The sequence below is a fragment of the Erpetoichthys calabaricus genome, chromosome 7 (assembly GCF_900747795.2).
Source record: "Erpetoichthys calabaricus chromosome 7, fErpCal1.3, whole genome shotgun sequence".
NCBI lineage: Eukaryota > Metazoa > Chordata > Cladistia > Polypteriformes > Polypteridae > Erpetoichthys > Erpetoichthys calabaricus.
The window spans coordinates 171,150,875-171,400,201 of NC_041400.2; the positions used below are offsets into that span (position 1 = coordinate 171,150,875).

Genomic DNA, 249,327 nt, shown 5'->3' on the forward strand with positions numbered 1-249,327 from the left:
CATCATGAAAAATCCCCTCCACCCCCTCCAGGGGGCGCTCTCTTGGTGCACTTTTAGCCACAGGCACAGTCCACTATGGTGTTCTAAGAAGCCTCACTGGGGGTCTTTACTGTCCACTGTTGTTAGGAAATTCAATGCTTCCACCCGGTGTACTCATTAAGTTTATTTTTATTAATTTATTTACTTTTCGATTGATTGGCTGTGAGTCTGTATCGTTGTTTTTTTATGTTTCTGCTGCCATCTGCATCTTAATCTCCCCTGGGGATTAATAAAGTTTATCTAATCTAATAAATACGCCCCTGCAGCGCTAATCGCTTAACTCTGCCAATTCTCCATTAGGTTCAGGCACCTGACGCTGCGCTCTCACTCACGGTTCTCTGAGCCCTCGTTTCTCCTCGATTTCACTGTGCAGGCCCCTCTTTTATGCACCAATCTGAGGTGTGAATGAAGCACTTGACCAATCTTGAAGGAGTGATCAGCCAAGCACACCAATCAACCTCAGAGCACCGTGTGCACTTTCCCACATGCACCTGCACCCACCTGGAACCTGCACACTCCGGGTCTGCCAGTTTATTGATTTAAAACACAGAGCGCCACAAACCTCTCATCACACCAATGAAAACACAAAAAAAGCAGGTGGCATTTCACCCATTCTAATGGTGGCATCAAAAACATCCATGAGAACTCTAAAGCACCTCGGGGCAAACACGTTCTTTTCAAAGCTGACCATTCTGCAATGAAAGTCTTCATCGGAATGGCTCACTTCTGAAGACGTGCAATTTGAGTGGCTGCCTCATGCTTTTAGACTTTGATTAACCATTTATGCACATTTTCATTTATAGTTCATTCATCGGCCCGTTTCCGGACTTCTCTCTAATTTGTGGGTTTTTCTAAACCACCCTAGACAGGTGGCAGCCAGTCACAGCTTTAGCTCATCAGAGTCGAGACGTCAAAGAAGACCCTGAAGAAGGTGCAAACGCCTCTGAGAGCCCCCCCATGTAACTGTTCTGTAGTTCAAAAATCTATAACTATTTGAAAAGGAACTAAGCGGCAACAGGTTAAGAAATGAATGCTTAATAAAATACCAGTCGTCCATTTATTTTATATAGCTTAATGATTTTAATCATAATTAGGTTAATGCCCATGTTTGTAATGATCAGAATTACTGGTCCCAAAGGTGACAAGTGTGACGTATATGCTGTGAAATTTTCTATCAGCCCTTAGATTGTCGCTTAATGTCTTTTATTTTTAATTATTTTGTTCCTTTAGCTCTTTGCACTCTTTGCTGCCTGACAGATTTGCCCCCTGAGAAAGTGCTTCAGAAAATTATGGCTCGATAATCCTTATAGCGAAGATCAAGAAGCAAATACATTTGATTTGCTCCTTCCCTGATTTGAATCTTGAAGAAGGTGCTTCCTCATTTTTTTTTGTGTCTTTTTTACTCCCATGGACCCCATGCTCCAGTAGCCTGGGGGTCACAGCGAGGGTCTTCATCAGGATAAACAATTGGCACTGAACTCTTCTGGTAATTCTGAAGTCTCATGAGCAGCTGGGCCACGACATGTGGATGTTTCCTTGAAAGGTCATGTCGTTCTTCGGGATCGGAGGTTATGTTAAACAGCCACACCTGCTTGTCTGGAGGGTCCGGTGACACCATCTGAGAGGCGTTGAAGAGGGCAGGGGGAGGAAACCAGTAGCTACAGCCTGAAAGAAACAAATGACCCCAAAACAGTTAACAGAAATGATTGTATTTACAACATCTCAAGAATTCAGTTTCCAAACTGTCTTAATACATTACGTAATCACAGGGATGTGGGGCCTGTCCTAGAAGCAGATCTGTAGAGTAGGAAGTAACACCAGCTGGTGATGCCAGTTCACTAAATGGCACATCCATAGTGGGAAAACAGAATCACCAATTATAAGATGTGTTGAAATCTAAGTAATCAACGCAGAGCTCATTATTAATGTTGGCAGTGCACCACCGATTAGAATACACAGTATTTGGCAATGCATGCAGTAATATAATGCACTTCATTTGTCATTCCAACAGATAGCACATCACAAACATTTGTAGTAAAAAAATGCAATAATAAAAATCTTTGTGATGCATCATCTGTTGGAAAGACCAATACAATGCATACTGTATGTGTCTGTTATATGACATTGGATACAGGATTTATAAAAATAGTGTTAATACTTGTAATGTGCCATCTGTTGGAATGACAAATGCAATGCAATTACTAAAAATGTTTGCGATGCACCATCTTTTGAAATGACAGACATAACAAGTGACACACACACAGATACTCAGATATACAAACACATCACTTTATTAGAGTAGGTAATGATTAATTAATATAATAAAAGCCCAGCGCGGCGTCCGTGTCCGGGTTCCTTTTGGCTGTATAGCCGTCCCCGTAGAAAAGCCCCAGTCCTTCCCCTCTCACAATTCCTGCTTACCCCCCTCCGTTCTTTCCCCTTTGTGCACGTGAGTATTTCGAGCCCCGCGTCTGAGTCAGATGGTTCCCCTGGTCACCAATTCGTGTGTTTCAAGCCGCGATTTTCTATTTTCTCCCTTCCGGCCCACTATGCCTTTCCGTCTTCAGATACCCATGTGCACTTGTACGGAGGAGACCTTACGGAACAATGCCGAAACGAAAGGCAACTGAACCTGCTGCTGCGAGAGAGGACACATTACAGCGTGATCACGAAGCAAAGAGGCAAAGGCGTGCCAGTCGCTCGCAAGAAACGGACACTCAGCATTCACACAGATTAGCTCAACTACAAGTCTCTGCCGCACAACGAAAGGCAACTGAAACCCCTACAGAGAGAGAAGACAGATTACGCCGTGATCACGAAAAAAAGAGGCAAAAGCGTGCCAATGAGACACCCGACGACAGCTTACGATTTCAAAACAACCATAATAGACAAACACAGTGCTGCATGTCACTGACGAAGTTAATGAAGACCACTCAAATGACTTACATCGCTTTGCTCTTCAAAATGAAGTACCACTACATGCCCCCACGACAAGCACAGGACGTCCTCAACGGTATGATCCTCCTCTTCCTTACAACCATTTACACAACGTATACGATTCTGATTAATCTGCGTCCCACACTTCGTGAATCATGGGTTTTGTTTTGAAATTTTGTTTCCCATGCAAAAATCAAATGCGGTGCGATGAAGGACCCAGTTCACGTTTAAACAGGGAGTCCTTCAACTGTGGTCATCCAACGCGCAGCGTAGCGCGCAGCAGGTCGCTAGTTAATAATATTTATATTGTGCTTTTCAAGCTACTCAAAACACTTTACAGAGACAGCAGGGTGCCACTTCAACCATCGCCAATGTGTAGCATCCATCTGGATGATGAGAGAGAAGCCATTCTTGCGTCAGTACTCACCACGTATTAACTATTAGTTGGTGAAGGGGTGACACAATTAGAAAATTACAGACTAGGGGATGATTAGTGGGCCAGAATGGACAAGGCCATGGGGGGCAATTAAGCTAGGATGTTTGGAGTTGTAAAGGATGTTCAGGAGAAGAAGTCAAATGTAGCAGAGATGAGAATGTTGAGATGGAAGTGTGGTGTTACAAAAAAAGACAGAATAAGAAATGAAACAATCAGAGGTACAGCAAAAGAGGGGGAGATATCTAAAAAAGTACAGGAAAGTAGGCTGAAGTGGTATGGACAAGTGATGAGGAGAGACAATGAATATGTGGGCAAAAGAGTGATGGGAATGGAAGTACAGGGGAAGAGAAAGCAAGGGAGGAAGGCCAAAGCAGAGGTTGATAGACTGAAATGAGACCAAGCAAGTCAAAGTTGTGAGTACATCAAGAAGTGCAAAACAAGCAAATGCTCGTTCTTGCCTAGTCACACCACCATTCATTTGCAGAAAGCAACAAAAAGCTTTTATTTCTATGACTGCTGTGAAATGCTCACACAGAGGTCCCAGTGGAGAATAAAAACATGAAGCATTTGAGAAACTGTACTATGAAAGGGATAGATAGATACTGGAAAATACTGGAATGGATGGAACGGCTACTAGTGGCGGGATCCTGCCTGGCATCCAGTGCTGTTAAAGAGTCCTTTCTGAGCCAAAAATGAACTGAGCAAATCAGAAAATGGATGGGCCAGTTATCAGTAATGGTGGGGCAGTGGGCACCTAGATAGATAGATAGATAGATAGATAGATAGATAGATAGATAGATAGATAGATAGATAGATAGATAGATAGATAGATAGATAGATAGATAGATAGATAGATAGATAGATAGATTGCATCCAGAAAGTATTCCCAGCGCATCACTTTTTCCACATTTTGTTATGTTACAGCCTTATTCCCAAATGGATTAAATTCATTTTTTTTCCACAGAATTCTGCACACAACACCCCATAATGACAACGTGAAAAAAGTTTACTTGAGGTTTTTGCAAATTTATTAAAAATAAAAAAAAACTGAGAAATCACATGTACAGAAGTATTCACAGCCTTTGCTCAATACTTTGTCGATGCACCTTTGGCAGCAATTACAGCCTCAAGTCTTTTTGAATATGATGCCACAAGCTTGGCACACCTATCCTTGGCCAGTTTCGCCCATTCCTCTTTGCCGCACCTCTCAAGCTCCATCAGGTTGGATGTGAAGTGTCGGTGCACAGCCATTTTAAGATCTCTCCAGAGATGTTCAATCGGATTCAAGTCTGGGCTCTGGCTGGGCCACTCAAGGACATTCACAGAGTTGTCCTGAAGCCACTCCTTTGATATCTTGGCTGTGTGCTTAGGGTCGTTGTCCTGCTGAAAGATGAACCGTCGCCCCAGTCTGAGGTCAAGAGCGCTCTGGAGCAGGTTTTCATCCAGGATGTCTCTGTACATTGCTGCAGTCATCTTTCCCTTTATCCTGACTAGTCTCCCAGTTCCTGCCGCTGAAAAACATCCCCACAGCATGATGCTGCCACCACCATGCTTCACTGTAGGGATGGTGCCAGGTTTCCCCCAAATGTGACGCCTGGCATTTACACCAAAGAGTTCAATCTTTGTCTCACCAGACCAGAGAATTTTCTTTCTCATGGTCTGAGAGTCCTTCAGGTGCCTTTTGGCAAACTCCAGGCGGGCTGCCATGTACCTTTTGCTAAGGAGTGGCTTCCGTCTGGCCACTCTACCATACAGGCCTGATTGGTGGATTGCTGCAGAGATGGTTGTCCTTCTGGAAGGTTCTCCTCTCTCCACAGAGGACCTCTGGAGCTCTGACAGAGTGACCATCGGGTTCTTGGTCACCTCCCTGACTAAGGCCCTTCTCCCCTGATCGCTCAGTTTAGATGGCCGGCCAGCTCTAGGAAGAGTCCTGGTGGTTTTGAACTTCTTCCACTTATGGATGATGGAGGCCACCTTCCCCAGATTTGTGCCTCAAGACAATCCTGTCTCGGAGGTCTACAGACAATTCCTTTGACTTCATGCTTGGTTTGTGCTCTGACATGAACTGTCAACTGTGGGACCTTATATAGACAGGTGTGTACCTTTCCAAATCATGTCCAATCAACTGAATTTACCACAGGTGGACTCCAATGAAGCTGCAGAAACATCTCAACGATGATCAGGGGAAACAGGTGTTATAAAAAAAGACAGCTCAATGTTGAGCTTCATGGCAAAGGCTGTGAATACTTATGTACATGTGCTTTCTCAGTTTTTTTATTTTTAATAAATTTACAAAAACCTCAAGTAAACTTTTTTCACATTGTCATTATGGGGTGTTGTGTGTAGAATTCTGAGGAAAAAAATGAATTTAATCCATTTTGGAATAAGGCTGTAACATAACAAAATGTGGAAAAAGTGATGCGCTGTAAATACTTTCCGGATGCACTGTAGATAGATAGATAGATAGATAGATAGATAGATAGATAGATAGATAGATAGATAGATAGATAGATAGATAGATAGATAGATAGATAGAACTTTATTTGTCTGTAGGGGGAAATTTTTACAGAAGCTCTATAAATAAATCAATAATTCTATGCATACACACTATGGTCTGAACATACTCCTGAATGACTAAAAAACAAGAAAATTAAAAAGAAAGAAAACTTTAGAATCAGCAGTTGTTGGTATACTCTTGGTATAAAGGAGTCCCCGTAGCGTTTGCTGACATGATTAATGTGAATGAGATGGTAAATATTAAAAACAGAACATTATATTTTACTGATTGATATTTTCACAATGACCCTTCCAAATGTGAAATATTCAGTGCATTTCTTTCAGTATTTCTGCTCCAGTATCCCTGCCAGATTAAGTGACTCACAAGACAAAGATAAACAGCTCACTGGACAAGACCTTCTTTTAAAGGTTTTGCTTTCTGAAAAATGTTTGCTGATTATGACAGACAACTTCAAGCTAAACACAAATATAATTTTAGATTGAATGTATCATATGGCAATTTGGAGAAACTTTTATTGAATTTTGTATGTTTAATTGCTTAATGATGCTGACACATCACATTAGTTCAACTGACGCTGCTCATTTTTCATTTGTACTCAGCATCTCATGCTTCTCATTTCAGTGTCACAATAGCTGGCCAGCATTCTTTAGAACATTAAAACAATCTTGACGAGAACAGGGCATTCAGCCTAACAAAGCTAACCAGTCCTATCCACTTACTGCTTCTAAAATAACATCAAGTCGAGTTTTTGAAGTCCCTAAAGTCCTACTGTCTACTGCACTGCTTGTAGCTTATTCCATGTGAATGTGGTTCTCTGTGCAAAGAAAAAATTTCCTAAAGTTTGTATGAAACGTACCTGTTTCCGGCTGTGTTCTTGATGAACTCATTTTAAAGTAACAGTCTCCACCCACTGGACTAATATCCTTCATAATTTTAAACACTTTAATCATGTCTCTTCTTAATATTCTTTTGCTTAAACTGAAAAGGCTGAGCTCATTCAATGTTTCCTCACAATTCATCCCCTGTAGCGATAGAATCAGTCTCGTTGCTCTTCTCTGGACTTTTTCTAGCACTGCTATGTCCTTTTTGTACCCTGGAGACCAAAACTTCACCCAGTACTCCAGATGAGGTCTCACCAGTTTGTTCTAAAGCCTCAGCATAACCTCCTTGGACTTGTACTGCACACATCAGGGCGCTATATAACCTGACACTCTGTTAGCCTTCATAATGGCTCCTGAACACTGTCTGGCAGTTGATAATGTTGAGTTCATTACGACTCCTAAATCCTTCTCATAAAGTATACTTTTTATTTTCATACCTCCCATTATGTATTCAAATCTAACATTTTTACCACCTACATGTAATACTTTACATTTACTGACATTAAATTTCATCTGCCAAAGGTCTGCCCAAGCCTGTATGCTGTCCAAGTCCTTCTGTAATGATATAATGGATTCCAAATTATCTGCCAATCCACCTATCTTGGTATCATCTGCAAACTTGACCAGCTTGTTACTTATATTCTTACCCAAATCATGAGAACCGCCACAAAGAAGACGTTATTTTCGAAAGTTCGTTATGGAGCATGGCACGAAATGAAACATACTTAACATTTGTAAGTACAGTGTAAAGGATGAGCATGGGAAATTTGAGCTTCCTACGTATATTGGAAGTTGCAGAAATAGTAAGGAGGGGTTTCCCCTATCTATATATACAGTTTAGGGGGTACACCCATTTCCCGCCCTTGGGTGTTGCAATAGGACATGAAACATACCTAACTTTTGTAAGTACACTGCAAGGAATGAGCACGCAAAATTTCAGCTTCCCATCTATATGGAAAGTGGGAGAATTAGTGATGAGTCAGTGAGGCCTTTGCCTTTTATATATATAGATGAGCTAGCAGAAGCCGGAGGTCGGGAGAAGTCCCATTCCCCATATGACAGGTGGCAGAGGTCCTCCTGTGGCAACCCAGTTTGGACCCCCGCAGGGATACATGGGAATTGAAAATTGCAAATGCAGCCCTGTCTGGATCCCTAGGTGCCATTAGAGGGCCCCGTCAGGGGGAGATCTCCATGGTGTCCATATGACCCAGAAATGCTTCCAAGAGGATACACTGTGATACCAGATGCATTCCCGGCTTAAAAGGAGCCTGCCACATCACATCGGGGAGTCTGAGTAGGGAGCCAACAGGCCTTGGGTGGTTAGAATTGGAGATCGTACATCAGCCACACTGGTTCTGAACACAGGCATGCCACAGGGTTGTGTGCTCAGCCCAGCACTCTTCACGTTATTTATACACGATTGCTCTGCCATCCATGCCACAAATATGGTTGTGAAGTTTGCGGATGATACGACCGTGGTGGATCTCATATCAGACAATGATAAGACTCACTACAGAGAGGAGATACAACACCTAGCACTATGGTGCTCAGCCAGCAACCTCATCTTGAACACCAGCAAGACCAAAGAGGTAAGTGTGGACTATAGGAGGTCCAGAAGAACAGAACATGCTCCTATATTCATACATGAGGAGGCTGTAATGTGTGTGGACAATATCAAGTTCTTGGGTATCCACATTACATCGGATCTGACCTGGTCTTTGAACACATCTCACCTGGTAAAGAAGGCCCAACAAAGACTCTTCTTCCTCAGGAAGATGAGACGTGCTGGATTCTCCTCTCGGCTGCTCACAAACTTCTACAGATCCGCTATAGAAAGCATTCTCTGTCACTGTATGACAGTGTGGTACGGCAGCTGCACAGCACAGGACAGGAGGGACTTGGCACGGGTGGTGAGAACAGTACAGGGGATCGTAGGAAGTCCTCTCCCAGACCTGGACTCTGTATATGCTAGAAGGGTGTAGAAGAGGGCCAAATGTATAGCTGCGGATCTCACCCATCCAGGAAATGAACTGTTTGTACCATTGCCTTCGTGAAAGCGGTACAGAAACATAAAAACACTTACCAGCAGACTGAAAGACAGCTTTTTCCCCAGAGCTGTGAGGTCCATCTGCCCCTGCTGATACACACACATACATCTACATCTACCCCTAACCTGCCCCCCTGTAGACATGCACACGCACTTTTCCTTGTAATCCTCCCCTGCAGACCCACACACACAGATCACTGGTCTCTGCAGGCGTACTACCTCAGGAAAAGTCTGGACTTGATGTTTTATTGCTGCTGTCCTTTATACTTATTATGTTTATTTTATTATTTATAGTGTATTGTGTATTTTAAGTATTCTGCCTTGAAGCCGAGTTCTACCAACAAAAAATTTCGTTATGTGTATGCATAATGCAAATAAAGAATTCTACATCTACAGTGGGCGACACTCAACTGAAGGTGGAAGGAGAAAGAAAATCTGCTTATTTGGAGTGTTTATCTTTAAAAAGTGTATACCTGAACCAGGAGCTGTGTTGGGTAACTTTGTGTCTGAGGTTTGGGGCTCAGTGGAGCCCCCTTGTGGTCACAACATACAACAAGAGAGGAAATCACAAAAACAGGTGACTGCAATAATAAAGTACCTGATAGGAACATTTATGACAGCAGACCAAAATCCATAAAATACACCTGGAATTATTTGGGAAGCAAAATGTATGATATTCAGTGCAGTCAAAAAGAAGAGTATAAGTGTGTCCAACAATGGCCTGCCCTCTTGTCCAGGGCACAGACAAGCACTAATTTCATATAGCGACTTTCTATAGCCACCAACATCCTAAGGCACAGACCCTCAATACAATTGTTTACCGACGTTTGTTCACAAGCAGGTTAAGTGATTTGATTGGTAGGGCGGAGGCAGAAATTGGGGCGGCCTTTTGCTTTAGAGTCCCGGCTCCTTAACCATTCTGCATAGTCAAACTAAGGGAAGTCGTAGCGCTGCACTGACTTAAGCTGTGATAAGCTGCCGTTGTGTGACCCCTACCAGGATACAATGGCAGCAGAGAGCAATCAGACCTTGGATTTCTTTAAACATTTTATTGTTTTACTACCGGGGACCTAAATGCATTTAATAGGGTTTTATTTGCCTTTGTTGTCTAAATCTGGTTAATCCGTGACCCTATAACGCTATAGTTTTAAAGCACAAAGAGTAGATAGTCCTTGGAAAGTGAGAATCCCTGGGAGTCACTTATAAATAAATAGTTGTGAATTTCCCATTGGAATTAATAAAGTATCTATCTATCTATCTATCTATCTATCTATCTATCTATCTATCTATCTATCTATCTATCTATCTATCTATCTATCTATCTATCTATCTATCTAAAATCAATACACAGGTTTAAAGAAAAAATAAATCCTAATGAAAACACAACATAGAGCAGAGCTGCTGTGGCCCATCACACTCAACACCTAAGTGCTGTGCACTTGTCACAAAAAGTGGATGCTGTGCTTGATGGGCACAAATTGAGGTGGCGTGGCTTTTGTTAGCAGAGTGTGTATTCATGTTTGATGTGATTTGTCTCCTTAAGATATCCTAAGCAACAGCATTTTCCATAGCAGCATGGGGGATATGCATAGTCTATGGTAACATCTGTTTTTTTTCCCGAAGTAACATCTTGAGATTATCATTCACAAATCAAAAACACGCCTTGAGAGTCCACATGTTCACTGCCTCAGGTAGCCTAGTAGGACAGACTGCTCCGTGTGAGACTGAGAGTGCAAGCAGTGCGCTAGTATAGGCTGTCACACATGTGGAGGACCTCCTCGTAGGCTCAGTCAAGGTATGTAATGACCTGCCGAGACAAGAGGGGGCGCTGCTACTAACACTGACATCTCCCAATTGACAGCAACTGACCTTGCCCCTTCCAGTCTAGCCGCCATAAAAACTCGGGCACCCCCAGAAGGAGGAGTCATTTACAGACTCGCATGACCCACCAGACGGAGCTTCACTATCAAGACACGACTTGGCTATCCAGCCCACCCCTTTAGCAATTGACTGCTTTTCCCCACATAACATGACATACACCAAAGAGTGTTTTCTTTCGATTTTGTTTTACTTTGTCTCCAGACAATAAACAGGACAACTCAGTTGGCACCCTAAAATATCTCGGGAGTATTTAAGCGGTCATTCCTGCACCTGGTCACAGCTCCACAAGTTAAGCCAATTCGAAACAAGTGAAGAGTCAGCGCCAGGAGACAGAAAACAGACACCAGCAGCCTCGCACTCTATGGCGTTAAGATTTGATTGCTAGACGAGGGTCCTCCTCACTTGTATGGAGGTGGTTTGACTTTGAAAAGACGTTTAAAGATTGCCATCTATTGAGCAACATCCTACGTCAGAAATCAGCTGCTGCTAAAGACAGCTCGACTCCTAACATGTTTCACCATCTGCAAACTAACAACCCTGCAGACTATGAAGAATATGAAAAGCTTTGGGAGTCAGCTGTCCACGACAGGCCTAAAAGAGCCAAAGTACCAGCACAAAAAACACAAGTCAGCAAATCTGAGCGGAATCATCCTGCGAAAAAGTGCCTTACGACAAGAAAAGCAACAGACGGCGAGACATAACAACAAACGCTGTCACCAATTACAACACAGATGACACGGCTTACAAATGACAGATTTTTTTTCCTGCCGTTTCTAGAGTACAATAATTGACACAATCTGAAGAGCAAATTCTAGAACCGTTTTATTTGTTATTCCTTGCTATCTTTGTGCAATATTGGACAGAACTTGAAGTTAGTTATTTATTTAAAAACTAGCCATGTGCGCCCAACTACGTTGCGCGTGTTAAAGTTGTCTGTGAAGGGCTCCCTGTTTAAACGCGGCTGCCAGTCGTGAACTGGGCCCTTCGTCGCACAGCATTATGATTTTTCATAAGGGAAACAAAATTACAAAACAAAACCCTTGGACATTGATTCAATAGGAACGGCCCACTCGGAATCACTGTCCGAATAGTATTATGTGGTAGTGGAGGAGCATTTCTGCTTCTCTCCGTTCACAGTCCGTCTCGTTTTCATGATGCTGTCGTTTCCTCTCACGATCTTTTCTCAACCTTTCTCCAATCTCGCAGGTTGCTTTGTGGCAATCCAAAGAGTAAGGAAGAACCAATGCTTGTTTCTTGAACTCCAAACGCAGACTGATGGAAAATCACAGAAGTGTGTCCGACTTATATACTCTGACTGCTGACTCCAAGAAGTGGGTGAACATTCGATTTGGACGAAGTGCTGCCAACGACGGTCGATAGAAACACAAAAAACCACAGTCTCGACAACGAAGCAGGTGTCGACGCCAGGTCTAAACACAAAGAGTGGTATCGACAGTGTTTGTAAACAAAAGTAACAACCAAGGCAGTGTCAGGGTAACATGAATTCGCGGACAAACAAAGATCAAGATCCAAATGAAGATTATATATGAAGATACTATAGGCTAGTTTTTCTTTGTTTCTTTTTGCAGTATTTCAAAACTTGCTTTGATTGGTTTTTTTTCTTGTGTAGTATTTAACAGAACTTGAAGTTTGGATTGGGTGACTTCAATTCAATTTCCAGTTTGTTCACAATTGCGTGTCAAGCTGCAGACTTTCAAGTGACTGAAACATCTCTCTATTATAAAAAAAATCTTGAGACGAGACAAGAATTTTTTTCCTGCGATGAGACGTGATCTTTTGAAGAGAGACACTTTCACGTCCTGCGAGACGGACAAGTCACATCATACCTACAACCTTTGGAAGCAAGTCCTGCGAGACGGTGACTTTTGCCATTAGATTCTTTCAAGTCACGCCCTACTTACAACCATTTCAAACAAGACCACCATCATCTAACCTCTCAGTTGTTGGAATGCTTTTGGCAGACACACTTCCTGTGCTCTCAGCTCTTAAAAATTTTATACGTTCTAGATGACATGTCAACGACTAAGTGAAGAAGAAAGAGCAGCACGTCGAAAAGCGAGAGAAAAGAATGCAAAAAAGAAAGCAAAAAAGAACAAAAAATTCTATGTGCAAATTCTGAAAATAAGGAAAGTAATAATCAGCCTGTCCCTCAAGACTAGACTTTGTGCCAAGAGATTTAACTACACCTGGAGCCGAAAAAAGACAGTAGAACGTCGTAAAGAATTCAAATATATTGGTGCGATACACATGCAGAGCAGGTTAGAAATAATGGAAGTAGTAAAAATTTGAAAGTCTCAAAAAATGATAGTAAAGATCGCATTAGCGCAAACAAACGGAAAATATTACTCGGTGAAATAACAGAACAGCGAAAAGACATCGTAGTGTTTGAGGATGTCTGGGGGAGAAGAGAGACAAAGCAGTGAGACAAAAGGACAGCTGCTGTACAGGCTTTAAAACGTTCAAAGCGCCGCACAAGATGCAGATCACGCAGCACGGCAGCAGCAAGCCAGTAGCTGATTGAGCAAAGAGGAGGTAAAAAAATGTATATGTTTCCCACTGTATCACCGTTTAAGAGGGGGTTTCGGAAGAGTGACCGCATCTCCTTTGGGTGCGTTCAGCCTCCCTCTTCACAGCTGTGTGTAGTGCTTGCGGGTTGGGGTTTGTGAAGCCCCCTAGTATCAATAAAGATCTCGTGAGCGTGTTATGGACAGACAGAGACTTTTTTTTTTCCTGGGAAAAAATATCATGGACAGTTGAGAACAGTTTTGTTTGCACATTACAGCTTGGCAGCTTGAACCTGGGACCATCAATAATGCAACCAAGGATAAGCCGGGCAAATGAGGACAAACACACACACACACGGAGTGGTGGCTCTGAGGCTAGGGGTCTGCACTGGCAATCGGAAGGTTGACGGTTCGAATCCCGTAAATGCCAATAGGGACTCTGCTCTGTTGGGCCCTTGAGCAAGGCCCTTAACCTGCAATTGCTGAGCGCTTTGAGTAGTGAGAAAAGCGCTATATAAATGCAAAGAATTATTAAAATAAATCTATTAAATAAATTGTTAATAAATAAGCCATAAGAAATAGGTGCACTTCCGTGAAAGTTAAAAGTCACAATAAAATCCCATAACAACTGTGCAGAAATCGGACTTCTTTTCCTAGTCCTTCCTGAGCCCAGTGCATCTCCCACTATCCATTTCCCCAGCTCCCCCTGCCTCAGGTCTCACAGCCAATGGAAACACCAGCAGTTATGGTCACCTTCTCTGGCTCCCACCACGACTGCCTCCAGTGGCATCTGCCATGACACTCTGAGACAGACCCTCCATCCGCCTAACGCCCTTCTGGCACCTACTGAATCCCTAACAGGGCTCCTCTGTCGTCTGCCGCTCCTTCCAGTGCTCAGCAGAGAACAATCTGCCCCTGCAGCGTCGAGCACTCGCTCCTCTATGAGGCCACCGACCACCTCCTTCCCATCACTGCGCTGGCTCCAAGTCTCCGATTCGGCCTCCTTCCTTATCCTTTCACATTTTTTTTTCTTCTTACTTTTTGATCTCCCAATCCTGCTCATCTACTCAATTACAACCCATGGAAAGTAAATGAGGCAACTGGAACCAATCAGACACTCACATGCTAGATAGATAGATAGATAGATAGATAGATAGATAGATAGATAGATAGATAGATAGATAGATAGATAGATAGATAGATAGATAGATAGATAGATAGATAGATAGATAGATAAGGTGTTATATGATAGACAGTGCACTATGAGAAAGATAGAGATAGATAGATAGATAGATAGATAGATAGATAGATAGATAGATAGATAGATAGATAGATAGATAGATAGATAGATAGATAGATAGATAGATATCGCCATCAGCCCCAATCACCCCATTAAATATGGCGGGGGCCACCTGAGTGCGCATACCCACGCTGCCTGAGCTGCACCGTTTATTTATTTATTTATTCATCTAAAAATGCATATTGCCCCTCTCATCACACTCGTATGCTGCCCAATTCACCTTAAAGCAGAGCCTCTAAATGTTTATCCACGCCCTGCAGTTCAATTATTATTAACATTTCATTTCCCGTCGATTCATGTCTTGCTTACTTTAATGGGGGTGTCTGCTGCTCTCATTATACTAGTTTTTGTTGCACTTTGTACAAAATTTTACAAAATTAATCCTGTGGGCCACTTTGAAATGGTGTCACACTTGCACTGTTTGATCTCAATAATACCTGCACTGCTGATTTGATGTCCTTGTATTATTTTTACTTAATTACTTCAGTTTTAAGTAAATAAGTAAGACATGATGTTATCTATCTATCTATCTATCTATCTATCTATCTATCTATCTATCTATCTATCTATCTATCTATCTATCTATCTATCTATCTATTTCATTAGTAAGTAACAACTAATATCCTATTAATAAGAGCAAGCCAGATCTCTTAGACTCCTACATGCACATTTTTGAAGGATCATCTACTTATGGTTTTCGATAAAATCCTAGAAAACGTTGAGATACAGCATAATCTTTTGTTGTTATCGCACACCCCTACTCCACAGCTGTTTTATTTGTATATTCCAAACTAGTACCAGAGTAAGGTTTCAGTGGTCAGCCAACAAGGAGCAGTAATGAGACCCCCGATTACCATGGGGCATTTCACACACTGCTTGAAATCCCATTATTTTAGGTATAATAAAGCCATTTACCGGCTACAGATTGCATTACTGGTGTGACTGACTGTACCTCCCCACTGGGTTAGACATTACGGCACACCAGTGTGGATTATTAAACTAACTTTACAAGATGTGTGTAAGCTGGACATGCGTAGATGCATTAAGGGTGGCCATGCTTACAGACCACAGCAGCACACTGACCGCCTGTTATTTGTCACCTCTGGCTAAAGTGCAGAAGTGGGACTGCTAGATTTTCCCTTGAGAGTTGTTGTGGTGTTCAGAAGCTGTGTGTGGTGTTTGGACTGTTGTGTTGTATTTCTGAGGTGGCCATGATGGACTGGCCATCGAGCTCTGTCAAGAGGATTACTTGTCTTCTGTTTTGTGTGTTGTATTTACTCCATTTTTTGACACCCATTGCACATCCCATGTACCTGGAAGGGGGTCTCTCTTTGAACTCTTCTTAAGATTTTTTCCACTTTTTTTCCCTACAAGGTGTTTTTGGGAGTTTTTCTTGTCTTATTAGAGTGTCAAAGCTGGGGGACTGTCATAAAAACAAGGCTATTAAAGCCCATTAAGGCAATCCTTGTGTGATTTTGGGCTAAGCAAGAAATAAATTGTTGTTGTAGATGAAGTATGTAATACTTAACAGGAACCATTTTACTAAACTTGAAACTGTGCATCATAATTATCTCTATATATAAAATACTAAGGTCTGTCTGCCTGTCTGTCACAAACGAATGGGGCTAGAACCTCAATCTTGGGCTTCATCAAAAGCTTATGACTGGTGTGAGATATGGCCGGCCATTCATCCCGGCCAATACCCCCAGGCCGCCAGATGGAGCCTTCCTTGCAGCATGGAGGTGCCCCGAATGCCAGCAGGGAATCATGGACAATGGAGTTTTAATGCACAGCACTGCTGGATACCATGGGGGCCACCAGGAGTCGCTGCAGGGAGGCCCAGGGACTGTTATTTGCCCTATAACCCGGAAGTACATCTTAGTCACAGCGACAGAGGAAATGATGTACTTCTGGGTTAAAGAAGAAGAGTTTTCATCTGACCCAGAAGTGCTGGATAATCACATGAACTAGAGGATCAGAAGCACTTCCGGGTCATGGACTATAAAAGACTCTGAGTCAGGAGGAAGGGTGGCAACGCGTCTGGGAGTGGAGGATTGTTTATTGATTATTGTGATTATTTATGAGTATTGTGGAGTGGAGGGTGCTTTGTGCACTGTATTGTCCGAATAAATATTATTATTGGACTTTTATCTGGTGTCTGGCGTCGGATCAGAGGGTTCAAGGGAGCGATAGCGCCCCCTATCTGTCACACTGGATACATTCTGGAAAATTCATAAAATGTCAGGTAGTGACGACCTCGGCAAAGTGACCTGTAGTCGTGGGTTTAATACGGCAACGTTATCGTAAACCCAAGTGACTTGGCGGAAAGATAAAGAAGAGCACCGCCATCTGCTGCGAGTCAAGCAAATCGCAGAGGCCAATTATGTGAAGAAGAACACCATAATACAAAGAAGCAGACAAAGAGCAGTGACATCTGCTGAGAGTCAAGTACAGGAAACAGAATGTAAGAACGAGAAAGACTGAGAAATGCAGGCAGTCAATCGAGAAGATCGCCAAACACACGTTCAGAAATCATAATCAAGTGTGACTTCTTACAGTTTACTGTTTTTCATTTGTAGCCTTTTGTTGTGTCACACAACGCTGCCATAACTCGAAAGGCGCCTCACTTTACCTTCTAAAAACAACATCCATTTTTGAATTTATTGTATTTATTGATCATCGGACATAACACTTTATTAAATGTACATAAAGCGTGGTGAAGTTACCTGTGCCTGTTTGTCTTTGACAAAGTGAGGGGAAAACAAAGTGTTAACCACCATAATGGCTGGAAGAAGAAGAAGAAGAGCAACAACATCTGCTGAGTATCAAGTAGGGTAAAAAGAATGATAAAGACTGAGAAACGCAGACCAACAATCGAGAAGAACGTCAAATATGTGTTTAGAAATCATAATCAAGTGTGACTTCTTACATCTGTTAACAACTGTTGGAGAGTTTACTGTTCTTCATATGTAGTCTTTTGTTGTGTCACACAACCCTGCCATAAATCAAAAGGCTCCTTACTTTACCTTCTAAAAACAACATGCTTATAAAAACAATTGTTGAATTTAATGATCACTGAACATCAGACTTTATTAAACAAGCATACAGGATGGAGAAAGTGACCCCACAAAGTGAAGGCAAAACAGAATGCTAAACACTATACTGGTAAGAAGAAGAAGAGAAGCAGCAACATCTGCTGAGTATCAAGCACATCACAGTAGGGGCTTAAGTGATGAAGAATGAGAAACAATAAGAAGACAAGCCACTGAAGCACGTACACAAACAAGAAGTAATCCTGAATGTGGAGCAACTGAGCAGCAGATAAACATGATGTCTCACAGACATGTAAGTCAAAGTCCAGGACACAAGAGAGGAATGCATGGCGACAAATGAGAGGATCGTCAAATACTTGAAACTTCAGAACATACACACACGTCGCATATTCATCTTTAGATCAAAGTTTGTTTGAAGAGCACTACTTAGGAAGGTCAATTGCCAACGTGATCCCCCATCAAGTAGCATTTTTTGATGGTGAAAACAAGACAATAGATTTCCATCCATCCATTTTCCAACCCGCTGAATCCGAACACAAGGTCACGGGGGTCTGCTGGAGCCAATCCCAGCCAACACAGGGCACAAGGCAGGAACCAATCCCGGGCAGGGTGCCAACCCACCGCAGGACACACACAAACAAACACACCCACACACCAAGCACACACTAGGGCCAATTTAGAATCGCCAATCCACCTAACCTGCATGTCTTTGGACTGTGGGAGGAAACTGGAGTGCCCGGAGGAAACCCACGCAGACACGGGGAGAACATGCAAACTCCACGCAGGGAGGACCCGGGAAGCGAACCCAGGTTCCCAGGTCTCCCAACTGCGAGGCAGCAACGCTACCCACTGCGCCACCGTGCCGCCCAGACAATAGATTTCCAAAATGAAAATATATGCTTGATATGCACCTCCCCAAGTAATAAAATAAACTGTAACTTCTAGAGGAACTGAAAGAAGCAACAACTTAGAAAGCATAAGAAATATCAACAGCTCCTTATCTTTTTTATTCGCATTTTATTTTATGATCATTATTAGTGCGTGTGTTTCACTAGCATGTTACAAAAAGTTTTTATCGCTATCAAATGCATCATTTCCTTGTAAAAGCCACGACAAGAAGACACTTTCTTTGTTTTTGATGGGTTGGGACATCAGTAATAAAAGGGCATCCTTTTCTATCTATTAGCACAGAGGAGTACAAAATGGGGATAAAGTGTAAAAGATTGTTCCAAATGGAGAAGGTGAAATGGAATATGAAAGGTTGAAAATATCTAAGCTTATGGTTCACGTATGTTGTGATCACACGTGCTTGGGGCAGAACTGCACAAATGCTACTTCTACTATTATTTGTGTCATTCCGGAATATTTTACTGAAAGCGCAACATCTACGCAAATTCAAGACAGCTGACTCTTTAGGCAAGCATAAATCAGCCCCTTAAAATGCCAGCCTATATACTGACATATATGTATATTTTAAAAAATGAAAAACCTCTCCAGAGTTCTGCACTACGTAGCTGTTTCTAATTTCATTTAACTTATACTTCATTAACATTTCTAGACAACCAGGCCCATATAAAAGAGGGCAGCGAAAACCTCTCACCCCACTGAGCCTCCAACACACAAGAGTCGTTACCAAATCGTAATGCAAAACACATGGGGCCGCAAACTGAAGAAAACGTCGATGGGATCGCCTCCAGTCCACGCTGCTCCGTGTGCTGATCTCTTAAGATGATTTTTATTGTGTTCTTCAGTAAAGGTCAAGCAGATACAACTGCATTCAGCAAAATCTCCTGCAGTTATTATTGCATGTTATTGAAGAAAATAATGATTTTCCAATTGTATACACATCAAGACTGAGAGCTTTAAAACTTCATGCCAAGTTAAATGAAAAACAGAATGGAAAACAGGAAATTTATGACACCGGGCTAAATCAGTTGCAATACTACCAACCCTGTAACTCATACAGATATTTCTTTCACAGATTTCATTAGGGCAATAAATGAATATCTTAAAAACAGAAGCAAATGGCTGGAATTCAAGTCATTACATTTGGTCGGCTGATCAGGTACCACACATAATGAAGATCTGTGCAGAACAAACAATATCTACAATACCGGTCAAAAGTTTTACAACACTTCAGTTTTTTCAGTGTTTCTTCAAATTCAATATGCTGAAATTCAATGAATGACCTAAAATGGTGAAAAGGTAAGCAGTAAACTACCAGAGGTTTAAATTTAAAGTTTAGGTTAGCAAAAACTGAAAAGAAAAAAGAAATTTCAGAATACAGTAATCCCTCCTCCATCGCGGGGGTTGCGTTCCTGAGCCACCCGCGAAATAAGAAAATCCGCGAAGTAGAAACCATATGTTTATATGGTTATTTTTATATTGTCATGCTTGGGTCACAGATTTGTGCAGAAACACAGGAGGTTGTAGAGAGACAGGAACGTTATTCAAACACTGCAAACAAACATTTGTCTCTTTTTCAAAAGTTTAAACTGTGCTCCATAACAAGACAGAGATGACAGTTCAGTCTCACAATTAAAAGAATGCAAACATATCTTCCTCTTCAAAGGAGTGCGCGTCAGGAGCAGATGTCAGAGAGATAGAGAAAGCAAACAAATCAATAGGGCTGTTTGCTTTTAAGTATGCGAAGCACCGCGGCACAAAGCTGTTGAAGGCGGCAGCTCACACCCCCTCCGTCAGGAGCAGAGAGAGAGAGAGACAGAGAAAAACAAACATGCAAAAATCAATACGTGCCCTTCGAGCTTTTTAAGTATGCGAAGCACCGTGCAGCATGTCGCTTCACTAAGCAGCTGCACAGAAGGTAGCACGTGAAGATAATCTTTCAGCATTTTTAGACGAGCGTCCGTATCGTCTAGGTGTGCGAACAGCCCCCCTGCTCAATCCCCATACGTCAGGATCAGAGAAAGCGCAAGAGAGAGAAAGAGAAAAGTAAGTTGGGTAGCTTCTCAGCCATCTGCCAATAGCGTCCCTTGTATGAAATCAACTGGGCAAACCAACTGAGGAAGCATGTACCAGAAATTAAAAGACCCATTGTCCGCAGAAATCCGCGAACCAGCAAAAAATCCGCGATATATATTTAAATATGCTTACATATAAAATCCGCGATGGAGTGAAGCCGCGAAAGGCGAAGCGCGATATAGCGAGGGATCACTGTATTACAAATGGGCCTCCTTCAGGGAACAACTTATAGGTTACAATGTACTGATGTTCTGCAGCAATTAATGCAAATGAAGCCTTGCAAGTTAAGCAAATAATTTGCACAAGTGTCGCAGCTTCTGTTGATTACATAAAGAGCCTCTGAGTGTCTTAAAGCAGAGTTGGAACAGACTGTGTTACTACACCCTCTGAAATACAACTTGGACCATATTCCAGTGATAATGGCAGGAAATCAGCAATTAACAAATGGAATGAGACAGAGCATTATTAGTCTTAGAAGTGTAGTCCCTTCATTTAGAGAAATTGCAAAAAAAAAATATCAAAGTGCCGGTGAGTCCAGTGGTGTCCTACACAATCCAAAGGCAACTGGAAACTGGAAGAAACTCTGATAGGAAGAGATCTGGCAGACCCAAAGTCACACCCCAATCAGAAGACAAGTTTCTGAGAGTCACCAGCTTGTGTGATTGGCACCTCACAGCACAACAACTTCAAGCACAGCTTAACGGTATTAGACTACTGAACACTGGACCAATGAATCACAATTTGAAATCTTCGGTTCATCACGCAGGGTGATTGCTTACCTTAGAGTTGGTGAAAGGATGTGTGACACTGACTGTCAACATGGAGGAGGAAGTGTGATGGTCTGGGGGTCTATTGCTGGAGGCAGAGTTTGTGACTTGCACAGAGTGACTGGCATTCTGAATCAAAAGGGCAACCACAGTTTGGCTGTTATATCAGCAAAAGGATACTTTGATTACTCAAAAATATGAATACAATTTTCTACACTTAATGGTTCCTTGACTTATTTTTTTACTTGCCATTGTTTATTTGTTCTATGCCTCGATTTCATGAAACGTTAAGATGTTAAACTGTGTACATTTCAATAAAAACTGAGGTGCTCTAAAACCTTTGACCAGTAAGGTATATATGCACCTGTATACATACATACATACATATACAGGTGCTGGTCATAAAATTAGAATATCATGACAAAGTTGATTTATTTCAGTAATTCCATTCAAAAAGTGAAACTTGTATATTAGATTCATTCATTACACACAGACTGATGTATTTCAGATGTTTATTTCTTTTAATGTTGATGATTATAACTGACAACTAATGAAAGTCCCAAATTCAGTATCTCAGAAAATTAGAATATCAATTAAGACCAATGCAAAAAAAGGATTTTTAGAAATGTTGGCCAACTGAAAGGTATGAACATGAAAAGTATGAGCGTGTACAGCACTCAATATTTAGTTGGGGCTCCTTTGGCCTGGATTACTGCAGCAATGCAGCGTGGCATGGAGTCGATCAGTCTGTGGCACTGTTCAGGTGTTATGAGAGCCCATGTTGCACTGATAGTGGCCTTCAGCTCTTCTGAATTGTTGGGTCTGGCGTATTGCATCTTCCTCTTCACAATACCCCATAGATTTTCTATGGGGTTAAGGTCAGGCGAGTTTGCTGGCCAATCAAGAACAGGGATACCATGGTCCTTAAACCAGGTACTGGTAGCTTTGGCACTGTGTACAGGTACCAGGTCTTGTTAGAAAATGAAATCTGCATCTCCATAAAGTTCGTCAGCAGCAAGAAGCATGAAGTGCTCCAAAACTTCCTGGTAGACGGCTGCGTTGACCTTGGACCTCAGAAAACACAATGGACCAACACCAGCAGATGACATGGCACCCCAAACCATCACTGACTGTGGAAACTTTACACTGGACCTCACGCAACGTGGATTCTGTGCCTCTCCTCTCTTTCTCCAGACTCTGGGACCTTGATTTCCAAAGGAAATGCAAAATTTACTTTCATCAGAGAACATAACTTTGGACCACTCAGCAGCAGTCCAAAGGCGAGACGCTTCTGACGCTGTCTCTTGTTCAAGAGTGGCTTGACACAAGGAATGCAACAGCTGAAACCCATGTCTTGCATACGTCTGTGTGTGGTGGTTCTTGAAGCACTGACTCCAGCTGCAGTCCACTCTTTGTGAATCTCCCCCACATTTTTGAATGGGTTTTGTTTCACAATCCTCTCCAGGGTGCGGTTATCCCTGTTGCTTGTACACTTTTTTCTACCCCATCTTGTCCTTCCCTTCGCCTCTCTATTAATGTGCTTGGACACAGAGCTCTGTGAACAGCCAGCCTCTTTAGCAATGACCTTTTGTGTCTTGCCCTCCTTGTGCAAGGTGTCAATGGTCGTCTTTTGGACAACTGTCAAGTCAGCAGTCTTCCCCATGATTGTGTAGCCTACAGAACTAGACTGAGAGACCATTTAAAGGCTTTTGCAGGTGTTTTGAGTTAATTAGCTGATTAGAGTGTGGCACCAGGTGCCTTCAATATTGAACCTTTTCACAATATTCTAATTTTCCGAGATACTGAATTTGGGACTTTCATTAGTTGTCAGTTATAATCATCAACATTAAAAGAAATAAACATTTGAAATACATCAGTCTGTGTGTAATGAATGAATCTAATATACAAGTTTCACTTTTTGAATGGAATTACTGAAATAAATCAACATTGTCATGATATTCTAATTTTATGACCAGCACCTGTATGTGCATTAGATCTCAGTGACGGTGTAGTTATAGCAGGCCTCCTAAAACTATGAGAAATCGTCACTCAGTTAAAGAAAATGTTTATGACCAGACCTACAGTATGTTGTTTTATAATTTTTCATGCTTTTCAAAAGACCTTGTGATGCTGCTTGTTGTGACGTATGAAAAAAAATGTTATTGTGTGCTGTAATTAAATGTATGCATTGACAGCAAGGTTTTAAAAAATCCACAGGATGCTGCAAATTCATATGTTTTCAGATGCATAAAGTACACTCTTAAAAATAAAAGAGCCAGAGTGGTTTTTCAGAGCGATGCCATAGACCAGTGTTTCCCAACCTCGGTCCTGGGGGCCCCCTGTTGCTGCAGTCAGCTTCTGTTTTTAATTGGACTCTTGTGCTAATTAAGTGATGTGTTATTTTCCAAGTTCTGTGTTTTGGGAACAATATAGAAATTAGAAAATTAAGTTTGGTTAAAAAGAAAAATATATATATATATATTTTAAAATGTACCAAGAAGTTATATGGGAATAATGTATTTTTTTCTTTTTAACAATATTTTCATCTTGATTTTATTCTACTTTTCTAGGTGTTCTAATTGTTTAATTAATACATTATTTACTAATTAGTGGGTCTGATGCTAAAGTACTTGCAGCCTTTTATGCCAGCGTGTCTGCTCTGCTCATTTTTAATTGTCATTAATAAGATACAACAAAGGGGGAAAACTGCACAGAGAAAGGGCAAAATATAATGAAATCAACAAAAGACAGTTAAGCATTTAAATCTATAGCAAAAGTAGAAATATTTCTAAATGTCTTATAAACGTAAAAATTATGCTGCTGTGCTTTTCTGAATGTAGAATAAAAGAAAAATAATCCCAGCTAATTAAATGAGATCAGTATTATCAGGTGTTGTCACTGATTAGGAATCTGTTCGGAACAAAAACCTGCAGTCACATTGTGCCCCCAGGACTGAGGTTGGGAAACACTGCCATAGACGAAACCTTCTTTGGTTCACAAAAGACCCCTCCACGTGAAGGTTCCAGAAAGAACCTTTAGTTATTTAGATCTGTAACAGGCTCCACACAGTGAATAACCACAAATAGATGCTAACAGATTACATACCAGTGGCTCATGAGTTTAAAACGACTCTTGCTGCATACAATAACACAGGCCAACTCCAGATTTCCTTACTCTATATGAAGCCCACCATACCTTATGATAGAGGACAACATCAAGAGGTCTGGAGGTGCATGAGAGAGAAAGCAGGACCAGGGAATTATGTGAGGATTGTCCAGGATCTGTATAAAGGAGTTAGGACTCGGGGTGGGGGAAGCAGTGTTTGGGTAACAGACAAGACCCCAGTTAGAGGAGGTCTGCACCTGGGATATTCTTTAAGTCCTTACCTCTTTGATCTGCTAATGGAAGGGTTTACTGATGGGATACATGTCCAGTTCCCCTGGTGCAGGCTTTTTGCAGATGACTTTGTGTTGTGTAGCACGAGAAAAGTGGAAGTGAAGAGGAATTGGAAGAATGGAGAAGGGCTTTGGAAGATGGAGGATAGAAGATAAATGGGATGAGGTTAAATGATGATCAGGGTTCAGATGTTAGCCTGCTGTTAGAGCTACTGAAAAGAGTGGTGTCACACATGTGCGAAGAGGAGGAAGCTGAGTGGACCGAAAGAAGGTAATTCCACACCAAGCCAAGGGGGTGGCGGGGGAGCTAAACCTTCCTCTGTTTTCTCTGTAGACCAAATACGGGAAAACCTGCCTGATTTCTCTTCAAAGACATCACTTTCAGTCCCGGTGCCATCTTGAAACATCACTTCCAGGACCTGGTCTATAAAGACACCATTTTGTCTCAAGAAATCAGTTCATACTGAGAACTCGAACTGTTCACATCAGTGCGACTACTAAAAAACCTTTTGCAGCCAGGAATAATATATGGGTGGCTGCCCCAAACCTTTCTGTGTGTCTGAGGCTGATTTATTTGACAGTGGATACATTTAAATATCTAGCATCAGAGGTAGCCTGAGATGGAAAACGAGATGCAGAGATAACCCATAGAGTAAGTGTGGATGAAACAATTGAAGGGAGGTACCCCCATGTGAAAAATGGCTATAATTTCTGTTAGCTTAATACAGTATCTTTGTTAAACCCCTTAAATTGAAGTTGAAAGTCTACACTTCTGTCACATGTTGATTGCTTAATTTCAAATCCATTGCCGTTGAATACGAGAGAAAATCACAAAAACTGCCTCAATGTACTTGTGGACCTAACTGCAGATATAAAGTTGGGCACTGGAATGACCCAATAGGAAGCTGTTTACACTGCCACGTGAATAATGAAATCGGGTGCAACTTGTGGGGGCCGAGACCCCAGCAACCCCCGAGCGTCACGTAGTAACAAAGCCACAAAATGGAGATGGCGGTGTCCACACAAAAGCAAAATGGCATTCTGGCAAAAATAATGACACTAACAATATTACCTTTAGACACAAGTTTCAACTGGAGACTATGAGCGTGAGCACAGATTCCTGGGGCTAAAAATAGTACAGTCTGATAGATAGATAGATAGATAGATAGATAGATAGATAGATAGATAGATAGATAGATAGATAGATAGATAGATAGATAGATAGATAGATAGATAGATAGATAGATAGATAGATAGATAGATAGATAGATACTTTATTAATCCCAATGGGAAATTCACATTCTTCAGCAGCAGCATACTGATACAATAAATAATATTAAATTAAAGAATGATAATAATGCAGGTTGAAAAACAGACAATTACTTTGTATAATGTTAAATGTTAACGTTTACCCCCCCGGGTGGAATTAAAGAGTCGCATAGTTTGGGAGAGGAACGATCTCCTCAATCTGTCAGTGGAGCAGGACAGTGACAGCAGTCTGTCGCTGAAGCTGCTCTTCTGTCTGGAGATGATACTATTAAGTGGATGCAGTGGATTCTCCATAATTGATAGGAGCCTGCTGAGCGCCCTTCGCTCTGCCACAGATGTTAAAAACTGTCCAGCTCCATGCCAACAATAGAGCTTGCCTTCCTCACCAGTTTGTCCAGACGTGAGGCATCTTTCTTCTTAATGCTGCCTCCCCAGCACACCACTGCGTAGAAGAGGGCGCTCGTCACAACTGTCTGATAGAACATCTGCAGCATCTTATTGCAGATGTTGAAGGACGCCAGCCTTCTAAGGAAGTATAACCGGCTTTGTCCTTTCTTGCACAGAGCATCAGTATTGGCAGTCCAGTCTAATTTATCATCCAGCTGCACTCCCAGATATTTATAGGTCTGCACCATCTGCACACAGTCACCTTTGATGATCACTGGGTCTATGAGGGGTCTGGGCCTCCTAAAATCCACCACCAGCTCCTTGGTTTTGCTGGTGTTCAGGTGTAGGTGGTTTGAGTCGCACCATTTAACAAAGTCATTGATTAGGTCCCTATACTCCTCCTCCAGCCCATTCCTGATGCAGCCCACGATAGCAGTGTCATCAGCAAACTTTTGCACATGGCAGGACTCCGAGTTGTATTGGAAGTCCGATGTATATAGGCTGAACAGGACCGGAGAAAGTACAGTCCCCTGCGGCGCTCCTGTGTTGCTGACCACAATGTCAGACGTGCAGTTCCCAAGAAGCACATACTGAGGTCTGTCTTTAAGATAGTCCACGATCCATGCCACTAGGTATGAATCTAATCCCATCTCTGTCAGCTTGTCCCTAAGGAGCAGAGGTTGGATTGTGTTGAAGGCGCTAGAGAAGTCTAGAAACATAATTCTTACAGCACCACTGCCTCTGTCCAAGTGGGAGAGGGATCGATGTAGCACATAGATGATGGCATCTTCCGCTCCCACCTTCTCCTGGTATGCGAACTGCAGAGGGTCGAGGGCGTGTTGGACCTGTGGCCTAAGGTGGTGAAGCAGCAGCCTCTCCATGGTCTTCATCACATGTGATGTCAGAGCAACAGGCCGAAAGTCATTCAGCTCACTAGGACGTAATACCTTTGGGACTAATACCTTTATTTATGACTAGAAAGACTTTATTCATTTGAGAAACAAAATTAAATTAAAATAAATTCGTAACATGTCATAACGGTAACGCAATGACTGTTGGATGGTCACAGGTGGTCTGCCGTATCTTTAATCTTTAAGAATTCCTGTTTTAAAGTGTTAAACTCAGCGCCTTTAAACAATTCTTTTTTCTTTTCGCACGTATCATTTGAACTAAAACTTTAATGAAGTAAACTGCAACACCATTCGATGTAATAAAGATGGATTAACTGTAAATCTGCTGAACCCTGACCAGAAAAAGAAGAATCAGAGCCTCAGCGCACTGCCAGAGGAGCACCGCTGGCCTATCCTAATACTCCACTGTACTGCTATTCTGAGGCGGCACGGTGGTGGAGAGACTAGCACGGCTGCCACATGGCCAATCTCAGCTTCTGGCCTCATCACTGTCTGTGGCAGAGTTCTTCACGTCATTAATGGTCTCTTCTGGCAAGCAAGGATAACGTTGTAGACATTACAGTATTTTATGTTCTGCTGTGAAGATCACACTACTGAAGTAGCCGAGCGTTGTGGATATTGAGACTATCACTGACAACAGGGTGACCTCGGAGCGGAGTGGAGTGAAGGCCAAATCAGCCAGTAAGGAACAGAAATCGCTATGCTTGCTAAAGGATCTCCTTTTATATAATATACAACTATGATGCCATAGTTATGCAAGTCCTTTATTGAATCCATATTGACATTTGTTTTCTATATATTTGTTTGGGAGTGCACTGTAAGTATTAAGAATAAAAACTGTCTCAGCAACATTGTTACAATTAGACGTAAAAGTTATTAGTCTGCAGTGGTCTTCTCTTACCACAAGCAGACTGGAAAGAGGGCCAACTCTGTTTTGTGAGACAGCAGCCATCCTCTGCTCTTCAAGTTTCAAATACTGCCATCTGGCTAAATCAGGATTTAGATTACAACCCCTAAGAGTTAGGACCTCCTTCAGCAGTATTTGGAGCTCTAAATCACCAAGAGGGTGCAGGGTGGGCCGAGTCCTGCTGTACTCTAATGACGGCAATGAAGTATTCAAGATTGTTATTTAAAATCAATGGGGATCACTGATGTGTATTCTGACCTTATACATGCACATCGTTTCTTGTTTCTTTACCGTCGCCTATAAAAAGTAGCCACCCTCTTGGAAGTTTTCACATTTCATTTGACACTAACCAACAGAAAAAGACTCTTTAATGTCAAAGTGAAAACAGATCTCTGCAAAATGATGTAAATGAATTACAAATATAAAACACAAAATAATCTTCTCGTAAGTTTTCACATCCTTCAAGTCAGGATTCAGTAGATGCGCCTTTGGCAGCCATGACAGCCTCGAGTCCGTGTGCTCAGGTCTCTGTCAGCTCTGTACATCGGCACTCTGACATTTTCCCCCATTTTTGGTTGTAAACTGCGCAGACTCCGTCAGGCTGCATGGAGATCTTGAGTGAGCTGCCGTTTTTCAAGTCTAGCCATGAATTCTCAGTTCTCTCACACATTCACTTTGCTATTTTGAAGCCATTCCTGAGTAGCTTTGGCTTTATGCTTGGGCTCATTATAGTGCTGGGAAACAAAGCACTGGGCACTGCCCACCTGCCAAGTCATCTCTGAATGAAGGATCGCAGGAATCATCGGGTAGAGGGGTCCTTCCATACTATTGGCCCAGTGCTGACTCAGCTGTGGAATGGCCAATAGGGGGAGGCAGCTTGATGACTGCGGTCTCCAGGACTCTGAGCAAATTCAAATTGTATTATGTGATATCATCTCCTGTTAAATTCTGCTCTGGACTTGTAATATTTCTATTGTACTATTAAACTGTATTGAGGATTACTTGTGTTCTGTTCTGTGTATTGCATTGTATTTACACCCCTTTTTTGACACCCACCCTAACTGGAAAGGGGTCTCTCTTTGAACTTCCTTTCCCAAGGTCTCTTCCATTTTTTTTCCCCACAAAGGTTTTTTTGGGAGTTTTTCCTTGTCTTCTTAGAGAGTCAAAGCTGGGGGGCTGTCAAAAAGCAGGGCCTGTTAAAGCCCCTTGCAGCACTTTTGGGCTATCTATATATATAAAATCCCTGTGTGCGTCCAGGTGTCCGTGTGTGTGTGTCTTCTGGTGAAGTGCGCATGCGTGGGGCACGGTGCGATGCGCGATATTACTGTCAGAGAAAGTTAGAGGCGTTTTACGGAAATACAAACCAGTATTACTGCGTGAGGAAATTAAAGGTACACAATACAGTGACGCATATTACAGCCACATACAAGCCAGTATTACTGTCAGAGGAGATTAAAGGCATATTACCGACGCGCACGCCTGTATTACCGCTAGAGAAAATTAAAGGTATATTACGGACATACAAGCCAGAGGACGTACAAGACGGTATCCTTCAATAAGGGCGCACACAGGCATCCTTCAATAAGGGCGCGCACAAAAAGGCGAGCCTCAAAAGGGTGAACTCAATTGGGCGCAGCGAATAAAGGCGCACGTAAATAAAGATCTGCACCTTTGTTGCTCTTCACATATTTCAGAGCCATTTGAACTAAATTATCTACGAACGCCTTTATTCGCCGTGCTCAATTGAGGTTGCCCTTTTGGAGCTCGCCTTTTTGTGCGCTCCCTTATTGAATAGAGCCGTATAAGACAGTATTACTGTCACAGAAAATTAAAGACACACAATACACGGCGGCAGCCCACGAAGAACGGTCAGCTCAGCAAGTAAACATCAACAAAAGAAAGGCTGAAAGAAAGAAAAATACGACCAACAAAAAGAATGAGGTCAAAGTCCCTTGCCATTTAATATAGACTGTTCCTACTAATGTTTATGCACTACTGTTCTAGCGCCCGTTATTGTAACGGGCTAAATGGCTAGTACGAAAATAAATTGCATTGCATTGTATTGTATTGAATTGTTTCTTGCAGGTTTTCCCCCAGGATTTCCACATATTTTGCTTCCTTCATTTTCCCCTCACAAGCTTTCCAGGGCCCTGCTGGCAGAGAAGCATCCCAACAGCATGATGCTGCCACCACCATGGTTCACGAAAGAAATGGTGCGTTTTTGATAAGGTGCTGTGTTTGGCTTATATCAAAATATGCTGTTTACTCTGATGGCCAAAAATGTCTGTTTGGTCTCATTAGGCCATAGACCCTTTGGAGTCCCCCCATGCGCTTTCTGGTAAACCCTATCTGAGATGTCAAGTGTGTTTTTTTTTTTTTCCACAGTGGCTTTCTTTTCATCACTCTGCCATAAAGCTGTGAGTGGTGAAGCACCCAGGCAGCGGTTGTTGTCTGCACAGTCTTTCCAGTCTCAACTACTGTAGCTTGTCACTCCTTCAGAGCTCTCAGAGGTCTCTTGCTGGCCTTCTTCAGTTGTCTTCTTCTTGCACAATCACTCAGTTTTTTGTGGACGGCCTGCTCTAATAGATTTACAGCTCTGCCATACTCTTTCCATTTCGTAATGACTGATTTCATTGCACTCCAAGGGAAATTTAGTGACTTCGAAATTTTCTTACCTCCATCTCCTAAATTGTGCTTTTCAGTCACCTTTTCACTGAGTTACTTGGAACATCCTTTTGTCTTCATTGTGTAGGTTAGGCCACCATACTGACTCACAAGTTGGACCTTCCAGAAAAGGTACATTTATACTACGATCAACTGAAACCCCAGACAGGTGACCTCCATGGAACTAATTAGGTGACCTGACTGAACCACAGATGCTTTAGGGGTGTCATATTAAAGGAGGTGAATACTTATGGGATCAATTATTATGTGTTTTATATTTGTTTTTAGTTCACTTTGCAGGGATCTGCTTCCACTTTTACATTAAAGAGTATTTTTATGTTGATCAGCATCAAAGTCAAATTAAATCAACTGTGATGTAATGCTGTATAACAAAAAAACTGTGAAGACTTCAAAGGCGTTAAATAGATTTTATGCAGGCATTGTATCTGTGGAGGTGTATCTGTCACAGAAAAGGGTGAATGGACATGAAGATCATTCTTCACGGCAGGTTACATAAGCAGTCAGTATAAAGAAGCACAGGTTTATATGACAAGCAGGGCTGTGTGTCTGCTCACTTTCCATGCCAGACTGTCAAGGGATGCCCAGCTGACAAAGGCAACACCAAGATGGCCACAGATAGGAGAGGGGGCAGGTGCTCTATGTCCAGTATGGAGAGAGAAGAGCAGATAAGACATATTTTAACATTGTTAAAACAGCTGAATCTCTAATAACTACCGTATATACTGGCGGATAAATTCTCCCGCGGATAAGTCGGGACTTGATTTTACCGTATAATTTCTGGTATTTTATAATGTCGGTCATATAAGTCGAATGAGGAAAACTCACGCTATTGGTCCAAGAGGTTACGATATGCTAACGTCCACCAGACAGAGTAACCACAGAGCACACTGCCATTTCTTTTCTATGTGGGTGCAGCAATGCGCTGTATCAGCGTGTGGTCCTAACCTCTCTCTCTGTCTCTCTGTTGTGCCTACGTGACCACACGGTGATACCCGAACTATTCTGAAGTGACGTTTGCACTGATTTGTGTTTTTTGTATCTCACGCCCTCATACACCTTTACCGTAAGAGCATCCCTTATCTACAATGGAGCGTTTGATCAGAAGAAAATATGAAGCTGGTTTCAAATTAAGTGTCATTGAAGTAACGAAAAAAATTGGTAACTGCACTGCTGCAATAAAATTCGATGCATCTGAGAAACTGATGCGACATTGGAGGAAGCAAGTAGACGTAAAAAAAAACAAAAATTAAGTGTCGCACTTTTGAACGGGCATACAAGTCGGGGTCTGATTTTATGATCGATTTTTCGGGTTTCAAGACCAACTTATGCGTGAGTATTTACGGTAGTAACAAAAATGGATTCAGTGTTATACAACATAAGTACACAGAAAGAAAGAACAAAATGACACAAAATAAGACAAATAGAACAAACAGGTGCCAATCAAAACTGCCGTCGGTGCACAGGGACATTTAAAGAGCGGTGAGGACATCGTAGAAAGCTACGAGTTATACAAACAGCTCACTGAGGCATGCAGACTGATGAAGTGAGCTTTGCCATCACTTAATCTTTGAATCTCCAGATTCTCTAAATGGAACACGAGGGTCACTGGGTGCTGCAGGGCTCCACGTAGGAAGCAGCACTGGACAGGACAGCTGCTTATCGCTCGGTGTCCCCCCTGTACTGGATAATTCAGAAACATCAAACAACCTGCACGGCAAGTCTTTGGGACGGAGTAAGAAACCCCGAGTGCCTTCTACCTGAGTACAGGAGGAGTGTGCAAATGGACTGACATTCAAACCCGGCACTTGAAACAAGCAGGCAGCAGCACTAACCACTACGCCGCCTAACTGCCTTTCTGTTACTTTGATAATAAAGTCATTCCCCACAAATCTGCTCAAGTCTGTATGCTCTTCAGATTGCAGAGGGAGAAGGAGAGCACTCAGGCTTGAGCAGATAAGATTTAATATCAGTAAAAGTAAAGTATTGCACACTGGAAGAAAAAATGTTAGGTTTGAATACACAATGGGAGGTCTGAAAATTGAAAGCACGTTTATGAGAAAGATTTAGGAGTCATAGTGGACTCTACGCTATCAACTGCCAGACAATGTTCAGAAGAAAATAAGAAAGCTAACAGAATGTCAGTTATATAGCGCATTGATGTGTGGAGTACAAGTCCAAGGAGGATACGCTCAACCATTATAACACACTGGTGAGGCCTCATCTGGAGTACTGGGAGCAGTTTTGGTCTTTATGTTAGTAAACCTTTTATTTAAACCAGGACTTGTGTTGGTGTGTCTGGGGTTTGGGGTGTTGCAATGCCCCCCTAGTGGTTACACAAGGTATTATGGCAAAGTTTAGGACTTTAGAGACTGTCAAATCTTGACTTGTTGTTATTATGGAAAATCTAGTTGAAGAAGATTGGCAAGCCGGACAGGCTGAACGTTCTCGTTACAATTGTAAGTCCTCATGATTTAAAGGAAAAGCTTTAGTACCTGGGTATCCAGTCAGCAGTTTCCATTCCCCATAGCGGATAGCAGCGTGAATTGAAATATTGAAAGCAGAATTACTCCAGTAGAGTTGGTCAAAAGTCATTTGGGAACTTGAACCAGGACCTGCAGAGAAAAAGAGAAAGAATTCAGCACTGACCTGAGTGAACAGCGTCACTGTTCTCAATATAGTCAGAATGTACAGGCCACGAAGGGCACAGATAGCCACGCAGTAGTGACTTTAGGGAATTCATGGATAATGAAGGAAACTTAACCTGGAAATGAGCAGAACATCACAGGAGATCACAACAAACTCAGGTAGGTGAAGCCATTTTAACCCTTCAGCTCATTTCATTTCAAAACACTAAAGCTGTAAAAATGAGGTTAATACAGGGTGGGCCATAAAGATACTGTGTGGGCAGTTGTGGAGGTAGAGAGGTGGAGTAGATCTCATTCGGCAGGTTAGACTCTACCGCTTTCAGTACCCATCATGAGTTGGACCGGTGAACATTGGGGCTTTGCTGTTCAAGTGTATTATGAGAACAACCATTCTGTGCTAGAGACGCAGAGAGCATTCTGTACACGCTTCACACTCGGTCGAAATGCATCTATCAGATTGCTACGGATTTCTAACATTCGGTCAACTGGGTCCACATTGAACAGAAAATTACCTGGCAGACCTAGGACAGAACATGTGTGGTTTCAACAGGATGGGGCCACAGCTCACACAGCACGACGTTCGTCGGAGTGTTGAGGGAAATGTTCCCTGGGCATTTGATCTCTTTAAGGGGGGATGTCACCAGATTTAAGCCCATGTGACATTTTTCTTTGGGGATACCTAAAAGAAAAGGTTTTCAAACATCGTCCTCGATCTCTTGAGGATTTGTAGGAAAGGATCAGACAGAATATCAATGCCATTCTGCCTGAGGACTTCCGGGAACGTCTTCAACCAACGACGACCACCATCTGTCTGATATGATTTTTAAAACCCATTAAAACAAAACTTTTTTCAAGTACTTTTCAGAAATATATACAACTTTTTTACTACATAGCTCTGTTCATTTTTATACCCCTTCAAAATGTGGGAGATCTTTATGCCCCACCCTGTAGAAGAGACGAATCTAAATCAATGGTGTGAATAAAAAGCTCAGTCATCAAGACTGCAATGGGCCACAATTCTGTTGACTTTAATGTTTGATTCTTTCTGTTTTTTTGGGTTTCTGACTCAAGCCTTTGCATTGACCATAAATTCATGCTGCTTCCACTTTAGCTGCACCCAGCGGTGTAGATCTTGACCACCCAGTCCCATCCTTCATGACTACACAGAGCTGAATTAGCCATTAAGACCAATAAGCACATGCTTAGGGCATCATGGGAAGGGACATGACAGAAATTTTCAATTGCCATATTCGCCATGGACCATATGGTGTAAAACTGCAAATAGTGCAGCTGAACCAGGTTCCACAAAAATTTGCTAATGAAAAAATTACAAACAAAAATATACAATAATAAAAATAGTAATTAAACAGTAATACCGGTAATAGAAGTTAATAATATATATTAAGATTGGGAATACAAGAAAAGTAGAAACTGGTAACTGCCACACAGCCCACCAAGGCTTGCATGATTGTTCTTGTCTTGGTCATGTCGGTGGTCCCGTTCAATCGTCCACCAAGAGTGAGTGCAGCTCACTAAAAATCTTTTTAGTGCTTAAAGTCTCTAAAGGGAGTTTTATGTGAGTGGACGTAGCAGTCTATGTGGCGACGCTAGCTAGTTTTATGTGGGGAGTTACTACAGCGTTCTCCAAGGAGTTTACGTATTGTATGTGAGCTCCACACGCTGCAGAAAAACCACAACATACTAAATGGAGTTTATGTAACGGGATAGTCCGTCTGCAAGTGCCTAAGATGACTAACAAACAGTTTATTACATGTGATGCTCCAGTCTCACTCTCAGACCTTCTGTGTCCAAGCACAGAATATCCTGGTGAATCCCACTGCATTGAATCAATTTAAAGTGCCAATGTGCACCTCTTGGCTGTTGTGGTTCAGCCAGGGACGCTGCCCTCCCTTAAGTTTATTTTTTGTTTATTTGATACTAGCTGTGCTACCCATCTCAGATGGGATGAAATCTAATCTAATCTAAGATGATTTCTGTCCGCCTGGAAGTTAGTCTCTGCTGGATTTATTTAGCATTAACGTTTGCAGTGCACCATCTATCAGAGTGTATTGTGTACACATTTAGTAATAAAATGCATTGCATTTTTCATTCCAACGGATGGTGTATCACAAACATTGGCACTGCTTTTAGAAATCCCATACCGAATGGTATATAACAGAGACATAGCAACCGGATGGACACCTAGATACACACACACTCACACATACACTTGTCCTTTTTATTAAGGTGGATTTGTCTTGTCTGTTTGAATTATTAGTTGTTTCTGAATTATTATTTGTCATATATTTATCATTTTTGAGTAATTTCTGTTATTTTTACATTATTTAAATATTGCTTAATTACGTAGTGTGTACTTCACTTTACTTGTGTCTATGCTCCTTGTATTTTGTGGGTGGGACCCCAAGGACATTACTTCTGAGGGGCCACCCTCAGCCTTTATGTTGTGGTGCAGGAGACAGATTCTTTCATGTACAATTTAAAGTAATTGTTATTTTCATGGGAACTGTTACATATTCATAGCAGAACTAACTATTTTACATTACAGCGAGTAATTAACCATAGTAAAAAATAGTAAAACATAATTAATTGAAAGAAAATGTTGTTTCATGTTGCGTTAGAGGTATTCGTTGAGTAATACGTTTTCATTCTGTTTGGCTTTGAAATTAACACGCAAATACTTTTTAAACTTACGCTTTTACTGTAAAACTTCATTAAAAACATACGCCAAACAACAAATCTTTTAATTTTCACAGATACACCTCTTCATTGAGAAGAAACAAAAACCTGAAGCCACAGTGGGCCCCCGTGCTTGAGAGCCCCTGATCTAGATGACTGGGATGGATGAGCTCACTGGGCTTCTTGTCACAACTTTCCCAATGTCCTGATGTTGTGGTGGGCAAGAGGACCAGCTACCTGACCTGTTAGACAGCGGGAGTGATGGCACCATCAGGCAGCAGGATTTAAGCTTGCTTTGGTTATTTTTTTGCACTTTTGATTCTTCTTGAGCTGATCCCTCTCAAGTGTGTTTTCACTTCTAATTTCTTTTTATTATTTTTTTGACCTCTTTGGCACATTCTGGGTTTGAGGACAGCTCAAGAATGTGTACTGTCTTTCTCAGTCTCCGTATTTATTTCTCAGATTTCTTTATACTGTATGCAGTGTCACTACTTCCACATACTGTGAGGCAGTGGGGTTTGCTTTCACGGGAAGCCTCTGCTAGCAGAAAACACACTTTCTCATCAACTTAAATCAAAGTAATGCTGGATCAGCTGCAGCAACATCCAAGTCTCACGGCTCACATTCATAGAAGTCTTTATGAGTGCCTGCTTCTGTAATCCAAGAAGTCTTTTCCCAGCTGGGGTTCTCCCGTCTTTCAGACCCTCGCACAGGGTAGAGTGCCCACCCCGCAGCAGGAGAGAACTTCTGACGAAGATGCCTTTGAATTTTACTGATTCTGACAAAACAAAAACAAAGCCAACTTGACCCAGAAGACTTACCAAGCTCTCTTTTATGCTTTTAATTTGTTATGAAAAACTCTTCAATGTGTCTCACGAGCCTGGAATGACGAGTGGTTTGGAAAGAAACTGAAATTATTTGTGCAACGCAGAGCCCAAAATGTACCAGTATATTTTACAGTTGAGCACAGTTGAGATAAGTGACTGGCTCAGTGTCAAGCTGTCACTCAGAAGTGAGGACTGAACCAGCAGCCTTTTGGGTTTAAAGTTCAATGCCTTAGCCGCTATACCGCACTGCCTGCCTGTGAACATCCAACCCAGGGGTCCAGTAGCAGCAAAATCGGGAGGCTTGTCGTAACAGCATTTATCAAGTATCACGCAAAGTGAGGTAAAAGAACAAGTGAAACTCTGCTGATGGTAAAACTGAACAGATTTAGTAATGCTTCACATTCAGGAGGATTGGCAATGGCAGACTGTGCTGCTCTGTTAGCATACACTGCTAATGCCTTTTATACTCTCCTGCCTTGTGCTGCCAGTGTCTTTCAAATGTCAGGTTACGTCTCCAATGAGACTGCACTTATCAATATTCAGATCTCCATATTTAATTTTGTACTAATTTATTTTCATCTGGCCTTCTGGTTTTCATCGTCTTTAACAATTTCAACAGTTTCAGCCAGATTAGCACGTGCCTACCTGAGTCTGATTAACTAGAAGGTTCCTTGAGGTCCTTCTATCCATCCATTTTGTGAAGCAGAGCCTAACCAAGCATCACTTAACACAAGGAAATAAACAGCCCTGGAAGGAGTGCCAGATGGCTTTTGCTATGTGTCCAGCACAACACAGGCTTTTACTTTGCTGTGGGAAATGCTTCCCAGGTTTCCCACACAGTAAGCGCAGTACAACACAAACAGCACACAGTAATGCCCTTTTCTTCTTCCTTCTTTGTCTTTGTCTCTCTCTCCACCTCCACTCCTCCTCCAGCAAGCGTCATCCTCTCCCTCCCGACTGTGGCTCATGGCTCAGTGACAGCGGGCTTCTATTATCCTGCACCCAGGAGTACTTCCGGTGGCCGTTTAGCGTGGTCCGGGAGCACTTCTGGGTGAGGTAGAAACCCGATAAAGTAGCACTATAGGTAAAATACACTATATGATAAATAGATAGAAAAGGCACTATATGATAGATAGATAGATAGATAGATAGATAGATAGATAGATAGATAGATAGATAGATAGATAGATAGATAGATAGATAGATAGATAGATAGATAGATAGATAGATAGATAGATAGATAGATAGATAGGCCATTGGTGTATTTTGTTTGTGGTTATTGTTCTGCCCGTGTCTTTTGCTGTTTGGCACAGAAGTTAGCGCTGCTCTCTCACAGCTCAGGTCACATTTCTGGCCACAATAATCAGTCCACATTAGATGGCAGACACTTCAGTAGCCCCCAGGGACACTTACAAGTCCACTGCACCATTATAAGCCACTCAAAACTAGTTCTGCTTATCCTTCCCCACTGACTTCAATGTATTTCACCGATCTTAGTGAAGTTCCTGAACATTTCTACAATTTCGCTGAACTCATGGTGAGATGAACTCTACTCAGGCCTAATCACTACAAACCAAATTGGACAACTAACACATAATAATTTTAATAACTGAGAAAAGTGCTATATAAATGTAATGAATTATTATTATTATTAATAATATAATTTTTTCGGTGTAGTATATTTTTAACTTGCTCATCTTTGGGATGTGGTAAAACAACTAAAGCACCTGGAAAAAATTCACATTGGCACAAGGAGTACATGCAAATCCACACAGACTGTGACTGGGCCTGGACTGAAATCCAGCAGCAGCACGAAATGCTATGCCATTATGCAGAGTCTTCATTTAACGCTGTTTATTACTGTGAGAAGGAGAAGAACCGTATGGTTCAGTGAAGAAAAGATTAAAGAGTGATATATAATTTACTATGATATTCCTTTGTACTCTCTGTGTAAATTGGAAAAGACAAAGCTACAGTATATCTGGATAGTGTCTGGTCTTAAAGCAAACTATTTGAGAGGACTGCGCCAATGAAAACACGCTGCTCAAACACTAGTCATCGTCTACACGATATATAAATAAAAAGTAGAAACGAGCTTTGTAAGGATTTCAAAGGCTAATATTACACTTAAAAGTGAGCAATCTGTATTGCAGGTAATGTCTCTGGAATTTTGTTTCTTCCAGGACTTTATCTCTAAAAGTCAGTGTAATCCCTATAAGCCCCAAGAGCTGCTTAAGCGCATATAACCATCCGGAACAAAAGTTATTTGTCAGCTTTCAAGTCGCAAAAAGCAGTCAAGGCCCGAGATAAAAGAAAAAAGCACCCGAAGTGCACTTCTCACAAGGCCTTAAATCTCAACTACCACATTCTGAACAAAGGAAGCAGGAACAGCATAAGTGGTCCAACTGGATACCTGAAGGGTTAGCAAAGCTGAGACTTTTTTGACGATTATCACTTCTACTCGTCTTCTCTTATAGAAAATATTTAAGGACAAAAGAAATTTGTCTTCAAAAGTTGACTAAACCAATTGAAAGCAACTTGGCATCATTTGTATTTTTAAGACAACAAGCACAATCTAATAACTTTATTATACTAGCTGAGCAGGTAGCACATACTGTACTAAGTAATTCACACAACACCGATTTGTGTTGGGATCAGTGTACGTCATATCATGCACTGGCAATAAGAACACTCAGATTTTCAGATGTACTTTTCATTTACATAATCTTATCGAAATAGCTGTCAGCACACCTGTAACACGTAATATGACATTCTCAACAGCTTACTCCAACTAGTCCACAGCTCGCCTTAATAAACTCAAAGAGGTTTGAACTTTGTCTTCAGTCATAGGAGCGCTCGCAGCACACCTGACAATTGACAACCAATGAATGCTCATCCGTGGTTCTCCTGTGGAGTTTCAGGAGCACAGCACTTCCAATCTACTGCATGTGACAAACCGTCAATATCGGCTTGTGCTGCTCCATACTCACAGTTAAACTATGCACATCGGTGACCCACGCCAGACCCACAGATGACCTGTACACTTTAAGTTGGTGCATGACTGTATTTGAAGTAATTTTGAACTTTTATAGCCATCTTTCCATTTATGGGTGTTCTAGGCCAGAGGCCTGCTGGTAGTAGTTGGAGCTGTCTGCCTAGGGTAAAGTCTTATCTGGGCAGGTCAGTGAAGGTCCTAGCCTGCCTTGTGGGACTTTTTGTAGATCTCACATTTCTTAGTTGCCATGTTTGTATCTTCTGTTTATAACAGAAGGCTTAAAGGGACAGGTGTGAATGGAATCAGGGCAGCAATAGGCAAAATCTACCCATTGATTTTTAAGACTCATTCATTCCACTACAAGGTTATGGGGGAAGGAGAATTGTAGTGGCCTACTAGTTCAATTCTTTCTTCTGATTAACTGTTTGACCCTGTTTTCCTCTAGGGGGTGCTAGCTCCCTGGTTGGAATAAGTTCTCTTGTAATTGTGGTGTCTTAAGTAAGCTGGACCTAAATAGATATATTACAAAGAGGCGATATCCCTCCCTTAGTCATATGGCATTAAGAAATCACATAAGAGAAAATAACTTAGCTTTCTTTAATGACGATTTATGCGGCATAACAGATGGGAAGCCATGACAAGGCCTTTGTGTAGTATCTGCCATTTGCATCGCTGCGCTGGAAGGATTTTCAGGATCAGATGACGTTACCTCCCATCCGTCTGTCGGCTTCAAAGGTGTGCCGGGCAATGTTCCAAGGCTTTATACTCTTTCTCCATGTGCAGGCCCTTACTTAGGTAAATCGCGTCATTCCAAACAAGGAAAAGAAGATCCAATTCCAATTCTTCAATTCCACCCGGGGGGGTAAACGTTAACATTATTCAAAGTTATTGTCTGTTTTTACCTACGTTTTTATTACTCTTTAATATTGTTTTTTTGTATCAGTATGCTGCTGCTGGAGTATGTGAATTTCCCCTTGGGATTAATAAAGTATCTATCTATCTATCTATCTATCTATCTATCTATCTATCTATCTATCTATCTATCTATCTATCTATCTATCTATCTATCTATCTATCTATCTATCTATCTATCTATCTATCTATCTATCTATCTATCTATCTATGTCATGCTGACTCTGTCACACAGAAATAGTACAATGCCCATTTCATAGTTGTCCCTTTCTTGTCTTCTAATGCTTGCCTAGCAGTTCTAAATGATGAACCCCAGTGTGCTACGTAAATCTGGCCTTGTGTTAGCTGTACATGTGAGAAGAAGCAGATTTATAAAATATTTGTTGTACAGAGCACGGTGACAGACCCCAAGGTTGACACTTCACCTGCCCAGTCTTTGACTCCAACTGCAAAAATACGCTAGAACACCTGCAAAATTTAGGTGTACAATTAAACAATTTTGAGATGGTGTTTGCTATAGAATGGTGCTATGCAACATAAAGGCTGTTTGTTCACTCAAAGAAGAACAATCTGAAATGGCTAATCGAGTCAACCATGGAAATTCATGGTCTTATTGAGAATTTGGAAACTGGCAAGAATTCTAACTTATCTATGAAGCAGCATTTCTAATCACCATTCCACAGGCAAGACACAAAAAATAAAAATGAGAAAGGTCCAATATAAATGAAATGCATTTTTAATACTATCATTATTAAAGTAACAGGACACCATATGCAAAAACAAGACTTTGCCTAAAAATCTGAGGACATGAAAAATTCAATGACAGAACACTATGCAAGTTACCAGCAGTTAAGGTAAAAAGGCCTTGTGTGCCTGCCAAGCAGACAGAAACAACACATGGAAGGTGTCACCAAAGGAGTGGGCACGTCCAAGGTAAGGAATACAACAAGGCAAACAACAAAGGAAGAAAACAAGGCTCCTCCACAGACATACTAATATGTGCGAGTTTACTAGAAAACCCACAGAGTAAAAGGCAGGATGCACCCTCAGTAGGAGGAAAATGAGGATCAAAGAAGTGTGTAGGAGGGAAAAAAAGTGAAACGGTTATACCATGGGTAACGATGGGGGAGATAAACCGGCTGATTCAAAAGACAGAGGAAATAAATCAGGAGATACCAGGCAGCATTGGCTAAGCTCCTGTGAATCTGGACCATGTGTGACACATTTGAAGAAAAGGGACGAAGAAATCTGGACCACTTTAATGGAACTCTCATCTAATTCCACACCGTATATCAAAAGATTTGTCAAAGGTATTTGCAATTTAAACAGTTGGAAGGTTTTTTTTATTGTCGGAGAATAAAGTGCTTAAGGGGATTTATCTTGCAAGGGGGCATCAGTCACAGCAAATCAAGACTGAATAAAGCTTTGATCTGTCTGAAACAAAGAGTATGGCAGTGTTCAAGTGAGGTGGAATTCATTTAAGATGGTAGTCTCTTACTTTACCATGCAGGGTTAGGATTTACATGCAGCAAGAAACTATTACTATCATATATACAGTACGCTAGGGATCTAGAAAATGGAGCTGATGAGGAAACTGGCACAAATCCATAACGGTAGATGAAATCAAAAGTACCTCTACTGGTGGTACATCTGGTGAGCTCACATTACAAAACAGACATGGATTATGGATATGAATAGAGATTATTCTGATGTACTAACACATGAAAACTATTAGATGGCATTGCAAAGAGTCTACCAAATTGTGTTCCAGCATGATCTGCACCCAGGAGTACTTCTGGTGGCCGGTTAGCACTTCTGGGTGAGGCACACACCCGACAAAATAGCACCCCGTGGCGGCACCCATAGCACCCAACAAGGCTGATACCCAGGATGACTTGTGGAAAACAATGGTACCACTGCAACCTAGATAGATAGATAGATAGATAGATAGATAGATAGATAGATAGATAGATAGATAGATAGATAGATAGATAGATAGATAGATAGATAGATAGGAACGGTACTAGGGATAAAGGAAAGAAGAATACAATGTAAGAATACGACAAGAGATGTTCCCAAGGGTTCAGCAGTCTTTAAAAGGCCTGGTCTCTTGATGACCTGAAAACGGCAAAATGGTGTCACTGTGTACTGCCATCTAATGGTGCTGGAGGCTTATGACTGAATAGAATCTGGCTGCAGACCCAGGAACCAGACACTGAGACATCATCTAGAGCAGTGTTTCTCAACCTCGGATCTGGGGACCCCCTGTGGCTGCAGGTTTTTGTTCCAACCAGCTTCTGTTTTTAATTGGACTCCCGAGCTAATTAAGTGAACTGTTATTTCCCAAGTTCTGTGTTTTGGGAACAATATAGAAATTAGAAAACTAAGTTTGGTTAAAAAGAAAAAAATATATATATATATTAAAATGTACCAAGAAGTTATATGGGAATAATGTATTTTTTTCTTTTTAACAATATTTTCATCTTGATTTTCATTCTACTTTTCTAGGTGTTCTAATTGTTTAATTAATCCATTATTTACTAATTAGTGGATCTGATGCTAAAGTAGTTGCAGCCTTTGCTTATTCAGTGTTGTTTGCCTGCGTGTCTGCTCTGCTCATTTTTAATTCTCATGAATAAGATACAACAAAGGGGAAAAACTGCACAGAGAAAGGGCAAAATATGATGAAATCAACAAAAGAGAATTAAGCATTTAAATCTATAGCAAAAGCAGAAATATTTCTAAATGTCTTATAAATGTAAAAATCATGCTGCTGTGCTTTTCTGGAATGTAGGATAAAAGAAAAATAATACCAGCTAATTAAATGAGATCAGTGTTGTCAGGTGTTGTCACTGATTAGGAATCTGGTTGGAAGAAAAACCTGCAGCCACAGGGGGTCCCCAGGACCGAGTTTGAGAAACACTGATTTAAAGGTATGAATTGGGGTTCTTGATACAAGGTGATGTCTGCATTGTAACAAAGGCGCTATATGGGCACTTGAACCGACACAGACTCACACCAGAGGCATGTTAAGAAAAATAAACTTTTATTTTTCTTCACCTAAACTTTTATTTTTCTTCACCTGTGAGGCACATCTTCCCTGTGATCCCCACAGACACAACACAGTCCCAAGCACACCAATAAACACACAAGCACACCCTTGTTTGGCTCCACCACTCCTCCTCTAAGCTTCACCTTCCTCATCCCGACTCTGGCCATTGAGTGGTGGTTGCTGGGCCCTTTTATAGTCCACCCGGAAGTGCTCCAGGTAGTTGATTGCCGAGTTCCGGCTGCACTTCCGGGTGTGGCGAATACGCTGCCCATACGGGCTCAGCCGTCCCAGCTGCAACACCCCCTGGCGGCGCCAGTGGGACCCAACAGGGTTGCACCCCACTCCAAGGCACCGCTCCAACCCAGGGGGGAGGCCATCTAGCGTCCAGGGGGAGGTATTGCACAGTCCAGGGCTGCTCCCCCTGAATATACAGTGAAGGAGCATCCCGGCTGGGCATGGACCCTGGCTGTCCATCACAGCATGCAATGGAAGATATGGATGCTGAGCATCAATAAATAAATAGATGAATAAATAAATGTGTCCTTATTTCAATAAAAAAATATGTGCTATTTCATAGTTGCTTATGTACGTTTCAATAAACAAAGTAGTCAATAAAAAGCAATAATTGTATTTTTATATGCCCAAAGCTGTCTCCCTTCAAATAAATCATAAGCTACCATGTAATTGTCTCTCTTTCATTAGTAAAATATGTGATTTTAACACGCATATGCCAAGGCGAGCAGGATGTCACAGCTGAGTAAATCTGCTTTGCTCAAAATCCCACCTACATCGAGCCGCATACAGTGAAAGACTCATTACCATTGGACAGCTGAGGTTCTGAGCATTCCACTGATGTATAGACGTCTATGATTACATGTCACAGTTGTGAGTAAAAGGCAAGAAATAAATTGGGTGTCTGATAACTCATCTTGACGCGTCTGTGAGAGTGCATGGGGATTGACATGCAACAAGACAAAGTTTGTTCTAGGAAAATGTGTTCTTTTTTTTCTTCTTCAAAAAAGGGAACATATGATTGGAAGTCCTAGAAAGAAAGAAAGAAAGAAAGAAAGAAAGAAAGAAAGAAAGAAAGAAAGAAAGAAAGAAAGAAAGAAAGAAAGAAAGAAAGAAAGAAAGAAAGAAAGACAGGAACATGGAGCAACGTGTTGGTTGAGCGGACGGTGCTTACGGGGCAGGGCCTCTCCTACTGAGCTCCCAGGGTGCAGAGATTACCATGGACACCAAGGGATAGCAGCAGAACAAGGGAGCAGCAATTGCTGGGTTCCACAATGAAAGCCAACGGATGATGTTGGGAACTCGGACCAGTTTTAAGGAATGGCTGCACTTGCCGGAGAACATTTGTCTCTCGCTGAGGTGACCATACAAGTAGAGGAGACGTCAATTTGGAAGGAGACATGGAGGCTCATAAGTGGTTTTAAAGAACAGATCCTGACACTGTTTTAAACTTTGATTTTAAACTACTTATTGGATTATTAATTTGCATTTTAACCTCCACCAGAACACTTATTTTACCTTGGATTATTATATTTTTACATTTATATATTTATTGATATAATTTGCACTGCACTTGGGACTCTTTATTGCTCAGAAAATAAAAAGCACTAAGCACTTTGCACCAATCCTTGCTGTGTGTGTGTGTGTGTGTGTGATTTCCTAGGCCGTCTCGGTTTAGGACTATCAACATTTTGGGTTTAAGTGAGGGGTAACACGTGCATCACACAGAGAATTTACTTACAAACAGCAACGTTAATGTCCTGGAGTGGCCGAGTCAGAGTCCAGATCTCAATCCAATTGAGAATTTGTGACAAGACTTAAAAAGGCAGCTCATTTGTCAAAAAAGCCAAATTAAACCCTCTGTGCTTCAATGTTGAATAACAATAAAACGTGAAAACTTCCTAGGGATAAATACTTTTTACAGGCACTGTATATACTGTACATCTACATACTACTTTTTAAGTTGTCCCTAAGACAGACCCCATAATGCACATTTATGTACACATTTGCTTTTCATTAATACATGAATGTGCTTGCAATAATCTTTATAGTGCTTTTAACACTCCTATGTTACAAAGAGGAATGATTCTAATATACAGTAGTTGGGCAAAAGCATCACATCTTGAGTCTCCTTGGTAAATATACTTTATATTCTGAGCCACTCAGGCAATAAACATTAGTGTTTAAATTACAGTTTTAGTGCATTTCAACCAAAGTAATGAAGTAAAGTCTCCCAAGAAATGCAATATGTCTGTAAACAGCAGGAGCACAGTTATTTTAATATAGCAAGCTAATGGTCCCATAAATAACGATCAGATGTTGCCTTTCACTGAAGGGTGAAGAAGGGTAAAAAAAACATTTTGTCTCAATGTATATTTTGTAGCTACAGATGAATGATGGGTATTAGTTCCAGTTAGTTTATTAATCACATGCCTGAATTTAAAACCTATAAAACTTTTTTTTCCAACGCACTGGCACCGCTGGATTTTTCTTCTGTCACCATAAGCTCAGCCACCCTAATTTTAAATACTGAAGCTCCTCAAAAGAACCCTAAATACATGCAACTGAAGAGCCCAGTCAAACCTACAAGAAAACAAGAACAAAGAAGAGCAATGGTGGCTTCAAGAGACAAAGGAAAGTAGATGATAATCCGAACTGTGCAATCAGAAGAGAGGCTCGTGGAACTTTGGAGGTCTTCACAGATGTCTATTTAATGTCTTGTCTTTGTCATACCACGACAGAATGGAAAAACAAAAAAGATGCTCCATGTTAGAGTTCCAAAGCACATAGTCCCAAACACTTCAAATAAAACCCACTAGAGGGGGATATCACCACCAAACCCTGGCTAGTAATATGGACAAGCATCAAATCTTTATTAAATAAAAAGATTTAGTTCACATAAGGGCTCTGTAAATACATGAAGATCCGTAGAGCACCATAGGAAAAAAAGGAGATGACAGAAAAGGCAATCCTAGCTATATTGAGTCCTAATATGAAATTCCAAAAATAATGGAAAAACAAAATAAGCAAAATAAGGAAAAATCCAATGAATCCCAAAAAAGCACAGAAATAAACTAGAAAACACTCACCAGACTCCCAAGCAAATTCGAAATCAACAGCCAGGAACTGTGGGAGACCCTTCAGATTTATAGTGCAGACAGCAAATCCTGCTGGTAACTGTTTTGTGGCCCTGCCACTTGGGAGGACCACCCACAAAACACATGGAATATAACATAGGCAGCTTACACACATAAACAAAATCAAAAGTAAGAAAATACATAAAACATGAATTTGAATTCTAGCCAGGAGCTCTGGCAGAGACCCCAGCAGCAGCCCATCATCAGTACCATCCAGAAAGTGGATCGGGCACACCATACGTAGTAAGCAGATAAACGTTCCACGCCAGGCCTTGCAATGGAATCCCAAGGGAAAAAGGAAAAGAGGAAGACTGGTCCTGACATTAGAAGAACCCTACAGTCACAACTGAAGACAGTCGCTCTGTCCTGAGGAGAAGTGAAGTGGACAGTCCAAGGTAAAGAGAGATGGAATCTTACAGTGAAGGCGGTATGCTCCAACCGGAGCAAAGAGGAATAACTAACTAAACTAACTACAGGTTAAATCCCATTATAGAGCATAATGAAGTAATGCATTTTTCAGAATAACTAATACTTTTTGTTTTCCTGGACAAACATTCATATAATATGATGTTTAATGGATTTTGTTTTAACAAAATGTAAATTTCAGTATAACAAATGTTTATTCGACCAAAAATGGCCACTGAAGATAATACTGTGATGCAAAAAATACTTCATGCTGTGCCTATACAATACATTCCTGGAGTCTCGGGAACCCTGCAACAGCCCGTCTCTTTCTTCTTAGACCAAAAGAAAGTTACAGTCTGTTGTGAAATTTCTGGTCTTGGGAAGTCTCGGCGAGTGTAGGTGCAACAACAAACAGGTATATCTGAATTCTGAGTCAGTGCTCCACCGAGCATCCACGTGGGTAGCTGTGTTGTGTGAGGATACTGTACTGCTCCGAGTTTCATAGCGGTTCTCAAAATTTTCTTTACAATGAACAAAAAAAGTGAGAAACGGCCTCAGTTTATGCTAAAAGAAAACATCTCATTTTCAAATAAAATATTTTTTGCAGTTTAAGAAGCGTTTCTTTTTTTTTGTTGTTACAGGTATTGTCAAGCTTGGATCACACAGTTGCACAAGAGACAGTAAGGTGAGTCCAGGTTTCCAAGGAAAATACAGGTACTTTATTACTGTATGGAGAAGGTAGGAACAGTCTCAAGACTTCATTCTAATTAAGAACTGTTAGGAGCCGCAGCACGGAGGCAATCATCCTGCTTTTAGCTCCCATCTTCAGATTAGAAAAACACCAGAGGCTCAGAACCACCGTTGAGGCTAACCAGGAGAATGCGAGGAAGAGCAGGTCAAAGCGTGATGTTAAATGGTGTGTTATGCAGTAAGCCTAATCCTGCAGAGGACAACAAATTGCTATGCCTTTGGTTTACCGTTCACCAGACGCAGCAGAGCAGCTACAGAGCTGTTTTTGTGACACTTTCGTTGGAGACGGGGAATTGCCGGCGACCTCGGTCACAATAGTATACGTATTTTCCCCATATTCATTATAATGAACTTTCCATTATAAAGAAGTATTTTTGTGCTCCCATGAATTTTGTTACAATGGGATTCCATCTGTGTAAACTACATGAGGTAAGTAATATATTACAAAATGTCAGTTTTTTGTGGAGTGTTCCTTTAAGCATATCTGATTGTTCACAGTGTTCATAATTTATCATTTTCTAATGTTTGCTCTTTGTAGATAAGAAGTAGCCGTTTCATAGAACGGGAGAAATATCTGCACAGTATAGAAGACCTGCAGCTGTACATTTCATTTCATCTCTTGTATGGATAACTGGATTGCCAAGGCCTGACAGCATCCAGATGGTTGTGGCTGAAGTTCAGAAAAGTTAGAGGTGCCAGTAGAAAAGCCGACGCATTGCCAGCCGTGCAGCTCAGAGTTAACAGACAGCGAGCTGGAAGAGAATAAATCGCAAGCATTGAACCTGACGGGTGCACAAGCTTTTTTGAAAATACCAGACATGTTCTGTGAAAAATAATGTGTCAAGCCTTTTATGCTTTCTTGCTCAGTGCAATTTACCAATGTAAGTCCTTTCACTTGAGAAGCCCGGCCTTTCAACTTGAACTTCAGTAAAAATGAGATTAAAACTGAAGCCTTGAAGTTGTTTAGCAGACAATAGGCAGTGAAGTGTACTCGATTCTGGCATTTGGATGGTCTGGCAGGAAACCTCAGTGAAAAAGTGGGAAAGTACTGTCCGTCAGTGTTTGCTCACTTCAAGGCTGGAATTTTAACCTACAAATCCCAGGCTCACTGGGGCCCAGGTTACCTGAAAGGCCTTGTATGCTGTGCTACTGGCTGCAGCCAGTGAGAGATAAAAAGTTTCAAATTACAAACATCTGGAGTCTATGTTTTAGTCTTTATAGTTCCATTCCAGGCAGCTCTACTAGAATATGTCTGCTTTGAGACTATGGAGAGCAATAAAGTGTAGTCTCCGCCAGGCCAGAGGAAAGAGACATACTGTATGACTGTTTAAACCATTACATAATCCTCCCACTGGTGTTCCATAGGTGACTCGGCCATTGTGACGTCCCTAACACCCTGGAGTATCATAAGCACTGGAGCTAAATTAAATTGTGAAATATTGCTGTTTTTTCTATTCTAAATCAATGATGTAACGAATATCTCACAGCGTATTTTTAGTGCAGCTAAGGGTAATGTCTAATAGATTTTACAAGGGACAATAATTACTGGAATATTTCTTACCTCTCACTAAACACGTTTATTCAGCACAGCGGTTAACACTGCTCCTTCACAGCTCCAGACCACTGGGTTCAAATGCCACATCCTGTTACTGCACGTGGGTCCGCATATTCTTCCTGTAACTACTTGTGGTTTTTCTCTCACAACCCAAAAAACATGCAAGTCGGACCAACGGACTGTAAACGGGGCCCTCGTTAGTGTTACGAATCTTTATTTTTAAACCCTCAGATTTCATTCTGTTATCATCCATATAAGAGCCAATCTTAGAATGTTTAATGTTAATGTTAGAATGGCTTAATTTCAATAAAAGAATATCAGTTTCTTAGTTATTTAGAATATGCTATGGTCTTTATCCCCTGTAAGTTATCATGAAACAGAACTTTCTTTGCTTTATCTGTAAAACTGAGAGTTTGTTAAGCCAATTAGGAAATAGTCTCATTGCTAGCATGGACTGTTAAAAAAGTTGGCAAATGGGAGACTGGCATACAATTTTCTGGCCGTTTTTAATTTGAACGTTTTACACATACAGTAATATGACTGTATGACCAAAGTTAGAGAGAAACAAAACAAGAACCTTAAACAGAACTTTTTTTAAGCAAGAACTTTTCCTTTCTTTAGTATCAATTTTTTCTCTATTTAAGTGTGAATTGTTTTGCTTTGAATTTACTAAAACTTTTAAAATGAAGGTATTTGGTCTGTGGAATCATTTGAGAACTCGTCATACTATTTCCAGAAGTGTCCTATGAAGCAAACTAAAAGCTGCAGACCTTTGGTAATTTTGAATAAACGCAGCTACACATCCATTGCTGTGGACTCACACCATGAAGCAAGTCACTTTCTAGATTTGTGCTGTGGTCAATGTTGGTGGTCAGCTACCAAGCAGCACTGTCACTAGGAAGCACTCCGCTCGCAGTGTTCAGAAGTGGCCTCTGTGTGGCTGAGACTCGGAGTTCTTCTTTTGGCTCATGCTGCAAGGAGACTGTTCCTGAGCGAGACACTGCTGGTTCACGGCTGGCCGCTGGCAGTTACTGCAATGCAAATATGCAAATTGCTTTGTGGTGCGAGTTCACAGTAATATACTTGGTGACAATTGTGAGATTAGCACTGTGGAAGGGTGGAGTGTAGCAGTGGTGCTGATCAGAAAAAGGTGGAACATGAGCGAGTGAGACAGCCCAGCTGATGTCATCAGGGATGCTCCACTCATAGTCTCTAGAAGTGGTTTCTGCCCCACTGAGATATGGAGCTCTCCTATAATCACACACTGTAGGGAGACTACTTCTGATACAGACATCACAGGTTTGCTACTGACCACTGACAGTTACCACAGCGTAAATCAGGGAACTGAGATGGTTCCTCAACATTACACTAGGCGACAAAGGTGGGATTTGCACTGAGGACAACCAGAGTGTAGTGGTGGTGTTGCACAGACAAAGGGTGTGAACGTCGAGAGAAGAGAGCTCAGCTGACATCAACAGGAAGGGCTTCACTCACAGTCTTCAGCAGTGGTATCTGCACCACCAATACAAGGAGTCCTTCTGTTAGCTCACACTGTAAAGAGACTACATCAGAACCAGACGTCACGGGTTTGCGACTAGACACTAACAGTTACCATAATGCAAGCTGTGATGCTTCGTAGTGTGACTTCACAGCAACACATGTTAATTTGCACATTTATTATTACTTCTGTGACACCGTACCACCATTATTATTATTTTTATTGATTTCGGCTGCATCTTGAGCTTTCCGGTATTGGCACAGGTATTTTGTTGTTGACAATGATGCCCCATTAGCGCCATGTATGATTTCATACCCATACATTTATTTATGGTGTCACTGTATTGTCTTTGTTTAAGTATATGAATATTATTCAAACACTTCAGGACTGGTCATTCATGCAAAGGATAAAAATCTCTTGTGCTTTAAAGTTTGTGCTATTTGACTTCCTGGTTCTGACCATGAGCCTCTTGTCGCTATTCTTATTGATGATTCCTGTTTTTTCCCTTTTGGTTATTTTTTATTTTCCTAAGTTTTTTTTTTTTTTTTTTGGGAAATGGCTCCCTGTCATTTTTGTTTACTTCCGGTTGGTCTGTGCAGGTGGTGTTCAGCTTCACTAAGGCTGTCCACAGTATGTCGCCCTGTGAAGCGTGTCTTGGTGCAATGCTTGATGGCTGGAAGTCGAACCAGCACTCATCATTTTCACTTCTGGTTTTTACTTCCTGACAACCGTCAGTTCACTTAGCCAGCACTCCTCTCATAGACTACAGGCTTGTTTCTTTGTTCATCCATTTGCTGTAACACCCTGAAGGAATTTCTAATGCTGAAAACATTACATTTCTCATCATGACTGAAGCAATGAGCTCTTGATGATAGGGCGATTCAGTTCACTTTAGTAGTGGCTAAGGTACTGGACTTTAAACCACATTTCAATTTTAATCCAGGCCACCTTGGAGCAAAATATCAGTTAAATATGCAATGACAAAACTAGAGAGTTCAAACTACTGTACTGGGTCTCAAAGTCACTGTTTGTGTCACGTTACACGGCTTTCACAGTCATTTTCAGTCACAGACTCCATTTACACAATCTTATCAGCTGCAAATTGGTCACAATACCTTCCATCGTGTAGTCTGACCAGTCTATGACTCGCCAGGACAAAATCACAAAGGTTTAATTTTGTCTTCAGCCGAAGAGGTGCACTTGTGTCCATATGTGAGATGACAACCAATGGGCACCCAGCCGGAAGTACAATACATAAAATGCAACGATAAGGAATAAGAAACGTAAGAGAGGCTCATCTGTCTGATGTCTTGCGTTTAACATAACATAACAGAATGAAAAAAAGGACCGAGATTGCAGCTGAACTTGCCACACCTGTAAACCCTTCATACAGCTACTGCTCCATTAGGTAGCACATTACTGGCTGTGAGAAAAAGGGCCAAGCATGCAATAATTTTGAAAATGTAGAACAGTGCTGGAAACTCATTACAGAGCCGGCTAATTTGACATACAGTACACTGCATTAGTCGAGTTTGACATCCCCTCCGACTAGAAGCTTTGTAATGTGACAGTGGCCTAATCAAACTGAGGATTGCTGGGAGTCGCAGCCTATCCCACTAGCAATGGGCACAAGGCAGGAGCCAACCTTGGACAGGACATCAGTCTGTTGTGGGTCCTGTTAAGATTCGCCAGTTAAATTAATAAACACATCTTTGGGAGGAACCCTGAAATACCTACACAGAAATGGGGAAATTGTGCACATTTAACAGGCAATGATGACATCTTATAAAAATCCAGCAGGATCAAACAAATAAAAAAATAAAGCAACCATTAAAAGAATGAGAGGTATTCCTAACATTAAAATGAATTATATCCCATAAACAGTGTGCCTCAAACAGCCATTAATTCTCTTTATTAGGCCACTGTCAAGATCAAAGACCTCTGACAAGGCAGACAAATGTACAACAAAGCATTAGCTTACAAAATGAGTTATAATGGGCCCAAAATGTATCTAATAAATTTGCAGCTGGTTTAAGGAGTTAAACATATTTTAAACCGTTAAGAAGAAATAAGCCTGTGGGTGTAAAATTGGATCTGATTAATAACACTACAAAAGGAGTACATGTGATAGGCAACCTTCCAATAACATAAAGAAAAGATATTTAAAACGTCTCAGGCAAATGAACTGTTCACCACCATTTATCATGGAAGACAGATAGCAAAAGACTTTTTTTTTCTGTCTTAACATAGTTTAGCATCTAAGAAGAAGCCTCGATACCAAGACATGGTGATGTCTTCTGGATACAAAGTAAAGGACAGGAAGCCGTGGATTTACGGTTTGTGTTATGGTGTAAACCACAAGGAAAAAAAAGGCAGTGAGTTGGTATATGATAAAAAGGACAGGGAGATTGAGAAAAGCAATATAGGCTCAAGACAGACCCACATTTAGTACCAAGAACAAAGAGCCAATGTGGGATTTCATGCACGAATCTCATGATCTAACTAAGCTGTTACCGAGGGGTGGCTTAGGGCTTAATCAAATGTAAAGCATATATTATAAAATTAATTCCTAAACTATTAACAAAATAAATTTGACAAACAAGAAGAGACCATTCAGTCCATCATGCCCATTTGTTTAGCTACCATATATACTGGCGTATAACTCGGGTCTTGAAACCCGAAAAATTAATCATATAATCAGACCCTGACTTATACGCCCGTTAAAAAATGCGACACTTCTTGCCTCCTCCAATCTCGCATCAGATTCTCAGACACATCGAATTTTGTTGCAGCAGCACAGTTTCCAATTTCTTCTTCTGATATTTTCAATATTTTCTTCTGATAGAACGCTCCATCGTAGTTAAGGGATGCTCTTATGATAAAGGTGTTATGAGGGTGTGAGATACAAAAAACACAAATAAGTGCAAATGTAGCTTCAGAATAGTTCAGGTATTACCGTGTGGTCAAGTAGGCACAATACATACAAAAAAAACGGCAGTGTGCTCTGTGGTTACTCTCTCAGGTGGGTGGTCCAAGGTGAGTTTTCTGCATACCAGAAATTATACGGTAAAATCAAGCCCCGACTTATCTGCAGGAGAACTTAAATGAGAGTATATATTGTAATAGCTAAGCTGTCCTGATATCTCATTCAGATTCTTCTTAACACTAGAATCCCTGAAACCCACGAAAAAACTCGTAATCCTGGGCCACTTTAAATTCCTTCGCACCTCTCCATCAGCGTCTTTTGTTTTGTAAATGTGTCAGTCGGCACAAGCAGCTAGCTTGTGTCAAAAGGTTGTCAAGGTTTCTACTTCAACTGCATATCTTGGTAGTTTGTTCCAGAGTCCCACAACTCTTTGTGTAAAGACGTGTTTACTGGCTTCAGTTTTAAATGCACTTCCCTTTAATTTCCACTGATGTCCTTGAGTAACATGTCAGAGCCAAGATTAAGTCATCACCAGGGTGCGATAGCTTGTTAGACGGTGGTGAAGGGTTTTGATATATTATTTAGAGAGCCCCTGTGTGACCACAGTGAAGAAATGTAATTTGGGAATTTCCTGCTCCTTTAAACGTTAGTTTAAGCTCACAAGTGTGGGGGCAGCCATGGCTCAAGGGCTTCTACGCAGCCCGTACTGAACGGATCCCACTGGGGATTCACCAGGTTATCTGGCGACATTCTCTAGCTGGGGCTACAAAAGTCACTGGTTTTTTACCATTCTGAAGACTCTGGCAGCTAGGAATAGAGATTGTGGCAAGCGGCCGGGACGTCCCTGCACACTATATTCAGGCCCTGGACAGTGCAATACCTCCCCCTGGACGTTAGATGGCTGCCCCCCTGGGTTGGAGCGGTTCCTCGGTTTCCCGCAGGGCTCCATGGGAATTGGAGTTGGGTGCAGCTCTGTTGGGTCCTGCAGGCACCGCCAGGGGGTGCTGTACCTGGGATTCCTGAGCCCGCATGGGCAGCATATTTGTCACACCTGGAAGTGCAGCTGGAACTCGGCGATCAAACACCTGGAGCACTTCTGGGTGGACTATAAAAGGAGTCAGCGACCACCACTCAGTGGCCAGAGTCGGGAGGAAGAGGATGAGGTTGCCAGGGAGGAGTGGTGGAGGAAGAGAAAGTGTTTTGGATTGCTTAGTGTACAGTGCTTAGGACTGTGTTGTGGCTGGGGAGATTACGGGGAAGATGTGCACTCCACCAGAAGAAAAATAAAAGTTTCTTTATTTTTATGTGTGCCTCCGTGTCCAGTCTGTGTCGGGTCGGGTCGGGTGCAATATAGCGCCTTTCTTACAAGATAAAGACAAAGACTTACAGGTGGGAGAAACTGACACCAATGGGCAATAAATGGCACAGGAGGTGAGCTAAAACAGCACATTTGTTGGTACATTTAGGTTCCGTGAACTTGTTTTAAATGTTGTCTCACTGCCTTGTCTCGCAGGACGTCAAATTATCTTCTGAGAAGATCACATCTCGTCTCCCTCCCAAGATTTTTTTTATAATAGAGAGATTAATGGCATTTACATGGCACTTTTCTTGCTAATCAAAGCGCTTTACATAGACAGAGGCCACTTCAACCACCACCAATGTGTAGCACCCACCTGGATAATGCGACTGCAGCCATTACTGTGCCACTATGCTCACCACACATTAGCTGCTAGGTGGTGAAGGGGTCAGAGAGAGGCAGCCAATTAGAGACAGGGGATGATTAGGGGGCCAGAATGGATGGAGCCTTGATGGACAATTTATGCAGGACATCAAGATACACCCCACTCTTTTTCAAAGGTACCCAGGGATCTTTAATGATGACTGAGAGCCAGGACTTCAGTTTAACATGTCACCCAAAGGTAGGACAGTAGACTGGTAGACAAGGGTCCAATACCTGCTCAGGGAGGCAATCGGTGTTTGTATTTCTAGTATATTCTGAATCATTGCTGGGGTTACCCTTTTCTTGTGTGTTTTATTTCTACAATAAACTTTTTGTACTAACCAGGTTGCTCTGGGACAGCTTGCGTGTGTGCCCCATATAGCTCAACCAAATGACAACACAAAAGTCACAGCCCTAAATCCCTCATGATTTAAATGATGACGCTTTTATTTGAATCTTTGACTTCTTTTGCTTCAGAACGAGCACAGCCTTTCTTTTATGTAACAGCAAAAGCCACATGGGGTGTTTTGCTTAAGAGATTACTACAACCAAAAAAGACAATTCTTTGAATATGTTGCTTACTCCATGTAATTTGCAGTAATGACTGAAACAAAAATTTTAAACTCTTATTTTCATGTAGAACGGAGATAACAGAGTTTCTGATATAATGGACAGGAATGGTGACCAATGCAGGACAACAACAAGAAAAAATCTTATATCACTTGTGTTACATAATCTGCATGTCAAGTCATCTAGCTGTATGTTCACAGTGCCCCAAACACATCAATTTATACTAAAATATTGTGAAATAAACCACCTCCAGTCAACATACTTATGGACTAAAATGAGCATGAACAAGAATCTGAATTGAACTGTTGATGCTTCTACTAAAACTGACTTGAAGGGGGTGAATAATTATGTGATCAGTTATTTTTGGTTGGTAATTCATTTAGACTGCTTTCCATAGATCTGTTTTCACTTTAAAATGAAAGAGTCTTCCTTTTATCAGGGTCAAAAATGCCAAATTAAACCCACTGTGATTTAATGTTGCATAACAATAAAGTGAGGTGAATACTTGTTTGAGTCACTGTATGCTGGGCGACACAGAGACAAGATGGCACTTTCAACAGCTAATAACAGTGGACTGATGAGGGACAAATTTAGCTAATAACGAATAAATCCAGAATAGCCCACTATACAATCTGTATTAGAAAACCAACGCTTATGAAAGGCTTTAAAAGCAGGGTTGTCCATCGCTAATCCCGGAGCGCTTCCGCGGCTGCAGGTTTTCCTTCCTGCCATGTTCTTCATCAGGGATCAATTTCTGCTGTTAATTGACTTCCATTCCCTTCATTTTGATTGCTGTGTTTTTAAAGACTCCAATCTTCTGAACAGTTTTTAGTTTTTCTTAAATGGCAGCCAAATAAAAAAGAGATGTGAAGTGAGCCAACAGAAGACCCGCTAACTCCAACTTATTTTTCTCCAATCAGTTTCTTAATTAGAAGACGATTGTTGTTGTTCATTAAACCCGTTATTTACCTCCATGGCTTGTGGGTGCTCTCATTCTGCCACTGCAGACATTTCCAAAACAGTTAATTTTCCTTTTTCTAAGAGAACCATCACAATGTTTTATGGACCTTAGCAAATCAACACTACTGAGACCTTCACCATTCTTTATTTTCAGATATTGTATGATGGCCACAGGTAAGATGGTCAGGTGTTTGCACACATTGTGTCTCATTGCTGATTGAATGCTAATTAAAAAAAAAGAAGCATTTAAGGGGTCTGCATCGACTGTGAAAAAACCTCACCCTGTTCCAGTGTGGTGCTGAGGTGTCACCCGCTTCACTCGGGTCCCAATCCAGGTGGTTCATTGTGTGGTAGGTGCAGCAACGCGCTATCAGCAAATGCTCCCAACCTCCTCCTCCTCCATCTTAAATAGCAATTCAATTACAAATAAGGCAAAAGAAGTTCATTAGCAGCAGAAACTGGCCACCAATTAAGAAAATGCTCAGAATGAAAGCCTGCGGCTACTGCGGCCCACCAGGATCGGAGCAGGACCCCCTTGCTTTAAACAATGTACTGGCAATGCCTTCAGAAAATATTCAGACTCCTTCACTTTTTGCACATTTCATTATGAAGAATCCTTAAGCTAAAATCTTTCAAATTCACTTTTGCCTTCATCATGCATCACTCAACACCTCAGAACAACAAAGCATGAACAGAATTTTGGGATCTTTGCAAATTTATATAAAAAAAATTAAATATCATATTTGGAACAGGTGTTCAGACCCTTTGCTATGACAATTGAAATTTGGCTCTGGTGCATCTTACTCTATTGATCATCATTGAGATGTTTCTGTACCTTTTTTTGGGGTCCACCGGTTATCAATTCACTTGATGGCATTATTAATAATAATAATAATATTACATGATTAGAAAAGGAACACACCGGTCTAAAAAAGGTCCCACAGCTGAAAATGTGTATCAGACCAAAAACCAAGTCATAAAGTCAAAGGAACTGCCCTACAGAGCTTAAGAGACAGAAATGTGTGAAGGCGCAGATCTGCAGAAGGTGACAGCAGCACTGAAGGTTTCCAAAAGTACAGTTGTCTTCACAATTGTTAAATTAAAGAAGTTTGGAACAACCATAACTCTTCCTAGTGCAGACTGCTGGGCCAAACTCTGCAATTGGGGGAGAATGGCCTTGGTAAGAGAAGTGACCAACAACCTAATGGTCACTTTGGCTGTGCTCCACAGAACCTGTATGCAGATGGGAGGACAAGAACCACTAGTTTATGTTTTATGGCAGAGTTGCAAAGTGACACATGAAAGCCCACTTGCAATTTGCACAAAGGCACCCAAAGGACTCTCAGATTATGAGAAAACAAGATTCTCTTGTCTGATGAAACCAAGACTGAACTGTTGGACTCAATTCTAAGCACCATGTCTGGAGGAAAGCAGGCGTCGCTCATCATCTGCACAATACCATTCCAACAGTGAAACATTGTGGTGGCAGCAGGGTCTGCAAGACTAGTTGAAGTAGAAGTAAAGCTTAACAGAGATACCCTTAATGGAAATCTACCCTAGAGTGCTTTGGACATCAGACTGGGCTGATGGTTTCCCTTCAAACAGCACAATGACTCTTAAGCAGAAAGCAAAAACAACACAAGAGTGGCTAAGGGACAACTCTGGGATTGTCCTTGAGTGGTCCAGGCTGAGCGTAAACTTGAACCCAACCGACCATCTCTGCAGAGACCTGAAAATAACTGTCCACTGAGAGTCTCCATCCAACCTGACAGAACTGGACGGGATCTGCAGAGAAGAAGAGCAGAACATCCCCAAATCCAGGGATGAGAAGTTTGTCACGTCCACCCCAATAAGGCTGCAATCACTGCCAAAGCTGCTTCAGCTAAACACTGAGTAAAGGATCGGAATACCTGCGTCAATGTGAGATTTCACGTTGTTATATTGATTCATTTGAAAAACTCTCTAAAATCTTGCTTCTGCTTTCTGGGGTGTTCAGTGTTGTTTGATGACCGAAAAAATGAATTTAAACGATTTTAGCAAAAGGTTGCAACAAAATAAAATGTGTAAAAAGTGAAGAGGGTCTGAATTCTTTCTGAATCCACTGTTTATATAACAAAAGTCATGTTTTTAATTTTTGCCTGTGGTAAAGAAAAACAGTGGAAAAGAGGTGAAGCATTTTGCCAAAATTTATTAAAGTGGGTATGAAAGTTCAGAAAAAATGCAGAGACACTTTGAAGTTCGCTGCCCTGGGTTATAAGGCTGTGACAAAGCATTGCTACATAAAATGTTTACTAAATACAACGTCAACCAGGGGTGCGGGAGCCATACGTTTTAAAGAGACATAGACTTATTGAACTCTTTGTGTTTTATTCATTGTGACTGCATCGCTAGAGGAGCCTTAAAAACTGACGCCATGTGTGGTCCAGTATGCTACAATGGAGAAGCGCACATGAACGGACAATATGACTAGTTTAGTTTCCAGAATCTGATAGTCAGAAATGTTTGCAGAGTTTATCTGCTGGGCTGCTGCTCAGGTTTTGACACCTTTAGGTTTCTGTCAGCCAATAATCTCCAGACTTTGCAATGGTGTTATGGGAAGTTGTTTTTAGATGTTAATTTTCACCGGAACACCTCATTGCACACATTACTGATAAGCACACCAATCTAGGGGTCTCCAGTCAATTGTATAATAGGGCAGTGATAAGCTCTCCTGACGGGAGTATTTCAACTTTCTCTGATTTATTAAAACTTCCAAGTCTTCTTATCCTCCTCCTCCAGTTTCCTGCAGCAGGTTCCTCAAACAACGCAAAACACACTTCAATAAAATTACATTATTTTTTGCTCTCATTCCTCACTACATAACTTTATCCAGTGATTTTCAGTCATTTACATGTACAGAACTTTATTAAAATGACAGCGAGTCAATGGGCAGACATTACAGCAGTTGTGTGGTGTGACACCTCAAGTGACTCTGTCATGGCACTCTTAACAGCTCATTAAACTCTCTGTGACCGATTTGACTTTGCTGTAGTGAGCTGCAAGTCACAAGGGTGGGTTAATATGTCTACGAGAGATAACAGCCAATGAGCGCCACATTCAATGCAGTCTGACAGCCTAGCAGCTCGTGGGTCTTCATGGTGACCTCCAGACTCATCACAAGGTCCAAGGTCCAAGTTTCATGGTGTATCCTCTTGTCTTTGTTCTCGTTGCTAAGGAGAGCTCAAGCTAAAGTGACTACTGGCTTGTTCTCCAGATTTTTTGTTCACTTCCATGCAGTGCTCTTCTCCTTATTCCGGTTTTTCATACATTGATTGGTTGATAGTGTAATGGAAGTTTCACGTAAGGATCGACTGGGATTAAAAATTGTCTCAGGACTTGCAGCCCACCACAACTAGCCAGACAGCAACCGTTCTTGTGCCCACCCTTCAGTACATGTACACTCAAAGCTCTCGACTGAATTCTAAGTTAGGCAGTACAGGTGAGATTTACAATGCAAAATGCTCACAGAAATTTCCATGAGTTCAGTTAACAAGCCCCATGCAGTGCCAGTTCAAACAGTGATGTGCCAATGACATTATATGACAAGCCTTCTGGTTGTCATGTCTCCCTCTCCTTGGCTGGGGTTCAAATTCATGTTTGAAGTCTCTTTTGTTCATTTTTGTTTTTTGTCTATGTTGTGACCAGCAGACACATCTCGACCACAGAAGTTCCAGATTCAGTAATAAACAGTGGTTTATTAACAAGAGCGCCTTTTCAAGCTTTAATCTAGAAAACATTGATCAAATAACACACCAAATCTTCCATCTCTGTCCGGTCTTCTTCTTGAGCATCTCCTTACTCCCTCTCAATGATGCAGTGAGATGGCTCCCTTTTTATCTTCAACCAGGGAGTGCCTCTGTTGAAATGCGGAAGCATTTCCGGGTGACACAGAAGCCACAAACTCCTTTTCCATAGTGATCTACAGGGTCGTCCCTTCAGACTCCAACATCCAGGCAACCCTGTATGTGTCCAATTTGGAAGCCAGTCACAGGAATACTGCCCCCTCTCGTGCTAGGGGATGAATTGTACATCAAAAGCCACATACCTTGGGGTCCTTCCATTTACTCGTCCCTGGTACCAATTGGGGCTTCGCTCAGATGGGCTGCGTCACCACTCCAGTTGTGCTTCCATTACATGGATCCAGCCATGGTAAGGAATCTTCAGATTACAATGTAGATAAAGCTGCCTTTGTTATGTTCCTCCCAAGAGGAGGGGCCACCTGCCAATCACCACCAGGAACTTCCCTCTGCCTTTTAAAAACTTGTAGAGTTCCTGGCAGTTCATTGTGAATGTGCTCTGGAGTTGGTGAGTTCATTGTGTTTTTGATGTTCTTGTGCCTGGATATATTTTTAGAATTTTGACCATCGTACTCGGTGTTTGACTACATTTGTGAATTTCTGTATTAGGGTGTGTCACACGAAGGCTTGGGGCAGCCACCTGTATATTGTTCCAAGGCTGCAAAACTGGGTTAAATTGAACAGAGATGTTCACAGATCCGAGTCCAAAACAGAACTGAAAGCATGGTTATTTGGAATGGATTTCCTTAGTGTTTTTGGGAAATTCCTTTGCTTGTTGTGCTCCACAATGCTTCATTGTTATTGAAGAGAATTATTGTGAGAACTAACTTTTCTCACTTGTAATGTGAGTTGTGAGTTGTAATACTGGTAATTGTGAGAACTAACTTTTTATATTATAAACATTCAGTGCTTGCCCTTATTATTAGCCAGGGTTTGACAGTGAGATCCCCCTCTAGTGGATATTTTTTTTGGAAGTTAGTGGAACAATCTGCATTGGGACTACAAGTTCACAGCACAGGGGTGTTTGTTTATAGCAAAGAAAACCAATGTCTTTAGATGGTGCAAAGGATGGCTGGGAACCTAATCTGGCTGGGACACCCTCAGAGTGGAAGGACTGGATTTGAGTTTTGGGAGTTCATGAAATGCTATGGAAAAAAAAAATTCAGACTTTAGAGTGGGCAGTGGATTTATTTGTTTGGAAAGACAGAGCTGTCCACCTTATGATCTAACATCCCATCATCTCTGTTTCACAGTTACACACGCCTATAATGAGTCTGTGAAATGACAGAATATTTTTTCTTTTTTCCTTCATGCCCAAAGTAAAATCTAACATGCCACATCCACATAATGAAACATCTGAAAGCCTTTTTGTGGTTCTGGGAATTACAACATAGAAGCAAAGAAGAAAAAAAAAAGCATATAACAGCAAATGATACAAGAGAAACACATGATGTACTCGAAGATTTGGTTTCCCTCCAGATTCATTTGATACACATGTGTTTAACAGCATTGTACAACAAATTACATGTCTCTTTTAAAGAGATATATGCTCGAAAAAAGAGAATGTAATCTTAATATACAATGGAGTATTACTGTGTACTTTAGATACACTGGAAAAATAATTAGTGCTGTGATCCACTCACCAAAAATAGCCAAAGTGGTGTGAGGCCTTCACAAATAGCTAGGCAAGCAGACCTGAATACCATGAGCTCAGAGGAGGTGCACCGAAAGGCAGGCTAACTACCCCTTGAGTGGGTGACTAACATGGGCTTAATTCTTACAGTACAACAATATACTTTGAAAAGTCCCAAAATACATTTAAAATAAGCCACTAGGAAGGGGTTCACCATCAACCTCTGACAAGTACTGCTATGAACTTGGAATTTCTAAGCACAAAATGTTTCTAAAAATACTACTAGAGGGGGAAACCATCAAACCCCAGCTACTAACAAAAGGGCAAACAATGGATCTTGATAAATAAAAGATTTATTTCACAAAAAAATCTCTTCTTAAATGAAAACATAGCAGGAGGTGCCAAAATCCAAAAGCAAACCAGTCCCAATAAACAAATCCAGAGAATGATTAAAACACAGAGTACAGAGGTCAAAATACTTCAAGATCAATAATCAAAAAGGAGCAATAAATCAGAGAACTCACCAATGCCAGGCGCAGTCAATGAACCGCAAAGGACTATATGTTTTCTCAGCCTTTATATGGTATGGGGGCAGACCCTTTATGGTGATAGGCAGGTGGCCCCACCTGTTGGCGAACCACCAACAAGACACATGGAACATAGTAGAAAATACATAGAACTAAATGAACACACACATTAACACAAACAAAAGAATCAAAAATTAACAAAACAGACTTAGAAGAGGAATTTCAACCACAGCCATGAAAGGACCCTGGCTGAAACATACCAAGTACAAAGCAAGGCAACAACAAATCTTTGCAAAAGGAGAATTTACTAACCAAATAGCAAAAATAATAAAATGCTCAAAAAAATATTAAAAAGAAAGCAAAAGGGTTTGCCTAAAAGGTAATCCACAGCAAACAAGTCCAATCCACAATCCTTAACTCATAATCAAGAACCAAGAGCAAAATTAAATCATAAACCAGAGACTCGTTATATTTCAGCGAGGGTTTCTCCCCTGGCTGGGGTTCAAATATTTGTTTTCTGTCTTTGTTCAGTTTTCATTCTTCTGTTTTTGATTAATTTTATTTATGTTTATTTGCATTTGGCTTTGTATTTGATGTTGTCTTTGTGTCAATGCCCTTGTTATGTGTGTTGTGTTTCATTGGTGGTCCCCCTAATGTTCTGCCAAAGGAGAATGACTTTGTATTTTTGAGTCGGAAGATGAAACGAGAATCAAAATGGAGTACATGCACTAGGTCAAAACCAAAGAGACAAATCAATCTTTTATCAAGCCAGAAACAAGGGACAAGAATTAGAATCATAAGCCAAAAAGTAAGTTAGAAAACTGAGAATGAAAATACCGAGAAGTGCACTTAAGTCTTCTAGAATTATCCAAACATGGATACCAAAGCAACAACCCAATCATAATAATGGCATGTCAATATTCAAAATGGTGCCTCGATAAGACGTTAAAATATTTCAGCTTTGTCAGGAATTAAGATATAATGAAATAAATATTTATATTAAATTCCACAAATTCAGAAACCCCAGAACAACCATCAAGAGGTCCCAGGAACTCCTTAAGGAAAGAGAATAAAAATTAATAAAGATCACCAATCATAATACCCAAGGGGTGGAACCACCTGCTCATCACTGCCAGAGACTGCCCTCAGCACTATAAAGGCAAGGTTCCCACATTTCCCAGTGGATCATCTCGAATGTGCCTGGGAGTGGTGAGCTCTTGTAGTTTTATTGTGATTTCCTGAATTTTTGGACCGGTTCCCTTTGATTTGGATTTGTTCACCTTGGATTGCCTTGTCTGTTCAGGCAATTCATTTTCGCCATTTGTGCTTCACAGAGGTTTTGTGTTATGGAGCAATTTTTATAAAGTTTCTGTGTTTAATCTATTACTAGCCAGAAATATCCTCCTACAGAGGGCAATTTTGGAACTGTTTAGTAATTACATGATTCTAACTCCTAGTTCACAACAAGAACCAGACAAAGAAATAGCAATTCAAACTCACCCACACTCCAAAACACATTCAATGTACTGCGAAGGACTACAACTCCCATCAGCCTTTATAAGGCTGAAAGCAGTCCCTCAATGGGAATTGACAGGTGGCTGGAGATAATCAGATCTCTGGTGGAAAGTAAAAATCGACTGCCTTCAATCCACATCTGTACTTGTATTACTTGTATTAAGTGAGCATTTGATTTAGTTATAAATCTGGACTGTAAAACAATAAATATTCTATTAATTAGAGTAATATGAGTGTGACAAAATATGTGTGACTTTATATTTTGAATAACATCTTTGTTGAGGGTTTGACTCCTAGTTATTTTCAGGTTTTTCTTGACAACCTTTAAGAAGAATCTGGATGAGATATCGGGACAGCTTAGCTATTAGCTAAACAAACAAGCCTGGTGGACTGAATTATCTCCTCTCATTTGTCGGATTTCGTATGTTCTCTTTTAACAATTCCTGTAATGTGATGGCTTAATAATATCCATGAAAAATGTGTTTGAACAAGTGGGAAAAATCCTCTGTATCTCCAGAATCTATCAAGACTGTTTTGTAACTGTATAGTAAACCAAATTATACAAGGCCAAGGTCTCACTTTGCCTGAATTGCACTGTCTCTCCAAAGCGGGATGAGATGCTGCATCTCCCCTGTGTCTCACAGTACTCTGAATCTGCTATTACCAAATTGACAACACTCTGACTTGGGCTGCGTACTAAAGAATTATTAAAAATATCAGCTTCAACAAATTGGGAATGTAGCTGAATTAATAATTGATCTGTAAGTGATGTTCTCTGTTTACAACTGTTTAAATGAATATTACCTTAGGGATAGGAAAAAAAATGTTATTAAATCTTATGAAAACTCCAGTCCAGAAAAAGCTTTATTTTGCAAAATGTCTTACAAGTAAAAGGACATAATGGTCCTTGTCCAAAGCAAGATTCTTCGTCTCTCACGCAGAACTGAGCCTTCTTTAGACAAGCGACTGTTCACAGGGGTTAGCAGTACATCGATACGTTCTGCTATAGATGGTAGTTGGCAGGACAAAAGGCAAGGGAAAAAGATCAGAAGATGAAGAGAAATCAGAACACCAGCAGAGGTAAAAAAACAGAAAGACAAAGAGAAACGTGTGTCTAAACTCAATAGAAAAAACACAAATATAAGTTGAAGAAGTAAAGTGCAAGTCTGTATCCTGAAACACTAGGAATTTGCATGTAAAAGTTTGTTTTTCTTTACCTTGAAGGATTATCTGTATATTTGGACATTGTTCTCCAAACAGTGCCGACTTACAAAGCAAATGACGATGAGGGCCAGGCCTGGAGCAACAGCTTGTGAAACCAGTGGCAGTCAAAGTCCATTTAGAGCCCTAGGTGGGGTTGATGGACTTCACACCTCGTTGTCCACAGCTGGTAGTCGGTATTCTTAGACTTTGATGACCTGAGTGTGTGGAGCGTGTGCCCCTTCAGTTGCATATGTTGCAAAGTTATATTTTACAAATGCGAATCTCGACCGGGTCACCGACTTACTCCAACTGAAGACTCTCTCCGTCGACTTATTCAGACTGAAAGGGACAAACCCTTCAATCGCATTATTAATATTTTATTATTCTCTCAATCTCAAGATGAAGCGAACAAAAGAGGGATTTCCCAAAAGAAGGAAAAAAAAAATGAAGGAGCATTACTGAAATACCTCTGTCGTAATCAATACTTAAAAATGTAGTGACAATTTTCATCATTTTCAGTTTTTGTATGATATGTATTATGTATTATTTTGTAAGTGAGGGAGTGGGGGAGGAAACTCAAAGACCACCTCGTGGCAACAATTAACTTTAGCTATGGCACTGCCCCTTTGTGCATATATCAAAGACTTTAAGGAGCGCTCTCCCCTTGGTGTACATTACTTTCGTAAAACAGAACCCACTTAGTATCATCAGACTTTGACTACCGGTAGGTTGGGGCCTTCAGGAACACAAATGGTGTCCATTTCACATACACACCATGGACATTATTATCATACTTCTATAATCCGTGGGGGGAGCATGCATCTCTTGACTTTCATAAATGGCGCCCCTCAGGTGACAGATAACAGCGCATCTGGCGGCCGCCTAAAAGACTGACCAGCTCTGGGTGCAATGTAGCAGCAAACTTGACAAAATGGTAGCATTTACAGGGAAAGAAAGATGGTGTCACAGCAAACAAAAAATATAACAATGAATAATTGTAACTTTTTCCCTAAAAAAAAAACAAAAAAAACCCCAACATATTCTTGGACGCAAAAAAACAGCAGAAAGCCAAACAATACTGCCAGAAAAAATTTACTTAATACACACTAAAATAATAAAGATTAAAATAATAATCCTGTCACTATAATCCACCTAAATAAAAGGAAAAGTGTCTGTGTGTCTGTCTGGTTAGTATGTCTCTGTCATTCCAAAAGATTGCGCATCACAAATATATTTCAGTAATAAAAATGCATCGCATTTGTCATTCCAACAGATGGTGCATCACAAGCATATTTAGTTATAAAAATGCCCTGCCAACAGACATCTCATCACAAACATTAGCACTGCTTTTATGAGTCGCATACGAAATGGCATATAAAAGAGACAAGTGGTGTACTGAAAACATTAATGCTGAGGTCTTCGTTGATTATTTAGATTTCAACCCATCTTAGACGAGTAGCACAGCTAGTAGTACGTTAAAGCACAGTGCAACTGCTTGTTCTTACATGGTGATTTGTTGCCACTTTTGCAATTTGTATTTAGTGAAACGATTCATGTCAGGTGTGTTATAAAATATTCACCCTGGTGTCTTTATCGCTTCATCCTTGTATAAGATGCATTACAACCCATGCCCCTTGTCAGTAGGCTTTTATCAGAAATACAAACAGCTAATACAGCTGTGCATAAAACATGTAGGTAATAATGCTCTGTCTCATTTCATTTGTTAATAGCATTGTCTTGCTCTTATCACTGGAATTTACAACTTTGTACAGTGTAACATTGTCCAAGTTGGACTTCAGAGGGTGTAGTAACACAGTCTGTTCCAGCACTGCTTTAAGGCAGGCAGAGGGGTTTTAAGTAATCAATAAAAGTGGAACACCCATGCAAATTGTTTGCTTCAACTTGCAAGGCTTAGTTTACTTTAATTGTGGCAGAACATCTGTACATTGTAACCTATTAGTTGTTCCCTGAAGAAGGCCTATTTGGAATATCCTGATATTTCTTTTTTTAGTTTTTGCTAACCTAAACTGCTTACCCTTCACCAATTAAGGTCATTCACTGCATTTCACTGATTAAATTTGAAGAAAACTGGAAAAATTGAGGTGTTATTAAACATTTGACCAGTAGGGTATAGATAAAATGCCAAGATTTTTATTTATTTCCCACATAGAAGGTCCAAATAGAAGTCAGGTGTTCTCATCAGACATAATGACAGCCATTAAAATAATCAGACTTTGTTAACTTTTTACACTCACTTGGCTCATATGGAAAAGTGTTTGCATAAAACTACAGCTTACAGCCATACATATGGTCACCATATTTTTGATATACGCTGTATGATAAGATTATGTGCCGGATTGTGTTTTGGAACTTGCTGGAGCTGTTAATAAACATGTAGTCTCATTTCTGTATGCTTCATATGAACAGAAAATAACACAAACGACATCTGGAACCAACTTTGCGAGCCCTGCATTTGCCAGCCGCATGACTGAGTCAAAACTTTTGGCATCGTGTAAATCTGTTTAACGTATCGTTCATTTTTAAAATTTCCATAAGACAAGTCACAAATGAAAAAACAGTTTTAGAATTTCTTTTTATGCAAGAGCCATTTGTAATCCATAAACGTAATAGAAATGTAGCCTGGTATCTCATATTTCCAAAATAAAATTCTGGGAGCAATTATTAATGTCAGATGACAGACACACATGTCATGTTTTTGCAGATATCAAATGGTTTACGCACCATATGTTTAAAATCTCACATGCACGGATATCCTGATAAAGTAAATATTGATAAATGCAACAAGAATTGTCCACTTTTAATATGACATTTCAAAGTGATCGCAGGTGTATCCGGTTTTATTGTGAGGAACTCTCGGACCCTCTGACATGGGCCAGTGTCAAGCACACATAACCACAGAAACTGCCCGTGAGCAAGTCACCTTCACCAACCACAACGGGAAACTTGGACAGAGAGATACTAATTCACCATCATGAAGGAACTACAGGGTTTAGTGGCTGTCATTTCAGGAGAGGAACTAAGTGCGAGAACCTCTGCAGCAAATCATGGATCCAATCTCTGGCTCTTACCTTGGGGACTGCTGCTGCGAGGAAGCAGGGATGGCTGCACTGAAACACATTTGTAGGTAAAACGTATGATCGGGTGATATAAAGCTGCCAGCACTGTATAAATCCAAAATGTGGTTTATCCAGTGCAGACGAATTGATGATTTTCAAGAATGATGTGAAAACAACAGCAGCTGAAAGGCTGTAACCCAGATAATGTGTGTGTGAGTATAAATATAAAGTATTTAAATACTTGGTGGTCCAGAATCAATTGTGCACTGCTGGTCTAGGTCCAGAAGGATCCTCTAATTGAAATCAGTGCTGTGCACAACGTCTCCAATGACACTTGTGACACACTCATTCATGAACGTCACGGACATCATGCCCAACACATCCATTTCAAGGTATTGATCCAAGAGCCCCTCTGTGGTAAAGTGAGGTCTGTGGCGGATTGGCATCTTATAAATAAACTAGTCATTTAGCCCGTTACAATAACGGGCGCTAGAACAGTAGTGCATGAACATTAGTAGGAACAGTCTATATTAAATGGCAAGGGACTTTGACCTCATTCTTTTTGTTGGTCGTATTTTTCTTTCTTTCAGCCTTTCTTTTGTTGATGTTTACTTGCTGAGCTGACCGTTCTTCGTGGGCTGCCGCCGTGTATTGTGTGTCTTTAATTTTCTGTGACAGTAATACTGTCTTGTACGGCTCTATTCAATAAGGGCACGCACAAAAAGGCGAGCTTCAAAAGGGCGACCTCAATTGAGCGCAGTGAATAAAGGCGTTCGTAGATAATTTAGTTCAAATGGCTCTGGAATATGTGAAGAGCATCAAAGATGCAGATCTTTATTTACGCGCGCCTTTATTCGCTGCGCCCAATTGAGGTCGCCCTTTTGAGGCTCGCCTTTTTGTGCGCGCCCTTATTGAAGGATACCGTCTTGTACATCTGCTGGCTTGTACGTCCGTAATATACCTTTAATTTTCTCTGGCGGTAATACAGGCGTGCGCGTCGGTAATATGCCTTTAATCTCCTCTGACAGTAATACTGACTTGTATGTGGCTGTAATATGCGTCACAGTATTGTGTACCTTTAATTTCCTCTCGCAGTAATACTGGTTTGTATTTCCGTAAAACGCCTCTAACTTTCTCTGACAGTAATATCGCGCATCGCACCATGCCCCGCGCATGCGCACTTCACCAGAAGACACCCACACACGGACACCTGGACGCACATAGGGATTTTATATATATAGATAATTGGCACACTCGCATCTTTTTTTGGGGGGTTGTGGTAGCGTGGCGAGAGCGGACCGCCCTACACTTAGTGCACAGGTGCAGAATCACCCGTGACCCAAATTGACGCAATGCAGCTTCTGATTGTCACAGCTGTGCTGCGTCCCAATTTTAAGAAGGGAAGCACATGTGCGAGAGGGGGAAAAAAGAAAAAATAAAGGAGTAAAAGGAGAAGAGAGGTTAAAGAAGTGTGAGAGAGTGAGCAGGTGTAGTGAGAGGAAGCAGGCTGACGGGTGTGGAGCCCCAGGAAGGAGCGTGTGGCCGGCGATCAGGAGCCGTTCTTGTTAAACGGCTAAGTAGCAGGAGCGACCACTAAGCTGAGGAGTGTGCTCTCGCCGCGAGGAGCCAACGGATTGTTGGTGGTGAGAGGACAGAGCGCGCTTTCTCTGGGTGGAGCCTGAAAAGGCAGCAGTAGGCGCAGAGCAGGGCTCAGTGGCTCCATGCAGACGCCATAGGATTGGCAACAGGGAGACTGTCCAGGAGAAGAATGTTGTCTGTGCCTGCTGGGGATCTTCTCCTCGGGCTGCAAGGTCTGGAGAGGGCAAGCCGAAGAGAAGTCAGATTTTTAAAGAGGCTCACTGGATAGAAAGACAGTTTTAACCTCATTTTAATGGATTTATTTATTTGCATTTTAACCCCCACTTACACTTTGTTTTTATGGATCATTTATTTATGATAAAAAGGAACACTTCACTTTTCGAATACTGTTTTGATTTATTTTAATAAAAGCACTGAGAACTTTTCACCATCCCCTTGCTTGGTGTGTTTGTCCTCATCTGCTCAGCTCATCCCGGTCATGACTATGGATGGTGTCGGGTTCAAGAGACTCCCAAAATGGAAGAGGGAGCATGGAGTCAACCCGCACTGTTCACAGTCCCATTGCAGCCACCAAGAGATGGCACACTATACCTTAATACAGTGGTTCTCAAATTTGGTCCTGGAGACCTCCTGTGGCTGCAGGTTTTTCTTCCAAACAACTTCTGTTTTTAATTGGTCTCCTGAGCTAAACAACTGTTGGAGAATTCCCAGATTCTGTGTTTTGGGAACAATATTTGGTAAAAATATGTTTTATTAAAATGTACTAAGCAGTTATATGGGAATAATGTATTTTTTTCTTTTTAACAATATTTTCATATTGATATTCATTCTCCTTTTCCAGGTGTTTAATTAATTCATTATTTACTAATTAGTGAGTCTGTAGCTGAAGTAGTTGAAGCCTTTCATGATTCAGTGTTGTTTGCCAGCGTGTCTGCTCTGCTCGTTTTTAATTGTCATTATGAAGAGTGAACTGTACAGAGAAAGGGCAAAATATTCTGAAATCAATAAAAGAGACTTGAGCATTTAAATCTGTAGCAAAAATAGAAATATTTCTAAATGCGTAATAAATGTAAGAATCATGCTGCTATGCTGTGCTGAATGCAGAATAAGAGAAGAGAAAAAAACTGCCAGCTGATTAAATGAGCTCAGTGTTATCAGTTGTGGTCACTGATTAGGAATCTGGTTGGAACAAAATACTGAAGCCACAGTGGGCCCCCCAGGACCGAGTCTGAGAACCACTGCCTTAATAAATTACACATTAAAAAGAAAAACTTGAAAGCAAATAAAAATGTCTGATAGAGCCTGCTGACTCACTTGCCTGTCCTAGGAGGCCACCATGCCCTCTTTGTAGTTGTTCATAGAATTTGTTATTTATTTACAGTTTAGTTACACAGTTTATTCCTGCTCATCCAGATTGACTGGATATTTCATATACTCATGGAGATTAGTACTCCCTTTATCATTTGTTTTTATTACATTAGATTTTTCTATATAAATTTCCTTTATTTAGTTTACAGTGTTAACTTGTCTCTTGCCCCATTTACACCGCATGTCTTCATAGGATTCTTAATAGCAATGCAAATGTTTGTGATGTACCATCATTTGGAATGAAAAATGTAATCTCCTCTATCACTACAGGCGTTGCAAGATATTTTTCAGTAGACGGTGAATCACAAACGTTGTCCCTAAACCACTTCTGTGTTGCTTAGGCTCATCGTCCATTGTCCTGTCTTTGGCCTAGTCTGAGGTGCACAGCATTCTGGGGGTAGCTTTTCATTAGGATGTCTCTACACTTTGCTCTGTTCAGCTTTCCCTCAATCCCATTTGGCCCCCTCTCCCTTGCTCTTTTAGGCAAATCCTTTTGTCTCTTGTTGCTTCCTAGAGCCCTTCCCTGTATGTTTCTACTTTTGATAAACAATTTTCAACTTATAAAGTTTGCATACTCCTTCTAATACAAGCTGAGGGTTTATAATCATTTTTAAGTGCGTTTGCATGTAATGCGAGAAGCACCTACTGTAATAGTTATGTCTGTTAGTCTACATGAAATAACGTGGCCCCTGTTATAGTAGGTTTTGTTATTTTTAATGTCACTGTTCTCTGTGCCCACTGTTATGGACTCATTCATACAGGCAGACCAAGTATGGTACACAGGGGCACCACATCTTCATTTAGAATTGCCGAGCCAGGTACAGGACTAGAGAGCCAAAAGACAACTGGAGAATTGAATAGTCAGCCTAAAGACAGACTAGTATATTTCTGTCCTCTGTCAGCACACTATCCTTGTTGGGAGAATGAGAACTGTATGTAGGCATTGTGCTATTCCTGTATTTTTGAAGGTGGGGTTTGAGTCCTTTCCTGTCCTTGTTTGGATCCAAGAGAAGGAACCTGCAAAAGGAGCAACCAGAATATAAGGATGGACCTATGGCCAACACTTTGAAGCTGCTGGGCGGAAGATTATGTCTACCGTCCGGTAAAAATGCTATTCAGCGTGACAAACGAAAGATGGCAGACTGAGTAGGTCAAGATACCCACATGCTTGATATGTCTGTCATAAGCTTCCCATTTGTAATACTGCATGAACCCGTCAATAAAGAGCTAAATTATCCTTTTTACTTCTCGTGTATTCTTGTAACCGTCTTATTGCATGCTGGAGGGGGATAATACCTTTTTATTTATAATTATTTAAATTCAAGTTAATTAAAACGCCGCAATTGAAAAGAACACATTTCCAGAGAGCTAATGCCTCTTAAGGAAACAGCCCCCGTGGACCGATTTTTGAAATTTGGCACACTTATTCTTCAAAGAAATCTGACGAAACAGATCAATTTTGTTGAGCTCTCTCAAATAGATCAATCACACTGTACAATAATTTGAAATATCAAAATCTCCCATTAAAACCTTTGGCGAATCTGCAAACAATAAGAGCAGCTCACTACTGAATTACTCTTGATTACAAGTCAGCAAATCTTACCGCTACGCCACGGAAGCTGTTGTATCGTCCTTGAACCTTTTGTGAAAGTGTTTATTTGATCTTTGGACTTCAGGCTTCACACATTCTATAGTTTATGCCAACATTTTGTAACATTTATTACTAAAATATGAAAAAGTTTCTGTTTTAACAGTGTGTTTACACAGATTACTGTAGAAACGGAACACACATGAAATGCATGTGTTCCAAATAACGATCTATTATTTCCACTCTAAAACTCCAGCACTTCACTCCCACATAATCAATCAAGGCATGAGCTGGGAGAACTTTGTGCACGTTCTGCAACAGTGGGGGGATGGAATAGCAGGCTGCTTGCTGCTTGTCCTAATCGACACATTTACAGGACAAAAGACGCTGAGGGAGAGGTGAGATGGGATTTAAGGTGGGAGGGATTTACGAGTTTTCTCGTAGGCTCTGGTAATTCTAGTGTTAATTGGTTGGATTGCATTTAATTTTAGCATGAATAATTTTCCATAATTAATCCCAATACTTGAATCAGGATAAGCTAATATTGTGATTTTTCATATATTATAAAATATTAATTATTGCAAGTAAATCAGGGGTGTCGAACTCCAGGCCTGGAGGGCTGCAGTGGCTGCAAGTTTTCATTCTAACCCTTTTCCTAAACATTGACCAGCTTTCACTGCTAATTAATTCATTTTCCCTTCATTTTAATAGCCCTGTTTTTAAGGATTCAGTCCTCTGAATTTATTCCTTTATTCATTAAATGAGAGCCAAACAGAAATGAGATGTGAAACAAGCTGACAGATGACCAGCTAAATTCGGATTTCAAACTACAACCAATTTCCCTCCAACCAGTCTCTTAATGAAAAGCGGATTCTTGCTGTTAATTAAACTCATTATTTAATTCCACAGCTTGTTGCTGCTCTCATTCTGCCACGGCAGACATTTCTAAAACTGTTGATTTTCTGTTTTTTCTAAGAACACTATCAAAATGTTTTGGTGACCTGAACGATCATCCTTACTGAGACCTTCACCTTTCGTTATTTTCAGATATTATGTGCTGGGCACAGGTGAGCTGGTCATGTGGCAGCTTGTTTTGTGTCTCATTATTGTTTGGCTGCTAATTAAGGAAAAAGAGACAACTAAGGGGTCTGAGTCAAGTTAATTAAAAGTAAGGCAAAAGAAGTTAATTAGCAGCAAAAACATGTCACAAATGAAGAAGTAAGGATAGAATGAAAACCTGCAGCCACTGCGGCCCTCCAGGACCGGAGTTCGACACCTGTGAAGTAAATTCAACAATATATTGCAATCTACTGTTCCTTTTTATCTGACTGAAGTTAAAGTTGAAATCATATCCATATGGGTGAAATTGCTTCAATCTCTTACACTTCATAACAAAACCCACCAACTCTGTTCATCCCACTTTTATCAATTGAGGAAATTGACTTCAACTGGGAATACTCAGTTATGGTATCTAACACACTGTTTCTATCAAACCCACCCAATTATCTAACAAAAACCAATAATCCAACATTTTGTTGCATCTGGCAACTTTATTTTGGCTATGAATGATCTGACCAATTCCCAGCAGTACGCACATTACTGGGATAAAAAAAACAGAAAGCCCACTGCTGGTATGCAGAGAGAAGTTGATCATCACCCTCAGATTTCCTCCCCTCTTATGTCTCACTTCCCCAATCGCTCCCAGGAGTCCAAGAGTGGAGAGTGACCCCTAGAGGTGCCTAACGTCTGTGGGTGTGGGATGGCCGCAAACCTTTTTACAAATTGCAAACTGTCTTTATTTCTCATCTAGCAGTCAAGTCGGCAAAGTCAGAGCTCTTTCATTTCCCTGCTCTGTTTATTGAGCTTGACAAGCAAAAGCAATAACAGATTTGGTAAAAAGAAAAAGAAACGCTCAGTGACTCATCTCAAAAAAGGAAGATTTGAGCAGAAAGAGCAAGCGAATAAAAAACAGACGCTTCACATACTGTAAGCTCTCATAACCAATATTCTGCACTTCCCTGCATTCCAGGCGAGTTCTGTCCTGTGCTGAACGCTATTTCTCTGCTCAATAAATCATAACACAAGTAAGCCTCCCTCTCAGCTTGTTCGATGGCTAAGTATGGCTCAGAACGTTGAAATCTCATTCCTTCCAAGAACCTGGATCATGAGAAGCAAAGCCAATGAAGTGCTTCATCCAACAGATCACTCTATAATATGGAAGTCAAAATCAGATCCTGGAGGCCCCCAGGTTTCCATTTCAGCCATCTTCTTAATTAGTTGGCTAATAAGTCTTACTGACTTTGCTTTAATTTAAATCTTCTGGAGATTCAGAACCTTTAACTGTTTCTTTTCTCCTTAAGCATCTACTAAACAATACTGAGATGTAAAGTGAGCCAAAAGATGACCAGCTAACTCAGGGGTCTCAAGCTCCATTCCTGGAGGGTCACCATTTTCATCTCGACCAATTTGCTAATTAGAGTCAATTCTTGTTCATAAAATGAATACATAAGATAGACAAACTGATCACATTATCTTGTCATCTCATTATCATTTTAGTGCTAGTTAAGCAAAAAAAAAAAAAAAAGAACAATTAAGGAGTGTTAAATCTTAAAAAGTAACTATTAAAATGAAAGGTCATGTGACCTCTCATGCGACTTCTCCACCGATCTCCAATTATAGCCTTTATGGATATAATCTTAGCGAGTCGGAGGCAGTTGACAGCATGCTTCTGTGACAATTGGTCGTGTAGTCTGACATTCCCAACATCTCACTTCAACAATGTCTGTGACTCGCTCTGTTAAAATCAAACGGCTTTGATTTTTTGTTTAGTCGTAGGGGTGGGCTTTGTGTGCATGAGAACCAACAATCAACCAATGCTCATTCAGAAACACAATGCATAGAATGCAGCAACGAGGAATAAAGAACACTGGTGCTTAGGACCTCACAAACAGAAGAGAATTTTATCTGCTTCTTGTTTTAAATAACATGACAGAATAGGAAAAGTATAAAAAAGAAGGGCAAACATGTAGCTGAACTCGCTATACCTGTGTACCCTTTGTACAGCACCGGCTCTGTCAGGCAGCACGCTATTAGCTGTCACAAAAGAGGGCAAGCAGGACTGTTGCTAAATGTGACATGCTGGTGATTTTCAGATGTGTAAACTGACATGTTCAGGAGATTACATCAGCAAATGCAGTCGGCAAGTCTGACATACCAAATGACTAAAGGTTAGGGTCATTGTCCTGTTGGAAGATAAACCTTTGGCCAAGTCTAAGGTACAGAGCGCTGTGAGCAGGTTTTCATTAAGGATACTGTTATAGTTTGCTCTGTTCATCTTGGTTTTAACTGTGTCTAGTCTCCAAGTCCCCAACTCCACAACTTGATGCCAATACCACCACACTGCACCTCTGGAATGGCACTGCATTGTCAGATAAGCAGTGCCTGGTTTCATCCAGACCATGATGCTAATCTTGGTTTCATCAGACCAGTGAATATTGTTTTTCATAATCTCAGAGTCTTTTGGGTGTATTTTTACAATCTCCAAGTGGGCTTCCAAGTGTCTGTTACTGAGTTGGGGCTTTTGTGTGACCAATTTGTCATAAAGCCCGGTTCGGTGAAATGTTACAGTGGTGGTTGTTTTTCTGGAAGTTTCTCCCATCTCCACACAGGCTCTCTGGATCTCAGCCAGAGTAAAGGAGTCACCTCTCTTTTCAAGCCCCACAATTGCTCAGTTTGGCCAGATCTAGGCAGAGTCGTGGTCGTTCCAAAGTTCTTCCATTTAAGAATTATGGAGGCCATTGTGTTCTTGGGAATATTCAATGCTGTGGGAATTTTCTTGTAGCCTTCCCCAGATCTGTGTCGCGAAACAATCCTGTCTCCAAGCTCTGCAGGCAATTCTTTCAACCTCATGGATTGGTTTTTGTTCTGATACACACTGTTAACTGTGGGACCTTCTATAGACAGGCGTGTGCCTTTCTTAATCAAGTCCAATTAGTTAAACTGACAACAGATGGACTCCAAACAAGGTGCAGGAACACCTCAAAGACGATTAATAGAAGATGTATCTGACCAAAATTTAAAGTGTCATAGCAAAACATCTGAAAACTTATGTCAATGTGAGATTTCAGATTTTTTATTTTTTATACATTTCCAAAAATTCTTAAAATCCTGTTTTGGCTTTGTCATTCTGGGTTACTGGGTGTTGCTTAATGTGAGGAAAAATGAAATGAAATGATTTTAGCAACATAACAAAATGTGAAAGAAGTGAGGAGGTCTGAATACTTTCTGAATGCATTGTATGCCCACATGTCATTGTGCTTTTATTTGTTTATTGTCACAATACTTTTATTTTTTTGCACAGCACCTAATTTAATTTTGTCCAAAGTACTCCTCCATAGAGTGACTTTGCTTACAGCCACAGGGACTGTCGCTGATACGGAGTCAACTCGCGGCCTTGTGGTTTTGAGATCTGCACCTCACCCTCTAGGCCACAAATGAACGTGTAATGACTAGCCTCACCAGGCGATCTGTTTAAATAAGGCTTTTGTACTTGTAACACTACATTTTGTATAAAATGCTACCAGTGATTAAACCACAAGGGTAGTGTTTTACTACGTCGACCTTCTTGCTATCCAAAGTCCAGCTGTGAAACTCTTAGTTATTCACAATTGCGGCCTGTGGCCTACAAAAATATTATGAATTTCAGTAGTTCGTAAAGTTCAGACTGCTTCTTCGTCAATGTTAGATTTGCATTCTGGGCATTTTTTTTTTCTGAAAAATGGTGCGTGTTCTGGTTTGTCTATCTAAAATAGTAATTCTCTCTTAAAAATACATGAAAATGAATATTGTGCAAAATTCAATTTCTTTAAGCTTGGACACACTGAACAGGAATGAAAGCTGGACTATTTAGGGCCAGGGGTGCCTCTGTATTACAGCACAATAAAGAATATAATATGCCTCAAGGGGAGGATAAAACAAAGAAATTAAAGAACAGCAAAGAAACAGGGCGATTTCTGAGAGCTAAATCTACAAATCGTCATCATGCATGGCCTCAAAATATTATGTGATTCATCAGTTTAGCAAAGTTACAAACCTGGCTTTCATTAGGCCAGTATTATTAAATAAAATGCAGAAATCTGTGCTACAAAAGATTTTGCGTTTACAAGCCAGAATACTCTCGCACACTCATCAATGTCCTGAAATCGTTCACCAAGCTTTCAAATGTGACACCCCAACTCTCTCAAAGAATCACAGTGGGAGTGTTAGGTGTGTCTGTAATGAAATGAAGATAGGGATTCTTTTTTTTTTTTTACACTCTTGTCTGGGAGGAAGATGACAGTGCAAGATTTCCACCGGTCCTCAAAGTCCAAGTGCATGGTACACAGAAGCTTTGGTCCTTGGATGAAACTGCAGCCTGGCACATCGTAGAACCTGAAGACAGCAGCTAAGTTTATTTTATATGTTTGTAGACACAATGTCAGGCACTGCATGGGTCCCTCTGTTGTGTGCTCTATCAGGCTGCTGTATAAAGATACACTAAATGGCCAAATGTAAGTGGACACCCCACCGAATAACAGGCACATAAAATAGCCATCTCCATTGAGTGTACTGAAGAGCTCAGTGACTTGAAACGTGGCGCTGTCACAGGGTGTCACATTTGACACAAGTCAGCACATAAAATTTCTGCTCATTATTGTGAAATGGAAGTGCTGAGGAGTAAGGGCAGCTCAGCCATGAAGAGGTAGACCTTGCAAACTCACAGAGAGGGGCCGTCAAGACTGTTCAACCAACCTTCTGTTACGTCACTCACAATAGAGGTCCAAACTGCCTCTGGGAGCAATGTCAGCACATGAATTGTGTGTCAGGAGGCTGCATGAAATGGTTTTCCATGGCTAAGCAGCTACACACAAACCTAAGATCACTATGTGCAACGCCAAGTGTTGGCTACAGGGGTGTAAAGCATGTCGCCATTGGACTACGGAGCAGTGGAAACGTGTTATCTGGACTGATGTGTCACGGTTCACTATCGAGCAGTGGGATGGATGAATCTGGCCTGGAGAACTCTACCTTCCAGACTGCTTTGTGCCTATTGTAAAGTTTGGTGGAGGAGGGATAACAGTCTGGAGCTGCTTTTCCGAGTTTAGGTTTAGGCCCCTTGGTTCAAGTGAATTGTACTGTTAATGCTACAGCATGAAGAGAAATTTTCTTGTGCCATTCCAACTTTGTGGGAACAGTGTGGGGAAGGCCCATTTCTGTTCTAGCTTGACTATACCCCCCATGCACACGGCCAAATCCATAAAGACATGTAGGAACTCAAGTGGCTTACAAAGAGCCCTGACACCTTTGGGATGCACTGGAACGCCAGTTGTGAGCCAAGTCTTCCCATCCAACCAATATATCTGACCTCACAAAGGCTCTTTTGGCTAAATGGGTGTAAATCCTCACACACATACTGCAAAATCTTGTGGAAAGCCTGCCCAAAAAAGTGGAGGCTATTATAGTCGCAAAACAGCGGTCAAGTGCATACTTATTGTTTTAGAATGGGATGTCCAACAAGCTGTCACACATGTGTGATTAGGAGGAAGCTGAGTGGACCAAGTGGAGGTAATTATCCACCAGGCCAGGGGGTGGCGGGGTGCGCTAAACCTTCTTCTGTTGTCTCAGCAGGTCTGTCTATAGAAGGTCCCACAGTTGACAATGTGTACGGGAAAACCTAATTGATTTAACAACAACAAAGTCACTTCCAGTTCCAGCGCCCAGAAAGACGTCACTTCTGGTCTCCGGCCTCAAATGACATCACATCCAGTTTCACCCTTTAAATCCTCCATCTTTTCCACCATTAAGACAGTTCAGTCTGGAACTCAACAAGGACAGTTTGTGTCAATTTTTATACCCTTTTGCAGCCAGGGACATTCTACAGGTGGCCGTCCCAAACCCTACCAGTGTGTTGAGGCTAATTCTTTTACAAAGCTTATACAAGTGTGATGGTCAAGTGTCCACAAACTTTTGGCCATATAGTTTATTTGTGTGCTGGTGAGCTTAAATGTTTTTATTTGATTCTTTCCCTGTGTAAATTTTTTCATGGAGATTAATCACATTCTGCATTGTTGTCTGGTTTGGTTCAGCAACGTCTCACTCCAAATCTAAATTACAGCGTGTTGTGATGTCTGCTGAGAAAATAATTGGCTGTGCTCTTCCATCTGTGGCAGACCTGTACACATCTACTGTGAATAACCATGTCACAAAGATCACCACGGACTCATCTCACCCAGCTCATCATTTATTCCAAAAACTCCCCTCTGGTAAACGCTTCAGTAGTTCCTTTCTCAGAGCCAAAGCTCTCCCAAACCAGAAATTTAGCCCAACCTATTTGTCTATTCATGTGTTTTGTCATATACTGTATGAAGGTGTGTGTATTTACAGTGTATGTACATGTATGTGTGTGTACGTGCATACACACTACACACTCATTTGCACATCTCCTTTATAATTGTACTATTCTGCAACTTTGTTTGAAGTTTTTCTTTTTAACTTATATGTTAATTTTATGTGATGAGCGGCACTGTGGCGCAGTGGTACTGCTGCTGCCTCACAGTAAGGAGACCTGGGGACCTGGGTTCGCTCCCCGGGTCCTCCCTGCGTGGAGTTTGCATGTTCTCCCTGTGTCTGTGTGAGTTTCCTCCCACAGTCCAAAGACATGCAGGTTAGGTGGATTGGCGATTCTAAATTGTCCCTAGTGTGTGCTTGTTTTGTGCGTGTCCTGCAGTGGGTTGGCACCCTGCCCAGGATTGGTTCCTGCCTTGTGCCCTGTGTTGGCTGGGATTGGCTCCAGCAGACCCCTGTGACCCTGTGTTCGGATTCAGCGGGTTGGAAAATGGATGGATGGATGTATGTATGTGATGATGTGTTATATTATAAGCAGCTCCAAATCTACCAAGTCAAATTCCTGTAAATTAAGTACTGGCAAATAAAAATTATTCTGATACTGAGAAGAGAGACCACAAAATTCCTGATATAATGAGCTTCAATGGAGACTCAGCTTGAACTGAAGTATATACAGTAGTAACAAAAAGTCCATGAAATACATTTTAAATTAGTAAAGCAAACTACAGTATAGTTGGGCAAAAATATCACATTTTGCATCTTCTGGGTAAATAAACTTTATATTTTGAGACACCCAGGTAATAAACATTAGTGGCTTAATTACAATTTTAGTGTATTTCAGCAAAGTAATGAAGTCTCCCAAGAAATGCAATATGTCTGTAAACAGCAGGAGCAAAGGTCTTTTAATATAGTAACCTAATGGTCCCACAAATAATGATCAAATGTTGCCTTTTAGTGGGAGATGAATGATGGGTTTTTATTCCAGTAGGTTTATTAATCAGATGGCTGAAATTAAAACCTATTGCGACTTTTTTCCAACACAGTTAAACACTGGCATTAATTTATTTCTACCTCCCTAATTTTAAATACTGAAGCTCCTCAAAAGTCTTCTGTTCACCCTTTTTACCAAGGTCTGGGTATAGGCATAACGTAACAATCAGAACAAAACATCACAGTCACTTGATTGAAAAGCAATGACGAGATAAGAAATGGTTTGCCAATTTGACAAGGTGGAGCTGAAACAAAAAACATTTAGAAATGGATGGTAGAACCAATAAAGTGGTTGTGCAACAACAAGGCTACAAACAGGAATGTGGTAGCAAATACAAGAAAAAATGGATGATGTGGATGTATATAAGAATTAGGTGACAGATATAACAATGAGGTTGTGTTTCATTTCATTGTGCCTACACTGTCACATGCATGGGAAACAGCTTAAGGGCTTGAGTGATTGTAATTCTCTGCCAAGACATTAAGTGGCACTGCAAAATAACGACTTCTCTTCTCCTTCCTCTGCAGAAAGGAAGATTGACACCATCCCATCTTTTACGTCCCTTCTAGGGACCGTCTACCAGGGCCCACCTCTTCCTCCCAAAAAGCCTCATAAATCGAGGAGCTGCCATCTTATTCAGTCTGCCTGAGATGAATGTCAGAATGACTCAATGTTGCATTGTTAACACACATTTTTTTTCAATTCATTCTTTATAATTATACAGGGGTACCCCAAAACACTTTCTTTGTCTTATTCTCTTTTTACAACTGTTTTTTTTAAAACTGCTGAATAACTACCATTAACGCATGTAATAAAACACGTTAAAAATTTCTGCAATTTATTTTTTTAATGCAACCCCTAAATGCGTTAATTTAATTTGGTCTATTTAACCGTGCTTCACACTTGATGAAATACCACTGAATGAATCCAAGCCTATTAATATCGCTTGATTATTTCTGTGTTGTTTGTTTTCATCCACACACACCAGTAGAATCGCCACTCATCCCTTTTAATGTGAAATCATCCTGCACTGGAACATAAATTTAAATCTATCGTATCGAATCAATAAGGGACACAATTTGTCCTGTATTTTTGTACACACCATTTCATAGATTCACTAGCAAAGAACTGCAAAGAATAACACGAGAACAATTTAGTTCAAACCAGTACACACGGAGTGAATGAGTTTCATTTTCGTATCGTGCGAATGTTTTTTAAATGGTCAAGCACTGTGTGCCGAGAGAGATTGCAAGTCAGCCATTTATTTCAGTTCATTTACATATTGATGTTGCTAAAAAAAAAATCGAATGTGAGTGTCATTAAACTTTACCTGAACTATTCTATGATATTTCAGTAATTATTTACCAATCTGATGCTGATCTTTCTGATCATAAAATAAGTCATCACAATAGCAATTGATGAGAAAAATGTATAATTAATTGCAGAAGTACGATATTTGAGAGTTCCTCTACAGTGCCTCTTTCTCTTGTACAATGTGGCTCAAAAACTAATCTGCACATCGTCATCTCATGACAGGCCTAAGTTTCAAGTTTGGAATTTTTCAGTCCAACCATTTTAGCTCTAGACCATCCTCAAGAAACTGTGACACACACACAAACACACACACGCACACACACATCATTGAGATATCGGTGTTCGGTATCAGGGAACCCCAAAACATCAAGATCCATCGAAAACCGGAGATTGAAATTTTTGACAAATGAAAAGCTTTCGCTCCACCGCATATATGATAGGTTATGGTGGGGAAGAGTTCAAAGCAAAAAAACAAAAAAGTCACATCGAGCAGTATGGAGGAAGGTCCAGAAGAAGACGCTATGTGTAGTGATGTCTGCTGAAGCAAGTTCGCCCCTGAAACATAAGAGGCTGTCAAGTCGTGAGGCAGCTGTTTGCTGTAGAGCTTTTTCAGATGCCCATGGAGGGATATCTGACCTGAAATAGCACGGTGCAGGTGCTACCTGATATATGTCTGAGCAGCTAAAGAGCAGGTCATGCAGAGTGAAATCGCTCTCTCAATTCCTTGTACCTCACTCACACTTAAACTACAACATTCTATGTCTGCTTTGGTTGAACTAATTGCATCTTACCCACTGTAGCCTACATTATAGCCTGCATTAGCCTATATTATACTTGAACCAATAAAACCAGGCAGTACTCAGTGTAAAACTGTGTAATTTCAATGTATCATGCTAATATGTCATTTTATTTGGGCGGTAGGTTACAATAGTTAGACTTTGTGAAAGATGACCCGGACACAGACAGGTGGACACATTCAAGTCACCCAACACATGTTTATTTTCCATATTTACAAGTGCACCACAGCCCCAAAGTCCCCAAAAGTCCAGGCCCGCAAACAATGCCTCTTCTTCCTTCAGGCCGCCTCCCTGCCTCCTCCAAGACCTTGTCCTTCCTTCTGTCCCGACTCCAGCCCCCGAATGGAGGGAGGCGGCCCCTTTTATAATCACCCGGATGTGCTCCAGGTGCCTCCCGACAATCTTCTGCCGGCACTCCCCAGTGTGGCAGAAGTGCCGGCTGCGCACCCGGAAACACTCCGGATGTCCCCGATCCTCTTCCCCCCTAGCACTTCCGGGTGTGGCGGAAGTGCTGAGGTCCAGGGCTCCCAAGGCATTGGGGCACCCCCTGGCGGTGACCACGGGCCCCTACAGGGTTGAGCTTCAAAGCTCTGTACCCGTGGTCCCCATAGCCACCAGGGTGGTTGCCCCCACGTGGTCTGGGGGAGGTCCTCCGGGGCGTCCCGGCCGGGTCGCCTCCCCCAGCCACCTGTGACAACTTATTTTACAATTCATAAATGATCCATTGTATGACAAGGTGCAATTTGAAACATCTAAATAAATTACCCTATCAGATACATATCTAGAAGTTTTATTCAATCTATGGCTCATCATGTGGTGGGTGTGGTAACGTGCTGTGTCAGTGTCTGCTCCCAACCTATCCTTTGCTATTTAAAGGTCTAATCTATACACATTTTCAATCTAATTAATCTCCAGGTAATGGCTGTGGAGTTGAATCGTGTGTCTCACACAATTAAGCAAACTTGAGTTCTAACATTGCTGATTGTGCACAAAAACCGAACCACGCTTTCATGTTTGTTTTTTATTATGTAGTTGTTTTTGTAAATGTTAGTGCTTTTGGTATGTTGTCTTGCAACGTAACAGTCCAAACCATATGTATTGGTTTTCTCAAATATTATAGCAACCCCCGGGAGGGAGCGCTTGGTGGTTATTATAAGCTTAGTGCATCCATTGAGGGGTCATGCCCACTCAGCCCCCATGAAACTCCATCTATCCTTTATGGTGTAGTTCAGCATGTATCAGTCAACTTCTAGAGCTAGAACTGCTTGATCAAACCACTTCTTATACAAAGAACCTTAGTAATGTTAATTTAGTTATAGAGCAGAAACTTCTACTGCTGCTTTCCGAAATGAAATCAACAGCCAGCCTCAGAGACAAAATGTCACCTAGAGAGATGAACTGTTCTTGCAGAGTCCTGGTTATTATTGTTAACTAGAAATGCACGTCTGTGGATCACCCTCCAGGCTCATCTGATGCACTGTAGGGTACTACCACCCCCGGGTTGAGTGGGGGCGCTTACTCTTATCTTCTCCTCTCAGAGAAGACGCCCAGTGAAGACAACTGACTCCGCCCCTTCCGGTCCCCCAACTATAAAGCCTGCAGGTGCCAGAAGGAGGCGCTTAGTTTGGATCAAACCACACAGCAAGATGGAGATCCTTCCACCCTGAACAGAACCCAATGTTGCTTAGCCTCATGGCTTTCTTGTTGTGTTCATTTTGAATAACGCACATTGCAGCCCTTTTTTTTTTTCAGAATGAAACAGGGACGACCAGGTTGGCGCACCAACATTTATGCATGGAGCCTGCAGTGCTTTCTTCGACCACAGTAGTCATTTTGGCACATTAGAAAGGAAATCAAAAGCTAAAAAAGTACAAAACAACTGCAAATGAGCATTTTCTTTCTCTTTAAAAAAACAGTAACTCAGCACCATGTTTGAAACATTTCATTGTGATTTTCACCTTGGATGGAACACAGGAGCAGCCTTAACTTGCATTGTTAATGATATTCTAACAATATATGATTAAGGAAATTTTAATACAATTTTTATGCTATTAGACTTGAGTGCCTATTTAAACAATCGACCACAACACTCAATTACGCACATTTAGGCATTAAGTTGGACTGTCAAGCTTCTTATTATGTATTTTACTTCGTACTTATGAAATCATTTTCAGTGTGTACAAAAGTCTGATGGCACAACTGCAGCCTTCTTACCTATATGGTGTCCTCAAGTGTGCAAAGCTGGTTGTCAAAAGTCCCTTTTCTTCATATGTTGAAACACAAGATATAATTCAGAAGTTTAATGTCCATTTCCACTTGTAATCATTAATAAAATGTACCAGCAGCTTTCCCTGGGAGAACAGGCATCCTGGCTCGGAAGAATATGTTTGCTTACCGGGATAAGAGGCCAGGACAGAAGGACACATGCGTTGGCCAGCTGGACAAAGAAACAACTTTGTGTCTGGCCAAAATAAAATAATTCTTGGACCAGCGGAAGCTGGAAGTGGGGGGGGTGGGGGGTTTCTGCCATGGTCCTCTTGTGGCAGCCCAGCTGGGACAACCGCAGGAGTGCTGGAGTGTGGAAATGCAACTGTGTCAGGGTCCCTGAGTGCAGATAGAGGGTGTTGTCAGAGAAGAACTTCCCTACTTTCTATATGACTTCAAAGTGCTTCCAGGAGAACATGGCTTGGCACCAGAAGCATTCCCGGGTCCAGCTTGAAAAGGAGCCTCTGAAACTCAGAGGGCAACGCTCAATTGGAGGAAGAAATTGACTGATTTACTGGTAGTGTGATTGATCTTTGGAAGGGTCATTACTTGTGAAGGTGCTGTGATTTAATAAATATCTTTCATTTAAACCTAAAAGCATGTCGGGCATTACTGTGTCAGAGGTTTGGGGCCCAATGGCACCACCTGGTGGTTAAACAGTGAATAACTGAGAACAAATTGCTCTTACACTTGACATTAAAAAGTCAATTAACATGTGGACAAGACACAAGCAGCAACACAATGCTGTCAACTGAAAAACTAGGAAGGGCTTCGATTTCAGTTTTGCTGAATTAGCTCCAAATTTTGGCAGCATTTTTGATACCGGGCCATTCTTTAATACATTCATCATTGTAACTTAGAAATACAGGCAGGTGGTTTCTAGCGTTGCTTGATTTATTTCTGGGAGAAATGCAGCTCTTCTTTACTCACATACTGTTTAAATTATTCTATTTCCATGCAGTTACTTCAAAATGTTGGATGTATGAATTATCACCATTTTATTCCAAAGTTTAAGTCATGACACTGATTTTAACCTAAGTTCAGATCCATCCATTAATCCATCCACAGACACCCTCAGTTTATTCTTGTATAGAATTATTCACTGACGATGGTTCAAAATGAGTTCCAACTAATACATAACGACACAATATTACTGGATCTTGAAAGCATTTCCATACATGAACAAAGAACAAATAAGGTAAAAGATATTAAACAGAAACGAAACACAGTTATTTCTGTATGTTTTAAGAACTGAAATATGGTCAGTAGACAACTAGATAAGAATTAAACCTCCAGGTCAAAGCATTGCTGGAGAAAAAAAATGGGGGCATCCACAATCCTTTACAACTACCCCAGTCTAACAGGCCACATTTCCCTCCCAGACATTCTGCTCTATCACATTGTAAAGTCACTTGTAGCGTTACAGGGAGTGAAGCCTACAGGAGGCTGCCGACAGGATGTCATTGTAGGGCACATTCACACGCGCAGACTTACATGTCCAATCCTTATCAGTAATCACCAATTATTCAAATATAGGTTTAGGAGAACCCTGAGAAAAACAAGCAAACACAAGAAAAACTGGCAGATAAACGTCTGAGCAAAAACTGGGAGATGCACACAAAAAACAAAACAGACCAAAAAAAGATATAACCTAAAACGACAGCAAAGCCCAATCCGAGAGGCAATAATCGTGGTCGAGAGAAAAAGAGGGTCAAAACCGAAAGTATACACGTAAAAAGAGCACAATGATAAACTTTGAATACTTCAGAGTTAGGGCATCCGCAGATCAGAAAAGGATTTGCACTCATAGCCATCCTTTCAGCCTATCAAGTCGATTACGCATGGGTCCTGACCTCAGAAGCCATGCCCCTAGCTACGCCAGTAAAGGAACCCCATGATGCATAAACACTGGTGGCCTTTGAGGACCCAAAATCTTACCAAACCATGAAACACAGCCAATTAGGGACACTCCGATCAGGTGCTTTTCGGGATGATACTGATCACCAATGTCATGTTTCTGGGTTGGTCAATTCCGACACTCATTCCAATTTGTTTTCCCTCTATCTTTTTAAAAAAAACTTTTACACTAAGTTCCTAAATAACCAGACATGAAGAAACCTTATGTTCTATATTGTGGCAAGTACGGGGTGCCACTGAGGTCCAAACTCCAGACATAACTACACAAGGACAGTGCTGGGTTCAACCAAAGGTTATTTCTATGTTCAAACAGTACCTCTGACAGTCTTCTGTTCCTCAGTAGTACGCAATCCAATCCAATCCTTTTCTTTCCTTTTCTCCTCCACACTTTCCGAATCAAGTGTTGTCAAGCTCCTCTCCCAACCCCGACTTCCTGGACCAAGTGGAGGGCTTTCTTTTAACACCCAACATGGGTCGTACTTCCAGTGCTCAAACAATCATTTCTGGGAAGCACTTCCAGGCCAAGGAGAATCATACGGGTCCTTGTTCAGTCAATATGCGATGGCTTCCCCAAGGTGGCCCAACAGAACCCAACAGGGCAGCCCCATGAGACCACAACTCCCATGCTGCTCTGTGGGCTTGCCAGACAGGATGCTGCCGCTCAGTGTACTGGGGGATGACTCTGCTCATAGCTGCAGGGAGCCACTGTATTGTCCTTCCAATCTTTTAGGCCCAACCAGGGTGTCCCTGCAGGGTGTAACTGATGCTACAGCTTTCTTCTGGTTTATGTGTCTATGTCCTGGCATGGAAGGACAATATCATAGCTCCCGTGCTGACCTTAGATTATAATGATCTCCCGGCCAGACAAGGGAGCAGGGGCCATCTGGATTGGGACACTAGTATATCCCTCACAATTTTAAAGTGATAATTTTGGTATAATTATAATTTAACTATAGAACACAAGTGTTAACTGTTCATTTTTTCTTATTAAAAGTAGGGGGCTTTGCCCCCTGCTCACTTCGCTCTCCAACCCCCATGCCTGCAATATGCACCAGCGTCTTTGCAGTTCTGCCGCTCTCGTATGGGAATGCAGATGTACAATTTACTAACTATTTTACATTACAGTGAGTAATTAACAATGTTTAAAAATAGTACAACGTAATAATTTGAAAGTAAATTATGTTTCATGTTGCGTTAGAGTTATTCGTTGCGTAATACGATTTTGTTCTGTTTGGATTTGAAATTAACATGCAAAAACTTTTTAAACTTACACTTTTACTGTAAAACTTCAGTAAAAACAATTTTTTGAAGTATATTTTCATCAATATCACATTGAATTTTGATTCTGTGTTTGAACTGTCATCATGACAACGCAACGTATAACTGCCCGTGATTGAATTTCATTTCTCTCTCTATTAAATAAAATGACTTTTTTCGAATGTTAGGCTCTGAGATTTGTAAATTGTCTTTGCAAAAGCTATTCTAACAGGAAACTGTTAATGTTTAAATACGAATGGCATATCAAGATCTCCTTTGCTGTCTAATGTTATCCACGTAAGTTGTACTACATTACCTTTCTTGGATATATCCTTCTTTCTACAGTAATTCGTGCGGTGGTAGACCGGACGGTGTTAAGGGTTGTAGATATTCTTCGGGATATTGTAAGCTGATTTTTTCATCTTCCGCACGATCACCACCAACTGTTTCAGCATAGTCTATAGATACACATTTAACCAATTTGCCAAGTAAGCTATTGACATTTTTGCCGTTAATTCATTTGTTTTCATCGTTTCTCAGTGCTAGGATTGTCCATGTACTCATTTTTACTGTTGATAACACTTCATGATGAAATTCTTCAATAGGATTTGGACATAATACGTCTTCTTTACTTGGGAACTTCAAGAAAGGAAAACATTAAAATTTATAAGAGCTGAGAGAGCAAAACTCTATCTGTCAAAAGCATTCACACGAATGAGAGGTAAGAGGACCGTGTGCGTGGTTGAATATGGTTGAGAGGAAGGCGTGACTTGAAAAATTCTCATGGCCAAAGTCTCGATTCGCAGGACTTGAAAAAATCTACCAAAAAGTCTCGTCTCGTTACAAGATGTTTTTATATAATACAGAAAAATTAAATTCTGTAGGCTTTTTGTTCAGTGACCATTAAAATCCTAAAATAAATACAATTCCCTTAAAATACATAATTTAACCAACAAAATGTAGAGAAAATATCTATAATATATAAAACATTAAAGAAAAGAAAATTCTTTTCATAATTACAAGTTATAATGTTGTTTAATTTCTTCTGTAATGTGCTTACAAGAAATAAAGCTTAATTTAAAAAAGTAGTTTTCACTATTTGTCCAATAAAAAAATCTATATATTATCATACATTAATCCAATTCATTGGTATTGGCAGTTAAACACTACATATACATCCACTTATAGGTTTTAATGATTTTTTAATCGTTAATTGCAGTACAGCTTTTTTGCCATTACAATATACATTTACTATTTTTATAGAGGGGTATTTTTGCTGTTAAGCTAACAGGCCTATTGTTTACCAAGCAGCAATTACAAATTCTTTTCATTTTCTAATAGAAAATGTGAGCTGCTGTTCTTAGCACACACTCATTTTCTGTCAAAACTCAAACGGTGTCCATTTTAATTTAAAGAACAAAATAAAAAAAGTCTGAATTCACTGAAGTAGATTTTCTTGCAATTTGTCTAACTGCACAGGACGACTCCTCAGATTCCTTTTCCTCAGTTTATTACTCCACTATCTTTAATGTAAAGGCTAATATTCAGATCTTCTCTGTCTCTGGTAAAGGCTGCCTTACTGCTCCCTGTTCACAGGAAGTTCACAGCAAAAAGATGTGTCTACCGTAAGTGGGATTTAAAAACTTTGCTGAGGTAGCAATAACACTGGGGTCACAATGCCTTTCTTACATTTAGGTTGATCTTTGTTATTCTAACATATAAGATCATGAATTTCTTTACCTTAAAAACTTACTTAAGCTCATACTTTATAGCATACTTTTCAAAACTCAAGATGTAGTCAATCCATTTCATTCAAACTCGATATCATGGAATCAAAGCAAGACAGTTACAAAAAATGTACACTTAAATATAGGCAAGCTAGACCTGTTTAGTAACATAAATAATTATGAAGTAATTTTGGCTAAAATAAAGCAATTAATATTCACTTATTTCACTGGAAAAACATAAAAAGCTATATATTGCTCTGTCTTCTTCCACAATACTTTCATACCAGACAATAGGCTACATGCACATTCTCTTCCGGATTCCACGTCAGCCAGCTACTGCACTTCTGGTGCGGATATCAAAACAGACTAGCTATGGCGTTTTTCTCCCAATCGCTTCAAGACTTCCAGTAAACAACACAAGTCGCATTATTCAAACATTAAGCCAAACATCAGGAACTAAAAAGGAGAAGGGCTTCAAACGATATGTTTCAAGCTACATCCATTTTTTTTGGATGTTAAAAATTTACGAAGGTGAGATCTGGACATATTAAAAACTTGTGTCTCCTATGAACTTACAAGGGACAAATATTTGATTACATTAGGCTTCTTTAAAAAAAGAGAAATTCGTTAAATAGCTGTTAAACTTTATTCAGGGGCAGATGAATATGTATGTAAGCTTAATAAACAACAACATGAGTCTGCTGGATATCTTGACCTGTAAAAAATTTGTTTCCTCAGCTAGACAATCTCCTCTCTCAGAGAAATGTTTTCATCAAGTGCTAGTTCAACAAGTGCTGGATTCAGAGTCGAAATGTACAGTAGTTGTGGTCCACAAGGATTTTATCATCCTCCTTCTCGCCCTGTGTCATTCTCCGTCAGTCGCTTTATCCTCTCCCAAACACCTGGACTTGAAAGTGGACCGGAGAAATTGTTCCACACAACGCGGGAACCGCTCCCTTCTTCAAAAGTCGCCGCCCTGTCACAGACCCTGGCTTGCGAAAATCCTCTTTTCTAAAAAGCCAGCTACAAACTCGGGTATCTCAGGTGTCTCTCTGCATAGCAACGATCCATTTAGATTGGGTTTCCATATCAGAGGGAAATGTATTTAAACTAAGTACTTTGTACTTATTGGAAGCTCGGCATAAAGGTAGACAACAATGTTCAGTTGTAGAGCTATCTGTACGTTGAAACTTAAACTTGTTTTTCTCTGACATTCTTGTCACAACAAAAATCACAACTGCAGATTTCACAGGAAATACGTCAGCATTACCGTGTGTATGTAGCCTATTTACATTTCAATGCCAATAATACTCCTAGCTACTCTGAGTAATGTCTAGCGTGGCAGTTGTACCATGCATTACAAAAATAGATGATTACTATTTGAATAAACCAATGATATTGCATATACAGTTCATCTTCCCCCACTCTGCCGTCATACCTGATACTCAAATGTGATTGGCTAGAAATGAAAAATAAGTGAGAAATGAAAAGTGAAAAGTGATGCATGATGATCAACAAAAGTGAGTTACGCTTCACAATGAGTGAAAATGATGAGAGGCAAGTGAGTAGTGATATGTGACGAGTGTGAAGTGGTAAGTGACCAGTAATAAATGATACCAGACATGGAGTAACACTGATGATGAGCAAACAGAAAACTGATGATGCCCCAAACTGGACAGAGCACCATCACATAGAAAATGTTTGGCACAGTTCACTCATATTTTTTACTAACACATTACCTTTCTTTTCCTTCACAGTATCCTTACCTGCTGAGATTACTACCTTCACTGACTTAGTTGCTGTTGTGATGTGAGATTTTGCATATAACTTGATAAATATTTTGTATGTCTTTATTTGTAATTTAGGCAAAGCAATGTAATTTAGTGTTACTTTGGTGAGAGGCATTCATGTTTGCCCCCCTTTACGACTGAGTTTCTTTGAATTTTATGACAGAGTTGGGGGGGTGTGCTTTAAACCAGTTTGGCGAGTGTTTCTCTGCTAAAGTCTTTCAACCCCCCGCAAGGAAGCCAGGTTACTTTAACATATGGTCTTGGGGGTGGCAGGTTTTAAGATGTTGTATTCCCCCATTGGTCTGAAGTATGGCTGTTTGGAATTGGCTTGGATCAGAAGCTTTTAAGTACCATGATGTCCTATTGGCTCTAGGGGTTGGACAGAGACTCTATAAATCTACTTGTTCAACCACATTCTCTCTCTTACTAACATCTGAAAGAAAGATATCTTACTAACTTCTGATGACGAAGACAACACATTGGAGACCACAGCTTAGCAGCCATATTGGAACAGGCATACGGACTGTTCTGAAGAAAGCTGAGCACCAATAACGCCTTAACTAGAGACATTTTAAATAACTAACAAATCTGTGTGCCGCCTGAAACTACACATCACCATTTATCAGGTTGTGTGGTTGCCAATATTCAAATGTACTTTGCATATTGTTATTATTTATGAATATTATCAATAATACATTATTTCATGTGTAACTTAACTCCTGCTTGTCTTTTTACTACACCTAATTGCCTGAGGTTATAGATATAAAAGGGAAGGTGGGGATAAGTAATATAATACAATACCTTATAAACAGTGGTAAGTCTGTGAGATTAGGCATTTTGACAAAGGCTACATATTAATAATACAATAGGGGAAAGTAGAGCAACATATTACTCTACCAAGACAAAACAGTTGCTCATTCTGGTTTTGAACTGGGATGTCACAGTAGGTGGGCAGCTATTGCATTAATGTTAGCAGACCCTGCAAAACATCTTCCCATAAGGCCTACACCACACTACATTGCAGAATGCCCAAGGATGTCTGGGACTCCAGCCCTCCTTGCCCACATACCTTAATATTTTTACAGACAAATGGGTTGTCTTATTCTCCTCCATGGGCACCGGACCTTACCGTATCTTTCTCTACTCTACTTTACTTACAGTGTAAGGACCTTTAGGGTGACATTAAAGGAATACTCCATCCAGGCATGATTTTTTAATATGTTACTAACTTCATGTACTTTGTAGTGGTGGCTGAGAAAATCATCTTTTCATGCAAAATGGTGACAAAAAAAGCTTATGATATAATAGAAGACCTGTCTCTTTCTTTCTCTCTCTCTCTCCCTCTTTCATTCACCAAGAATCCTGTCTAAAGCCGTTCCCATGCAGCTTCAGGTTTCCTCTTTATAATGTGCGCTTTTTCTGAAAGCATCGATTTAACAATATTTTGACCAAAACAGTATGGCTATGGTGTTTTTTTCAGTTCCCTTCAAGACGTGCCCAGAGTTTCATCATGGGTTGATTTGAATTTAGTTTTGTTAAGTTTGATCAAAAAAATATATATTTTCACAAAAATGCAGGCTTTGTTTGCTTTGAACATATGACTGAATATTGGACATGAGGACTATGTGACAAAAGTAACATGTGTGACATGTGAGTTTTTTCTTTTTCCATGGACGGAGTGGTGGCTCTGAGGTAGGGATCTGTACTGGTAATCAGAAGGTTGGGGTATGACATTAATCTGCATCCAGCTGTGCATGTAGGCCTTCCAACCTACAGAGAAAACTTGGGGGTTGGCGGTGGGATTGGCACTCCGGCCACCATAAAAAATCTCCCACTGTTCCATTCCATCTGAACTAGTGTGGTGCTGAGGTGTCACCCATTGCATGGCTGCACTCGGGTCCTAATCTGGAATCCTGAGTTGATTCGCCATGTGTTGGGTGCGGCAATGTGCTGTATCAGCGTGTGCTCCTAACCTTCTCTTTCCATGGACGTTTTTCACATTGTTTGACGTTGTGTATCACCGGTAGACATTGGGGTCTGTTATATCATAAATGTTTTTCTCCATTCTGTATGAAAAGATGACATTGAAACTTTTTCTCAGCTATTACTACAAACTTTATGGGGTAATTAACATACAAAAAATGTAATTTTTGTGTGGCGTGTTCCGTCAAGCTTTATGTGTAGATAAATGGATGTATATTGTACATGTTTAAGCTGCATTACTGTTTTGGATTTTTCTTTGACAATCATTTATTTGTAAATATGTGCATCTGCTTTTGGTCTGCTGTTAAAGAATGAACTGAGCTGAAAAAAGTTTCCTTTCTCCCACCACCCTCCCTTTTATGTGACCAGAGGGTATAATAAGAACCTAATTATATTTGTTGATTGGAAATTTTTCACATGGAACAAACTATACTTACCTCCAGGGCAAAGTTTAATTTTAAACATTCTTCTGCACAGGCTGGCTCTAATAAAGGAGATGTGTACAGTGGAAAGACGGCACACATGAGCATTAAAGACAACGCCTTCCACTTACATTCCTATCATCATCCTCAAATTGAAAATGGAGGTGCAGACTGGTAAACAACTACATTTTCTACCATGGAGAAAATGTCCTTTCTACATGGCGTGACTGAAATGTACGTAAAGCCCCTTAAATGAAAGTCTGCAGTGTGCACTTTAATCACATCTGAACTGTCTGATTTGTAATTTTAAACTGTGGAGCAGAGGGAGAAATTAAGGAAAAAATGTGTCTTTGTCCCAAACATTATGGAGGGCACTGTAGACTGACTCCTCGGTGTCCTGTAACTCATTGGCACCCTGCCTAGGGTTAGCTCCTGCCTTGTACTAAAAGGATCCAGAACAGGAACTGGCTCCTCAGGACCCTGATCTGAACAAGCACGTTAGAGGAAGGCTGAGTGCATATGGACTCCTTGGCTTTATTCCAGGAGCACATCCTGCTTGCCATAGCACACATCTGCTTGATTTGTTTTGTATTGTATGACATGTTAGTGGGTAGCCATCTCATAATTATTATTTGACTCATTCCCGGAACTCCTTTAAACTTTGATTTGTTTGTTTTTTTTTCTTTCTTTACAAACTGCTTACTTGTTGTTATTTGCAGAAGTATCAGACTTGCTTTTGCTATTGCTTAAACATTTATTGTGTTTCTAATACTGACAATATAATCGTGCACTGTTTCGTAAAGTGCTGAATTTGGATTTCATCCTTTTTTCCATTGTGGATGTCCGAGATGGAGAACAGGCATCTCGACTGGTATGGAGGACAGTTTCTTATTCAGATGGGAGACCGGAGCAGAAGTACACACGGTTTGGACAGCTGGATGAAGAACCAATTTTGTGTCCGCCAAGAATAATATGATGATGCTTGGACTAGTGGAGGCAGAAGTTGGGAGCAGTACAGAGGGTGGTAGTGGTACTCTTGTGGTGGCCCAGGTGGGACACCTGTAAGGGTGTTTGGGAGTTGGAGTCCAGAAATGCAACCCTGTCAGTTTCCTGGGGTGCTGTTGGGAGGAGATCTCTCTACTTTCTTTATAACCCAGAACTGCTCCCAAGTTGGACATACTGTGACACCAGAAGCATTCCTGGGTCCGGTTTGAAAAGGAGCGAGCCGCCTCACAACGGAGAGTCAGAGTTGGGAGGCGGCTGGCAACACTCAAAAGAGGAGCGGAAGGAGAGGAAAGAGGGACACTTGCTTTGATTATATTTGTGTTTGGTCTTTACTGTACATTCTAATAAAATACTTTATTTAAACCTGGGGCTATTGTGTCTGAGGTTTGGGGGCTCAGTGGTGCCCACTTGTGGTCACACCATCTAAACCTGATGATTAAAAATGTTCCAACAGCATCTGACATACATTGCAATGACAGTTTATAGCAACCCGTAAACTAGCAGAAGACACTTTAGTGTCATGAATTAATGACAAAATTGATCATTTACAGCAACAACAGTGAAGAAAAGGGTTATCGATCTCGAAATGAAAGTCCAAAAAAGCTTTACAAAAGAAATTAATTCATGTAAGGACTTTAAACGTGTTAACCTTACTGTTCAGATCCAAACAGATGGATCGGGAAGCTTGACACCAGCTGGCCTGTGTGCTTTGTGCATTTCTACATAACAGACAGGGTTTTGTGGCCCGGGAGCACTTTAGTTTCTTTTCCATCCATCCATCCATTTTCCAACCCGCTGAATCCAAACACAGGGTCACGGGGGTGTGCTGGAGCCAATCCCAGCCAACACAGGGCACAAGGCAGGAACCAATCCCGGGCAGGGTGCCAACCCACCGCAGGACACACACAAACACACCCACACACCAAGCACACACTAGGGCCAATTTAGAATCACCAATCCACCTAACCAGCATGTCTTTGGACTGTGGGAGGAAACCGGAGCGCCCAGAGGAAACCCACGCAGACACGGGGAAGTTTCTTTTCCATCCATCCATTTATTTTTGAACCTACTTTATAAGTTTGAGTGTAGGTAAGATTTAGTGCAGGACATGTCAAAAATTCAAACCCAGTCTCCTGGCGCCAAGGGGCTGCAGCGTTAACTGCTGTGTCACTATTCCACCCTATTTGTTCTCCTTTAACCACATAGCATATTCTGTCTGTACTTCATCTTCTCTCTGTTTAATATTTGTGGAAAGAAAACCATCATATTTTCCTGTAGTCTTTTTATAGAGAGCCTGCAATGCATGTCACCCTGCAGATATGGGTGTGGGGAGGTGGAAGGGTTTGGTAGATGTGGAGACCCCAAGGCCAATATCCAATTTAAATGGATTCTTCTTTATCCAACTGCACACCATGTGTAGCCATTAAGTGTCTACAGAGTTCCAGCAATACTTTAGGCCTTCAGTGCTTCCCAGTATTGTGGTCTGCTGCCTAAGGACGTCCAGCAAATACTTAGGTTGTGAGAGCAAACTTGGAAAAGGATGAAATAAATGTAGCTTAATGTACAAATAGAGCCTAAACCCACAAGCTAACCAAAATGAGTTGTAGCCAAATGAAGCTTTAAAATCATCATTCTGAGCAGCTGCTTCATAAGTAACTGAAGTAAACAGATATATATCTTGACACACAACAGCAAAAAATACACATAAGCAATAGCCAATGTTAAAAGAAAATAAGATTTAAAAATGCACAGGTCAAGAGGCAGAATGTGCTTACGAATATACAGTATCAGAACAGAAAAATCTCATTAATGCTTCTCAGTTCCAGAGCATATCTAACTTAGTCCAGTTGGCTAAGTGTATACATGGACACAGTGTCCACTAGGATTTGAGAAGGGAGCAGGACAATGTGAGGTTGGGTTGTCAGACCAAATATGGCTATCTGAATATAATTTGAATTTATTTAAAATGGTTCTTGTTCAAAGGCTGACATTCGTTTGTCAAAGAATGGTTGTTTGCTTTACCCGCACTAATTTATCATCATGTTACTCCAGTCGTGCTATGCAGAGCTGCAATAATTTGCTGATCTGTTCTTGCACTTCACTTATTGTCTTGATGAGTAAAAACTAAAACTGGACCCTCTCACCACATAGTATGTAGTACTAGTATAACATACTCAGTTTTTCTAAATGCTTTGCTTGTGCCCTAAAAGTTTCATTTTGCACCTGATTCTGTCCAATTCACTCTTAAATCTGAAATCTCTGACAACTGTTTAATGCCAGGGCCTTCTCATTAAAGCAAATAGGAAATAACTGTCATAATTCTGACTTTCCTTTTATTACAGTATAATTAGAGGACTGCTTAAGGGCTCTGGTGATGGTAATTATCTGCCCCTCCACGGGATGACCCTGTGTATTAACGTCTTTTCTTTCCTGCAAACCGGAAGATTGACAGCTTTAACACCAATGACGTTATTTCCGGTGTTCATCCCCCTGGACCCTCCTCTTCCTGCCGACTACGCCACTGTGAGAAGGAAGGCAGAAACAACATAAAGCCTTGGGGCACCCAAAGACAAACCCCATATATCTGAATGAAAATGAAACGCATTGTTCAAATAGTATTAGAAAAAAAAAGTCTTTCCATACATGACTATGTACAATATAAATGTTGATTGCACAAGATGGCTTCCAGCTTTAGAAAGAGGCAGGTGCAGGTTGACAGACACCGGAAGTGATGTCATCTAGAACGACAAGACCCATGCAACAGTGTCTTAACCAGTTTATGTTCTGCAGATGCACAATTAAAAAAAAAAAGAGCGGTAGACTCAAAAATGACCATGGTGCAGATGCTTGAAATTTTGATGACTTTTATATTTAAATAACAGTTGCCCAACTACTGTTAGAATTGTTCTTTTTTTTTTGAGCGTTTGTTCTTCCTATAGCTGCCAGTGCGGCCGTTAACATACTAATAAAGTATAAAGCCCCACGTACAAATGTACACATAACATCTAGAATTGTTAAGTTTGAATATACAGTAATCGCAAATTTTCTTATTTATAATTTGAACATTAAAAGCTTATTTTTTTCACAGCCCTACGTAAGATGACGTATTTTTTTCCTGATCTCATGATACAAGAGCCCATCCAGGCAGTGTAACCAGTGGTAATGTGCTGGGCCACAAATCGAAAGGCTACATACAGTTCAGTCCTGGCTGATGACTCAGTAAATCATGGGGTCGGAACCTAACCCAGAAGTAAGCACTAAATAGCTATAGGCCAGCTAGCTTAACGTGCATCACAGGAAAATTAATGGAAACAAATATTAAGGAAAAGATCCAGCAGCACACTTCTAATAGTGGAGTTTTAGCAAATACTCAACATTAGTTCAGATGAGGAAGGTCATGTTTCACTAAAAGCATAAGAGAGGTACAATTATATTAAGTATCATGATTTTCAGAAGGCTTTTGAAAAATGACCACATCAAATTCAAAGAAGTGGGAATTTAGGACATGGTGTGTAGGTGTGGACGAAACTGGCTTAAACACGGGGCGGGACAAACCAAAGAGTGAATTAAGATGTCAAGATGCTGACCTACTAAAGATGATAAGGATTATTAAAATAACAGTGGGAGGCTGAGCTTTTGGTTTGGTTTGGTTTTTGGCAAACTCTTGGAAAATGCAGTTCAATTTACAAAAGTACAAAGTGCTATACGTGGGCAAAAGAAACATCAATTGCAAACACAAGCTGGGAAACACTGTCATACAGGAAGCAAACTCTGAAAAGGATTTAGGGGTTTATGTTGATGCAACAGTTTAATTGATTAAGCAATGTACAGAGGAAATTAACAAGGCAAATAAAAGGTTAGGTTATATCACAAAAACTGTTGAATTTAAGTCCTGGGACATTATGATCAAACAGTATAATGTACTCATAAGACCACATCTGGAGTCTGGTGTGCAGTTCTGGTCACCATGGTACAAGAAAGACATAGCAGCACTTGCAAGAAGCTGTGCAGAGGAGAGCAACCAAGTGCATCCCAGGACTTAAGGACATGTCCTCCTATGACAGACTTAGAGACTTAAACCTGTTTAGTCTTGAGCAGAGGAGACTGCGTGGGGGGCTAATTCAAGTATTTAAAATCCTCAAAGGCATCGATAAAGTAGATTCAGCAACATTCTTTCAGCTTAAGGGTGAATCATGTACTCAAGGACACTGGTGGAAATTAAGGGGAAGTGTATTAAAAACTGAGGCCAGAAAGCACTTCTTTACTCAAAGAGTTGTTGGACTACGGAAAAAAACTACCGAGACATGGAGTCGAAGCAGAAACCTTGACAACCTTTAGGAAGAATCTGGATGAGATATCGAGGTAGCTTAGCTATTAGCTAACAAATTGGTTTGATTGACCTAATGGTCTCCTCTTGTTTGTCAAATTTCTTATGTTTCTTAGAGGGCCCCAAAGCTGTGGAATGATCTGCCTGCTAATGTAAGAGATGTCCCCCTCAGTCTCGGCTTTAAAATCCAGGCTGAAGACTCACTACTTTAGTCTAGCATACCCTGACTAGAGCTGCTGATTAGCTGTGAATACTGTATCTCTGCTTGATAGTTCTTTGTACAAAAATATACTTAATAAAATAATTCTAAAACGTTAAATAAAATAATTCTAAACCATTACTAATCCTCCTTTTCAAGTCATTTGATATACTGAGGGCATTGGAATAACAAATGGAAAGATTCTGTCATGAATCATCAGATAAGGCGACTCTGCACAGACTCTACAGCAGAATGTTGGGGAGTTTTGGCTTACAGTTGCGTGGGGTCTCCAGAACTCTGACTGTGTCTGACTTTGTCTGCTATAAGTGACTGTGGACTCCCAGAGGTTTATTTTCTCCAGGATTGCTGCTGACTGGTGGTTTTCTTTTTCCCTCCTCCACTGTCAACTGTCCATAGATCATCAATGAATTCATAAAGAGATATAATTCAGGGCTCCATTTCTGTAAATCGGTTTCAAACTACTTCATTTTCCCGTCTGCTTAAACAAATCTGTGTCTTTATGTGTACTCATTATGTGGTTAACAGATTGTAAAGTTTGCATTTGTATCTACCGATGAACTTTCCACAGCACTCTGAGTGCTACACAAAAATAAAATTGAATTGAACTGAAATCCCCAAAGAACACCAAATATGATAAATGTGTAATACAAAAAAAAAAACATCTGGAATAAGACAACACAAATGTGGTAACCTGGAATGTATTTCAGCTATAAAGCATCTCCTTTTGTTTCCTGAACTATCAGATTCAAACCCAAACACAGCAGAATGTAATCCTTTCAACGTAAAAAGCGTATCTGAGGAGGATAAGGTCTGGCAGGAATACGGAGACAACTCCTTCCCAGCAAGCCAAACTAACTTTGAAAGATCTACTCCACCATATGCTGGAAAACTTGATGTTCTGTGTAATTGTCATTATCAGTCAGGAGTTACTCAGTTGAAGTGGCTGTTGTTTATTAACCTCAGATTTTATTCTTATTTTATAGAACTTTTCACATTACAAATCAAACAGCAATAAATGCCACATAACCTTAAAATACAACCCTACAGCCAGGCAGCTTAAAGAGATTTACGGCCTTTTAAAGCATATGTGCCCCAAGGAACAGGAGTGTAAGGTACAAAACAAGCCTGCAGGTTCTAAAGGTTATCGTTTCTCACTTCTCAACTAGGAGAACATTAAATGTTCAAAGGGCTTTTAAGTGCCAACACCAATAAAATATTAAAATGACTGATTTGTTGGACTTGGATTTTTAATCCAATCAGGTTTCGCCATTCTGGATTCTTAGAATATAGGCTAAAAAAAAAGAAAGAGGCACTGCATATTAAAAAGGAACTCAAAATTTTTCATACAAATATTTCTCTCATTTCTTCTCTTCAAATAGTTTTTTTAGGTGAGGGTCGTGATGGCAGCTGGACAAGCAAGTCAGTCCAGACTTCCCCATCTTGAGCTAAAGATTCCAGCTCTTCCCAAGGAATTCCTAGGCATTCTCAAGCCAGCCAAGGGATATAATCCCACGAGCATGTCCTGGGTCTGCTGCGGGGACTGCTGAAAGCAGCTCTGGGGGATGTCAGGGTGGCTTGTGGATTAGCACTACTGCTTCATGGATCCAACATCCTTGGTTTGAATACAAATCCAGTTTGGTACCTCTGTGGAGTTACTGTGTTCTCCTAATGTCTATGTATTGTTTTCCTAGGGGTACTTCTGACCACATGTTCAAAGATATGCATAAAATAAATTGTTCAACAAGAACATGGAGATGCAAGTGGAAACTTGTTACGTGCATATTTTGCACAACTATGAGAAATTTCTTCTTCACACAAAGAACTAGGAATTAATTACCAAGTAGTGTTTTGGAGAGTGTAGGTACTGTGATCTGTAAAGGTTATTCACACCCATAAATTAATTTACAATGAGAATCTAAATGACATGGTGAATATGGCAGGGAGACAAGATGAGTAAAGTGTAACATAACACTGAAGTGCCATGTTTGGTTGCGATATTATGGCCAGGGTTGTCAGAGTTGACAGCTATTTTAAGGTTTCCCAAGTAAGCACTCTGCAGTAATCTTGCTTGTCAGTAAACCAATTGTATCCATGTTTGGAGGTTACATGTTCAAAGAGAAGGTATAAAAATCAAACAGCTGCATGAAACTCCAGAGCTTACCTTATGGACGGATGGAAGACATCTCTTCTGCCTGTGCCTGGGACAATGCTTTCCCACACTGTGTCAAAGACTGGACAAGTGGTGATCGCCCAACTGCATCATGCTTTGGTCAAGTATAGCTCTCATTTAACTATTACATCATTGTGAGTGTTAAAGCAATATTAAACAGAACCAAGTATAATCTTATATCGATCACTGCCATACCTCGAGATACAGTGCATCCAGAAAGTATTCACAGCGCATCACTTTTTCCACCTTTTGTTATGTTACAGCCTTATTCCAAAATGGATTAAATTAATTTCTTTCCTCAGAATTCTGCACACAACACCCCATAATGACAACATGAAAAAAGTTTACTTGAGGTTTTTGCAAATTTATTAAAAATAAAAAAACTGAGAAATCCCATGTACATAAGCATTCACAGCCTTTGCTCAATACTTTGTTGATGCACCTTTGGCAGCAATTACAGCCTCAAGTCTTTTTGAATATGATGCCACAAGCTTGGCACACCTATCCTTGGCCAGTTTCGCCCATTCCTCTTTGCAGCACCTCTCAAGCTCCATCAGGTTGGATGGGAAGCGTTGGTGCACAGCCATTTTAAGATCTCTCCAGAGATGTTCAATCGGATTCAAGTCTGGGCTCTGGCTGGGCCACTCAAGGACATTCACAGAGTTGTCCTGAAGCCACTCCTTTGATATCTTGGCTGTGTGCTTAGGGTCGTTGTCCTGCTGAAAGATGAACCGTCGCCCCAGTCTGAGGTCAAGAGTGCTCTGGAGCAGGTTTTCATCCAGGATGTCTCTGTACATTGCTGCAGTCATCTTTCCCTTTATCCTGACTAGTCTCCCAGTTCCTGGCGCTGAAAAATATCCCCACAGCATGATGCTGCCACCACTATGCTTCATTGTAGGGATGGTGCCTGGATTCCTCCAAATGTGACGCCTGGCATTCACACCAAAGAGTTCAATCTTTGTCTCATCAGACCAGAGAATTTTCTTTCTCATGGTCTGAGAGTCCTTCAGGTGCCTTTTGGCAAACTCCAGGCGGGCTGCCATGTGCCTTTTGCTAAGGAGTGGCTTCCGTCTCGCCACTCTACCATACAGGCCTGATTGGTGGATTGCTGCAGAGATGGTTGTCCTTCTGAAAGGTTCTCCTCTCTCCACAGAGGACCTCTGGAGCTCTGTCTGAGTGACCATCGGGTTCTTGGTCACCTCCCTGACTAAGGACCTTCTCCGTCGATTGCTCATTTTAGATGGCCGGCCAGCTCTAGGAAGAGTCCTGGTGGTTTCGAACTTCTTCCAATTACGGATGATGGAGGCCACTGTGCTCATTGGGACCTTCAAAGCAGCAGAAATATTTCTGTAACCTTCCCCAGATATGTGCCTCGAGACAATCCTGTCTCCGAGGTCTACAGACAATTCCTTTGACTTCATGCTTGGTTTGTGCTCTGACATGAACTGTCAACTGTGAGACCTTATATAGACAGGTGTGTGCCTTTCCAAATCATGTCCAGTCAACTGAATTTACCACAGGTGGACTCCAATTAGGCTGCAGAAACATCTCAAGGATAATCAGGGGAAACAGGATGCACCTGAGCTCAATTTTGAGCTTCATGGCAAAGGCTGTGAATACTTATGTACATGTGCTTTCTCAATTTTTTTATTTTTAATAAATTTGCAAAAATCTCAAGTAAACTTTTTTCACGTTGTCATTATGGGGTGTTGTGTGTAGAATTCTGTTGAAAAAAATTTATTTAATCCATTTTGGAATAAGGCTGTAACATAATAAAATATGGAAAAAGTGATGCGCTGTGAATACTTTCCAGATGCACTGTATATATACTGTGTATATATCTATATATATATATATATATCTATATATATATATATATATATATATATATTACATTCACGGCATTCATAGTCTGTGTCACAATCTGATTGTATGGGTGGTTACCTACCAGGTAACGCTTGTGGTTGGCCAGCAATCTGCTAACATCCGCCACGGTGCCCTCAGTTTGTGAGGAGCAGATCATAGAATGGTTGAAATAGTTTACTTTCAAATAAATGCAAAGAGTACGCGACACGTGTTTCGCCCTCATTCTGGGCTCATCAGGCGTACACACTCCACTGCACTCCCTCTCGGGAATCGAACCTCGGACGTCAGCGCCAGAGGCGATGCCCCTAATGTTGCGCCACGCCGTGTGGTTCGTTTATTTGACAGCATGTAGATAGGGGTAATTACATTCACGGCATTCATAGTCTGTGTCACAATCTGATTGTATGGGTGGTTACCTACCAGGTAACGCTTGTGGTTGGCCAGCAATCTGCTAACATCCGCCATGGTGCCCTCAGTTTGTGAGGAGCAGATCATAGAATGGTTGAAATAGTTTACTGTCAAATAAATGCAAAGAGTACGCGACACGTGTTTCGCCCTACCCCGATCTACATGCTGTCAAATAAACGAACCACACGCCATGGCGCAACGTTAGGGGCATCGCCTCTGGCGCTGACGTCCGAGGTTCGATTCCCGAGAGGGAGTGCAGTGGAGTGTGTACGCCTGATGAGCCCAGAATGAGGGCGAAACACGTGTCGCGTACTCTTTGCATATATTTGACAGTAAACTTTTTCAACCATATATATATATATATATATATATATATATATATATATATATATATATATATATATATATATATATGAAGTCGCGGATCAGAGTTCGCGGCCTCAGTCATTCGCGGATTTTTCCTTAGAACCTATCTAATAATTATTAGCGGAAACCACAAATATCCTCCGCAATTTTTATCACTTTTTTCATGGCAATACTGTACTGTAGAGAGAACAGTAAGCAACTGTAGAGGAAATGCAGCTTGGGATGGTGAAAGTAGCCAATAGAATTTGAAACTGCAACTCCCAGCAGTCCCTACAGTGGCTCTGATTGGTCGTCTGCTGAGGGTGCTGGGGCTATTGGGGTCAAAGCATGTCAGCGTGGGTTTTACAAAGGGGGCTGGTGACCAAATGCAAAAAAAAAAAGTTTTTGCAATTTGTGTTTCAAGTTCCTGTCACTCTGCCTTCTGTTGGGTTACCTGTACTTATTGGTTTTGTCCTGGATCGTTTCGTGTTTGGCATCTGAACTGTCTGCCATCTGCCTGTGTACATGAGGACTGTAAGTGGATTCATGGCCATCCTGCAAAGAAAATAGCGCTCCTGAACCCGTCTTCACCATTTCAGGAACTAGCGGTACGACTACTGCATCTTTACATTCCCATTTAACGTGCGGATCTCTGGACTATCTATTTTCATCATTACATTTCATCCGTTGCCGTTTTTCATGATTTAGTGTGTGTGTTTTGTTGGTGCTTTGTTGTATATAATGTGTAATCGCTGTAAGGTAACGGGTGGTATCCTTGGTTTTTTCCTTTATTTCATTTGTTTTCATTACGTTCTTTTTTTGCTGTTTGATTACCGGATTGCTTTGTTTTTGTCTCTGTTTGTGAGCACGTGTGGGTTGGGTCAAGGCTGGGTCTGTCCCTGGAATCTCCACCATAAAAATAAATAAATTGCCGTCTTCTCGGGCTTACTTGTGGCTGCTCTGTCGCGTGATATGCTTCTCGCGTGACGCTACGCTTACTTAAAACCCTGAACAGCACCTGTCCTTTTTGGCTGATTGCTTTGTTTCTTTCTCCTTCCCCAGACATCCTCTGCTCCTGTTCGGGGTTGTGCTCCCCTATGATATTTGTCTATTCTTTAATCGATAACTAAGTGCATACTGAGCTCATTTTACTTCTGAAAGAGATATGTTTGTTTGTTTGAAGTGTTTGAATAAAGTTCCTGTCTCTACAATCTCCTGTGTTTCTGTGCAACTCTGTGACCCAAGCGTGACACCCTACAGCCTCACTGTCTCTGGGATTGAGACAGTGTCAGCGTTTACCTGTGTGTTTGCATGCTGCCAGTTCAAGTGCAGTTGGCTCGGTGATTTCATCCATGGCGTCAGTTGCATTTTGTACATATTGTTTCAGTAGTTTTTTAAATAGTTTTTACAGTTCATTAGCAGTGTGTAAAATGATCAGTGTTGCAGTGATTGTGATGCTCTTTGCATGGAAAAAAAATGAGTTCTGTTAAAATTTCACTTTTTCTTTGTGAATTGTGACGTTTACTTAAACTGCAGCAAAAAAGTATTTGGCGTCCAGGGATGCATTAACTCCCAAGTATGTGGCAGTTTAAGGGTTAAAGCCCCAAGATGCCGCCGAAACGCCCTGCACCTTCTAAGGTTTCTGGCAATGAAAACGCACTTGCATGAATTACAGTACATATAGCGGTAACATCTGTATTTTACATTCTAGCACTGTGGGAGACATAGCAGTAAAGTATACAGGTTTACCTTTACATTCTTTTTTTAGATAATGTATTAAGCTGAGTTTGAAATTAAAGTGTTTTGGGGGCATATTTAGGGTTTAAACTATAAAAATAGGCATGTTAACCACATCCAAAATTTTCAGTTTTTCACAATTCGCGGGTGCTCTAGGAACGTAACCCCGGCTAATTTTGGGGGTGTACTGTATATATATATATATATATATATATATATATATATATATATATATACTGTATATATACACATATACCTTCGCCTCTGCTTACTTTGCTTGCCAAACCCTGGCCTGCACTACGTGCCAGCCACTTTGCGTCTCTGCCACTTGCGTATGTGGATTTCACTTTCACCAAACAACAAATCTCTGAAAAAGTCACGTCTTATTATCACATTAACTAATTAACGGCAACAATTATTTTATCACGCGTTAATGCAGTTTTTGCTATTATTATTATTATTATTTTGAAAGCCTCAGTCTTGCTAGCGATCAATAGAAATCAGTGATTTTCTTATTACAGTGCTTTTCGATATGCTTTTGCTAGAAGGAAAGTTAGCTTTGTTGATTTGACTTTGATTCCCCGCACATGCATGAGCAGCAAAGAGCAAACAGCTTCTAAAATGGCTTGTGGAGAGATACCAAAGTGAATGCTCAAAGCAAAATAATCCACGGATGACTTTTTCGTATTATCGCTGAACTAGACTCTGATTTGTCGGACTCCAATTTTGATGCAAGTGATCTGGAGATATAGATCGAAAACAAAAGTTCGTTCGTGTAGCTGATGCACCTATGGCAACTCTTTACAGAAAACTGAGTTTTTTGGAAAAAATATTAGCCTTCAAAGAGTTGCTACTGAACATAGACTGTTTATGCTGCTCCCTGATAAATGAATATGTTTCTGCTGGTATCTGTTCAGATAGAAAGGAAAACAGATTTAGAAATGTTAACTTGCTGTTGCCTGATATAATGTTGTGATCGTGGCTCTGGACTTGTTTTTCTATAACAAACTTGATAAAACGTTAATGGCCTGGCAGTGGCAAATAGCTTTGGTTTTATATTTGATTCGATTACATTAATGTTTAAGTTGAGATTTACAAGAAATACTTTAACTGCTACTATGTAATGGGAATACTGCTGTTAAAAAGCACTTTGTTTAAAGTGTTTGCAAACCAAATACACTCAGTACACTACTTTTGAGTTCATTATTGAATTTTGTGCATAACAATGTGACAATCATGCGATTAATCATGATTAAAAATTTAAAAAATTTAAAAATTATATATATATAGATAGATAGATATGTATTTCTATTTTAATTGTGCCGAATTGCCCGTTATTGTCAAAATTTTTCTAATGTTCTAATATATGGCTAACTGGCAAGTCCAGATGGGCCCTGTGTGAGGGTGGGCATGTTCATTGATGATCTGACACCCTGTCTTGTGCCTGATGCTGCTCAGTATAAGCTCCACACACCTCCATGAACTTATACTGGATTAAGAGGTTTGAGAAGAGTATAGGACACTGGATTAAAATAAGATGATTCTGAAACTGAAGGATAAATCAATATTCTTTAAAATGTTTAGCATATTTCTAAGAAATGGTGAAATATAAGTCTGAGTAATTCTGTTTTTACAAATTGGTTGCATTATGAAAACTTTACGTTGGTGATAATCAGAGAAATTCAGCAAAGTGCTTTTCACAGCAATCATGCTGTGTTCATCGGTGACCTTGTTCGACGAATAATTTCCTAGAAATTCATCGTGTGCCTGGCTTAGACAAATATTTTTTTCCCAGTGCCCCATGATGCTTTGTGAGGCCAGCATGACATCTAAGAGGCATAGCAACCATGCACGGAACTTTTAAGCATGTGTACTGTAAGCGTACTCCACCTCACATTTTAAGATATTGCCCAAACTGCTTCAAGCATGCGTGCATCACTACTTGATCTATTTTCCTGTCCAATTTAGACCCTGCATGTACATAAAACAAAAAAATCAAAAAACTTGCATTATTCTCATTTGAGGGGTACATCACCTGACTGTGATGACAATATTATGAGTACTCCCTCTGAATATGTAAGACTGACACCCGGGCCTTTAACTCCCAGGCCCCAGATGTGCTTAGGTGTTCCTCAGCTCTGAAATGGAATGAGCCAGTTTCAGAATAGACGGCTGGATGGATAGATAAATGGATAAATTACACTAAGAACTTGTTTGACAGATTATATATTTAGTGTGGAAAAAGACATTCTGCAGTTAGGTCTACTAATAAAAAAATTAGCTAAGGTTAGGCATGACGGTTTAGTTAAAATCAGCTATATTTAAAACAATTTAAAACAGATGAAAAGAAAGCCAGCATTCATATTTAAATTTAAGGCTTTCCTTGGTCGAACAAGACATTCATAAATCTGCCAGGTGATCCAAGTTAAACTATATTACACAAACCAGCAGGCCAAAAAGAGAAATTTCATCTGGAATTGATACAAAGCTGACAAGCAGACAAAACAGTTTCATCAAGTACGCTTTTAAACATAAACTTTTGGCTGTTACAGCAGCTCATTGAAACATGCGAGTTTTGTGTTCATCTGATGAACCTCTAAGAGACACTGGATGTGTTGGCTTACGTGGTGTCACTTTAAGAACATAGTAATAAGGTCAGCACTTTCAAGAATAATGCCACTGGAGTCCTAAAATCTAAAAATGGTGTGATTATTCATCAAATCTTACATAAACCAAGGATAACCAATGTGAGAACAGAAAATAAATAGAACATAAACCAAAATGTCTGCCACTCCATTTCAGCCTTCACAGGCTGCTACTTTGACTATCCTGTAGTGTGATGTCCTCACTTTTCCACCCATGGAATCCACAAAAAAGAGAACTATCTCACCTTTCATCAATCATTCTCTTTCTAAACCTTTGGCCTCTCTACTTAGGCATTTCCCCCAATTATCACTCCAGTAGGTCTACGGATGATGCCATCACCGTGGTCTTACATACAGTTCTCTCCCTCCTGGACAACAGAAGAGGGAATTACTGAATGTGTGCATGTTATTTATAGACTACAGTTCAGCATTTACCACAATAACCTCCTTTAAGCTCAGGGACCTGTGTTTGAACACTTCACTCTGCAGCTGGATTTTTCATTCCTTGACTTTTGGTGCTTTGAGTTGGTGGTCATACTTTATCATTACTCACTCTCAACATAGGAGCTCCACACGGCTGTGTTCTGAATCTTCTTCTATACTTCCTATACACATGTAACTGCATGGCTGCACATGACTCTAACATTTTTTTCAGTTTGCTGATGACACAACTGTTGTGAGCCTGATCTCTAACAACAATGAACTCACCTGAATGAAGTGGACAGAGCCTTTCATGCTGGTGTCAGGACAACGGTCTTCTACTGAATGTGACCAAGACAAAGGAACGGACTGTGGACTTTAAGAGAAAACAGCAGAAGCACGACCACCCCCTCAGTATTGACAGTACTCAGGTGGAGAGGGTGGATAGTTTCAGATACATTGGTATCAACATCACAGGACTTGACATAGTCCAAGCACATTGACATTTTAGGGAAGAAGGCATGACCATGTCTCTGGGATTTTAGGCTACCCTCCCAGATACTAAAGAATTTCTACATATACGCCATCAAAAGTATCCTGACAGGAAGTATTACTGTCTGGTTTGGGAACTGTTCACAGTAGGACCACAAGGTTCTATATAAAGTGGTGCAGTAAGCACATCACTGGGTTTGCACCTTCTAACGTCCAGGACATCTACATCAGGCGATGTTGGACCAGGGCAAAGGAAATTATCAATGATACCAGCCATCCCAACAACTGCTTCTCCTCTGTGCTGCATTCAGGGAAACAATAGTGCTGCCTGTAGAAAAGTTCAGCGAGACCAAGAAGGAGCTTCTGTCCACAGTTCATTTGCATGATGCCCTATTGTTAATTCTTATATGTCATGTGTTTGTTTGCTTTAATTAATTATTTATTACATATTTTTATGATATTAATATAATGCACACTACACCTGCCATTGTACATATTGGTATTTATTGAGTCATGTATTTATTGTTTATTGTCTTCTCATATTCTTCGTCTCACAGTCTTGGAGTTCAGCAACTAAGCATTTCACTACATATTATACTGTGAGTATAGTTCTACGTGATAAATAAAATTTGATTTCATCTGATTGGATGCCACCTCCTGTCTGATGACTTGATGGCACCCTACAAAGTGTGGAAGGAGGCTGGGGGCCAGACCCAGCCGGGACGCCTGGAAGGACCGGGAGGCAGTCTATACGTCCCCCAAGCCACGAGGGGGCAACCGCCCTGGATAGTGAGGGGACTACGTGGACGGAGCTAGGAGGCTCAAATCCAATGGGCCTGTGGCCACCGCCAGGGGGTGCCCCAAGCATCATGGAGCCCGGGAGATCTGCACTTTCGCCACACCTGGGAAGGTGGAGGAAGGACTTTCCAGGGACGTCCGGAGTGCTTCCGGGTGCTCATGCGGCACTTCCGCCACACCAGGAAGTGCCGCCGAAAGGACATCAACGAGCACCTGGAGCACATCCTGGTGACAATAAAAGGGGCTGCCTTCCTAAAGTCAGGGGGCCGGAGTCAGGAGAAAGAGGATAAAGCTCGGAGGAGAGTGGAGGTGGTGAAGGAAGGACGGACTAGTAGAAGGCCCGGACTTGGGGGTGTGTAATGAAGGGACACTGGGTTGTGTGCAGGACTGAGAACTTGTATATATTGTAAATAAATGTGTGCGTGTTTGGAACATTGGTGTCTGCCTGTCTGTATCCAGGCTGGTCTTCCAGAAAAGGTATGTCCTTTAAACCCCATCCTGGAACAACTTCCAGGCCAATCCTCATTGATCACTACTAGCATCTCAAATCTCAAAGCCACAGAGAATGGTGTTCTACTCTACCTCAGAATGTCTACGTATGCAAGGTAGGTCCTCTTAAATGGTGAGTGTGGTCTTAGCTATGCCACTCAGGGATGACAAGTAGCTTTCTACTAGACCTTTGCAAGCCCCCTGCCAGTCCTACAGCATTTATCATTCCTACTCTATTAACCAGTATAGCTTCCTCTCTCCCTAAATGGGCCTTGGTAAACTGTTGAAAGCTTGGGTGATTAACTGTCTTCGCTGTGCAACATAACTATGTCCATGTGAGTGTTGCGAGTAACACCACATAACATGAAAAAATCCCACAATGGTTTCATCATTTGTTCTAAAGCACTGATTTAAGATGACGCTATTTTTGTAAATTTGTGAAATTTGCAGATGATACTAAAGCTGGAGGAATGGCAGATACTGAGAGGCAGCAAAAATAATTTAAGACTTGGACAAGCTTCAGAAGTGAACAAACACTTGGAAAACACATTTTAATGTAGAAAAGTGCAAAGTGATATATTTGGGCGAAAGGAATATCAGCTATAAAAACAAGATGGAAGATGCTGTCCTAAAGGAAGCAACCTCTGAAGGAGGTTTAGGGATTTATATTGACACAACATTTTTATTGTCTACACAATGTACAGAAGTGGTTATTTCATAACAACTCATTCATTTTCCAAAGCTTATCCTGGACCAGGTTGCAGGGGCAACAATCCTAGCCCTGAGGACCACAGTGCCACACTTGCTAGCTCATACTGTGGGATCCCATGGTGTTCCCAGGCCGTCAGGGAGTAATAATCCTCCCAGCCAAGCCATGGAGTCTTTCCGGGGGTCTCCTCCCTGCTGGTAGTGCTCATAAAACCTCCAAATGGAGGCATCAGGGAATTATCTGCATCAGAAGCTCAAACCACCTCAATTGACTCCTTTCGACGTGTAGGGTCAGCAGCTCTACTCCGAGCCTCTCCCGGATGTCTCGTTTCTCACCCTTATCTCTAAAGGAGAGCCCAGCCACCCTGCTGAGAAATCTAATTTCTCAGTCATTACCTAAAACCCATGACCATAGGTGAGGATAGGGATGTAGATCATATGGCAAATAGAGAGCTTCCCCTTCTGGCTCAGCTCCTTCTTCACCACAACAGAGCACTATCTGAACACCTAGTGTCCCCCCACTCTATCATTCCATTTTATATTGTACCCAGACCAGCTATTTCCAAGAAAACTTTCATTATTTATAATCCTAGGCACACAACATGCTATAATCGCTCTTGCAATCATGACTAACTTTACAATTCAATTACATTTTTAATCAATGGTTTTATCAGTAAATTTTTATATATTTTCACATCGCCTCTCATCATCTTTTTTGCTGAATTTTTCCCCTGTAAAAGTAGTGTGGTGTTCCTTGGCTAATTCAACAATAAAAGGTAAAAAAGAAGAGATAAAAATGAAGAAAACATGATTTGTATTTCATCATTCAAACTAATACAAGTGTCACTAGTGTTTCTCAAACTAGGGTATTATGAACATCACACTTAATACAGTTACATTAGATAATCTTTAGTGCTGCATTTACATTCTTGGACTCTCCACTCATTCTTGGCAGCCTTCCTCCCTGAATCTGTCAGGACTCATCCTAATTATCCGAGTTGCTGCTTTTGTTAAACAGGGTTGTCACATCTCCTGCTGTGTCCAAATCAGTTTATTTTTACGCTTTACTTTATATGAGAGGGCTGCTCCAGTTTGCTGCTCGTAGGGATTTCTTAGTATTTTTGCCTTCTCATGATTTATAAGTTCTTTGGATAAATATTTTTGATTAACAAATACAGTAAGTAAATATAATATAAATGTAACTCAGAGGATTAATGCAAGACTGTGTTCAACTTGCTTGCAGAGAAAGAAAACAGCTTAACACATTTTATAAAATTGCAACCATCACTTTCATGGCCTGCCCTGCTACAGGGTAGATTCCATTCCAGGTTTGGCTCTTTCCATGTAGCTGAGGTTTTTAGGGCGGGGCCGGTATGTTAAATAAATAATGTTGGTTGAACCAAGGCACACTCACCCCCCACCCAACCAATATACCTACTAGCTGTGAGACCACATACTTAATCCACATACAATGTATTCTGCAATATAGTTTTATATGTGAACGTTTACGCATGGAAGTGTGTGAGTCTGTCTGACCGGCCCGGAAGTGAGAGGTGGAGTCGGGGTAAGGGTCCACCTCCGAGGAAACAAACTAGCTTAGCCGCTAATACAGAAGTGAGGCGAGCACGTTGGCAAAACGGTATCCCTTTAACTTTTCTTCCCGCCGCTAATGCACAAGCGAGGTGAGCAAGTCAGCAAAACAAATCCTCGTAGGAGAGAGATGCCCAGAGTAGTTCCTTTCAATTACCTGACATCTCTATGTTTCAATAATTTTTCTAACAATTTCAATAGTTTCTAGGACCCCGTGCTTTTTACAGCATGGGCATACACAGCTAGTATATTAAAATAATCAACACTGTACTGCTGCTAAATAGTGTATCCTCAGAACAGCAGACAAAAAAAAAAATACAGAAGATTCAGAAGGTCTTCAGACCACTTCAATTTCTGCAAAGTACATTACAGATTTCATTTTAAATTAGATATTTTTGCCCATCAACCTATATTTTGTAACCCACAATGACAAGGTTTGCCAATTTCTTAAAAACTTAAAAATGAAATCTTTCACTCATACAAGTATACAGACCCTTAATTCTGTACTTTGTAGAAGCACCTTTGGCAGCAATTACAGCTTCAAGTCTTCTTGGGTACGTCTTTACAAGCTGTGCATGCCCTCATTTGGGCAGTTTGTTCCATTCTTCCTGTCAGATCCTCTAAAGCTTGATTAGAGTGGATGGGAAGCGTCTGTGAACTGCCATCTTCAGGTCTCTCCACAGATGCACCCTTCAGTTTAAGGTTGGCCACTCGAGAACAGGTAGAGACTTTTCCTGAAGCCTCTCCAGAGTTGTCTTACCTGTATGCTTCAGGTCATTGTTGTGCTGAAATGTGAACCATTGCTCCATTTTGAGGTTGCATGCACTGCTCAAGGACATTTCTATCCGTATCTCTTTTCTGATCAGGCTCCCTGACACTAACAAGCACCTCATAACACGATGTTGCCATTACCATGCTTTGCCATAGGCATGGTATTAGGCAGGTGATGAGTAGTTCCATGGTCTACACCAGACAGAGAGCTTGGAGTTTTGCCCAAACAGCTTATTATTTTTCTCTAATTATACTCATTGAATGCCATTTGGGGAACTCCACGTAGGCTGTCATATACCTTTTACTCAAGAGTGGCTTCTGCCTAGCCATTCTACAATAAACATCTTACTTAGATTCTACTGAGGTAGACGCACTTCTAGTAAGTTCTCCCATTTCAGCAAAGGATATCTGAAATTATCTTAGAGTGACCACTGGGTTCTTGATCACCTCCCTCACCAAGGCCCTATTCCATGGTTACTCAGTTTGGCCAGATGGCTAACTCTAGGTGGTTTTGGAGATTCCAATCTTCTTCTGCTTCACAATTATTCACATCACTGTTCCTCCATACACTCAAAGCTTTAGAAATGGTTTTATCTCCTTATCCTGATGTTTGCCTCAATGTGGAGTCACATGTGGACTCCAATAAAGTTCTACAAACATCTCAAGGACACTAAAGGCAAACAGGTTGCACCTGACCACAATTTGGAGTGCCACAACAAAGGGTCTAATTACTTCTATAAATGAGAGATTTCAGATTTTGATTTTTAATAAATTTGGAAACCTGTGAAAACATGTCATAGCACTTTGTCATTATGAGTTAGTGACCAACGTAAGGAATAGCACGCATGGGCTGGCATCCCGGCCAGGATTGGCCCCATTCCCTTAACCAGCCAGGAGGTCAATGTAACAGAGAGTTTGGGGGAGGCTCATTTTCAAAGCTGTATGCTCTCTCAGTCCACTAGATGGCAGCATCTCAGTACCCATTCAGATACCCGCATTGAATGCTGGTAATGGTTGTCTAGTGGGGAAGCCCTGCTGGGGTTCATGGGTGGTGCAAAGAGTTACACTCCCTACTTTATGGGACTCGATCGACTGAGAAGTTCTTCCATCAGGCTATGCCCTAGCACAGAAAGTACTGCCGGATCCAACATGAAACAAGCCGCTTGACCCCATCCAGGAAGTCGGAGTCACAAGGCATAGGACAACATTTGTTTGGAGGAAGAGGAATAGGACAGAGAAAAAAGAAATCTTTATTGTGTAGTGTGCTGCGATATACAGAGGATTATGGAAGAAGGGGTCTGAGTAGTTTCTGGACCCACTGTATATCGTGCCCTAGGAAGTCAATGCGGAAAGGGAGTTTAATTTATTAAATTACCATACCTACAGCATGTGTTTCATCAGAAAAGGAACATACGAGGGGGGACCCAAAAATAACCAGAATTTTGTTGTTGTTAGTTGGTACTTGTAGTACGTGGTTGGGCCGCTAGGGCGATCTAGTTACACTCCTCACAAGTCAGTCTGCCAAGTGCCATCAGTCTGGAAGGTTGTGCTTGTGTTCAGTGAATTTTTTTGTAAAAGTAGGTTGCGCAACAGTGTGAGAAGGAAACGCCCTGATTTGTGGGAGTCGGGCGATTGGTTCTTTCATCATGACAACGCTCCATTCACACTGCTCTCAGCATTTGCCAATTTTTGGCAAGAAACGGTATGACAACCCTGAACCACCCACCCTACTCATCGGATTTAGCTCCGTGTGATTTCTTTTTGTTCCCTCGGATGAAAAAAGACTTGAAAGGAAGGCGTTTTGCTGACGTCGAAGAGGTAAAACAAGAAACGACCAGAGCATTAATGGGCATTACTTCAGACGAATTTAAAAAAATGTTTCAAACAATGGAACAAACGGTTAGATAAGTGTAGTTCCGCCAATGGAGAGTACTTTGAAGGAGACTAATTGTAGTTTGTACAGAAAATTAAATTAAACACATTTTAAAAATATTTCCGGTTATTTTTGGGTCCCCCCTCGTATGTTAGTTATTAGTGCAACTTTTAGACACATACTGTATGGCTGTGTGAATTAATGTCTAGTCGAGTGTGTGGAGTAAGACACTTCTCATGTCTTCATTAGTATTCTGAGTGTATTTTGTGATTCTTCTTAGTCTAAAGTCATCCATTCACCTGAGATGTCCATCTCTAGCATGTTTGGCTGAAACTGAATTACCCACATTGACACAAAAAGAGCATTCTGACTCTATCTGAAGTTTGTTACTGCTACTGATCGTGGCCTTCTTCAGTTTGCATATTGATGAAGCCATCAACATGGGCCTTCACTTTGTGCTGGAGCATATGAACTGTAAAGGAACGTATCCCAGAATACTGTTTGTTGACTTCAGTTCAGCTTTTAACACCATTGTCCCTGAACTGTTGTTAACTAAACTTCTACAGACTGAACTGAATGCTTTCATCTCATAAACCGGAAATAGTACGTTTATGTGGGCTCCCACCTTTCAGACTGTCTCCATATCAGCACAGGTGCCCCTCAAGGCTATGTACTTTTCCTCCTACTCTATTCCTTGTACACCAATGACTGCAGGTCCACTGATGACACCACTATTATTGGACTAATTTCCAATGGCAATGAAACAACTTACAGAAAGGAGTCATCTCGTCTTACGTCATGGTGTGTTTCCAACAACCTAGCACTCAATACCACCAAGACAGTGGAAATGGTCATTGACTTTCGCAAACAGCAGTTACAACCTCTCCCACTAGAAATTAATGATTTTGCAGTCAATATGGTGGAATCCTTGAAATGTTTGGGCACAGCTATCACAAACACTGTCAGCTGGGACATTAAAATCACTACCATCACTAAAAAGGCAAAACAGTGATTGTACTTCTTACGCCAACTAAAGAAATGAATTATTTCCCAGCCAATCCTAGTCCAGTTTTACAAAGTCATAATTGAAAGTGTAATCACATTCTTCATTGTTGTCTGGTTTGGTCCAGCAACGGCACACTCCAAATCTAAATTACAGCATGTTGTGAGGTCTACTGAGAAAATAATTGTCTGTGCTCTTCCATCTGTGGCAGACCTGTACACATCTCGTGTCACTAACCATGTCATCAAGATCACCATGGACTCATCTCACCCAGCTCATCACTTATTCCAAAAACTTCCCTCTGGTAAATGCTTCAGGTCAATTAAAACTAAAACTAACTGGCACCTCAAAAGTTTCTTTCCCACAGCCATAGCCCACTCAAACCAGTAACTCAGCCTGACTTCTTTGTATATTCATGCGTTCTGTCATATACTGTATGAAGGTGTGTGTGTGTGCAGTATATGTACATGTATGTGTGTGTACGTGCATACACACTTTCATTTGCACATCTCCTCTATAACTGTACTATTCTGCAACTCTGTATTTCTTTTTAACTTACGCTACTTAGGTTATTTGCATGTGATGTTGTGTTATATTATAAGCAGCTCCAAATCTACCATGTCAAATTCTTGTACATGAAGTACTGGTAAATAAAAGTGATTCTTATTCTGATTAGGCACTGTATCATTGTCCTGCCATGCTCAGATAGTGGGCATTTATAGCAGTGGTAAGTAAATGAAGTAGTCTCAAGTCTGTTCTCTTCAGTGCTCCTTAATGTTATTTCACCAAATATCACAGACAGCTATTATTCAGCATTACTATGTGGTGCAAAATAAACTGAACAAAGTAGGGAGGCTTCTAATTAGAGGACTCTTTCAGCCAAAATGGGGTTAGACCACATTCTCATTCATTATCGATTATAAACGCCCAGTCTTCTTAACAGCTCACCCAAAACGACGCTGTGCGGTAAGGTCAACAGAAGGGTGGGCCCACAGTCTTCAAATCAAGCTGTCTGGAAGATAGCACCAGTGACTGTGTTAAATAAAAAGCACGGAGAGGAATCTTGGCAAATGTTCTTGAGGCCTTCAAAGCAGCATCGGTAGATAGTGGTTAAACATAACTTTTAAACTGACTCCAAACTCTGGTTAGCTATTAACCACATTTTGTTGTAGCAGTTTACTTCTGCCCCACCCGTTCCCCCAAACATTTCCCTCTGTTACTCTGCATTATAATAAGTTAGTTCAGAAAATGAATGATGCAGAGAGTACTGCTGCCACCCAGCATCCTGGTTTCAGATCTCACAGTCTGCACATTCTCCCCATTTTTACTTGGGCGTGTAAGGTAGCTTATGAGGCCTGAGTATGAATCTGGGTGTGTGTTTGTGTGTAGGCCCCGGAATGGACTGCCACTCCTGTATTGTGCCCAGTTGCTCCTTTGATACTGAAGTGACTTGATATGGTTTACTTCTATGTATGTTTATGTTATTTTCTCATTAGGCCAGCTTTATAATTAGTGAACAGCCTTGAACCTTAGTAACAATAACCTGAACTGACTTAAACTGATTTAAGCACTACTGGTTAAAGTGAAAAGAAACAATTACACATTCTTATATATAAAAGCAAGTCAATTAAAAATGATGTCAAAAACATACTGACTGCGCATGCCATGGGTTTGGAATTCTATGCAATTACGGTGAAACCCGAGTCAACCTTGTAAAGATATATAATCATACACTTTACTACGGTATTACGTCTGAATAACTCTTGGGACAGTGTTTGGCAGTGGATGGAATAACATCATACTACAAAAAAAAAAAAGAATAGTTCTATGCTTTCTTCCACTTTATCCATCAATATTAATGAGGGGGTGGAGCCTCCAAAAATAAACACAATGGCAAATGAAATACCGTAAAAGCAGTTTTAGCATGAACTAAAACTGAACCACGGCTCGAATCGAGTGATAGTGATGACAATGTGAATTGGTCATCAGGCGTTGATGGGAAAAATGAAACTGATGCGTGGTGTGAGAAGCACTAAGCACCGAACCACAGTGATATTTGGTCATGTGAAGCTTCACCGTAGTGCGACAGTAGCTATGTGACAAAAAGGCAAAATAACTGCAATCAAGTGCAAGGACAAGACAGACATTATCTCCCTAAGCGACAACTGTGAATGTTCGTGTTGGTGGAAATATGGAAGTTACCAAACATTGTTCTGTGGTAGCCTGGAATAACACAAGGGGCATGTCGATTGTGCAGTTCAGGTACTGACATTCTACCATGTTGTGTACCCCGATTTCAATTCTTGTGTTTTGCTTTGGCTAATTTATGAATTGTCTTCCTGGCTCTCATCACTCTCACTATACCATTTTCGACTCTGTTGACATTTAGGGCTCTGTTTAAATAGTAGTTTTCTTACTGGCATCAGCCTTTGCTAGTTTTTCTTACTTTCTATCTCCTGAACCTTTCTTTCTGTGCAATCATTACACTAACAAAAGCACATGCTAAGCTCCTTCCTTCTTTAATTTATTTCTACATTCATAACACTGAGGTAAAGCCACAAACATCCCGGTCACTAGCAATGCCTACATATCACCTCCTCGCTTTATAATTGCCTATAATTGCTTTAATATTACCTCCTTACCTGATTATTCTCTGCAATTAAAAGCCTCATGATAGGCAGTCTTTTGCGGCCATCGGCTAGAAAGGTCCTAGCTCTCTACCAATGCTTGTTTGCTTTGTTCCTCATTTTGACTTTTCCATCCCCTCCCCAACGATCACAACTATGGCTTGAGTGTCAAGCCTAACATACCCACCTACATTTATATTTTTTTGCTTAGCAGACCTTTAATCCAAAGCGACTTAGGAAAGATGTCAACATAATTGAGTAAACATCAGTCTGGGGACTGTTTGGGAACAAGTGCTACAGGACAAGTTGATAAAATTGATCATCATAACTGAAGAGCTCAGAACAAAATACAGTAGAACCTCTGGTCACGAACGTTTCCAAACAAGTACAAATCGGGTTACGATCAAAAAGTTGGCCAAACGTTTACATCTGTTCACGACCACACGCTCTGGTGGTGTACGAAAACACTGGCAGCCAGTTTCCTTTCTGGTTCATACACACTGATTGCCGGACATGTTCAGTCTCTCCCTGTACATCGTTCTCAGTCAGACGTGCGTGCATTCGCTGTGATCTCTTTGTGCTCTATTTCATGTGCTTTTGCATTAATTTTGCAATTAACCATGGCCTCTAAGCAAGTGAAGAGTGGTAGTGTGGGTGAGACGAAAGGTTCAAAGAAAATTGAAATCCAATTAAAGAAAGAAATCATTGAAAAGTATGAGCATGGCATACATGCTACCGATCTTGCCGCCGAGTACAAGAAGTCGAAATCTACTAGAAATCTATCGATTTCTAAATCGAAATCTTCCCTCGCGTAGCCAGACTCTCCCTCAAAAGTGTAACCTCCTCTCCACCCAGATTCCTCCTCACTTCCTTCATGCCAGAACTCGACTCATGCAAGGTTAGTTTTCTTGGTTGTTTATGGCTAGTTTTTGTATAAATATTGGATTTTTCAAACTTTAATTTTTTTCCCTGTGCTTAAAACTCATAAAAAAAGTGTTTACAGCGAGCAGTCTGTAAGGGTGTAGCACAAACTCTTACGATGTTAGTTTTCTCTTTTCAAGGTTTTCTCAGTGTTATTTAATGTTTTAACATTTAGTTTACTATTACACTGTGCATTCTATGGTATAATTAACTACTTTTATGCTTAAAAATCTTAAAAAAAAATATTTACATACAGTTCGTATTAGCTGAAACAGATTAATTGTATTTACATACAATCTTATGAGGAAATTACATTCGGGTCGCACCCAGAGTTTTGGAACGAATTACGGTCGTGACCAGAGGTACCACTGTAAAAGCAAGTTACAATTTCTAGGTTACGAAAACCTAACTGCTTAGTTAGACAGAAATTCACAAAACAAGAGATTCTTTAAACACTTTATAAACACATTGAGGGGGTCAGAAGTTCAAATGTAAGTGGACGCCTTGTTCCACCAGCCAGGAGCTGCAAATGAAAAAGTTTGGACCGAGGTTTGAGGTTTGATGCCACGTAGAAGTGGCATCACTAGATGCCATTCATCAGTAGACCAGGATGGATAAGAAGGAGCACAGGAACTTACAAGTATCTCCATACATATAGGTTCAGACCTATTGCCTACTCTGTAGATAAGCATCAAAGATGGTACTGGCATGATCAAATCAGGACTTTTCATCATACACTGCGTCACACTCGTACACATGAGAAGCAGTTTACGGGCTTAAATATATAAGTATTTCTCAGCCAAGTCAGGGGTTGGCGCTGTCCTCTGATGCTTTCTCCTTTTTTCCCCCTCTGCAGACATCCAGAGGAACCCACCTCCTAATGACATCACTTCCACCTCCTAAGACTTCCCAGCCCGTTTCCTGCACTATAAATCCGCCACCTTAGCCATTGTGTTCTGTTCTATCTTGAACTGAAGTCTGTAAAGACTTTTATTATTTTGCCTCAATTTTACATGGAGAAAAAATTCTCCAAACCTTTATGCTCGTTTCTGAATCTTATTACAACAGATATTACAGAATTACTTAACTACATTTAAGTTCTGTACAGTAGAATGCCTAGGTGGAGCCTGGCACTCTTTTGGTCCTGGACCTCCCCAAGAGGTTTGGTTTTTGCACTGGAGCTTTTATTTGCTCTATCTATGGTCACCTGACCATAGCATAAGATTATCCAGTCGGACATTTTAATCATTAGAGACTCACCAATAAGGAACTTGTCTGGTTTACCACCTTAACAACTTTAATGTTTATTGTACTACTCATAAAGCACTTTGAGCTAAACTTAAGTATGATAATGTACTAAATAAATAAATACTCTTCTATAAAGCACTTTGAGCTAAACTTAAGTATGATAATGTGCTAAATAAATAAATACTCTTCTATTTATTAAATTTCTACGAGTAAGTAAATACATGTAGGATGAGGTGTAGATATAACCTCAAAAAGACTGAGATTACAGACTTACATCTTCTGTTACTTAAAGTTTGAAAAAAGTGGATTATTTGTATGAAACTTTCAGTTTGACATTTCAATTTTATATGGCTATGCTAAAATAAACTTGCATAATAAATTAAAAATGCTGTAATACAAGACAGATTGAGGATGGTTTCTGCCCCAAAGTAGATCACATGAAGTTAGGTAGATTTTATAATCCTAGAGGGCCAAAAACATCCTTGTATACCTTACTGCTATTTTCCTAAATCTTTGAAGTTCAGGATTCTTTACTCCTCACAAATAGTCTTAGAAACAGACCCAATTATGCACTACAAAACTGCCTAATTACACGGCGCTGATGTATAATTACACAGGACCCGTCTCTTCAATGGACACCAGCGGAAGAGCAGACGTCAGACACATTTTGAACAGGGTACACTCCTTTTCTTTTGTTGTCCATTTAAATTATGGTTTCTGTATTCCAGCCTTAGTGTGCTCATGTTTTTAAATATATTTGGATTAAAATAAATAACAGTTTTTAGCTAATTACACTTCAGGGCTTTTGGTGTTTATAAAGCTAATGTACAGAAAAAAAAATGAACAACAAAAATAATATTCACCAAGAAAAAGGTCAACAATACACCCATACAAGCATCCATTTTCAAATTCTGGGAGCTGGTTGTGGCAGGCATTAGGCACAAAAATAAGAAATCTGACAAACGAGAGGAGACCATTAAACTCCATCAAGCCCATTTGTTTAGCTAATAACTAAACTGCCCTAATATCTCATCCTGATTCTTCATAAAGATGGTCAGAGGTTCTGCTTCGACTCCATGTCTCGGTAGTTTTTTTCCAGAGTCCCACAACTCTTTGCATAAAGTGCTTCTTGGCTTCAGTCCTAAATGTCCTTCCCCTTAATTTCCTCTGCTGTGCTCAAGTACATGATTCACTCTTAAACTGAAAGAATGCTTCTGGTCCTACTTTATCAATGCCTTTGAGGATTTTAAATCCCTCAATTAGGTCTTCACGCAGTCTCCTCTGATCAAGTCTCCGAATCTGTCAGAGTAGGACGTGTCCTTAAGTCGAGTCTATTTAGTTCAGGATCATCTCTCATACACTTGTGTATTTTATACTCTTATTTTACTGGATGGTACAGTGACTGAGTGAAGAAATGGACCGTGCACACAAATTGAAACTGCACAAGAAACGTAGTGAGGGTAAAACAAAAGAGACTTATGAGCTACCAGACTGCCTAGGTCCTGTGCTGGTACAGTCTAGGGAGCAGATTACTGCAGGAAAGGCAGCATGAAAGGACCAAATGGAAGGGAAGGCTGCCATTTCTAACAAGACCACCAGCTGTGCTTTCAAGTTGTTCCAGGAATCTGGCAAAAAGATTGACTTTATCAGGCACAAGGCAAGAACAATTCCTGAATGGGACGCCAGTCATTCAGTGGGCACACTTGAATCCACACAATAATTTTTGGCAATACAACTGACGTTCAATAGATAGACAGGAATATTGTGATATGCAAAGTTTACTTCATAGCTACCTTCAAGAGAATGACCATCTGTGCCCCAGCACTCTTAACTTAAGAATACAATAAAAGCAACGGCCTATCTAAGGGTGGGCATAACCCAAAAAGACAAGGACCACCTTCTCCTGCAGAGAAATGAGAAATACACAGTCTTATACTGACTCTTGAACAGAAATATTAAGGCATGCATGACATCCACCACACCATTCAACTACCTTAATAGTAGGACAATTAAAAATACTAACGTTCAATAAGTAAACTCCGTGGACTTTATGGAGCCGCATATCTATAAGTGATCACATATTTTTTCCTCAGCTTTGTCTCAGCTATTAGTTTGTATGATTGACTCTGTTGAATTTCATCTAGGCACACTGGCTCTTTACTTTATTGAAATGAAATCTTTGCTTATATGAGACCTATTGAATATCATCGTTTGACTCACTCCAGCATCTGATAATGATTAGCGTTTCACAAACAGCTAGTACATTTCTAATTATTTTGCAGACTACTGTAACTAACGCAGTCTTTTCAGTGTAGAGACCCACGTGCAGCTCTGGATTAACCTGTAAGCAAAATCAGGCATAGGGCACCAAAAGAAAGGGGGCTCCACAGAGTTTCTCCCCCCCAGTCTACTCGACTTTAACAGTTTTTGTAATTTTCCTTACCTGCCATATTCAACTTTACTCTTCTCTACTAAAGTAAAAAGGTTACGTTTGCACAGTCAGTGGCTAAAGTTAAAAAGTTTGGTTAAAAGGTGTCATCAGATATTACATTTGTTTCCATCCCATGGCGTAAGAGTTTTGCTGTCGTCGAGTGTAAAAACAGCTGGCTTGTTCTGGTGAGCATTTAACTCACCAGCCGATATGTCTAACAAACCCATCACCTTTAAGCTCTTTATTTCATTAGTTCTTTTACTGATTAGTCACATAAGCAAAGTAAGTTTTAATCTTTTATGTCACTTTAGATGTGTTTGCTCAAAATTACCAAAATTCTGGAGCACTCATAGGACAACTCTGGCAATAGTGTGACGCGTGTTTAAATAATTTCACAAATCAAATATCTTCATTTTAAAGGTTTTTGTACAATTTAAAGCAAAATACTTCACACAAAAATAAAAATAAAAAATTGATATTACAATGAAAAGAAAAGTTCTTGATTCAAGAAAGTTCTGTTTAAGGCTATTTATCTCGTTTCACATTTCGCTAAGTTTGGTCAGACTTTCAAATGTTATATCACAACGGTAAGCACGCTCAGAAAATTGTATGGCAATCTCCTATTTGCAGACTAATCGAACAGTTCATGCTATTTCCTAACTGGCTTAATTAACACTCATTTTTATAGATATAGCTAAGAAAGTTCTATTTCATGTTAACTTACAGGGTGTAAAAGACAATACCCTAATCTAAGTAACTATGAGAAAATGTTATTCAATTGAAATTAGATGGGAGTTTAAGATTAACAATAATTTTGTAAGATTGGCTCTTACAGTCACTTTCAGCTCTTATTAAGTGTTAGTGTCTTGTCAGGTAAGCAATGGAAGCTCTAAGGGGGCACCATTGTTGGGCTGTGCTTAGGGTGTCAGTTCGGCGTAATCCGGCCTGGCCTACGTGTTTTACTTACACACCTACAGTACAATTTCTGTCATACAGATGGATGATAAGATCACATACCATGCAATATTCCTTGGCCATTTCTAAAATCCTAAAGTCCACCTTTACTTTACTTTATGGCCTGAACCATATTAGTTGCATAGAATCTAATTAGCTAAAGCTCATAGAAATGTTTTATTAAAGGATAAGTTTGGTATTTTTCAAGCCAAAGTTATTTCTTCACAAACATGCTATATACAGTATACCTTTGCCATGCAAAACTGAGTTCTAAAATTAAGTACTTTCTATAAATTACAAAATATATATCTGAACTACTCTGGTGCTTTACAATGGAGAGTATGGCACACGGAGGAAAAGCTTAAAAACTTACCAAATATGTTCATTTTTCAAGTCAGGACAGTTTAAACCTGTTATTTAATTCCATGGCTTGTTGGTTCTCTCATTCTGCCACACCAGATATTTCCAAAACTGTGGATTACTTTTTTTCTAAGAGCAATGTCCAAATGCTATGTGGACTAACTACATACTATTTATTTTGGAATGAATATAAGGAGCAACTGATTTTGTCACTGTTCTAGACTAGCCATGGGTACCATGGTAGCCATACCATTTGAAACACACCTTCATTTTTTTTTTATTTGCTACAACTGTACCTGACACTGACTGCATGGAAGTGCTCCAGATATATTGGTTTTCCTCCCACATCTCACTGGTTAGATTATGTGACCACTCAAAATTTGACCCATGTGAGTAAGTGTGGATGTGGGGCACCGCCCCCTCCTGCCACCCGCCCAGTGTAGTGGATAAACTGGTTAAAAGTTTACAGATGGTTTGATGCACAACTGTAGCCACGTCCATTACATTAAAGGATAAATGTGAAGCCTTTGTTCCTTTATTGGGTGTTGTAAATGTAATGAATTATTATTATTATTATTTAAAGGCGATTCATCTTGCTATCATTTCTGACTCCCTCATTCAAATACTTGATGCTGCAAGTTAAAATGACTGTAACTCACAGTTGCATCATCTTCTCAAAGCATGCAAGAATTCTGCATTGTTACCTCTGAACTAATTGCACACCGAGATAAAGCAGGCACATATTAAAGCCTTTTTGTTTTGAGGTTTGAATAATTGACGAGTTTTCCACAATCCACTAAAAAGTGGTGAGTAGTGGCTGTTTGACAGCATTTACGGCAGAAGAAGACCTGAAAAAAAGCTGTTGAGTGGAAAGTGGGTGCAGAAAAGAAATGTTTTGTAGTGACCAGTCTTCAGCAATGGCCAGTGACAGCATTACAGACTTTACTTCTAATGATAGGGAGGTATACCAATGTACACATTTTGCACAAATGGCAAACTGTGATGCCACATCAGAATGTGCCAGGTGTAACAAGAACTCTGGGCAGCTTTCAAGGATACTGTTCAATGGATCTCCAGGGTGGATGTTGTCATGAACTAGGAAATCCCAAACCATAAAGTCCCAAAATATACTCAAAATAAGAGTTGCCCCCGGTGAGAGGCGCCGAGCAGGTGTGGGTATACTTATTGCCCCCCAACTTGGAGCCTGTACATTGGGGTTTACCCCGGTAGACGAGAGGGTAGCCTCCCTTCGGGTGGGGGGACGGGTCCTAACTGTTGTTTGTGCGTATGCACCGAACAGCAGTTCGGAGTACCCACCCTTTTTGGAGTCCCTGGAGGGGGTGCTAGAGGGCATACCTTCTGGGGACTCCCTTGTTCTGCTGGGCACCTCCCTGGTGAGGTGTTCCGGGCACGTCCAACCAGGAGGAGGCCCCGGGGAAGACCCAGGACACGCTGGAGGGACTATGTCTCTCGACTGGCCTGGGAATGCCTTGGGATTCTCCCGGAAGAGCTAGAAGAAGTGGCCGGGGAGAGGGAAGTCTGGGCATCTCTGCTCAAGCTGCTGCCCCCGCGACCCGACCTCGGATAAGCAGGAGACAATGGATGGATGGATGGACGGGGAAATACTATCAACTAGTAACACAGAGGGCAATGTAGAATAGTTATAAATAAAAGATATATTTTCAAAAGAGGCTCTGCTAAACAAAAAAAATGAGAAAACTCCTAAAGCAAGTAAGTCCCAATCACAATTCCAGCACACAAAGTCAAAAACAGAGCACAAGGTCAAACATCCAGAACTTCAATATACAGAAGAATGCACCACTGACACAAGCACTTTCAATGAACTACAAGAGACTGTGGATTGCCCCCATCTTTATAGGACTGAAGGCAGTCCTTTGAGGGTAATGAACAGGTGGCCCCACCTCTTGGGGAACCACCCACAAAATGCAGGTCAGATGTTGCCATGGCACAATGTTGCCGTACCCACTACACAATCAAACAGCTGGGTATGCTGGTTGGCAACCCCCCAGTCAGAAACACGGTCCAGTTCCACACTCTGGAAATAACCCTCTAACTGCCAGAGGCAGGTGTTACATGGGTGTCCTCTTGGCCTGGTCCAGCTACTCGGGTCCTCAGAGAATCGCGTCACATGGCCGTAGTGCCGTAGCTGACGTTCCCTCACAATGCACATAATGTGCCTCATTCGGGACTCCGTGAGCAACTGTTCATTCGACATAAAGTCAAAAAAGCGGTACCCAAGGATTCTCCGAAGAGAATACTTTATGTACATGGGATTTCTCAGTTTTTTTATTTTTAATAAATTTACAAAAACCTCAAGTAAACTTTTTCACGTTGTCATTATGGGGTGTTGTATGTAGAATTCTGAGGAAAAAAATGAATTTAATCCATTTTGGAATAAGGCTGTAACATAACAAAATGTGGAAAAACTGATGCGCTGTGAATACTTTCCGGATGCACTCTATATGGCAGGCATGCGCAACCTTTCCGCTATTGACGGCCGCACTACAGACTTTTTACTTTAATAACGGCCGCACTACAGACTTTTTACTTTAATAACGGCCGCCAGTAAGTCCAAGTAAACTTAATAATGTTTTATGATTTATGTAAAAATTTACAGATTACACATTAAAACAGAGTATGATATATCTGACAATATTCAATTTACTGGTCTACATATGTAAAAAAATGTCTACGAAACGTCATATAGGACAAAAAACCTTTACAGCAATTGTTTCTCCCAGGAAATGCGGAGTAAGCTCGAGAGTCCCTAGGCCTCGATGAATATATAAAGGGCAACATTTTGGTCAACATACCGACCCGGCTAAGGAAGGTTCTGCGGTGTTTGAGATTCTACACTTGCAGGAGTCTAGAGACCCCAGAGTCCAAATCGGCTTTCGGCGTCACCATACCGACCCGGCCGACAAAGATTCCGCGGCGTTGAGACCCCTTACTCGCTGGAGTCCAGAGACCCTACACCTGCACGGCCGCCATTACGTACACTTTAATATACACGTCCACGGCCGCCAAAGTCCTTGCCCACGGCCGCATGCGGCCGTACGGCCGCAGGTTGCGCACAGCTGCTATATGGTATATATTGTTCCTATACATTCTTTATTTACTTTTATGGTTCTTCTTATATTTCCCAAACAGCCCTTCTGAATCAGCTTTCTCAATACATTTCATGCAGCAAGCCTAGCCTTGTGGAGTGAGGCTTTACTCTTCACACTTGGAGTTAACTATGGACCACCATGCTGCGTGGAAGCATGTGGTAAAGCTGCAGCAGGTTAGCGTACTCATGACAACATGTGAAACATGCACGGAGATCAGAATTTTCAGTACCTGAAGTGCTGACATGAAAAACAGAAGAGCCTTCGACCAGAAAGTATAAATTAGACGAGGCACATTTGTGTAATTAATGAATAGAAAAATAACTGATGGGCGCATCAAACGATAACCTGACGTGCTTTCATTGCATTATTTGTGTTTGGATACTCTGCACCTAAAAAAGGAATTCATGAGCCATTAGTGGCTATAAACTCTTGCTTTACAACACATTCCATTCCCAGAAGTATTGCAAACAGCATCTTTCAAGCCACAAGCACAGTTAAAAGATTTAAAACAAAACAACTAAAAAAACAAAGGAATGATTCTGAAGTAAAAATAAAATAAAAGAATCTTTAACAAAAAGGTTTTGTGTTGGTAGCCATGGTAATTAAACCATCACGCCTTTTCCAAAAAAAAAAAAAAAATACTGACCACAATCAATTGAATAAAGCTGCTTCATTTCCCTTCTCAGTTGCTGGATAATTAGAAGCCAATACAAGCCACAGAGGAGATTCAAACAGACACAAGTCAGAAGCTGGCACTCAAATAAAGAGAGTCTGAAAAAGCCTAGCAGGGAACGGAAACTTCTTTTCCTCCAAAGACTTCACTGGCGTTACCGGACCATTAAAGCCGTGCCCAGTTCTTCAGTTTCCCTTTTCAGGGGTCCATGACTCATTCTCCTTTATCACTAAAGGGCTATTGCGTAACTCAATGCTGCTGCAATGGATGATTCTCCTCTTACGGCAGACCACCATGCAGCTGAAACGCTCGGGGATCACACGCAGTATGAATTCCCTCAGCGTCTCTTAACTGAAGATCTTTGTGGAGGATTAAACGAAGGGTCTCCATATCAAATCTTTAGGTGAGCTGGCTTGAGGACAGGCCACAAACTGTGAACTCTTTTGTTTCATAGGTTTGCTAAGCTCTTCCAGTTGAATGCAGATTTTAACAATTTCCTTGAAAAAAATAAAGCGGCGTACACATTTTAAAGAGCAAAACAGGATGCCTTCCTTTTTTTTTTAATAAATGTGAGTAATCAAAGTGAAATGGAACAATGTTGACAGACATGATTTTAATGTTCTTGAAACACACTACACTGTTGAAAGCACGTTTTAATTTGTAAGCTAAACATTACCATTGTTCTAGTGGTCATTTGAGTTTTCCCTTCAATTTAACATCTCCATCCACAACTATGATCTTCACCTTAAAGTAGAAACCATAAGAATGAGGTCACGGGTTGTAGGCACAAGTTTGAAATATGTCACTATGATCTATGAAAAACATCTTATAAAACCTGATTTTTACTCAAAGTAAGAAGGATGCGGTACACATCCAAATTAAGTATAGAAGCTGACAGGGAGAGTAACATAAGACTGCCATGCAAGCAATCTGATAAAAATATGGACTAAGACAAGTGGATACCACTCAAGGCCGTGAGATGCTGTGACCATGTGCCATTTTCTATGCATGTTGAGTCAGCACAAACATGTTGTGTTCTTGTTTGGAGTGAATTGTATTCTTGCATGGACTTGCATGTCTGTCCGATGGGGCCCTGGACCTGGAGAAACAGCATTAAGAGCCTTGGAAATCGCACAGCATGTTGAAGCCAATAGACGGGTGGATGACGTCACCACCTGTTCCTGAGAATGCCTTCTGCACTTGCATTGACGACACCGACAGACTTCAATCGTCGGGCCCCCAGTGCAGGACTGGGTTTTGTCTCTGCCTTCATTCGTCTTTGTATTATCTGCAGTGTAAGCCAACATTAAACTCAAGCTAAGTGATCATTAATTAATATTACTGCTGTATCATTGGGAAGGGATATCACCTTTCAATTTATATCTATATACCCCCAAAGCATGATGTTTCCACCCCCATGCTTTACAGTAGGTATGGTGTTCTTTGAATGCAACTCAGCATTCTTTCTCCTCCAAACACAACGAGTTTTTACCAAAAAGTTCTATTTTGGTTTAATCTGACCATATGACATTCTCCCAATCCTCTTCTGGATCATCCAAATGCTCTCTAGCAAACTTCAGACGGGCCTGCACATGTACTGGCTTAAGCAGGGGGACACGTCTGGCACTGCAGGATTTGAGTCCCTGGTGGCGTAGTGTGTTACTGATGGTAGCCTTTGTTACTTTGGTCCCAGCTCTCTGCAGGTCATTCACTAGGTCCCCCCTTGTGGTTCTGGGATTTTTGCTCACCGTTCTTGTGATCATTTTGACCCCACGGGGTGAGATCTTGCGTGGAGCCCCAGATCGAGGGAGATTATCAGTGGTCTTGTATGTCTTCCATTTTCTAATAATCGCTCCCACAGTTGATTTCTTCACACCAAGCTGCTTACCTATTGCAGATTCAGTCTTCCCAGCCTGGTGCAGGTCTACAATTTTGTTTCTGGTGTCCTTTGACAGCTCTTTGGTCTTGGCCATAGTGGAGTTTGAAGTGTGACTGTTTGAGGTTGTGGACAGGTGTCTGATATATTGATAACAAGTTCAAACAGGTGCCATTAATACAGGTAACGAGTGGAGGACAGAGGAGCCTCTTACAGAAGAAGTTACAGGTCTGTGAGAGCCAGAAATCTTGCTTGTTTGTAGGTGACCAAAACTTATTTTCCACCATAAATAAATTCTTTAAAATCAGACAATGTGATTTTCTGGATTGTTTTTCTCATTTTGTCTCTCATAGTTGAGGTATACCTATGATGAAAATTACAGGCCTCTCTCATCTTTTTAAGAGGGAGAACTTGCACAATTGGTGGCTGACTAAATACTTTTTTGCCCCACTGTATATACTGTAGATAGATGTAGGTTAGTACCATGCTGCAATCAATACTGAACCCATTCCCAGGGAGTGTGCGCTGTCTGCTGGATACACAGGTACAAGCAGCGGAAAAGGCACTCATGTAAACAGAGGCTGAGCTAAAAACTGAACTCGGGTCCTGGCACCAGCTCTAACTACTTGGGCATGACCCTGCCCAATTCTTTTTTAGATAAGGTTGTGCATAAAAAGAAGTGAGTCATTTGGATTACTAACACATCTAGGAATGATTAGATGTTCAGAAGTTCATTGGTTGCTGAAAGATATTAGAAAATTAATTCCACAAAACGTTTGTGCGGGGTAAGCCAAAGAGCTGGAAGCTACAAATACGTACACTCACTGGCCACTTTATTAGGAGTGCCTTGCTAGCACCAGGTTGGACCCCCTTTTTCCTTCACATCTGCCGCAATTCCTCGTGGCACAGATTCAACGAAGTGCAGAAAAAAACACTAGTCAGGGATTTTGGTCCATATTGAGATGATAGCATCACGCAGTTGCTACAGATTTGTTGGCTGCACAGCCAAGATGCATATCTCCCATTCACCACCACATCACAATGATGCTCTATTGTATTGAGATCTGGTGAGCGTGGAGGCCATTTGAGTACAGTGAACTCATTATCATGTCTAAGAAACCAGTTTGAGATGATTTGAGCTTTGTGACATGGCACGTTACCCTGATAGATGTAGTCATAAGAAGATGGGTACTCTGCGGTCGTAAAGGGATGGACATGCTCAGCAACAAAATTCAGGAAGGCTGTAGCGTTTAAATAATGCTCAACTGGGGCCCTAAGTGTGCCAAGAAAATACCCCCAACACCGTTACACCACCACCACCTGCCTGAACTGTTGGTAGAATGCAGGATGGATCCACGTTTTTATGTTGCTGACACCAAATTCTAAGCCTACCATCTGAATGTTGCAGCAGAAACCAAGACTCCGTAGACCAGGCAACGCTTTTCCAATCTTGTATTGTCCAATTTTGAAACTAATTGTGCTGCAGATGTTGTAAGTCACCTTGAATAAAGGCATCAGTCAAATAATAAGTAATAAGTAATAATATTATTCGGTCCCTGGAGCTGCTTACTCTTGAACATGCTATATACAGTTAATTGTACATGAGTAAATTCTGCTTTTTTTCTGTTTTTCTTAGTGACTTGGCTTTTGCTAATGGTAATCACAAAACACAGTTGTACAAGAAAGTGTATGCTTTGGATCTGAAATAAGTAATCAGTAGGAATAATATATAACCTGAATATATATTATTATCATTAGGGATGCACCGATACCGAAACGGGTATGTGGTATCGGCCTCGATACCACATTTTGTAAAGTACTCGTACTCGTTAAAAGTCCCCCGATACCGGGGACCGATACCACGGTCTGAGAAATGTCTATGTTTGAGCGGCGTGTAAGGGGTTAATCACAGGCGCCGAGTGCCTGCCCCCAGGCCCCGGCTGCAGCTCAGAGCGGGGAGAAGGCGAGGCGAGACATGTCAGCCGTGTGTAGGGTTGCCACCCGTCCTTTAAAATACGGAATCGTCCCGTATTTGAGAATGAAATTGCGCATCCCGTTTTGAATCAATACGGGACAGGTTTTGTCCCGTATTTTTTTTATCGTTTTTTTTAAAGCAGCGTCTCATGCAAATCATCCCACACGCATTTTATAAAGATGCCTCCTTTCCTACTTTTGATTGGGTAATACGGGATGTGGCCCCCGCTGCAGTATGCGTCCCTTATTTTTTTGTATTAAAAGTGGTAACCCTAGCCGTGTGGAACTATTTCAAAGTGAATGAAGATGACAAAACAAAGGCGGACTGCAAATTGTGCTCAGCGAAATTGTCCAGAGGAGGCTCAAAAGGTAGCGCATTTAACACAAGTAATTTAATCAAGCACCTAAAATCCCAACACGACAACGAGTACAAAGAGTTAACCCACGCTTCTAAACCAACACAACCCACGCTGCAGCAAACTCTTGCAAGACGAGAGAAAATGTCCAGAGACAATCCACGTGTTGTGAAAATAACACAGGCAATTATCGAGTACATTGCATTGAGTGACCAGCCACTCTCGGAGGTAGAAAATGTGGGATTCCTGCGTCTCCTCCATGTTCTGGAGCCCAGATATGATGTCCCAAACCGCCGCTACATGACTGACACGGAGCTGCCTAAACTACACGACTCCGTGAAAAAACATATCCACAGCCTACTGCAAGCCTCCTCTGCGTTTAGTTTCACCACGGATATTTGGACAAGCAGTGTTAGCCCCGTGTCGCTAATTAGCCTAACCTGCAAGTGGCTAGACGAGAGTTTCTTGTTTTTTTTGTTAAATTATATGACTAAAGCTGTTACCTGTAAATTTAAATCATGTTTTTATTAAGTACTCGGTATCGGCAAGTACTCGGTATCGGCGAGTACTGAAATGCAAGTACTCGTACTCGTACTCGTTTTCCAAAAAAGTGGTATCGGTGCATCCCTAATTATCATTATTGGATGTTACAATTACATTTGTTTACTCCATTCACTCATGTCTTTTATCAGTTGTATGTTGCCCCCTTTTAAAGTCTGCAGATGTCAATGTATATACAAAGCTGTGCTTGAATTAGATATACTGTACATAAGTGTCGGTGCCTTATGTTTTACACTGATACCGTAACATGAAGAGTGAGGAGCCAAGATGGACCAAGAGGAGAGCTGGTAGTCATGAGCAAAAAACAGCGCTAGTTAACAGTTGAGATTTGCATTTTTTTTAGCATCACTGAACTTTCTCTTCCCATTTCACAACATAATCTTGTCTCTTTTTTCCTGTCCAGGACACCGACACATTGGCCATCTGTCTGCCCTGTTGGTTACCGGTGCCATATGTGTGGCCCATCAATCACTTGTGCCTCATCTTTCATTTGCATAAAGCTCATTCTCAGGGCAGAGCAGAACACTTAAGTTGGCATAAAATTAATAAATATCAACAAATAAAAAAACTCATTGACAAAAAAAAAGTGTCAACTAATTTTCTTTTTTCTATAACGTTACCAATTTTCAATCAAATCCATCAAGGCATTTTTGAGATTTTGGATTATTTTGTTTTTCTATTGTAGTGGGATTTTTTTAACACCTAAATATATTCAAATGTCCTTTCTTAGCCAATACTTACTGCCCTAGATATGCTGCTGAAACACATGACTCTCCTCTTACCGCAGACCACCATGCGGCCCAAACGGTCTGGGATCACAAACTGTATGAACTCCCTCAGCACCTGTTAACTGAAGACCTTTGTGGAGGATTAAACTAAGGGTCTCTTTTTTTCCTGTCCAGGACACCGCCCTGTCATCTGTCTGGCCACCCTATTGGTTACCGAGCTACGTGAATGGCCCATCAATCACTTCTGCTCCCTCCTTCAATTGCATAAAGTTCATTCTCAGCACAGTGCAGAACATGTAGGTTAGCGTAAAATTAACAAATATGAACAACTAAAAAAATCATTGACAAAGAAAAAAACATGTCGACTAATTTTCTTTTTTCTATAACATTACAAATTTTCCATACAACCCGTCAAGGTATTTTTAAGATTTTTTTTTTTTTTTTTTATTGTAGTGGGATTTTTTTTAGCCCTAAACACTGATACATTGAAATCTCTTTTCTTAGCCAATTCCTATTGAACTAGATGTGCTGTAAATGCATCCAATACATACAAGTACTAGAAAATCAACAGGTTTTGTCACTTTTATCAAGACATTGCACATGTTTTCACCAGCATCCCTATTGGGCATTTGTTAAATGTTCTTTTCAGAGAGCCCTAACAATTTAATTTTTTTCCCATTTCTTAGAGAAACTGTTTTTTTTATGGAAAAATGGATTAAAGGTCTATAAAGTCCATTTCAATAACCTTTTTACTGTAATCATTTTTTTTACTGAACAAGATTCAACAAGAAAACAAATTAACAAGTTACCATATTTTTAAATTATTATGTGACTCTGAGACAGGCCGTCTTGAGTATCACACACAGCAAAAAAGTTCTTCCTTTTTTAAGGCAAAGTTCTTCACTACACCACAGTAGCTGAGGTGCTTAGCTAATTTATGAGAAAAGTAAGCCGGAAATCCCCAATGTACTTTGGCAGTGTCCCAGTCCTCTAAAATGCACATTAAGTATTAAACAGAAAACCATATAATACTGAGAATTATTTTATGGTGATATCCGCAAATATTTTACATAAGCATATAATGTAAATAATCATAATTACAATGCTGGTAAAAAAGTATTCACCTCTTTGGAAGTTTTCACTTTTTTAACACTGATCAACAGAAAAAGGTTCTTTAATGTCAAAGAGAAAATAAAACAATCTAAACTGCAAATCTTTACTAACAAGGTGATTGCCAACCCAAGGCACTTTACATGATGGCTTTGTGAAAGTTATGGTTTATAAAAACAAATCGCTATGAGATTGTGGCACCTGGACGGGGCTCAAGCCCGGCCGGGACGCCCAGGAAGACAGGAGGAGGGTTCATTCCTCCTCCAGATCGCGAGGGGGCATCCGCCCTGGTTGTATTGGGGTGACCCGATGCCTTGGGGACCCTGGACCCCAGCGCTTCCGCCACACCCGGAAGTGCTGGGGGGAAGAGAAGAGGGGACACCCGGAGTGCTTCCGGGTACGCAGCCGACACTTCCGCCACACTGGGGAGTGTCGGTGGAAGATTGCTGGGGAGCACCTGGAGCACATCTGGGTGTGTATAAAAGGGGCCGCCTCCCTCCAGTCATTGACAAGAGTCGGGAGGAAGTACGATGATGTCGGGAGGAAGACAAGGAGGCGGCCTGAAGAAGGCATTGTTGCGAGGCCAGGACTTTGGGGTCTCTGGGGTCTGTGAGCACAACAAAAACTCTGTATATATTGTAAATAAACGCGTGTTGGGTGACATGAGCGTGTCTGCCTGTCTGTGTCCGAGCCAGTCTCCACAGAGGTGTAAACAATTCAAGAGTTACCTGAATGCAAAAGAACATTTCTCATGATATGAAGTCAGGCCGGGTCTGAATCCTTTCCACCTTATTTTTATCCTTGTTCCACATCTAGGCCTGACTAAAAATGAAAACCAGAGCCAATTCAGAGACTACAATTCCCATCAGGCAGCAGAAGTCTACCGGGGTTGACGGAAAGATGCTGTTATCAATATGCACTAACTTTTGTACTGGCCGAAGCGGGATCACATCTAAAACTGGAGGTACAGGGTTTACTTCCAAACTAATTTGGATAATAGTTTGATTGTCAGGTGGCACAGTGGTAGTGTTGCTACAGTTTGGTACATCCTGAGAAAGAAAGCAAGCACTGGTGAACTCAGCAACGCAAAAAGACCTGGACGTCCACGGAAGACAACAGTGGTGGATGATCGCAGAATCATTTCCATGGTGAAGAGAAACCCCTTCACAACAGCCAACCAAGTGAACAACACTCTCCAGGGGGTAGGCATATCGATATCCAAGTCTACCATAAAGAGAAGACTGCATGAAAGTAAATACAGAGGGTGCACTGCAAGGTGCAAGCCACTCATAAGCCTTAAGAATAGAAAGGCTAGATTGGACTTTGCTAAAGAACATCTAAAAAAGCCAGCACAGTTCTGGAAAAACATTCTTTGGACTGATGAAACCAAGATCAACCTCTACCAGAATGATGGCAAGAAAAAAGTATGGAGAAAGCGTGGAACAGCTCATTATCCAAAGCATACCACATCATCTGTAAAACACGGTGGAGGCAGTGTGATGGCTTGGGCGTGCATGGCTGCCAGTGGCACTGGGACACTCGTGTTTATTGATGATGTGACACAGGACAGAAGCAGCCGAATGAATTCTGAGGAGTTCAGAGACATACTGTCTGCTCAAATCCAGCTAAATGCAGTCAAATTGATTGGGCGGCGTTTCATGATACAGATGGACAATGACCCAAAACATACAGCCAAAGCAACCCAGGAGTTTATTAAAGCAAAGAAGTGGAACATTCTTGAATGGCGAAGTCAGTCACCTGAACCGAATTGAGCATGCATTTCACTTGTTGAAGACTAAACTTCGGACAGAAATGCCCACAAACAAACAGCAACTGAAAGCCGCTGCAGTAAAGGCCTGGCAGAGCATTAAAAAGGAGGAAACCCAGCATCTGGTGATGTCCATGAGTTCAAGACTTCAGGCTGTCATTGCCAGCAAAGGGTTTTCAACCAAGTATTAGAAATGAACATTTTATTTCCAGTTATTTAATTTGTCCAATTACTTTTGAGCCCCTGAAATGAAGGGATTGTGTTCAAAAAATGCTTTAGTTGCCTCACATTTTTATGTAATCGTTTTGTTCACCCAACTGAATTGAAGCTGAAAGTATGCAATTCAACTGCATCTGAGTTGCAGTTAGAAAAACGTTGTCTCTGTCTAAATATTTATGGATCTAACTGTACAAGGGGTGTATGATATTGCCAAACCCATAAGAAGAAATTTCTCTTTCTTTCAATTGCCAGTATTCGGGGTGTTCTTCTCTGGGCTGGTGATAAGACTGTCCCTCCTAGTATTGCAAGCAATCTTTGCTTCCGTTTGGGAGACGGGCAACTGACAGGAAAATGGGAAGGGTAATCACCTGGATTGGGGCAACTATAGGGGGATAACACTGCTCTCAGTGCCGGGTAAGGTCCTTGCTAGGGTCGTCCTCAATAGGATCCGTGATTACTTTCTCACCTAGCAACAACCGGAGCAGTCTGGTTTTATGCCTAAGAAGTCTACCATCGACCGCATCCTGGAACTGAGGGTTCTCATGGAGCGCAAATGAAAATATCAGCAGAGTTTCTTGGTGGGCTTTGTCAATTTTCATAAAGCGTTTGACTCAATTGATCAAGCTGCCCTGTGAGACATCCTGAGACTTGGCAGGATTCCCCCGAAGTTGCTGGATGTCATGGCCGGCCTGTACACTGGTACTGTGACTGCTTTGCAGAGTGGAGGCAGAATCTCTGCACTTTCCCAGTTGATTCTGAGGTTCATCAGGGGTGTGTTCTTGCTCCTCCTCTGTTCAATGCTTGTTGGGCAAGGTCGTGGGGTCCAATGGCTGTGGAGCATCTGTTGGTGAAGAAAGATTCACTGATCTTGACTTTGCCAACGATGCTGCGGTCTTCGCAGAGTCAATGGTGGCTCTGATCTGGGCTCTCGAGAGACTGAACGAGAAGTCTAAATGTCTGGGCATGCAAGTCTCCTGGACTAAAACCAAAATGCAGACCACTTGGGCACATCCATCAGCAGTTTATCTGTCAGTGGAGAGAATCTGAATCTCGTCAAGAGGTTTACTTACCTTGGCAGCAACATTCATGTCTCTGGTGACTTTTCCTGTGAAGTCAGTAGGCAGACTGAGAGAGCATATGGGGGGGTGGGGGGTCATGAGGTCACTGGAAATTGGGTGTGGGGTGCTCCCAATGTCTCTACAAAAGGACATGCGAGACATGGATGCTATCCAGTAACCTGAGACAAAGACAGGACTTCTTCAGTACTGTGTGTCTTCAGAGAATCCTTGGGTACCACTGGTTTGACTTTGTATAGAGCACGCGGTTGCTCATGGAGTCCCGAAATGAGTCATATTACCTGCACTGTGAATGAGAGTCAGTTACGGCACTACGGCCATGTGGTGCGATTTCCTGAGGGTGGTCTGGCTCACCGGATCCTCACTACAGAGGGCCTGAGTAGCCATATCAGGCCAAGGGGACGCCCACGTAACACCTGGCTGCAGCAGTTAGAGGGTCAATTCCAGAGGGTGGGACTGGACCGTGTGTCTGCCTGGGGGGTTACCAACCAGAATCCCGAGCAGTTTCGTCGTGCGATGGGTGTGGCGACGTGCTGTACCAGTGCATGCGCCCCAACCTGACCTGACCTTTCAACTACCCACAAAACTTTTACTTAGCTTTGTGGTTTGAAATTTCATACAAACCAAAGTTTAATGTCAATTTCCTGAACCTGTATGCAAATGTATTACCTTTGTGTTTACTGCTAAGTACCCTGAAATGCACTGGCTACACAACTGCCACCCACCAAACCCATTATTTTCACATGTCAAAGGAGACTATGATCAATCGTCGGTAAGGACGGTTCCATAAGTAAAGTGTTGCCTTTTCAAATGTTGCATTTCAAAAGACTCTGGCACTGCACTCTGCTCTCTATGCCCAATTCCAGTGAAAATGATGATGGCTACAACAAACCCTCCACTCACTCAGCAGACCGTACACAAACTTCACATAGAAAACTCAGGTTAGATTTGTTGACTTACTGCCTGTGGACAACGTCAATGAGTCGCCTGCTAAAAACTAGTGAAAATCACACATAATTCAAAATATATTTATGACCGTCCACAAGTCACAGCTTATTTAAACCAAGGGCATGAAATATGATACAAACTGTATGGAGTCCATAAAAGGCCACAGAATTCAAAGGTACGGTGACAAGACAGTGATGGAAAAAATAAAGAAATGCAGCCTGTTGCCTTACAGAATCTGATAGTCCTTCGCTGCAAAGAGTTAAAACTGCCCCAATTACATAATTAACTTTGATTTACCATCCAAAAACTAATAACACACATTGACCTAAGTCTATGGCAAAACTTCTGGGAAATCCACCAACTGACATCATACTTCCAGATGCCAAACTCTCAAGGCTTTAAGAAATAATGAAATCTGCATGTATACTTTCAAAATTCTGTCTCTGTTTTAGGGGAGCAAAAAACATACAAATACCCCCCACCCCCAAAGTATTAACTGCCATGGCTCCTTAAATTTCTCTAAATCACTGAGTGCTTTGGAAAGACAATGTGGCAGCCAGCCAGTGTATACTGTATACTGGGAGTCCTGGAGGTGCAGAATTTCATGCACAAAAACAGAGATAGCAGAGCGGGAGATGTGCTGCCAACAAAAGAAAAAATGGCAACAAAAGCACAATTATGCAGGGTGAAGGGGTTATGGCCTCTATTCATGTACAACTGTTTCGTAGGTGTCAGCACTGCCCTCAGTGCCCCCACTGGGACAATTAGCCAAAGAGGGATATAAATAGGGAAGCACTGAAAAGACATACATTTTGGCATTAAAAGGGCTGGTGTCACAACCATTTACATTCGCATATATTAGGGAGATTCGTTAGAAGGGCCTGACTTGGTGGCATGCTAAAAACACTCAAGAGAAGATCGATAAAAGCCTTTAGTGAGAAACGGCCATGCTAGGGCTGATGAGAACAACTCCTACAAGCAATGGAGCAGACTGAAATGAGAATGGAAAACGATGTACAGCTTAAGCTAAAATGTTTAGTACATAATACACAACAGTCTACATACTACTGTAATTAGCCTAAGCCAAGTCTCGGTTTTATTTATTTATTCCAGCAGCCATACACTTAACATTTACAATTACTTATTTGGCTGATGCCTTTATCCAAGGCTGCTTACAACATTTGTGATACGATTGGTTACATTTTTTTACATTTTTTTAGTTTTCCAATTGGAACACCGGCAGCTCAAGTGACTTGTTCACGGTCATGAAGTGTCAGTAGAGGGATTTGAACCCACAACCTCAGGGTCTGAAGTCCAAAGCCTTAATCACTAAGCCACACTGCCTTCACAACCAGTAATCCACCAGAAGCTAAACATGTCTGAACCCGGCCAGTACTTGGACAGGAGACCAACCAGGGAAAGGTTTGGTGGCAGCTGGAAGAGGTGTTGGTGAGGCCTGCAGGGGCTGCTTAACCTGTGGTCTGTGTGTGGATCCCAATGCTCCAGTGCAGTGATGGGGATACTGTGCTGCAAAAATTGTGCCATCCTTTAGATGAGGTTTAAAACTGAGGTCCTGACTCTCTGTGGTCATTAAATAATAATTCTTTACATTTATATAGCACTTTTCTCACAATTCAAAGCACTCTCCACACAGAGAGTACCCGGGAAGCGAACCCACAATCTCCTTACTGCACAGCAGCAGCACTACCACTGTGCCACCTGTGAGGAAGATTCCTGGGCATCCTTCATAAAGAGTAGGGTGTAACCTGAGGTTCAGGCTAAACTGCCCTCCATGGCCTAATCATCCTCTGCCCCTTATTGGCTAATTATCTCTCTCACCACTTCACCATGAGTGTACTGGCATAAAAATGGCTATCTTTTTGGAGGCTACATATTAGTGGTGACTGTAGTGGCTCCCCACTCACTATGCTATATAAATGTGAAGAACTGTCATTAAGCCTTAATTGTTTCAATGAACAATTAGCAAAAAAGTCTCATTTATTAGCAGACACACCTCTATGTAAAAGTGGCTGTTTTAAAAATAATTACAAACATGTTAGATTGAAAGACGAGCAGAAACATTCAGTAAAATGATCAAACTCACACATAGAGTCTTATGAAAAAGTAAGCACTCTCTGGGAAATGTTTCTTCTGTTTTAACATATCTGGACATATCAAGATTTGACCTTCATTTAAATAGTATCTGTAGATATCTCTCTATTACAAAAAAAAAATCTTGGCAGGGAGACAAGGGAGACGAGACATGATCTTCTCGGAAGACAATTTGATGTCCCGCGAGAGACACTTTAACGTCACGCGAGACAACGCAGTGAGACAGAAGGACAGCTGCTGTACAGGCTTTTGAATGATCGACGTGCAGTGCGACAATCAGAACACGCACCTCAGCAGCAGCAGCACAAAGCCAGCAGCTGATCCGTTCACATCTCCTTAGCATGCGTTCAGCTCCCCCCCTTCACAACGCGAGCAGGAGAGACGCGAAGTGGCAGGAGTGTAGCGCGCATCCGGTGGGGTTGAGCAAAGCGATCGAGACCTGATCATCTTGGAGAGACACTTGGACAACACGTGAAGCTGCACATTACAACCTTAGGAAGCAAAACCCGTGAGACGGTGACTTTTGCACATCACGCCCTACTTACAAACAATTTAAAACAAGTTCACGGACATCTAACCTAGCAGTTGTTGGAATGTTTTTGGTAGACACACTTCATGTGTTCCCAGCTCTTAAAACAATGACAAGCGACAAACAGAACACGCAGCTCGCCAGCAGCAGCAGCAAGCCAGCAGCTGATCCGTTCGCATCTCCTTAGCGTGCATTCAGCCACCCCAACCCCCTTTATGACGCGAGCGGCAGAGACACGAAGTGGCAAAAGGACAGTTGCTGTACAGGCTTTTAAATGATCGACGCAAAGCGCGACAAGCAAAACACGCAGCTCACCAGCAGCAAGACAGCAGCTGATCGACCACAACTCCTTAGCGTGCGTTCAGCCCCACCCTTCACAACGCAAGCAGTGTTTAAAGTCCCGCGAGAAAGAGATTTAACCACGCCTGGGGCAGGAAATAAAAGACAAATATTGTTTTTACAAAAGTTTTAAAGTAAAAGTGAAAATAATGCACATGTAACAATTCCCATGAAAATAATAATCTCTTTAAATTGCATATCTGGTAAACCAAAACCGGGAGTGGGCGAGCGAAGCAAGCAGGGGGCGGAGCTCAATAGTAATAAATATAACAAACATCATCCTATGCTTACATTTGATATTCCTCTGTATAATTTAAATAAACATACATGTAAATTCATCCTGTGAGTGCAATAGAAGACAGACGAGCATCCTAGCTTGACAATGACATGAACTTTTACCAAAAGTGCCAGGGCATTAATGAGTGGAAGCCAGAAGACAGGAGCAGTTCCATCCCCCATATGTTAGGTGGCAGTAGTTCACTGGAGGCATCCCAGCTTGGACACCCACAGGGGTCATGGGAACTGAAGTTCGGAAGAGCAAACCTGGGTGCTGCAAAGGGGTGCTAATTGGGGGGAGAACTGCCCTGGTTCTCCAATAACCCAGATGTGCTTCCTACAAGTCATGCTGGGTTACCAAAACCATTCTGAGTCCAGCATTAAAGGTGGAAGGAGAGGAAATGAGTTAATTGCTTGTATGGTTGTTTCATTGTCAAAAGGTGCCTGGTGGATTAAAAATCCATTATTTAAACCTGTGACTATGTTGGGCATTATTGGGTCTGTGGTTTGGGGCCCAGTGGCACCCCCTACTGGTTACAACCCCTACATTTATCAATACATTAAATATCTAAAATTAGAAGTGGGGTCTGTATTTATCAAGCGTCTTAGAATTACTGTACGAATTGCACCAAAAGTCACACTAGATAGATAGATAGATAGATAGATAGATAGATAGATAGATAGATAGATAGATAGATAGATAGATAGATAGATACTTTATTAATACCAAGGGGAAATTCACATACTCCAGCAGCAGCATACTGATACAAAAAACAATATTAAATTAAAGAGTAATAAAAATGCGGGTAAAAACAGACAATAACTTTGTATAATGTTAACGTTTACCCCCCCGGTTGGAACTGAAGAGTCGCATAGTTTGGGGAAGGAACAATCTCCTCAGTCTGTCAGTGAAGCAGGACATTGACAGCAGTCTGTGGCTGAAGTTGCTCCTGTGCCTGGAGATGACACTGTTTAGTGGATGCAGTGGATTCTCCATGACTGACAGGAGCCTGCTAAGCGCCTGTTGCTCTGCCACAGATGTCAAACTGTCCAGCTCCATGCCTACAATAGAGCCTGACTAAGATAATAACTTGTCCTTTCTCAGAGTAGGACATGAGAGGTATTCATGCAGTGTTCTACACCCATTCACAGTCCCAGCAAGGAGTAGGAGGCCATGTCTGAGAATGAACGACATCATGACTTCATGACAGCCCGAGCAACAAACTGGAGGTCTTGATGGTATTTTGTAGTTTTCTGATACAACAATATTGAGGCTTCACAACAAAGATAATAATAATCAAAGTAGAAGAAGATAAAGAAGAAGCAAAACATAATAAGGTAGGATATTGCGCTAAGCTGCATGTAATTGTTGCCACTTTGCTGCACTAAGAATAATATTCCCAAAGAATACCGAGATGTAAATGTCAAGACACACATTGAATGGAAGTAAACCTCGATAACAGGTACGTTTGTTTAATAATGAATGCTCCAGGGATTGTTCCTGCGTTGTGCCCTATGCTTGATGGGATAGGCTCCAGCTTCCCTACACAAGATAAATTGGGTTCAGAAAATGGACAGATGGATGGTCCACAGCCAAGCTTTCAGATGACTCACCTTATCACTGTTATACCTACAGAAAAATAACAGAAACTGAAACTAGCCATGTCTATTCTTGCAGTATTTCTGAAGTCACGTATACTATTCTATTTTTGTGTCCCAATCATCTTCTACTGTGCTGTGCCACATCTCTCCGTGCTTCCCCCTTTATCTTCTCCAAGGCTGTATTTTCCCAATGCCCTGGGAGTCTCTACCTGCATTTTTGAATCTTCCCGGGCCTGTATGTTGTAATGGGAATGTTCCAGGGGTTTGTGGAATGCAAAGCTTAGTGTACCCGTGTAAAACATCGCTATCAATCACCCAGTCAGTCCCGCTTATCTTCTGGGATAACATGCAGGCTACTACAGTACAGCTTTGCACCCGTCACCACCTGTGTGTTGATACTGTGCTATCACGTCTGTTTCACATATGTGTGCTTACCGACACTTGGGGCAATCATCTTCATGTGTGTGCCGATCTACATGAATGCAGCTTACTTTAACATTAACTCATGTGGTGGTAATGACTAAAGAAAGAGGCCATCACTTAGGATGTGGCTTGTTCAGCAGAAGTTTCTTGTATAAGAGCACAAAAATGTATAACAGCCATATCACAGTTCTGGGAAATTCATTTGTGATTCTGGCCACTACACGGTCTGCATGGTCTGCAGATTTTCTCTGTGTCTGCGTTGGTTTTTCTCTAGGTGCTCAGGTTTCCCTACAACATCTCGAAGATGTACAGGTCAGGTCAGCTGATAACTTGAATTTATTCCTGTAAGAGTTGATTTCTGCATAGTGCCTGATGTTACTGGATGAGCTTAAAGGGAGACTGTATCCAATAATTCAAATGCTCGTTCACATCTGGACACGTTCCATTTTTGTTCACAAGGGTGTTTTCTGGACACAAATACACAAGCGTTTTCTGAGACTGGTCGGCTACACATGTGGATTACGTAACACGAGTAACGTGAGGTTTTTTTCATGAACTTTTTAGCTGTTGTCCAGAATTGGCCACCATAGGTACCTATTCTATGAGAAATCTATGATCTCCTTTCTGCATTAAAACATCACAATTAAATGTTGGCTATCACTACAAACTAAATTGGATAAGTAAAATAAAAAATATATAATTTTGGGTGGAGTATTCCTTTAAGGTTTTGTATTTGTTTTTGTTTTAATGTGTTATTAATTTAACTTCCATTATGTTTTTTCGCTGTTATTACAATGACATCACTACCAGGAATACATTCATATTTAATTTTTCACATTTCTATTGTGTTTGTACACGTTTTATAATTTTTATTCCTTGTTGTGAACTTTTTTAACCATTCTCTGTGATCTTCAATGGGCACCGGCATTTCATGGCTATTGGGTGTGGAGCTTTGTGGGACAACGTGGCGAGCACCAGCACATCATGTGACCTCGGTATGACCATATAATAAAAGAAGCAGCAAAGCGTCCAAACACTGGCTAATCAAAGGGAAGACTTTGTGAGAGATTAGCATTTCACCACTAAGTAAAAAAAAAAATTTAATGAATAAAAAGAACAAATCAATGTGGGAAAGGCTTTGTGGTTTTGCTTTTTTGGAAAACATTCCTGTGACCCGGGTTTAGAGTAAGGTGCACTGTACCTCCTGTCTATCATAAAAGACAACTGAAGGGTGCTGGTGTCAGAAAGGGCATCCGGCAGTAAAAATATCTGCTTTGATTCGATAACAACTTGGGGAAGCAACTGGGTAACATAGGTGAGGCTGGAAAATGGACAAAAAACCAGCAGGGAGATTTGATAAAATTAACCAAACGTTTCCTGGAACAGGATGGATCAGTACTCCACAACACTTTTATTCATTTCTTTCTAAATATTTAATAGGAAAGATACATGATGATGAGTAAGTCTTATAAAACTGCTCACATGTTAACTGTTTTGCTATTTACATGTCCCTATTAAATTCAAGAAAAGGAAACAATTGTAAAAAGTAAGTGAAGTAAAAAGATGCAAAAATCAAAATGCAGAGAGTGACATTACTACTGTAAAGGAATTGAGTATCTGTCCAAAATTCACAGAAAAGAAAAACTCATACTATTAACAATTTCAAAGACATTAAAAAAGATTATAAACTAATTAAATGCTTTTCTAATAATAACAAATGGCTTCCATTGTAGGAACAAATTGGCCCCATGGGAACTGCCTTTGAGATACCCTGTGCTCTGGAAGCCAACATGCACTAAATGTATCTTCAAATTTGCAAAAGGATTATTCTTAGCAATCCCACCCTTGTCACTGGCTGCCACTGCAGGTCTGTCCACGTTTTTGGCTAGCAGAGATCTTCTCATTTAGAAAAAAATGAGAAATATATTTGATAAACCACAGGACATAGGGGTCACATATTTGCTATCTTTTCTAAAATGCAAATTCTTCATAAGCTCGTACTTGACATATAATTTCATGTCTATACTTCAGATGTCAGGCTTTGGCTAATGCATTATGACATTTCAACATTATATACATTAAGTAATAAGATGGAGCAAAAAAACAAAGACATTAGCTCAAATACTCACATGGGGCGATGTCCACATACAGTGGGTCAATATTATGCAGTAGCTCCTCTCTAGGAGAAGGTGCTCCTTCACTGTAACAGAAACAAATGCAAAATGGAAATATTAGGAATTTCTAAAAAATCTATATCAACAATGCACTTTCATCTATCTTAATCAGTGACATTATTTTCTAATTTCATCTTCTGTGTCCGAAGTTTTTTTCTTTTTTAGTGTTTCCACATATTCTGTTCAGGGTTTTCCATAACACTAATTTACTTTGGGTATGCTTGTGATTTTTTTATACCTAACTAAATAAACACCTATTTGAAATAAATTATTAACTCAACTGTAATGTAAGATTTATCCATCCATCTACCCATTTTCTAAACCTGCTTATCCAGAACAGGATCACCGGGAAGCTAACAAGCATTGGGTACCAGCCCATCCATTGCAGGGTGAACACATACACACCAGGGTCAATTCATATTTATATGTATGTATATACAGGTATACTGTTTTTATAAGCCAGTAAGTAAAAAATTGTGAATTTCCCCTTTGGATTAATAAAGTATCTATCTATCTATCTATCTAAAAGATAAACTGACTAAATCCAGGTGTGTAAATATACTAGACACTTACCTTTGGAGACTCAAAGCTGTAATTGCCAAAAAAAGTGGCTCCTACAAAGTACTGAACTAAGGGTCTAAAATATGTACAAGAATGAGAGATTACAGTTTTTGATTTTATCAAATTTGCAAACTTTTCTAAAAACACAACTGCTTTAAGAGAGACAGAGGGTTTTTAAGTAATCAACAGAAGTTGGGACACCTGTGCAAATTGTTGCTTCAACTTGCAGAGCTTAACTGACTTTAATAGCTGCAGAAGGTTGTAATCTATTAGTTGTTCCCTGAAGGAGGCCCATTTCTGATATTCTGAAATTTCCTTTTTTTAGTTTTTGCTAACCTAAACTTTAAATGTAAACTTCTGGCAGTTTACTGCTTACCTTTTCACCATTGTAGGTCATTAATTGCATTTCAAGTGTTTTAAAAGTTTACACCAGTAAAAAAAAAAATATATATATATATATATATATATATATATATAAGCTCTCTATAAAAAAAAAATCTCGCGACGATACAAGACTTTTTTCCGGTGACGAGACATGATCTTTTGAAGATAGACAGAGAGACACTCTCACGTCCCGCGAGACGGTCAAGTCATGTCATACTTACAACCTTTGGAAGCAAGTCCTGTAATACACATGCAGAGCAGGTTAGAGATAGTGGAAGTAGGAAAATTCAAAAGTCTCAAAGAAAGGAGAGTAAATAACGTAACAGCGAAAAGAGATCGAATAGTGTTTGAGGATGTCTGGGGGGAGAAGAGAGACAAGGCAGTGAGACAAAAGGACAGCTGCTGTACAGGCTTTTAAATGTTCAAAGAGCCGTATGAAATACAGATCACACGGCACGGCAGGAGCAGCAAGCCAGCAGCTGATGGAGCAAAGAGGAGGTATTTATTTCCCATTGTATCACTGTTTAAGAGGGGTTTCAGAGGAGCAGCCGTGTCTACTTGTGGTGCGTTCAGCCCCCCCTCTTCACAACGGCGCGTAGCGTTGGCGGCGGGGGGTTGGAGGGGTTGGCAAAGCAAGGTGTACTTTAACATATGGTTTGGGGGCAGGTGTTAAGATGTTCTATTCCACCATTGATCTGAGGTATGGCTGTTTGGAATTGGCTTGTCTCAGAAGCCTTTAAGTATCATGATGTCCTATTGGCTGTAGGGGTTGGACAGAGAATTTATAAATGTATGTGTTTAACCTCACAATCTCTCTCTTGCTAACCTGTGATGATGTAGAAGTATCTCTCTCTTACCAACCAACATATGATGAAGAATGATGATGAAGACAACACAATGAAGAGCACAGTTTAGCAGCCATTTTGAACAGACATATGGCTGAAAGCTGAGCACCAATGATGCCTTAACTAGAGACATTTAAGTAACTGCAAGTCTGTGTGCTGCCTGAACTACATATCCCCATTTAATCAGGTTGTATGGTTGCCAATATTCAAATGTACTTTGCATTTTGTTATTATTTCTGAATATTATCAATAATACATTATTTTATGTGTAACTTAACTTCTGCTTGTCTTTTTACTACATCTAATTGCCTGATATTATAGATATAGAAGGGAAGGTGGGGATAAGTTATATACAATAATACCTTATAAACAGTGGTAAGTCTGTGACATTAGGCATTCTAAGGCTACATATTAATAACACAATAGGGGAAAGTAGAGCAATATATATATTACTCTACCAAGACAAAACAATCACCCATCAAGATCTTTTCTGTTTACTTTGGCGGAGAGATGCGGCATATCTGTGAGCCTGCTATTGCCCCGTACAGACGGGGAGATCACACTTCAGGATGCTCTTCGGCTTGCTGTCTAGTTGTAGGAGGTCCCAAGAGAGTTTACAAACCTCACATTTTCTTGAATGAGTGCTGCACTAATAGGAATGTTTCTTGAACGAGCATCACTGAACCACATAAAAACGGCTTTTTCGACGTCTTCAAATGCAGCAGTTCACATATGTTTGCAACCCAAGATTTTTCTACTTTTTTATATACACACACACACACACACACACACACACACACACACACACACACATAGTATATACCCGGGGTACTCAATAGGCGGACTCCGGTCCGCATCCGGAACCAAATACGGTTAAATCTGGACCGACACCAAAACAAGCATGCAAATTTAATCATAATCCAAATGAGTTCTCAATGAAGTGCGCAATTGTGATTCCGCACGATATATCTTTGAGGTTTCTACTCGGTTTGGTTGCTTCATCTATGTCCAATCACAGCAGCTGTAACAGTATCGTCATAGCAACGTTCCCACTACTCCCCGCCTCCCCCCCAATACTCGCTCGCTCGCTCATTCACGGCAGCCAGATTTATGTACCGGTCATGTGCTCTGGGTCAGGCCGGTGAACAGGCAGTCTCATCACTCACAGGCAGTGCAAATTTCGATAACTGAATTTTTTTTTTGCTGACTGAAAGTGAAGATGGATGGCTCAAGACAGTACATTGATAAGAAAAGTAAAGTTGATTTTGAAAACCGCGAATTTAAGAGTGAGTGGACAGAAAAATATGCGTTCGTGCTCCCCGTGGGAAGCAGAAAACCAATGTGTTTAATCTGCAACGAGACGGTAGCAATAATCAAAAGTGGTAATGTGAAACGCCATTATGAAACCAAGCATGCACATTTCGAACAAAATTACCCTCAGAACTCAGAGGTAAGGACCATAAAAATAAACCAGCTGAAATCATCATATGAAGCTACAAGCAGTGTAATAGTTAGACCAGCCACACAACAGGAGCGGGCAACAGAAGCCTCACTAAGAGTAGCATGGGTCCTGGGAAAAAACAAGAAACCCTTCTCTGATGCTGAAGTAGTCAAAGAGTGTATGAGTGAAGTGGTGACTGCTCTGTTTGAAGGGACTCAAAAGGATGAAATAATCCAGAAAATAAACCAAATACCCTGTTCTGATTCCACTGCTGCAAGACGAGCTGAAATACTCGCTGATGATTTGCTTGAACAACTTAGTTCTGCTATAAAAAAAGCCAAATTCATTTCATTGGCTGTGGATGAATCCACAGATATCACGGACAATGCACAACTCATGGTCTTTGTCAGATTTTTTGATGAAGAAAAGGGAGTATTTCATGAAGATGTTTTGGGTCTCACAAACCTCCATGGACACACAAGGGGGGATGATATCTATGAAGCAGTGACACAGATGCTTAGAGACAGAGCGATAGACCTGAAGCATGTTGTTTCCATTGCTACTGATGGCGCACCATGTATGATTGGGAAAGAGAGGGGATTAGTGTCACGCTTGAGAACTCACCACCCTGACCTCATGGCATACCACTGCATAATTCACCAGATGGTTTTGTGTGCCAGCCTTGGAGAAAGGTACTCAGAAGTCATGACAACAGTCATGAAACTAGTCAATTATCTGAGAGCATCCTCTGCTTTGCAACATCGTTTATTGCGCTCATTTCTAATAGAGGGGAATGCAACATTTGATGATTTGCTCCTTCACAACAATGTCCGGTGGCTTAGTAAAGGCAAGGTACTGGAGCGTTTTTGGGCACTGCGGAAAGAGCTGGAGACATTTCTGTTGGATCAGAAGAGTGCAAAAGCTAAACCGTTTGTGGATTTCATGAAGAATGACGAGAAAATGGAAATTGTTGCTTTTCTCATGTTAGCTGTCCGTGCTTTCCAGAGGAAGCTGGAGGTGTTCAAATGTGACTTACAGCAGGACCTGCTTCACTTCCCAAGACTTTTGGATCAGACTGCAGGAAAACATCACCATCACAATTATGCTGAATTCCTGGACAAGCTGATTAAAAATTTCCAAACTTGCTTTGAAGATTTCCCTTTGGGAAAACAAGTCTTGCTGTGCATCGAAAATCCATTTCTTGTCAAAAATATTGCAGAATTCTCAAATGAAGCCACAAAAGTCTTCCAATGGGCCAGTGCTGCTTCTCTGCAAACAGAGTTAATTGAGCTACAAGAAAACCTAGCACTGCAGGAATCTCACTGTGACCATGTCACCTTCTGGACAAAGATGGTTACTGCGGCAGGTGTTCCTCTCCTGCAGAAGATGGCCCTTCAAATTCTTACAATGTTTCCCTCAACGTACACTATGAACATGGTGAAAAACACATACCGCAACACCCTCACCAATGAACATTTACATCAGTGCCTCCGCCTTGCCCTCACACCTTTTATGCCCAAGTTCAAACAACTGGTGGCACAAAGAAGGTGTCACCTTTCACACTAAAAGGCCTACCATGTCATTTTTTTGTGTATAGTTCTAAAGTTTGGGGATTGCCTTTTTTTGGAGTTCTCTATTTGGAATTTGACCGTCACTTTTCCGGACCTCAGACTGAATGGAAATTTAGTAAGTGGACCTTTCAAATTTATATTTGAGTAGCCCTGGTATATACTGTATACACACACATACATACATACATACAAATATTTGCACATGAAAAGAAAAGGATATATGATATTGAAAACTCCAAATACATGAGACAGAAGCTGCTAGAGTTTTAATAACTAGTAAAGAGTCAAAAACGTGGTATTTCCAGCTTCATTTGAGAAATAAAACCCTTAAAAAAGCTTCCTAAACCTTCAGCTTGCCCTTCTGCTGGGCTAAGGGGGACTTTTGTGTTTCCCTCTGTCAGGACATAGTGGCAGAGCGAGAGACGAGTGATCAGAGAGCTGTGACTTTGAATTTGAAGGCAGTGGGACTGAATTCTGTCTTGACTGATGAAACTTTCTCTTATTGTGAAATACCATTTCGAAGTTGTGCTTTCCTAAGCACTGACGTTTTTGTTGCCTTCCTTATTCCTCTCCCAAGTCTGAAATAAACTGCACACATGTAACTATTCAGAAAAGCCTATTTTGATGTTTGAAGCACCACAGATTCCAAAGGAATCACAATATACATAAGTAAATAAGTAGGAAACCAGCTGAATCTCTTGCCCTTTATCTCATTTATATCCCAGATATTTTGACAGTGTCACCCTATGAATTAAAAAAACTACCAGCACCAATACTTAACGTGTTTAGTCCTGTCTGATAATTTACAGCACAGGAAAGTCAAATAAAATGTGTTGTTTTTATTATTTAAGCCAAACATATACCAACGTTCATGTGATTTCTCTAGTAAATCCATCAAAGAGTTGATGGCCTGATGAAGAAGTAAAACAATCTCTTCTTTCCTAATGACCTTGGCTGCTTGTTCTTCTTCTGAAGCTATTTCCATTTGTTTAGGGGGTCAATATTTTTTTGACTAGACTTCTCCAATAGAGGCTTTTAACACTAATAATCTCTGCCACTGTTTAATATAAACTGTCTGGGAGGACGTGCTTCTCAGCTCTCTTTGGCCATGGCGCCAGTCACTTTTAGCCATTTCTCAAATTCTTTTTAATCTCCCTTGTTGTGTCTGAAAAGGTTTTAGTTAAATTATATACAGTATTACACATGTGAGTGTAGGTGCGTTCATAAGTGTGCTCCGAGATGGACTGGCCCCTTCCTCAGGCTTGTCTCCTGCTTTGGCTCAGTGCTGCCGGGACTAATGCCAGCACACCATTACCCTGAAATGGATTAAATGGGTTTGATAATCGGATGGAAAAAGTTGAAATCAGATTGAACGGCCCAGACTCTGCTATAGAATGCCCAGGAGGGATGGTCAGCTAGCTGGCAGAGGTCTGTCATTTCTGACTTTGTCTTTGATTATCTCTCAAACAAGTTGACCACAGACCCCACCAAAGGTTTATTTTCTCCGGGGATGCTGTTGACTGGAGCTTTTGTTCTCCTCTCCTCTGTTGTCAACTGGCCATTGTTCAACAATTAATTAACTGACAGATGTTGTTGGTTTCCATGTATATAAATCATCTTGTAATTAGTTGTCTGGGTGTTTTAACAAATCTTTGTCATTATATGGATAATGCAACGTGAGTGTCATTTCTATGGGTGTTATTCATGTTGGTTGCAATTGTACAGCACTGGTCACCTTTGGCTTATATTATACCATTAAACATATTTATTATCGTTCACAATGAAAATATATGATTTAAAATTTTCATTGTTCATCACTACAAAAACATGGGATAAGTAAGTAATATATAAAAACTATCATTATTGGGTGGAGTATTGTTTTTAAAATGTTCAGCTTTCCTTTTTCTAAAGCTACTTGTTACTCATCAGAGTCAGCACAACCAAAGCCGATCCCATCAGCAACTGGTGAAAATTGGGAACCAGTCAAGGACAGGGTACTAGTTGATTACTTGGCCAAATACAGTGCCAACACTATGGCAATGAAAAAGACCCCAACCCCTCTCTGACAGATCAGAAACAGTCTTCAGGGGGCAGATGTGTGTGTGTCAGACGACTATCTGCAGAAGACTTCATGAACAGAAATACAGAGGTCACAATGCAAGATGTAAACCACTAGTTAGCCACAAAAACAGGATGGCCAGATAGATTACAGTTTGTGAAAAAGGACTTAAAAGAGAATTCTGGGAAAAGGTCTTGTGGACCGACGAGACCAAGACAAACCTCATCAGAGTGATGGCAAGAGCTAAGTGTGGAGACGAAAAGGAACTGCCAGAGATCCAAAGCAGACCACCTCATCTATTAAACATGGCGGTGGGCATGTTATGACTTGGGCAGTTATGGCTGCCACAGGTCCTGGCACACTTCTCTTCACTGATGATGGAACTGCTGACAGCAGACACACAATGAATTCTGAGGTGTACAGAATCATCTTATCTGCTCAAGTTCCAGTAAATGTCTCCAAACTCACTGGGCAGCACTTCACCCTACAACAAGATAATGATACCAAACATACTGCTAAGGCAGCACAGGAGTTTTACAAAGCTAAAAAAGGAAAAATTCTTGAATGGCTAAGCAAGTCACCTGATTTAAATTTAACAGAGCAGGCCTTCCATATACTGAAGCGAAATGCTGATGTCTGTGGATCACAGAGTTCAAGCAATCATTGCATTCAAGGGATATGCGACAAAGTGCTAAATATGACAGCTTTAACAGTTCTGCCATCGCTGTGTCCTGAACATTATAGTGCCCTGAAATGGGGGGACTGTGTAGAAAAAGTGCTGTCATTTCTACATGGTGTGACCAAAATATATGTAAATGTCCCTAAATGAAAGTCTGCAATGTGCACTTTAATCACATCTGAATTGTTTGATTTGGAATTTTAAACTATGGAGCAGAGGGGTAAATCAAAGCAAAATGTCTTTGTCCCAAACATTATTGAGGTCACTATATGTACTCCTTCAAATTGGACCATGGAAAACTTTACAGATGTAGTAAGAGATAGATAGATAGATAGATAGATAGATAGATAGATAGATAGATAGATAGATAGATAGATAGATAGATAGATAGATAGATAGATAGATAGATAGATAGATAGATAGATAGATAGATAGATAGATAGATAGATAGATAGATAGATAGATAGATAGATGAGGAATCTCATAGTTGAGATCCAGACCTGGAACACCATTTGCAGTGTCAGCTCAGTGAAGAAACACTGCCAGGATATACACCTGCAGCTCCACAAAAGGAGGTTTGCCAATCTACATATAAAGGACAGATCACTGCCTAGAGGTGCAGCCTCAGACACCTATGCAGCCTGCATGACAGCGTAGCACTCAACATCCCTGCTATACCACCTGACAATGATGTTCTCAAGACCCCCACTGATTCATCTTTGTCATACCATGGAAAAGAAGACCACCCCACTGTTTCAATTACTTTATGCAGTGTTGCTGGGAGCTGGAAGATGTTGCTGGGAACAACAATTTCAAATGGAGGGGCTATGTAATGGCACTGACATGTTGTTCCAGCCATGGATGACTCACCACCACTATGAGCTGTCATTCCATCATGGAAATGAGCAGCTGCTGTGCCAGCTGTAGTGGAGCTTATAAAAATGGCAAACCTGCAAAGTCATATATGTGTTTCAAGAAGTGTGGAAACAGCAAGCAGTCCTTTTAAGGAGGGTGTGTTAAATAAAAGAGCCATGTAAGGAGCAAGACTCCATCTTGCCAATCGACACCGGCACTATGGCTTCATGCTTTTTTATATAAATGAATTCTGATGCTTTAACGTATCCATTTTCTAACTCACTTGTCCAGTTCAGAGTATTCTGACAGAACTTGGTGCAAAGCAGGCACTGTGTATGGGAAGCCAGTCCATCAAAGGGGCCCACTTGAGCACACAACCACCCTCAGTCAGGGCAGGACATTTTCGAGTCACTAAGACATGTCTTGAGGAAGTGAGAAGAAGAAAGGAAAACCCAGAGAAACGCAGAAAAGGAGAGAACGTGCAAACCTCTCACAGGCTAGTACCAGGCCTAGGATTTGAACTGGAGCCGTGAAACACTAACACTAACTGCTGTGCCACTATGCCACACTCTGATACATTAAGTAGCTGCTGTTCCACGTTTGCCTTTACTCATTCACTTATTTATTTTTTTAATCCACTTATCTAGTTTAAGGCTGCAAGGGCCAAAGCCTATCAATTAAGTGTAACCCAAACCCCAAACCAGTGCCAGGTGCCAGATCCTCTCGTATTTATGATGAAAGTTCTTTAAATAATCTTGAACCTGAACTATTATTGGCTATCTGGCAGACTCTAATCCCCAAGGTGACTTACAGGACCACTATCGATTATAGTATTGCAGGTATTGACTATACAGTCTGCTGATATTCTACTCACATTCCGGAATATCAATGTACAGAAAGTGGAAGGTCCAGATGGTGTCCCAGGATGGGTTCTCAGAGACTGGAGGTATTTACAAATATCTTTAATCGATCTCTCTCACAGTGCACTGTCCCTACCTGCCTGAAGATATCCACCATAGTACCAGTTTCAAAGTAGACTGCAGTAACTTGCCTCAATGATTACAGGCCTGTAGCATTAACACCAATCATCATGAAGTGTCTGGAATGACTGGCCCTCAAGTACATTAAGGCTCCTCTCCCACCTACTCTAGTCCCTCACTGATATGCATATAGATCTAATAGGTCAACTGACAATGACATTTCCACTGTCCTCCACACTTTGCTGCTCTACCTGGACCAGTGAGGAACATATGCATGGCTGCTGTTTGTGGATTACAGTTCTGCTTTTAATACCAACACACCCAGCTGAATGTTTTTCAAGATGTTCAACCTAGGCCGCCAGTATAACATCTGCCTGTGGATACTGGACTTTTTACCAAACCTGCAACAGTCAGTCAGGATGGACCCCCACTCAGCACTGGAGCACTGCAAGTCTGTATGCGGAGTCCCTTCCTTTACTCTCTGTATACGTATAACTGCATACCAGCCCACAACACAAATGACATGATTAAATTTGCAGGCGATACAATAGTGGGGCTGATTATTGATGGAGACGAGTCTGCCTACAGGAAGGAAGTGTGAAGACTGACAGACTGGTGCATACAGAATAACTGGATACATAACACCAATAAAAAGCTAAAGAACTGATCACTGAACAGTGACAGAATGGACACAGACTCTAGTTTTAGGTTCTTGGGTACTTACATCTCAGAAGATCTCACATGGTCAATAAATGCAGAGTCACTGGTTAAAAAAAGCACAACAGCGACTTTACTTCCCGAGAAATCACATCAAAACTGGACAGTTGAAGATTGGAAAAAACGTAGCCTGGTCTGATGAATTTCGACTTCTGTTGAGGCACACAGATTGGCAGCAATATAATGAAACCATGTACCCAACCTGCCTTGTGTTAACAGTCCAGGGTGGTGGTGGTGGTGGTATAATAGTGTGGGGAATGTTTAAGTGTTGCTGCTGCATGTGCATTCCTACATGGGCATTTTGCAAACAGTCCAGAGGATGAAGCCTACTGATGTAACTTTCAGCTTATCTCAAAGGACCTGCCTCTTCCCCTAATTGGCTGTTTACAGAACCATGTTGCAAAAAGTTTACCCTCATTAGTGAACCAGAGAATGAAGACCATTGCGCTCCGCAAAAAAAGACACCCGACTAGAAGGCAGAGAAGAGAGGCACTCAAACATCCGAGATAACTCAATTGATATTTTTGTTCACTTTTTTTTTACCCAATCATTTTTTGGATTAAACAGGGTACCAGAAGGCCCTAAACACTTTATTCTCTCCCTCTTGTCATTTCTCAGTATAGTGCATATACTAGTTTGCAACTTTCTTGCTATGCCCCCCTGGCTATGATTTTGTTTTTGTGCTCTGAGCTTGTTTTCTAGATTCTTGATCTCCCAGTAGTTGACCTTGCCTAGTTTATACTTTTCATTTTCTATTAATTCCATTTCCATTAAAAACTGCTGCCATGCTGTGCAGTCATGAACGTTAAGTGTCTTATAGTTTTATAATATAGCCTCAGGGGGCGGGGCCTCCATGGCATTGCACCGGCCTTTATATTGGACTGAGAGGATAGTGGCCCTCATGGCAGCATTAACATGAACTCTCCTCTCATTCTGCTCTTTATCTGAATTGTAAGCACTTTTCTGATTCTCTATTTTTTGAACTTTGACTTTCTTTAAGAATAAGAATTTAGAATTGTGGATGGGTTCTCTTTACTTTGAGAGTTGTGTTTTTAGACATACCCTATTTTTGTATCTATTTTTGCTTCTGTTCTTGTTTTGCATTCTTGTTTAATACATTTAAAATATAACAGAATTTTGTTTTTGTCATTTTGAGCCACGGGGGTTTTATATAGTTCATCTTACACAATAAGGGCGGCACGGTGGCAAAGTGGTAGCATTGCTTCCTTGCAGCAAGTACAGTAGGGGTTGCATGCTGGGTCCTCATTGCATGGAGTTTGGATGTTCTCCCAGTGTCTGTGTGAGTTTCCTCTGGGTGCTCTGGTTAACTCCCACAGTCCAAAGACATGCAGGTTTGGTTAATTGAATTGGCAACTCTAAATTGGCCCATGTGTGAGTGTGTGGTGTTTGCTCTACAATGAACCGGCACCCTGTCCAGGACTTGTTCCTGCCTTGAGTATCACGATAGCTGGGATGGACTCCAGCACTTCCATGCGACCCTGGTCTGGATTAAATGGGTTAGACAATATGACATCTCCCCATATGACTTTTTTGAACATTAAAGCTTTAACCTCTTTTTGTTGGGCCCATGCAGGCCAAAAGCCGACTTCTTGAGCTTGGGATGAGGATCACTTTGATAGCAGGCTTTAGTGAAGTTCTGAGGCCTACTTTTGGAAGCAAAATCCTCTTTTAGATTTTGAAGGGTGGAAAAGAATAATAACAGGAGATGACTTAGTAGCACCCACCCCATATTTACAGCATATTATCTGCTAAAACTTCAGGGTCTGAATTTATTCACTGTCTTTTATGTATGCAGTACTGCTTTTTCAAACTGAGTAAATAAACAGCAGTCGACTTAATTCACCTTAAGATTACATGTGTTCGAGATTGATATTTCAACTTGGTTTTCCATATGATTGCTCCAGTCATATTTAATTATAAATACAAGCAAGGAAAACCCGTATCACTCCTTTTAATCACATCTACAAAAATATTGCTAATGTCTTTTAAGTCTTTGTATTCCAGTGATCACAGAAAAGAATAGAAAAACAGAAAACCTTTGAAAGCAGGAAACTCACATGCAACAGTAAAAGCAGTTCCCTTCTTGAAAATACACAAGAGGAACATAGTAAGTGCTGCTTTTCAGTTACCAGACGCTTCTGGGTGGGCCGGGTCCCTACAAGGGCAGTCCTTTGAGAACTAATTTGGCGCCTGCTCTTGTGGCAAATGATTCAGTAAAATTGTGTTATAATAATGCCTCCCTGTCATAATTAAAGTTATTTGGATTGCCTACAATATTAATAATCAATTAAACAAATGCCTACTATGTTTCTAAAAAATAAATTCTATACCAGGGCAATGGAATTTCCTTTTTGTCAGCACAAAAGGTTCACTAGCCGAGCCCTAGGGAATAATGCATTGAAACTAAAAAAAAATTCAAACAAGCAGAACAAAAATATTGAAAGGGATTCTGTGTAAGAGGGACTCAGTATGAATCTTTTTCAACTCTAAGTGACGAAATTTCCTGTTGAATAAAAACATGAGACATTTTTAGAATGAAAACGAGAAGTGCCCTGGGTTTTCCACAAAAGGCATCCTGGAAATTCTAAGTGAGATTAAGACGCAATATCAGGAGACAAGCATATCCTAATCACTTGCACTGAGAGTGGATTATTTTTTAAGGAAGTGTGCAGTTTGATAAAATCCAGATTGTAACAATGCATGGGCAGAAGATAAAACAGATAGCCAACGTCCTTCAAGCCCCACATTTCACTGGAGTGTCCAGAAAATATAAACAGATACTCTGAGTCACAGGGAGCTTGGCAATTATCCCAAGGTCTTTTGATTACACTTTGACATGGAGGGGAGAAATTTTAACAAGAAATCTACAAAAAATAATCTGAAAAAGGAAACACTTCTTTTATGAATAATACCTTATACATTAGTATACATGTTAGTAGTGAACAAAAAGGTAGAAAGGCATACTGAAAAGAGGTGCCTCCAGAAATGGTTGGCTCTCCAGTTTATTAGGTAGATGATAGTGGAGCCTGCTGAGAAGCACCAAATTCCTCAATGGACCTCACCTGGAGTCTCAACATTTCCACTGTGGTCAAGTAGGCACAACAGCATCCATACTTTCTTTGATAAATAAGGAGGGTCAAACTTCTCCTCCCCATCCTTACAACCTTCTAAACAGCCACCCTAGAGAGCATCCTGACCAACTGTAACACTGTGAGGTACGAGTATTGTAAATTGTCAGATCGCAAGACCCTCCAGTGGGTTGTGCACACTGTGGAGAAAATCACTGGTTCCTCTCTACCCTTCATCCGGGCATTTTCCAAAAATGCTTTTATTTGGAAGGCCTCCAGCATTGTGGATGACCCTTCCCATCCCGTCCACAAACTGTTTGCTCTCCTGTCATCTGGCAGAAGGCACCAGAGTATGCAGACCAGCTCTACCAGACTGTGCAATAGTTTCATTCTCCAGGCTGTTAGACAAGTGAACGGCCTTCTGTTATGAATAGAAGTCTCAAAGCACACAAGTTCCAAAATCACTTCCAAAAGCTCATCAAAATCCCAGGTAAGATACAAAAAAATAAAAGTTTATTATCACAAAAATGCTCCATAAGTCCATGAAGCAAAACGAAGTTGCCAGCAAGGGAAATCCCAAAAGAACAAGTCCCAGTACGCAATCCAAAGGCAAAGTCAAAAACAGAGCAAACTGGCCAGGAATCCAGACAAAATCACAAAGCAAAGTAGAATACAAGATAACTCACCAAACAGCAAATGGAACAGAACAAACGGTATTTATAAAGGAAGAAACAAATAAAATGCCTCATGCAGAAGTAAAAACAAACTCTGAGTTCATACATTTTCAAATAGAAGAGTCAGATGTGCTTCAAGGTACCAATATGTTGACGACTAGGAAAACCCCTGGACCTGATGGGATTTTATCAGGTGTATTGAAAGAAATTAAACATGTCATCTAGAAGCTGTTATCTATAATAATAAAAGGCAAAGCCCTCACTGACTGACTGACTCACTCACTCACTCACTGACTGACTGACTGACTCACTCATCACTAATTCTCCAACTTCCCGTGTAGGTGGAAGGCTGAAATTTGGCAGGCTCATTCCTTACAGCTTACTTACAAAAGTTAGGCAGGTTTCATTTCAAAATTATACGCGTAATGGTCATAACTGGAACCTCTTTTTTTGTCCATATACTGTAATGGAAGGCAGCAAGATGGCCGTAGCAGACTGAGTTGCGTGTCGCGTCATCACGCCTCCCACGTAATCACGTGAACTGACTGTGAACTCAGTACGTAGAAAAGAAGGAGGAGCCCCAAAGAGCGCTGAAGAAAACACTCATTACACAATTGACAAGGCAGCGAAACAATAAGAAGCGAGTGAGTGACGCATACAAGCATCTTCATAAGACACGAGGTATAAAAAAGCACGGTGTAAACCGTAAGTCTAAATTTACTTTATAGAAACGCTCCCGCTGCCGTTTGCAATACCATATTCGCGAGATACAAGTTTAATGAGAAGACACGAGGTATAAAAAAGCACGGTATAAACCTAACCTTAAATTAACTTTATAGAAACGCTCCCGCTGCCGTTTGCAATGCCATATTCGCGAGATACAAGTTTAATGAGAAGACACGAGGTATAAACGACAGTTTGCATCACTTTGTAACAGAGTTAAAATTGCTGTAGCGAGAAACTTTTAACTGCCGGGTCTTAACTAACATTAAATAAACCTGTGGACATCGCAACATCACACAAGACAGCGGCTCACGTGAAGTGACTGAACGCAGCAGGAGTGATCACTTCCATGAATCAAACCTGTTCAAAAAACACATTACACAATTGATAAAGTAGGAAAAGAATATGAAACAAAGCACGGTATAAACCGTAACTTCAAATTAAGTTTATAGAAACGCTGCCGTTTGCAATACCATATTCGCCCCTGCGAAGTGCGGTGATTTTGCTATATATATTAAACTATTTCAACCATTGTATGATCTGCTTCTCACAACTGAAAGAGGGCACCGTGGCAGAAGTTAGCCGACTTGCTCACCAACCACAAGCGTTACCTGGTAGGTAACCACCCATACAATCAGATTGTGAATCAGACTACGAATGCCTGCAATGTAATTACCCCGATCTACATGTTGTCAAATGAACGAACCACACGCCGTAGCACAACGTTAGGGGCTTCGCCTCTACGTCCGAGGATCGATTCCAGTAAGGGAGTGCAGTGACTGTGTACTCCTAATGAGCCCACAATTACGGCGAAACACGTGTCGCATACTATGCATCTTCAAAGCACGGTGTAAACAGTAAGTTTAAATTGAGTTTATAGAAACGCTCCCGCTGCCGTTTGCAATACCATATTAGATGACTTTGTAACAGAGTTAAAATTGCTGGAGCGATAAATTTTTAACTGCCGGGTCATGTCGCGTGTTCTTGGGTAGGTACACCAAAAAATGTATACATTTATGCATGTAATGGGCAAACAAAAAATGTACTATACCCGAAAGCACTACAGTAGTACTCAATGTATCTTTACTTCTTAAATGTTAATGTTTTACTGTTTAATAATTTATACGCTTCTTATATGTTATTCAGATTCTTTTATCAAAATACCAGTAACAGCGCACTGCACGATAACGTGGAGTGAATATACTTGACATGACCATTCATAGTATTTATCCTCTTTCTCTGTACGTTTACCATTCGTTTGCTCAGAGGTTGATGACCTTGCTGCTTAATGAGCAGCTCTTGACCCTAGCGTCCCGCTGCTTCTCTTCTTTCGTCGGCATCTTTTCCCGTTAAAACTGATTTTTTTTAAAACTTAGTATGTTTTCTTTAATTTTTCAGTTAAGCTGGCACTTAAGTCTTCAATCTGCCTCAACAATGATTAGCGGAGGTGGTAGACAATGAAAACGTCAGCCGTACGCATCCGCCACGCACGCACTGGTGCGCGCAGCTGTGAGTTGACTCTACAATAAAATAAAATAAAGATAAAAAGAGCAATAACTTGCAGCACCGCTATTCAATTACACTTGCCTAACGCCTCTCCTAAGGGGAAATACTGTGGGATCTGGGCATCCGTCAAAGCAGCAATCACAAGCCCGATTAGAAAGCGGGAAGCTGTGATTTGTCCTCTCCCTCCCATGTAACAATCGCAGCCCGTGTTGCAATGCACTATGTATGTATATGTATATATGTGTATGTGTGTGTATATGTATGTGTATATATATATATATATATAAATATATATATATATATATATATATATATATATATTTGTTCATATGTGTGGGAAAGCGAATAGTAGACGTGACGTAGTATATGTGTACCAGATTTCAAGTCAATAGGTGAAACGGTTTGCGAGCTACAGCTGATTTAAAATCCTGGACAGACAAACGAATAGCCACGGTAGCGTATTATAGAAGAACATTTTACTGTTTAATAATTTATATTTATATGCAATGTGCTTCTTATATATTACTTCATATTCTCATATGATAATGATGTTAATGTTGTTTATATTGATTTCTATGTTATTGTAAGTGCCCTTTATTTGTGGAAAAATAAATTTGGCAATTAAACTTATTTTATACATACATTTTATTTTTTTCTCTTGCACTCAGTGAGCGAATCCACTGGGTAATCAGCTATATATATATATATATATATATATATATATATATATATATATAGATAGATATGTATGTATGTGTATATATATATATAGACAGATAGATATATGTGTATGTATGTAGATAGATATGTATGTATATGTATATATGTGTATATATATGTAGATATACAAATATGTATATGTATATATGTGTATATATATGTAGATATACAAATAAGTATATGTATATATGTGTATATATATGTACATATACAAATATGTATATGTATATATGTGTCTGTATGTGTATATATATGTTGATATATGTATATATATATATGTGGATGTGTGTATGTATATATATATATGTATATATGTTTATGTATATATATGTTTACATAACCTCTTTAACACACTACTTCTCCGCTGCGAAGCGCGGGTATTTTGCTAGTCAGGAATATTTGAGAGGTCACTTGTGAAAGGAGAAGTACCTGAGGACTGGAAAGTTGTTCAATAATGAAGACAAAATTGATCCTGGTAACTACAGACTGATAAGTCATACTTCTGTGCCACGCAAAATGCTGAAAATTATAACAATAAATACATTTATATATTTATTTATTTATATTTAAAGTACCAATATGAATATAACATGCTAAATAACAGCCAGTATGTGTTTATGAAAGGAAGATCCTGCCACTTTTTGAAGAAGCAACCAGAATTTTTGATAAAAATAAAGTTTACTACATTATTAGCAATACTTTCAAAAAGCCTTTGATAAGGTCATCCCTCAACGAATATTAATTCTATAACTAGAAGCTGTAGATATCAGTGGTAACCTACAAAACTGGATCTCAAGTTAGTTAACCATCCCGAGACAAAGAGTACAGGTAAGAAGAGAATGCTCCACGTGGAGTGGGCTCATCAGTGGAGTCCCTCAGAGGTCTGTCCTTGGACCGTTACTTTTTCTGATTTATATTAATGATACAGATTTTCAGGGTAGTTAGCAAACTTGTGAAATTCACAGATGACACTAAAATTGAAGGAATGGCAGATACACTGAGAAGGCAGCAAAAAGAATTCAAAAAGAACTGGACAAGCTTCTGAACAAGATGTAAGAAGAAGGGGCCTGAGTTGCCTCAAAGGCTTGCATATTGTAATCTTTTTAGTTTGCCAATAAAAAGTGACATTTTGCTTGACTTCTCACTACATTCATAATGGCTAACACGGTACAACACCCTAGTACTAAAAGGAAAGCAGAATTTGTAGAAGGTACAAATTACTTTTACTCACTCAAAAATGACGTTCTCAGTTGTTCTCTTTCTACTATCTTCTGAACAAAAAAGCGACTTGGCATGCGTTAACAGAAAAAAAATCATACTTTGTGTACAAAGCTAATTTCATCATTCATCCGCAACAACAACATTTATTTATATAGCACATTTTCATACAAATAATGTAGCTCAAAGTGCTTTACATGATGAAGAAAGTGAAAAAAAATGCAAAATAAGAATTAAAATAAGAGAACACTAATTAACATAGAATAAAAGTTAAGTCTGATGGTGAAAAAAAATGCAAAATAAGAATTAAAATAAGAGAACACTAATTAACATAGAATAAAAGTTAAGTCTGATGGCCAGGCAGGACACAAAAAACCAAACAAAAACTCCAGACGGCCGGAGAAAAAAATAGCATCTGCAGGGGTTCCAGGCCATGAGACCGTCCAGCCCTAGTCCACTAGGCATTCTACCTAACATCAATGACAGGTCACAACTTCGGAGGACACGCCGCTAACAACATGGGATGCTGTCCTAATGACAGGTGTCATAAATGGCGTTCATTGAGAAGCACACACAATGGTAGCCAAATGATCAAAAATATTATGTAACTGTTAAAGTGGATGGATGAATAAAAAACGAATGTCAGAATTAAATTTTATGACCCTAAAATCACTCAAAATGAATGACATTAACACATAAAAAATATTAAGAGATTCCAAAATATAACAGGAGGCACGGTGGCGCAGTGGGTAGCGCTGCTGCCTCGCAGTTGGGAGACCTGGGGACCTGGGTTCGCTTCCTGGGTCCTCCCTGCGTGGAGTTTGCATGTTCTCCCCGTGTCTGCGTGGGTTTCCTCCGGGCGCTCCGGTTTCCTCCCACATTCCAAAGACATGCAGGTTAGGTGGATTGGCGATTCTAAATTGGCCCTAGTGTGTGCTTGGTGTGTGGGTGTGTTTGTGTGTGTTCTGCGGTGGGTTGGCACCCTGCCCGGGATTGGTTCCTGCCTTGTGCCCTGTGTTGGCTGGGATTGGCTCCAGCAGACCCCCGTGACCCTGTGTTCGGATTCAGCGGGTTGGAAAATGGATGGATGGAAAATATAACAGGTGGAGAATCTATCCTCTTTATTATTTTCTTTTTTTATGGTGTTGCTATTGATGTCAATTTATATTTTCATTTTGTTGAATGCTTACTGCGTTGTCATTCTGTTTCCTGGTAGACGCCTCCATCTTGTTATGCCATTGCCGGAATGAGACGGTCTGTTTCTAGGGGCTCAAGAAAGTGAGTGACAAAACGTAACAAGTGTGATGGCATAATGACTTGGACTAACAGAAAGCAGCATGTGAGACTGCAGATAAGCAAGACTTTTGTGTGTGTTATTTTCTTGAATTGTGCTTTTTGATTATTATCTCTATTCCTTCTGACTTTAATTTCTGGTTAGTGTTTGGACTTTGACGACAGCTATTCAGACTTTCTGATTACAGCCTGCTCCCATTTAGATGCCTTTTCTTTGTTTTTCCTGCCAGAAGAGATTACACTTTAAATAAAAAAAAATCAAATGAAAACTGTGGGATAACATTAAGAGTATATACAGTTACACAGCAACAAAGTCATAATCTTTATCATTGGAGAACTCGGTCACTGAATCCATTGTGATTATTCAGGAATGTGGTGGTGCAGTGATTATCATTGCTACCTCACAACTATAGAGTTCTGGCATTTGAAGCAGACTAGCACCACATGGAATTTTCCTATTCATACACTGTTTCTAACCTCTGACTTTCATCTCCCCAAAGACAAGCAAGTTAAGTTGCTAGCTTTAAATTTACCCAAAAAGACGGAGTACAGATGTTGCTCTCCATTTAGATTTGGTTCCAAGTCTGTGTCCAGTACGAGAGGAATTGTGTTGGATCGGTACTAAAATGTTGACTTTAGTCTTGTTACCAGCTCCCAGAGCTTAGTAATACAGTAATCCCTCACTACTTCGCGGTTCACTTTTCGCGGATTCACGATTTCGCGGATTTTATATGTAAGCATATCTAAATATATAACGCGGATTTTTCGCTGCTTCGCGGGTTTCTGCGGACAATGGGTCTTTTTACTTCTGGTATTTGCTTCCTCAGTTGGTTTGCCCAGTTGATTTCATACAAGAGATGCTATTGGCGGATGGCTGAGAAGCTACCCAATCAGAGCACGCAGTTAAGTTCCTGTGTGCTGCTGATTGGCTCAGCGACGGAGTGCTGCATTAACCAGGAAGTCTCATCTCACTCATTCAGCATTAATGTGCTCTTGCTACTGCATTCAGGGGATTATCACCTTCATCGTCATTATTTTTACTGCGCAGCATATTCATCACCATCATCACGTCATATATAGCTACGTGTACTTCGCTATACAGTAAGTGTAAACTTATCTACAGATTTCATATTGCTTAGCAGTTGTCCCTGTTATTAATAGAGTAAAGGGTGGGTTGTAAACAATACAGGGAGGGTTTAAAAACGTCCAAATACACGTTAAATAATTAAATAAATATGGTGTCCCTACTTCGCGGAAATTCAGTTATCGCGGTCGGCCTTGGAACCTATCTCCCGCGATAAGTGAGGGATTATTGTAATAATAAATAATTCTTTACAGTTTGTAACACGTGTGCATGGGAGACAGTTTACGGGCTCAAAAGTAAGTGTTTTTTTAGCCGAGCCAGGAGGTGGCACTGTCCTCTCTTTTTCTTCTTCTGCAGACCCTAACCAGAACCTGCTTCCTAAAGACGTCACTTCCGCCTCCTAAGATTCTGCTTAATGTTGACATCACTTCCAGTTCCGGTTCAATCAAGATCCAACCCCTTCCTGTTCCCATTATATAAATCCGCTACCATCTTATCTCACCCTAGTTCCACATTGAACTCGTATCCGTAAAGGCATTTTCTTATTTTTGCCTTATTTTAAAGTATACAGGGTTGCTAATTCCTCAAACCTTTATGTTTGTGACCGAGTCTTATTTCAATTTATACAGCACTTTTCTCACTACTCAAAGCACTTTTTCCATAACAAATGGGGAGCCACTTCAGCCACCACTAACGTGCAGCATCCACCTGGATGATGCAACGGCAGCCATTTTTGTGCCAGTACGCTCACCAAGCATTAGCTGTTAGGTGGTGAAGTGGTGAGAGAGACAGCCAAATAGAGACAGGGGATGATTTGGGGGCCAGAATGACTAGACTGTAGTGGGTAATTTAACCTGGATATTGAGATACACCCTACTCTTTACGAAGGGTGTCCAGGGATCTTTAATAACCACATAGAGTCAGGACCTCGATTTTACATTTCACTCGAAGGATGGCACCATTTTAACAGCACTGGGGCATTGGGATCCACAGTCAGATCTAAAGGTAAATGCCTCCTGCTGGCATCAGCCAACACCTCTTTCAGTGCCAGTACCAAAACAGTACCAAAGCAAATAACAGATAACTATGCCTCTCATCACACAAATGTGTGCATCACCTGTTGTGCTGCATAATTGCGTGCCTCCTGGCTTTGCTCAAAGTTACAGTTCACTTGGAATTCTTCAGCGTGTTGTAATTAGCTGTTCCCTTTGGACGTCTCCAGTTTATCAAACAGCGTGAGGGGTGGAGAGGGGTTTGTCCACTGCGGAGTGTAAAGTATGTTGAAGGGAAGGAGGTGATAAATGGTGGTTTATACTTGAAACATCTGTGCTGGGTGCGAGAGTCACATGATAAAAATGACATCAGACATGGAGACTTGCCAGTGATGTGTTCTAACTATGTGCTGTATGTAGAATTTTTTTCTAAATACGCAACAATGCAGATGCAGCAGTGTGTACCTAAAATGGTGAATTTTGAGGTGAGGCTGTTTACGTGGGTGCCAGAATGATGAAGGCTGAATATGATGCAATAGGTCATCAAAGTGCAAGATAGACATGCAAAAATATCTGAAGATCATTTGTTCATCATGTGTGTCACCCACTCACGAGAATAGTAATTATAGTAAATAGTAAATTAGAAAATAAAAATTAAAATAGTAAATAGTAATAGTAATTCCCTCCCTTCAAGTTTTTAGGACACTCCATTCTCACTTGCTCTTTTGTGACGTTGTTGGGTACAGTATGTGACGCTGACCAAAAACTGTCATCTGTTGACTACAAGAATATCAACACACTGATTGAATGGGCCACAAGAAGTATGGATGTGTTTTGGTTGTTGACCATGCCCACGATTTTCATTGCATTCTACGCATCAAATTCACACGGTAAGCATAAACAAGACCTTAGGAGAATTGTCTTCCATGGAGTCTACCGCACGGCTCCGTGCCTTTTGCTACAAAGCAGCAAATCCCCTTTGAATTCTCTGGTGCATTGAAAGGTAAGGTGTGGTGGGTTTTGTCCTACGTGGAGCCTACATTGTGTTGGAGAGCGGAAGAACATAGATCTGAGGATAACATTTTTCAAAACTACTGTTTACTTCTGGTACCAAAATTACCGAAATTCTGGTACTGTGCTGTTTTAAAAGTTGAGCTTATCTGTACTTTATTTGTACCCATATACTGCACAACCCTATACAGGAAATGAACTCGGCTTCCACCATCACAGGCTGAATAAGTTAAAAAATAAATGGAACATGCATGGATTTTGATGAACACAAAAAAATAGTAAATTGAAAAGTTTGAAATTACCTGATCGTTTTCCAAACGTTAAAGCCGTCCAAGGGTTTAGTCCCATTGGTGGAGCCCCCGGCCAGTCCCACTAGTGTTGGCAGCCAGTCGGAAATGTGGATAAGCTCCCTGCTGATCACTCCAGTTTCCTTCAACAATGGACTTGTAACAAAGCCCACACCTCGCACGCCTCCCTCCCAAAGACTCCATTTTCTTCCCCTTAGTGGCCAGTTGTTTCCACCTTCTAAAGTCTGACCTCCATTATCTGTTGGAAAACAGAAAAAACATGAAAGAAGGTTTTAAGAAATGTAACAAAAAATGACTTTTTTTTAATAAATCTCATTGGTTTCACCCGGACAGATTTTTAAAGTTGCAGAATGTGGGAGAAGAAATTCTGGAGGGTTGTTGGCCAACATTGGTATGTCTAGACAAAGTACACCATCCCTACATGTTTTAGGGTTGAACATCACCCACTGATCTTGGATTTCTGTTTTGACTGGCCACAACAATTCCAACTACATCACATTGAGTACTGGAGCCCCTCAGGGATGTGTACTCAGTCCTCTGCTCCCCACTCTGCTGATTCCTGACTGCATAACCATACACAGCTAACTACACTAGACACCCACAAAGTCGCGGTTCAGAGTTCGCAGCCTCAGTCATTCGCAGATTTTTCCTTAGAACCTATCTAACAATTATTAGCGGAATCCGCAAATATCCTCCGCAATTTTTACGGCTTTTTTCGTGGCAATACTGTACTGTAGAGAGAACAGGAAGTAACTGTAGAGGAAAAATGCACCCTGGGGTGGTGAAAGTAGGCAATAGAATTTGATACTGCAACTCCCAGCAGTCCCTGTAGTGGCTCCGATTAGTCTTCTGCTGAGGGTGCTGGGGCTGTTGGGGTCAAAGGATGTCAGCGCGGCTTTTAAAAAGGTGGCCGGTGACCAAAAGCAAAAAAAAAAGTTTTTGTAATTTGCGTTTCAAGTTCCTGTCTTTCTGCCTGCCTTTTGTTGGGTTACCTGAACTTATTCGTTTTGTCCTGGATCATATCGTGGTTGGCGTCTGGATTGTCTGTCATCTGCCTGTGTACATGAGGACTGCAAGTGGATTCATGGCCATCCTGCAAAGAAAGGAGCGCTCCTGAACCCGTCCACCCATCTTCACCATTTCAGGAACTAGCGGTAGGACTATTTTTACCTTCCCATTGAACGTGCGGATCTCTGGACTATCTATTTTCATCATTACATTTCATCCGTTGCCGTTTTTCATGATTTACTGTGTGTGTTCTGTTTGTGATTTGTTGTATTTAATGTGTAATCGAGGTAAGGGGAACAGGGGTGGTATCGTTGTTTTCATTTATTTCATTTGTTTTCATTACATTCTTTACTTGCTGTTTGATTACTGGTTTACTTTGTATTTGTCTCTGTTTGTGAGTGCGTGCGGGTCAGACCAAGGCTGGGTGGGTCCCTGGAATCTCCATCATAAAAATAAATAAATTGCCGTCTTCTCAACAGTGTAAATCTTAGCGGCATCGGACCACTACAGCGTTATTAATTTCTCCTTGCTGCTGATTGACTGTGATGCATCTCCAGCTGAGTGTTCTTGTGTTTTCCATTTTGTTCCTCTTAACCCTTAAACCACCACAACCGGCTATAGTCGTTTCCCAGTGCCATTTGCGAGCATGCAGGAGCTGATCAGTCAGTGCCGTACATTCGTTGAGCAGCCAGCACATGACCACTGCCAGCCCCCTGTGGGTAGGGGGGCTGAACACACCCCTAGAAGACACGGACGCTCCTCAAAAAACCCTCTTAAAAAACGCTGATAGACTACCTTCACATTGCTCTCTTACTTGCTGGGCTTACTTGCAGCTGCTCTGTCATATGATATGCTTCTCACGTGACACTACGCATACTTATAAGCCTGAACAGCGCCTGTCCTTTTTAGCTGATTGCTTTGTTTCTCTCTCCTCCCCCAGACATCCTCTGCTCCTGTTGGGGGTCCCGCTCCCGTTGTGCTCCCCTATGATGTTTGCCTATTCTTTTAATCGAGAACTAACTGCATACTGAGCTCATTTTACTTCTAAAAGAGAGATGTTTGTTTGAAGTGTTTGAATAAAATTCCTGTCTCTACAATCTCCTGTGTTTCTGTGCAATTCTGTGACCCAAGCGTGACACCCTGCAGCCCCACTCTCTCTGGGATTGAGACAGTGTCAGCGTTTACCTGTGTGTTTGCATGCTGCCAGTTCAAGTGCAGTTGGCTTGGTGATTTCATCCATGGCGTCAGTTGCATTTTGTACATATTGTTCCAGTAGTTTTTTAAATAGTTTTACAGTTCATTAGCAGTGTGTAAAATGATCAGTGTTGCAGTAATTGTGATGCTCTTTGCATGGAAAAAAAATGTGTTCTGTTAAAATTTCACTTTTTCTTTGTGAATTGTGATGTTTACTTAAAGTGCAGCAAAAAATTTCCATATTTTTCGCACCATAAGACGCACTTTTTTTCCCCAAAAGAAGGTTGGAAATGTCTGTGCGTCTTATGGAGCGAATATCGCGTCACAGACTGTGATTTTTTTTAACAAAGTAAGATTTCTAGTAGACTCATGTTATTATGTATTAAGCTTACATACATATTCACCTGTCCCTGAATAAAGTTTAATGAGCAATTATTGAAATTCTGTTTTTTTAAAGAAACCTAATATTATCACATATTTGTCACATATAAGTTCATAGTAGACACAAGTTTTTAAAACGTCTTGATCTCACCTTCGTAATTATGGATGTAACTTGTAACATACAGTTTGATGCCCATCTCCTTTTCAGCTCCTGACATTTGGCACAATGTTTGAATAATGTGACTTACATCTTTTAAGTCTGGGCGTGAAGCAATCAGGTGAAAAACGCCATAGCTAATCCGTTTTGATATCAGTGGCGGAAGTAAAGCAGTTTTCTTACACAGAATCCAGTAGAGTGTGTATACAGCTGATTAATTAAAAAAAAAACGTTCTGACCACATCAATGAATCCAATGTGGAGACTGTGAAGAGTGCCACTTTCCTCTGTGTGCACATAACTGAGGAACTCACTTGGACTAATAATACCACTTCCTTAACTTAAAAGGCTTAGCATAAGAATTTCAATCACAGGCCTGGCATGCTTATTTGCAAAGGTGCTATATATAAATAAAATGTATTATTATTGTTCAAAAATAATATTAATAAATTATTGCCATGTTTTAAGAAATATACAAAGGAACTGCCAATTTAATTTCTTAAGTTTATTATTAATGGTTTATTTGTTAAACTGACAGAGTATCAATTATTAAAGCAGCCACCTTGTGATAAGAGTACAGATTTGAATGGAGCAGGATTAGCACCTTGTCTTTAGGACACATTGCTGGAGTTTATTGTTTTTTGGTCATTTTTAAAGGAAGGTAACATAACATTCTTAACACTACTTAATTCAATTCAAGGATAAAGGGAGCTCAAGCTTTTTCTGGCAGCATCAAACACAACGCAAAGCAAAGAAAAAAATGCCTTGGATACAGGGTACCAAACTCAGCAATTCATCTTTAGGGATGTGAGAAAAGAACGGATGTACAATGACAAAAACCCATGCAAACAAAAAGAGTTAGGAAATGTACACATGGCGTACCATTCAGGTAGGTTTAAACGACTATGCAGGCACTGCAGCCCTCAATGGACTGAGACGAGTAGTTACGTTCTAGATCCATCTCAGTCCATTTCACGGTTGCTAGAGCCAGAGGATAAACAACCAGGATTGGGCAAACTCTCATGCTCAAACACACAGACACTCCATATTATATTAATTTGCCAATTTATATATTCCAGATAAAAAAAAAAAAAAAAAGTAATGATGTATAGCCTTAGTAATTCTGATGAAGTGGGACTTGCAAAGCTACTCAGTCAGTCAATCATTATCCAACCTGTTATATCCTATCACAGGGTCACAGGGGTCTGCTAGAGCCAATCCTAGCCAACACAGGGCGCAAGGCAGGAACAAATCCCTGGCAGGGTACCAGCTCACCGCAGGTTACACACACCCACACACCAAGCACACACTAGGGACAATTTTGGATCGCCAATGCACCTAACCAGCATGTCTTTGGACTGTGGGAGGAAACCAGAGCACCCGAAGGAAACTCATGCGGACACGGGGAGAACATGCAAACTCCACGCAAGCAGGACCCGGGAAGCAAACCCAGGTCTCCTAACTGCGAGGCAGCAGCGCTACCACTGCGTCACCGTGCTGCCCCAAAGCTATTCAGTTATGACAAATGTAAGGGAATATCTGAAGTAAAAGGCACAAAGCTTGTTAAAGCAAGTGAGTATATCAGGTGATATACTAGTAATCTGATGGCAAATTCTAGAGTCAGTTGTGACCAAGGTAGAGACCCACAGCAACAAAAAAGGAATGTTGGGGCACCAACCAGGTCACCCCTTTTAATAAGTTCATAAAATGAAATCAAAATAGTGCCACAGGCACAAGTGAAAAACTCCTTCAATATCGCTTCTCACCATCAAGACAATAAGGCTTCATCAGGAGGTCCATCCTTGGCGATGCTAGGTTGACTTCTAACATCACTGGATGGAGCAGGGTGTGAGGGGTCCCTATAGGCACAGAGGTAAGGCAGTCAGGAACACAAGTCGGGCTTGAGTGCGACTGAACAAAGTGAATTGGGTGCAAGCTCATGAGAAGGATGTCTTCACTTGCCAGAGGACGTCTGCTCGAGTGGTGAGCTAAGGAGATGTTACAAGGAGATGTTTTACAGAGACTGATCCTGTGTGTTTTAGCCTCATTTTTTTAAGGATTGTTTATTCATTATTTATTATTTTTAATATCCGCTAGCACACATTTTTATTGGAACTATTTATTTATGTATGGAAGAAACCTGCACTGCACTTTGATTTATGCACTTACAGTTTTAGAACCATTTTTTTATTTTGAAAAAATAAAAGCAGCTACACCCATTATCACATACCTTTCACCTGCCTGTGTTCTTGTTTAAGTGATTCATTCTGGTCATGTCATCAACAGTTCCCAGTTCAAGGACATTGTGCCAGCTGTAGCCAACCCAGACCATCACAGTCAGGGCAACCTGACCAGGATGCAGCCCAGTTGTTTTCCTTGTTGAACCCCAATTACTGGTCTGTGAGTGTGTGGGTGAGTCTCAGTCGTGTTAAAGTGGCCATAAAGAGTAACTTAGTGACAATTTTCAATATGTCTCCCCTCTCCCTCTTATTTTGTAGGGGAGCTCACTTACAATCAGCACTCCCCTCTTCTTACTTTCTCTGCCTTCTGCCACAGCGGTTGAGTTGTTCTCTTTTGCTGAACTCACCAGGTTTCAATGGTGATATCTTGTAACTCGGTGGGACAATAACTGCACGTCTTATGTGGTACTCTTGCCCAAAGGATATTCCTGGCTCTGCCTTAAATTACATCGTTGGGAGTGTTCTTCATTATTTCTTCCTTCTTTCTGTATATTACTTTTAATTAATTGAATTAATTACTGCGTTTGGGTTTTCCCCCATAAATCTGTGTTAATAAAGGTATATTATGACTAGCCGTCATATTATGTGAGTGCAACCTGAGCCAGTTTTACTGCCTAAAGCACCACCTTCAATTAATTAGCACCTAATTACAGACACAGTGTGTGAATTACTGTACACGACCTTAATCGGAAGCACCTGCTAGCTTGTGCTCTTCATGTTGGCAAACGTTTATGCAAAAAACACTCAGCCACCAGACTGACAGCAAGTCAGCTGTAAATGAAGTTGCTCCTCCATAATGCAAATCTGCATTGCACTGTACAACAAGACTCACTTTCAGTTATTTTTTTCTTTCAGTGTTCTGCAAGTTAGAACAGAAAATGGAAGGAACTGTCAACCTTTCATAAAAACATCAGACAATGTAATATATCAACTGGATTGGTTGAGCATACTAACAATTACCTTCAGGCAAGAAATATAATGATAAATTAAACAGTACCGAGATTAGAGTTATTGAATTTGATTTGATTTTATATGCTTTGTTAATCCCCAAAGGGAAACTGTCTTTTCACATGATTTTTGGGGGTCGGATTGCAGAATCAGCCATTGTACAGCACCTCTGGAGCAATTTTCATTTTTAGCAGGCAACCCTCAAATTGAATATGAACTACTAATGTTTAGGCTATCATTTTACTTCCATTATCAGTTCTCCACTTTTTTTTCCTTTTTTTTGTGTCAGTTGTAGTACTTTGTCATGGACTAAATGCAACTGCCACCATTATAAGTTAAGTAATTTTAACACTAGAATCCCTGAAGCCTACAAAAAAACTTGTAATCCCGTTTGACCTTTAATTCCTTCACACCTCTCCATTAGCGCCTTTTGTTTTGCAAATGTGCCGATCAGCCCAAGCAACAAGCAGCCTGCTATCCCATAAACACCACGCACACCCAAGCAAAATTCTCAGATCTCAAGTGTGTTTATCTGGGTGTGAGGTGCCTGGAGTTGTATAGGGTAAATAATAGATCGTTATTTGGAATACATACATTTCATGTGTGTTCTATGTCTACAACAATCTGGATAAATGTAGGATGACAGGAAACCTAAAACAGAAACTTTTTTCATGTTATACTAATAATAACATGGTGTATAATGTGTGAAGTCTTTAGTCCAAATATCAAATAAACACGTGAGCTTTTATTCAAGAATATAACCAAAAAAAAATCATTCAATTTACATGTTGCTGTCAATGAGTTAAAACCCAAGCTCAAATATCAATAGACATAACGTTGATATGTATTCTTGGATGGTGGAGAGGTAAGAACAGCTGCCTCATAACCAAAAGGTCCCGGGTTCAACTCCAGGCGCTCCGCATTTTGAGTAGTGAGCTGCTATTATTATTATAATATAATAAAAACATACATTTGATTTGAGTCTGGAACACCTGGTGTAAATTTTGGCTACTTATAAAAGATAGTGCTTTTTTTTAATTCAGTTTTATTCTTTCAGCGACATTCACATGGTACAACAAACTTGCCTCTCCCTCTCTGAGTTGATGGTGTTTATCTCCATTCTTTTCACAAGAGCAGCGATGACCACAGTTGTTGCTGTTGTTTATGCCTGCTCAGAACTATTTGTTGTACCAGCAATCAAAGATACGATGTCCCATGACTGCTATCAGACTATCAAGCAGCACTGTCAATGTAGATTGACATTTGAGCTTAGGTTTTAACTCATTCACAGCAACATGTAAATTGAATTTTTTTTCTTTGGTTATATTCTTGAATAAAAGTACACGTGTTTATGTGATATTTGGACTAAAGTCTTCACACATTATACACTTCATGTCATTATTAGTCTAACATGGAAAAAGTTTCTGTTTTAGGTATGCGTTCGGCATTTCTTGCCTCACATTTCGTGTCATCCTACACTTACACAGATCTTTGTAGACATAGAATACACATGAAATGTATGTATTCCAAATAATGATATTATGTACCCTATACAACTCCAGGCACCTCACACCAGGAGAAAGACTTGAGCTGGGTGAAGTCTGTGATTGACTTCAGCTCTATCTGGATGGGACAGCAGGCTGTTTGCTGCTTGTGCTGATCAACACATTTGCAAAACAAAAGATGCTGATGAGGAGACGTGCAAAGGAATTAAAGGTGGCTCGGGATTACAAGTTTTTTTGTAGGCTTCAGGGATTCTAGTGTTAAACATTCAATACAAGTTTTCATCAAGTGGGGGGATGATATTGCCCAGAGTTACAAAAAGCTGGGATGGCTGCCAGGTCGTCCTGTTTAATTCCACAAAAAACTGAAACAAAAACAGCGCACAATCATTGTCATCAATAAGATTTAATTAATGAAAATAGCCTCAGTAGGTAAAGGAACTCTGCTCTTTGGTTCATTTGTCATGATCAAGAAGGAGCTCCGATCTGTGGACAGCTCAGTCTAATAGTAGACACTCCCTTCCAGGAAGTCAGGATTTTATAGCACTCTGACCAGAAGGGGTGGAGTCAGTTGCTCTCACAGGGTGTCTTCTCAGAGCCGTGGAGAGAAAGGAAGATGACACAGTTAGTGACAGTGCCCCCTCTTATCCTGCAGTGGTATGACATACCTCTAAAAAATAAATAACCACAGAAGGTGCTCCTCCAACGTGAATGCATGACAGTGTCTAAGAAATGTTTTTTAGGAATGTTCTTGGTCGTTTTTAGGGTTTTCAATATTACAGAATGTGTGTTTTGTTTATAGGTAACTTCTGGAATTACAAATATTTTGTTACTGCATTTTTGTGTTAGAATGACGCCATTTTGTTTTGGATAAAGTTCCTTCAATTTTGATGGTCTACACCCTCAAACAACCAGGAGTTGTGTCCCAACAAAAGGACCATCAAAATAGAAGGGGCCTTTTGAATTGAAATTTCACCTCTCCTCCTCATTTATTCATCAAGAGTCATGTCTTCTAATTCAAAAAGGCAATCCATGAGGCTTTAGCTTCCTGTTTATGATGTACTCTGCATATATTGTGCTCATTAGAATTACTTTTCAACAATTTGAAAATAAACATTTTTTTTTTTTAATGAAACGCTTCCTGACTCAGTGGTATGAGAAAACCCCCACATATGGACTGCCAATACTGATGCTCTGTGTAGGAAAGGACAGAGCCGGTTATACTTCCTTAGAAGGCTGGCGTCCTTCAACATCTGCAATAAGATACTCAGATCAGACGGTTGTGGCGAGCGCCCTCTTCTACACGGTGGTGTGCTGGGGAGGCAGCATTAAGAAGAAAGACACCTCACGCCTGGACAAACTGGTGAGGAAGGCAGGCTCTATTGTAGGCACGGAGCTGCATAGTTTGACATCCGTGGCATAGTTTGACATCCGTGGCAGTGCGACAGGCGCTGAGCAGACTCCTGTCAATCATGGAGAATCTACTGCATCCACTAAACAGGATCATCTCCAGACAGAGGAGCAGCTTCAGTGACAGACTGCTGTCACTGTCCTGCTCCACTGATAGACTGAGGAGATCGTTCCTCCCCCAAACTATGCGACTCTTCAATTCCACCCAGGAGGGTAAACGGGTAAACTTTTTATAACATTATAAAAAGTTATTGTCTGTTTTTACCTGCATTATTATCAATCTTTAATTTAATATTGTTTTTTTTTTTGTATCACTAAGGTGCTGCTGGAGTATGTGAATTTCCCCTTGGGATTAATAAAGTAACTATCTATCTATCTATCTATCTATCTATCTATGATATGCCATTCAACTTCTCTTGATGTCTAGTTAAGCTAGATGTCGAGCTTTTTGAGGTTCCCATCTATTCATAGCCCTCAAGACCTGAAAAAACTTCCTTTTTAGGCCATTACCGGTTGAGTATTCCTTTAAACCCATTCTGTTTTCTGTTGTATGACGTTTCTCTGTTAATATTTTGGACATTATGTTCTGTGTTTACATTACACATATTTTTTTGCACACTACAGTTGTAATTATTGGGCTTATAAGTGAAAGTTCACTTGATAAGAAAAAAAAATGAATTGAATAAATCAATCAACGCTGTTGGGCACCCGTTGTTAGGACTCCTGATGGTTGTTATGGCTGTGTCCACGGAGGTCGTGACTTAAATACCGTGGCTCATCGGCAATCTTTCCCTATCCTCTTTAAATTAATTACATTAAATCAACAAATTGAACACACTGAGCGCCTTCTGTAGCACTTTGTCATTCCAAGTAAGCAAAAAAGCACTTTCAAATATTGCAAAATTAATTATAGATACAGTATCTGAAAATATGATACTTTCATTATATCTCAAGTACACTTTCAAATATCTCAAACTAGCTGCCCCCCGTGTCTCCGCCCGCATAGTAGTGAAACAAGACAAACTTTAAAAATCAATAAAAAAATGTAATAATTTGTATTGAGAAGAATTTATATTGATAGGTTTCATATCTGAGAGCCTTTTCATATACAATAGTTTTGGTTTTGCTATTAGGTTTAATAATAAAATAATAATAATAATTCATTACATTTATATAGCGCTTTTCTCAGTACTCAAAGCGCTATCCACACAGGGAGGAACCGGGAAGCGAACCCACAATCTTCCACAGTCTCCTTACTGCAAAGCAGCTGTGATCTCTTTGACAAAAATGTAAAAAGTTGGCAAGGTATCTCTGGCCAAGCAGAAGGCAGGTACACTCCAACATCAAAAGTTGCCAATGTATCTGATCGTGTTCAGCTCTGACGGGAGAGCATCCTCCAAGTGGGGAGAAAAGCACATGGCCATAATACCTGTGCCAATGAGCAGCTACCCTCTAAAACGCAAGTAGCTCTGATCTCTCTCAAAAACGTCAAACGTTACTCCTTAGCAATCTCTAGATCAGGCATGTCAAACTCACTACCATTGGTGGGCCGCTTCGACTGCCATACGTGCGTCAGCAGGCCGTACTGTAACAAATACTATTATACTATTATACAAAGTTACTGTAGCATTCCTTCCAATACTGAAAACTTTAAAAAAATGTAACACATAAAGTTTAAAGAAAAGCAATTTATTTCCATGCAGTCTCTATACAACAGTGTAGAATTAGAGTCTTAACCTCTTAGCTAGGTCCTTATTATATTACTAGGCTCACCCTCCTTTTAAGGCGACCGACTTTTATCCTCAATTTGTGTGCGCTCCATGTGTACATCAGGCATGTAAGTGTAGGGAATGAGAACATCAAAGTGCCCATTCATAACATCTCCCGAAAACCTAAGTTTTTTTATCCCCTCGAGTGCCTGTCCAAACTTGGAGTGTAGGACTCCATAATAATATACTTGAAACTCATAGGGGAACAACTCTCCCGCTGCCATTAGCTCAGAAATGGTACCATAAGTTTGAGACTTTGACATTTCAGTGAGATACTGAAGCTCATTTGTAGGCCTATAAGAGATTCCTGACGGCATCATTGTAAATGGCTCAAACCTTGACCAATTACTTAAAACATGTCGTATAATGTCTGCCCGAATCTGTACCGCTAAACACGGTGTTTCATGCACTAAATAAGCTATAGATGAGAATAAGCAAGCACGATCTCCCCTGATATTTACTACGCGGTGAGGCATTTGTACTCCATCAACATTAATTATTTCCAGAGACATCATTTTGTCTATTTTTCCAGCGCATCGCGCACAAAAGCAAGGGAACGATGGGAGCACCAGAACTCTGCTCACATCGCGTCGCTTCGTGCCAAAAGTAGTAAGTCTGTGATAAACGGAATACCGCTATGCTTTGCACTCACGGGACGGAAGGACAATCCCGACCGCTTTTATATAGTGTCTTGATGATTAATATTCATTATATTATATGCATTGCTTATATAGGAGCCTTACAGTGTGATATTTATTTCTTTTGTCCCGACACTTGGCATCTCTTGTTAGTAACCAGTTCGTCAATATCAGGCTTGAAATCTCGTGCAGCTGCAACTTTTATGAGGGATGAAAGGTGCTCGACGGTAAGTCTTGAGCGATGTGGGGTTTTGGTAGCTTTCATTAACAAAAACAATTGCTCATAAAGGTAAGTGCTTCCGATCATTGACAGTACTCTCGATGCCAACTTACGGATCTGCACATACGAGGGTGGCAGGTAAGCATACAAGCCTGGCACACCAACTTCGTTGTATTTTGCCTTCAGAATAGAATCTGACTGCACTTCAGTCAATTCCATTTGGATATTCTCAGGCGCATTCTCAACGTTGTAAGAGAACAGCGCAATGCCCCGTTTGTGTGAACTGAAATCACGAAAATGCTCACTGAATTCATTGCTCAGTAATTCAAGTTGGGAAACAAATCCTCCAAAAATCAAATTTTACTTTACTAAGTTTACTTCAAAGTTTATATTGTAAAATAAGCTGATATGCAAAAAGCCACCTGACCTACAATTTATTATACAAACTCAAAATCACAAAAATATGTTAATAAACAACTCACCAACTTCTCGCGTCCACTTCAGATCTTCAGCTGTAGTCTGCACTAACTGTTCGTTACAATACTATCACAAAATTACATGAAACTAGAGCAAAAAACGTGAAAATATGCGAGCTATTACTACTCGTGATGGTCAGTTCTGCCCAGTGGTCAGTCTCAGCAGCCCAGCCAGTAGTGTAGCCTGCCAGGGGCGGCTCTAGGCTCGTGGCGGCCCTGGGCAGAGAAAGAATCGGCGGCCCCTTCGTCTGGCAATGTCAATATGGTATCTTATGAAAGCGTTGCGGACACTGCATAGCCGCCTCGTGCTCATGACACGCTTCTATATACGCGTGTCCGTAACTTGAAAACCAAGTGGCGGCCCTTGATATTCTCATTACGGCAAAACATTATAACACTACATATAGCTTACTGCTCCGACTCTAGCGACATTTGTAAATACAGCGTACTAATTAACAAGAAACAGAATGTTTTTCGGCCACATTGCCGTCAGCTGTGTCGTTATTTTCTCTTTCTGTTTTATATTCAATATATATTGGCGTGGCGGCACCTGGGATTTGGCGGCACTGTGCAGGTATATAGTTTGCAAATGCCTAAGGCCACCCCTGTTGCAGCCTAGCACTTCAGTTGTGACGCTGCGGCTCATTAACTTTGGACAAGGCTCGTGGCTATACTAGCAGATGACGTTTCCGGTACCATAATGCCATGGGAAAACGCACTTTTGTCAGAAGGCAGAAGTAAGAAAAGTCAATAAGTAACACCGAAGGTGCAGAATGATTCAATCACAAACGATAGTAATAATTTTGTACAAGTTCAGTGCTAACTAGGATCTGTCATGAGGGCCGCACAGATTTCTGTTGCGGGCCGCATGCGGCCCAGGGGCCGCGAGTTTGACATGCCTGCTCTAGATGATAATATCTGCTGAACAAACAGGTATCGCTAGCTAAGTACGCTCCAACAAATGGCGAGAGGTAGACCGACTGGCGCTTGAGTCAGATAAGAATGCTAACTAAAAACCAAACTTAGGAAAGCAGAAAACACGCTGGGCCTGTCCACAAACTTCATGATCTCTATTAGTCCATCACTGACATCCATCTCAGAAGCACTGAGCAGAGAAAAGGATGCCAGCCCGATGAACCTCACTTGCTCACAAGATATGCATTAAAATCTTCTTAACCTGAAAAAGCATCATTTTATTATAATAAAACCAGCATTTCCACACTTTCACTCATTTTAAAAGAAAACAACAAATTAATAAATATCATCATTCTGTTATATTTTTATTTTATGCTTTTCCTGGGCTCAGGAGCTAAATTCTTAGAAACAACATGATAGCTCATCAAAGGGCACATACCAGCCTGCACCTGCCAATTTAATTCAGGATTGCCTCAAAAGCCGGGATTTAACTCCTTTTTTATTAAATTCTAAATGAAGTGGAAAGGCTAACAAGAGCAGGTGCACACAGGTGCTATAGCTGGATGTTTAATTTAATTTGGGACAATGTATGACTGATTAAAACTGAAATGTAATGTCAACACACTGTCAGTTATTGGTGGGGCACCATGAGTTATGGAGCATCACTCCTCAGATTTTTTTTGTTTGTTTTTTTTAAAGGTCTCAGCACATATAAAAATTGTCCTGAACTGTACAGTAGACACTAAGAAACATGTTCTTAAATAATTGCAATATGATTTCACCTACCGGATGAGTTTATATATTTTTAATATTTAATGCAGAGTAGACAGGAACAAACTGACGAATATAGCAGAGTCATATAAGACAAGAAAATCCCAATCAGGTTCACAACATTACTGTGAGTGGGCACAGGACTTCCATTTTATTGACTAGCAGTGTGGGTTTTATTGGCCACTTTGAACTGCTGCACAAACTAGCAAGACAGACATAACTTTCATGGCTTAATATGTACTGTAATTAACTGCTAGGTTTAAATTGAAAAAGTTTAGGCAGTTCAGACAGACACCCACAAATAGTCATCAACACCAGAAATGGTCAAACTGTCTTCAGAGATACCAAAAACATTGCGACACATAAGCAAATTGGGGACATCTTCATTGCTCCAGTAAGTTAAGCAATACCACCCCTAGTCAATAGGGGGCACAGTTGCTAATAACCTCTTCTTTTAAACTAGCAGTTTTGAGAGACATCCACCACAGGACACTCACTTCTGCTCCAACTGAAGCCCTGTCCCTGCCATGGTATTCACTGTAAGAACCAGAACACCAGAAGTATCAATTCAGAACGGACCCATGTCTGAGGAAGATGGTGCTCCAACTCAGATTAATGCTCCTGTCTTTGTTCTCGTCAGAAGTTATTTTTTGCACCAGCAACTACCTTTTCCTTTTCCATCTTCCCAGCAATTACCATTAAATGAGTTTACCAAGGTGGTACCCCAACCCTTCCTTCTGGCTTCTCTCCTTATTTGTTACAACATGTACATTTGTTGAAAACTTGAAGTCAAATTGCCTTTCCATTCCAATACCTTCTCCTACGCTATGTATGGAGTGGGTTACAAGAAAAAAATGTAAATCATTAAGCTAAACGGAAAGGTTGAGTGTGAAATACTGGGGTGTTGTGTGTAGAATTCTGAGGAAAAAAATGAATTTAATCCATTTTGGTATAAGGCTGTAACATAACAAAATGTGGAAAAAGTGATGCGCTGTGAATACTTTCCGGATGCACTGTATATTAACTGTGTCTGCTTTGAATTCCATCCATCCATTTTCCAACCCGCTGAATCTGAACACAGGGTCACGGGGGTCTGCTGGAGCCAATCCCAGCCAACACAGGGCACAAGGCAGGAACCAATCCCGGGCAGGGTGCCAACCCACCGCAGCTGCTTTGAATTGTAAAGTGTAAATTGAAAAATATTGTTTTGTAATGTGTTTTATTTATCTTTCAACCAGGTGGTCAGTTTTATTTTGAATACAGCTGGCCCCAATTTGTTTGATCGAATAATGTCTGCGGGTCAGGTCCGTTGAAATGCACTGCCAGGCAGATGATCCACTGTTATCATTTCAGTTTCTTTTTCAGTTTTCATAGGTTCCCTTAAGGTTAGAAAATTCACCTTTGTGTCATTTTGGAGGTTTCACACCCATGAAATCAAATTCTGTACTAAGAATATTACTTAGAGCTTCCATTTTGAAGTCTTTTCCAGTGCCATTTCGGTTTGATGATGGGTTTCACTATTTTGTGGCTTTTGCATCACTCGTTTCCTTAGGAATTCTCCCATGAAGCACTGGCGCTGTGCAGAAGTTTGAAATGTGTAATGGGACTGGCTTATAAAGGGCTAGGACCACCAGTAAGGAATCAGATAGAAGATTGAACACAATCATCACTAAATTACAGAATAAATTATTGGACATTAAAAAATGAGATGGTTATAGGTGTAAAAAAAAAAAATACATACTGTAAAGCCTTGAAATCGCTGGAAGCTTTGTTTTGGCACTGAGACGCTGCCTGGGTCACTGCCTGCCAAGTAAGGATCAGAGCCGCTGTTAATCGTCGGGACTGGAAGGAGGAAACACTTTGGTTTTAATTACACTTTAGTAATTACTGGCTTCAGCGTTTTTGATTTTCTTTTTCCTTATTGAATAATCATTTTTTGTTAACTAAATCAACTATTGACGCTTGTAAGCTAATGTTTCATACTGACTAGCCTCGTAGCAGAAACTTAAAAAAAATCAAACCTCACTTTTTAGTATTTTTACTACAGTTTTAAAATAACGGCATTAAAAAAGGGTGGAGGAGTCCTTACTGTTTTGAAAGTGTGGTATAATTTGGTTTATCAACAAAAAACAAAAAAATAAACATTCAGAGTTCATTTGGAGGTGTTCATTCGCTTTTTCTCTTCTTTCATCCTCTGTTACCAGCACACAGCTGGAAATATTTCAGGAACAATGACCCTGTAATCGAAACAGTCAAAGCTGACAAGAAGACTGCACACCCAACTAGCCGAGAGCTCCCAGCCATTTTTGAACGCAGAGGGTCACCCAGACAGCCTATGGATAGGCTAGATGGCATCGTATGGCACAAACGAGAAGGGAGGGTCCCGAAATCATAATCCTGGAAAACTGGGAAATGTGAAAGTTCAACTGCATATATTGACAAAATAGTAGCATTTAACATTAAACACATGCTACTTTTAGGTTGAAAGAGTGTGAATTATTGGAATCGATCAATTAGGGGGCAAATGCTCCTTTAATGTCCTACACATTACTTTAAAACGGCCTTCTCATAACTTCACTTTAATTTAATCCTGATACTCTGTATAATCAGTTCATTATAATAACTATTCATGGTGGCTCTAAAATCTGTACTAACCCCTACTCTCTCTTCTGTTTCTTTTCCCGGTTTTCTGTGGTGGCGACCTGCGCCACCACCACCTACTCAAAGCACCGTGATGTTCCTACATTGATGGATTAAAAGCCAGAAGTCTGCATGACCATCATCAGATAGATAGATAGATAGATAGATAGATAGATAGATAGATAGATAGATAGATAGATAGATAGATAGATAGATAGATAGATAGATAGATAGATAGATAGATAGATAGATAGATAGATAGATAGATACTTTATTAATCCCAGGGGGAAATTCACAAGAAAAATACACATACACATATAGTCCTACACGGAGCTGTTGAAAAGGCTGCCACTCTCGGCGGCGCCGGATGTAATTTAGTCATCATCAAGTCCTTCCAGTGGGAACCCTAAACACAAAGAGGACTATTTCATTTTTGTTAGGTAGAATGCCCAGAGGGGACTGGGTGGTCTCGTGGCCTGGAACCCCTGCAGATTTTATTTTTTCTCTCCAGCCGTCTGGAGTTTTTTTTGTCCCCCCTGGCCATCGGACCTTACTCTTACTCTATGTTAATTAATGTCTTATTCTAATTCTTACTTTGTCTTTTATTTTTCTTTTCTTCATCATGCAAAGCACTTTGAGCTACATTATTTGTATGAATATGTGCTATAGAAATAAATGTTTTTGTTGTTGTTAATGCACAAATCACCTTTCTCCACACGGTCTGGGAATCTCCTGTTGAAGCTGTTCTTTGGGCCTAAGTTGCTTCTGCGCCCTCCTCCGTCTTATCTACTTCTTTACTTTGCTCTCCTATTTCTTTACTTCTGTTAGATTTCTCTAATCTCTCTTTTTCTGTTCAGCACCAGCGTATTATTACAGTAGCCACAAGTAATAGCCAAAGGTCTAAGATCTTCCCCCTGAACCTGTCTCTCCCTCTCTCTGTCCGGAAGTCCTCTTTTTATAATCTTGTTCTATTAGAGCGGTTGGCCGCACAGATCAATGGTGTACCTGCACATGCTATTAGTAAATGGGAAAACATCTCCTTGATCAAGTTGGGGTTGACAGTCAACCCTTGAGATAATTTAGTATAATTCTGATAATTTCCTTTTTTCTGCTGGGTGTGTGGTCCTCAGTGACACACGTGTGTTATAACTTCAGACTTTACTCGGCCCTGTTTATTTAGCTCCGGGGTGGGGTAGGTTTGGGTGTTAATTTCTCTACTAAAATGTCCTTTCAAAACATTTGTTTTCTGAATTCAATTTAAAATTGATCACAAAAAAATAAATTATGGGGTAAAAATACACTAATGGCCAAGTCTGTCATCTCTTTATTGTGTGGAATAACGGCCGACTCATCTGTGGCCAGTGTTTTGATGAGAAAGTCCAGTATGATGGATCTTTCACTAGAGTTGCTTTCACTTTTATAATACACTAAATAAACTGGTGGTTCTTAATTGTGTTGGCTGTTGTACTTTACCTGCCACTTGATGCACCATCCTCTTGAGGTGCTTCTTGCCTATGAAAAAGTCATCTCAGATAAAGTAGCACTGGAATCACCTGGGAAGAAGGGTCCTTCATCTGATTGGCTGGCCCAGGGCTGACTCAACTCTGGAATGGCCAATGGGGGGATGCCGCGTGTTGGCTGAGGTCTCCGGGACCCTGACTGTGTCCGGCTTGTCTGACTCTTTTTCTACAGTCTGGCCGTGGTTCTACAATTTAGTGATGGCCAGATATTGCTGTTTTTCAGTCAGTCATTTTCCAACCCGCTATATCCTAACACAGGGTCACGGGGGTCTGCTGGAGCCAATCCCAGCCAACACAGGGTGTAAGGCAGGGACAAATCCCGGGCAGGGAGCTAGCCCACCGCAGGGCACACACACCAAGCACACGCTAGGGACAATATAGGATTGCCAATGCACCTAACCTGCATGTCTTTGGACTGTGGGAGGAAACCCACGCAGACACAGGGAGAACATGCAAACTCCACACAGGGAGGACCCGGGAAGCGAACCCTCCTTACAGCGAGGCAGCAGTGCTACCACTGCGCACCGTGCTGCCCTGTTGTTTTTCATTTATGTTAAATTAGTTTCTACGTTGTTTTTCCAGTATTTTAACAAATCTGTATCCTCATATGTGATAGTTCTGTATTTAGGGAGCGGTGTAATCTATTTTTGTATTTTGTTTTAAGAGTTTTTGCAATGCTCTGCGTCTGCACTTGGTGAGGAGTGCTGTGCAAAAACAAATTAATTTGTCTGTTATGTTGTATTTCTGAGGTGGCTGTACATTGGACATCCAGCTCTGTGAAGATTGGTTCTGTTCTGTTACTCCATTTTTAACAAGCATTGCATGCACAAAATCTTTTTGAATTGCCCTTCCCAAGATCTCTTCCATTCTTCTTCCTACAAGGATTTTTTGGGAGTTTTTCTGGTCTTCTTAGAGAGTCAAGGCTGTCAAAAACAAGGCCTGTTAAAGCCCATGGAAGCATTCCTTGTGCGATTTCTATACAAGAAATAAATTACTGTTCTGCACTGCCTTGAAGATGTTTATTCTCATGGCTTCATACCATATCAGAACATTGTCAAGCCAGCTTAATTCAATTCATTGTCAAGGGGGAGTCTGAAGCCTAAGTCTACAGCACTGGGCACAAAGCAGGAAGCCTTCCATGACAGGGTGTGAGCCCATCACAGGGTCCACTCATGCACCCACTCTCACCGACTGAACTACCTCATGAAATCCCCACAATGACTTATGAAGAACATGCAAACACCACATGGACATCACTTGGGCGTTGGCTGCAAGAAGCAACAGCACTAGCTACTGTGCTGCCCCTCCATTGGTTTAGTTTCAATTAAAACCTAGTATCAGTTTACAAGGGGGTTTGACGCCATAGTTTTGTTCCATTATCAAGATCCATCATGAGACACAACAAGGCATAGGTTCAAATCACCATCCAGTTTCTTTGACCAATTCTAATGACAAGATGCACAAGAAGTTATTGTTTGGTACATGAAATCAGTAATCCACAAAATAAGTCATCCAACCTGACTGGTTTCATTTGTAGCCCAAACAGCAGATTACATGTGCAACGTCCTTCAGGTTATTGAAAAAGCTCCAAATATGACTGTTGTGAACTTGAACCCTCAACACAGACAGACAAGGACACCAATTGTCCCAAAGCACACACGTTTATTTTCTTTTCCTTTTTACAGCGCACACACAGTGTACCAATCACCACTATACACAGTCCTTTTCTTCTTCTTTTTCTTTTCTTCTCCCTTTTGTTCTGCCGTCTCCACTCCTCTCTTGCAAGCTCTGTCCTCTGCCTCCCGACTCCGGTTCCACCAATGGAGTGAGGCGTCCCCTTTTATAGTGCACCCGGAAGTGCTCCAGGTGCTTCCCAATTAACCTCCAGCAGCACTTCCAAGTGTGGCAGAAGCGCTGCTCATGAATCCAGCTCCTCTTCAGGCAGCACTTCCGGGTGTGGCAGAAGTGCTGCAGATCTTGCTTCCGGAGCTGTCCAGGCACCCTCCGGTGGTGGCCACAGACCCTAACAGGTTTGAGCTTCAGAGCCCCAAGCCCATGGCCCTGATGCAACCTAGGGGGTTAGCTCTCTCATGTCCTGGAGTATAAATTGCCCTCCTCCTGGTTCTCTGCTCCTCCAGGTCTCCCAGTAGGGCACAATCCCTGGTCATCCTTCACACTGTGTTCTTCTGTTCCTTTCTTATAAGATACAGAGAAGGCATATTCACTGCACAAACTGGGCCTTTCTCTGGCAGGTACTAATAATATGGTTTGGTGAGACATTTATTAATACGATGAAGACCCTGCATTCTGCCATTTCATCAGCTACATGTACAAATTCAGACATCTCTCCACCATCCTGCATTTATAGAGCTGTCAGACAGGACTGTCCATATCCCCTTCACTTTTTAATATCTGTCTGGAGTCGCTCACCATCCATTGAGTACTAAGAATTGTCTCTGCTCAATTACACAAACATCTGTCCCTTTATAATTTATTAGACTGATTGGCACCAGAACTGGACACCGCACTAAAACTGTCCTAGTCAGAGTTATTTTGGCTGATATGAGCCAATCAACAATGTTAGTACTGCTTGACATGCTCTGCCACACACTTTTGATTGACTGTATGGGAAAGTGGCATGGGCTTTCAGGTACAGTGCTGACAACACTTTTTCTACATGGTCCCTCCATTTCAGGGCGCTGCAATGGCAGGTCTATTAAAGCTGTCATATTCAGGACTTTGTCACACATCCCTTCCCTGCAATGACTGCTTGAACTCTTGAGATTCAGAGACAGCACCAGGTGGTGAGGATCTTCTCTAGTGATGTTCTGTCAAGCCTCTAATGCAGCCATCTTCAGCTCCTGCTTGTTGTCTCTTCCTGCTCAATTGGAGGCTGGCTTGGCCATTCTAGAATTTTCCATTTTCTTAGCTTTGAAAAACTCCTGTGTAGGATGAAATGCCATCCAATGTGTTTGGAGGCCTGTATTGTAAATTGAGCAGATAAGATGTTTCTGTACACCTCAGAATTCACTGCGCCACCGCTGTCAGCAGTTCCATCATCAGTGAAGAGAAGTGTGCCAGGACCTGTGGCAGTCATACATGCCCAAGCAATAACCACCATGTTTAACAGATGAGGTGGTCTGCTTTGGGCAGTTCCTTTTTGTCTCCACACTTTGCTCTCACCATCACTCTGATGAGGTTCATCTTTGTCTCGTCTGTCCACAAGACCTTTTTCCAGAACTCTGTAGGGTTTTTAAAGTCCTTTTCACAAACTCTAATCTGGCCACCCTGTTTTTATGGCTAACTAGTGGTTCACATCTTGTAGTGTGGCCACTGTATTTCTCTTCATGGAGTCTTCTCTGACACACACACATCTGCATCCTGAAGACTGTTTCTCACCACCGTGAGGATTCTCCTGTCATTAGCAGTGGAGGTCTTCTTGGCCTACCAGTTCCTTTGTGATTACTGAGCTCACCAGTGTGTTCTTTCTTCTTAATGATATTCCATACAGTTGATTTAGGTCATCCTAAGCTTTTACTGATGTCTCTAATGGTTTTACTCTCGTTTTTCAGCCTTATAATGGCTTCTTTGACTTTCATTGGCACAGCTCGTGTCCTCCTGTTGAACAATGGCAACAACTGACTCCAAAGGGTAGAAGCAGGCCGAGGTATCTTATGAAGCCATGAAACACACCTGCGTCACTAATCATCCCAAACATTATGGTGCCCTGAAATGGGGAGTCCATGTAGAAAAAGTGTTGTCATTTCTACATGATGGGGACCAAAATGTATGCAGATACAGTTAAATGAATGTCTGCAATGTGTACTTTAATCATGTCTGAAATGTTTCATTTGTGATTTTAAACTGTGGAGCAGAGGGGTAAATCAAGGATAAAAGGGCCTTTGTCCAAAACATCATGGAGGGCACTGTAGGTATGCAAAATAGGTATCATTCATCCACCCATTCATCTTCCAAGCTGTCTTTATCCTGAGTAGGGTTGTAGAGAAGCTGCAGCCCATCACAGCAAGCACAGGGCACAGGGCAGGAACAATCTCTGGACAGAGCGCCAAGTCCATCGCAGGGTGACATACATCACCAAGCCCAAGCTCCACGTAGAGAGATGTGAACCGTGGCCTGCTTGTTGCGAGGCAGCGGCGCTCCCACTGTGCCACCCTATATATGGATTAGATTTACCAAATCAAACACTTCCTATGGAATAAGCAACACTTGCTTTTGATCAGTGCAGTGAAAGAATTATACTGCACTAATGGAATGTGTAGCCACAAAAAGACCCTGCACCAAATAAAATTTGCAGCATTAAAACATGAAGAGAATGGATGTAAAGATAACAGTTACAAGTGCTCTTCTTTTATTTTTAGATAATGCCTTGTTTGTAAAATGTTGTGCAATGGAGATAAATGATGGTTCTGATCAAGAGAGCAGGGTTAAGGCTAGTGTTAAGCTAGCCTGGGTGGTCTGCTTGTCATTTTGCAGGCAGAGACCCCACACATCTGGGCTTTGTTACAAATGAGCACAGTGCAGCAGACAATGAGGCTCAGCTCACTGGCTTGGGTCAAAGCAACTCCTACAGATTAAAAACAAGCCGTAATTATAGGTGGGAAATGCAACCTTCCAGAGTCACAAAAGGCATACAAAAAATAAATAAGTAAGGCTTCTTGCTGCATATAGAGAAGGGCAAGGCAAATGATTTGTTACACATTGTCCTTACATCTGAGACCACCCTCACCTCTTGGGAAAAGGAATTCGTTTCTATGGGTGCAGAGAGAATTTTATCAAAGAGAACATGTGCCTCTAGATAAAAGCGTCCATTGTCTGTTACAAAAAGAAAATCTGAGGATTCACAGCTGATTTTATTTTGTAACATTTACTGCTTTTTTACCTTTAAGAACATTAAAACACACACACACACACGTGTACATACACCAAATTAAATTAAAAGCATTATATCAATAATTCCATCACATCCTATGCAGGGCAGGTTTTTTGCCTTGTGCTTCACACTCCTGGAGTAGACACCAGCCCTCCATGCCACCCTGAATTAGATTACAGACTTTGAGAATGTTACGTTTATGCTCATGATGTGCAAATGCACTATTTAAATCTTTAATTTTTCACAATGACCTTTACTGATTGATATTTTAAAACCTGATTGCTTTTCAATAGCATCTGGATTAAGACCCTCAAGGGCCCCCTTACCTGATCTCACTACCCCAGTAGGCATAAGCATATACTCAGATTATGAACACCACATACAGTATGTTGTCACTCATGCGTGTCAGGGGGTCATCCACCAGGCTCATCTGAGGTATGTACTACCACCCCAAGTCAAGAGGGGGCGCTGACGCTAACCTTATCCTCTTCTGTTCCCTCCATAGTCCTTAGAAGACGCCCAGTGGAGATATCTGAGTCCGTCCCTTCCGGTCCCCTGGATCCCCAAAAGGAGGCATCACTCAATACAAGAGCGCACCACAGAACGGAGCTCCTAACCCAGTGACTAAAACGGGCATTCCCAAGCCGAGAGGGGTTCCCAACCATAAGCAAACCCTTTTTTTTTTTTTTGTTCATTGCTAGTGCCACCAAGTGCATATTTTGTTTACAGTTTTCATTTGATTAAACAAGGGCGACCAGGCTGGCGCTCCAACATTCCTACTTGTGGACCTGCAAACCTTCCATCAACCATAAATTAGGGACAGGGACTGAAGTAGAAAAAAAAATCCTAAACTTTACAGTCGTTATTTTTACCGTAACCCTTTTTTGTTTATTTGTGCAACATCACATCCGCAGGAGATCAGCTTTCTTCTGGTAGCGCAGTTACTGAACATCAATTTAAGATTTAATCCACTTGTGAGGTCAAAACTGGAGTACCATGTGCAGTTCTGGTCGCCACGTTACCAGAAAGACAAAGCAGCTCTTGAAGCTGTGCAGTGGAGATCAACCAGGTGCATCATGGGACTTAAGGACATGTGCTACTGTGACAGACTCAGAGAATTAAACCTGCTTCGTCTCAATCAGAGGAGACTGCATGAGAACCTAACCCAAGCATAAAAAATTCTCAGATTATTGGTAAAGCAGATCCAGTAGAATTTTATCAACACTGAATTAGATACTCGATGACATCGGTAGAAATTAAGGAGAAGAGCATTTAGGACTGAAGCTAGGTAGAACTTCTTTATTTAAACAGTTATATTGTAGAAGGGTGTTGTACTGTGTTAACCATTATGTCAAGCAAAATGACACCTTTTATTGGCTAACTGAACAGATTACTATATGCAAGCTATCGAGGCAGTTGAAGCCCCTTCTTCAAATTTTTCAGGTGCTACAACTGGCCTGAAGAAGGGGCTTGAGCAGGCTCAGAAGCTGCATATTGTAATCTGTTCAGTTAACCAATACAAGGTGTTGTTTTGCTTGACTTCTCAAAAGAGTTATGGGAGAATGGAACAAATTACCGAGATAATGGAGTTGATGCGGAAGCCATGACCATCTCTAAGAAGTATCTGGATGAGATATTGGGACAGCTTAGCTATTAAATAATCAAATGGGCTTGATGGACTGAATTGTCTCTTCTTGTTTGTGACATTTCTTATGTTCAATTTTTAAAAGGACAAAAAGGTTATATAGTATATAACGGAGTATTCTGGGTTTGCATATTTGCATCTAATAAAATAAATGAGGGCTCATTCAGGTTTGGCGTTGTTTGGTGCATCTTACTTCCTGCAGTGGCCTTGTTTCCTCCACATTGCTGCTCATGTCCATGTCAATGCTACGTGACGCCACAGAATCGGACTGCACATTGCTGCTAGAAGAGGAGGCATTAGCCTTCTGCTCACCTGAATGTCTGGAAGGTCAGCCTTATTAGACTCAACCGCGGTATGACGGCTTATTCAAATAATCGCTTTGGTTTGTTTTTTTTTTTTTTAAATGTCAGGTATAGTTGTCATCAAAAACAGTTTTTCAATTTATATGTTATTTTTGCTGCACCCAATTGTACATGAGGACTTTTCATTTTTGCAGTATGGTAATACAACAAAAGTTGTATTAAATCTCATAATGATGACCTATTAGACATCTACTCTGAACGTGTCCCACCAATATCAACTAACCAGTACTCATCTTTTTCTTTTAAGTGCTTTTTAATCAGGTGTGATTGGTCAGATTTATAATTGTGAGGATCAAAGTGGGGTTGAGGTGTCTGCTGGATAGCGGATTGCTGCAAGTGTCTGTACTGTGGTGACAAGGCGGACTTTTCTGGTTATTTTTCTCACATATCCCAATTCCCCTTTGTGATTAGGTGAACACCCAAGCCACCCTGATGGTACATCTGGCCGTGATGGAACATATTAACATCATCAAGTTTTATTCACAGGAACTGATTATTGTTCCTAAGTTTATTCGATAAAACATTTCCGTTTTTTTTTTACACAGTATTCTTTATTACTGTGGACCCCACTGTAACATAATAGTCGGAAAAAACAAGTATGAAAAATGCATAAAGTGTCACCCAATCCACTATAAGCAATGGTGAACTCTAAAATAAGAAAGCAGAGCAGCAAGGCCAAATCCGTCAGCTCAGCAAAGCTCACTCTTGGCATCCAAATGAATCATTTTTCTGTGATTGTGTACGGCGGAGGTCACAAACTCTCGACCTTTCACTTTGCAGGGGCTTTTTTACTTCTTTCCACCTGGGCTGTGAAGTTAATTAATTGGTTCCAGAGACTTGACCAAATGGATAAATTTAACAGTAATGTAAGTGTAATTAGAAAAACATTTCACGGGTAATAAAGCGAGAGTTGAGAAGGTTTTTTATTCTACTTTTTTAATTGAAAGCAGCATAAGGAGAGGGGAAAAAAGTTAAGTCTGAGCTGAACAAGAAAGGTTACATCAATGAAATCAACAAAGAGCTTTAAACTGGAATGAGTTTCGAAGATCTGGTATAACTATGAGGTCAGGGGTATGTGACCCCTGGGATTGCTCAACTGAAATGTCATCTAATGTTGCAGCTTCTACTTAAACTACTCTTTGTGAAAATATGGCCTCGGCTCTCCATTCAAAATGTAATTTTCTAACATTTGCTCACATTCTCCAAGATATTAAGCATAGGATAAATAAACTCCCTGAAAGCTTACATCCCAGAGAATTCTAAAAGTGGTAACACATGGCCTCTGGTTGCCATCCCAAATCTTTTCTAAGGTTTACTTATATTCTGTTCGGACAGTTTGTGTGTGTCATTAGGTGGTGAAGAGGTGAGAGAGAGATAATCAGCCAATCAGAGACAGGGGATGATCAGGAGGTAGAATGACTGGACCGTGACGGGCACTTTAGTCAGGACATCGGGTAACATTCTACTCTTTACTCTTTTTTATGACCACACAAAGTCAGACCCTCAGTTTTACGTCTCATCCAAAGGATGACACCATTTTTATGGCACAGCGTCCCTATCACTGCACTGGGGCATTGCGATCCACATTTAGACATATTATACAGTATACATATACTGTACATTAATTAACCCTTTCTGAAAAATGACGTCAGTCATGCTGACACTGGTTAATGATGCCCTGGCACAAGGTTTTAGTGGTCAAGGTTCAGTTCTCAGCCTGGTTATCAAATTTTCGTCATCATCACTCGGCTTCCCTTATACATTTAAAGCTCCACAAGTGAGATTCATGCAGAAAACCTGAATTCCAGTACTGGAGGGCCACTGCTGTCACAGATTATTTGTGCCAACTGATTTCTACAGCTGGTGTCACACTACACGACTTCTCCATTTTATGTCAGTTGTAGCCTTTATTTATATAATCATAGAGAGTTGCTGCACAAGCCTCTGACCACAGTCATGTAGTGTGGCAAACCTAGCGACTCTGTGACTCGTCCTGACAAAATCAAACCTGTTTCAGTCAAAGGCCGGGTTCCATTACTAAACAGAGAAGACTGCAGACATCCTGGCTAAATTAAACAATTTCTACATCAGCTATCACTGGACATAGGTCAAACTGTTTTTAAAGTATATGAGAATAAGTACTGGACCAAACTGGTCCAAAACATAAGGCCTGGAGCTTGTAACAAGATAAAGACAAAGCTTGAAAAAGATAGTTCCATTTTTTCAGAAGTTACATAGGTCACTGCATTCAGGGTGGAAATCTCACAATCTCTTCTCCTTTCGGCTACATCTCTCCTTGACTTTTACATCATTTTCTACAACACCGACTGCCTTCATGTCCTCCCTCTCCAAATCCATAAACCTTCCCTTTGTCCGTCCTCTTTTCCTCTTGCCTAGCAACATTTGCTTCCTGATGAATCAATCATCTCTTCTCTGCATGTGCCCAAACCATCTCAGTCTAGCCCCTCTCACTTGGTCACCAAACTGTCATCCCTGAGTTGTCCCTTTAATATACTCATTACAAATCTTGTCTACCCTTGTTACTCCGAGTGAAAATCATAGCATCTTCAGCTCTGCTACTTTGCCTCCTAACTTTTCGTCAGTGCCATCGTCTCCAAACCATACAATATACAGTTTTGTAAAAACCTTCCCTTTCAGATACTCTTCTATCACAAATCACTTCTGCCACTCAGAGTGGACATCTCAGAATCGACTTCTTGTAAATTTTTTGTATCTTTGCTAGGATGTACTCCTCCAAGGGCTCTACTGTGCACAATGCGAATAACCTCATACTTTTACAAAGAAAACTAATTTTAAGACATGAAAATCAATTTTGATTTTTACACACACCGAATCCATGTTAAAATCAACTTTTCATAATGTTTTGAAGTTTATAAAATCGGAATCTGAACTTAACTTGATAGCAAATTTTTGATCTGGCTGATCTTACCATACCTGGAAAGTACCTTGTACCAAGTAAATCTGGAAAATGAAAATAGTGCTCAAACACGAAGCCTCTTCCCACAATATTGCACTTTTGAATTGAAGACCCACCTCTCCCTTTCATTCACTGGTCAAGAGTCCTGTTTTCAATTTAAAAGCACAATTCAAAAGTATGAATGAATGCCTGTTTGCAGATGATACAATATTCTAACAAAATATATATGCGTTTTGAACATTGTAAGCATACAACTGGATGACTTGACACATTGATTATACAACACAAGTAATATTATGAGATTTTTACCATTATTTTTTTATATTGTTTGCTATTCTGCAGTGTTGGTCACTATTGGGTCCTGTTCTATCAGAAACATTGCTATTTACTGTCACGGTTGTGGGCATGGGAGACAGTTTAATGCTCTAGTGATGGCAATTACCTACCGAGCCAGGGGTTGGCATCTAATGGTGTCTTTCTTCCTCCCTCTGCAGGACAGAAGACTAACAGCAGCTCCACTGCTGACGTCATTTCTATTGTCCACCCCCCTGGTTCCACCCCTTAATGCCGGGTTCCTTTAAAACGTCTGACGTGACCAATTCTGCTCTAAACTCAGATCTGAAAAGACGTCCTTTCAATGTTGCTGAGTGACTGTATAACCGGGATCCGGCCATCTTGTTCTCAGTTCTGTTCTGAAATTGCGTCTGGAAAGACGTCACCTCAAATGATTGCGTGCTGCATTATTGTGCATTCATTCAAATTATATGGAGTCCACAAGGTGGTGCCCCAACTATTTCACTTTGTTTTGTCTCCTTTTGGTATTACTCTTTGTATGAGATTAAAAGTTCTTCTTGGCCACCATTACAAACTACACTGGGGTAAGAAACATATATTTTATTTTAATTTCATTAGATAGATAGATAGATAGATAGATAGATAGATAGATAGATAGATAGATAGATAGATAGATAGATAGATAGATAGATAGATAGATAGATAGATAGATAGATAGATAGATAGATAGATAGATAGATAGATAGATAGATAGATAGATACTTTATTAATCCCAAGGGGAAATTCACATACTCCAGCAGCAGCATACTGATACAAAAAACAATATTAAATTAAAGAGTAATAAAAATGCAGGTAAAAACAGACAATAACTTTGTATAATGTTAACGTTTACCCCACCGGGTGGAACTGAAGAGTCGCATAGCTTGGGGGAGAATCGATCTCCTCAGTCTGTCAGTGGAGTAGGACAGTGACAGCAGTTTACCAAGTCTCCATTTTGTTTTCTGGTGCATGCCTGCATTTTTGAGCCTGTAATCAGCATGCAATGATCCGATGTTAGGGGAATGGCTTTCAGCAGGTGCGCGATGACTGCTTCATTAATGCAATGATATAAACATCAGCGTCAATTAAACAATCTTCATCTGAGATTACAGATGGTAACAAGAGATTGGTGCTTTGGTTTATGATCTTCTGGTACTGAAAACTTTAGCAGTTCTTTGTAGACTTTAAGTTTGGTTCACATTTGGTCTCTGGCAACAATTAATTTGAATTCCTGGTTTCAGCTCTTTCTGTGGTTTTTAAAAATATGCATAGATTTGCACATGAAAGTATGCTTGTGCCAAAAAACAGGATAACACGCATGTCAAAAAAATTAATAAAACGTGGCAAATGAACATTTCTATGCAATTTCCCCTTCAGAAATCACAGTTATCTTGTACATGTGTACATGTGAACACACTACAACTCTGCCTGGTTTCCACCCTTAAATGGCCATATATGGACTATGCTAATCAACCTCATACATATGTAATCACAGCACTGCAGACTTTCGATAGCTGGTAGAGCAGCCTCCCAGATGATGACTCCAGAGACCACCACCTGCATTTATTTATTCCTATGGTACATTACATACCTAAACGTGCAAGAGCATGCACGGCATTATAGCGCCTCTCTTTTGCATTCGGGGAAAGGCGTAAGGCACCAGCATCTGAGCTGGTAGTCACTATCATGTGGCACATGCAGTGACATGACTGTTGTTAAAATGAATAGTATAGGTCATATGAAAAAATGAGGGCTCGGCCAGTTACCTTAACAACACAGTACTGTCAGCAAGTTGTCTGCCAAAGCTACTTTGTCCCAAAATAAATGAATCATAGTCTTATCTTGACATCATAGGAAACTTGTACGTTACTGGAATGTCACTGTTTATGGTTAACAAAGCCAACTTCATTCTCGCTTGGTGCCCTTATTGCAATACAAAAGTAGTCAATTTCTTTGATTATGTCAGGAAAATTGGTCACTGTTGCAAACTGTCTCTTTATGTATTCAAAAACATATTACATTTTTATGTATGTACTCTCATACGACATGGAAACTGAATGCAGCACCTCGTCAATCAGTTAATGGCTTCCAGCGCACCAGGCATGATGGAGTCAAAGCTTAAAACTGAACTGCCAATACTGATGCTCTGTGCAAGAGAGGACAGAGCCGACTATACTTCCTTAGAAGGCTGGAGTCCTTCAACATCTGCAATAAGATGCTGCAGGTGTTCTATCAGACGGTTGTGGCGAGCGCCTCTTCTATGCAGTGGTGTGCTGGGGAGGCAGCATAAAGAAAAGGGACGCTTCACGCCTGGATAAACTGGTGAGGAAGGCAGGCTCTATTGTAGGCATGGAGTTGGACAGTTTGACATCCATGGCAGAGCAACGGCCGCTGAGCAGGCTCCTGTCAATCATGGAGAATCCACTGCATCCACTAAACAGTGTCATCTCCAGACAGAGGAGCAGCTTCAGCGACAGACAGACTGCTGTCACTGTCCTGCTCCACTGACAGACTGAGGAGATCGTTCCTCCCCCACACTATGCGACTCTTCAGTTCCACTCAGGGTGGTACACGTTAACATTATACTAAGATATTGTCTGTCTGTATACCTGCATTGTTATCACTCTTTAGTTTAATATTGTCTTTATCAGTATGCTGCTGCTGGAGTATGTGAATTTGTCCTTGGGATTAATAAAGTATCTATCTATCTATCTATCTATCTATCTTAGCCGAGATCTCCCTGAGCTTTTGGCCAGTTCCCTGAGAAGTGAATACAGGTAGTCAATATAAACTGATAAAATAAAGTTAAGCTGTATAAATACACAGCATAAAAAGGAACTAAAATAGAGTCTGTACGTCACATTCAACACATTTTAAGTCTAACATTTTTGTCACATTATAATAACGACTCAGTGATATTAATTAGTCATCATTTAGCTGGTTTGGCTGCATTTTCCTGCTTGATCAAAAGTGTCGCCATTGCCTAGTTTCTCCACAATAGTGCACAGGAATGGGTCAGAGTTGCCGTTGTGACCAGTTGGGGGCACTGCAGCACCGCAAACCTCAGACACCACCACACAAACACAGGTCCCAGGTACAAATGAATAATTTATTAAAAATAATACCTTAACGAGCCTTCTTCCTACACACACACACATACACGTGTCCTCATTGTTTCTCTTTTTCCTCTCCTCCACACCTCCAGGTGAGCTTTGTCCTCCTTCCACCCGACTCCAACTCGCCTGGATGAAGGCCAGTGGCTCCTTTTTATCTTGGCCCAGCAGTATTTCCAATGCCAACTGGGGTCAGGGGTCAATTGGAGGTCCCAAATACCATGGAACACGGCTCCTAATAACACCCCCCAGGTGGCACCCAAGGGCCCCAACAGGGAAGCTCTATGATACTATAACTCCCAACATACCCTGCAGGTGTCCACTGGTGTACCTGATTCCAGTATTGCTGCCACCTAGCAGTTTCATGTAGCTTAAAGAATTCAGCTCCTCCTGTCCTTCCTTCAAGCTGGCCTCCCAGCCAGGTAATGTTCATCCATCTAATCCCACCGGGATACCAGTGTACCCGCTCTTCAGATGGCATCCTATGCCCAGATCCTTGTGTAGGTGGGGACCCGCCTACCTCGTTTTGTGCCTGTTTGCCACCTGGGCCTCCCGGCCATGTACAAGAAGGGAGTTTATTCTGGCAGTGACGCCAGTCCCTGCTTGCCATCTATTACACCGTACATATACACAACTTCTCTCATCAAGTTTTTTTGTATAAATCCAGAGGTTTCAGACATCTTTTTGTGCATACACAAGTTTTATAGATCTGACCCTTAGTTCTTTTGTAAATCTAAATCAGCTCAGCTTTGTGCTGGCAGAACAAGAGTGGGTTTTATTTTTATATGAAATGTCAGACAGATACTCACTGCAGTCAGAGCTGTTGAAGCACAAGTGTCCATCAGACTCTTGAAACTTTACTTTGCTTCATTTCAGTTTTGATTGCTTGTTACTAAATGACATGTAAATAGCAAGACAGTTAATAATGGACATTCAAAAACTGAAGACGCACACTTACAATGCAGCTGCCCACATGTCTGGAAATATCTGTTGACCTTTTTGCTTCACTGACTGCACCTATCATTTATACAAATATTACATCTAAACCATCCTAAAAATCAGCTTCATATCCAGTGTCATGGGATCCTAAAAAGGCAGAGCAACTGCATCCCTACAGATGAAACTTTATCCATCAATATAAGTTTGCCAGACTAGTCAGGATGATCATACAATGGCCTCAGCTTTCAGGAGCTGAAAGTCACAGCTCTTTAAGGCCGCAGCAGCTGTATTTGTGTTACAAATCCCTCAGCTGCCGGACGGCATGCCCCCCAAATGCTGTGAAAGCACCAGTCATACCCCAATTCCCCTCAGGATTTCTCTATCCTCTCATATGCAGCTGTCTGAAGACTATTTTAGTGCTAAGGAATTTTAAATGGTAGAGCATAATGTCTGAGCAACCAAAGGGATGGAAATGTGATAAGAAATTAGTGATTAATTAGGCTTATCAATTGGCAACTCTTAGTTGGCCTGGCATAAAAGAGTGACAGTGCTCAGTGATGAACAGACATCCAGTGCTGTTATGAAGCGATTCTGGTTTTCAAAAATTTTTATGGGCTTTTTCATTATATTTTGCTTTTTGCACCTGTCTTGGGTTTTGTCACATGGTGATTCCAAATCCATCAACAGCTTTGGATGTATTAATTATATAAAGAAGTTAAAGTTACACTCGGCCCTTGCAATTCGCAGGTTTACGATTTGCAGATCTGCCTGTTTATGGGTTTGTACTCAGTAATTAAATGGAAAATAAGTAGTAACCAGGAAAGGTTTTATTCCCACAATGCTGTATGTTTCAATTAAAGGCAGGACTCTCCACCAATGAATGAAATGGAGAGGCAGAACTTCAAGTTCACAGCATTGTGGGAATGACATCTTTCCTGTTTACTATGAACCGTACCATTCCAGGAGGTAACTCTTAATAATATTTTAGGAAGAAATGCACACAGTTTGCACATTTTGACAGTACAAATGGATATGGAACACGAATTAACAAGAGAATTTTTATTCTTTTTACCATGGACATTTTTCACATCGTTTGTCATTGTCCAGAATTAGTCACTGCCGGGTGCCGTTGACTTTGAGTATTTAAGATTTACTTTCTCTACAAAAACATGAAATTAATTCCATGAGGGAAGTAACATTTAAAAAAAATAGACGAATGAACAAACATAGCATTTAAGGAGACCAAGCCATGTTACACAGCAATGTAACCTTAACAGACAAAACGTGATACACATTGTGTGTGTTGGCCAGCATTGTCTGACAGCTTCTAAAATATTTACTTTGTAAATGACTCTAGCATGTCATTTAAAACGCACATTACAAAGTTGTCCAAATCATATTTCTTCCATCTTAAAAATACCTGGGAAATTAAGGTGCTTTCTAATTAAACAGGATTCTGAGAAATTAATGCATTCATTTAAATACTTTTAGGACTGACTCATGCAATGCTATGTTCACTTTATGTTCAATTTGTTCTTTATACAGTCTCCAGTTAATCCAAAATGCTGCTGCAAGAATTATTAGAAGAACAAGAAAATATGAACACATAACTCCAGTTCTTAAATCCTTACACTGGCTTCCGGTTAAGTTTAGGGCAGATTTCAAAATCCTCCTTTTAACATATACTGTAAAACCTTAAATGGCCAAGGCCCTGCTTACTTACCTGAACTTATCATGACTTACAAATCAGAACGTACATTAAGATCTCAAGACACTGGTCTTCTTACGATTCCAAGAATTACTAAAATAACAGTGGGAGGTCGAGCTTTTAGTTACAGGGCTCCTAAACTGTGGAATGGTCTGCCTGCTACTATAAGAGATGCCCCTTCAGTCTCAGGTTTCAAATCCCGGCTGAAGACTCACTACTTCAGTTTAGCACACCCTGACTAGAGCTGCTGATTAACTGTACAGACTGCATCTCTGTTGTTAGTCATTAGCACTAAAACATAAGTAACATGATAGTTATAATTTGTTATTAACCCTCACCTATTCTGTTTCTCTTCTCGGTACTCAAATGTGGCACTTGGTGCCACTGCCCACTTGCCAAGTTGTTTTGCCTGCCTAAGGTAAAATCATCTCTTATGGAGGATCACAGGAATCGTCAGGTAGTGGGGTTCTTTCATCGGACTGGCTGGCCCATCACTGTCTCAGCTGTGGAATGGCCAATAGGGGGAGGCAGCTTGATGGCTGAGGTCTCCAGGACTGTAAACAAGTTCAAATCGTATTATTTAATATCATCTACTGTTGAATTCTGCTCTGTACTTGTAATATTTCTATTGCACTATTGTATTGTATTGAGGATTACTTGTGTTCCCTTCTGTGTATTGTATTGTATTGACCCCTTTTTTTTGACATCCATTGAACGCCCAACCTACTTTGAACTGCCTTTCCCAAAGTTCTTCCATTTTTTCCCCCCACAAGGGTTTATTTAGGAGTTTCTCCTTGTCTTCTTAGTGAGTCAAGGATGGGGGCTGTCAAGAGGCAGGGCCTGTTAAAGCCCACTGTTTTGTTCTTTTGTTTTGTTCTTTTATTTCACCGTATACAATTTCTTGTATTAGGAATTTGTTAGTTTTCGCATACCCCTTGGGGTCAGAGCACAGGGTCAGCCATTGTACAACGCCCCTGGAGCAATTGAAGGTTAAGGGCCTTGCTCAAGGGCCCAGCAGAGTAGGATCTCTTCTGGCAGTGAAGGAGATTCAAACCGGCAACCTTCTGGATCCTTAGCCTCAGAGCCTATTGCCTATTGTGCCACTTCTTTTGTGATTTTAGGCTATACAAAAATAAATTGTATTGTATTGTATTGTATTATGGTGATTTGTTGAGCCCATTTACTTTTATGTGCTTTTTTAAGAATGTTGAAAACTCTAATGTCTCATAGAGGACACAGATTGGCTGGCATCTCAGTCGGGAAGCCTTTCTAATGAATGGGTGGAGGGATGCAGCCTCCCGGAGCTATGTGCTCTCCCAGTGTGATAGGAGGGAGTAACCCTTTGGTGGATCGCTCATGTGCACACCTCTAGTCCCAACTCGAGGCCCTGCTGGGTTTCTTGGGAGCCACCATGGGGTGCTGCGGGGACGTACTGCAGTTTGTTAAGAACAAACTTTGGAACACTGTAAAATAAGGCATTACAGTAGCTTACCCAAGTTATAATAAAAGCATGGGCTAAACATTCAGCGTCTGCCAAGATCAAACATGGCCAAAGTCGGGCTAAATTCCTTAAATGGCAAAATAAAGTTTTTACTAAGTTATTAACATATGGGACAAATGGCAAAGAGGAATCAAATGCAACACCCAGGTTTCTAACTACAGCAGAAGCCTGAACATGGATCTGAGACTTACCCCCAGTCAAAAGTATTTCAGTTTCTTCACTATTTAATTTTTTTAAAAAACAGACATCAGCCATAACTTGGCATCATCATCAAACAATAAGATCAGGAAATGGAATAAATGTGGATATTTTTTGAAAATACAGTATTAGGATATCATCAGCATAACAGTGATGATCCAGGCAATGTGTACTAACTATCTGACATCAATGAAGCAGAAGAATATTAAATAGTAGAGGCCCCAAAATGGAACCTTGTGGGACACCCTGAATAACACGTGCCACAGGGGATTTATGAGGTCCCAGTACAACAAACCTCTGCTTGTTCAATAAAAATAGATTTAAACCAATCTAAAACAGTGCCTCTAATACACAGGAATGACTGAAAACGTTCAAGAAGTATTGTATGACAGACCTGAGGTCCAATGAAATAAGTACGCCCATAGCCCCCGAGTCAGCAGTCATCAGCAGATCATGAGCCAACTCTACCAGAACTATCTCTGTGCTGTGACCAGAGCGAAATCCAGACTGAAATGGATTACATGCATGCAAGCCTGCAGTTGTACAGCTTCAACACGATCCAGAACTTCAGAAAGATAAGGAAGTTGAGAAATAGGCCTGTAATTAACTAAACAATCGGTATTTAGGCCGACTTTCTTCAGCACAGATCTAGCAGCAGCAGTTTTCAGAATGGAAGGTACAAATCCCGAAGATAGAGAACTAATAATATGATTTGTTATAAGAGGACAAATTACAGGTAGACATTGTTTTATAAGTGATGTAGGCATAGGGTCCATAGGAGATGAAGATGGTTTACAATGGTTAAATCACTTAATAACAGAAGTAGAATCAACACAATGGTAAGTAGAGAAACAAGTAACTTGCTTATTAATAGACAACTAAGTTTGAGAAAAATGATAAAGTTCAGGTTTGACAGCATTGTCACTGTTTTCCTTATTCAATTCCAAATTAAGGACTGCATTTCTGTCCATAAAGAAAGGTAGGAAATTCAAACAAAGTCCTGGACTGAAGAAAGCTACAGATTTATCATGAGCTTGGGTAAGTTTATTAACCTTTTTAGCATTAGACCCGAGCATCACTAGGGCTGTAAAAACAGTGCTTAAAGTGTTAGTTCTGAGCGCCACTCAGGCAACGGTACAGACACGTCTCACATAAGGCCCAAGAATCACGTCACGTCACTCGCACATGTGCAGTGTGCTGCTGTTCATATTATTATTATTATTATTAGTAGTAGTAGTAGTAGTAGTAGTAGTAGTAGTAGTAGTAGTAGTAGTAGTAGTATTATCAATACTATACTTTCTACACTTCTGACTTTGTACTTTTCATGTTTTTCAGGTTTTACAGTATAAAGATGAGATTTAATAAAAATGTTTTTTTTTTGGAGAAAAAATGTAATCCTAAGGAGGTTAAAGGCAGAGAATAAAAACTTTACCAGATGCAATTAATTCTGAAATGCAGGAGTTCCTTGCAGAGCTTGTTGTAAGCTTGTTGGTGTGCTCTGAATGCCTCACAAACTCCACTTTTTGTTTTCTACAGAGATGCTCAAGTTGGTGTCTATGGGTGTGTTTCTACTGGTCTTCATGGAGTGGAGATTACGATTATACCAAGGAGAAGAATGGGTAAAACTAACAATAATTTTTTGTAATGTCAGGGTGGTTCCGCCTCCTAGGGCTTTAACTACAAAACACAGGAAACATAAGTAAACTTAATGAGACAGTACACAATCAATAAAAAAATCTAATTAATGGGAATACAATAAAAATATGAAAAATACTAATATAAAGTAGGGATGTCAAAAGTATCAAAGTATCATTAAGCATCGATTTTAACATTTTAAAATGACTTCAATACTAATTTTTTCATTGTCGATTCTACAGTCTGCATTATGAATTCACTTTCAGATCACCATGTCTAGAGTTGCAGCCCCATTTTCATCCACTCACAGGTGTTAATAAGATGGCAACTTCAGCAGTGATGGAGCTTTCACCAGCACACTGACTTGACAAAGATGGCAGTCAGAGTGGCATCTGGAAATACTTTGGCTATGTGGCAAATGGGGGTGGAAAACCACAAAATGCCTGCAAACCTGCAGACGAGATTTGCTACTGCACAATACCAACTAAAGGGGCTAACACAACCAATTTAGAAAAATATTTGAAGGACCAATACGTGAGTCAATACAAAGAATTTCAAGAGGTATCTTATTTCTGAATTATAGAAACATTAATAAGTATAAACTTGTAAAGTGTTGTGTTTGAGGAGGGACGTGACTTATTTTTTTCTACAGTTAGTTAAACATTAAATGCATCAAGACAGTGGTCTTCAATCATCTTTACCTCCAGGCCAGTTTTATGCTGTGTTGTTCACTCACAGGTAACAGTCTTTTAACACTACGGCTCCTTCACTGCCTCGATTTTTAAATCCTCATCACAAAATGTGCTGCCATCACACGCTACTTTAATTAATTACGTGCAATTTTAAAATTATATTTCATCACATTTACTATATAATGTAAGGCACTATAACAATTGTACAAATGGTGGCAAGACTCCTCCGCGTGCTCATCCACTTTCAGCTGTGCTTCAGAGTGTGCGTTTAGTACGTCGGGGCTCATTTGTAACCCCAGAAAAGCACACAGCAGCCTCACAGACGAGCACATCGACATATTGGTCTTTCTTGCAAAAACTGTGGGTGTTAAAGACATCGCAGTTTATTTACACCAAAGTGTAACAAGCATTGTTTGCATTCATGCTAAGCCTTTGCATGTGTTAGTGGCCTATTTATGTGTTGCTCTTCTGAGCAATTATTTACAAAAGCACCACATTAATGTTCTTTTTTACTTGAATGCTTCATTTAATGGTTAATATTTTATGTCTGTTGTTTACAAAAAATTGTAATACTTTTCTAATTAACATTTGCGGACATTTGTAACATTTCATTGTTCTAACTTAGTGACCCCCAAAGTTCAGGCAAAAAGACAGTTTCCCCTTGCGGATTAACAAAGTACATCAAATACAGTACATAAATCAAATAACAGGTTTTTTTTTCGCATCAATGTAAAGAAACAGTTGACTGGATTTAAATTATTTATAAAACTTTACTCTTACCTTTTACAGAAGGTTGCACTACTTCAAGTACTTGCATTTAAGGACTAAAGTTTATATTATGTTTTCATCAATGTAAAGATTTGAATGCATACAGAATTGCAATGTATTAACTGCTTTATTGAGATACATAATATACTGTACTGGGTATTGAAAATAGCACTGAATTTTCAATACTTTTTTCTTAGTAATGTATCGAAGTTCGAAATTCTGGTATTGTGACGGCCCTAATATAAAGACGGCAGCAACAACAATAAAACACATTGTCATATAAGCATATCGGAGGATCTCTTCACAGGCTCGATCGAGGTAGGCGATAACCCGTCAGGGCGAGAGGGGGCGCTGTCACTAAATCTCCTTTTCCTTCTCTCCCTGCAGCATCGAAAGACCGGCCAGTGAGGGCACTTAGCTCCGCCCCTTCCAGGTCACACGCCATAAACAGAAGGAGATGTCATTCCACACTGACAGTAGCTGCCAGATGGAGCTCCAAGGACAAACCCTTTCCCTTACAAAAAGCCGAAGTGCTTAGTGTTTTGTTTTTGTGTCTGAGTGGCTTTTACTTTCCCTTTTGCCCAAGAGCGCTCTTTAAGGACTAAAGAAAAAGACAATCGTATTAAAATGGAACAACCCAGTTGGTGTCCCAACTCTCTGTTGTTGCCTGCCTGTCATTCCTGCTGCCAGCCACAATATAAACATTTGTTAATACATTAATTAAACAGAAATACAGATGATTATTAATACTGTGATATGGACGCTGTATAGCGCCCGACCCAACACAGACTCACACTGAGGCACGTGTAAAACACCAAGAACTTTCATTTTCTTCACCTGTGGGCGCACGTCTTCCCCGTGACCAATAGGCAATACACAGTCCCAAGCACACAAATAACAAAAGCACTTTCTCTTCCTCCTTGGCGGCACCACCACTTCTCCCAAGCAACCTCGTCCTCCTCCACCCGACTCTGGCCCCTGAGTTGTGTCTGCAGGCTCCTTTTGTAGCCCTAACGGACGTGTCCAGGTGGTCATTGGCCTAATTAGGCTGCACTTCCGGGTGTGGCTGCATTCCAGCCCACAGAGGCTCGTTAAGCAGTGCAGCTCCTCCGGGGGGTGGCCACAGAGCCCAACAGGTCTGAGTCCTGAAGTCCCATACCTGTGGCCCCGATGTAACCCAGGAGGGCTGCCACCACCTGTTCCGGGGGACGTAGTGTGCATCCCATGGCTGCTCCCCCAGATCCAGTGTTGAAGGGGCGTCCCAGTCACCCGTCACAATACATAACAGCCATGAGACAAATCCTGAGCGTCCACCCCGTGCTGGTCATTGTCTGCACACTGAGAGCTGCTCACAAGTTTTCTTTAAACAATTGTGTGTGATTTTGACTATTTTATAACTAACCTGGCATGATAAAAGTGAGTATCCTATAATGGACTGGCATCCACTCTGAAGTTGGATCCTGCGCTGTAGCTAAACTCTGAAGTGGATTAAGCAGATTTTAAGATGGATGTGTGGAGTTATAAAAAAGGACAGATTAAGAAATGAGACAATCAGAGGCACAACAAAAGTGTAAGAGATAACTAAGTACAGGAAAGGAGACTGAAGTGGTACAGACATGTGATGAAGAGAGACAAGGAATATGTGGGCAGAACAGTGATGGGAATGGAAGTACAGGTGAAGAGAAAGTGAGGGAGACCAAAGCGGAGGTGAATGGACAAAGTAAAAGAGGATTTGAAGGAAAAGGGTCTGACTGTGGAGGGGGTGCACCGAGCTGTATGGAGAAGACTGATAAGGCACTTTGACCCCACACAGTAGTGGGAAAAGATGAAGAAGAAGGATAAAGCAGATTTTAAAAAATGGATACTGTACATTGATATCATTCCTTATACAGAAAGCACATACTGTTTTAAAATGAAGAAAGCCAACGTGTATTTAATTATTAAGCTTATGGTAAATTGTCACCGAGTGAGACGCTGTAAACTTCAAGTGCCAAACCAAGCTACATTTTTTAATAACTAAAGTTAAATGCCTTAACTAAATGGCTACATTCCATTTTGCATATCATTTCTTACAGGAATTATGTATTTATGGTTCAATTCTTTTCACATGACACTGAAAGTTCCAAAAAAAATCACCTAACAAAAATACTGACTCTGTTAAAAAATACTGGGACATCGCACCATGACATTTGGAGCTGGTTAGCAACTGTTAAGAGCGTGGAATTGGCTTTCACACTGGAAACTATTTCTGAATCCCCAGGATTTTCTACTTGTGGCTTTTTGAGCCAATTTTTTTTTTGGGCCATCTGGAATAAAGTATAATTTTACCACTTTAATAAACACAACTGAAGTTATATTATCTATTTATTTAAACTATATTGATTGTACCTTTCACAACAAATATCTACCAGGAATCAAATTACCTGCCCTAACAATATTTGTAACAACAACAATTTTAAACATTGCACACAAATTCAGCAAATAGCCATGCAAGGCACCCCAAGGCATGCTGGTTAAGTTCGTCTCCACTATACCTGTAATTGAGCATTTTGGCACGCCATCCTGGGTTTCCTGCCTTGTACCAGATGCAGTCAGGACAGTCTTTGCTTCTTAAGGCACCTGTCACATTATATATATATATATTCATTGCATTCGTAGTCTGTGTCACAATCTGATTGTATGGGTGGTTACCTACCAGGTAACGCTTGTGGTTGGTCAGCAAGTCGGCTAACATCCGCCACGGTGCCCTCATTTCAGTTGCGAGAAGCAGATCATAGAATGGTTGATTTGCCTCTGGCGCTGACGTCCGAGGTTCAATTCCCCGAGAGGGGGGTGCATTGAGTGTGTACGCCTGATGAGCCCAGAATTAGGGCGAAACACGTGTTCCGTACTCTTTGCATTATTTGACAGTAAACTACTTCAACCATTCTATGATCTGCTTCTAGCAACTGAAGTGAGGGCACCGTGGCAGATGTTAGCTGACTTGCTGACCAACCACAAGCACTACCTGGTAGGTAACCACCCATACAATCAGATTGTGACACAGACTATGAATGCCGTGAATGTAATTACCCCGATCTACATGCTGTCAAATGAATGAACCACACGCCGTGGCGCAACATTAGAGGCTTCGCCTCTGGCGCTGATGTCCGAGGTTCAATTCCCCGAGAGGGGGGTGCAGTGAGTGTGTACGCCTGATGAGCCCAGAATTAGGGTGAAACATGTGTCGCGTACACTTTGCATTATTTGACAGTAAACTATTTCAACCATATATATATATATATATATATATAATTATATACTAGCCATCTGCCGCAGCTCCGAAGTGTAACAGGACAGTGAGGAGGGCCCTGTCCAACTCCCCACTCCTGACGTTACGCTTCCCCTCCCCTCAGCCTGCAGCCTCTGTCTCGGATTAACACAAATATATCGCTCCTACAAGTGAACTATGATTCTTAGCGCAATGAGAGAAGTCGCAAAATCAACTGGAATGTTCAAGTAAATTCTAGAAAAAAGCCGATCTAAATCCATTAAGTAGTTCTCTCGTTCACTAACTAAGCGGATGTAAGATACACCCCGAGGCTGGCGTGTGAGTGAGGACAGCAGCGTCCCCCTCCCCTCAGCCCGCTACGTGTCTCTCGGATTGATGCAAATAAAACAGTACCACAAGCAAACTATGATACTTAGCACAATGAATGAAGATCGCAAAATCAACCGGAATGTTCAAGTAAATTCTAGAAAAAAGCCTGATCTAAATCCGCTACGCAGTTCTCTTGTGGAAACCAGACAGACAGACAGACGTTGGATTTTATATATTGTAGCGGACGGCTGGGGTACCATGCCCGGCCGGGACGCCCCTTCTGCATATGGTCCGGGGGAACAGAAATGGGCTGCACAATATCTCCCCCAGGTCGCTGGATGGCAGCCCCCCTGGGTTGCAGTGGTGCTTCAGACTCCCGTTGGACTTCACAGGAGTTGGACTTGGTTACAGCCCTGTTGGGATCCGAGGGTGCATCCAAGGAATGCTGCAGCAGCTGCTGATCCCTCTTGGGCAGGTTTTCTGCCTGAAGTAGGTCAACGAGCACCTGGAGCACTTCCGGGGTGTTATAAAGGGAGCCAGCAGTCATTATTCCGGGAGCCAGAGTTGGGAGGAGTGGAGGAAGAAAAGAGACTTATTTGTTTTGGTGCTTTATTTTGTGTGTGGGACTGTGTTATACTTCAGGGACACGGGGAAGACGTGGACCACCAGGTGAAGAGAAGAAATAAAAGTTTACTTGTTTAATTAAGTGTGCCTCTGGTGTCAGTCTCTGTCGGGTCCAGCATCAATATAGCACCTTTGTCACAATATATATAAATGATCTATGATTCCAGCTAAAGTCATGGGGGCGGACTCTGTGTGCAAGGACACTGACACCCAATGAGCACTCACCCAGACATACCTGGATAAGCAGGTTAAGAAACTTTAATTGAATGATGGAGGCTAAAGTTAAAAAAGCAAAAGGTTTACAGGTTAATGTAAATGTAAGTTAAATATTCTTCCGTCTTCTGGTTGCGCTGCAGATTTCAATATTAAACATGATATCAATTAATTAAGCATACATCTTTACAACTACAATGTTTTAATTTATATATCACCTTTCATTTTGTGCCTAAAGCATCAACTTCCACAATCAGAATGTCAACAGCCTTTAAGCACAAAGAGCTACTCTAAAAATCCCTGGTGTGCCTCTCAAATGTTTGTCTTTATGTTATGAATAACAGGCTAGGAGGAAGGCCTTTGCCATTTTAGACGACTGCCCCCCAAGCCCTCTATCCCCCAGTATGATGAAGGTCCCCTGTGTTTCATAATGTTCATAACTAACAGGCACTGGTCCTCCATTGTATCAGAGGTCTTTAAGCCTATAACCGTTTATTTGACTGTTATTACCTCTTTACTGACCACTCCATCGGTGACTATTTTTATTAGCAGGCCTGTCCATACGTCTGTCCACTCAGCAGCATTTTACACAGTACAGCAGCCTTAAATTACCTGTCTCTGAGAGACTAAAGAATTATATTATGGTGCTGCACAATGCAACTCTTACAGAGAGACAGCGTATTGTCAGAAATGGCCACTAGGTAGCACTCATGTTCTTGGATGAGGATTTCACTGAAGGCCATTCATAAATAACTGCTTTACTTCTGTTGGACATTCTTGGCTGCAGAGATAATACGCTGTGCACGATGGTAGCAGAAGGCGAAACCTCCTACTTCATTAGAAATCAATTTGCCAAAATCCATAAGGAGCACCATTAAACAAAGTACGTAATAATGAATGCACATAACACTTCTAAAAAGCAATGATCAGTCCTCAGTAGTGGTTTAAAAAAACTGATAAATTATTACATTCCAAATATATTATTTTACATTTTTTATGCCACTATATTACTCTAACTTTTTTTTTTCATTTTCATGATACTACTTGAACAGACTATGGTCCCCACACTCCTGAAACAGACAAAGCAGTTTTAGAAAAATGAAAGACTGAACTTAAACCTATAAAGCAAGGTGGGATGAACGTCGGCCCTGGAGGGCTGCAGGTTTTTGTTCCAACCCAGCTGCTTAATTAGAAAACAGTACTTGCTAATGACAGGTCTTATTTAATATCAATTATTAGTGTTTTATCTCGACAACATCAAGTCATTCTTAAAACGTAGCTTTTTGTTTCCTTTGTAATGATATCCAAATGATTTGTGCCTGAAAACAGTTGTTGTAACTTTAATCTCTTCAGTTTCCTTTTGAGTGTTTTATTAAACCAAACTGTGCATGATGAATACACACAGGTGTACTCGGAAACAAGCCAAACGGAGAACTGTTGGTACCTTTGGTCATTTGCGTCTTATTGCTAATAAGGAGCCATGAAAACAGTGAATGCAGCTTTTTAAGACTAAAAGAAGTAATTAAGGGTTCAAACTCATAACAAGCGAGACAACTAAAATGAAACAGAATTCATCAGCAATTAATGACTTTTCATGAAGTAATTGGGTTGGAACAAAAATCTGCAGCCACTGTGAAATCCTAAATAACAAATCAATTAATTGAAGTTGATTAGCAACAAAAACTGGTCACTAGTTAAGACAATGGCTTGACTGAAAACCTGCAGCCACTGCGGCCCTCCAGGATTGGAGTTGGGCAGCCTTGCTATAGAGGAGATAAAAACCAGAAAGTGAAGTACCTGTAGAAAAAATCAGCACCGTATTCTCCCAGAGCTTGTTTATATGCAGAGCCTCAGTGATGTTGCCCACCGCTTCATCCATAGCAGACACCATGCCCGCAAAATGCCGCCTGTGTCCATCCTTGATGAATGTGTACTGCTCCAGATATCGCTCTGGCACTTGCAGGGGGCTGTGAACAGCTTGGAATGCAACGTATAGGAACAGCGGCTAAGAAAGAAATAAAGAAGTCACATCAACCGGCCATAAGAAACTGAACAAAGATAATGAAAGGTGATATGCAGCTGCTGCTTCTCTGGACCAGCACCCTGGGCTCCACGTCTTCTGATCTGTGTGGGGTCTGCATGTTCTTCCCTGGTCTCACATCATTAATGGGGTGCTGTTGTTTTTTTTTTTTTAAATTCTTTAACTTGTGTGTGTATGACATGGACTGGCATTCACTTCAGGGCTGGTGTCTGCCTGGCTACTAATGCTACCAGGGAACTGGTTTAGGTGGGCCTAGGAATTGTGGGTAATGTTACAATATATGCACAAAATAGTGATTTGTTAAAGTAGAATAATTTTCCAAACTAGAAACTTACTCTTTTGCAAGCACACTTAGGAAAAGGCTTAGCTGCATTATAATTAATATCCACGTGAACACCACACAGAGAAAAGATCTTACAGGCCCATTGCGAGTTACAACTCTTCACGTAGAATTTAAAATTTTCATAACTATTTTTTTATTACCTTTGATCTGCGGCGCAGGAAGATTACATAAAATTTAACCCTCACCGGTCACACTTATTCTGTTAAAATCTGTACAAGCGTCTAGCAACTATTGATCTACACTTACTCACTTATTCACAATGCCACTGCATTAAGGACTTTCTATCATGTGAACTACTAAATATGCTCCCAAAAACCCTCTGGTGTTAATTCGTTTTTTTTATTTTAAGTTGCTTAAGTCAAGCAAACAAGTCTACAGTGCCCTCCATAATGTTTGGGACAAAGACCCTTTCTTTCTTGAATTTCCACCACTGCTCCACAGTTTGAAATCACAAATCAAAAAGTTCAGACGTCATTAAAGTGTACATTGCAGACTTTCATTTGACGGGATTTGCACGCATTTTGGTCCCATCCTGTAGAAATGAAAACACTTTTTCTACATGGACTCCCCATTTCAGGGCACCATAACGTTTGGGATGATTAGTGACGCAGGTGTTTGTGATGACTCTGGTGTGTTTCATGGCTTCATAAGATACCTCAGCTTGCTTCTACACTTTGGGAGTCTGTAGTTGCCATTGATCAACAGCAGGACAAGAGCTGTGCCAATGAAAGTCAAAGAAGTCATTATAAGGCTGAAAAATGAGGATAAAACCATCAGAGACACCAGGAAAACCTTAGGATAACACAAATCAATTGACTGGAATATCAATAAGACGAAAGAACACACTGGTGAGCTCAGTAATCACAATGGGGCTGGTAGACCAAGGAAGACATCCACTGCTGATAACAGAAGAATCCTCGTTGTGGTAAAGAAAAAGCCCCCAATGCATGTCCAACAGATCAGAAACAGTCTTCAGAAGGCAGATGTGTGTGTGTCAGAGATGACTATCAGCAGAAGACTTCAAGAACAGAAACACAGAGGCCACACTGCAAGATGCAAATCACAAGTTAGCCACAAAAACAGGATGGCCAGATTACAGTTGGCAAAAGAATTCTGGAAAAAGATCTTGTGGACAGACAAGACAAAGATGAACCTCATCAGAGTGATGGTGAGAGCAAAAGTGTGGGGATGAAAAGGAACTGCCCAAGATCCAAAGAAGACCACCTCATCTGTTAAACATGGCAGTGGCAGTGTTATGGCTTGGGCATGATGTATGGCTGTCACAGGTCCTGGCACACTTCTCTTCAGAATCTCTCTTCTATCTTAAAGACAGACCTCAGTATGTGTGTCTCGGGCTTACATTGTGGTCAGCAACACAGGAGCGCCGCAGGGGACTGTACTTTCTCCGGTCCTGTTCAGCCTATATACATTCGACTTCCAATACAACTCGGAGTCCTGCTACGTGCAAAAGTTTGCTGACGACACTGCTATCGTGGGCTGCATCAGGAGTGGGCAGGAGGAGGAGTATAGGGACCTAATCAATGACTTTGTTAAATGGTGCGACTCAAACCACCTACACCTGAACACCAGCAAAACCAAGGAGCTGGTGGTGAATTTTAGGAGGCCCAGACCCCTCATGGACCCCGTGATCATCAGAGGTGACTGTGTGCAGAGGGTGCAGACCTATAAATACCTGGGAGTGCAGCTGGATGATAAATTAGACTGGACTGCCAATACTGATGCTCTGTGTAAGAAAGGACAGAACCGACTATACTTCCTTAGAAGGCTGGCGTCCTTCAACATCTGCAATAAGATGATGCAGATGTTCTATCGATGCAGATGTTCTATCAGACGGTTGTGGCGAGCGCCATCTTCTATGTGGTGGTGTGCTGGGGAGGCAGCATTAAGAAGAGGGAAGCCTCACGCCTGGACAAACTGGTGAGGAAAGCAGGCTCTATTGTAGGCACGGAGCTGGACAGTTTGACATCCGTGGCAGAGCGACGGGCACTGAGCGGACTCCTGTCAATCATGGAGAATCCACTGCATCCACTAAACAGGATCATCTCCAGACAGAGGAGCAGCTTCAGCCACAGACTGCTGTCAATGTCCTGCTCCACTGACAGACTGAGGAGATCGTTCCTCTCCCACACTATGTGACTCTTCAATTCCACCCGGAGGGGTAAACGTTAACATTATTCAAAGTTATTGTCTGTTTTTACCTACATTTTTATTACTCTTTAATTTAATATTGCTTTTTGTATCAGTATGCTGCTGCTGGAGTATGTGAATTTCCTCTTGGGATTAATAAAGTATCTATCTATCTTCATTGATGATGGAACTGCTGATGAAGGTGGCAAAATAAATTCTGAGGTGTAAAGAATTATCTGATCTGCTCAAGTTTCAGTAAAGGCCTCCAAACTCACTGGAGGGCGCTCCATCCTACAACAAGATAATGATACCAAAAATACTGCTAAGGTAGTTTTTCAAAGCTAAAAAATGGAAAATTCTTGAATGGCCAAGCCAGTCACCTGATTTAAATTCAACTGAGCAGGCCTTCCATATGCTGAAGAGAAAACTTAAAGGCACAAGCCCCCAAAACAAGGAGGAGCTGAAGATGGATGCATTAGGGGCTTGGCAGAGCATCACCAGAGAAGATCCTTAGCACCAGGTGATGTCTATGGTTCGCTGACTTTAAGCAGTCATTGCATGCAAGGGGATATGCGACAAAGTGCTAAATATGACAGCTTTAACAGACCTGCCATTGCCGTGTCCTGAACGTTGTGGTGTCCTGAAATGGGTGGGGGCATGTAGAAAATGTGTTGTAAATGGTACATGGTCTGACGACATGTATCCAGGTACCCTTAAATGAAAGTCTGAAATGTGCACCTTAATCACGTCTGAATTGTTTGATTTGTTATTTTAAACTGTGGGGCAGAGTGGTAGGTCAAGGAAAAATGTGCCTTTGTCCCAAACATTATGGAGTGCACTGTATATTTTAAAACATATCTTTCAGGATAATGCCAGATCCAAAACACTATAAAAGCAAACGAGAACACATACTATTCAGTGTTGATTTTATACAGTCAGGAGTACCACCAGGAAGGCATGGGGTGAAATGCAAATCTCTGATCTTATCACGCCACACGGCCTGCTCATTGGTCCTTATAGATTTGAAGAAATGCACCTCGCCTTTATACAGTTTTGTGAATACTTGTCTCTAATCCATTTCCAAAGTATTTGTAACAAATATGTCTCTGCCTAGGAATTTGCCCTTGGCATTGCCCTTCTCTCAACTGCTCATCCCCAATGAGATGGTGTTTTGTGGTGAAAGTGTTAACCACAGTTACTTTAACATCTAAGGTTCTTTTTATACTGGTGGACACGTTAATATTGGAAATGCCTAAACAGTAATGCATTGTCTCACCTGTATGTCCTGCAATAATGGCCACTTAACAGTCACTCACCACACATAACCTCAAATACAAAGCAAAAATACGTCAACACTGGCCGGGGCTGGCTACCCCAACTTCGATACCTTACCAGGGGCTAGAAGCCGTTCTGCACACAAGTCGTCCCCACCCGGATTCACAGACCCGATGATCCATCTTTGATTGGTCTCCCTGAAAGGGCTATGCTTCAGAATGTCTTATACTTATATTTACATAAATATTACATATGAAAAATATAACTTAAAAGATTCAAATTATGGTCACAAAGCAAGCTTCATATCAGGTGGCATTATCTTTAGTTGTTGCAGTTTTTGTTTTCTTAAGCATTGTGTGATGCTTCGAAGTGGAGTGGCGGTCTGTAGGGCCGAGTTTTCTTCTCTCTGCTAATTATGATGTCTTTCTTAAATTCTTTTTAAAATCCTTTGACTTTATAGTGACTTGCTGGAGGCTTTATGCAAGATGTTGCATCAGTCAAGAAACTGGACAACTGGTAAGTACTCATGGATCCCCCCTGAAGTTGCTGGATATCATGGTCAGCCTATACACTGGTACTGTGAGTGCTGTGCAGAGTGGAGGCTGAACCTCTGCTTTTTTCCCCAGTTGATTCTGGGGTTCATCAGGGGTGTGTTCTTGATCCTACTCTGATCAATGCTTGTATGGACTGGGTGTTGGGCAAAGTTGTGGGGTCCAGCGGCTGTGGGAGATCTGTTGGTGAAGAAAGATTCACCGATCTTCACTTTACCAATGATGCTGTGACATTCATTGGGTCAATGGAGGTTCTGAGAGGAACTCTTAAGAGACTAAGTGAGGAGAGTCTGAGTGTCTGGGCTTGCGAGTTCCCCGGTAAAATCCAAGATCCAGGCCTTTAATGACCTCTTGGACACGGCCATCAGCAGTGTGTCCGTCTGTGGAGAGAGTGTCGACCTTAGTGAGAGGTTTACTTACCTCAGCACTGACATTCATGTCTCTAGTGACTCTTCCTATGAAGTCAGTAGATGGATTGGGAGAGCATGGGTGGTCATGGGGTTGATAGAAAGGGGTGTATGACACTCCCGATATCTATCTTGGTGCTTCCTGTTTTGCTATATGGTTCATATCATTGTTGAGGATCTGAGCAGCTGGACCAGGCCAAAGGGACGCCCACGTAACACCTGGCTGCGACAGATAGATGGTTATTTCTGGAGGGTGGGACTGGACCGCGTGTCTGCCTGGGGGGTTGCCAACCAAGATCCTGAGCTGTTGTGTCGTGGGGCGGGTGCTGCAACGCTCTGAACCAGTGAATGCTCCCCACCTGACCTGGTTTAGCTGATCAGAGTGCCACTCGGCAGTGTGTGCCCTGTTTCAACCACTATAAGGTTTCTAAAGTGACACGGTTATCCTCATTCAGATTTGCGGTTGCCGCATCCAAATTCAATTAAAAAGTTCTTTAACTTCTCAGCACTGAAAAATCTAAGTTAAAGTCATATCTTTAAAACAATGAACATTTTTCAAATCTGAGCTAAACCACCCCAGATATAAAATTCACTCTTAAATGCAGCCTTACTTTTTGTGGATTGTGGTTGGCTATAATTTTCAAGACTCTTTGAACAAATAGCTCTGTGGAGTAAGTGCCATTGTATTCTTCAGCCACCTCCTCGCCATCACGCAAGTCCAGAGCACATCGGGTAACGTTTAAAGGAGTTATGAACACACAGCGCTCATGAGAGAAGTAATCTTCACTTCCAGTCAAATAACCTCAAAAATAAAAAACAAAAAAAAAGAAAAAAACAAGTGGATTATTTTGATTGAAAATCCTCACAGTGTCATGTTTTTCAGTACGTTTGTTCTTTTTTTCTTGGAATCAAAACATTTTTCTTTGAGATTTTAGTCAGTCAGTCAGTCAGTCAGTCAGTCAGTCAGTCAGTCAGTCAGTCAGTCAGTCAGTCAGTCAATCCTGAACAGGGTCATGGGGGTGGGTGTTGAAGGGTGCTGGAGCCTACCCCAGCTAGTATAGGCTCAAAGTAGGAACAAACCCTGGACAGTCTATCGTCAATCCATCGCAGGGGGCCCGCGCACACACACGCACACACAGCTCTCAACCAAACACTACAGTCAATTTAGTATCACCAATTCACCTAACCTGCATGTCTTTGCACTATTCGAGGTGTGGCGGACAGCCTGGACCCATGCCCGGCCAGGACACCCCTTTGTCACTGGATACTGGGGAGCAGCCATGGGAGCCACGCTACGTCCCTCGGAACCTTTGTTGGCAGCACCCCTGGGTTGCGTCCGGGCCACTTTTGTGGAACACCGGAGCTCATCCTGGTTGGGCTCCGTGACCTCCGCCAGGGGGAGCTGCATAGAGCTGCACGGCTTAACGAGCCCAACTGGGCAGGAGTGCAGCCACACCCGGAAGTAGGTCAACGAGCACCTGCAGCACTTCCAGGTGAGCTATAAGAGGAGCCTGCAGCCACTACTCAGGGCGCCAGAGTCGGGAGAAGAAGGACAAAGCTGCCCTGGGAGGAGTGGAGGAAAAGAAGAGTGTGTTTTAGGTGTCTTTTCTTTGGTGGTATTTTTGGGGACTATGTAGGGCCAGTGGGGCATGGGGAAGACGTGTCCCACAGCTGAAGAAAATAAATTCTTTTGTGTATTCTACCCGTGCCCTTTGATGTCAGTCTGTGTCAGGTCAGCGCCAATAAAGCACCTTATACCACAGAGGACACCCACACAGACACAGGGAGCACATGCAAACTCCACTCAGGGGGGACCCAGGACATGACCTCTGGTGTCTTTACTGCAAGGCAGCAGAGCTACCACTGCGTCACCAGCAAATTTTGGTTTCACATTCACTTGATGTTTTTTGTTACGTTTTAAGAGTTCTACTTCTATTTTGTCATCATGTATTCCTTCCATACAGGTATCAGCAAGAATGAACGGGAAGGTCTACAGGACGGTTGGTTTGGACATGTGCAGAGGAGAGATGTTGGGTATGTTGGGAAAAGGATGTTAAGGATAGAGCTGCCAGGCAAGAGAAAAAGAGGAAGGCCTAAGAGAAGGTTTATGGATGTGGTGAGAGAGGATATGCAGGTGATGGGTGTGACAGAGCAAGATGTAGAAAACAGGAAAATACGGAACAAGATGATCTGCTGTGGCAACCCCAAACGGAAGCAGCTGAAAGAAGAAGAAGAATTCCTTCTCGTTTTCATGGGTGCTGCCATTTTGAGATTCTGTTGTTAGAATGCCTTGTCCATTGCTGAGGCCGCATTTCCATGAAGATGCAGTGTGTGATGTCATGAGCTCAACAATGCTTAAGCCAACACCACATGAAATTTTAAGTTTGTGAATAGAAAACCAAAACCTTTCCTTAGTATTTAAGTATGAATTCTCATTAATAAAGACTGGCAATGGCAGCATTAACAAAAAGCCAATCATCACACAGAGCATGACCCTGAACTCTGCTTCTGACATGATAGTCGTGGCCAAAAGCTTTGAGAATGACACAAATATTAATTTTCACAAAGTTTGCTGCCTCAGTTTATATGATGGCAATTTGCATCTACTCCACAATGTTATGAAGAGTGATCTGATGAATTGTAATTATTTGCGAAGTCCCTCTTTACCATGAAAATGAACTTAATCCTAAAAAACCCATTTCCACTTCGGTAGTGAAGAAGGATACAGGGCGCTCAAGAAAGCCCAGCAAGCGCCCAGACCGTCTCATAAAGATGATTCAGCTGCGGGATCGGGGAACCACCAGTGCAGAGCTTGCTCAGGAATGGCAGCACGCAGGTGTGAGTGCATCTGCACACACAGTGAGGCGAAGACTTTTGGAGGCAGAAAAGAAGCCACTTCTCTCCAAGAGAAACATCAGGGACAGACTGATATTCTGCAAAAGGTACAGGGATTGGGCTGCTGAGGACTGCTGGGATAAAGTCATTTTCTCTGATGAATCCCCTTTCTGATTTGTTGGAGCATCTGGAACTAAGATTGTCTGGAGAAGAACAGGTGAGTGCTACCATCAGTCCTGTGTCATGCCAACAGTAAAGCATCCTGAGACCATTCATGTGTGGGGTTGCTTCTCAGCCAGGGGCGTGGGCTCACTCACAATTTTGCCTAAGAACACATCAATGAATAAAGAATGGGGCCAAAACATCCTCAGGGAGCAACTTCTCTCAACCATCCAAGAACAGTTTGGTCACCAACAATGCCTTTTTCAAGCATGATGGAGCACCAGGCCAGAAGGCAAAAGTGATAACTAAGTGTCTCAGGGAACAAAACATTGAAATCCTGGGTCCATGGCCAGGAAACTCCGCAGACCTTAATAACCATTGAGAACTTGTGGTCAATCCTCAAGAGGTGGGTGGAAAAACAAAAACCCATAAATTCTGACAAACTCCAAACATTGATTATGCCAGAATGGGCTCTCATCAGTCAGGATTTGGCCCAGAAGTTGATTGACAGCATGCCAGGGCGAACTGCAGAGGTCTTGACAAAGAAAGGTCGACACTGCAAATATTGATTCTTTGCATAAACTTAATGTAACTGTCAATAAAAGCCTTTGAAACTTATGAAATGCTTGTAATTATACTTCAGTATACCATAGAAACATCTGACAAAAAGATCTAAAAACACTGAAGCAGCAAACTTTGTGAAAACCAATACTTGTGTCATTCTCAAAACGTGTGGCCACGAATGTACTATTTGATAAAATAAAGGAGTCATGGGTTCAGCTGGGCCACCTCGCAACAACATTAGTTAGACACATTTGAGCATCACATATTTGTTGCATATTGAATGAATGAAAGTGATTTTTGTTTAAAAAAGCAAAATTGTTCTGTGATGGCGTCGTTATCGCAACATGTGGGCAATCCATTGCGCTAATAACATTTTGGAAAATCAGCCATCACTGCAGATTTCCTTTTAATGTCGGCTTGCTCACCCTTACCATAAGGAAACTGGATGTATCTGGGTAGCATCTTAATTATGCCATCCCATATAGATGGCATTACGTGGCTAAGCGATAACTGTGAGAGCCAGTTCATGCGTTTAGCACCCAGCTCCAAATACCATGAGTGTGTTAAAACATGTAATGGAACAGGAATCACAAGACCTCTGCGTGATTCTCTCTGTACTGTAGGCTCTAATTCAGCACACAACTCCAAGAGGACAGCTCTAAGAAGTCTATAAGCCTAGTCGTCATCATCATCATGAGCCAAAATATCATCATGATCCCAATAAAGTATCCTACCATAGCCAATATCCTCCAAAAGAGCTAACTTTGGCATTGCCAGTCATGTCCTACACAACACAGCACAACTTGTATAATCTTACTTTCAGGTGATATTGGGTACCCCCCTCATAGCCTGGCTTCCCACACCGCTCGCTCACCCACAAACACCACAACAGAGGAGATGTAATGAAAGGCACTCCCGCACACGGTCAGTGATAGAATGGATCATTGGTTCAGCATTTGAACTTGTCAGGTGGCACACTGGCAAGCCCTTCAATGGTAAGTCGCATTGTAGTGACTTGTGCAGTCCTGCACAACATAACGCAGAAAGATGGACTGCCTCTGCCAACTGAGATAGGCCAAGATGAACGTGTGTATGACTCTGACCCTGTCCTGGCAAAGATACAGCATGAAGGGACTATCCAAGCAATAAATAAATAGACTGACGGCATGAAGACAGACATTTTGAGACAAGGACAATAGAAATTTAAAGGTATGGTAATCACAAATGGTGTCTGAGATTGGCAATATGTTTTATGTTATTAGCACATGCAAGTATGAATTTCATGGTACTCTGTACATATGACAGACAATAATGGCCCTATGAACATATCTCATGAAATTAGCACACGGTGTGCAAGTTCATCAGTTTGTCATGAACAACTAAAGCCCACTGCCAACATTTGGAATGTAGTGTTTAAAGATAAGGCGGTGTTCCTGATGTATGAGCTGTTACAATGTGTAAGAACAAAGATCACAAAAGATAAGGATTGTAGAGAAGTTGAGATGATGGAGACAATATGTAATATTCGTTTTGCATCCTGAACAGGTCATAAAAGCTTTAAGAGAAAATGTTTGTTATGTTTCAAGCTTACCAAAGTAGGTATCAAATCCACGGCGCGTTGGAAGGCAGTCCTTCTGATACATGCCCAAGTGCCACTTGCCCACCATGTGTGTGGAGTACCCAGCGTCTCGGAGCAGCTCAGGCAACAGCTTCTCATCCAAAGGAACACAGTAAGGCTGACAAGGCCAAATGATCTGGTGCTGCATGCCTGTATGGATCTAGAAGTGAAGACACAAGGATAACCAGCCATCAGGCTACAGGAAAGCACCCATTCATTTTCTACTCAGATAAAGTTATTGCAAAAATTGTTTTCCTGTAAGTGGGGTTTAATGGGTCCACCTTCACAGCTCAGGAAAGCAGAAGTGGACTTTTTCAATGGCCATAAGCTCCTGCCACTCACTGCTGTTTTGATCAAATGCTTGAACAGGCTGATCCTGGACCTTATTAAATGTAATATTTCAGACAGTTTGGACCACCACCAGTTTGCATATTGTCACATCATGTTGAAAATGTCCTATGTGGTAAACTTACTAAGAACAATAGACATACTGTAAAATATGCACCACACTATGAATTACAACATATGAGACTGGAAATTATTGTTAATAACTGGTCACACAAACATTGTTCATTATTCCGCAAGTATTTGTTCTAATTTCAACCATCTCTGTTGCATGCCTAAATATCTGTTTTATAGAACAGGATAATATTTGCTATTTTCCAGTCCTTCAGAATTTCCCCAGTGTGCAGCGACTTCCTAAAAACATGTGTCAAGGGTCTATATCTGTTCTTATTAATTTCCTTAAGAACTCGAGGGTAAATATTATCTGGTCCTGGTGATTTGTTTGACTTCAGGCTATTTAATCAAAGCAGCACTTCTCTCTCTACAATTTCCAAATCACTCAGTACCTCCTTAGTAGTCCCATTTACCACTGGACGGCTGTCCACTTCAAGAGTGAAGACCTCAGAAAAATGCTTATTCATAGCATCCATTATTTCACTGTCTGTATTTTTAATCCCCTTTTATTATTCCTGATGCACTTCACCTCCTCCTTTACTGATCTTCTGCTACGAAAACATTGAAAGAATCTCTTAGGGTCCTCTTTCACCTTATCTGCTATATTTCTCTCCAACTGTCTTTTAGCCTCCTTAATATCCTTCTTAATGGTTGCCCTCATGTTCTCATACGCCCTGCGAATCACATTGGGGTATTAGGCGTTAAAAATAAAAGAGGAAACGGTATAAAAACACGCTTTTCATCACACACCTGGGTTGGTTAAATAGCCAACACCCCATCTCTCAAACTAAAGGTGTAGACTTCAAAGGTTTTAACCAAAAACAACTTACGTACTGTAACTGCCACAAACATACATAAGAACAAACAAAATTTGACACAGGAGACAATGTGACTCACGCTTAAGTTGGAAGAATTCTGCAGGATCAGCTTTATCAAAGCCTTAAGGAATTTTAAACATCTCAATTAAGTGGCCACATAGTCTCCTCTTCTTGAGATTACACAGGTTTAATTCTCGGAGTTGTCAGAGTATGAGATGTTCTTATGTATCCTGGGATACACCTGCTTGCTCTCCTCTGCACAGCTTCAAGTGCTGCTATGTCTTTCATGTAGTGTGGTGAGCAGAACTGCACACAATACTCCAGACACGGTCTCACCCATGCATTGAATAGTCTAAGCAAAACATTCCTCGATTCACATTCAACAGTTTTTACTATATAACCGAATATCCTGGTATGATATGATACAATATATAATCTATTTCTCTCTCTCTCTCATATATATATATATATATATATATATACAGTGGTGTGAAAAAACTATTTGCCCCCTTCCTGATTTCTTATTCTTTTGCATGTTTGTCACACAAAATGTTTCTGATCATCAAACACATTTAACCATTAGTCAAATATAACACAAGTAAACACAAAATGCAGTTTGTAAATGGTGGTTTTTATTATTTAGGGAGAAAAAAAAATCCAAACCTACATGGCCCTGTGTGAAAAAGTAATTGCCCCCTGAACCTAATAACTGGTTGGGCCACCCTTAGCAGCAATAACTGCAATCAAGCGTTTGCGATAACTTGCAATGAGTCTTTCACAGCGCTCTGGAGGAATTTTGGCCCACTCATCTTTGCAAAATTGTTGTAATTCAGCTTTATTTGAGGGTTTTCTAGCATGAACCACCTTTTTAAGGTCATGCCATAGCATCTCAATTGGATTCAGGTCAGGACTTTGACTAGGCCACTCCAAAGTCTTCATTTTGTTTTTCTTCAGCCATTCAGAGGTGGATTTGCTGGGAAGGTTCACCACTGTTCCATGTTTTTGCCATTTGTGGATAATGGCTCTCACTGTGGTTCGCTGGAGTCCCAAAGCTTTAGAAATGGCTTTATAACCTTTACCAGACTGATAGATCTCAATTACTTCTGTTCTCATTTGTTCCTGAATTTCTTTGGATCTTGGCATGATGTCTAGCTTTTGACGTGCTTTTGGTCTACTTCTCTGTGTCAGGCAGCTCCTATTTAAGTGATTTCTTGATTGAAACAGGTGTGGCAGTAATCAGGCCTGGGGGTGGCTACGGAAATTGAACTCAGGTGTGATACACCACAGTTAGGTTATTTTTAACAAGGGGGCAATTACTTTTTCACACAGGGCCATGTAGGTTTGGATTCTTTTTCTCCCTAAATAATAAAAACCATCATTTAAAAACTGCATTTTGTGTTTACTTGTGTTATATTTGACTAATGGTTAAATGTGTTTGATGATCAGAAACATTTTGTGTGACAAACATGCAAAAGAATAAGAAATCAGGAAGGGGGCAAATAGTTTTTCACACCACTGTATATATATATATATACTGTATAAAATATATATATATATATATATATATATATATATATATATATATATATATATATTTTATACAGTCATATGAAAAAGTTTGGGATCCCCACTTAATTCTTTGAATTTCTGTTTATCATTGGCCGAGCTTTCAAAGTAGCAACTTCCTTTTAATACATGACATGCCTTATGGAAACAGTAATATTTCAGCAGTGACATTAAGGTTATTGAATTAACAGAAAATATGCAATATGCACAATAACAAAACTAGACAGGTGCATAAATTTGGGCACCCCAACAGAGATATGACATCAATACTTAGTTGAGCCTCCTTTTGCAAATATAAAAGCCTCTAGACGCTGTCCTATAGCCTTTGATGAGTGTCTGGATTCTGGATGGAGGTATTTTTGACCATTCTTCCATACAAAATCTCTCCATTTCAGTTAAATGTGATTACTGCCGAGCATGGACAGCCTGCTTCAAATCATCCCATAGATTTTCGTTGATATTCAAGTCAGGGGACTGTGACGGCCATTCCACAACATTGTACTTCTCCCTCTGCATGAATGCCTTTGTAGATTTTGAACTGTGTTTTGGGCGATTGTCTTGTTGGAATATCCAACCTCTGCGTAACTTCAACTTTGTGACTGATGCTTGAACATTATCCTGAAGAATTTGCTAATATTGGGTTGAATTCATCTGACCCTCGACTTTAACAAGGGCCCCAGTCCCTGAACTAGCCACACAGCCCCACAGCATGATGGGACCTCTACCAAATTTGACAGTAGGTAGCAGATGTTTTTCTTGGAATGCAGTGTTCTTCTTCCGCCATGCAAAGCGCTTTTTGTTATGACCAAATAACTCAATTTTTGTCTCATCAGTCCAAAGCACTTTGTTCCAAAATGAACCTGGCTTGTCTAAATGAGCATTTACATACAACAGGCGACTCTGTTTGTGGTGTGAGTGCAGAAAGGGCTTCTTTCTCATCACCCTGCCATACAGATGTTCTTTGTGCAAATTGTGCTGAATTGTAGAACGATGTACAGATACGCCATCTGCAGCAAGATGTTCTTGCAGGTCTTTAGAGGTGACCTGTGGGTTGTCTGTAACCATTCTCACAATCCTGCGCATATGCCGCTCCTGTATTTGTCTTGGCCTGCCATACCTGCTGGGTTTAACAGCAACTGTGCCTGTGGCCTTCCATTCCCTGATTCCATTCCTTACAGTTGAAACTGACAGTTTAAACCTCTGAGATAGCTTTTTGTAGCCTTCCCCTAAACCATGAGACTCAACAATCTTTGTTTTCAGATCTTTTGAGAGTTGCTTTGTGGATCCCATGCTGTCACTCTTCAGAGGAGAGTCAAAGGGAAGGACAACTTGCAATTGACCACCTTAAATACCTTTATATCTCATGATTGGACACACAGGTCTATGAAGTTCAAGGCTTAACGAGCTAATCCAACCAATTTGGTATTGTAAGTAATCAGCATTGAGGAGTGACAGGAATTCAAATCAGCACAATTACAAGGGGACCCAAATTTTTGCACAGCCAGTTTTTCACCTTTGATTTAATTTCATACAACTAAACACTGCTTCATTAAAAATCTTTGTTCGGAAAACACCCCAGTACTCAGATGTTCCTAAGACATGAAAGACATACCACGGTTATCTTTTTTGTTGAAAGTAAATTATTATGCAGGCTGAGAGGGGTTTCCCAAACCTTTTCATATGACTGTAATATATATAATCTAACGTCTGTCTGTCTGCTTTTCAAGAGAGAGCTACGCAATGGAATTAGATTGGGGTTTTTTCTATAATTCTCTTAAACATTCCATTTGATTTTGCAACTACTCTCTTCGCGCTAAGTATCATAGTTGGCTTGTGGCACCGATTTATTTGCTCGAATCCAACAGACAGGCTGTGGGCTGAGGGGAGGGAGAAGCAGGACCTCAGGAGTAGGGAGCCGGGCAGGGCCCTCCTCACTCACACACCAGCCTCTGTTCAAGTCGCTCTTCCTCTCACCACATGTTGGAGTGTACCTTGCCTCCACTTAGCTAGCGATACTGGCTTATTCAGAAGACATTATCATCTAGAGATTGTTAAGGAGTAACATTTGACGTTTTTGAGAGAGAGATCAGAGCTGCGTGTGTTTTAGAGGGTAGCTGCTCATTGGCAGAGATATCATGGCCATGTGCTTTTCTCCCCACACAGGGGACGCTCTCCTGTCAGAGCTGAACACGATCGGATACAGTGGCAACATTTGACGTTGGAGTGAACCTGCCTTCCACTTGGCCAGAGATACCTTGCCAACTTTTTACATTTTTGGCAAAGAGATCACAGCTACATTGATACCTATTCACTTATCAAGAAAAAAAATATGCCCTGACGTCAAAGTTTCTCAATTGGATATTCCACTGCTGAGGCAAAGAGAAGCGTTTATGTAGACCAGGGGTTCTCAATCACAGTCCTGGAGGGCCGCAGTGGCTGCAGATTTTTCTTGTAACCGGTTGCTTAATTAGAAAACAATTCTTGCCAATAGTTTAATTTCATGGCTTGTTAGTGCTTTAACTCTGCTATGTCACATAATTGTCATATCCTAGATTTTCTTCCCCTTTCTAAGGATATCATCTAAATGATCTGAAAGCTAAAATGGAGGAGTAATTCTCAGTTCTTCACTTTTTTCTCTTTACTTTCCTTCCAAGTATTTAATTAAACCCAATAGTGCATGATAAACACACACAGGTGTAAATGGAAACAAGCTAAATGGAGAAATGCTGGTCTCTTTTGTCAGTTGCATGTTATTGTTAATAAGGAGCAATAAAAAAACAAAACACTGCTGTTTAAGACTAAAATAAGCAATAAGGGTTTTAAATCTTAACGAGCGAGACAACTAAAGTGAAGCAGAAGTATTACTTGAGCAGTAAGTGCTTCTTATTAAGCAGATGGGTTGGAGCAAAAACCTGCAGCCACTGCGGCCCTCCAGGACCGTGATTGAGGACCCCTGATCTAGACAAAGAGAAACCTCACAAGAGCGACCTGCTCGCCTCAGAGTGGATCAACAACGGCACGCATCTCAGCGAGAGTACGAGTCAACTGAAGAGCGTGCATCGCGCCTCAGGGCTAATCGAGAGAGGAATGCTTCTCACAGAGAATGCGACACGTCTGAAAAGCGTGCCTCGTGAGAGCAAAACCAAAAATATTGTATATCAAGAGGCCCTCAGATAGGAAAGCTATCAATATAAATTCTTCTCAATACAAATTACATTTTTTCTATTGATTTTTAAAGTTTGTCCTCTTTCACTACTACATGGGTGGAGCCCCAGAGGACAGCTAGTACAATATAAATACAACTTATATATGGTAATTTAATAGCAGACACAACATCTAATCTAATAAAAATAAAGGGATACAATCTCATTCGTGTTCCTTCGTAATTTGAGTTTAGTTGTTGTGACTATAACATTTGAAAATGTTGACCTTTAACAGCTCAAAGCTCGAGCTTCAGATTAAAATCATTGTTCACTTTTATTGAAAGTCCTAAATGTGCAAGCCAAACATTTTGAACTTCTCAGCAGTGGTTTGGCTATGGTTGGTATTGAGTTTAAAATGTTCAAAGCTCTAAAGTTAGAATACACCCCTAAAACTAGCAAGTTCTTAAGACTAACAAGTGCAGGGCGTCCACAAAATCTCATAAAAATCACTCCATTTGCTCTGAAGGTACAGCATCCTCATTATTTTTTACACAGAGAAACGCCAACACATCTTTCGAGTTCAATGGCCAATATAAAAAGGGTGTTTTTCTGTTGAAATCTTGAAATTGATTTTTTTCTGGAATACAAATAACCTCCATACATAAAATATTGAGAAAACAAAAAGACAAAAAGCCTGACGCTTGTACTACAACATAATGGCAGAAGATGGCACCCTTGCCACTTGACTGTCACACTGCAAGGCAGCTTAACGACAAAGCCTGAAGAGTTTGGCGGCCGATGTCGCTTATTTTTAACAACTCCATCAATTTGGCTGTGCGCAGAATTGAGGTTACTTTTACAACTCAGTTTTTTAGCTGATGTAGCATATTTCAAATGAATCGCTACTTCAGTAGTGTTACGCTACACATACACTACGTGGCCAAACAAAGGCCATCATACCTTTATGAACTTGTTGGATATCCCATTCCAAAAAACAAAATTATCCATTTGCACCAATCCCAGCCACCCAGTGTGTGGCTCCACACTGCTTTCCACAAGATTTTAAAGTGTGTCTACAGGAATTTGTGCCCATTCTGCCAAAATAATGTTTGAAAGGTCAGGTACTGATGGATGAGAAGGCTTGCCTCATTCCAGAGATGTTCAGTAGGCTTGAGGTCAGGGTTCTCTGCAGGCCCTTCAAGCTCCTCCGCGTCTTTATGGACCTGGCTACGTGCACAGTGCCACAATGGTGCTACAACAGAAAAAAAGCCTTCCAAAAAAACTGTTGCCGCCAAGTTGGAAGCACACAATTGTTTAAAATGCCTTGGTATCCTGTACAATTAGTAGTGCCCTTCACTAGAACCAAGGGGCCTAACAAAAACCTTGAACAACAGTCAAAGACCATTATCCCCCCCTCCACCAAAATGTACAGCAGGCACTATGCAGTCCAGACGGTAGTGTTCTCCTGGCATCTACCACACTCAGATTCGTCCATCAGCCTGCCAGATAGTGAAGTGTGATTCATGACTTCAGAGAAGACATTTGCACTACTCCAGAATTCACTGGTGGTGTGCTTTACACCACCTTCAGGCGACACTTGGCATTGCACATAGTGATCTCAGGCTTGTGTGCAGCTGCTCAGCCATGGAAACCCATTTCATGAAGCTCCCGATGCACAGTCATTGTGTGACTTTTGTTTCCAGAGGCATTCTGGGACTCTTTTGTGAATGATGGCACAGAGGGTTGGCGAGTTTTATGCACTGTGCGCTCCAGGACTTGTGGGCACCATTCTGTCTGGAGGTTTGCATGGTCTACCACTTTCTGGTGGTGATGTTGTTGGTCTTCAGTGTTTCCAGTTCACTATAACAGCACTTACAGTCAACTGAAGCAGATCTGGTGGAGCAGAAATTTCATGTACTGACTTGTGACAGAATTGGCACCTCAGCCACCATAAAAACCCTCACACTGTTCCACTCCATCTGAACTAGTGTGCTGTCACCCATTACATGGTGGCACTCGGGTCCTAATCTGGGATCTTGGGGTGGTTTGTCATGTGGTGGGTGCGGCAATGTGCTGTATCAGCGCCTGCTCCTAACCTCCTCTTGTGACAAAGGTGGCACCTTATGCCACTGCCATGTTTAAAGTCACCGAACTCTTCAGTACGACTCGTTTGACTGTCAATGCTTGCAAATGGAGATTACATGAATATGTGCTTGTTTGTATACACCACTTAAAAACGAAACACCTAAACTCAATTATTTGAAGGGACGTCCACATACATTTTGGCTATACAGTATATTTAGGATGCCGCCTTACAGATCCTTCCATCCTGGGTATGACGTTAACCTGCATCTAGCCCTGCAAGCAGGTTCCTCCAACTTGCAGGGAAAACTTGGGGGTTGGTGGCAGGACTGGCACTCCAGCCACCGTAAAAATTTATTTTTTTTAAAAACTCACACTGTTCCAGTGTGGCACTGAGGTGTCACCCGCTGCACTCGGGTCCCAATCCAGGTGGTTTGGTGTGTGGTGGGTGTAGCAGTGTGCGATCAGTGCATGCTCCCAACCTCTCGCTCTTACAGATCCAGCAACCCGGGTTTGACTCCTGCACTCAGACTTTGCCCGGGTAGAATCACCATGGGCTTTTCTCGCCACACTGACTATCACTTCGCTGCCTCACCTTAAGTCTGAAAGTCGGCCCTATGTAGATATTTTCAATAAATAAATAAATGGGCAGTGTTACGGTGCATGTGTAACCCGATTGGTAGTAGTCATTAGACAGTTAACAGAAAGTTAAACTGCTGAATTGAGTATTTTCGCCAAACACCAAGAAACGGTTTCTTATTTTGAGGGATTATTTCTGACATGGCAAAACAAACAGAAATATTGAGGTTTTTCAAAATGCCTCATTTAGATGAAGAGAAACATCCGGGCACATATGAGACACACAATACACAGTAAGTGTGCGGCTGAGAAAATGACACAAGCAGACATTTCAATTGCGTCTTCATCTGAGGAGACTCTGGCTTTAGCAGACCCAAAAGACAAGTATGCTGTGACAGAGCCACTAAAAGACTTGTCAGCCATTAACGAACCAGCCACTTGACCTAATCTGCAATCATTTCCCACAACTACGATAATGGAAAAGGCTGGATGTTTCTGTTCAAAATGGTATTAACAATTCAAATGGATCAAATACAGCAGAGCAAACGTGCCCTTATATATCCTACTAAAAACTAGAACGCCCATTTTTAAAGATGCCCATCCTAATATCTATTCCTGGCTAAGCTCCTTAAGTAGTTTAAGTTTAAGTAGTTCATTAAAAGGAGAGCACTGAACCTTCAGCCTTGGCGGTTTAAACTCTGATGTTACACAGGACAGTTGCTTTTCAGATTTGGACAAGTCACCTGACACTTTAAGTCGTGATCTGTTTAATGGAGTTTGGCCTTTTAAGATCAAGCCCTCAGTGACATCGATGATGCCAGTGAATAAAAACGCGCATTGCAATCCACCGCTTCAAGTAGCTAAAGGCAGGTGGTAGCAGGTGGTCTCCATTCATATTTTCCAGAAGTATAACAGATCTTTTCACAGCTTTAAGTAACGATTGTGCCTTCCGCGTAATGACGGAAAGTGACGCAAAATCACAAGGTGTCACCTTTAACTGACACTTACAAAAAAAAATGTGCAATTAATGTCCGCCTGAAACTTCTGCTTTCCATTCAGGAACGTCTCACGCACTCCTGCACAAACAATCCTAGCAGCAGTATCACCGGCATGGCACCGATGGTTAAAGTGTGTGGCTGGAGCGCAGCTGCCCCCGACTTTGCACCCCCTTAGTGACCACAAACCGAACTTGTTTCAAAGTTTCACCTTGTCACCCATTGGCGAGCTCCTAAAAAGCTGCACCCTCACCTGATATCGGCCCGTCATCAGCTGATTTCTGGACGGTGTGCACAGGGGCTGCACGTAGTAATTCTCCAGGCGGACGCCTTGGGCTGCAAGTTTGTCGAGATTCGGAGTTCTGATTTCGGATCCGTGAAAACCCACGTCATTCCAGCCATAATCGTCCGCCAAGATGAAGAGCACATGAGGCGGACGGGTGCCAGCTTCTTTCGCTGCCACTAGCAAAAGACAGGCACTTATCAGTATCGCTAACTGACCAATTTGTCCATCTTGGAGTCCCTTCATTGCGCTTCCGCGCTTTCAGAACAAATCAAACGCAAGAATGAGCTTCCCGAGCATCTAGCCACCGCGCACGCGCCACTATAACCAGCGCATGCGCCTCAAAGTTGAAGTCCACCACTTGAAGCCCAGCGACTGAGATATGCTGCAGATGTCCATCAGGTGAATTCTATTCAACTTTAGCAGTAGCTGTAGAACATTTCGCTAATAAATAAAACCCTTCAACAAACTTTTGCGAAAAAGACTAACATGTCCTTATCCTGGATAGGCTCTGCCAGATTTAGCCTGCGATTTCAAACCGAGGAAGCGAGTTTAGATGCCGTGGAATGCCTGAGGATATAATCACCTAATCTAATAAGAGACATCGTTCAGATCAAAAATCCAAGTATAAGTGCAGCTACACTAAAATGCTGGCACACGTATTGATTGTTGGAAGATACGTTGAAAATCCGCTAGACATCCAACTTCACCGCGACTCTGCTGGAAAATGGTGGGATGCAGCTCTGAATCTTTTGTTTTATACATCGCTTTACCAGAGACTGATTTCCACTCCACGAGCCCCCTGTGCCTGACAATACATCAGCGACCACCTCAACCTCAAACCTCGGCCGACAAATAGAACCAACCAGTTCATCCAAGTGCCGATACTTATTTGTACTTAAAGGACACAAACACAATTTAACAAGTTAATTATATTAGCTGACTAGATAGCACATACAAATATAAATAAAATGTATTATTATTATTACAAAGTAAATAATTTATACAACGATCATTTGCATTCGCGTGCCTTTCATGACAAAATTTGCAAATTCGGGAAAGCACAAGAGCACACCCATACACTTTCTTTTAAATAATAAGCCACAAATGCCGTAAAACCCTGTGGTAACACATTCATCCAGCAACTGCACGAATTGCACATCACCCCTTCCCCACAACTGATCACAAAAGTCGCAGTCAGTAGTTGAAGTGAGGCTGTCCTCTCAGCGAGACTGGCTTGAGGGGGCGTGAAATGAACTCGGTTGGGGGTGTGGACAGGCAAGATTAGGAAATCATACCCGCCCATGGAATGTTATTCTCGCAGCGTTGTAAAATGTGGGCGGGTCGGAGTTAGCCATATCCCATCACGCTTGGCTCTGCGAGGAGCTTTACTCCATCCATCCATTTTCCAACCCGCTGAATCCGAACACAGGGTCACGGGGGTCTGCTGGAGCCAATCCCAGCCAACACAGGGCACAAGGCAGGGAACCAATCCCGGGCAGGGTGCCAACCCACCGCAGGACACACACAAACACACCCACACACCAAGCACACACTAGGGCCAATTTAGAATCGCCAATCCACCTAACCTGCATGTCTTTGGACTGTGGGAGGAAACCGGAGTGCCCGGAGGAAACCCACGTAGACACGGGGAGAACATGCAAACTCCACGCAGGGAGGACCCGGGAAGTGAACCCGGGTCCCCAGATCTCTCAACTGCGAGGCAGCAGCGCTACCCACTGCGCCACCGTGCCGCCCGGAGCTTTACTCGATCTGCCAAAGCATTTCTAAGTTTTATTTTCGAAATAATCAGTTCATAAAATGCTACATAAACTACGAAATAGCCATATGAAAACAGCAATTGCCAATGAGTCTAAGTTAGCCTATTAAATACTTTTTCTAGTCACATTTATGAATGAGTTTCTTCTATTGAAACGTACGTGTACTTGTCGCTTCATCATTATAGTTCGTGGACTTTGAACGAAGGTAACTTCTAACTGATGTTAATTCATTCCATAAGTTATGGTGCTTTGATGCGCAGTTTTCTGTATGTGCATGTATGGACAATGATGCATTATATTTTTAAGACGTATTTCCGCATCATTGTATATTAATATAGCTGTGGCCAATCTTGTACTTCGTTGACACTAAAGTATGGTAAAAGCATTCAACCGATTGTGTTTTATCCACGCCCACATGTGCTCCGCCCCAAGAGCTCAGTCCCCGCCCCATTCCGCGAGACTGTGAGCCTCACAGTGTGAGGACCAGTGAGTATGAGGTGTAGCTGAGCGACAAACGGATTGTATGCAGAGCAACATCCATCCATCCATTTTCCAACCCGCTGAATCCGAACACAGGGTCACGGGAGTCTGCTGGAGCCAATCCCAGCCAACACAGGGCACAAGGCAGGAACCAAACCAGAGCAGGGTGCCAACCCACCGCAGGACACACACAAACACACCCACACACCAAGCAAACACTAGGGCCAATTTAGAATAGCCAGTCCACCTAACCTGCATGTCTTTGGACTGTGGGAGGAAACCGGAGTGCCCGGAGGAAACCCACGCAGACACGGGGAGAACATGCAAACTCCACGCAGGGAGGATAATAATAATAATAAATTTTATTTATATTGCACTTTATATTTTAGCAATCCCAAAGTGCTACAGAGTAAAAATAGAATAATAAAATAAAAAAGAACAGAAGAGTCTATAAAATACTTTAACAAAATGACTTTCTAAAAAGATGAGTTTTTAGGTTTCGCTTAAAGGCCTCAGTCGACTGTGGGGCTCTCAGGTAATCAGGGAGGGCATTCCACAGCCTCGGCGCCACCGAAGGATCCGGGAAGCGAACCCAGGTCCCCAGGTCTCCCAACTGCGAGGCAGCAGCGCTACCCACTGCGTCACCGTGCCGCCCTGCAGAGCAGCAATAAGAAGTAATAATTACATCTATCCACTCGTCCGTCCATTTTCTAAACCCGCTCTACCAGTCGGTAAACTGGTGTCATCCAAGCATAGGGCGCCAGCACCTCACAGCGTGAAAAAACACACGCGCGTGCGCGCACATCGGAGGTCAATTTAGTATTGCTAGTTCAACTTGCAGGTCATTGGATTTTGGAAGAAATCATCACCCGCAAGGAAATAACAAGGAATCATCCAGCTTGGGTCGCGAACACCAGTCCACCCAGTTAGTTAAATGGTTCTCCAGTTTTCTCCAGTTCGATTTGTATTCTAACTTTAAACGGGAGCAGGCTGATCTGCGTTCTTTGTTGCCCTGCTGTGGTTCATGTATGCTTTCAAAATAATTTTGCACCGATTTGCGGTAAAGCTGTATTTTAAGTTAATGTTTTTTTGGGTTTTTTTTACATTTTATTGCATTGTGTACAGTATAACTTGGGGAAAAGAATATTTCTTTATTAGAAATGACCATTTTGAGCAAAGGTCATATTCTTAAATGAATCAATATTCCAGTTTTTAGCATCTTTGATGTGGATCTTAAATATTATTTAAAATCAGTTTGTTTAATCAGTTTCTGACTTGTTCTTTGTGTGTTTTCACAAATTTGTATTTATATGTGCACCAGTTCTATATTTTAAAATTAGTTTAATATTTAGGCCTACTTGCATTTTAACTAAGAATTGTTCACAGCGCTATACAAAAAGTAACAGTATTGCAAGTTGTATAAAAGGTTTGACAAATCCAGAAGCATAGAAAACTATTGAATAAAGCAAAAAAAATAAAATATACTGTTTAATTTGTTAAAATCTGAATCAGTTATATAAATGTTTCCTTTGCTAGTTCTGGACAGGGGTGTAGCACAGAATTCTGGGCTTTGTACATAAGCAGAAAAACAAACTTTTCATTCCAGGCGTCGTGAGCCCCCTCCTGCCAACACTGAGCCCCTGGTAAATGTTACCCTGTTCCCCCCCAATGACGCCCATTCTTCTGGACATAATATATTTCTCTATCTCTGTAAAATGTATGTTTATATTGGTTCCCTTCTGTTTGTATGTTTAGGTAAATTTTTGGAAAATTCCTTATAATTAATAAAAAAATACTGTAAGAAAACATGATCCCCATCCACATGATCTCTGTTTAATAATTTAACTAAACCAACAAAGTTTGGCCAGCACTTATCACCGGGTCTCAGTACAGTAGAAGTCACAACCTGAGCGGTTCTTCAGAGCGAGGCCATAGGGGAGCCACGTTTGGATCCTAAAAGACCCATCCACATGAAAGTTCTGGAAAGAACCTTTTATTTATTTAGATCTGTAAAGCCCCTTACCCATACTGAACATAACCGTGGATAGATGGTAACAGATTTGTGAAATACCAGTGGCTCGTGACTCTTAAAGGACTCCCAGTGCATACAACAGCACAGGCTAAGTTCAGGTTTTCTTAATCTGTTTAGTGTCCTGCTAAGCAGCCCACCAAACATTAAAGCTTTCCTTTCTTTTCTCTAGATTAGGAAATTTTTCAAAGCACAAAGAACTGACTTCATGTGCAAAGAATCCTTCCCAGAATGAAATTGCCCCCCATCAAGCAATAGTTCTACAAAGAACCACACAATTAAGCAGCCAGTATTTTGAAGAATATAGAATATTAATTCATAAATCAGTTGTCCTTACTGAGGCTTCTGTCTTACCAAAAAGCTGACCTGTCAGAGGACCTGACCTTCTTACCAGTGTGCCCGGGTTTAGCTTCCAAAACTGAGCTGGTTAAACTTTTCACGAGGGCCCCCCTGAATCTTTGAGTCATTTCACAGATCCATCGATGTGCTTTACGCACCACTGATCAGTTTGCTGGTTTAAATGCAGTTTGATTTGTTCATACTGTGGTGAATGTTCTGCCACAATACTCGATTGTGCGCTTTATACTTTGATTTACTCATTAAGCTATTTGTTTACTGGCACATGCAAGCCTTGTAAAAAGAAGTCACCCCCTTGAAAGTTTTCACATTGTTATATCACATTGAGTCACAGTAACCCAGCCACAGGGGATGCACAATCCAGTGTGTTTCTTCATGTCGGTCCCAAGCCCGGATAATTGGGGAGGGTTACGTCAGGAAGGGCATCCGGTGTAAAATTTTGCCAAATCAATATGCGGACAACAATACAAATTTCCATACTGGATCAGTCAAGGCCCGGGTTAACAACGGCCACCACCAGTACTGTTAGCTAACAGGGTGCTGGCAGAAATTGGGCTACTGTTGGCTGAAGAAGGAGAAGAAGAGGAGGAGATGTGTCAAGAGGCAGGAGGAGAGGAGGAAGGTAAAGAGAGTGGAACTGAGAGTAGGAACTTTGAATGTTGGCAGTGAGAGTGTCAGGAGTGATTTGTGACAGATGGACATCAGCAAAAGTGAAAAGGAAGGTCTAGAGGACGGTACTGAGACCAGCTATGTTATATGAGTTGAAGACGGTGGCACTGACCAGAAAGCAGGAGACAGAGCTGGAGGTGGCAGTTAAAGATGCTAAGATTTGCACTGGGTGTGACGAGGATGGACAGGATTAGAAATGAGTACATTAGAGGGTCAGCTCAAGTTGGACAATTGGGAGACAAAGTCAGAGAGGCGAGATTGCGTTGGTTTGGACATGTGCAGAGGAGAGATGCTGGGTATATTGGGAGAAGGATGCTATGGATAGAGCTGCCAGACAAGAGGAAAAGAGGAAGACCTAAGAGGAGGTTTATGGATGTGGTGAGAGAGGACATGCAGGTGATGGGTGTAACAGAACAAGATGTGGAGGACAGGACGAGATGGAAAAAGATGATCCACTGTGGTGACCCCTAATGGGAGCAGCCTAAAGAAGAAGAATCATATTGAATCACAGTGACTTTTTTTGATACTGGTCAGTGTTGACAGTGTGGGTCACCTCCACGATGTCAGTTCCTTCCAGCAGTCTCTTGAACCCCCTATGCTGCTGTTGCCCCCGACCGGTGCCCATTGTGCCCACATGTTAAAATAGCCCTGCTTGGTGGATCCAGACAAAATGCTGCTACTATCACTTCATATTCAGCTTGGTTTCATGAAGCAGTTTGCCAAAGTCCTATCAAAAGATGAAGCCGGTTTTCTGCACTTGCACTGAGAGTTTCTGTGTTTGTCTGAGGCCTAATTGAAAGAGGCTGAAGTGAAAACCACTGTCACAAAACACAGCTGCAATATTCCAGAAGGTCACGTGGGAGACTCTGAAGTCAGTTAAAAGAAGGTTCTGTGGTCTGACTATGAAGTCAGTAGACGGATTGGGAGAGCATGGGAGGTCATGAGGTCACTGGAAAGGAGTGTGTGGCTCTCCCATTATCTCTGCAAAAGGACGAAGGTCCAAGTCTTTAGAGTCCTGGTGCTTCCTGTCTTACTATATGGTTGTGAGACATGGACGCTATCCAGTGACCCGAGACGAAGACTGGACTCCTTTGGTACTGTGTCTCTCTGGAGAATCCTTGGGTACCATTGGTTTGACTTTGTGTCGAGTGAGCGGTTGCTCATGGAGTCCTAAAGGAGGCACATTACCTGCATTGTGAGGGAGCGTCAGTTACGGCACTACGGCCATGTGGTGTGTTTCCCTGAGGGTGATCCAGCTCGTAAGATCCTCATTGTTGGGGACCCGAGTGGCTGGACCAGGCCAAAGGGATGCCACGTAACACCTGGCTGTGGCAGATAGAGGGTCATTTCTGCAGGGTGGTACTGGACCTCGTGTCTGCCTGTGGGGTTGCCAACCAGGATCCTGAGCTGTTTCGTCATGTGGTGGGTGCGGCAACACACTGTAGCAGTGTATGCTCCCCTTATATGACTCGTGGTCTGATGAGACCACACTGCACATTATTAAAAACACACCATCCCCACCATGAAGCCTGGTGGTGGTAACATCCTGATGTGGGGATGCATCTCTGTGGCAAACACTGGAAGTCTTGTTATAAAAACCCAATGGTCCCCCAGAGAAGATCATCTGATTTTTTGGACTGGACCTTGGCCTGCGGCAAGCTCTTTCACAAAAACTAACCCTCTATATGACAAATCCTTTTTTGTGATTTTCTGTGCCACTGAGCACAGGTTTTGTTCACTATTCTGTATCAGGTAAATGGGGACGCCCAGTTGACGTGCCAACATTTCAAAGTGGCACTTCTGGCCACCCATTCACCATAGAAAATAATGTGAAAAATGCACATGCTGCTTTACTATATACAGTATATTTATCTATATAGTAACCACAAGGAGGTCTCAGAAAGCCCCAAACCACAGACACAGTAACACAGCACACGTTGAATGAAAAAAATAACGGACATTTATACCACAAAAGCACTTTTCACAATCTTCACACCAGTTATCAGCCACAACACACAGTAAACACTTTGTTACAAGCCAATTCCTCTTCCTTCTCCTCCAGTTGATTGTTGCCTTCCGTTCACCCAGCTCTGACACAGCTGAAGTGAGCCAGCGGACCCCTTTTATATTGAACCCTGAAATGCTTCCGGTGTCATGCCGTGACTTCTGGGAAGCACTTCCGGGCCATAGAAAAAGTACGGAGTTCTCCCCCAATAGCACCCTCTAATGGTAGCCAGGGACCCTGGACAGGGCTGCACTTCCAGACCCAAAGTCCCAAGTATCCCTGTGGGTGTCCTGACTGGGTTCCCATATGAGGACCACTGCCACCTAGCATATGGGGGATGGACCAACTCCCAATTCTGTGCTTTTATCAGTCTGTCCATTAAACCATTATGACTGGGTACAAATTTATTTATGTCATCGTATTGGCCTCCCATCTGGGTAACGAAACCTCCTCCATTCTGACCGGGATGTCCGTTCTCCTCCTACACATATTATACACACACACACAAACACACACACACACACACACACACTAGCTGTGCTACCCGTCTTAAGACAGGTTGAAATCTACATCATCACCGTAGACCACAGTTTTAATGTCTGCATTGCACCATCTATTGGTGTGATGCACATAGTAATAAAATGCATTGCATCTCTCTTTCCAACAGATGGTGCATACTTTTTGTGGCATATCACAATGGTTTTTAACATTATTTTATTGTTATTTCTGAATTTTGTAGTTGCTTTGATTGTTTTACCATTAAATTTATATAATTATTTTCATATTTTGATAGTGATACCAGACACTGTTTAGTTGTTGCACTGGTTATTAGGCACACAATCACTGATATTGGGTGTAAATGCACCAGTGTAAGATTTTAGGCAACCTCCATTTTATATAAAGACAAGGGGCTGCTTTACTTACTTGTCTGAAGTTTAAATAGGAAAAAACTTCCCAGAACAAAATTCAAACCTTAATAAGAACTAAAACTTTTAAAACTTTCAACTTCTGTCTGCTCTCAATTCTTTCTCTTCCCTTTCCAATATGCCTGCTCTGCCAGAAAGGTGGAAAGTTGGCCACTAAGACGAAGGGAAAAGCATTGTCTCTCTATTAAAAAAAAAAATCTTGGAAGTTTGGAAGGAGACGAGATGTGAATTTCTGAGAGAGACACTTTGACGTCCCGCAGGACGAGTCTTTGTGCCAAGAGATGTAACCACGCCCGGGGCCGGAAATAAAAGACAAAGAGTAGATGACAAAGTAGAATGTCGTAAAGAATTCAAAAACGTTGGTGCGATACACACGCTGTGCAGATTAGAGATAATGAAAGTACTAAAATTCGAAAGTCTCAAAAAAATGATAGTAAAGATCGCATTAGCGTAAACAAATGGAAATTATTCCTCGGTGAAATAACGGAACAGCGAAAAGAGATTGAATATATTCTTCGGATTTAAACTTTAAGTCGGAGACTTGTAGATCGTATAATTCGTGTTGCCATCAGGGGAAAAAAAAAGTAGTGTTTCTTCCCAATAAAGAGGCCAATTCACGAAAACTAAAAGATTTGTTGTTTGGTGAAAGTGAAATCCCACGAGAGAAAATTTCAAGCAGGCACACGGTTCAATCATTTCTCAGTTTGTGAATGCTATTGTCAGACACATTTCTTGTAGAGAGAAAGAAACGATATTCACTCACGGGCAGTTAAACGTTTCGTTGTCACGATGTAATTCCAAATACGGAAACAAAATTCAAGGCAATATTGATGAAAAGGTAAAAGCGAAAAGAGATTGAATATATGGACATAGGTGATATGGCAGAAGTGTGCCGCGCGAGATGCAGATCACGTGGCACGGCAGCAGCAGCAGCAGCTGATCAAGCAAAGAGGAGGTAAAAAAACTGGATTTGTTTCTGTGGTGTAGCGGGTCCACAGCTCACATCAAAAAGGCCACTTTTTAAATAAATAATCGCAGCACTCGCGGCTTAGCGAGGGGACGTGGTATGTGTGGCAGGAGTAGTTCCCGGGTGATGCGTGATGCGGATGGTCCTCACTTAAGTGCACAGGTGAGGAGTCGTCCGTATCTGTAATTGGTGCTGGGAGCTACTAATTGTCACACCTGATCCACGTCCTCCATAATAAATAGAAGCGCAAGGCGGCTAGGAAAGAAAAAAGAAGAAAAAAAAGGAAAAGACGAACGGAGGTTGCAGGAGAAGAAGGCTGGAAGCAGGAGAGAAGGAGAGCGAGCAAGCGCAGGCTCACGCTGTATGCAGGCAGCTGTGAAAGGCGAGCCCGAGTGGGGTGTTTGGCCAGCACCCGAGGGCCGATGGCAGTGGTCGCTCTGTCTGAGCGCTCCTTGGGAGCAGGAATGACCAGGAGAAGGTTGGCACGCCGCAGCGGAGGCAGCGGGAGTCGGAGATTTGGAGTAGAATCCTCAGTGTGAGCATCCTGGGGAAGCCAAGTCTCGGTCTGGTAGGGGCTGAACAAGCCAGGGATCGGGAGGCCACCAGACCAGTCGAGTGAAGAAGGTCAGCCGTAGGTAGGGTGACTCCCCTGGTGCATAGCCTGGACGGGAGAAGCAGGGGAGTCACCAGTAGAAAGGCACTGGGTTGATTTTAAAAAGACAGCTTTCAGCCATTGTTTTAATCTCGTTGATTTTTTTAAAAGTTGTATTTTTCTAATGGATTTTAACCTCCACTAATTCACTCATTTTAATGGATTATTTATTTAATGACTTATTTTGATGCACTGCACTTTATTTTGGACACTTTGTTTTTGTTTGCTGGTTTTAATAAAAGCACTTGGCACTTTTTTGCACCATTCCCTTGCTTTGTTGTACCTCACTGCCATTACTGACAGTGTCGGGTTCAAGAGCTCCCAGAAGCAAGATGGCTCACAGTTTCCCATTGTATCACCGTTCAAGCGGGGGTTTCAGAGGAGCGGAGGAGTCTTCTTGGGGTGCGTCCAGCCCCCCTCTTCACAAGCGGCAGAGATGCGAAGTGGTTGGTGCGTAGCGCCGGCTGGGTAGGGGGTGGGTGAGCGAAGCAAGCAGGGGATGAAGCCCCCTAGTGGTTAAAAAAAAAAGCAGGGGTCAGAAAAAGAAAGACAAGCGAACGTACGACAAACCCGATATGCAAAGCTATATACAAGAAGCAGCAAGAAAGTCTGAGGAGCCAAGCCAAAAGCTGATGTTCCTAAAGTCTGCACAAATCGAATCAGAACTTGCAAAAAGATTTGTTTTAGTGTCCATAAACCTGGACGGTGACTCCAATGTGATGCCTGCTGAAATACCATCACGTCTATGACGTCACACTGCACGACGTTTGGGACACACTCCCTGATAACAGGATAACAACAGTGCAACCAAATGGTAGCATCCACAAAAAACAAAATGACATTGTGGGAAATTTTAATACATTAAATAAAATAAATCACATTTAAAATCAAAATATACAAAGCAGGCAGAACTAAGCCCTATTCGAGCAAGATTAGGAGGTGGGGGTAAAGTAATTATTACTGGAGGGCCTCTGTAATTTTTAAGCGGGATTCGTTTTTATACCATTAGGTGGAGTGAAGTCCGTGCATGAGGTGGGCCGGTACACGCCAGCATTTCTCCTCTCCTCACAGTTAATGTTTGTGTTCCGTCAGTTCAGACCACGTTACCAGCCCTTATTTATATGAACAATATGTCCGCGTGCAGCCTGGCACCCACCCATTTTTATATAGTAACTGGCTGTGTAGGCCCGTGCTGTAAAAAGCCCAGGCACCTAAAACGATTGAAATTGTCCTTGGAGGTTTCGTTTTGCAGACGTGCTCGCCTCGTTGACTATCAGCAGTTAAGCGAGTTTCTCTCTCCTTGGAGGTTTCGTTTTGCGGACGTGCTCGCCCCTCTTGTCTATCAGCAGTTAAGCGAGTTTCTCTCTCCTTGGAGGTTTCATTTTGCAGATGTGCTCGCCCCGTTGAGTATCAGCGGCTAAGCGAGTTTTTCTCTCGTTTGTCTTTCCTCAGCGGTTTCACTTTGGTGATGGAGTCGCTTTCTTTCAGCTTCATGCTGTAGCCTCGTACTTTTTTCTTCTTACGACTCGTTAACTTGGGGCCGCCTTGCCAGCTATTTGAGCTTCATTGCTGTCGCCTCGCACTTCCGGGCCGGACAGACAGACACACACACACTTTCATGCATAGACGATTATATATAAGATTGTGTATATCAGCAACTCTTCGGACCTCCAAGGAGATATAACACCCCGTCACCACACAACAAGGAGTGCAATGACAGTTCTTTTTTATCTACTACAGGCACTAGGTAAAGCGATTATCACTGGAGGACCTTTAGGCCCATTTGATTCTCTCAAATGACAGAATTTTACTGACGTGTCGATTTGCACTTGACTAATTTATCCTGGGGTTATTTTTTACAGACTTTTCAGAGAAGGTTGAAGTCTCCAGAATATTTTCTGAGACGTGAACACACTCTGTGAAAAGTTGCTGACATGAGCGATTCATAACTTTGGAAAAAATTACTTTACCCTACCTTGTGCTAAAACTAATCCCATCTGAACAGGGCTTTACTATGATATTCTTTGAAATAAAAAGCCTTAAAAAAGCTATTTAGTCTGGAAAAATGTACTCATAGCAGGAATAATGATCAAAAAAACAAACAAATCATGACAATATTCTATATCAGGGGTGGGCAAAGTCAGTCCTGGAGGGCCGCAGTGGCTGTAGGTTTTTGTTCCAACCCCGTTGCTTAAGTAGAAAGCAATTCTTGTCAATAATTTAATTTCATGGCTTGTTCGAGCTTTAACTCTGCCATGTCAGGTCATTCTCATATCCTTGATTTTCTTCCCTTTTCTAAGGATATCATCCAAATGATATGAAGCCTAAAATGGACGAGTAATTCTCAGTCCTTCACTTTTCTCTCTTCACTTTCCTTCCAAGTATTTAATTCAACCCAATAGTGCATGATAAATACACACAGGCGTAAATGGAAACAAGCTAAATGGAGGACTGCTGGTTTCTTTTGTCATTTGCATGTTATTACTAATAAGGAGCCATTAAAAACCGAGAATACAGCTGTTTAAGACTAAAATAAGCAATAAGGGTTCAAAATCTTAACAAGCGAGACAATAAAAGTGAAGCAGAACTGTTACTTGAGCAGTAAGGGCTTCTTATTAGGCCATTGGGTTGGAACAAAAACCTGCAGCCACTGCAGCTCTCCAGGAATGACTTTGGCCACCCCTGTTCTATGTGATCCATTACAGTCCTTGAAACCCCTTGACTATGATATTGCCTTATGTTTCATTGCACCTCAGCAAAGCAATATATTGTTTTTTTTGTGACACAAGTAAAGAGTGTGCCCAAGAACTATTGTGTGGTCAAAAACGAACAAAACATCAATGGCAGAGAGAGCAACAAATGAAAAGGTGAACACTACCAAAGGACAAGATTAAGTCA

The 249,327-nt window shown here is 41.1% G+C and overlaps 1 protein-coding gene across 1 annotated transcript; it reads right to left on the reverse strand.

Annotated features, from left to right (window-relative positions):
- Positions 1–1,432: 1,432 nt before the first annotated feature.
- On the reverse strand, positions 1,433–236,874 carry arsb (arylsulfatase B). Its single transcript, XM_028805715.2, has 8 exons — positions 236,534–236,874; positions 226,612–226,798; positions 222,071–222,261; positions 216,492–216,699; positions 171,761–172,004; positions 149,012–149,082; positions 33,413–33,532; positions 1,433–1,704 (listed from the first exon to the last, which is right to left on the reverse strand). Exons 1-8 carry the CDS (start codon positions 236,807–236,809, stop codon positions 1,439–1,441), a joined length of 1,563 nt encoding a protein of 520 aa, XP_028661548.2. The 5' UTR covers positions 236,810–236,874; the 3' UTR covers positions 1,433–1,438.
- Positions 236,875–249,327: the final 12,453 nt, after the last annotated feature.

Bases quoted from the DNA above. Each gene is read 5' to 3' on its own strand.
- arsb (XM_028805715.2), bottom strand. From the start codon at position 236,809: ATGAAGGGACTCCAAGATGGACAAATTGGTCAGTTAGCGATACTGATA. The intron at 222,262-226,611 runs GTAAGCTTGAAA...TTTATTTTTGAG, and splicing joins TGGATTTGATACCTACTTTG to GTTATTTGACTGGAAGTGAA. The intron at 149,083-171,760 runs GTAATTTCAAAC...TTTCTGTTACAG, and splicing joins AACGTTTGGAAAACGATCAG to TGAAGGAGCACCTTCTCCTA.